General features: G+C 38.7%; 1 pseudogene; it reads right to left on the bottom strand.

Moving 5' to 3' along the window:
* Nucleotides 1–155,176: 155,176 nt before the first annotated feature.
* On the bottom strand, nt 155,177–271,129 carry LOC100352166 (transcription factor Spi-C pseudogene; annotated as a pseudogene).
* Nucleotides 271,130–288,358: the final 17,229 nt, after the last annotated feature.

Below are 288,358 nucleotides of genomic sequence, written 5' to 3'. Positions count from 1 at the left end.
ATCACTTCACTTCTGAGAATGACACCCATAGAAATGTGAGGCCCATAGGTGTACAAGGACTTTTTTCCTCATAGAATAGTGGCAAATTAAGCAGCACACTCCTAGCAAGGAACAAATTCATAAAGGATCAGGGTAAAATTACATTCATCCCTTAACACTAAATCGTATCTTCCCTATTCATTATCAATAATCTTTAAACAGTTATAGCATACAAAAGCACACTGATTTTATTTGTACAATACAGTGAATATTGCAGACTTCGGCAGTTACATACATAAGTACCACCCACATTGACAGAGTACATTTCTCGTGTACCATATGACTTCTCATAACACTTCTCATAAGTAGTTATTATTCTGATTTTTATCACCAGTGGTCAGTTTTCCCTGTTCTTTAACTTTATGTAAGTGGAATTTGATAGTGAAGACTACTTTATGTCTGTCCCTTACATTGCTGTGTGTGATTATGGCTCATTAATTTTCACTGAAGCATAGCATTCCATTTTATGCATACATCAAAATTGATTAATCTATCCTCTTTATGACTATTTGGATTACTTCCACTTTGGTGCTATCATGAATGAAGTTTCATCACTTTCTTTAGTCATGCTTTTGAAGAGCAATGATAGAGAAAGATGTTAAAATTAAAGTGTTACTTTTAAAAAATAACACAAGTCTGATGCAATTTTGTACCAATTAAAAACAATTGCCAGTTCAGAATAAAAGATTAGAAAGAACTGACTACAGCTTATTTATTCAGATAGAAGGAGCATAAACAGAATTGTATGTGAAATGAGATTAAAATAAGACTCCTGATTTCATTTTTGTTAATAGGACTCCCAAAGTCTCAGTGTTTTAGGTGGATTCCAAGTGGGAGTACCTGCACCGTATTTTGATTATAAAAGGATGGAAGATGAAGTGCCTTGGAAGGTTGGAACAATCAGAGCATTTATCCATGGAGAGGACTCTCTCCCTGCAGTGGGTTGAAAATGATTATTTCCAAACCTCAAGTTTCATGAAAGATTTGTTAAGGACACTTGGAAAACTTCATTTGTGTCACAGCTTACAGTGTCTGATTGGATCTAAAGTTAGGAAGCTGTGACCCAAGACAACAGAGCAAGAACAGATTGGGGATAAGATTGTTCTGGGAATTGGGCCCTTTCTATCAAGGGGTGGGACATGAATGCCTCAGCATTTAGCCTAATGAGCCACCCTGCAGAGACTGTAGAAGGCTTTTTGGAAGACTGCTGGACCAAGGAGGAGAGGAGGCTGTTGGATTCTCAGGGACTTGGAAGAGAAGAGTTAGAAGCTATCTCACATAAAACTTTACTTACATTATAAAAATCACAGTCTAATGATACTAGTTGGCCATCCACTAAGTTGTTTTAGAAGAATCCTGTCCTTGTTGCATTGAAGGCTATTATGGCAGACTGGTCCTGATTCTTCACTCGCCTCTTTCTGCCTCTTTGGCCTTTGAGGCATTGTTGCTTCAGCTATCCACTGAATGAGGTAATGTGAGGGTCTGGAAGCAGAAGATAAAAGAAGCCAACTATCCCCGCCGTGTCACCTGCTGCTCACAGAGGAGAAGAGGTATACATATTTTAAAAGCTCAAGATATTTGATATTACATAGAGTATGCATTAAATTACTGCATATTATATAAAGTATGTGTTAAATTACTTCAATGAGGGGATTTTTATGCCTAAAGATGATTGAGGGCCATTTATGCTATTTGAAATTTATAATAAATTTCATGGCAATTGTCTTAGATTTTGCCAAAGGGGGATGGGGTAGCAGCTACAGAGAGGAATTTCAATATAATAGCTGTGCTGTTGGAGTCTCTTGTTCCATCTCTCAGACAGTATGTGTTAATTTTCGCATTCAAATTAATATGGTTAAAATGATTCTTATCAAAAGAAACTGAAAAGATACAATATAGAAATGTTGAAAAGAACAATCAGAGGAATCTTCAAGCATAGGCAATGTCCCTCTGGTGAAGCATTCCACATGTTTTTGTTTTTATTTTTAATAAGAGGATCTTACATTTCTTAAAAAGAAATTTTTAAAAAGATTTGTGTTATTTATTTAAAGGAAGACTAACAGAGAGAGGAAGAGGAGGAAGACAAGGAGGGGAGAAATGGAGGGAGGGAGAAAAAGATCTTCCACCTGCTGGTTCAGTATCCAAATGGATGCAACAGTTGGGACAATACCTGGCTCAAGCCATTGTAATTCCGTCTGTGCCTCCCATGTGGTTGGAGGAAGCCCAAACACTTGGGCTATCTTTCACTGCATTCTCAGGCTTATTAAAAGGAAGCCACACTGGAAGCAGTACAGCCAGTAATTGAACTGGTGCTCTGATATGGGATGGTAATGTTACAAGCAGTGCCTTAACCCATGATGCCACAATGCTGGCCCCTCAATTTATTTATTTATTTATTTCAAAGGTAGAGCAACAGAGAAAGGGAGACAGGAAGACAGAGATTTTCCATCTGCTGATTCACTTCCAAATGTCACCTAGAGCCACAGTTGGTCCAGGCCAAAACCATGAGCCAGGAACCCCATATGGGTCTCCTATGGGAATGGCTGGGACTCAAGTACCATCATATGTTGCTTCCCAAGGCGTGCACTAGCAGAAAGCTGGGTGGGAAGAGATGCTGGGACTGGAACACAGATACATTGATATGGAAGGGGAATCCCAAGCAGTGTTCCAACCACTGTGCCAAATACCCCCTCATATCTGTTATGTTTTATGGCTATCCAACACCTATTGAGCACTCTTACAATGTTTGGAAAACTTTCTGCATTGTAAACTTCATCTTCTCAAGAATTCATTTTCCCAGGCTTAATTTCAGTTAGGGCACAATCATGTGACTTTGGCGTCACCAATCAAATACATGCACAAGAAACCAGGCATCAGAAGACATAGCATGAGGAAGCAGCCCCTGAGCAGATGCCATTTTTCTGATTCAGGGGCAGTGGAGTTTTCTTTCTTCCTCAGGAAGCAGGGGGTGGAGCTTTCATTTCTTGACAACAGAGTAAGTGACAAAGTGTGTACACATATGGGCCAGAAGCAAACCTATCCTTAAGAGCTCTCCCAGGGTGTGGTTTGTTATTGCTCCTGTCTCACAGCCTCCAAGCTGGGGGTTACTTTGAAGTAAGTAACCTGTTCTCTTCTAGCACACCAATGTCAATGTCAGTGGTTGGTTTTCTGTGCATTTGGCAGATGGAATCAGGTTTGGGGGTTCTATAGTGACACCTCCAATTAGTTCAAGAGGTTGTTCTGCAATAACCTGGTGTCATTCAAACATTGAACTAACTCCCTTTGTTCAAAAAGTCACCTCTTGATTTGTGTCTACAGCAAGAAAATGCCCTGAAAATGCTGCTAGGTTCTATGCACTGAATCAGTTATGCTTCTTTTTTTTTTAAACTTTTATTTAATGAATATAAATTTCCAAAGTACAGAATATGGATTACAGTGGCTTCCCCCCCATTAAGGTCCCTCCCACCTGCAACCCTCCCCTTTCCCACTCCCTCTCCCCTTCCATTCACATCAAGATTCATTTTCAATTCTCTTTATATACAGAAGATCAGTTTAGCATACATTAAGTGAAGATATCAACAGTTTGCTCCCACACAGAAACATAAAGTGAAAAATACTGTTTGAGTACTAGTTATAGCATTAAATCTCAATGTACAGCACACTAAGGACAGAGATCCTACATGAGGAGTAAGTGCACAGTGACTCCTGTTGTTGACTTAACAAATTGACACTCTTGTTTATGGCCTCAGTAATCACCCTAGGCTCTTGTCATGAGCAGCCAAGGCTATGGAAGCCCCCTGAGTTCACCGACTCTGATCATATTTAGACAAGGCCATGGTCAAAGTGGAAGTTCTCTCCTCCCTTCAGAGAAAGGTACCTCCTTCTTTGATGACCCGTTCTTTCCACTGGGATCTCACTCGCAAAGATCTTTCATTTAAGTTTTTTTTTTTTTTTTTTTTCCCTCGAGTGTCTTGGCTTTCCATGCCTGAAATACTCTCATGGGCTTTTCAGCCGGAACCGCATGCCTTAAGGGCTGATTCTGAGGCCAGAGTGCTGTTTAGGACATCTGCCATTCTATGGGTCTGCTGTGTATCCCACTTCCCATGTTGGATCGTTCTCTCCCTTTTTTATTCTATTAGCTAGTATTTGCAGACACTATTCTTGTTTATGTGATTCCTTTGGTTCTTAGTCCTATCATTATGATCAATTGTGAACAGAAATTGATCACTGGGACTAGTGAGATGGCATTGGTACATGCCACCTTGATGGGATTGAATTGGAATCCCCTGGTATGATTCTAACTCTACTGTTTGAAGTAAGTCAGCTTGAGCATGTCCCGAATTGCACATCTCTTCCCTCTCTTATTCCCACTCTTATATTTAACAGCGATCACTTTTCAGTTAAGTTTCAGCACTTAAGAAGAATTGTGTATAGACTATAGTATTCAATGAAAAGTATTAAGTAGAACAAACAAACAAATTACTAAGAGGGATAACATATTAAGTTGTTCATCAATAGTCAGGGTGAGGGCTGATCAAGTCACTGTTTCTCATAGTATGCTTCTTGTTTTCAATTCATAAACTAAAATTCTGTTTTGTTCACACATGTATTGTGAATTTGCTTTAATATGAATTGGTCCTTGGAGTTGGATATATATGCTGTGCTGACAAAATCAAGTTGTTGAACTTAATAGGTAGGATCATATATTGGGTTGTTGTTACATTCTCTTCTATGAGTTGACTTCTTGTAAAGATATAAGCAGGCCCATTATTTAGTAACACTTCAATATTGTCATGAGATTTTCCTTTCAATATTTAATTATTAATACAGATTAAAGAAGGATTACACAGAGCCACCACTGTGGCGTAATGGGTAAAGCCGCGGCCTGCAGTACCGGCATACCATATGGGTGCTGGTTCAAGTCCCGGCTGCTCCACTTCTGATCCATCTCTCTGTTATGGCCTGAGAAATCAGTAGAAGATGGCCCAAGTCCTTGGCCTCCTGCACCTGTGTGGGAGACCAGAAGAAGTTCCTGGCTCCTGGCTTTGGTTTGGTGTAGCTCCAGCCATTGTGGCCATCTGGGGGAGTGAACCAGTAGATGGAAGACCTCTCTCTCTCTCTCTCTCTCTCTCCCCCTCTGCCTCTCTGTAGCTCTCTGCCTTTCCAATAAATAAATAAATCATCTTTTTTGTTTTTAAGAAAGAAGTATTACCCATGGACCCTTTTTGGACATATATTTCATAAAAGATAAACTAGGTCACCTGTAACAATTTTTTTTTCTACATAATACTTTACCATTTCAATTTGGTTCAAGTAATTGCTCCCTCCTCAGGAACCCATCCTATCTAAATGAAAAATGAAAGAATCAGGCTGTTATTGGAATTAACTTTGGATTTATATCTTTATGTGTAAAGTGGGGAAGAGAGGTGCCAGAAGTGACACGTCAGATTTGGATGTGGAATAGATAGCTCTCTCACATAATAGGACGCATCTTCATTCTGCTGAATTCTTTTTATGAGATCAATTCTCTTTTAATATTTCTAAAATCCCATTGAGTATTATAAGAGTATCTGAGTTATATTCCCTCATTTGGTCAATTCATTGCACTTTTTTCCCTGCATTCTTTCAGGTAATCACATCTGCTTAAAACTTTGCCATGGGACTAACTAAATAAGAAACTGCTTGTTGAGAAATAGTGATTTGGATTTGATGATTGTGAGCCAGTTTCAAAAAACTCTTCTGTAAAAATAATAAAGTAAAAGTGTTCAAGGATACTTCAGAGAATTAACAGTAAGATTGAAGATGGTTTGGAGAGAGTAAGAAGTGTCAGATCCTAGAAAAAGCCCAAGGAATCCTTTGGGTAACATCAGAAGTGACTTTAGCTGTCAGAGTAGATGGTGCCTTTCTGGCACACATATCCTATAGTAATTATTAAAACCAGGACATTTCAGTCAATTAGTCTTAATTTAAATTTGATGAAGTAAAGCCAATTGATGGAATAATTTGGGAGCATGTGAATAGATATATGTGAATATGGTAGCAAATGCTTTTAGAATAAGATCTGACAATATGTATTAAACCTAAATATATGCCCAGTCCATGGCCAGTACTCCTCGGTATATGCCCAAGAGAAAAGAGTGCATACAACCACAAAAATACATGTGTAAGAATGTTCATAACAGCTTTGTTTACAATAACCCCAACTAGAAACACCAAGTAAAATGTCCATCAGTAAGAATTGATAAATGAGGGCCGGCACCACTGCTCACTAGGCTAATCCTCCACCTAGCAGCGCCGGCACACCGGGTTCTAGTCCCAGTCGGGGCACCAGATTCTGTCCCGGTTGCCCCTCTTCCAGGCCAGCTCTCTGCTGTGGCCCAGGAGTGCAGTGGAGGATGGCCCAAGTGCTTGGGCCCTGCACCCCATGGGAGACCAGGATAAGTACCTGGCTCCTGCCATCGGATCAGCGCGGTGCGCGGGCCACAGCAAGGCCGCGGCGGCCATGGGAGGGCGAACCAACGGCAAAGGAAGACCTTTCTCTCTGTCTCTCTCTCTCTCTCACTGTCCACTCTGCCTGAAAAAAAAAAAAAAGAATTGATAAATGTATTGTGGAACACTCATACAATGGAGCATTAAAGGAAAAATCAAAAAAAGCACCACACACAATAAAATAGAGAAATTTCATAGTTGTAATGTGAAGTGAAAGAAACTGGAAACAAAAGAGTACAAACGGAATCATTACATTTTTGTGAGGTTCAAGAACAGGTAAAGGTAAGCTAGATTTAGAAGATAGAAAGGTGATTATTCTTGACTAAAGTATCAACTGGGAAAGGACGTGTTGCTAATTTTGGGGTTTCTGGGAATGTGCTTTTTCATGACATCATAGTGGTTACATGAGTATACACACATGTAAAGTTCACCAAGCTATACACTGACTACTACTGTATTCAATTAGATTTATACCTTAATAAAAGAATTTTGTAATGCTCAATTTCACCCCTCTTTCTTTTCTCCCTCTTTAGGTACTTTTAGTTTGTGTAGAAATAGTTACATGAGCCGGCGCCGTGGCTCAATAGGCTAATCCTCCACCTTGCGGCGCCGGCACACCGGGTTCTAGTCCCGGTTGGGGCGCCGGATTCTGTCCCGGTTGCCCCTCTTCCAGGCCAGCTCTCTGCTATGGCCAGGGAGTGCAGTGGAGGATGGCCCAGGTGCTTGGGCCCTGCACCCCATGGGAGACCAGGAGAAGCACCTGGCTCCTGGCTCCTGCCAGGATCAGCGCGGTGCGCCGGCTGCAGCGGTGGCCATTGGAGGGTGAACCAACGGCAAAGGAAGACCTTTCTCTCTCTGTCTCTCTCTCACTGTCCACTCTGCCTGTCAAAAAAAAAAAAAAAAAAAAAAAAAAAAAAAAAAAAAGAAATAGTTACATGAAGGATCTCCAGAAACTTCATGAAAAATGAGTATGGGGAAAAACTCTATAAAGATTTCAATGGTCTTTGGACCAAGAAAAACTTATTTTACAATTCAGTTTCTAATGTGTCTTGAAATATCCTTGTGGTACAAAATAAATATTGTTGAATAGAGTTGAAGACCAATTGACTGTAACCAAAGCTCAGCTACTTGTGTTTTACTAATTAGGGGAAGTATTGTAACCACAATATTTCCTATCCCTTAACACTAGTGTTTTCTAATCCTCCATGTTTTATTATTTACCCCTTCCTGAAGGATATTTGTCATGGTAAAAAAAAACCAACAAGAACCTTTCTCTAAGAGACATATTTTTCTCATTGGATTTACTAGCTGTCAGCCTGGCTTCACGAGGGCATCCCCCAGGTGCAAGATCAGTGGCTTTGTCCATTCAACCATATTCTTATCTCCACTCAGAGCTGTTGTGCACTGGGCTGACATAATGTGAATCTATTTCCAGCTGCCTTAAAAAGAAAGCTACTTATCTGAACTGGAAAATAAAATTAAAGCAAAACCAAAAACCAACAAAACAAAAATAGAGTGGAAAAAAACCCTTGTAAACTAAACAAAGAAAAAAGGAAGCATCAATAGTGTACTAGAAAGTACTGATCAATCTAAACAAAACTGAGTTAATAAAATCTCACCATCTCTTGTCTGACATGACATGACAGTTAAGTCAGGACTGTGATGCTAAAAGAGATTTATATTTAGGAACTGAAGAATACATAGAAATAAAACATAAAACTGAGATTTTAGCATCATGTTTCAGGTTGTGCAAGTCTGTGAATGGGTGATGTCAAGCAGGGTCCTGTAAGCTGTTAACTTGAGGTGAATTTCTGCAAGAAAACAAAACTTGCATGTGACCCTCAGAAACCTGAAATTTAAACCTGGGATGAGATTTCAAATGACCATATAGGTGGCTCTAATTCTGAATGAAATTAGAATATCCGTCATTAAGGCCTGCTCTATAAATTTATGATTTTGGAAAAATAATATGATCTCTGTGGGTCTAAATTACTACATGACGTAAAAGAACCAAAAAAAGTTTCTAGGTGAATATTTCCGCAGATTGAACATGTGCTCTTGTCTACTCCAAATATTCCAGAGTATATTTATAAAATATATAAAAACATGATCCCACAGAGACTAGAAAATGGGAGAAGCACAGTATGGAAGATATAACAGCAAATACATAGAGAAAGGGAGGTACGTGGATGTGCAGTCTCTGGGTTAGCACAGTAGAGTAAGTTGGAAGTGGACAGAACACCAATAATGCGCAGGGATATTCTCATCCTACTAGAACTGAGGTTACCCATTCACGGAATATGGCAGTGAGAGCTGGAATTAAAGTAGGAAAACCAGGTAACAGTTTTATAAAGCACAGCTGGACCTTTCCAACCCAATCCCACTTACTGTGTAGCCAGTCAGCTATACTTCTCCCATCCTAGAAAATAGATAGCTTCTCCTCTGGAGAAATTTAACCAATGGAATTGCAAGCATGGGGCACCAGAAACAATAAAGGGCAGTGGTTTAATGTTAATAATCAAAAGATTAAATCAAAATCTACAAAATAGATGTTAATATTTATCCCATCAGCTACTCCATTTTGTTCCCAAGTGCTCAATACCAGACTGATGATGTCTAGCTTTTCTTAAATGGCTAAGGAGCAAAGATCAATAGATACGGTCATTCAGGTATCTTTTTCAAAAAAAGTCTGGTTCCTTCTCCATTATCATTTGGAGAAGCAATTGTTACACTTTAGTGCCTCATTCTTAAATATCAATGATATATTTAGTGGGCATTTGAAGAAAGAGTTCAACATGAGAAAATTAAAATTAACAAAAAGAAACTTAAGACTAGATAAAGCAATTATGGGATATGTACACCATGGAACACTACACAGTGGTAAAATAAAATGAAATCCTGTCATTTGCAACAACATGGATAAAACTGGAAAACATTATACTTAGTGAAATAAGCCAGTCCCAAAAAGATAAATATCATATATTCTCCCTGATCTGTGGTAACTAACAGAGCTCCTAAAAGGTAATCTATAGGAGTGAAATAGACATTTTTGAGATGCAATGACTTTGAACAACCCTTGTCTCTACTGTTGAGGAATAATTTTGTTTTCAGACTATTTGTTGAACTCTTTATTTAGGATAGAGATAATATTATGTGTATACAGTTAATGAAAAATAGATCTTAGTAAAAAATAAGAAGGGGGATGGGAGAGGAAGGAGGAAGAAAGGTGGGAGTGCAAATGGGAGGGTGGGTAGGATGGAGAGGATCACTGTGTTCCTAAAGTTTTATTTATGAAATGCATGAAGTTTATATCCCTTAAATAAAAGGTTTCTGGAAAAAAAAGTTCGGGATGTTCTATAATTCTGGGTAAGAAATTCTGCTTGTGAAACTTGTTTGTTGGTTAATTTGACTTTTTAAATATTAATTCAGCTTATTTATATAGGAGTTTGCTGTTTTGTGCTACATTTCTGTTTTGGTAAATTGGCTTGAAAATGTTGAAGAATTTTGTCTTCTGCTTTTAAAACTATATATTTTTTTAGAAAGACCCTCTGAGTATCTTGTTAAGGTCTAAAAGCTCTATAAAGAATAATTCCATTTAAATTTCAAAAATATAAAAACCCAGAACACTAAATTATGTAAGTGCCTATAACTAATATTCTTCAGAAAATATTGCTTCCATTAGTTGCAAAGAAGATACTGTAAGAAAACTTGTATAGATACAAAGGAGCTCTTGAAAAGTGTTTTAAAAATATGGTAGAAATTCAGAGATATCAATAAAAAATGAAATGTAAAAGCTGATTAAATCTTCCATAAGTAAAGCTAAAATGCAAATAGATGGAAAATAAGAGACAGAAGAAAATTAGAAGAACAAGTAAGAAGGCACTAATCTAAACATTAGAAATTTACAAACTAAATTGTAAGTAAAATGATACATGGTTGGGGTTGTTATCAAAGAAATTGTACATACTAGCCGGCGCCGTGGCTCAATAGGCTAATCCTCCACCTTGCGGCGCCGGCACACCGGGTTCTAGTCCCGGTTGGGGCGCCGGATTCTGTCCCGGTTGCCCCTCTTCCAGGCCAGCTCTCTGCTATGGCCAGGGAGTGCAGTGGAGGATGGCCCAGGTGCTTGGGCCCTGCACCCCATGGGAGACCAGGAAAAGCACCTGGCTCCTGGCTCCTGCCAGGATCAGCGCGGTGCGCCGGCTGCAGCGGCGGCCATTGGAGGGTGAACCAACGGCAAAGGAAGACCTTTCTCTCTGTCTCTCTCTCTCACTGTCCACTCTGCCTGTCAAAAAAAAAAAAAAAAAAAAAAAAAAAAGAAATTGTACATACTATAACTTTAGAAGGATACTAATGGAGGTCCAGCATAAAGGAATAAGAAAGATCTCCTGTGATCATGTAATTTCTGAATACAACTTAGTAGAAGTAAGGAAAATTGACTCACAAAAGATGAATCCGATTAATACTAAACTTTTCAAAAATATATTGACAGCTAGGAGAAAATGACTCCAAAATGTTGACGAGCAATTCTTTTAGACCTATAATTTTATATCCAGACACACTAATGTAACTGTAGAATACATTTGTTTTCATGCAGGCAAGGTCTCAAAAAATTTAATTTCTCACACACTCTTTCTCATCAAGCTAATAAAATAATTATTAAATAAATTAACAAAAAGGAAAGCATATTATCCATAAATCAGAATATGAAACACAGATGTGCCCATAACTAGAGGAAAGAAACCCTAAAGACAGCTGGCTACCAGAGAAAGAGAGCAACTGTCTGCAATGATGCATACTGGATCAGGGGGACTGGCTCCAGGGAGAATCTACAGAAAGAAAAATATGGATAGATTTGATTTCTTGATGTGCATGAATTCTCTGTGTGGTGATTTTTACAATTCTGTATATTTAAGAAAGAATAAGAAGTGTGTTGATGTCATATTACTTGGTATAGAGTTATAACTGCTCATTCACTGAATTATATCATGTACATGGTAATATACCTTCCCCCCCCCATTATGATCATTGCCTTGAATTCTGCACTTTGTGATATTAATATCACTTTTCTCAATGAAAAACAGTATATATGTGTATGCATAAAACCTAAAATTAAGAAAAGAATTAATAATAGAAATATAAAATGAAGAAGGATAGGAGGAGGAGGAAAAGGAAGAAACAGGAGGAAGATAAAAAGAAAGTAGAATAATCTATACCTTCTAAAAAAGTAAAATTATGTAAAAATTCTTCTGATGCAGTTGTTGTATGTTGTATGACATAGCTGTAGATAAGCTCTCATGGTAATAATGTAAACACAATAGGGAGAAGATGGAGAGAGAAAGAGTGGATATGTGGGTTGGAGTAAGAATGTCTGACAAAATGCATTTTCCAAAGATGTGCAGAGTAATGCTTTCTATTCGTGTGCTTTTCTATTGTGTAATCTTGCCTATCTCCATCAAGAGATGAGATCCAATTTCTCTTCCATTAAATGTGGACTGTCCTGTCCCAGTTGTTAGTGACAAAAATGCAGTTAAAGTGACGTCAAATGACTTTCCAGAGTAGGTCAGGGAATTCCCTGCACTTGGATGTGGTGCTCCTGAAACTTCTGCCTTCAAAGTTTCATCTGCTACATAAGGAGTCTGTCTACCATGACACCAGAGTGCTGGAGTTATCATGTAGAAAGAGACAGAGATAACAGCTGTTCCAACTCTGAGCCACCAGAATCATTGGCCCAAGCCATTAGATCTGTGAGTGCAGAAGTCTTCAGGAAGACTTTGGACTCAACCACTGTCTGACAGCAGATCCCACGGAGATAGACCGGATGGGCTGAGTCAAACAAGGAACTGCGAGAAGCAGTTATAATTAATTGTTGTTTTAGCCTTTTGTGTTTTGGGGTAGATTTTTATAAAATAATAGGTGAGCCAAACAGGTGCTACATTCTTAGTTTTCACAGTTTAAAGTCACAAGACAACATATAAAGTAAACAAGAAGTAGAAGTGCAGCAACTTGTTTTAAAATATGGTTGTAAATATAACACAAGACAAAATATCACAAAAACATAAAAGAGGTTGCTTCTAGAGAATAAGATTGGGTAAGGGGGGACCATTTTCTTAGCTCTAAGCCTTAAAGTGATGATTAACTTGTAAAACTATTTGTATTTATTTGATAAAAATAAACAAAAATTAAATTGTTCTCAGCTCCAAGTCTTATAGAGCTATTTAACTTTAAAGTTACTCATGTTTATTTGATCAATATTACAAGCAAAAATAAATTTCCAGAGTTTATAAGCATGAAAGCATTTAGAAATTCTAAAATACTATCAGTATGTGTCATTTTACCAATTGTTTTTGAATTTCCCAACAGAAATTTGATAGTTCAATTTAATTTATCCTAAAGACATGGGTCTAGGACCAGGACTGTATGAAGTGTACAAGCCTTTAAACAATTTGAGCTTCAATTTCCTTACTTATTAATAATCAAGTGGTTAGGAATGGATATGACATTGCAAATGTCATTTCCAAAATGTTACAGTATTTTACATGTCTTGAACTCTAGCTTAAAGCTCAGTATTATTAGGTTCTATACTAGATTTAAATTGATCTAACTCAGGAGCTGTCTGTGTTTTGGACTCAGGAGCTCTTTATACTCTTCAAATTAATGAGGATCCCAAGTAGCTTTTGTTTATGTGGCTTATATCTTTTGATAATACCTAAACCTGAAATTAAAAATGGAAAATTTAAAAAAAATTTAAATGTTTGCTATTTTGAAACTAAGAACAATTAACTCTTTATATATTAACATTTTTAAGAATAATTCTTTTCTTAAAACAATTTGGTGACAGGAGTGGTATTGTTTCAAATTTTTCCAAGTAATATTTGGCTTAATGAATGAAGGCAACATATCCACTTCTGTATTCAATCCATTGCAATATCTCACATTAGATAGCTTATGGAAATCACCACTACACACTTGTGACAGCCAAGAATGCAAAAGACCAATGATGTTTTGATATTATAATAAATATGGTTTTAACTTTACAGAGCCTATGAAAAGGCCTTGAGGAGGCCCAAGTGTAAGACATTAATACCCCTGATCTAGGACATTGAAATGCACTCAACATTTCAACAACTTTAGGGTACCTCTAAAATGGCAATAAATCTTCAAAAATTTAAAAGTTAATATATCAGATGAATTTTTCTTTCTTTAAAAATCATGGGTATGAGCAGGATGTATCTGTGAACCTTGGGAAGTGGCATCATCTAATGGTTAAGTGCCCTCTGACTCCTGGAATCAGACTGTAGGGGTCCGAATCCTGATTCCACCATTCATCAGCTGTGGTAACTTCTGCAAATTTCTTTTTGTTTCCAGTTTAATACCAGAATTAAATGAGTCAATATCTCTGAACATTTAGAATATTGACTGAACACTCTCAGTGCTAACATGTGTTTGTGAAACAATATTAACTCGTTTCAGGAAAAAAATTCAAATTCAGCTCATCGCTGAAGTGTTGACCTGAGAAGGCCCATGTTCTCTCTTGGTGTTATTGGTCACCAGACCTTGGGTCATTCATTACTCAACCACCTGACCTCCAGATTCTCAGTTTATCCATTCTGTATAAGATAGTTGTGAGTCTCACGGGGGATGATATTTGTGAAGAAATTTTGCAAAAATCCAAGTGCTCCACTGTTCCGTACAGGTAAAGGGTTAATATTATTCATAGTCTTACCTGTGGGATGAGCTGCTTATGTAAGCAACTGTGGGTTTTTTCTTTTTTTTGATTAGTTTAACTATCCTCAGTCCTTCTGGTTTTTCTTTGGCTTTTGATATCTGGAATGCAAATACTCCTTTCTCTGCTTCTTGGCATTTTGATTCCTGTTTTCCAACTTGTGTTTCTTTCCAATGAAACCTCATTAGCCAGCTTGTGGATATATGACTGGCTTTTCGCATCATGTAACATTTGTTGTTTCTCAGTCCCCTGAGGCCTCCACAGGACAGAAAGCAGGAAAGACAAAAAGCTCTTAGAAATAGCATTATTATTGTAATTATTCACTAAGGCAGAAGGTGGCTTTATCTTAAATTCAAAGCCTTGCCAGGAGGGAAGAGAGAAGAGCAGAGGCAGGGAGCCTGGGCCACCAAGGGAGAGCTCTGGTTAGGGATGTTGCAGCCATACTGGAAGGAGAAGAGGCTGTGGTTGTCTGGACCCACTTCATCAGTTTCTGTCTGCTGGATATGAAGTAGACATGACGACTAAGACTTCAGTCTAACAGGGCCAGTGTCAGGTCCTCAGGCTGACCTAGCAATGGGTTCATTCTGCTCAACTGCAACCAAGAGCCTCTGCCCTTCAGGGACTCTGAGGTATCTGAAGTACAGTCCAGAACATTTTACATAGCAAGTTCTACGCCTCTCCTTATACCCCTAAGGCCCAACATGGGATAATGTGCAGTTTCCCGCACCTGCTAGGTTCTTCTCCTTGTATTCCTTTGTATGTGCTAGGTAGGGCTTCTGCCTCATATGCCTGATTTTAGCAATAGCATACTCTTTGTTTTTCTGTAAATATTCGTATCTGTTGCTAGCCTGTCTGGGACTCATGGATAGAATGTAGAGGCTTTATTTTGTTTTATTTATCATTATTCAACTAAAGTCCCATGGACATTATTCATAAATTTTTGGTTGACATGTCCATCTCCACACTGAACATTGAGAATTTTGTGGGCAAGGCTTTCACAGAATACATAGATCTCTGTAGACTGAGACATTCATAGTTCATACTTGAGTATCAATACAGCTTTGTGGAATGAATGCACAATGCCAGAATCACAACCCATATGCAGTTCAAACACAAGTCAAAAACGCCAATTTGCTCTTGGAAACTTCCTGCCTTAGATTGAATGTAATAGCCAGTACAGAAGCAGAGAAAACCATGGCAATGTGGGGGCTGTGTTGGTGAAGGTACAACTCAGCTTCTGCCGAGACTCTTGTATGTAGGTGAAGGGAGGAGGGGTGCTAAGCAGAGAATATTGTAATGCAAAGGCTTCCCCTGCCCAGTATTGCTGAGATTATTATAAGCATGCTGAATTTTTAAAATATTTATTTATTTTATTTGAAAGGCAGAGTTACAGAGAGAAGAAGAGAAAGAGAGAGCTTCCATCATCTTGTTCATTCCCAAATGGCCCAGGCCCAAATGGCTGCAGCAGCTGGAACTGGGCCAGGCCGAAGCCAGGAGCCAGGAGCTTCATGCAGGTCTCCTACATGGTTACAGGATCCCAAGCACTTGAGTCATCTTCATTTCTTTCCCAGGCCATTAGCAGGGAACTGGATCAGAAATGGAGTTTGGAGCAAATGAACCAGCACCCATATGGAATGCCAATGCTGTAGGCAGCAGCTTAACACATTGCTCCAAGCTGTGGCCCCAAGCATACTGATTTTAATCAGAGCTAGAATTTCAGTCATTCACCAGGAAGTAAGTGGTGCTGTAGATAGAAATTGGGCTTTGGGCTTCAGATAGGACTGCTTCTACCACTAAATGGAAGCCTGCTTTTGAATAAGTTACATAACTGATGTAGGCAGGAAGACAGTGAGGAATGAGGACGGCCAGCACCTGAGCCACACATGCCATGAGGACATCATCCCATCTTATAAAAGGAGGATGTCAAATTCTGTTTATTGCAGCTCTCCTTCATAAAGTTGCCCACACTCCCATCTGAGTGTGTATTTTCCATTGACTTTAAATAAATCTCACCCTTCACCTTACTTCCACTGATGTCCCCTCGAAATTTTTCATACATGGAGAAAAGAACCTAGACCAAGCCCAGGGAGGGGTCTCCCTACAACATAATTACATCCAATCTCAGTTTTCTAGTTTTTAAGAGACCTATTTATTAAATCAGCGAGGAATTTTAAAAATTAAAAATAGTAGATTCTGTAGTGCCCCATGTTCAAATATCCAGGCACTAACTGACATCCTATGGCAGACTAAGTTTTCCTCTCTTTAAACAGACAAAATACTAGCTAGAGGACTCTCAGCACTAATGAGTGTAAGTACATACAATACATTCCATAATCCTTGTCGTAAGAACCTAATAAATGTAAGCTAACATCTTGAGATTCTTTAAAGCACTCAGCATGTAGTGCAGCATGTGAATTCATTGCACTTTTGCTCTTTTACCTTCTATGCTCCAGTGGTAACAGCAAATTGTCTGGGCAGGGCAGACTGGTCAATTATTTTCGTAAAGGTCCAGTATATGTATAGAAAAGTGAGTCCTCTGTCTCCCCTTTCCCCCTTCTCCCTATTATAGAGTACCCCAAAAACTGGTTGGAGGAATTTCTATAGAATTTCCCAAATTGTATCTGATCACCTGATACACAGCAAACTAATTATTGACATCAGAGTGGTGGAAGAAAGCAGGAAATTATTTGCAAAGCACAGAGCAAGGAATAAGGCACCTAATCCTCAATTTTCAGACTTCCTCAGGGACTAAAGGCAATGAATCTTTTAGTTCAAAGTTTGAGATGAGCAGTGTGTTATCATCTAGGTGTGGGCCTCTGGTTCATACACAATGTGTGAGGCCTTCCCATAACCATTCAGTGATAGGGGCCAGTGTTACTCTCTTAATATAATGAGTCACTGCAAGCTAATGATGAGACACTGGGGCCTTGAATGTCTACATCAAGGCATCAGGGGGTAGGGGCTCAACATCTCCTTCCTTCCTTCCTTCCTCCCTTCCTTCCTTCCTCCCTTCCTTCCTTCCTTCCTATTGACAGTATTTTAAACTGCACACATTTTTGTCCTGTTTAAACATACATTGGGCATTGCGAGATGCAGGCATTGTGTTCCTTTGGTGGAAGATTTTGCATTCAGGCTGAGGGTAAAGAAGCTAAGGCCAAGGACTGTTTCCTTTCAGTTACAGGATCATGCATTTTTCTTCCCAGAAAACAAAGTGCTGAAGGGGGTCAGCCTCAGAAACTTGTTTCTGATATCCTGTGCCTCAAATAATAAATCACAAGTATGTCTCCACACTGGCGTCTGGAAGAAAACACATTGGGATGACAAAATACAGTTTAACTAAAAATAGAACTACAAGCTTTGAATCTATATTGAAAAAGTGTGTAGCAGAAATGACCAGACCCTGGAGGAGGGTGAGAAGAGAGGAGCCTGTAATACTAACTCGGCTGGAGTATCTGTCCCTTTTCCAGTGAGCACTAAAATGCTGACAACTGAGCTTTAGGGCTCGGGTGGATTCTCAACCGTATCTAAATCTAAATGAAGTAGCTTCCCCTGGAGCCCAAAGGAGCCAGGGGGGATCACTCTGCTACTGTCTGGGAAAGTGGCAGGACACAGGCGACTAGCAAGGGGAGCAGGGCAGCTTCAGCTGTGATGGTTTGATCCCTGCAAGACAGGCTATCTCACAGAGGCTCTGTGGCTTATGAGGATGGAGTGTGAGAAGCTGCTATGTTCTTTTGGAGAAATTTCTTATGGACCTCCAAAAAAGTCTACCTTTGTTTCTTGACTACGCTCCATGTTTATGTGGGTTGACTACAAATTTCTGAAAACATTGACATGAGAGAATTCTCTCAAATGTGAACTATTGCAGCTATGTTAAGATCCATATTCAGAAACAAGTTTAATTCTGGGCAATCCTATGTTAGGACCTCCTCCTATACTGATTGACAAGATTAACATAAGTGAAGGCACAGACCTTTGCCGGATAGAAACCAGTAATGCAGCTTCATTAATTCATCAAACCTTGAGTGACACTCAAGACACGAAGTCATTATCCATTCCTTGTGTTTATCACAGTAGGAGAAGATATATATGCATTGGAACAGAGTTATAGATCTCACTGTAGATGAGTGTACGCTTCGGTAAAAAGGATATGCTGACAATATGTTCAGGATTAAGTGCTCATAAATAGAGCAAATTGATAATAAAGTACAATATTGGCTTATCCCAATGAGGAGCTCTTCAGTGAGATTTCCTTTTATTTACAGAATGACTTTTTAAATCATCTCCTCCATATTTCTGTTAAAATTAATTCTCTTTAATATATTAAAAAGATTTTTATTTTTATTTATTTATTTAGAAAACCAGAGTTACAGAGATGGGGGGGGCAGAGAGAGAGAGAGAGAGAGAGCGAGAGAGAGATATTTGGCTACAATGGCCAGCACTGGGCAGGCAGAAACCAGGAAGCAGGAGCTTCAGTTGGGTGTCTCACATGGATGTCAGTGGTCCAAACACGCGGGGCATCTTCAGCTGCTTCTTCCAGGCCATTACCAGGGAGCTAGATTAGAAGTAGAGCAGCTGGACTTGAACCTGGTCCCATATAGGATGCCAGTGTTGCAACCTATAGCTTTACCTGTCATGCCACAATGCTGGCTCCATAATGTATTTTTAAAATTGTAGACTTAGACATAAAATTTCACCTTAACAATTTTAGTTCCATCTGTGTCATCTTGTGAAGTCTCTTTCCCTCTGCATTTAGCTTCTTCAATGTGAAAGTTGAATTGGATCAGTTTTATACAGGATAATTAATCAATTTCTCACCAACATAAATTAATCAATTTGTGTCCAACTCTAAAAATTATAACAAAATTCTTTGTAAAGAGATTCAGGTCACAAAGAAGGGAATTTCATTGTAACCCATGAGACGTACTTTGGAAATTTATATTCATTAAATAAAAGATAAAAAAAAAAAAAACAAAGAAGGGAATTTATCCATAAGTAATTCATGGATACAGTTAAAAAGTGATCCACACTTTGGATCCCAGTATGCTATGCATTCCAAATATTTTTGATTAAAGTAGGAAAGAAGATGATGTTTTGTTGAATGTTTATGGATCAGAGTCACAATCTCAGTAGGAAATAGCTAGAATAATCAAATGAACACATTTAGGAGACTTGAGTAAATAACTATTTACATAGGAAACAGGTGAACACCTCAAGTAAACAACATTACGAACTTTTAGCTATTTCCAGGCCTGAATGGTAGAGTACAGAGTGGTTCCCAGAATCCAGAAAGAAACCTAAAATATTAGGACAGAAAAGGATTATTTTACAGGTGTCATGGCTTGAATAGGAAGGACACAGGCATTGCAGAACCATGTACCAGAGGAAGTGAGCCAGGTAACTGTATCACTCTGCTTCCTCCCTTTGGTTTCCTGTCTATTACTCCTATTGGCCAAGTAAAATCTAAACCAGAGAGGAGGGAGACTGTTGATATGGTTCACATCACAAAACCATGGATATGTGAAGATACACACACATACATATACATGTGTATGTGTATGTGTGTAATATATATATATATATGTACACGTATATATATATAATTTATGGAAAGGTACTTCAAAATGGTCATAGAAAAATGGAATTGAAAGGTAAATTCAGGGGCCGGCACTGTGGCATAGCTGGTAAAGCTGCCGCCTGCAGTGCTGGCATCCCGTATGGGTCCTGGTTCGGGTCCCGACTGCTCCACCTCTGATCCAGCTCTCTGCTATGGCCTGGGAAAGCCTTAGAAGATGGCCCAAGTCCTTGGGCCCCTGCACCTGGTTCCTGGTTCCTGGCTTCGGATCGGCACAGCTCCAGCCCTTGTGGCTAATTGGGAAGTGAACCAGTGGATGGAAGACATCTCTCTCTCTCTCTCTCTCTCTCTCTCTCTCTCTGCCTCTCCTTCTCTCTGTGTGTAATTCTCACTTTCAAATAAAACAAAATAATCTTAAAAAAAGAAAGGTAAATTCATTCTGTTGCCAAAGCGTTTTGAAATCTATGCATTTTGGCCGGCGCCGCGGCTCACTAGGCTAATCCTCTGCCTGCGGTGCCAGCACACCGCGATCTAGTCCTGGTTGGGGCGCCTGTCCCTATTGCCCCTCTTCCAGTCCAGCTCTCTGCTATGGCCTGGGAGTGCAGTGGAGGATGGCCCAAGTCCTTGGGCCCTGCACCCGAATGGGAGACCAGGAGAAGCACCTGGCTCCTGCCTTCGGATCAGCAAGGTGCGCTGGCCACAGCGCGCCGGCTGCAGTGGCCATTGGAGGGTGAACCAATGGTAAAGGAAGACTTTCCTCTCTCTCTCTCTCTCTCTCTCTCTCTCTTTCACTCTACTTTTCAAATAAATCAATAACTCTCTTATGACATCTGTACATTCTTAAATAATATACCCTTTCTTGAAATTTCTGAAGATCCTTCAATGTGAGTGTGTAAGGATACTTTAAGAGGTTCATAGAAAATGCATATTATATTTAAAAAATTTTTTTTCTATACAAAATGTTCTATATGAGGGAGAGAGAGAGAGAGAGAGAGAATTTAAGGTTTTGGCTCATGTTGTTCTGGAACAAGTCTGAAATCTGTAGCTTGGCACACTGAAATCCAGGGAAGGGTCAATGTCAGGACTGTGGTTTTCAGTCTAAGGTAGAATTGGAATATATCTTTTAAGAATTGGAATAATTCATTTTCCTTGGAACTCTGTCTTTGTTCTTGGGACTTCACCTACTGGACGAAGCCCACTCACACTATCAGAGTAGTATGCTGTAAAAGAACTCCTCACTGACCAGAATGTGTGTGCAGGTATTTTATCAAATTATTGGCTGCCATAACTTACTTGTTACATGACATAAAGTTAATCATCCCAGGTCAGCCTTAAGGGGTACAGGAGTTCAGAAAATGTCAAGAAAATGTCTGAGGTAGGCAGGATTAAAAACAAAAAGAGCATTCAGCAACCCATGTATAGCAATTCCATTAAGCTTCGATCTTTCCTTCCATACTTCCTAAAGGTAGGAAGTTGGCACATTTTGTACACTGATGGCTTCCAACTCCCTTGTTCAGTATTTGGTTCATATTAGAGTGTGTTCCTCCAGACAAGTGAGTTTAATGCTACAGAGGCAAGTTCTGAGAAACAATTGTTTAACAAAGTGGTCCTAGGGGGTAGCAATATCTCAAGAGCAATTTGCAAGGAAAAGGTAAATGCCTTAAATGCCATCACAGTTTTCTATCATCCTTTGTGAGTCAGGGCAATCTACTAGAGCAAATGAATCAGATATGATCATATCTGCTAAGGTTTAAGATCAAGTGACATTACCAAGCCTCACCCTATACCTTATTAATAGAATAAATGCAGTCATTGAACTGGATGATGTCCTGTGCTGGCAAAGACTTTAAATTGCTCCCTTTGTAACCCTGCAATTATATAAAGGATTGGCTATATTGCTCAGGTGTGATGGGAGTCATTTGTCAGGTAAATAATCTAAAAAACAATCTAGTCTTAATGGTCTCCACCTGTGAGGGATGTGACACCAGATTTACTCTCAAAGTGCTGGACTGGGAAGCAGGATGCTTCCATGTACCTTATGACAGGGAAGATAGAATGTAAGTGGATAAAGTTGAAAAGACCTGAATTTGACACATTATTTTTGAAGTCTCTGAAATGGTTACTCAAAAAAAAAAAAAAACCCTCCTGAAATATTACCCTCTGAGAAACAGGCATTTTGGCCACCTCATTTTCATCATTCCAAAAATAAGAGCAGGGCAGTGATAAAAGTGGCAAGAAATGACAGTGCAGAATGGCACCTCTGAGGCCACTGTGCTACCAAAGATCACAGCAGCTGTTGATCAAAACGCCAGCTTGGCTTTGTTTGTCAGTTGATTCTGATGAACATATTTCTCTTGTTTCTGTTGTTTTTCTGGCTGTCGGAGTAGTCAAGTCTTTTAAGTGGAAAATTAGGAGTTGAGCATCTTGGACCACAATTTCAGATACATGTGTAAATACTTCATGTAGGTGTGTGAGGCATGAGTGGCACTGCTTGTGATGGGCTATGAAAATTGTTTCATAGGGAAAGCTGGGCTAAAAGTGTGACACTGTTGAAAGTTGTCACTGGAACATTCTCTCTCTGCACTTACTTCTGCTCTTCTAAAGTTATGCTATCCCTGAGCCAGCCCCTGTACACACACACACACACACACACACACTCTCTCTCTCTCTCTCATCCTACAGCTATCATTGATCTTACTCCTACGGAGCCAGGTTTGTCTATTTCTCAAATAAACTGGGACCACTGAAAGTATCTCTGTGTCCCCAGAGATTAGCACAACACCTGGAGTAATGAGTGTTCTCAATACATCTTATATGAGTGAATGGAACTTCCATAAGATGTTAGATAAAAACGACTCAGTTACTTCTGGGGGTGGGATGCTTACAGTTTAATAAGAAATTCATAAAGATATACTCTCTAATGACAGAATTTCTTGCAATGCATTAGGCAAGGTGTGCAATCAGCTAGCTTGGCAATGATGAGATTATGGCCTATCCTAATGGTTGCTCATAAACGGAATACAACTCCTGGCACTGCTGTAGTCCTGTGTTTAACTCCACCAGTAGCATCAAATCACACAAGATGCCCTAGATGGATCCCATCTCTTCACTGTTCCAAAATAAACCATGTTTCAGGAGTCACCCTTTTTCCAGTCCACTGAGGGAAGCACATGCTGACACAGCTCACAGTAGCCAGGCTTCTTGATTATGATGTCACCTTGTGAGTTTAGTCACCTCCCTACTCCAGAGCAATCCATTCCACTAAGTTGATCTAGGTCTGTGATGGCAGGCCTCTCTGTACTTCCCATCAGAGTTAGCAGATAAAAGTTGTTATATACATATATATTTGTTTACTTATGTATGTGTGTGTGTGTGTGCGTGTGTAGTCTGACTGATTTCAACTTGTTGGGTAGAACTGTAAATCTTTGAATCTTTGGTTTCTTTAAGGAAGTTACTTTGTGTTTTCTAATTCTTTTGGTTTTCTTATTAACACACTATCTATGTAAATTTATAAGATATTCTCCAGTAACTTCTCATTTCACAGTTCTCATTTAAGAGAACTGGCAGTTCTGTTCCAGTGAAGACTCTAGAATGTACCAGCACACTGAAGGGAATCCTGACCTCACCCCAACCTTAGGCCATTCATATGGGACTCTGGGTAACTTGCGTCTCTGATGCAGCACTGCTTCTGACCAGGAGAAGCATTTTGTTGAACACAATTTGCTGCCCCAATGTTTATCACTTCCTTCATATGTAAAGACCTGGAGAAAAAAAATAGTTGAAAAGTGTTGCAGTACATCAGATTTAGCAAATTTTTCCTGTGAAGGCCAGTTAGTAAATACTCCATCTAGTGGGCCATATGGGCTTTGTATCTACTAACCTCTGTCATTGAAGTATAAAGCAGCAATAGACAACACTGAATAAATGGACATGGCTATTTTTCAACAAAACTATTTATAAAATATGTGGCAAGAGGGGATTCTAACTAGGGACCTTATTTTGTCAACCTCTACCACATAGGATGAAGTTTACTTGGATAGTTAATTACTCCATGGACTTGCCCTGTCTGCCTCCTCAGCCTCATCACTTCCATTGGCTCAACTGCTCCAACTCCAGGGGAAGCTGACTACCTTGTCCCCAAGCACAGTTAGGTGCCCTACATCTGTGAACCCCTATTAATGTGTTCTCATACTTTCTCATTTTTATATAATAACAGGTAGAAAAGTCTGTCTTCTTCATTAGATAAAGGATCCCTGAGAGTGGAACAATATAATCTATTTCAGTAGACACAGCACAGTGTTATGGCATTGTTGGTTCTCAATGTTTATTGCATTAATAAGAAGGAAGAGGGGCAGAAGAAAGACCATCTTTTTGTACATTACAAGTTAAATTTCATTGTCTCCAAAGAATTCAAATGTCAAGGGAAGATGTTAGGGATAAAGGAAGCTAAGTAAAGGCAGTAAATGTAGATGATGGATTTAGGGACAAAGTGGAGCTAAAGGCTGTGGCAAGTTGTTGGGATTCACGAAGTTCACTGGGAGCCATGGAGCCTGCTTTACGTTGGAATTACTTGATGTTATCCCAGATAAACCAGCATCATAAAATGCATGCCTTAAGCAGTGAAATAAAGGTTACTGTGGCAAAAAGCAATTCAGCATTGCATTTGCACTACCTCCGGGACTCTGGAATTTATGACAAGCAAATGAACCAGAAGTAAATGAATCAAAAGCCATAATAAGAAGTGACTGCAAACTACAATTTAGTTAATAATATACCTCGATTATGAAGTACATCTACAAACCTTATAAATTAATTTATTCTCTCTCTCCTCCCCCCTATTATTTCAAGGTTTTCCCTGTGGTATAAATAATCCTATAATGGCGTTTTCTGTGTAATTTCATTTCATCACAGCCAAGAGATAGGGTGGAAACTTCCTCTTGTTAAAAAAGTGCGAGGTAATAAGCTGTCTTAAATGAATCTGACGCATGTGAGTTAAACCCCAAAAATATTTTCAGTAATGGGTACCATATATATATATGTATATATATATATATAAATAAACTCAGGTTACATGATATACAAAATGCTAAAAATTCAAGAATTGAAATGCCACCTCTATATGTTATAAATAGTAATATATAAATAACTTATTTCCACATATATCATTTTAATTTGCCTATAAGATCTGAATATTTTAGAAGGCCAGTCTATAGATATTGATACTCTCACTCTTTCTGTAATGCCTTACCATGACCTCTTTTTAGTCACTGAGGAGACAGATAAAGCAGAAGTGTGCTATTTGCCATCCAAGCACCAGGCTCTTAGTAGCCTGTAACGTAGCTATGTGTCTGGGAAGAAAAAAAAGTTTATTTTTAATGATTATTTTAGCTTGTATTATTAACAACTCTATACACTTTATTATAACTTAATATTAAACAAGACAGCTATAGTTTTATTTGGTAGTAAGTTATTTTTGATATTCATTTTCTAGGCTGGTATTGAACTTTTTCAATTGCTCCAAAGTTACCAGGCATTTTAGCTCCCAAAAGGTAAAGTCTACATGTTAGAAGAGACCACTTTTTAAAATACATGAACAAATTAAGGATGCAGTAAGATACATATGCATGCTCTTGTCCAGACATTATCAAGCATTGAGTTCTAGTTATTAAGTTGAGGTCCATGGAAGTAAAGCCGTTCCTCTTCACAGGGTGTTTGTGACCTTTGTTAAGGGAATAGTCATCCTGTTACCAATCACAAGGTGGGAAGAATTTCTCAGAAAGGAGACAAAACCTTTGAAATTAAGTCTTTGGCAGATGGGAAAGGATGCTGGCTTTGTGTCTCTGAGAATTGCTTTCTTTGTCCTAAACATACAAGTACATGTGTTTAGCCCTATGTTCTCAAAGGACGTAAGGGCTATGACGGCTTCCGATTTCTAGAAGTAAATCCAGAAGTAGGGTGAGTTAGATACTGTGAACCCCAATAAGCAAGTGAAATCAAATCTGTAAATTAGTTGTGTCTATAGTCATGTTACTCTAGGAATGTATTGTCTTTGAATCACACTGAGACTTTGAGAAAGTCTTACCTAAATGTCTCAGTCTTGCATCGTATCTGGAGCCATGCATCTTCTAGATACTTGAAGGACAGGCATGGTCTCAGAGACTAGTGTGAGGTAATAGTAGGAAATGTGAACTTCCTAAGAGTAATTGGGATTTGGGATACAACTGGACCTCCACGTCCAGTAGCTACCATCCATGGAGAGGTTTTTCTTCAGGTTTGCATATCTTAAATAAAATTTTAAAAATCAAATCTCAAAAGATCAATTTTGCTCATATACATTACTTTTTGCATCCTATATATTAGTTAACACAAATCAGGGAAAGCATATGATATTTGTTTCTTGGGGACTGGTTTATTTCACTAAACATAATGGTCTCTGGTTGCATCCATTTTGTTGTGAAAGAGAATTTCATTCTATATGTGGCTGAGTAGTATTCCATTGTGTATTTCCACCCCAATTTCTTTATCCAGTCATTAGTTAATGGACATCTGCATGGATCCCATACCTTAGCTATCGTGAATTGAGCTGCTCTAAACATAAGGATTAAAAATAACTCTTTCACGTGCAGATTTCATTTTGTTTGGGTAAATTCCCAGGAATGTGATGGCTGGGTCATATGTGAGATCTATTTTCAGATTTCTGAGGAGTCTCCACACTGTCTTCTGTAATGATTTCGCTAGTCTACATTCCTACCAACAGTGTATTAGGGTACCTTAATGAGGTTAGTTTTACTTCTCAGCTTGACTTGATTGCTGTAATACAGAAGACTATTTGCAGATTATATATCTTCAGGTTTGACTAACCATGGGGAAAAATTGTGTTGGTATTGAACATGTACACAAATTTTATTTCTCATAATTCCCTAAATACTACAATATCACAACTATTTAAGTACTATTTGCACTGTAGTAGGTGTTATAAATAATCTGGAGATGATTGAAAGCATGGGGGGTGGCATTTAGCCTAGGCATGAAGACGCTGGTTGGGACATCTGCACCTCATGTCAGAGTACTTGAGTTTGAATACTAGCTCTACTCCAAATTCTAGCTTCTTGTTAATCTGGACCTTGGCAGGCAGCAGATGATGAATGAGATGCTTAGGTCCTTACCACCACGTGGGAGATCTGGATTGCAATCCTGGTTCCCAACTTTGCCTGGCTCGACCCTAGTCATTGAGGGCATTTAAGGAGTGAAGTAGTGGTGGGAACTTTCTCTCCTAAATAAATCAACAAAGAGTAACAGTGTGTGGGAAGTTGTGCATAGGTTATATGTAAATACTATAACGTATAATATACAGAATGTGAACATCCTTGGATTCTGGTATCCTCCATGGATACTGAAGTATGACCACATTTATTTCTTTTCTGCACCTCCAAATTACTTCTGGTACACCTCCCCCTTAAGTGCCGAAACAAATGGAACTGAGATGGACTAAGAGCCCAGGAGCTAGGAATCCAATCCAGGTCTCTCACATGGATTGCAGAAACTAAACCACCCATACCACCACCTGCTGCCTCCCAAGCTGCACATTAGCAGGAAGATGGAACTGGGAATGTGGCTGGGAGTTGAATTCAGGCACTCCAATATGAGATGCTATATTTTAAAAAGTCCTAAATGTATACTATATTAATGGAAGTAATTTGTACACAAGTACAAAATTTTTTCTCCATTTGTCCTAAATCAATTGCCTTCATTACCAAAAGGAAAAAATATATCTGGATTTCACTCATGATTAACTATTGTGGCCATAGCCACAATAAATCTTTTCTTGTGAGCCTCAAATCTTGGGAGACTAGATAATTTATGCATTATCAGAAAGAATACATATTAAGCTTAGATTTTACTAGAATTTTCCCCTCTGCTGCCCCTAGCATATACTGAATTTGAGCAGAGGCAACATTTGGGGATATTTGGATTAGTATATCTTCCTCAAGTTGTCTAAAATAGCAGTATTTCACTGGCCAAGTAAAATTCTCTTTTTATTTCACTAATAACACAATGGAAGTAAGTGTTTTCCAAATCAGTGTTTCCCTTGGTCTAATACATCTTTTAAAGTTCTACAGACTTAAATTATTTTAATGGCCTTATGTTCAGTAAATAAACACATAAACAAGATGTTAAGAAAACTTTTCTTTTTCTTTTTTTTTTTTTTTTTTGACAGGCAGAGTGGACAGTGAGAGAGAGAGACAGAGAGAAAGGTCTTCCTTTGCCGTTGGTTCACCCTCCAATGGCTTCCGCGGCCGGTGCGCTGCGGCCAGTGCACCGCGCTAATCCGATGGCAGGAGCCAGGAGCCAGGTGCTTTTCCTGGTCTCCCATGGGGTGCAGGGCCCAAGCACCTGGGCCATCCTCCACTGCACTCCCTGGCCACAGCAGAGAGCTGGCCTGGAAGAGGGGCAACCAGGACAGAATCCGGCGCCCCGACCGGGACTAGAACCCGGTGTGCCGGCGCCGCTAGGTGGAGGATTAGCCTAGTGAGCCGCGGCGCCGGCCAAGAAAACTTTTCTTTAATGTTTCCCCTTTTAATGCTAGCTTGTGAGAAATAGAAACATAATTTATAATTTGAAGAAAGTATTCAAGCCTCCCAAATTATTTTGGAACACATCAATGGATATTTATTATTGATTATTAGGATGTAAGAGCTAACATTTATTTAACATTAGTATGTGACAAAATTTGTTTAAAGTGATTTGAATATTTAAAAAATGTTTTGAATCTTCATAAAGTGGTTCTATTAGTAATATGCTTTCATAATTTTTATCCGCATTTTACAGCTGAAGAAACAGAGATTAAAGAGGCTAAATAACTTATACAAGGCTTCGTTATCATTACATAGCAAAGAGAGTGTAGAAATTTTGATTTCTTCCAAAATTTGTCCTCTTGGCCAGAAAACTACATTGCACACTATTTATATTGAGTAACAAAGGGTAGTAAAATATGCTATTCTCAAATAGGCCAATTTAGTATGTTCATTATTTTGAGTAGAGGATGAGCAGAAAAAAATAGATTTATTCCATTTACCTGAAAGCAAATCATAAATTTTAAAGATTTCCCCACTCCATTCTCTACCAAGAAGGGCGGAAATGAGTCATTAGAGAAAAATCTAGATCGCCCCTAAAGATTTTAGCTCTTATTGTCAGCAGTTTCTACCACATATTAACATTTTTTTAACGTGTGTTGCTGCTATTTTCTACTCTTGAAACTACAAGTCCTTTTCCTTTCTCTTCTTACTTACTTAAATTTATTGTTCTTTGGCAATGACTCTGTATAATCTCATGTTCTCATGGCCCGTTGAGTCACTCATCACTGAGTACTTCCATGTGTCTATGCAATGCACATGTTAATAAATTTCTGCTCGTGGGTTGGGTGTTTTGCTCAGTAGTTCAGATACCACTTGGATACTTGCATCCCATACTGGAGTGCCTGGGTTTGTATCCTGGCTTTCTTCTTATGTGCCCCCTTGCAGGCAGCAGGTGAAGGCTCAAGTAGTTGGTCCCTGAAACCCATCTGGGAAATCCAAATTGTATTCCCTGGCTCCCAGCTTTAGCTTGGTCCAAATCCAGCTATTGCTGCATTTCATTTGGTGCTTTTGTTGTTGTTTTTTTTTTTTTTTTGTCTGCCTTTCAAATAAAATTTTAAAACACTTAAAAAATAAACATCTGCCATCTGCTTGGTTTTATTTGGTTGGTCTGCCTTATATCAGTGGAGATTTAAGGTACCAACCAATAAACCTAGGATATATAGGAAAAAAAGTAAACAAATTGCTCTCCTCCAGCACTTGTGCAAGATCCCTTACATGCAATATGGCTAATATGTGACATGACAATCAATTAGCTGTTACCACCTGCTGTATTCTAGATGAGATCTGTGAGGCTCACCATGATCAATGAGCCAGACAAGGCCCATGTGACTATTAAGGGAAGTTACCGCTGTATTCATGAGTTTCATATTCAAGATTCAAAGAATCATGGATAGAAAATATATTAAAAAATATCTGTATTGAAATTTTGCAGACACTTATTCTTTTCATTATTCCCTAGATAAAATATAATATAGCCATTATTTACATAATTCTTGTATGATATTAGGTATTACAAGTAATCTAGAGATGACAACATACATAGGAAGTTACATGAAAATATGATGACATTTTATATAAGGGATTACACATCCTCAGATTTGGGTGTCTGTGGAGGTCCTGGAACCAATTCTCGGATAAGGAGGAATGACTGTAGTAGATATGAGGTACAAGCTGTGTTTTTCTTGTGCAAGTATCGTTCTTTCTGAGACCACAGACTTTTACTTAGTTTCATGCTATGAAAATGTTTAAAGTTTTCACTGCATTCTAAGACCTATTTTTCAGTAAAAAGTAATTTAAGAGCTAATTCGAGAGCTTCCAAAGAAACTTTGCAAGAAATTTTGCATTTCACAGAGGAAATTACTAATTAAATTTAGGACTAGGTTCCCAGGGTGCTTGTAACTGAATTGTAACTCAGAGGCAAGCCCTGAGCTGGAGGTCAGCTCGGACTGATTTTCTGGAAAGGCTTCTGGGAATGAAAAAAAGTGTGTGTTGAAGTGTTAGGGAAGTGCCTCATATAAGATTTGGAGCCTATGGAGGCCCTGTGCCAGTTTTAGGAAATCAGCTGAAAATGGGTCAGAAGCTATAAATGTAGCTAGAAAAAACTTGTCCAGGTAGAGTCAACCATATTGAATTTTGGGATGAGGATTTAGAATGTTTAGTTGTAAAGCCTACAGTGTGTCTCAGGATTTTCGTTACAATTGATACACAAATAACGTGTGTTGTGTTATTCTGGAAACAACCTAGAATAATCTCTTTTCTGCAACAACTAGAAAAGAGCTATTAAACTACATTGGGAGCCATAGTGACTAAACCAGTGAGAATCAGGCTGTTTTATGAAAAGTTATTCCAGTCAGGAATTCATCATTTGTTCAGCTATATTTAGCATCTGTCTATAAACTGCTTTAAGGCACAAAGAAAAGAAAGAAAAAAAGAATGAGTTAAGGTATCTAGGAGTAATGCTGGGAACAGGAGGAAATAAAAGCACAATTAGATAACTGAAGGTAAAGAAATAGCTAAAACTTATCCCAGCAGGGCTATAAAGACATTGCCCTCTGCATGCAGACAGGAGCAGGCTGAAGGAGACCTGGAAGGATGTTAATAACCCTCGGTAGACATAAGTGTTCTATTTACAGCGGTGACTCAGCTCTGGTTCTATAGAGTGACAGAAATCGTTCATTGGCAGGGGAGGGCTCCCCTTAGGCAAAATTGTGTAGTAGGTGCAGTTAACCTTGGGTATTTTCTACTTGTTCTTTTGTCTTCTTTCCAGGTGACTCTGTCCAGACAATCCCTGTACTTCTGCAGTGAGCTAACAAAGCCCTTGACACTGAACCAGAGAGGATTTGGGTGTAATTCACCATGGGGACTTTTTAAGGCTGGATTGAGCATGGAGGCGAATGTGAAGCAGGAGTGAAAAGGGAGGGTCTTCTGCTTTATTTTTGGGATTGCTGATCTCAGTCTATTAGTGGGCAAGTACAGTACTGTGAAGGTTTTACTTTAGTTATACTTTGTGTGTGCATGCATTTTATGTGGCAATAACTATATCTCAAGCTGTAGGTCATGGTAAAGAGCTTTTGCAGCCAGTGACATTGTGGTTAATAATTTAGATGTGAGCCAGCATGTAAAAGTTCAAATGCCAGCAAGGCAACTCAGGACTTTTGTGACTTTGGACAAGGTTTTAGTCCATTTGTGACTTAACTTCCCAATTTTAAATAGGTATAATAAAAGGATCAGCCAATGTGATAGGGCTGCTATGAAAAGATATTATAGGTTGGGAAACTTATACACAATAGAATCATATTTTTATTGTTCTAGAGGCTGGTAAATAAAAGATGAGGGCATCAAAGGGTCAGTGCCTAGTGAGGGCCTGATTCCTTGTTCATAGGCACTGGTCTTCTCAGAGTAACCCCACATGGCAGAATGGACAAGGAAGGTCTCTAGGAACTCAATTATAAGGGCAAAAATCCCACTCATATGGGCTCTGCTCCAGAACCTACTCATGTTCCAAAGGCCCTGAAACCAAGTCCTTATTTGGTGCTTTGAAAGCCGATGTGATATATTGCCATGTCCTGTGCTGAGATGAACTCTCAGAATTGAAGGACTCTGCAAAGTCCTTAATCACCAGCCCTACAAGGTATTAATCACTGGACTCACGAGAACATTTGTTTCTCCAATACATAACATCTTGATGTGCACTCTTGGCTCAAGAGATTTCTTTTCCAGAAACCCCACCCATCTACCCTTTGCCCTACCCAGACTTACCAGAGACCACTTTGCCATCATCACAATATTGTGAAGGGCACAATATTCCTGACCAATCAAAGGAGGGCCATGAGCACTGCAGACCAACTAGCAACTTGGACACAAGCTGAACACCCACTCCTCAGCCCCAGCTTCAGTCTGTAAGAAGCTTCATCCCTAACTCCTTGGGGAGACTAGGATTTAAGTGATAGCTGCCAGGTTCTTTGCTTGGGACTTTGCAGTAAATGCCTCCTTTCTTCCTCCACCCTGTGAGTGGATGCAGTTTTGTTGGTTCTATAGCAACTCCTTCAACTGGTTTTGAGGGTTGCTCTATATCAATTCCATCTCCTAGAACCATCACATTGGGGATTTGATCTCAACAGAAGAATTGGAGGAGGGGTAGACACAGCATTTGCCCTTTCAAACAGTTGCTGTGCTCATTAAGTAACTTAGCAAATGGAAAGCACTTAGCACAGTGCCTGGAGTAAAATCAGTGCTCAGTAAGTGTTATTAGCTATTATGATCGTTGTTATCACTGTTATTACTGTCACTTGGGTAGGCGGACTGACTGTCCTGCTGTCTTCAAGGGCAAGCCTGACACACTGTTTCCTGAGGCCAACAACACTTATTTGCATCACAAAGTGGTTGGTTTCCCAAGATTATTTGCAATAGCTGGCAAATGTCTTATTGCACCTGCTTGCTTTCCTAGACCATCTACTTCTAGTTTGGTTTCTCCGTGGAGTAAGGATAGATATTTGTTCACGTGCATGATGCAGCAAAAATCCAGACTCTTCTATAAGCCAGGAAGTGTTCAAGGTGCTGATGATACAGCTCTGTATCAAGGCTGAGCTTCCTGGTCTCAAGATTTTTTCAATGGGAGAAAGATAATAAACAAGCTTTAAAAAAAAAATGACAGGTAGTGGTAAATGCTAACAAAAATGAAGTGAGATAAGGAGGAAGGAAGTGGAAATGGGAGCAGGGGCTATATTAGTAGAGTGTACAGTGAAGATCTCTCTATTAAGGTGATGTTTGAGTAGTCACCTGCTTGCAGAAGGAATGTGAGAAACAACTATCCGGGAAAAGAATCTTCCAAGCAAAGGTAGCTCAGGCTCTAGGGTGGGAGGGTGTCTGGAGTGTTCCAGGAATATCAAAGGGGCTGATGTGGATGCAGTGTAGTGAGTAAAGTATAAGATAATGACAAGAGAAGTCAGAGGAATTTGGAAGGGTCAGATTGTGGAGGAGCTTAGAGGTCATGAGAGGGACTTTGGGTTTCATTCTAGAAGAGATAAAATGTCATTGGAGGCTGGTGCCCTGGCTCACTTGGTTAATCTGCTGCCTGAGGCACCGGCATCCCATAGGGCACCAAGTTCTAGTCCAAGTTGCTCCTCTTCCAGTCCAGCTCTCCGCTGTGGCCTGGGAAGGCAGTGGAGGATAGCCCAAGTGCTTGGGCGCCTGCACCCACATGGGAGACCAGGAGGAAGCACCTGGCTCCTGGCTTTGGATTGGCGCAGCGCCGGCCGTGGGGGCCATTTGGGGAGTGAACCAACGGAAGGAAGACCTCCCTCTCTGTCTCTCTCTCTCTCACTGTCTATAACCCTACCTATAAAGAAAGAAAGAAAGAAAGAAAGAAAGAAAGAAAGAAAGAAAGAAAGAAAGAAGGGTAGGTCATTGGAATGTCTTTATTGGAGAAGTGACTCTTTTAGCAGATTCATTCTAGCTGTTGGAAGCAGAGCATAGCAGGGGGTAGAGGCAGAAGCAGGGAGACTGAGTAGGAGGCAAAACACCAGGGAAAATGATAATGATAAGGAATATCGTGATGATCCTGGAAGCAGGAAGTGGAAACTGTAATGATGAGATCCTGGACACTCCCTTGGGGCAGAGCCGATAGGACTTGCTGAAGCACTGCCTCTGGGGATGTGGGAAGGTGGGATCAGTGAACTCACCCAGACTAAATGTTGCAAACTTGACTGTTGTCCCTTAGCTAGGCTTCTTGGTTTAAAGTGACAGAAAATGAAATCAAACAAACAAGCAAAAAGGAAAAAAAAAATATTAAGAAACTGAGAGAAGGAGGCAGGACACTGTTCTCAGTGTACATTCTTGCCTCTCTTATTTTTTTTTTTTTTCTGTTTGTGGTCAGTTTCTTTCAGACAAGCTTCTCTGGATGTTTGTGACACCAGATCCTTCAAACCTCCAGTTTGAGAGGAGGACGGGGTTTCTTGGTTCTTTGGAGTCCAGAGCTTTCTTGAAGGGAACACTTGCTGACCTATCACCCTCAGTGAGGGGTACCCAAACTGTTCCTTCAAGTTAGGGCATCTCTGTCCCCAGCCAAACTTGAGCATTCCAAATAAGAACACAGACCAGGTGAAAAGTCACCGGCCCTTGGTCTGACACTGTGTGTACTGTGGGGACTGCACCTGTTGTTCCAGGCTGAGTGTTCAAAGCTGGAAAGTAGCAAGCTCGGTCTTTCCCTTTCAGTGCTATGTACAGTCCGGGACAGCAAGAGAAATAAGCTTTTGCAGGAGGTGGTGTGTATCAACCAGTAAGTTAAACCAACTCCACTGATTGGTAAGAACCTTCGTATTTCTATATCATTTTCATAGTTTACTTCATGTCCACACTAGTCTTTGAAAACAAATAAGGTAGGAAACCTGCAGCCACTTTCCCCTAACCACCTCCTCAATGCCCAGTGCTTAGAGAAAATTAAAAGAAGATGCATCAAGACTAAGGAATTATTCTCGGCCACAAAGTTGTTAGGTGGCAGCTTCAGGTTTGGGTTTCTCAACCTTCTCCCTTGGAGAGACTTTCACTCCTAAATGTACAGAAAGAAAAGTATGATAATCTATCTAGTGTCTAAAGTGAGATGCTGATGATTCAGTGGATTTTCTTAAGAGATTTCACAGAATCTGCAGGTGCTTCCTCTGACAAAGTAACTCAAAACACTAAGCCAAGAAAAACAAATCAGACAACTTTCAGGCTGAGAAGTGCAAATTGCTGTAAAAATGTGTCCTGGGAGACCATTTTAAAACACTTTGGACAAAACATCAACATCATAGTCAGTAAGAAAGGAGGTTATCCAAAGAATAAAGGACTGCAACAAAACAAAACAAAACAGAACCAACCAAATAAATAACCTTGCCTAAACAGAAACCTGTGAGGAACGGGAGTGTGTGGGAAGAGCGGGTGGTCTCTCTAATCTGAGCAGCCCCCTCTACAGAGTGGGTGCCTATGGCATTTCCTTCAGATGAAAAGGGCAGTGGTCTGACCTGGTGAGACAAGTCAGCCATGCAAATCAAATTTTCATGATGAGAGTTTGTGAAAATTCTTATTCAATTTTGCTCGAGGCACTTTTGGAACTGACAGCAATCATAGACACAGTTTCCTAAGCTTTGTTTTTCTAAAGTCTAGACACAACACATGTATTGCTTATATACCACATGCAATTAATCTTCCTGATACAAAGGGCTGCACAGGCTACAGATTCTCTTAAAGAAACTCTGATATTTATTAATTAGAATGATTTTTCTCAAGCCAACATGTTTACTTCAGCATATTTCTTATTTCACTCATACTCATCTTAATTTCACTAAACATTTCATGAGTGCCTACTATATACAAAGTTTTAGGATCTCAGTCATTGTGAAGTTCATTACCTAGTGGAATGAGAATATTATTGATTGGGTGAATTCTGTAGCCAACATTGTTCATACTGCAAGTCATTAAAATAGAATCCTTGCTATGAGCTCCAGTTTTAAACAAATGATCAACTGTTTTGTTATTGACATAAGCCAACTTGTCAGCCCACCCCTGAAGACTGGCCTGCTTCTTTTGGCAGACTTCTTTTCTTGGTAATTCTTGTCTCCTCTCCAATTATAAGGATGATTAACTAAGGGTACATATTGATCCATTGTAATCAATTGTAAATACACTGATCTGATCTTTATACAACTATAAAGTCTGCTATTCAAAGTGTAGATGATTTTTGATATAGGTTTTACAATTTCCTGTGTATTTCCTTGAATGGTTCACTTTTATCTTGTCTCTTTTTCTTTCCCAAGATTTTCATACTAATTTCCTAATCTCATTGCTTGTCCTCACATGTCATAAAACAGTACCCACTAGCTGTAAGCCCTTTACAATAAAGGTGGAGCAGAGCTTTTAAGGATTGTTTTGATCTTAGAAATTATGACTTAAGAATGGCAGAAGAAAACCTAAATGATGATATTTCATGTTTCTGTCCTATTTAGTGTCCATCTGACTTGCGAGTCTTCCCCTTTACTTAAAAAGACTGGTGTTCTATTATTCTGATATGAATATTCATTCCGAAGAAGCCACCTAGCTTTTTACTTTTATTTGCATTAACTCTGAAACCAAAACTAAGGCTATGTTTTGTTCTTCCTGCAGTATAACTGGTTAATGTATAGGAGTTTAGATGGAATATTTTATTATGATTATGACTAGCTGCATACAGCCATACCATGAGTACTTAGATCTTACTTGGATAATTTTAGGAAATAAAAAAAAATCTGCAAAATTTCACGTTTAAAAGAGAGGACTGATTCCTTTGTCTTAAAAAGAAATACTTTGCCTTGAAGTGCTGTCATCATTTCGGCCCAGAAAAGATTCTCATTGCTGACCACTTCACCAAAATGATGTTTATCGCTAATTTCACTTTTGGGACTTGAATAAGGATGCGAAGTAACATGTCTGTGATGTTATTTATTGTTGTGATGCTTTAAAGTTATCACTCTATGGCCCCATTTCTCCTGTTGCAATCATACCATGGACAAGACAGAATTTGTCTTTCTGATATATTGAATCACTCAACATGTGCAAGTAACCTATCAATTTTAGCCTTATTAGATATACATAGAGCTTTCATTGCAAACTCAGTTCCACTTATAACTCTTGCTTACCATTGCTTCTTTCCTTTTGCCAATAACAATCCATCTTATCCTCTCCAGAGATGCTGGTGTTCAACCCTGCTCCAACTTTTAATTCTAAGAGAAAGTAGTATTTACCGAAAAACCCTGGGATATTTTGTAAAAGAAATGTACAAACTAGCATATTAGATGAGTTACCCTACAAGGTAGTCAAGTAAAATATATTATAAAAGGTAAATGAATTCAAGCTTGTAACCTAGATAAAAGTGCCTAAATTTTCAAATAGATATGGAGACCGGAGACTATTATGGTTTCACTTGGTCACAATATGAGTGAGGCCTGAGACCGCTGGGAATGGCTCCATATTTTCCAGGGGGCATGACATCTAAGAAGCACCTGAGAAGCTGAAGGCATTAATCTTTCGCAGTCGCACACACCAACATTTAGTAGTTGCTTCAAAAATAATGAGAAAACTGTATTCTTTTTCTCAGAAGTGTAAGTTCAAAAATATACTTCAAGGTTTGATTGAATGTGCATAATTGAAACTCACATAGAATATCTGTCAGCAGTTAGCAACAACATTTACGATGATGCCAGCTGAAATTATATTCCCCTTGATAATTCTGCACTGTCAACTGTGACTGTGCCAATCTTACAAGGTTATGTGACACCATAGTACTTGGAAGCAACATAGGACATGAGTTAGAGTCCCTTGGATCTGGTTTGTTTATCATCTATTTTGTGTGTTATAACATTACAGATTTTTTTATTATTTAAAAAAATGTTTATTTATTTATGTGAGAGTCAAAGAGAGAGAGGGAAAAAGAGAAAGAGAGAGAGCTAGCACTAGCAAGAGAAGTACTACTAACACTGGTTTGCTTCCAAATGGCCACAACAGCCAAGGCTGGATCCCTCAGAGGAGTGGCGGGAAATGAATACTTCAGCCATCATCTGCTTCTTCTCAGACACATCAGCAGGGAGCTGAGTTGAAAGCAGAATAGATAGGACTTAGATCATTGCTTCAAATTGGAATGTGGGTGTCCCAAGCAGTGGCTTAATTCACTATAAGCAATGCCAATGTGCCAGAAAATATTTTTTAAACTTTTATTTAGTAAATATAATTTTCCAAAGTACAGCTTATGGATTACAATGGCTTCCCCCCCCAATAACTTCCTCCCACCCGCACCCCTCTCATCTCCCACTCCCTCTCCCATTCCATTCACATCAAGATTCATTTTCAATTCTCTTTTTATACAGAAGAACTATTTAGTATATATTAAGTAAAGATTTCATCAGTTTGCACCCACAGAGAAACACAAAGTGTAAAACACTGTTTCAGTACTAGTTATAGCATTACTTCACATTGGACAACACATTAAGGACAGAGATCCCACATGAGAAGTAAGTACACAGTGACTCCTGTTGTTGACTTAACAATTTGATACTCTCGTTTATGGGGTCAGATCTCCCTGGGCTCTACTCATAACTTTCTAAGGCTTCCAGAGAAGCCTCTTGAGTTTGCTGACTTTGATCTTATATAGACAGGGTCAAAGTCAAAGTGGAAGTTCTCTCCTCCCTTCAGAGAAAGGTACCTCCTTCTTTGATGGCCCGTTCTTTCTACTGGGATCTCATTTGCAGAGATCTTTCATTTAGGTATTTTTTTTCCTTTTCCAGAGTGTCTTGGCTTTCCACGCCTAAAATACTCTCATGGGCTTTTCAGCCAGATCCACATGCCTTAAGGGCTGATTCTGAGGCCAGAGTTCTGTTTAGGACATCTGCCATTCTATGAATCCGCTGTGTATCCCACTTCCCATGTTGGATTGTTCTCTCCCTTTTTTATTCTATCAGTTAGTATTCGCAGACACTAGCCTTGTTTGTATGATCCCTTTGATTCTTAGACCTATTAGGGTGATCAATTGTGAACTTAAATTGATCACTTGGACTAGTGAGATGGTATTGGTACATGCAATCTTGATGGGATTGAATTGGAATCCCCTGGCACATTTCTAACTCCACCATTTGGGGCAAGTCTGATTCAGCATGTCCCAAACTGTACATATCCTCCCTCTCTTATTCCTGCTCTTATATTTAACAGGGATCACTTTTCATTTAAATTTAAACACCTAAGAATAAATGTGTGTTAATTACAGAGTTCAATCAATAGCATTAATTAGAACAAAAAATACTAAAAGGGATAAAGTATTACATTGTACATCAACAGTCAGGACAACAGCTGATCAAGTCACTGTTTCTCATAGTGTCCATTTCACTTCAACAGGTTTCCCCTTTGGTGCTCAGTTAGTTGTCATCGATGAGGGAGAACATATGATATTTGTCCCTTTTTGACTGGCTTAATTCACTCAGCATAATGTTTACCAGATTCCTTCATTTTGTTGCAAATGACTGGGTTTTGTTGTTTTTGACTGCTGTATAGTATTCAATAGAGTACATGTCCCATAATTTCTTTATCCAGTCTGCTGTTGATGGGCATTTGGGTTGGTTCCAGGTCTTAGCTATTGTGAATTGAGCTACAATAAACATTAACGTGCAGACAACTTTTATGTTTGCCAATTTAATTTCCTTTGGGTAAATTCCAAGGAGTGGGATGTCTGGGTTGAATGGTAGGGTTGTCTTCAGGCTTCTGAGGAATCTCCAGACTGACTTCCATAGTGGCTTGACCAGTTTGCATTCCCACCAACAGTGGGTTAGTGTCCCTTTTTCCCCACACCCTTGTCAGCATCTGTTGTTGGTAGATTTCTGAATGTGAGCAATTCTAACCGGGGTGAGGTGAAACCTCATTGTGGTTTTGAATTGCATTTCCCTGATTGCTAGTGATCTTGAACATTTTTTCATGTGCCTGTTGGCCATTTGGATTTCCTCTTTTGAAAAATGTCTATTGAGTTCCTTGGTCCATCTCTTAAGTGGGTTGTTTGTTTTGATGTTGTGGAGATTCTTGATCTCATTGTAGATTCTGGTTATTAATACTTTATCTGTAGCATAGTTTGCAAATATTTTTTCCCATTCTGTCGGTTGTCTCTTCACTCTCCTGACTGTTTCTTTTGCAGTACAGAAACTTCTCAGTTTTGGTATGTTGTGCTGTTATCCTCATTTACTTCCAGAAAATTTTTGATTTCTCTTTTGATTTCTTCTATGACCCAGTGTTCATCCAGGAGCATGTTGTTCAATCTCCATGTGTTTGCATATGCTCTAGAGATTCCTGAGTTGCTAATTTCCAACTTCATTCCTTTATGGTCTGAGAAGCTGCATCTTATGATTCTAATTCTTTTGAATTTGCTGAGACTTGCTTGATGGCCTTGTATGTGGTCAATCCTAGAGAAGGTTCCATGTACTGCTGAGAAGAATGTAAATGCTTTCTGTGTAGGATGAAAAGTTCTATAGATATCTGTTAGATCCATTTGTGCTACAGTGTCGTTTAAATCTACTGTATCTTGTTGATCTTCTGTCCTATTGATCTATTTCTGAGAGTGGAGTATTGAAGTCCCCCTTTACTATTGTATTGGAGTCCAAGTCTGCCATTAAGTCCCTTAACAAATCTTTTAAATAAACCGGTGCCCTGTAATTAGGTGCATATTCATTGATAATCGTTAAATCTTCCTGTTGAATTGATTCCTTAATCATTATATAGTGCCCCTCTTTGTCTCTCTTAACAGTTTTTGTGGTAAAGTTTATTTTGCCTGATATTAAGATAGCTAACCCGCTCTTTTTTCATTTCTGTTGGCATAGTATATCTTTTTAAAGCCTTTCACTTTCAGTCTGTATGCATCTTTGTTGGAAAGATCTTATTCCTGCAAGCAGCAAATAGATGGGTTTTGTTCCTTAACCCAATTAGCCAAGCAGTATCTTTTAACTGGGCAATTCAGGCCATTAAAGTTCAATGAGACTATTGATATGTAGTACCTTTGCCCTGCCATTTCCCAAAAATATTTTCTAATATATGCTCTGAACTTCCTGTGATCTTTTTTGTGAGGTTTCCTTCCTTTACCTCCTTTCATACTGATGGCCGTGTTTCTGTGTTTCTCTGTGTAACACATCTTTAAGCATCTTTTGCAGGGCTGGACGAGTGGCGACAAATTCTTTCAATTTCTGTTTGCTATGAAAGGTCTTTATTCCACCTTCATTCACAAATGAGAGCTTTGCAGGATATAATATTCTGGGCTGGCAGTTTTTCTCTCTTAGTACCTGGGCTATGTCTCACCATTCCCTTCTGGCTTGTAGGGTTTCTGATGAGAAGTCAGCTGTGAGTCTAATTGGAGATCCTCTGAGTGTAATCTGACGTTTCTCTCTTGCACAGTTTAGAATTTTTTCTTTGTGTTTCACTGTGGTGAGTTTAATTACAATGTGTCGTGGTGAGGATTTCTTTTGGTCATGTTTATTAGGGGTTCTATGAGCTTCCTGTACTAGGATGTCTCTGTCCTTCTCCAAACCCGGGAAGTTCTCTGCAAGTATCTCACTAAAAAGGCCTTCTAATCTTTTCTCTCTCTCCATGCCTTCAGGAACTCTTAGAACCCGAACGTTGGGTTTTTTAATAGTATCCTGTAGATTCCCAACAATATTTCTTAGATTTCTAATTTCCTCTTCTTTTCTGTGGCTTGACTGTATACTTACTTTCCTGTTCTCTGTCTTCTAAGTCCGATATTCTCTCTTTTGCTTCACTGACTCTGTTTTTAAGGCTCTCTAATGTGTTTGTCATTTGATCTGTTGAGTTCTTCATTTCATTTTGATTTCTCTTCACTATCACACTTTCCTGTTCTACTAGTTTCTGCATTTCATTTTGATTCCTCCTTAAGATTTTGTTTTCCTGAGAGAGATTTTCTATCCTGTCTAGTAAGGATTTATGTAGCTCAAGCATTTGTTTTTGAAAACTTCTAAATGTTCTTATAAATTTTTTTTTAAATCGCTATCTTGCATTTCTTCCATCTCATCACCTTCATAATCTTGGCTTGGGGTATCTGGTTCATTTGGGGGTGTCATATTGTCTTCCTTGTTCTTATTTGCTCAGTTTCTGCATTTGTTGCTTGGCATTGTGGAGATATTCTTTGGATTCTTCTTCCCTCACTGTGGTGTTTTTTTTTTTTTTTTCTTATTGTACTATGAGTGTATTAAGTGGACTGTTTGCTTTTGATGGGGCCTTAGAGGCTTGAGATGGGTGTGGCCAGAGAGCTCTGGTTCCTCAGGGTTAAGGGTGTGCCAAAGGTGACACTCCCAGGTTAGGCGTGGTAATTCTCTCTCTCTCTCTCTCTCTCTCTCTCTCTTTGATTCAGAAGGGAAGTAATTCTGCACAGCTGAGCAGAACTGAAGGTAGTCAGCTTCCGATCTCTGGCTCCTGTGGGTATAACATTCACCTGCTCTTTTCCTAGGACCACACAGGGAATCTGTACTGCCCTCAGTGTGGGCTCAAATTCTCCTGCAGTCTCTCACTGGGTTGCCAAGGTTACCGAATTGTAGCATCTCTGGAGAGTACTCAGGTGAACTCCAAGAGTTCTCTCACCCACCGTCTCTTTTTTCACAGTCTCAGTTCAGAAAATATCTTAACACAGAGATTTGTTTAAATTGAAGAAAAGCTTATTTGAGAAAGATAGTCACAATGTCTGGTTTAGGTATATTCATGTGTTTATATAATATTTATAATATTTTACTGGGGAAAATGTTTAACTCAGTTCTTTTTTATGTATAGGAAATCAAATGAAGAGTTTAGTGATGCAGTAAGGTCCAAGATAGGGTATAGGTATAGAGATAGATTCTGAAAGGTTCTAGTATAGAGAAAGGGCAATAAAACCATGCATGAGTATCTAAAAACGACAAATTTAGCTTCTCAGTAAAAGAAATAAGGTTTTCTTTTTTCTTTTTCTTCTATTCTTTTTTTTTAACTTTTATTTAATGAATATAAATTTCCAAAGTACAGAATATGGATTACAATGGCTTCCCCCCCATAACGTCCCTCCCACCCGCAACCCTCCCCTTTCCCACTCCCTCTCCCCTTCCATTCACATCAAGATTTATTTTCAATTCTCTTTGTATACAGAAGATCAGTTTAGCATACATTAAGTAAAGATTTCAACAGTTTGCACCACACAGAAAGATAAAGTGAAAAATACTGTGTGAGTACTAGTTATAGCATTAAATCTCAATGTTCAGCACACTAAGGTCAGAGATCCTACATGAGGAGTAAGTGCACAGTGACTCCTGTTGTTGACTTAACAAATTGACACTCTTGTTTATGGCATCAGTAATCACCCTAGGCTCTTGTCATGAGCAGCCAAGGCTATGGAAGCCCCCTGAGTTCACTGACTCTGATCATATTTAGACAAGGCCATGGTCAAAGTGGAAGTTCTCTCCTCCCTTCAGAGAAAGGTACCTCCTTCTTTATTGACCCGTTCTTTCCGCTGGGATCTCACTCACGGAGATCTTTCATTTAGGTTTTTTTTTTTTTTTTTTTTTTTTTTTCAAGAATGTCTTGGCTTTCCATGCCTGAAATAGTCTCATGGGCTTTTCAGCCGGATCTGCATGCCTTAAGGGCCAATTCTGAGGCCACAGTGCTGTTTAGGACATCTGCCATTCTATGGGTCTGCTGTGTATCTCACTTCCCATGTTGGATCGTTCTCTCCCTTTTTGATTCTATCAGCTAGTATTTGCAGACACTATCTTGTTTATGTGATTCCTTTGGTTCTTAGTCTTATTATTATGATCAATTGTGAACAGAAATTGATCACTGGGACTAGTGAGATGGCATTGGTACTTGCCACCTTGATGGGATTGAATTGGAATCCCCTGGTATGTTTCTAACTCTAGTGTTTGAGGTAAGTCAGCTTGATCATGTCCCGAATTGCACATCTCTTCCCTCTCTTATTCCCACTCTTATATTTAACAGTGATCACTTTTCAGTTAAGTTTCAGCACTTAAGAAGAATTGTGTATTCATTACAGTGTTCAACCAAAAGTATTATGTAGAACAAACAAAAAAAATACTAAGAGGGATAACATATTAAGTTGCTCATCAACAGTCAGGGTGAGGGCTGATCAAGTCACCGTTTCTCATAGTGTTCATTTCACTTTAACAGGTTTCCTTTTTGGTGCTCAGTTAGTTGTCACCTATCAAGGAGAACAAGTGGTATTTGTCCCTTTGGGATTGGCTTATTTCACTCAGCATAATGTTTTCCAAATTCCTAACAGGGATCACTTTTCAGTTAAAATTTAAACACCTAAGAATAATTGTGTGTTAATTACAGAGTTCAACCAATGGTACTAGAACAAAAAAAAATACTAAAATGGATAAAGTATTACATTGTACATCAACCGTCAGGACAACAGCTGATCAAGTCACTGTTTCTCATAGTGTCCATTTCACTTCAACAGGTTTCCCCTTTGGTGCTCAGTTAGTTGTCACCGATCAGGGAGAAGATATGATATTTGTCCCTTTGGGACTGGCTTAATTCACTCAGCATGATGTTTTCCAAATTCCTCCATCTTGTTGCAAATGACTGGGTTTCGTTGTTTTTGACTGCTGTATAGTATTCTATAGAGTACATGTCCCATAATTTCTTTATCCAGTCTGCTGTTGATGGGCATTTGGGTTGGTTCCAGGTCTTAGCTATTGTGAATTGAGCTACAATAAACATTAATGTGCAGACAACTTTTATGTTTGCCAATTTAATTTCCTTTGGGTAAATTCCAAGGAGTGGGATGTCTGGGTTGAATGGTAGGGTTGTCTTCAGGTTTCTGAGGAATCTCCAGACTGACTTCCATAGTGGCTTTACCAGTTTGCATTCCCACCAACAGTGGGTTAGTGTCCCTTTTTCCCCACACCCTTGTCAGCATCTGTTGTTGGTAGATTTCTGAATGTGAACAATTCTAACCGGGGTGAGGTGAAACCTCATTGTGGTTTTGATTTGCATTTCCCTGATTGCTAGTGATCTTGAACATTTTTTCATGTGCCTGTTGGCCATTTGGATTTCCTCTTTTGAAAAATGTCTATTGAGTTCCTTGGTCCATCTCTTAAGTGGGTTGTTTGTTTTGATGTTGTGGAGATTCTTGATCTCTTTGTAGATTCTGGTTATGAACCCTTTATCAGTTGCATAGTTTGCAAATATTTTTTCCCATTCTGTCGGTTGCCTCTTCACTCTCCTGTTTCTTTTGCAGTACAGAAACTTCTCAATTTGATGCAACCCCAATAGTTAATTTTTGCTTTGACTGCCTGCACCTCCAGGGTCTTTTTTAGGAAGTCTTTGCTGTTACCTATATCTTGCAGGGTTTCTCCAATGCTCTTTAATAATTTGATGGTGTCAGGTCATAGATTTAAGTCTTTAATCCATGTTGAGTGAATATTTGTGTAAGGTGAAAGGTAGGGGTGTTGCTTCATGATTCTGTACGTGGAAATCCAATTTCCCCAGCACCATTTATTGAATAGACTGTCCTTACTCCAGGGATTGGTTTTAGATCCTTGATTAAATATAAGTTTTTTCTTCTATTCTTTTGTCAAGTAGAGAGAAAGTCTTCCAATATCGATTTTATTTTTTTAACTTTTATTTAATAAATATAAATTTCCAAAGTGGAACTTTTGGATTATAGAAGCTCCCTCCCAATAATCTCCCTCCCACCAGCAACCATCCCAATATCTATTTTTTTTTTTGAAAGGCAGAGTGGATAGTGAGAGAGAGAGAGAGAGACAGAGAGAAAGGTCTTCCTTTGCCATTGGTTCACCCTCCAATGGCCGCCGCAGCCGGTGCGCTGCGGTCGGCGCACTGCGTTGATCCAAAGCCAGGAGCCAGGTGCTTCTCCTGGTCTCCCATGTGGTGCAGGGCCCAAGGACTTGGGCCATCCTCCACTGCCTTCCCGGGCCACAGCAGAGAGCTGGCCTGGAAGAGGTGCAACCAGGACAGAATCTGGTGCCCCAACCGGGAGTAGAACCCGGTGTGCCGGTGCTGCTAGGCTGAGGATTAGCCTATTGAGGCACGGCGCAGGCCCCCAATATATATTTTTAAAATATGCTTTTCCAACAATCTGTTTTGAAAAAAATGTCAAACCTACAGAAAATGTAGAATAGTACCATCAACTCCCATATGTCATTTACTTAGATTCACCAATTATTAACATTTTGCTACACTTTCTTTCCCCCTTCCATTTGTATTTGATGATCTCCTTTAATGTCACTTGCAGATTATCATGAAATTTCAACCCTTTCAATAATTTTATTTAGAACATGAAATTCTTCCTATGAAACTACAATTATCAACTTGGTAAAGCTAATATTTATTTAATATTGTTATTTCATTTATACCCATAGTAACCTTTACACATCAACCTCAATAATACTCTGATTTTTTAATTAATTTATTTGAGAAGCAGAGAGACACAGAGAGAACTCTCATCTGCTGGTTCAATCCCTAAATGCCTACAATAGCATGTACTGGACTGATGCCTTATTCAAGAGCAAAGAACTCAATTGAGTTCTCCCCTAAGGGTGACATGGACCCAGCTACCTAAGTCATCATTTGCACCTCCCAGAGTTTGCCTTAACAGGAACCTGTAATCAGAGCTGGGGCTGGATATCAAACCCAGGTACTCCAATATGGGCTGTGAGTATCATATCCACTAATTTTTCAACTACAAATCCAACTTAGGATCACACATTAAATTTGGTGTCATGCTCAAGATACTATTTAATACACAAGAAGAAAACCACAACCTTTGGGAGTCCTTCTACTTGAAAGTAGATTTAAAAAAATCCACAAAGGAGTTTCCAACCTTCCAAATCAACAACCAGCTACTTGGTTTGCTTGCTCTCCACATGAGCAGTGTCCATGACTGTAACCTGCTTTGTCTAGACATTTCTGATAGATCTATGCTGTACAGTCAACTTAATTCTGCCACTAAGAAAATGTCCTTATTTTGAATTTTATGTGCATAAAACCATTATTTCTAGGTTAAGGTTTGGTGAATATGTTCTTTAGAGTAGCTTGGTAGTTTTGTATAGTAGTTTAAAATGGTCTTTATTACAGGCACTCAGCTGTGCCATTGTAGCTCAAAAATAGCCAGGGACCAGAGATAAATGAATGAACATCATTATTTGCCAATAAAACTTTAAAAAAGCATGCATTAGCCAGAATTTGGCCCATGGGCAATAGTTTTTGGACCTCTCATGAAAGCTAACATATGTTCATTTAGACTAATAATAGATGGTAATAATTCAGGAATTATCCTTTTTCAGTAGTTTAATTTTATGTTAGTTGTACCATTCTGGAGACAGTCCTTCAATAGATAAAAAAGGTTTCATCTGGACCTTGGAGAATATGTAGCTTGACCACAAAATATCCACAAATCACAGATTAAGGAATCTCTATAAAAGAGAAAACTAGTCTTTGTGACAACAGACTGTTCAAAATTTTTATTCATATAAAATAATAAAGTAGATTTCAAAGTTCTACTGGACATCTCAGATCACATTTTAAAACTTCTTTCTTGACTGATCAGTATATACTTCAGTGACTATAGTAGAAAAATAGGCTTTGTAAAAGAGGGTGGCAGGTTTTAGGGAAATGATGAAGACCCCCCCAGATATGATCTTGTACTGTCTGCATAAGAGACTGATTTGGATGGCTTGCACAGCCTTTTTTCCCTCTATTTGCTCAAATGCACAATGGCATAAAATGCACCGTGACTGACTGACAGGTCCTTGGTTACCCTTGTTAAAGAGGAATCATTGCTGTGCTTTCAGTAGCTAAATGCAAACTTGCTTTCCTCCTCCTTCCATTCTATGTGCATGCACTTGGTTGTATGTGCTACTAAGTTAAAAAATGGCACCAAATCATAAGTATAATGTTTTTTTTGACAGGCAGAGTGGACAGTGAGAGAGAGAGAGAGACAGAGAGCAAGGTCTTCCTTTTGCCGTTGGTTCACCCTCCAATGGCTGCTGGGGCTGGCGTGCTGAGGCCAGCGCACCACGCTAATCTGGTGGCAGGAGCCAGGTACTTATCCTGGTCTCCCATGGGGTGCAGGGCCCAAGCACTTGGGCCATCCTCCACTGCACTCCCTGGCCACAGCAGAGAGCTGGCCTGGAAGAGGGGCAACCAGGACAGAATCCGGCGCCCCGACCGGGACTAGAACCCGGTGTGCCGGCGCCGCAAGGTGGAGGATTAGCCTAGTGAGCCCCGGCGCCGGCCCATAAGTATAATTTTTTTAAAATTGAAATTTAGCTTTCATGTAGAAATCAAGCACTAGTCATAAATTATACTATCTTTGTGAAATTTTACTAAGCAAACATATCTGTGTAACCACTTCTCAGATTAATGAATAAAACAATGCAAACAGCAAGAAGCCTACCTCACTTTCCATCCCAATAATCTTATAGCAAATTAAATCACTATTCTGATTTTTATTCTATAGATGTGTTTCTCCTGTCTAATTGGGTTTATATGGTATGTACTTTTTAGTGTCTGACTTACTGTTTGATGCTTTGTGGGATTCAAATACTGTTTGTGAAGCAGTAATTTATTCATTATAATTACCACAGAACATCTCAGTATATAAATATTTTCTATTTTACTTATATATTCTCCTCTGATGGCAGTGGGGTTATTTGTAGATGTTGGTTGCAGCAATTAATGACATTATGAACCTAGTTGTTCAAGTCTCCAGGTTATGTGGAGCACATGGTTCACGGAAGAAGAATCGATGAGTCACAAGTTATATCTATTTTTCAGCCTGTGCTGAAGCCAGGAGCCAAGACCTTCTTCCAGGTGTCCCACATGTGGATGCTGGGGCCCAAGCACTTGGGCCATCTTCTGCTGCTTTCCCAGGCCATTAGCAGGAGCTGGATCAGAAGCAGAGCAGCAGAGAATTGAATGGGCACCCATATGGGATGCTGGTATTACAAGTAGTGACTTTACCCCTTACTCCACAAGACTGGCCCCACCTATTTTTTATATTATATAATATATAGCATGTATTATACATAATATATATTATATAGTATATTATATATGATATATAGCATATATATTACATAATATATATGAGCGTTTGAGACAAAAATACTTTCCAGGATATACATTTTACAAATGTCTTCTCCCATTTTGTGATTTGCCATTGCATTCTCCTAATGGAATGTTTTAATGAGCAGATGACTCTGATTTCAATAACAAAATTTATCAGTTTTTTCTTCTATAGTTAATGTTTTTTGTGCTTTGTTAAGAAAATGTTCTCAAACTGAAGATATTGTATGTTTACTTTTTAGAAAGCTTATTGTTTTGCTTTTCATGTTTCACTTTTCAAACTACCTAAAAATAACATTTTTGTGTGTGTGATATGAGTTAGAAGTCCAAATTCTGATTTTACAGTATAGTTATTTGACTCATCCATTACTATTTATTGAAAAGTCAATTTATCTTCATTGTACTTCACTGTCAACTTTCTTAAAATTAAATAATTTTATATAGTTCTCTATTTTGTTAAGTTAATATTTGTTTATTTTTGAGGAAATATAACACATTTTAAGTGTTGAAGCCTTAAAATAATCTTAATACATACTATGTGAATTTTCTAATTTTTCAACTTCAAATTGCCTTAAGTTTTCTTGACAATTATACATGAATACTTGTTTAGGTTTTTGGTAATTTTTTAAATAATATTTCATTTTCTCTGTAAAGCATTTGTCTTCCATTAGATTTACTTCAAATTTCATAATTTTATTCTGCTATCTGTAGTATTTATTTTTAGATTTTTTAATTTATTTATTTGACAGGTAGAGTTATAGACAGTGAGAGAGAGAGACAAAGAGAAAGGTCTTCCCTCTGTTGGTTTACTCCCCAAATAGCCTCCACAGCCGGGGCTAGGCCAATCTGAAGCCAGGAATCAGATGCTTCTTCTTGGTCTCCCATGTGGGTGCAGGTGCCCAAGCACTTGGGCCATCCTCTACTGCCCTCCCAGGCCACAGCAGAGAGCTAGACTGGAAGAGGAGCAACCGGGACTAGAACCCGGCACCCATATGGGATGCCGGCGCCGCAGACAGAGGATTAACCAAGTGAACCACAGCGCTGGCCCTTATCTGTAGTATTATTTTAAATTATTTTATTTTATTTTATTTTTTGCTACAATTTAGAAATCTAATTTATCTTTGCATTTACCCCTTGTGTCCAGTTTTCTTTCTGATTAAATAGTTTTCCTTTATTAGAATAAATACATTCAATTTTATTTCTGATCTACTGAGAGTCTTTTTTCAATGATGAAGCAAGCTTGACTACTTTGAATAACATGAATTTGGTCATGATTATCATATATTTCATATATCTTTGGATTTACTTTGTTAATACTATATTTAGAAATTTTACATCTATATTCATAGATGAGATTGAATATTAACTTATTTCTTATACTTTCCTTACCAGGTTTTCATGTCAAGGTTATTTTATTCTCATAATATTGGCTTTGAAGTATTTTCTTATTTGTTCTACTCTAAAGGATTTATTCCTAAGTTGGCAGTATTTGTTTTTTAAATTTGAAAATTTGGGGCAGGTGTTGAGGTACAGCAGGTTAAGCTGTTGCTTGGGATGTCCACATTCCATATCAGAGTGCCTAGTGTTGAGTCTCATCTCTGCTTCCAATTCAGCTTCCTGCTAATGTGCCTGTGAGGGAGCATACAATGGCCCAAGACTTGGGTTCCTGTCTCCCACATCAGAGACCTGGACTGGGTTCCTGGCACTGTCCCTCCCTATTCTGTGACTCTGCCTTTCAAATAAATAATTTAATCCAGGACAAGTATCGTGGTGTAGTGGGTAAAGCCACCACCTGGGATGCCAGCATCCCATATGGGTACCTGTTGGTATCCTGACTGCTCCACTTCCATTCCAGCTTTCTGCTAATGACCTAGGAAAACCAGGTAGATGGCCCAAGTGTTTGGGTCTCTGCCACCTACCTGGGAGACCAAGATAAATCTCCTGGCACCTGGCTTTGGCCTAGCCCAGACCGGGTTGTGTGGTCATCTGGGGGTGGACCAGGGGATGGAAGATCTCTCTCTCTCCGTCTCTGCTCCCTCTTCCACTACATAAACTTTGGCTTTCAAATAAGTGAGTAAATCTTAAAATAAAGAACTAGAAATGACAATAAAACACTAATAAAATTTTAAAGCTCATAAATGTTAGTCTAAGTATGGTTTATCTGAATCACAAGGCTATGTCATGCAATATTTTTCATTATTATTCCATTAAATTATTGTCTAATTTTGAATCTTACCACCTACAACTCAGAAATTGGCAAATGCAATCAGAGAAAATGTACTGCGTAATGTCAGGCTCACTTCTTTGAGGTTATGTTTTTTTAAGGATCTTGGCTCCTTAAGTTCTGCATGTTTTTATACTCCTGGACTTCTGACTGCCAAAACTTGTGCCACCTGTATGGCTCAGGGGCATCCTAATGAGTTTCCTAACTGCTGGGCCAAATGCCTACCCCAAAGGTTTAGTCATTTTATTAATTTTTTCCAGGGCCAATTTCAGGCATTGCTAATTTTTTTCCATATTATACGTTTGTTTATATTTCAGATACTTCTGAAACAGTTTTTGCTTACCCTCTTACTATTGTACTACATATAGATCAGCAAATCCCTAGAAAATAAAAGTAGTGGAAAAAAATTAGGCAACTCAAAGTGTTTCCCTTCTATCCAGAATCTTTTACCCTCAATTCCTGGTTGCCTCATTTGCCCTGACTTGTGATAACTAATAGAGCACCTAAAAGGCAATCTGTAGAACTGAAATTAACACTTTAAGAAGCAATGACTGGAACTGCCCATGTCTTGACTGTTGAAGAACAGTTTTTTTATATTATTTGTTGAGCTCTTTAATTAACATAGAGTTAAACATACGTGTATAAAGTCCATTGAAAATAGATCTCAGTAAAAAATAAGAGTGGGAATAAGAAAGGAAAGAGGAAGAGGGGTTGGGAGTATGGGTGGGTGGGATGGTGGGCATGGTGAGAAGAGTCACCATGTTCCTAAAGTTGTAATTATGAAGTATATGAAGCTTGCAATTGTAAAACTGTATAGTTCTGCATACATTCCTATGGACTTACTTCTTAGGGTACAGTTATAAAACTCGCCATTAGATCCGAAACCTCAAACCCCCTTAAACTGGGTGGTAAAAATACCATCTTAAGTGTTAAAGTGATTATATGGATAGGATAAAGGTGTGATAATAATAATGGCCTGAGTCCCTGGGCCCCTGCACCTGCATGGGAGACTAGGAAGAAGCACCTGGCTCCTGCCTTCGGATCAGCACAGCGCAGGCCATAGCGGCCATTTGGGGAGTGAACCAGTGGAAGGAGGATCTTTCTCTGTCTCTCTCTCTCATGTCTAACTCTATCTGTCAAATAAAATTAAAAAAAAGAATTTTTCTTTGTATAAAGTTAATAGAAAATGGATCTTAGTGGAGAATGAGACTGGGAGTAGGTAGGGAGGAGGTGAAAGGGGTGGAAGCGTGGGCGAGAGGGTAGGTATGGTGGGAAGAATCACTATATTCCTAAAGTTTTACTTAAGAAATGCATGATGTCTGTATTCCTTTAATAAAAGGTTTCTATGGGGAAAGAAAAGAATCAATTCTAAGGTCTGGGCTTCCAGAAAATAGTGCAGGGTGCCACAAAATCATGTAAAAGGGGAATTAATTCATTTGAGGCATGAGAGTGGGGCTCTACAGGAAATAGAGTTTGAGGTGAAATCAGAAGGAAGAGAAGGAGTTGACAGAAAAGGACAAGTGCACATGTCCAAGGAGTTTAAGTGTTTCAGGCATAGATGTGAGGAGGTGAGCTGCGATGGAAGATATGTACTGGAAGGTTAATGAGTCTGGCAGGAGTTAAAGCAGGGAAAGTCCTGTGGCCTGTTTCCATGGCTTTGAAAAACCATGGAAAGATCTTAAGCAGTGGAATGAAGAAATGAGGGGGTGAGTTAGTGATGGTGGAGATAGAAAACAGTAGGCAAATGTTGGCTTGGTTGATTGAGTGGGTGGTGTTAAGGATTGTGGTAGATAATGAGCATGGAAGTTAAGGATATGAGGAATTCCGATTATAGTGACCATTGAAACTCTGAAGAACAGGAAATATTAAGGATAGTATTTACTGAATGTGTAGAATTTAATTTCATTGATTCACATGTCATAAGGTGATGATAAAATCTAGCACAATTGTTTGATTATTTGACTGGAGAGAAGTCGCACAAAGGTACATCTGCACAGTTTCACTTGGGCTTGATCAGAAATCCTGAAAATACCAAGTCACTCCTTAAAGGTCACGCCCTAGGCTCTTTACCCTCATCAGAATTGCTGCCCAGAATCAGTAGGAAAATCTCCACCTAAGCTGGGTTCTGCTTGAAGCTGAATTTAAGTAGTATTTTACTCAGCCCAAGAACATCATCAGAGAGGCTTTTCCTCCTCTTTGGTTGTAGGTGTTTTTTCTCTAAGACTATACTTATAGATCAAATTGGGAACTGACCTCTTTTGTTATTCTAGGTATTTACTCTAAGCAAAAGGTCTGGTTTGACTTCACTTGAATAGATTGTTTAAAGTGATCTTTGCACATGTTGGCAAGATGTGTAGCAACAATTAGCACCTTTGAATGATTATTTGGTCAATTCAGTTCCATTAAATCAACATTTATTGAACACCATAAGTACCAGGCATATCTATGTTTTGATATGTAAAGATCCATAATAAATAGTTATTGTCTTTGATCATTGTAGCAAGAAAATAAATACAAACAGGTCCTTTGGTTCAAGTGAATTTTATTATGGAGGACCTGATATTTGCCTACTATTCTCATTACTATGTTTATACTTAATAAACTATGGAATAATGAGCTTGATCAAATTAGAATGGATGTCTGGCTGGAGAATGCTTGGGAAGATTAAGGAATTCATTTGGTTGATATAATACTACCATATAACCTGTCTTATGATGACAAATGTTTCAAATAAAGTTATTTTGTGACCATTTATAATGTTGCTTTGATTTGTAGGGCTGAATTGCATCACTGCCATTTTTTTTCTTTTCTTTTCTTTTCTTTTCTTTTTTTTTTTTGCCATTTTCTTTTACATGAAGTTGGGTTTACTCCATTGAAGTTTGACAGTAAAAATATCCACAAAATTTCTTTAGTCCATGAGTTGGGGAAAATGACTATAGATTACAGGATAAAGCCATAAATAATGACATATAAGAGTTGGAACAATTATATTTCTGCTCTTCCAATGACAAAAAAGAAGAAATGGTCTTTCTTATATTCATCAATACTTAGGTGTTTTAGCACCCTTGTGCTCAAAACATTGTTTGGGAATGAGGCTAAGCCATTAACTGGCCTAACACTCTGAATCTATCATGACATTTGCTGCTATACCCACACACAAATATTTACCCTACAATATTGTTCAGTTGCCTTCATATAGACACAGGAATTTGTGTTAGCCAAGAGGTGCCACAATGTAGTGATTCTCAGTAATATGGGATACCTTTCTATAGATTTATTTATTTATTTGTTTATTTATTTAAAAGAATTATAAGAAGGGAGAGCCAGAGAAAGAGAGAGAGATACAGAGAGAGAGAAAGAGAGAGAGAGGGAGAGAGAGAGATAAAGTCTTCTATTTGCTGTCTCACTCCCCAAATGGCCACAATGGCTCATTTACATGAATCTCTGCCATCCTGGTGGGAAACCGATAGAGTTCTATGTTCTTGGCTTTTTTTCTGGTCCAATCATAGCTGTTGCAGACATTTACAGAATGAGTCAGCTGATGGAAGATACCTCTCTGTCATTCTTTCAAATAAATAAAAATAAACAAATAAACATAACAGTGTGATTGATAGTTTTCTGTTTCTCAGTGCTCACAAAACTGCTCTCTTTCTCTTCCTTTAACTTGTGTATGGTCATGTGACTTACTTTGGTCCCTGAAAAGTAAGAAAATTGTTTATTGTTTCTCTATGGCAACATTTAAGAGCCCATGAATGACTTTATTGCTTCTTCCCTTGCTGAACCAACCAATGAAATCATGTGATAATGAAGATACTGGTGGCCATTCTTACCCTAGTCATACATTGCTGAGTCAGCACAGAAAGGGCAGTTGCTTGAGTGACCAAACACACCACAGTAAAATTTGTATGTGGGAGAAATAAATCCCTGTCTTGTGAAGGCCATAAGAGTTTGATGTTGCATGTTTCCATACCTCAATCTACCCCATCTTGACTAATACCACACACCCAACTGCTTCAGGAATGTTTATCTGATAGCACCTTTTGTTAAACATCTATTTCAGTGATTGCCACATTAATATTGAATTACTTTTTTGTGTATAGAAAAGGAAGTTTTATGTCCAAGCAATCTGAAAAGAGCAGTCAGGGAGATGGCATTTACAAACTGGCAGGAGGGAGCACACAACCACATGTGCAGTTGGTGAAGTCTGAATCGGGAGTCTCACCAGTTCTGGCTGATCACCCAATACTTAGTTGAAACGTCTCACGTTGAAACAAAAATGTAAACTTGAAGATGCCCACTGTGACTTTGTTATCCAAACATGTTCTCATTTCAGGAAAGAGGCCATCTGAGCCAATCTGTTGAGGGTTCTCTGCTTAATTATTAAAATAAATACTTACATTGAGAGCACAGTTGAGTTAGTTCCCTTTGTCAAGTTTCCAGATTTTTGAAAAAATTAAAGAAATTTTATTTATGTTTTGAGTAGTTCAGTTGATAAAGATCTTGTCTCCATTTCATAGGAGATGGATTATATTCAATTTCGCTTCACAAGAGACAGCTGGAAGATTATCTCACTGCTTTTGAAGTACTGGCTGGGCTCGCGTCTACAATGTAGCTAGATAAATCAGATTTCTGTGTAACACATGGTGGTACTGGACACACTCGTGTTTGCCTGGCCCTTGTTCTGATACTCTGCGACACAGCGGATGAGCTGGTCATTCTCTTCCAGGAACTGGTCCTGGGACTCTGGTGTCCTGTGCTAGGGCTGCTTGGTGGGCGAAAGTCGCCAAAGAGGTGGCGCTACAGCAGATGTCCATTTTGAAGGCTGCCATTGGGCAAGATGAGGGCTGGTGAGTGGAGGCAGATGCCACAGTCTGTTAGCCTGCAGCAGGCCTGATTGTGTGTGGCTCATGGTGGGCCTGTAGGAGGAAGAAGCCCCAGTATTGCATTCTTTACACACCTGTTTCTCTCAATAGCTTGTGGTTCCTCAATACCAAGCACCAAGTCTCTAATCCCCAGATCCCCAAATGAGGACAATTTTTGGACTCTGGGTGCTCAGTATTTATTGAAATCTAGATTCTAACCCTGGCTGAACTGAACAATTCATTTAATATCTATGTGCTTTTATCTGCCTCTTATAAAAATGTACATGCAAATGATGAGCCTGTCTCCCTGAAGTTCCGGTGAGTTAATGAGTGGAAGTGCTTTGAAGAGTAAAAGGATAGAAAACAATAAACTATTATTGTTAAGAGCGAGAGCCAGAACTGTTTGGGAAACTGGAAGTTGTCTGCAGAACATATGGAGAGAAGGCTTTTGCATTCCTTGTATTTACAAGCAATTCTCAAAGACTTGACCAAATTCTCATCCGTCATTTCCTGCACTGTCCAATTAGTGTCCTCAGAAGTTGTTTCTCCCACACAGGAGTTGGATCCATCCCATGGTAGCAGATGCTGTTGATGTCCAGACCATCACTCCCCAGCACTCCCTTCTCCTATGTACACACACAACTTCTCTGCCAGCGCCTCTGTCTGCTTCCACCACACTGCTGTAGGAGGAAATGCTCGGTCTGCACAAAATTCAGGCTAACATCCCTGGTAGCAGCCCTCCCCTGTGCTGGAATGGATGTGAGTGGATGCATAGATGTGGGAACTGCACGGGACAACTCTGAACCGCATTTCACAAAGTGGCTAGAGGCCTGGTAGGGGACAGAGTCCTATTTGCCCACAGGCACACATATTCATCAGCCCATTGATATTGGTTTCCTTCACATCCAAGTTTTTTCTTTCCCCACTCCTTTCTCAGTGCTTCTCAGGATCACCCTTAAAATAAATAATGTGTGCTCAATCTTTGTCTATGGCTCTGCCTCTGTAGAATCCAAAGTAATATAACATGCACTCTCCAAAATGTTTCCTGTTTTAGTATAAAACACTAATGAATACATATTTATTAAGTAACTATCGAATAAATACAACAAACATGTGAGGCATATAAATAAATAAAAATAAGAAATTATAAATTATTACTGATTTCTGTACAGATAGGCATTCCTTGAATCAAAAATGGTTTTTAAAAATATTTATTTGAAAGAGTTTTTAACAAACCATTTCAGAGTATGAAGGAGAAAGACAGGGACTGATATTCTCTGTGTCTGGAGACACAGAGAGAGATCTCCCACCCACTGGTTAACTCCCAAGTTGGCTGCAATGATGAAGGGCTGAGCTAGGCTGAAGCCAGGAACCAGGAGCTTCATTAAGGTCTCCCATGTGGGTGATAGAGGCCCAAACACTTGGGCCATCTTTGCTGCTTTTCCTATGCCATTAGCAGGGAGCTGGATTGAAAGTGGAGCAACCAGGACATGAACCAGCTCCCATGTGGTATGGCAGCATTGCAGGTGACAACTTTACCTTCTGTACCACAATGCTGGCTGCATATTCTTTAATGCCCTGCTGTTTTTTTTCAAAAGTTCCAATGTGTAAAACCCCCTACTCCACATATTGTTCATCAAATGATTATTTTCTTTAAGGTTGTCCTTTCCCTACTTGTAGTGAAGCAATTGGGTCATCAGATAAATCCCTGGGAGCCTGTGGGATAGAGGAGACATGGGCTGAGATATTCAAGACAATGCCAATCTTTCATCCTTAACCAAGAGATTGATCACAAACGATACAGTGTGCTCATGCTTATCACTGACGCCTTCACCTGTCTCTTCTTGAGTTTTGCTACAGTCACTGGGAAAACAAAGCAGAATGCCAGTCCCTGTCTTTCTCCTTCATACTTTGAAATGATTGATTGAAATGAAGAGGGGCTGGGGCATAGGTTAAACTGATACCCGATATGTTCCCTTTGCTCACTTCTAATCTAGCTCACTGTGAATGTGCCTGGCAATGCAGTGGAGGATGGCCCAAGTGCTTGGGCTCCTGTCACCTATGTAAGAGACAGATGGAGTTTTAGGCTACTGGCTGTCTCTCCCCACCCCTTTATAACTATTCCTTTGAAATAAATACATAAATCTTTAAGGAAAAAAATTTAAAATGCACAGAGGCTGTTTTTTTATCAGCATTCTGACAGCCGTGGCAGAATTCTTCTTCAAACCTTATTACCATTTGATTTCTAGCTTCTTCCTCAGTATTGTTTTCTACATTTCAGAGAATACATTAGATGCAATTTTTACTGTGGCCTGAATATACTCTCCGGATGGCAGAGTTAAAACTTGCCTTCCTACCAGGAAAGGAGGCCCAAGAGAAATAAGACGCCACAGAAATAATTTAGACCTGGAACTGTGTCAAGGAGAGGAAAAATGCCATCGAGAGTATATTAGAAATTCAAAAACTCATGCTCATTTTAGCAAATGGAATAAATCCTTTTTATCATGTGAAATTTCTCAGGTTACAATAAGAGCTAATTATCAACAACAAAGAAATATTGAGAGGCAGATCTGGAGGGGGGAATATATGCAAACTTGGCCTGAGCATATGCGTGTGAGTGTCTTGGCCATTTCAGCCATCTTCCCACCAGCACTGAGGGCACAGAATAATAATCCACATGGGTTGCTGAGCATCCAGAGTGCTTACGTCACCCCTGTGCAGCAGTTCAGGCATCTGGGGTGACAGGACATTTGCTGTGTGAAATGACCACTGGCAGCATTTCAGAAATCCTAGCTAAATTTGAAAATGGCTTTGTGAACGATCTCAATCTATGCCAAACCAATTCAATAATTGGGGAAGAAAGTAGAAGGGATTCTGTTTTGGAAACAGAGCATTTTCAAATTAGAGGGTTGATTTTTCATGTCAGTCTCATTGTGGGATTATTTTCCATTTGTAAATTGTTCATTTCATTGTATGATGCTGTACCAGTAGGAAATTGTTCACTAGATACGTCATATTTCATGTGTTCATTACTTCATATAAACAATATTCATGTTGGCCTTACTACATTTAAAGGCACTATCTAAGATTAAGATTTACTTAAATGGAGAAAAATTGCTGAATACTTGGAATATGCCACACATAAGCAATGGGTTAAATGAGCTGAATAAACTAGCAGGGTATGCAAAGCCGAGCACATAACACATTCTCTTTCTCTTTTTGTCTCTCTCTCTAACATGTGCACACATACACACACACACACACACTTCTTCAGGATCCTGAACAGTGAAGGTCAATATGTAAGCAACAAAACTACAATAATAAAAATACATTGCCAAAATTTCTGGGAGTTAAGGAGTTAAGGAACCTGGGAGACTAAATCTGATTCCACCAGTGACTTCCAATTTGACCTTCAATAAATCAATTCACCTCTCCCCACCTCAATTTCCTATAAGGCCAATGACTTTTTCTGTTAGTTTTACCACTTTATCCTCAGCTCCTAGAGTGAGCCTAGCACAAGTAGAGGTCCATAAACATCTCTCGAAAGAATGAATAAAATAGTTTGATTGCAAATGGCTAGGTCTGGAGTGGGCCTCAAATGAACTGCAATGACATTGACAGCCCCTGGCCTCTGGTCTACACCTTAAGTAGCTTTGGCCCTTTGCTGTAGTCCGCAAAGAAAATCTACAATTCAGATACAACTCACTTTGATGGTAGGGAGTGGCGAGCTCAAAGAAAAGAAAGGACAGGGAGAGAATTTACCCCAACGATAACACAAAACTCGTCTAGGTGTTGCATATAAGAAGGGTTGGATGAGGTGGGTTTCAGAAGATGGTTTTGATTTTGGCAGAATATCTCAAATGTGAGTTAAGATCAGTCTAAGCTATTTGTCAGAGTATCAGAAAAAAAAGCACTGAATCAAAAACTCCAGTAATATCCTTTGTAATTACTTTGGGCATATTAAATGTTAATTTCTGCAGGATGCCACTATTTTGGTATGTACCACATTTTTGCCTATAGTGGAGTGCATTGTCAGTATTTATTTGCATATCTCTCACATGGTTATGTGTTCACAAGGTCTAAATGCATAGCACACAGCAGGTGCTCAATAATATCAATTTAAATGATGATGCACTGTTTTTCCGGGCATGCACATTCACAAATGTCATGTTACTGCTTCTCTACACAAACATTTAAACAGTTTAGCTTTATATTTGATGCATCTTACTCTGCCAAGTGGGAGACGGAAGATATTTCCCCATAGCCTTCCACCAAGACATTTCTCAATTTCACTCCTTCTTCCATAGAAATGATTAATCACTTTTCCTCTACCTTCCAACAACTGGTTCTTCAGGTCATTGCAAAGTGCACATCATGGTATTTTAAAAACCCAGATATAGACTTACCACGAAAAGAAATTGGATAACATTTTTTTGTTTGTTGTGACAACATTGCTTTTGCAATAAATAACTTCAAGAGTGGAAAAGAAAACAATGTCTTCATTACAGAGAATGAAACAAGAAGTGCTTATTATATTGGTTCATCAGGAATAGAAGATGAACAAATTTTTGTAGGCAAGGAAACAAGTCTATAAAGCATTCCTACAATTGTCCACCTAGCAGTAATCACACAAAGAGACTCTTTGTATATTAATAAGTTCATTTTCAGGGCTGGCACTGTGTTGCAGTTGTGAAAGCTGCCACTTGCAGCACCAGCATCCAATATGGGCACCAGTTCATGCACTGGCTGCTTCATATCCAATCCAGCTCCCTGCTAATGTGACAGGGATAGCAGTGGGGGACAGCCTGAGTACTTGGGCCCCTGATCCCACATGGGAGACGCAGAAGAAACTCTTGGCTCTTGGCTTCAGATAGGCTGAGCTCTGGATTTGTGGTCATTTGAGAGTGAACCAGTAAATGGAAGACATCTCTTTCTGTCTCTCCCTCTCTCTTTCCCTATAACTCTGCCTTTCAAATAAATAATATTTTTAAAAATTTGCTTTCAAATAAGTTATATCTAAATACATTTCATTCTTTTTTGATATTGTAAGTAGAGAAAGGATCCCCAAGAACAACCAGGTTATTTGATAATGTGCACTCTTGCTAGATAATAACTCTAGAATCAATATTACTGGAAAATCTGATGTATTAGGTCCAAATTTGATATAGGCAAAGATTCTATTTGGTTGAAAACCATAAACATTGGTAAGAAGGCAGAGACTTGTTTCCTTGCCAGGCAGGCAGATCTCTTAACTCTGTCTGGTTTAATATGGCTCATCGGGGGATTCTCTAACCTATTTTTCTACCTATATTCTCTTGACTAGTTCCTCTGGGAACTGTTGACTTTCCCTGCTTTACTCTTTGGCAGAGAGGTTAAAAATGACCTTCACAGTGGGCAGTGATCTCTGGGATGGAATAGAAGAGTATTAGACCCTAGGGCTTTGAACTTGTCTAAAGCAACATTAGAAAATCTTTCTTTCAGTCTGGGGGTCCCTGGATGACTGCATCTTTATTTATGAGCAAAGCATTTCAGAGCTAGAATGGATGAATTTCTCAGCTATTTGAACGAGTGGGAGTTATTGGTTTATCTAAATAATCAAGCATTTGAACTTTCACATTTTTAAAACCTGAGAAGAGGCAAAGATGTGTTTCTATTTTTTTTTAAGATTTTTTTATTTATTTGAAAGACAGATATACAGAGAGAGGTAGAGACAGAGAGAAAGGTCTTCCATCCGCTGGTTCACTCCCCAGGTGGCCTCAGTGGCCAGAGCTGTGCCAGTCTGAAGCCAGGAGCCAGGAACTTCTTCCGAGTCGCCCATGTGGGTGCAGGGGCCCAAGGACTTGGGCCATCTTCTACTGCTTTCCCAGGCCAGAGCAGAGAGCTGGATTGGAAGAGGAGAAGCCAGGACTAGAGCCAGTGCCCATATAGGATGCCGGCGCTTCAGGCCAGGGCTTTAACCCGCTGCACCACAGCACCGGCCCCAGATGTTTCTATTTATTATAAAGTTTTGTCAGTAAATGATCAGAGAAATACTAATTGGGTGCTACCGAATCATTTTGTTCATTTAATAAATTTGTACTGGAAGCCAAATATTAGCTAGATTCTGTGTTGTGTTATTTAATACAAAGACCTTGCTTTAGAAGAAGACATGATCAGTTGGACGAAGTATAAGATAACCAAGGAGAGTTCAGAGTAATAACTACCCTAGCAGAGTAGAGCTGGGTGCATTGAGAAAGGAGCATAATTCAATTTGATTTGAGTTTCTATCCTGCTTCATGTTCTCCTAGGCATTTTACATATATTATCTCACTGCTAAAACATCCCAATGTAGCCAAGAAATCACTGAGAAGAATAAAAACTACTTTTAAAAGAGTTAGGGCCTAAGGAAGACAGTTTGCACTTACATGAAATATGCATAAGAATATTAATAATGGGTCACCCTGGAGGAATATGAGTTTGTTGTTCTTTGTCCAAATGGATGACAAACAAATGAGAAGCTAAACACAAGGACACAGAGTTAGTGACTGAGTGTGATTTGAAAGGGAGTGCCTAGAAGTTGGGTTAAAGTGATAGCTAATGCATTTTCATCTATTCATTTGTTTACTACCCATGTGTGGAGACCCCATAATAAATATTTAACTTAAAAAGAAATAGAGACCAGGGTAGGAGGATATTGGTTAGGAATTGTTTATTTTATGTATACATTTGAATAAAGGAACTAGATAAATTTGGGGAAACCATCTGTTTCCACTTTTATTAACACAATCAACCATTTTTGAGGTGCCAGCTCCACATAAAACATTAAAGCTAGAACCATTGAGTACATAAACGTGATTCACAACTTGTTTTTGTCAGGTGTATTAATCGTATTTAAGATGAGGGTTCTGGGCCTCCACATGTTCAATGTTTTGTGTGGACCCATCCGTTAGTGGCAGAGTTATAATACAAATCAAGGTCTGCTTGATCCTCCAGCTAAGTAAGCAAATAAACAATGGGTGCAAGAGAATTAACTAAAGAAAGCAGCATATGAAGGAAACACAGAGATGTCCCAGAAAACAGTCAAAACAAAACATATCCAACTGTGTTAGTGAGGAAATGGACGGTAAAATTCCTTTGCTCATTTCTGCTGGTCTGCTCTTTACCACTCATTTGTGGGTATATATTGAGTAATATACAATTTGTTGATGAATAACATAGAATTAATGAGATCGGGACTAGCGCTGTGGTGTAGCAAGTAAAAGCCGCTGTCTATAGTGCCAGCATCCTATATGGGCGCTGCTTCAGGTCCTGGCTGCTCCACTTCCGATCCAGGTCTCTGTTACGGCCTGGGAAAGCAGTAGAAGATGACCCAAGTCCTTGGGCCCCTGCACCACGTGGGAGACCTGGAAGAAGCTCTTGGTTCCTGGCTTCAGATAGGCGCGGCTCCGGCTGTTGCGGCCATTTGAGGAGTGAACCAGCGGATGGAAGACCTCTCTCTCTCTCTCTCTTCCTTTCTCTGTAATTCTGACTTTCAAATAAATACATAAATAATAATAATAAGAGAATTAATGAGATCAAAATGGCAAGGGGTATAAACATCTAGGGACAGATTTCATTTAACAGGAACACACAAAGGTCAGAATTCCCACACCTCAGAAAATTCTTTTTACCTATTTTCTAGAATAGGTGTAAGAAATAAAACACAATGGAATATTTTAAAAAAACTGAGCTTTTTTCAATAATCAAAAAAAAATTGGCTACTGATAATATCAAGTGTGTCTTTCATGAATAATTTTGTAACCAGAAAATTCCATCTTTCTGTCCCTCAGATCAGGGAAAACATTTAGCTGTCTTTTAGGGACTGGCTTATTTCAGCAAGTACACTGGTTTACAGTTGTGTTCATCTTGTTGTGAAAGACAGGATTTTTTTTACATCTGAGTAGAATTCTATACTGTGTGTACACAATAATTTATCCAATAAACAGCTGATGGACATCTGGGTTAATTTCATATCTTAGCTATTTTGAATCATGCTGAAATGAATATGCAGATACAGATAACTCTTTCATATGCTGATTTCATTTCCCTTGGGTAGATTCCCAGGAGTGGGATGGCTAGGTTATATGGTAGGTCTATATTCAGATTTCTGAGGTATCTCCACAATGTCTTCCATAGTGGCTTTGCCAATTTACATTCTCATCAACAGTGGATTAGGGTATCTTTTTCCACACATCTTTCCAAGCATTTGCTGTTTGTTGATTTCTGTATGAAAGCCGTTCTAACTGGAGTTAGCTGAAACCTCATTATGGTTTTTATTTGCATTTTCCTGATGGCTAGTGATCCTGAGCATTTTTTCAAGTGTCTGTTGGCCATTTGAATTCCCTCTCTTGAAAACTGCTCATTGCCCCTTAACTTTGCTCGGTATATTTATTTTGTAGTACAGAAGCTCCTCAGCTTGATGTAATCCCATTTGTCAATTTTGGCTTTGATTGGTGGTGCTTCTTGGGTCTTTTCCATGAGGTCTTTGCCTATATTAATTTCTTGCAGGGTTTGTCTAATATTCTCTAGTAACTTGATGGTATCAGGTCATAGATTTAGGTCTTGAACCATTTTGAGTGGATTTTTGTGGACGGTGCAAGGTAGGGGTCTAGTTTCATACTTCTGTATGTGGAGATTCAGTTTCCCCAGCACCATTTGTTGGAGAGACTGTCCTTGCTCCAGGGATTGATCCCAGCTCCCTTGTCAAAGATAAGCCGGTTGTAAATGTATGGATTGATTTCTAGAGTTTCTATTCTATTCCATTGGCCTGCTCCTCTGTTTTTGTTCCAGTATTAAGCTGTTTTGATTAGGACTACCTTATAGCGTGTCTTGAAATCAGGTATTGTCATGCCTTGGGCTATTTTTGCCATATAGGATTGCTTCAGATATTCAGGGTCTCTTGTGCTTCCATATGAATTTTAGCTTCAATTTTCTATATCTGTAAAGAATGTCATTGGCATTTTGGTTGGGACTGCATTGAATTTGTAAATTACTTTTGCTAGTAGGGACATTTTGATGATGTTGATTCTTCCAATCCATGAACATGGAAGATTTTTCCATTTTTAATTTCTTCTTCTATTTCTTTCTTTAGTGTTTTGTAATTTTCATCATAGAGAACTTTGGCATCCTTTGTTAAATTTTGGAGCTATTGTGAATGGGACTAATCTTAAAAGTTTTTTCTCAGCCATGGCATTGTCTGTATATGCAAAGGTTACTTATTTTTCTGAGTTAATTTTATATCCTGTGACTTTAACAAAGTCTTCCAATAGTCTCTTGGTAGAGTCTTTTGGATCCCATATACATATATATAGAATCTTGTAATCTGCAAATAGGGATAGTTTGACATTCTCTTTCCCAAATTGTATCCCTTTGATTTCTTTTTCTGCCTAATAGCTCTAGTTAAACTTCCAGGACTATATTGAATAGCAGTGGTGAGAGGGAGCATCCTTGCCTGGTTCCGATCTTAGTGGGAATGTAGTGGGAATGCTTCCAACCTTTCCCCATTCAATAGGACTCTGGCTGTGGGTTTGTCATAGATCACCTTGATTATGGTGAGGAATGCTCCTTATATACCCAATTTGCTTAAGGTTTTCATCATGAAAGGATGTTGTATTTTATCAAACGCTTGCTCTGCATCTATTGAGATAACCAGGGTGGAGAATTGTAAATGAAGTCTTTTGATTTTTTTTGTTCCTGCCTGGTAACTGAATGTTAATATAATCATCAAGTTTTTTTTTTTTTTTTTTCCTTTGAAATTGTACTTAAAGCTGACTGCCACCAGTTCCCTTTGGGTTTTCCTCTCTTGGATGCCCCACTTTGTGCTGCTCTGGCTGGAGGTCCTGATCCTAATACACACTTTTAAATCTCAAAAAAAAGGTGATGCCAGTTTCATAAGAATTTGGGAGGATTTCCTCCTTTCAATTGTTTTGAATAGCTTGAGAAGAATTGGCGTTTGTTCTTCTTCAAATGTTTGGTATAATTCAGCTGTGAAGCCATCAGTCTTGGGCTTTTCTTTGTTGAGAGGGTCTTTATTACTATTTCAATTACTATCTTGTTTATTGATCTGTTTAGGTTTTCTATGTCTTCATCACCCAATTATGGTAGGTGGTATGCATCTAGGAATATATCCATTTCTTCTAGGTTTCCTGATTTTTGGCATACAGCTCTTTGTAGAAAATCCTGATGATTTTTTTTTTATTTCTGTGGTATCTGCTGTTACATTTGTTTCATCTCTTGGCTCTTCTCCGTCTTTTTATTTTTTTTGGTTCATTGAGCCAATAATGTATCAATTTTTTATGTTTTAAAAAAACCAGCTATTCATTTCACTGATCTTTTGCATTGTTTTTTCAGTTTCAATTTTGTTTATTTCTTCTCTGATTTTAAATATTTCTTTCCTCCTATTAATTTGGGGTTTGATTTGTTGTTGTTTTTCTAGATCTTTGAGATGCATTGATAGCTCATTTATTTGGTGCCTTTTCAGTTTTTTCATGTAGGTACTGATTGCTGTAAACTTCTTGCTTAATGCTTTTGCTGTATCTCCTAAGTTTTCATATGATGCATTGTTTTCCTCATTCTCTTCCAGAAACTTTTTGATTTCTGTTTATTACTTCTATGGCCCACTGTTCTTTAAAGAGCAAGTTTTTCAGTCTCCATGTATTTGCATATGATCTAAAGATTCTTCAGCTATTTCCAGCTTAATTCCATTGTGATCAGAGAAGATGCATGGTGTGATTTTGTTTTTTTTGGATTTGCTGAGACTTAATTTATGGCCTAGCACATAGTGTATCCTAGAGAAAGGTATGTGCACTAATGAGAAGAATGTCCACTCTGCAACTGTTGGGTGAAAAGTTCTGTAGATATTAATTAGGACCATTTGGTCCATATTGTCGATTAGCTCTGTTGTTTCTTTGTTGATATTCTGTCTAGTTGATCTGTTCATTGAAGAAAGTGGGGTCTTGAAGTCCCCCATTCTTATTATACTGGAGCCTATGTCTCCCTTTAGATACATTGGTTTATTTTAAACAATCAGATACTCTGTGATAGGTGTGTATACATTTTTTATGGTCACATCTTCCCTTTGAATTGATCCCTTAATCATTACATAGTGCCCTTCTTCATCTCTTTTAACAATTTTTATGTCAGAGTTCATTTTGTCTGATATTAAGATGGCAACACCTGCCCTTTTTTGCTTTCTATTAATGTGGTATATCTTTGTCCATCCTTTCACTTTCAGGCAGCTTGCATCTTTGTGAGATGTGTTTCTTGTAGGCACCAAATAGATGCATCTTGTTTTTTTAATCCATTTGGTCAGTAAGTATCTTTTAATTAGAGAGTTGAGGCAGTTTAAATTTGAGGTGACTATTGATAACTAACAACTTTGTTCTGCCATTTTTCCATAATTATTCCTATTGCTTACTTTGGATTTCTTTTGTATTTTACTGTGGGATTTTCTGCCTTCACATTCTTTTGTAGTGATGGCTTTATTTCTGTATTTCCATGTGTAGCACATCCTTAAGCATCTTTTGTAAGGCTGGATGAGTGGTGATAAATTCTTTCAGTTTCTGTTTATTATGGAAAGTATTTCACCTTCATATTTCACCTTCATTCATAAATGAGAGCTTTACAGGGTACAGTATTCTTGGCAAACAGATTTTTCTCTTAAGACGTTACTATGTCTCACCATTTTCTTCAAGCCTGTAGGGTTTCTGATGAGAAGTCAGCTGTGAGTGTAATTGCAGAAGCCCTGAAAGTAATCTTGTCTTTATCTCATGCACATTTTAGAACCTTTTTTTTATGTTTTAGCACGGAAATTTTGAGGACAATGTGCCATGGTGAAGATCTTATCTGTGCCATTTCTGTTAGGATTTTTATGTGCTTCCTGTACTTGGATGTCCCTGTCTTTCTCCAGGTGGGGGAAGTTTTCAGTAATTATTTCACTAAATGGGTCTTCTAGTGCTTTCTCTCTTTCTACATCTTCAGGAACTCCCAAGAGCCATATCTTTTGATAGTATGCCATAAATTTACAACACTTTTTTTAGGTTTTCTTCTTTCTTTCTTCCTTCCTTCCTTCCTTCCTTCCTTCCTTCCTTCCTTCCTTCCTTCCTTCCTTCCTTCTCTCCCTCCTTCATTTATTTTTTGTTTGTCTGACTGAAAGATTTAGAAACATTTATCTTCCAGCTTGGATATTCTTTTCTCTGCCTCACCAAGTCTGCTGTTAAGATTTTGCACCACATTTTTATTTGATCTATTAAATTCTTCATTTCTAATTTTGGCTTCCCTTTAAAATGTCAATTTCATGGGAAAAATGTTCATTCATGTTATTTATGGTTTTCTTTAGTTAATGGATTTGCTTCTGATTGCTTTTGATTAATCCTATGATTAATTTTTTGAAATTTTTTTTTATTATTTGACAGAGTCATAGATAGTGAGAGAGAGAGAGACAGAGAGAAAGGTCTTCCTTCCATTGGTTCACTCCCCAAATGGCCGCTACGGGCGGCGCTGCATCGATCTGAAGCCAGGAGCCAGGTGCTTCCTCCCGGTCTCCCATGCGAGTGCAGGGGCCCAAGCACTTGGGCCATCCTCCACTGCCCTCCCAGGCCACAGCAGAGGGCTGGACTGGAAGAGGAGCAACCAGGACTAAAACCCGGCACCCATATGGGATGCCAGTGCCTCAGGCAGAGGATTAACCAAGTGAGTCATGGCACCAGCTCAAATTCTATTTCTAGCATTTCCTCGATCTCTTCATTATCACATTCTAACATTTAAATGTCATTGTTTTCCTTTTAGGGGATCATGGTGTCTTTCTTATTTTTGTTTCTTTAATTTCTGCATTTATTTTTAGGCATTTATGGAGTTAACTGTTTTTTTTTTTTTTCCTTATGGCTTTTAACTGAGCTATGTCTCTGTGGCTTAGTAGAATTTCTGCACTCTGACTGACTACCAGAGGTGTGTAGTGAATGTGGCCAGGGATCTCTGGTCAGTGCTCCAGGGTGGGGTCAGTATTCAGGGTTACACCTAGGTTGGGAACGGTAGGTCTCTTGTTAACAGAAGGGGCAGGTAATGATCACCACGGTTGGTGTTATCACTCTGTCACCTCCTTTCCTCCAAGCTGAGCAATGCCTGGGTGTCAGCCCCCAATGTGTTCAACATTCATCCATGCTGCCATAAGAACCGCACAAATGATCTGCACAGATCTCACTGTGAGCACGGTTCCTGCTGCAATGACCCACCTTAGGCAATCAAGAACCTCTGAGCATGTGGAGCCATACCCGTGATTGCCCAGAGACCCAGCTGCACCCTGTACTCTCTCATATAACCGCTGAGTCTCCAAGGTCTCAACACACAAGGCTCCCACAGTCACTGGGTGCAGAGGTTTCGTTCTGCCCTGGCAGCCTGTCCAGTCAACAGAGAGGAAGATATTCTCCGGGCCAGCTCTGGCTAGGTGTCTTGATCCTGGGAGGATGCAGTTGCCTCACCAGCCTACATGGCTACCCAGCCACATCCCAATCAAGCTCAAAGTCAGTGAGGACTGCAGATTTTTCCCTCTGCTAGAATCTCAGAATCCTGTGCGTACACAAGAGACACTGTCTGAATGTTGCTCTCCTCCTCCACTGCTACCAGTATGCCAAGAAGATGATGTCCTGTCTCAGCCAGTTGCTATGCCCATACACAAACTCTTCTACAGTTCCTGCTGAACCCCAGAATGGTACCCACAGTTTCTTAGGCAGTGGGCACTGTTGTGGAGAAGTTGGGGTGTGATAAATGTGCCCCCTCTACTTCCACTGGGTCCATGAACAACTGCGAGAAAGTGCTAGCCCCCAGGGCTCCAGTCCAGACTCACCATGCTTTCCCTCCGGCTACATCACCTCCAGTTGCTGCAGTCTTGTCTCATCTCCATCTCCAAGCTGCCACCCACTCCAGCTCTCAGCTGTTGTGTCTGTTTATTGTTTGTTGTGTCTGTGTTCATGCTGCCTGCCCGCACCCTCCGCACAGGTTCTCTGTGCTGTTTTCTCTTGAATTCTCCTCTTAGAGTGCACTTACTGCATTTTAAAAAATTATTATTTATCCTTAGGCTAGTGCAGTATGTCCTTCCCTAATCCACTATTTTGGAATCCTCTCACTAAAATATCATGGAATTGATTTCTAAATGTTTCTCCCTTCCAAACCCTGCCCCACTGAGTGCGCAAATTACTGTGTGTGTACTCTTTAGAGATTGCTGCGCATTCAGCTTAAATTGATATGGGCCTTGTGCTGTTTCTGCTCTCCAGAGGACACAGATAAGGATGTCAGTGGTCATTTAGTCTCCAATATGGGAAGCCTGGTAGGAATGCAAGAGCATTCAGCAACCTCCAAGGTAAGAGGGTGGAGATGTGTGGAGCAATGGTCACCACATGTCGTTGCACTATGGAGGAAGGGACACTGGCTCTTGAGTGGCAGTTCAGATACAGTGAATGCCTGCACTCTTATAGAACCAGAAGAGTATCACAGTTGCAAAGGTCCTCTTGGAATGGGCAAAGTGTTGACATAGCTGAAGTAGACTACAGGGTCATGGAGGTGGTTGAATAGTGAATATTTGGGCCTCTTTTCTGAGGTGAATATTTTTTGAAATAATTTAATTTAATATAATTTTTTTGAAATAATCCCTTATTGCAAGAGCATCAGATGCCACACTTGTGTTCAGTTATATGTCATGTTTCCAACAGAAAACTGTGAGAAAGCAGCAGATATTTGCACACATCATTAACTCCTGGAGACACCAGAAGAGGCCATCACTGTGGCTCCATTGCAGCTGAATAGATTCTCCATTCAAAAATGGAATGGTATTTCATCAAGCCATTTGGCATAGCCATGGAAATTCAGGGTTTTTTTTTTTTTTTTTTTTTTTTTTGTATCATGAGTTACTTGGGACAGAAATTCATTCCTGAATTACTGGAGTTATTGTAAACATTTCTAACTACATGGTTTTATAACATAAAACAATATGAGCTAAGCAAATAAAGGTAGAAGGCCCATAAATAAAGAACCTAGCCTAAAGCCAGTATCAGGGATAGAAATCTATGCAAATGAAAGTATCCCTGAAAATCAGGAGATAAAAGAATGAACAGAAGCCATTAAATCTGTCAGCAATGGTAAAGACAATGACAAACAGAGCATTAACAGTTTGTTAAGCACAATCGTTAGTCCAACACATCATTCCCAGGGTATCCCAGTGCAGAGCAACCTAAATGAGGAGCCTTGATTTTAACAAATGGCCTTGTAAGATGTGAGAGAAACAATTCTCAAGATGCTTAAATCAGTGGAAACAGAGAGATTCAGCTGAAATCTGGGGAAAAGATCCTGCTACTTAGCTAATCTCCAGCCACTGGTATTTTTAAAAAGTTATTTAGTTATTTATTTGAGAGATAAAGTTAAAGACAGAAAGAGGGAGAGACAGAGGGAAAGGTCTTCCATCCACTGGTTCATTGCTCAAGTGGCCTCAATGGCTAGAGCAGCGCTGATCCTAAGCCAAGAGCCAGGAGCTTCTTCCGGGTCTCCCACTTGGGTGCAGGGGCCCAAGTACTTGGGCCATCTTCTACTGCTTTCTCAGCCATAGCAGAGAGCTGGTTTGGAAGAGGAGCAGCCGGGACACAAACTGGCACCCATTTGGGATGCTGGCACTGCAGGCAGAGGCTTAGCCTACTACGGTGCTGGCCAAGCCACTTGGCTTTGAAATGTTGATAACCAAAAATATTTGATATATGCCTAATGGTATAGTGATAAAATATGCTGTATTTAGACTGATCAAGGAGGATGTCTGTTAGAGACCATATCTTTAATAATTCAGAGCTTTTGATTTCTGCATCTGCAAAACATCATAAAGAATATCATAACCCAAACATTAGTTTACGTATTTAGATACTACGTGTGTGTGTGTGTGTGTGGTATATGTTGATTGTTAAGCATCTGCAAATGTGAATAATTGAATTTTTTACAAAGGCAGATAGGAATAGAAGATAAAAATAAGTGATTGAATAGTATAGCACTGCAGAACAGCCTACTTTAACTCTGGCAAATAAAAATACACTTGAAATATCTGGGAAAACTGCCAGATAAGAAATATTGAGTATATTTTCAAGTTTTTTTTTTCTTTTTTTAAAAGTTTAGGTTGTGGTTTATAACAAAACATTCTGATAGAATGGTGGAAAATCAATCAATCCTATAGATGTCGTGTCTTCAGCATGCAAAGCATCTAACCATGGCTGAGTGACTAATTTCCACACTTTCTTCCACTGAACCATTTTATCTAATATCTGAAATGGGGCATATAGAGCTGAACTAATAAATCCCACAGGATTAGAAGGCAATCAAATGAAAGAAGAGGCAATGTCTGTGAAAACATTTTGTAAGTTGCAAATGACCACACAGAGAAATAAAGTATGGGTTTTAATTAATGACCATTTTTTAAAAATCTTTACCTATTTTTTATTTATTTTTTATTTAGTGAATATAAATTTTCAAAGTACAGTTAATGGGTTACAATGGCTTACCCCCCCATAATTTCCTTCCCACTCACACCCCTCCTATCTCCCGCTCCCTCTCCCATTCCATTCACATCAAGATTTATTTTCAATTATCTTCATATACAGGAGATTGATTTAGTATATATTAAGTAAAGATTTCATCAGTTTGCACCCACACAGAAACACAAAGTGTAAAATACTGTTTCAGTACTAGTTATAGCATTACTTCACGTTGGACAACACACTAAGGACATATCCCACATGAGAAGTAAGTACACAGTGACAATTTGACACTCTTGTTTATGGCTTCAGTAATCTCCCTAGGCTCTAGTCATGAGTTGCCAAGGCTATGGAAGCCTTTTGAGTTCGCCGACTTCGATCTTATTCTGACAGGGTCATAGTCAAAGTGGAAGTTCTCTCCTCCCTTCAGAGAAAGGTACCTCCTTCTTTGATGGCCCCGTTCTTTCCACTGGGATCTCACTCACAGAGATCTTCCATTTAGGTTTTTTTTTCCCATGGTGTCTTGGCTTTCCATGCCTAAAAAACTTTCATGGGCTCTTCAGCCACATCCAAATACCTTAAGGGCTGATTCTGAGGCTAGAGTGCTATTTAGGACATCTGCCATTCTATGAGTCTACTATGTATCCTGCTTCCCATGATGGATCGTTCTCTCCCTTTTTGATTCTATCAGCTAGTATTAGCAGACACTAGACTTGTTTGTGTGATCTCTTTGACTCTTAGACCTATCAGTGTGATCAATTATGAACTGAAATTGATCACTTGGACTAGTGAGATGGCATTGGTACATGCCACCTTGATGGGATTGTATTGGGATCCCCTGGCATGACCATTTTAACAATATTAGCTAAAAATTGTAGGAAAGAAGTTACATGGCCATTGTACTGGGGACTTTATAATTTATTCCTTCATTTTGTCCTTTCCTGCTGGATCCAAGCAAGTAGTGATGGGAAAGAAGGCTGAAGGTAAGATTCTGAGCCTATTCCTGTCCTTAGAGGGCCTCTCATTTCTTCTACAGCACCTTTGGTAAACAGGCATCTTTTATGCTAGGTTTATTGAATAGACGCTTAGCATGATTAAAATCTGAAGGTTACAATCAAGAGAACAAACTTTGGGGCAGAGTTAATTTGCCACTTAGAATGCTTGCATCCATGTTGAAGTGCCTGGGTTCAAATCTCATCTTTGCGCTTGATTCTGGCTTCCTGCTAATGCAAATCCTTGGAGGAAGCAAGCGATAGAGCAACTACTTTGGATCCTTGCATCTATGTGGGAGACCTGGGTTGAGTTCCCAGTTACCAGCTCCAACCTGGTCCAGTCCTGAGCATTGTGAGCATTTGAGGAGTGAATCTGCAGATGGGAGCTCTCTGTTTCTCCCCCGCCCCCCAACCTTCTTCTGCCTCTCAAATACATAAAACAAAGAATTTCTAAACATTAGTAGAAAGAACAATTTATCTCTTATCAGAATAAAGACCTACAGCAAACTGTAACTCCTTTAATCCCTATTTCATCACCCTTAAAATATGGCCTAATAGTTGTTATTACTGTTTGTTTTCTGTAGGGTACAGTTCAGGCAATTTCTTGCACTAATGCTTGCTCTGCAGTATTTATTTTGAGGTATTCTATAACAGCCTTAGCATCTTGTCAGCACATAAAATCCCTTTATCCACATAATGATTATATTATTTGTAAAAATAGAAGTAATAACTCTATTCAATACATTTACTGTTCCTTAATATATAGAATATAATGCAATATGTAAGCAATATTCAAGGAAAAAATTTTTTGCTCTACTTTCAGTCTCATCTTTCCAACATGTCATAGCAAACCACAATAGAATATGAAATAATGTGAGCAAAGTCAATGCATCTGTTCTTCGAATGCACTCACCTATAAGTCAGCAAGATTTCAGTATTCTTGGAATTTCTTTATCTATTGCTGTGCTGTTTTTCTATTCCCTGGTGCTCAGCCTCTGCTTTCACAGTTATTCAGTCTGCATTCTCACCTTAGCCAGACTGGCTATAGCTTAAAAATTGTATTTCCCATATCTGTGGTCATTCTCAAGGTACCTTTGCCATTCATCTTGTTTCCTTAGTTACTTATAATTCAGTATTATTTCATGCCCACTGAGAGTGAAAGGGCCCATCTCTATATCTACTTTATCCTGAGTCCTTCTCCTCTTTCGGAGTGATTTTCACAATATGTAAGAAATACTTAGTAGCACAGTCTGAGGCAGTGCAATTAGATTTACTTCACCTACATCCCGGATTCCCCAACAGTACTAAATGAATATTCCTTCCACAATTATAGGACTGTCAGTAATTCTGGGCCTTTTCTCTCTTTTTCATAGATTTATTATTTTGAAATGGTTATGAAAGAGAAGGAGAGAGAGAGAGATAAACAGGGGTCTCCCTTCCTCTGCTTCACTCCCCAGATGACTTTGATGGTGGACAACATAGGACCAGGACAAGGACAGGAGTCAGGAGTTTCTTCTGAGTCTCCCACCTGGGTGGCAGTGGCCCAGATACTTGGGCCATGATCTGCTGCTTTCTGAAACCATTAGCAGGGAGCTAGATAGGAAGTAGAACATCTGGGACTCAAATCAGCACCCATGTGAGATGCTGGTGTTGCAGGTGACAGTTTTACCTGCAGTGTCACAATTGCCAGCCACGATTCTAGGTCCTTTATAAAGGAAGAAGACATGCTCCAGGATAATGTGGGGTCTTAAATCTGCATCAGTGCTAATGCCAGTGTTCCAAGAAAGATGACAGGTAGTTACCTAAATAGGCTCAGATCTTAGAGCTGTATACATATGGATATATGCAATAGATCCTAACCATAGTTTTGGCTAAAGAAAGAGTTCTATATTATCTTTTTCCTCACCAGTTACGGGTCACATCAATGGGAAGAAGGCTACTTTATGAATCAAATAAGGGCTGTGGGGATAACCTCTTCCACATGGTTGTGGGATAGACTTCTGCAGGTGCAGACACTTAATTCTATTAGCCTAGGCCATCATCTGGACTCATAAGAAACTTGGATTGTCATTCAGAATGTTAGGATTTTATTCCAATTGTAGCTAAACCTAAGAATGAGAATGGATAGGCCATCTGCAGAAAGCCAATGCGTGATTGTTCCAATTTTAGTATATGTGCTGCTGAAGCAAGCTCCAGTGAGTGATTGTTTACAGGTGCATTGTAAGAAAAACACCAAGAAAATCTTTTCCATAAAAACATTTGCACCAAGTCAATATAACCTGTTGTCATGTCCCTTTGTACTTTATGGTTATTTATATCTCAAGGACGTTCTGACTCATTGTTGGACAGCTCTGATGGGTCATTTTAGCACCAGAACATCTTGTGTGATCAGACAAGGCTGTCTTTGGTTCTGCATTGCAGTTTGAAATTTTCTCTTTCTGCATCTGGTTCTTATGTAAACTAGCGTTGGCTCTGTGTATTCCATTTGTTGACCATAATATACCTGTTTCTGTTTCTTTGTGCAATGTGTTTTATTTCCTATTAATTATTTTTCTCTTTTCTCTAAAACTTCGTTCATCTTAAAGACTGCTGTTGCTAAAACAGGAAGCACTCAAATTCATTATTTAAAAATCTGTTTTTCTTACAGGTCTCATCATGGAATTTTGCAATCAATCTGATTGTACCAGCTACTTGATTATTGAAACAATTTTCACTTTGAAAACTTGGACATAAAGCCTGTTAAATTTAGTATGCAAATTTGGGCAGAAAAGATTGAATGTGAATTTTTTCATTTTAGTAAGGAAATGAGATTGTGTTGAAGAGAGGCCCATGATGATGGCTACTCAAAAAGTGAAAAATAAATAAACCAAGTGTGGATCTGAAAATAAAAAGTTGAGATTTACCCGAGGTTGGGAAGCTCATTTGTTGCAGAACTGAGAATAGGATGTCACCTTACTCCCCGGCCAGTATCCTATGCAATAGATCCCTCTGGTCAATAATTCTTATCTTGCCATGAAGGGCAGTACACAAACCTCTGTACTATAACAAATTTGAGCTCTGGTGCCTTGGCTGTTTCTTAAATTTACTTCCATCCTTAAAATTGCCTTTTCAGTACATTCTCAGGTGTAATTCAGTCAGTGTTGACCTATGTATCTGTGTGTGTGTGTGTGTCTGTGTGTGTCTATACTGGGCAGTTCATCAGGCTTAACATACATATAAATATATAGGTTAGAACATTACCATAATATTAGAAATTTTCACTCTGAAAAACATGGTGTTCTTTGATTTTTATACTTTGTACATTTAATTTACTTAAGGTTTCTTTAATTTTTTGAAAGCAGATTCTTTTGGGAAAAATTCTTGTCTTCATTATGTTAAAGGGAACAATACTGTATAATTTGATCAGGTGACATTCAAGCCAATGTGATTGACTGATTTAAATTTCACATGCTGTTGGGCCCCAAACTTTAAAAAGGGGCAAAGAAATGACCTGTTAAAATATATCATAAATCACTGTTGGGCTACTGGTTTCAGAGGACATAGGGTTGAGATATCCTTCCAGAGTAAGGAGACTTTATGTCAGCATAGCCAGACTTAGCATCTCCACCGTCCATTGAAAACATAGCCCCATCTCCTTGCAGGGATGATACGTCAGTTTCATCATTCTACTCTTGGTGTGAATTCTTAATAAGTCATTGAAAATTTCTAGAGTCATTGATCATAGCACATCTTTGGAGAACTTGAACCCATCAACCAATGATTCTCTATTTGCCCTGAAAACTGACTGAATGCCCCTGTCTTTAAGTTGTATCAATTCACTGTTGCTGCATAGAAAGTTCAAGTTTGGAGGTTCTCGTGGTTTGTGTTTTTTTGTTTTGTTCTGATGCTTTGTTGGAGGACTCCAGGGTTTTATCCATCAGTGTAAGTCAGTCTTAGTTGATAAGACATCATTTCCTCCCTTTAGGCTCTTTTATATGTTTTCAATCTTCCAATTTGAAAAGAAGGAGAAGCAGAAGCAGATTTTTAAAGGGAGATTATGCACTATCCTGAGGGCTGGTTTGATGTTGGAAGTGGAAATAGGAGCAAAAACCTCCAAAGGATTCACAGTGGGACCTTGCATCCTGTTTGGAAATTTTCTGCCAATAGCTCTTCTCCACTCTAACTGTGGAAAGTATTCTTTTTTTGGTTCTTATTTTAAAATGGTATTTTTTCTCTAAAATATTTCATTTTATTGTAATTAGGAAACATTTTAGACAAAAACAATTGTCCTGAACTTCATGCTTTCATTAAAATTTCACTGTACAATGAATTTGGCCATGTCTGGGCTGAAATCAGAATGTTTCCTTTCTATTCTTGAGAATCACACAAACATCATGAGGAGAACATGAAATGGAAATACAAATTCCAAATGGAACTGAAGTAGGCAGGCATACAGGTTAAAATCCATTAGGTTTGTGAGCTGGAAGACCACGCCTTCACAACGCCCCTGTGTGACCTCACCCCCTTCCTGATACTTTCCCCACACCCCTGTGTGACCTCATGCTCCTACCTGGCCACACCTGGGTGCCCACCAGCCAATTAGGTTAATTAGCCACTCCCCTTTGGAAGTGGGTTAAAAGCCTGGGACACAGTGTGTCCCCTCTCTCTTCTTCTCTGCCCTTGACTCTAACCAGGAGGGGGCTGGCTCTAGCCCTGTGCTTCTAAGGTGCGTGGCCTTTGGGCCACCCACCCTAGGCCTGGGATGCGGTGTGTCCCGGCCTTCTCTTTTTCCACACTGTTTAGTTCTTTCCTGACTGCCCGTTAGATTTACTGACTGGTTGTTATTCCCCTTTATCTAATTTGGCTTTAATTTTTGCTCAACTATAACCGTATTTGTTCTTAACAACCAGTCTTACAACTCAACAATTAGCAGATCAATTCTTTAAAAGACAATTCATCAGAAAACAGTTTGAAGAAAGGTCAACTTGTTGAATGAAAATTCTTTGAATATATAAATGGGACTGTTTATTTAAAACTTTTCAGAGAGAAAAATGTTCTTAAATGCATGTAAAGAATAAGAATATATTCTTCTTGTGAATATGTCAAAGTACATTCTTTTTGAATATATTTAATGACTATCTTGTAAGAATATGTTTTATTTAACCAAGTGTTAAAGAATGCTTAATATGTTAACAGCTAAAGATATTTTAGCTTTTTGTGAATAAGTTTTTCTTTAAATTTATTCATTAAAACATTTTTAATATATTAAATACATTGTTCTTGTGGAAGATCTCGACTTTCAGCATTTCATTTTGAATTTTTTTATTTTTAACCTATTTAAAATTCTTTGAAGTCACTTTTTGTCTTTTTTGCTTTGCCATTTTTAGGGTTTAAGTTGTACTGAGAAATAACTAAAGTGTCAGATTAACAGAAATAATTCCTTTAAGAATTTAGAAAGTTTATAATAATCAATACGTGCCGGTGCTGTGATGTAGTGGGTAAAGCCACAGCCAGCAGTGCCCGTATCCCATAAGGGACACATTCAAGTCCTGGTTGCTCCACTTCTGATCCAGCTTGCTGCTATGGCCTGGGAAAGCATTAGAAATGGTCCAAGTCCTTGGGCCCTGCACCAGCGTGGGAGACCTGGAAGAAGCTCCTGGCTCCTGGGTTTGGTTCGGTGTTTCTTCAGCCATAACAGCCAACTGGGGAGTGAACCAGTGAATGTAACACTTCTTTCTCTCTCTCTGCTTTTCTGCAATTTTGCCTTTCAAATAAATAAATAAATAAATCCTAAAAAATAATCAATAGAGTATGCAATATTTTCGGCATTTTTCATGAATTTCAGTATTATTTCTTGATATTAAGGTATACACTGTACACAGCAAAATGCATAACTGTTCAGGTTAAGCTCAACTCATTTTTTTAAAATTTCTTCCATTTATTTGCAAGACAGAGAGAGAGAGAGAGAGAAACAGACAGAGACATAGAAAGAAAGATGTCCTATATGTTGATTCACTCCAAATGCCTGTAACATAAGGAGGACTAGATCAGGCCAAAGTCAGGAGCCTGGAACTCAATCCAAATCTCTCATGTGAGTGGCAGAGACCTATTGTTTGAGCCAAAACCTAGTATCCCTCAAGATGAGCATTATCAGGGTGCTGGAATTGGAAATGGAGCTGGGACTCAAACGTAGGCACTCTGATATGGGTTGTGGGCATCCCACGTGGCATGTCAAATGCTGTGCCAAATGTCTACCCAAGCTCAATGCATTCTAACAGTGTATGTGCCTGTTGGACTAGTTTAAGATATAAAACATTTCCAACATCCCAGAAGGCATCATCCTCTTCCTCCTCTATCTACTTCATAACCATCTCACACCTGTTTGAGACCTCCATTACTGTCAGTTAGTTTCATCTGTTCATAGCATATTGCTAAAAGTATTCAAGGAGGGCTGGCACTAAGCTCCACCTGTGGCACCAGAATCCCATATGGGTGCTGGTTTGTGTCCTGGTTGCTCCTCTTTCAATCAAGCTCTCTGTCTATGGCCTGAGAAAGCAGTAGAGTGCATGAGTCCATGCACCTGTGTGAAAGACCTGGAAGAAGCTCCTGGCTCCTGGCTCCTGGCTCCTGGCTTCAGGGGAGCCCAGCTATGGCCATTGTGGCCATTTGGGGAGTGAACCAGTGAATGAAAGACTTTCATATTTGTCTGTCTCTCTTTCTCTCTATCTGTAACTTTACCTCTCAAATAAATAAATAAAAATCTTTCTAAGGAAGAATGTTCAATTTGTAACTGTCCTGAATCCCTGTTTCCTCAGCTGCTGAAAACAGCAAAGGTAATGAACTTCAATTGGTAAGGTCAAGGCAGCCAGTCTCTGCAAAGGGAGAGACTGAGTGAAGAGGAGAAGAGACTGAGGCAGAGTGTGTAAGGGTCCAGAAGAGAATTATAAGTATTATAAATAATTAAAACAACGTATGTATGTAAGTAAACGTGGCAACTTATCATTTGATGAATTGGATTTTTTATCACATTGCCATTCAGTCAATTAATTACTCATTAGTGCAGGTTCAGAGGGAAACACTTAGAGTCCACTGTAGCCTCTTTTTCTTGTGACAGCCAACTCTTATCCTGATGAAAGGCCAGCTTTGGCACTTGGAAGGAGGGAGTGGATTGCGTTCACAGGCTTGGAGACTTCCAGTCAGTACAGTTCTCAGTGGAGTTTCTTCATCCACCCAGATGAGTGGCAGCAGAAAAAGGCTCAATGGATCCTTGGAGTGAGGAACAGGCTAACTCCTGACTTATGAGAAAGTTCGTCAGGCACACCATAACAGATCTTTTCCTAAACAGCTGTCCCTAAACACTGAAGTGAGGGTTACCTTGAGCAACTCCAGGAAAATGTTAGTTTTGCATTGGAACCCAGTTGTCAAGAAGATCTTGAATGTCCTCTTAGGCAATGTGTAATTGATGAGACCAACTCATGGATTGTTTCTGTATTAGTTGAATGGGGACCAAGTTGAGGATAAAATGCCAGAATTTTCAGGCTTGATCGTCTGGGTGCAAGGCAACATCATTTCTTAATTGGGAAAAGTAAAAATTTGTGAGTAAAATACAGACTTCCATTTTTTGATGTCACATTTTATTTTCTTGCAAAATGGCAAGAAGTTAAATTTATAAGTCTGAGCTGAGATAATAGATAAAAATTTAGGAATTTTCAGCCCATCAATATCATTTAAAGTTACAGAAAAAGCAGTATTTTTAGAATGGATTAATGATGTATTAGTGTTATTATATCATTTTAATGAGTTAATACCAACATTAATATGATGACTACAAGGGGATATGGTGTTCAGTGACTTCAAAAAGTTCATGGATGGGGTTGGCACTGTGGCACAGCAGGTTAAAGCCCTGGCCTGAAGTGCTGGCATCCCATATGGGCGCCAGTGCAATTCCTGGCTGCTCCTCTTCTGATCCAGCTCTCTGCTATGGCCTCGGATAGCAATGGAAGATGGCCCAAGTGCTTGGGCCCTTGCGCCTGCATGGGAGACCCAGAAGAAGCCCCTGGGTCCTGGCTTCAGATTGGCGCAGCTTTGGCTTTGCTGCCAATTGGGGAGTGAACCAGCAGATGGAAGACCTCTCTCCCTCTCTCTGCCTCACCTCTCTGTGTAACTTTTTCAAATAAATAAAATAAATCTTTTTTTTTTTTTTTGACAGGCAGAGTTAGACAGTGAGACAGAGAGAAAGGTCTTCCTTTTTCCATTGGTTCACCCCTAAAATGGCTGCTAGGGCCTGCGCGCTGCGCTGATCTGAAAGCAGGAGCCATGTGCTTCTTCTTGGTCTCCCATGTGGGTGCAGAGCCCAAGCACTTGGGCCATCCTCCACTGCACTCCCGGGCCACAGCAGAGAGCTGGACTGGAAGAGGAGCAACTGGGACAGAATCCGACGCCCCAACCAGGACTAGAACATGGGGTGCCAGTGCTGCAGGCAGAGGATTAGCCAAGTGAGCCGCGGCACCAATGTAAAATAAATCTTAAAAAAACAATTCATGGAATGATGGAATTAAAAAATAAATTTGGGGCAGGTATTTGTGTAAGTGATTAAGACTCTCTTATTCCCATATCGAAGTGTCTGGATTCAATTCCCACCTCTAGATTCTGATTTCATTTTCTTGCAAATGCAGATCCCAGGAGACAGCAGTGATGATTCATGTCATTGTATTTCTTTCCTCCACACGAGTGACTGGACATTGTAGGCATTTGGGGAGTAAATCAGTGGATGGAGGGTCTCACTGCCTCTCTCTTTATGTGTCTCTTGCCTTGTGAGTTAAAAATATGCTTGGGCACAAAATGATGAAATTCATGCATAGTTTTTAAAAGGACTTATTTATTTACATATTTGGAAGAGTGACATGGGGGTGGGAGAAATAGAGAGAGAGAGAGAGGGAAAGAGAGAGAGAGATTTTCCATCTGCTGGTTCACTTCCAAAATGGCTGCAACTGCTGGGGCTGGATTAGGCTGAAGCCATGAGCCAGGAACTCCTTCTTGGTCTCTCAATGAGTGGCAAGAGTCCTGGTATGTGGACCATCTTTCACTGCTTTGCCTAAGTCCAATAGTAGGGAGTTGGCTTGGAAGCATAGCATCTGAAACTCAAATTCGAGCCCCAGTATGGAATGTTGGCACCACAGCAGCAGCTTAACTCACTGCACCACAGTCTCATGATTTTGTATTTTTCGTGGTTTTTCATAAAAAAGAGTTTGGTTCTATAAATTTGAAAAGTATGAATAATCTTCATGTAAGATCATCAACATATTCAATAATACAATTAACAATTGGGATAGCACATACAGATCAGACCACAGATTTAAACACTCTGCGTTAATAAGCACAGACACCAAGACTGAGACGGCCAGAAACTTTTTTAAAAAAGTATTTATTCTATTTATTTAAAAGCAGAGTTATAGAGAGAGAGGGAAAAGCAAGGAGAGAAACATCTTCTGTCTGCTTGTTATTTCCCAAATAGCCACAACAGTTGGGGCTGACCAGGCCAAAGTCAGGAGTCCCAAACTCCATCTAGATCTCCCACATGGGTGGCAGTGGCCCGAATACTTGGGTCATCTTCTGTTGCCTTGCCAGGCACATTAGCCGGGATCTGGGTCAGAAGTGGTGCAGCTAGGACTTGAATTGGCACTCTGATATGGGATGCTGCTGTCATAAGCCACAGTTTAACCTGCTGCACCACAATGCCAGCTCCTTTAAAGAACTTTGGAGAACTCCTTTTAAAATGAAATGGAAAGTATCAGAAAGAATCATACAGACTTGTAAAATATTGGTTTATGAAACTGCAAATTCTGATGCATATAATGTAAACTACATGTGTGTGCAAGCATGTATTTATATGTATATATATGTATACTGAAGCACTTAACCTGTGCAAATATATCTTATCCACACATGTCATTAGAGAGACAGTGAAGAAGGAAAGAATTAAGACTAATCCCTGAGTAATATTAATACCTAGAGATATTGCAAATGAGGAAGTTGGAAATGATACTGAGATGGAGTTGTTGGTGTGATATGATAGCTAATCCTGTGTTAACTAGACTGGGCCACATGGTATCCAGATAGTTCATTAAACAACTTTTTGTATGCATCTAAGACTTATTTAGATGAAATTAACATTTAAATATCTGGGTTAGATTAACATTAACTCTAACTGGTAGATAGTCCTCTCTAATAAGAGTGAGCCTCATCTAATTTGTTGGAGATCTGAATGGAACAAAAGATTGAGAAAAAGACAATTTATTCTTTCTGGTAGTTTTCTTCACACATGGACTGAAACCTATTCCATTGGCTCCCCTGATACCCAAGCACAGCCTGGAATTATACTGGAATTGTATTCTCCACTCTCCTGTATTCCTGACTTGCAGCTATAGGGACATAGCTCGCATAACCATATGAGTTAATTCTTTATAAGACCCTTTCTCTCTCATATATACATATATATATACACACATATATACACATACATATACATATAATCATATATGTATGCATAAATGCATGCATATATATGAAAGAGGGAAAATCAGAGAGAGAGAGAGAGAGAATTTAGAGTCCTCAGCCTATAGGTGACATTTTCTGTTTCTCTGGAGAAACCTAATATATGTGATATAAAGAAAACTAGAAACAGCAGTGACATAGAAGTCAAGAAAATGTCTCAAGCAGTCGAGTCAGATCTACTGTGTCTAGGAAGGCAGAGAGTTAAGGGAGATGAGAGCAGGCCTTTATCTACTGGATTTGATTCCCTGTAGATTATTGCTGGCCTTGACAAAAGGTCATTGATTTTATTCGTGGGAAATAAAAAGATTGGTGTGGGTTTGTATGGTTGGTATGTGTTGGTATGGTTTGTGTGTTAGTATGATGGATTTATTTTAAGTTCTCTTCTCAGTGTAAGATGAATTCAAAGTGGAGACATGGATAACTGTGAGAATGGGAGCAAGATGTAGTGGAGATAGCACACATTCAGAAGTTAATGAGGGAGACACCATGAGGAGAATTGTGCTCCCCATCCCGGTTTAGATGCTCCTTTTATCAAATGTATGTGTGTGTGTGTGTGTGTGTGTGTCTGTGTGTATGCCCTAGTTGAATATACAAACAGGGTGAAATTTGGGCAAGGTTCAGTGATGTGAAGATTTCTGGGAAGGTGTCATAGTGTCTCCATGTGGAACTTATCATATGTGTATTCACCGTGGCATCTTCTTCATGATGGAGGAACTCAGGTGCATCATGGGATAATGGATCGGCTGAATTGGCATAGAAATGATGGAGGTTTAGCAGTACAATGCTAAGACTCAGAGACTACTGAAAACTCTCAGTTCCTCTTCCCTCACTAATTCCCTGCCTAGCCCACATCAGGTTGATGAGAAAAGGAAGTAAGAAAGAGGACACAGGGATAATTCTTGTTGGTAGTTTGGCAAGGTAGAGGCTGAAATTGAAAGGACAGGATAGTCCAATTTGCTTTTATTTTAAATAAGAAAATAATTTTAAAATATTGTTAGAGATGAAAGAGTGTAGAATACATTTATATCTCTTCTCATTAATTCTATCTCTGATGCTGACTTATTGGCTTGATCAAGCATAGCAGCATAGATTGACTAGGAGTGGCTGTCTGTGTAATAATTAGGAGAATAATGAGGTGGTCCTTGTTGATTTTAAAGGTGTATGGTAGAGTTTAGCGGTTAGATTTTTCTCAGTTGCCTTTAAAATATCAATTTCACCGATCAAACAAAAATGTATTGAATAACTATGTGTCTGCGAATGTATTAGATACTGTGCTATATAGGAAATTCTATTGAAGATGGGGAGGCAAGGTACACACACAATGCTAATACTAATTTGTAACTTAATGTCTACAGGACTGGTAGAAAATGTAAATGATGAAATATCAGAAGACTAAGGTGTGCTGCAAGTGAGGAAAGGAACTGTGAATCTCACCCCACTAAGGCATCGTACTAGTTTGCTAGTTATGACTTACGTAACAAAGAGCATAAACTGGGTGACTTGAACAACAGAAATATTTTTTTTCTCACAAGTCTGGAGATTTAAATCTGAGATCAAGGTGATTCCAGGTTTGGCTTCTTTCTCAGCATCTCTCCTTGACTTGGATTTGACCTCTTCCTCCCCATGTCTTCAAGCAGTCTTTCATATGTGTATGTCTATGTCCTAATCTCCTCTTACAAGGATTCCACCATTCATATTGGATTAAAGTCCAACCTTATGATTTCATTTTACCTTAATTACTCTTTAAAGATCTCATCCCCAATTATAGTCACGTTCTGAGTCACTGGGGACTAGAACATATGAATTTGGAGGGAATGGAATTCAGCCCAAAATAGGTTTCTGGAAATCAATTTAGTGAATTAACAACATCATTAGGAAAGAAATAGGCCAGCACCAGAGCTCACTAGGCAAATCCTTCGTCTGCGGCGCCGGCACCCCGGGTTCTAGTCCTGGTTCAGGGCGCCAGATTCTGTCCCGGTTGCTCCTCTTCCAGTCCAGCTCTCTGCTGTGGCCCGGGAGTGCAGTGAAGGATGGCCCAAGTCCTTGGCCCTGCACCCGCATGGGAGACCAGGAAAAACACCTGGCTCCTGGCTTTGGATCAGCACGGTGTGCCGGCTGCAGCGGCCATTGGAGGGTGAACCAATGGTAAAGGGAGACTTTTCTCTCTCTCTCTCTCTCTCTCTCACTGTCCACTCTGCCTGTCAAAAAAAAAAAAAAAAAAAAAAGGAAAGAAATAAAGTACAATAAAATATCAATGTGTATCCTATAAATCATGTTAAGTAATTTCTTTCAATAGATTGTAGTAAACGCAATAGTTTAAAAGCTATAATCTTAGAGGAACCTGGAATTCAGCAATGTGTAAAAGATAAAAGGATAGAAGAGGATTGTATAGGACAGAATAAACAAGGTATGAGAGGAAATAAGACATATTTTAGGGAGACTTATAACATTCACGTGCTTGGAAGTGAATTCTCCAGCCAAGTCTGGATTATGTTGTTGAGTACCAAAAGCCAAGTTAATAACCTAGATATTCATCCCATTTACAAAACAGAGACACATAGAGGATTCTAAGCAGTGAAATGTGTAATGAATTTGAAAATTCATAAAGATACTCTGCAGTTGGATTGAAGTCTGGAAGAAAGAAGTTGTTTAGAAGGTGTTGAACTTCACTGGCAAAGATCAAAAAGGGCTAAAACAAGTTAGTGACTGGAAATAAGAAAAGACAGCTGGCTACTAGATGCTTGTCAGTAAAAGAAGTATCAATAGGACTTGCTGATTGAATAAACAGAGGATATGGGGACAATACCTAGTGAAAATGGAAGGGATTCTGGCTTTAAGGAAGCAAATAAAACTATGTTGTACAATAGTATCCATAAGCCACATGTGTATATTAAAATTAGAAGTGGCTAAAATAAATATTCAGTTCTTCATCTACACCAGCTACATTTCAAATGCTCAATAACAATAATCTGGCTAAGTGCTACAGTTCTGAAAAGAACCTACTATAGACTGAATATTTGGTTCCCCTCAAAATTCATGTGCTAAAATGCTAACCTCGATTTGATGGTATCAGGAGGTGAGTCCTGTGCAAGTAATTAGCTCTTGAGTGGGGTCCTAAGGAAAGGGAGCAGTGCTATCATAAGAGGACCCAGAGAGAGCTTTACACCCCTTCACTCATATGAAGATGCAGGAGAAAAGATGATCCCGGAAGTGGGATTTCAGCAGATATCAAATTTGCCAACACCTTGATCTTGAACTTCTCAACTTCCACATCTATAGAAACACACTTCTGTTGTTTATAAGCACCTGATATATGATGTTCTGCTACAACTGTCCGAGAGGACTCAAGTAGAGCAATTACGAACTATCAGTCACCACAGAATGTTAATTAGATAACACTAAGGAGCGCTTCCTGGTGGAGAGATCTCATTTGATATGCTAGCTGGCATCCATGTCTTTCAGACTCAATTAAAAGGTGGTTCCAATGATAAGTTTGATAAAATTATCTTTTGGTCACTAGAAAAATGTATCTGATCTCAAATTGCTCTCTCATTTACTCATTAAATTCTTGCGATTAATTTTCATCATATGGGCTTAGACCCCTGTTAGATTTAATTAAATTTTAACACTGTGAAAGAGGCCCGAGGAAATCACCATAAAGGTGCTTCCAAAAGTTACTTTTTGAGAAAATGACCTGTTAAGATATTTTTTAAATCTCGTGAAAATGGAAGGGATTCTCATGTTAAGAAAGCAAATAAAACTGTTGTAAATAGTGTCCACAAGCCAAATGTGTATATTAAAATTAGAAGTGGCTAAAATAGGCAGGCGCCACAGCTCACTTGGCTAATCCTCTGCCTGCAGTGCCGGCACCCTGGATGCTAGTCCTGGTTGGGGTGCCGGATTCTGTCCCGGTTGCTCCTCTTCCAGTCCAGCTCTCTGCTATGTCCCAGGAAGACAGTGAAGGATGGCCCAAGTGCTTGGGCCCTGCACCCACATGGCATACAAGGAGGAAGCACTTGGCTCTTGGCTTCAGATCGGCACAGCAGGCTGGCCATAGTGGTCATTTGGTGGGGGGGGAACCAATGGAAGGAAGACCTTTCTCTCTGTCTATCTCTCACTGTCTAACTCTGCCTGTCAAAAAAAAATGAAGAAGTGGTTAAAATAAATATTTAAATAATTAAAATAATTGAAAATAATTATAAATAATTCAATATAATAATTCATTAAAATTATATATTCAAAGTGGAAGTTCTCTCTTCCCTTCAGAGAAAGGTACCTCCCTCTTTGATGGACCATTCTTTCCATTGGGAACTCACTCAGAGATTTTTTCATTTAGGTCTTTCCTTTCTTTCTTCTTTTTTTTTAATTAATTAATTAATTTATTTATTTTTTTGTCAGAGTGTCTTGGCTTTCCATGCCTATAATAATCTCATGGGCTTTTCAGCAGGATCCGAATGCCTTTAGGGCTGATTCTGAGGCCAGAGTGCTGTTTAGGACATCTGCCCTTCTATGAGTCTGCTGTGTATCCCGCTTCCCATGTTGGATTGTTCTCTCCCTTTTTAATTCTATCAGTTAGTATTAGCAAACACTAGTCTTGTTTATGTGATCCCTTTGACTCTGAGACCTATCATTATGATCAATTGTGAACAGAAATTGATCACTTGGACTAGTGAGATGGCATTGATACATGCAATCTTGATGGGATTGAATTGGAATCCCCAGGCACATTTCTAACTCTACCATTTGGGGCAAGTCTGATTCAGCATGTCCCAAACTATACATATCCTCCCTCTCTTATTCCTACTCTTATATTTAACAGAGATCATCTTTCAGTTAAATTTAAACACCTAAGAATAATTGTTTGTTAATTACAGAGTTCAACCAATAGTATTAAGAGAACAAAAAAATACTAAAAGGGATAAGGTATTAAGTTGTACATCAACAGTCAGGACAAGGGCTGATCAAGTCATTGTTTCTCATAGTGTCCATTTTACTTCAACAGGTTTCCTTTTTAGTGCTTGGTTAGTTGTCACTGATCAGGGAGAACATATGATATTTGTCCCTCTGGGACTGGCTTATTTCATTCAGCATGATGTTTTCCAGATTCCTCCATTTAGTTGCAAATGACCGGATTTCATTGTTTTTGACTGCTGTATAGTATTCTATAGAGTACATGTCCCACAATTTCTTTATCCAGTCTACTGTTGATGGGCATTTAGGTTGATTCCAGGTCTTAGCTATTGTGAATTGAGCTGCAATAAGCATTAAGGTGAAGACCACTTTTTTGTTTGCCAATTTAATTTCCTTTGGGTAAATTCCAAGGAGTGGGATGGCTGGGTTGTATGTAGTATGACCTTGTCTAAATAAGATCAGAGTTGGCGAACTCAAAAGGCTTCCATAGCCTTGGCAGCTCATGACAAGAGCCTAGAGAGATTACTGATGCCATAAACAAGAGTGTCAATTTGTTAAGTCAACAACAGGAGTCACTCTGCACTTACTCACCATGTAGAATCTCTGTCCTTAATGTGTTGTTCAATGTGAATTAATGCTATAACTAGTACTCAAACAGTATTTTACACTTTGTGTTTCTGTGTGGGTACAAAATGTTGAAATTTTTACTTAATATATACTAAATTGATCTCCTGTATATAAAGATAATTGAAAATGAATCTTGATGTGAATGGAATGGGAGAGGGAGTGGGAGATGGGAGGGCTGCGGGTGGGAAGGAAGTTAAGGGGGGGAAAAAGCCATTGTAATCCATAAGCTATACTTTGGAAATTTATATTTATTAAACAAAAGTAAAAAAACAATAAAAATTGAAAAAATTATATATAATAATTAAAAATATTTAAATATTTTTATTTAAAGAAATATTAGAAGTGGCTAAAATAAATGCCTTAAAAAGGTATACGACTCAACAAGTATATGCCAAAATACTCAATATCACCAATAATCAACCACAGTGAGGCATCATCTTACTCCAGTTATAATGGCTACTATAAAAGATGTAAGATATATTGGTGAATTTGCAGAGAAAGGGACATTCTCACAGATGAAAACGTAAATTAGAACAGCCATTATGGAAACCATGATGGACGTTCCTCACAAAATTGGAAACAGAGCAGCCCTTCCATCCCCCATTCCTAGTTCTGAGTATGAAGATGTGACATCTGTTCTCCCATGCTTATTGCAGTATATATTCACAACAGCACATATACAGAGTTAGCCTAAAAGTCCACTGACAGATCAATGCATGAAGATATTGCATTATATATACATACACATAAATGTGATATCATTCAATCATAAAAGGGTTGAACTGGAACACTTGTTAAGTGATACAGGTCAGGCACAGAGATGAACACTACATGTTTAACTCTTTTTTTAGTGAAACTTTAAGACTTTAACTACAATGTAAATTAAAAATATGTTATCTTGTCCCAAATGTTACATCTCTTCCCATTCTTATTCCCACTCTTATATTTAACAGGGATCACATTTCAGTTAAATTTCAACACTTAAGAATAACTGTGTATTAATTACAGAATTAAACCAGTAGTATTAAGTAGAATAGACCAAAAAAAAATACTAAGAAAGATAACGTATTAAGTTGTTCATTAACAGTCAGGGCTATGCTCAAGCTGACTTGCCCCAAATGGTAGAGTTAGAAACATACCAGGGGATTCCAATTCAATCCCATCAAGCTGGCATGTACCAATGCCATCTCACTAGTCCAAGTGATCAATTTCTGTTCACAATTGATCATAATGAAAGGACTAAGAGTCAAAGGGATCACATAAACAAGTCTAGTACCTGCTAATAATAACCGATAGAATAAATAAAGGGGGGAGCGATCCAACATGGGAAGCGAGATACACAGCAGACTCATAGAATGGCAGATGTCCTAAATAGCACTCTGGCCTCAGAATCAGCCCTAAAGGCATTCGGATCCTGCTGAAAAGCCCATGAAGTATTTCAGGCATGGAAATCCAAGACACTCTGGCAAAACAAAAACAAAAACAAAAACAAAACAAAAACAAAACAAAACAAAAACCTAAATGAAAGATCTCTGTGAGTGAGATCCCAGTGGAAAGAACAGGTCTTCAAAGAAGGAGTACCTTTCTCTGAAGGGAGGAAAGAACTTCCACTTTGACTATGACCTTGTCTAAATAAGAGTTGGTGAACTCAAAAGGCTTCCATAGCCTCGGAAACTCATGACTGGAGCATAGGGAGATTACTGATGCCATAAACAGGAGTGTCAATTTGTAAAGTCAACAACAGGAGTCACTCTGCACTTACTCCTCATGTAGGATCTCTGTCCTTAATGTGCTGTACATTGAGATTTAATGCTATAACGAGTACTCAAACAGTATTTTTCACTTTGTGTGTCTATGTGAGTGCAAACTGTTGAAATCTTTACTTAATGTATACTAAACTGATCTTCTGTATATATAGAAAATTGAAAATGAATCTTGATATGAATGGAAGGGGAGAGAGAGCGGGAAAGTGGAGGATTGCGGGTGGGAGGGAAGTCATGGGGGGGGAGCCAATGTAATCCATAAGCTGTACTTTGGAAATCTATATTCATTAAATAAAAGTTTAAAAAAATATGTTATCTTAATAACAAAAATTAAAATAGAAAAAAAGGTCAATAAATTTTTTTACAGAGAGGCTAAAAAATTTATCTCAATGAAGTACAGAGTAAGTCAGTGGTTACCAGAGCCAGGGAAGTTTATAGGAGAGGTGGATTGAAGAGAGGAGAGGGGATAGTTAACAGGTAAATGGATGAATTTGATGGCAGGAATGATTTCTACTTCACTGTTACATAACAGGATACTTGTTATATATAATTCCAAAGAGCTAATAGGAATTTAAATTATTCCTAATGCAAATAAATGATAAATATTGGAAGTGGTGAATATGCCAATTACCTTGATCTGATATCACTATACTTTGTATACACGTATTGACGTGTAACACAGTAGCCCTATGTATGTACAATTATTGTGTCAAAATAAAAGTTAATTTTAAAATTATTTCTAACATAAAAAAGGGAAAATGTGGCCCTTTTGAGAGGTGTCTCCTAAAAATCAACTTTTTTTTATATACAGAAGATCAATTCAGTATATACTAAGTAAAGATTTCAACAGTTTGCACCCACACAGAAACACAAAGTACAAAGTAGTGTTTGAGTACCAGTTATACTGCTAATTCATGTAGTACAACACATTAAGGACAGAGATTCTACATGGTGAGTAAGTGCAGAGTGACTCCTGTTGTTGACTTAACAAATTGACACTCTTGTTTATGGCGTCAGTAATCACCCGAGGCTCTTGTCATGAGTTGCCAAGGCTATGGAAGCCTTTTGAGTTCGCCAACTCTGATCTTATTTAGACAGGGTCCTAGTCAAAGTGGAAGTTCTCTCCTCCCTTCAGAGAAAGGTACCTCCTTCTTTGATGGCCCCGTTCTTTCCACTGGGATGTCACTCACAGAAATCTTTCATTTAGGTTTTTTTGTTTGTTTGTTTTGCCAGAGTGTCTTGGCTTTCCATGCCTGAAATACTCTCATGGGCTTTTTTAGCCAGATCTGAATGCCTTAAGGTCTGATTCTGAGGCCAGAGTGCTGTTTAGGACATCTGCCATTCTATGAGCCTGCTGTTTTTAAACGTGTCAGGAGCAAGTAGAATTAATATAAACAAAATTATTTCCAACTTAATTAGTTATTCTAGATAAAGAAAATAGAACTTAAAAGTCAATTGTTTGGAAGGAAAAAATGCTCCAAATGTCCAAATTATTGGTCCATTGATAAAGAATTGAGGGAAGTATTAAAGCATTTTCATATACTCATTCACTTCTTACCATGAGGTAGTGATTTATATTTCCTTTTGATAACGGAAAGAAGATATGTGGAGAGGATCATTGTAACTTTCTTACAGTCATATAATTGATAAACACACGTGTCTTCTGAGTAATTCCAATGTGCTTCTCATGTGCTTTTTCCTCATTTTCAAGGGAACACAGTATCTTATGCACTTACTGATTCATGGGTTCAACCAATTAATTTAATTTTTATTGGGAATTACTATGGCCTGACAGTTTAATTTTTCTAGCATGTCTCAAAAGTGAAGAGTAGCCAAATGTCTTGGCTATGATCACTACTTGAGAAAAATGATAATATTCAAACACTTCACTCTAATATATCAACATAGTCCTAACATCTATCATGGGACAGAAATCTAATTGAATTTATTATTATCACTTATTGAAATATATTAATTTTTAGGATTTTTTCCTCACTTTTACTAGCTAACCTCGTCTATTCCACCAAACATTCTCAATCTTAATTGAGAGAACACATCTCAAAATATAGAAAAATCTCATCCTTGGAGTACCAGTAGTTTGGGCCCTTTAGTAGCATACCAAAATACATCCATATTGCATAGTATCACAGGGACTATAGGCAAAACTGAGAACAAATGAAGATAATTTTTATGCCAAATTTTGGATTTTTCCCCAGGTTCACAGTTTCCTGGCAACATGATTTAGAATTCTTAGTTAGTGTGCTGCCAGAAAAATAATATTTGGTGTCACTTTATACTGCAGCTTATATGTTGATGATGTCATCTCATATGGGATTTCTCTAATTATTAATACACATGTTCTCCTCATTTGCAGGCACTAATGGTGTGGTAGGAAAATTCCTGCCAAAATTTCACTGTGGTCGTGAATAACTTGGCTTCCTAGTTGTATTATAGAAGACAATGTGTTGGGAATTAATTTTTGTTATGGGCTTTGGCAGTGTGAAGCCTGGATTCTGTCGGTGGGAGGTTGGGTAAAGAGATTGTATAACTGAGATGGGAGGCGCGTTATGTACCTGGCTCTGAGAAACCTGGATGAGGTAAGATGGAGAGATTTTTGCTGATTTAAAAAATTGTTTTCACAACCCTTCACCTCTAATACCTATACCCAAGCATTACCCAAGGCCAAAATCCTCCGTGAATTGAGAGAAAATTGAATCCATGGATGTGATAAGACTCAGAATTAAGGACCAGAGTAGATACTAATTGTAGGTCTTACAGGACAGAATAATGTGAAATGGTATATTCTCAGTGCAGTACATTACATTCCCATCAAGATATTTTTAAAGTATCAGCCTTTCCTCTCCTGGCAGATTTTGTAGTTCTGGATCTGCTTACAAGAGATAAAAAATCCATTAAGGGGATATCTATGGTAATGACATGGCCTTTCTTGTCACTTCAAATGAAACCCATTTCATCTTCTCTATATTTATATGCATGCATCAGTAAAGCTGCCCATTTCATATTTTTTTGTATTCGAAAGGGAGAGTGTCAGAGAGAGAGAGACAGAAAGAGGAAGTTCTATCCACTGCTTAACTCGCCAAATGCTCATAAAAGCTAGGGCTGGGCCAGGCCAAAGCCGGAAACCTGGAATTCAATCTGGGTTTTCTTCTAAGAGTGTAAAGGAAGCATGTACTTGGGCTATCATTCACTGTCTTGCTAGGCACATTAGCAGAAAACCGGATTGAAAGTAGAGTAGCAGGTCTTGAAACAGGCATTCCGATATGAAATGCAAGAGTTCAAAGTGGCAGCTTAATTTAATGTTGCATGACAACAGTCCCAAAGATTCCTATTTCTTAATTATAGATAAAGATTACAAAAAAGTTTTGATAATTTAGAAAAATTTTTTCTCTTGGATCATTAATCTCAGGAAATGCTCTTCATTGTTTTTGACTAAGAAGTTTAACTTCCTCTGAAGTGAGTTCCTTCTTTTCCCACTTTATTTACCTTAAAATGCCCAATTGTAACATCCTTTGCCTGTTTCTCGGGTTAGGTCTGTTCCCTTCTTCTATGGATTTCTGGTACACGATTGCCCTGGCTGAGTCTCACTCTCACTTTACCTAAGCATGCTTTCCTGGACCCTTTTCCCTAACACATGTTAATATGCTATTGCCAAGAAGTTTTGTCCATGACTTCTTCTATCTTTTATTTTTTCATTCACTTTAAGGAACCTTTTATCTTGTGACTGATATCATTTATGTCCTTATCATAGAGGGCACTTTAAGAGGTTCATGGAAAAATGCAATTAAAATAAATTCAAAAAGTGTTTGAAATTCATGAACAGTTACATAAGCATTCTGAAGATTCATCATACTTTGAGATGGAGTCTTAAAGGTGGAATTGCTAGGTTTTTAAAAAAAAAAAGAGAGAGAGAGAGAGGCTGGCACTGCAGTATAGCAGGTAAAGCCTCCACTTGCGGTGCCGGCATCCCATATGCCCGCCGGTTCGAGACCCAGCTGCCCCACTTCTGATCCAGCTCTCCGCTATGGCCTAGGAAAGCAGTAGAAGATGGTCCAGGTCCTCGGGCCCCTGCATCTACATGGGAAACCTGGAAGAAGCTCCTGGCTCCTGGCTTTGGATCGGCAGAGCTCCGGCCATTGCGGCCATCTGGGGAGTGAAACAGCGGATGGAGGATCTTTGCCTCTCCCCTCTCCGTGTAACTGTGACTTTCAAGTAAAATAAATAAATCTTTAAAAAGGAAAAAGAAAGAAAAAAGAAAATGCATGCAATTTGGTTTTATGCTGTCAAATTTTTCACCATGTGGGTTATATCATTTGCAGCCCCAATATATGGCATAACTTATTTTTCCACAGTGTTAATCAGCAGAGCGATGCATTTTTGCCAGTCTGATAAGTGGAAAGTAGTGTCAGTTAAATTTGCATCTCTCTTATTGTAAATCATTTCTAGACCCACTGAGTTAACTTATCTGTGAACTACTCATTTCTATTTTTAATTATTTTACATATGTTAATGTTTAAAAATAAATTTCTCAATATATAATATGAAGGTTTTCATAAACTAAGGTTATCAGTCTTTCATCTGCAAGTTGCCAAAATGTTAAATTCAGTTGGCCATTTTCTTGAGATTTTGCTTGTGGTGTGTCTTATCAGTCAAAAATTTTCATGGTTATATTGTCAGGCTTGTTAATATTTTAAGTTGCTCCTGGGTTTTGAATGATTTACCAGTACTTGTTAATTTCTCTTTATATTTTGATCTTTCATTCCTTTCACTTCTGCATTTGTAATTCAAAAATTATTGTGTCAAAAATCTATTTCTCCTCTTCCCCTTCTGTTGCTCATTTTCTTTTCTTGTCTCTTATTTCAATCGATGGCTATCCAGTTCTATCCTTGTCACTTAAGCCTCAAATCTCCAAACCATTCTCCATTTCCTACCTGCCCTTCTCACACTGACGAGATGTCTTAAAATTTCTGTTCATGATGTTTTCATCTGGTTATATAAAAATCATAAAATGCAGACTGACAGCAGTAGATATTGAGTCTATTTTGGCTTAAAGTATAATAAATTTCATGTGGTATTTATTGGTTAGTAATATTAACTGAAAGCAAATTCTGATTTTCTTTAACAATGACAAACTGAACCAGTGATTGATATACCACGAATTCTTTAAATGAATCTCAGAGAAAAACACAGTGGCAGGAAATGATGTATTTTAACAATAGCCTTAGGTAAGCTGGACAACTTATGACCTTGTCTGCATTTGGAGCACGATAAACTCCGGATGGGGTTGCTGAATGGCATATCTTATTTGCACTAAGACCAAACATCCCTGAGAAGAATGATCAGTTACCAACTCATAGTTCAGTAGGAGTCATCAATATCATATAAGCATCAAATCTGTTAACAGATACATTACCTTATTAATAAAAAGCACAAAGGAAAAATGTCTTAGAACGAGAGTAGGTAAGTTAATGCAGAGTCTTGATGATTGGTGCTGCTTCCATGTTTTCATTTTTTACCTATAACACAGATCAATAAATAATTTATTTTTATCTTTAAATTGATAGTTTGAAGTGCACCGTGAAAAGCCTGTAGTCAACTCATATATGATATTGATCAATTTTTAAAAGAAATCCAGATGTTCAATGTCATTTGATAACATTCATTTTCAAGGCTAAATAAAGCTTGCAGAAAGCAGATATCAGAATATTGTTTGTGGTTTGTGTAGATGATAAAATAATTTATCAAGAGAATCAGAATTTCACTTTTGTGGCTATTCAAGACAGTCCATGTAAATTCAGAAAACTGGTATACACCTAAAAACTATGAGTAGACTTCTTAAGTAATATATCAACAGAGTATTGGAGCCAGTGCTGTGGCGCAGTGGGTTAAGGCCCCAGCCTGCAGCACCTGCATCCCATATGGGCACCGGTTCGAGTCCCAGCTGCTTCTCTTCCATTCCAGCTCTCTGCTATGGCCTGAGAAAGCAATAGAGGATGGCCCAAGTGCTTAGCCCCCTGCACCCACGTGGGAGACCTGGAGGAATCTCCTGGCTCCTGGCTTTGAATCAGCTCAGCTCTGGCCATTGTGGTCATTTGTGGAGTGAACCAGCAGAATGGAAGACCTTTCTCTCTCTGCTTCTACCTCTCTCTGTAACTCCACCTTTCAAGAAACTCTACCTCTCAAATAAATAATAAAAAAATCTTTAAAAAATTTCAATTCAAACTCGCTATTGATTCAGAAAACTTATGAAACTGAAAGATTATTTTTGTAATTTCACAAAAAATGACCAATTAAAAATATGCTCGAAGGTACAAGGACATAATGTAAACTCAATTAAGTAGCCACACTACTGATAGCTAACTTCTACTCAACATTGCCTGGCATTTTCCATCCATTATTCTATTCCAAATCATTATGTGCCAGTCAATGCTTTAGTAATATTCACATTATTTGTGATTGACAGGTGATATACATAGAATCAGTTTTATTTCTAGTACTGTATTATGGTTGAATAGTTAGTGACACAATTTCCATCAGTTCTCTATGCTAGATATTGGGCCCTAGTGCGAGACCTGGAAGAAGCTTCTTGGTCTTGGCTTCGGATTGGCTCAGCTTTGGCTGTTGTGGCCTTTTGGAGAGTGAACCAGCAGATGGAAGACCTCTCTCTCTGCCTCACCGTCTCTCTCTCTGTGTCTGTAACTCTACGTCTCAAAAATACATTAAAAAAAGTCTTAAGAAAAGGAAAGCAGAGAACTTAAAAAAAGAAGATACACATTATAGGAATTTCCAAAAGATGCCTTCAAGAGCAAGAGAAGTGTTTCAGGATAGAGTGCTTGATATTAACGTATGAAAGGTGTTAAATATTTTGGCAAATATATAGATAAGTCTAAACAAATATAAAATCTATTATAATATTGATAATAAGAATATTAACATTATTTAATATGTGGGCATAATAAAGGGTAGAATTGAAATATTGGACCACATTACATTTAAGTTGAAGTGTTGGTGATGGCATTTGAAATATGAAAATGTATTTGGAAGGCTTCAGAAGTATATATGAATACTAATAAAATTTATACTTTGTTATTTATATATGTTAAAAGACCAAGGGTCTGAATTCAGTGTAATATCTGAGTATCTAGAGATACACACACACACACAAAGGTTTTCAATTATAAAATCTGAATAAAAACTGAAGTTATTTAATACTAATGTACCAATGGTTGTTTCTTAGTATTAGCAAAATTACTATTGTAGAATAAAGTGTTAGTATGAGAAACTAGATGGGGCTATGCAGGAACTTTATTCTCTCTGTGTAACTTTGTAAATACAAGATTACTTTTAAATAAAGTGTTTATTTTGAAAATAAAGCAGGATAGTTACTAAATGAATAGCAAACAACACAGCACATTGAAATATGTAGAGGTTAAAAAGTAGACTGATAACGAGAAATGTATAACTTAACCTAAAGGTAAGAAAGAACACATATAGAGACACACACTCATGAGAAAAAATAATTGATACCTCAAAATTAAGTACTGGAGATAGAGCACTTAATTAAAATACATATAAATGACCTAAATTCTTTAGATCTTCTTTATTAACAATCTCAAGTGGCTATAAAAATGATGCCCAACAATATGTATCTGAAATATGTTCATCTAATACATTAGATCACTAGTAAATTTGATGCTAATGTTTAAAAAGAAATATATAAAATACATTTGAGTCATGGTGAGGCGATGTAACTGCACTAATGTTAGAGGAAATAGACTTCAAAGCAAAAATACTATTAGTGATATCAATGTCAAAAACTCCCCAAAGATTCAGTACAGTAGAAATAAAAATTTTATTGTAAGATATATTTTTATCTTTTATCTGTCTATTCTAGAATTTGTTGATTTGAGCTAGACAGGGGGCAGGTTTATGAGTAAAGAATCCAAGACTTGCAATAGTCTCTGTGCTTTAGCCAAGCTTAGCTAAAATTCCATGCCCTTCTCTGCCAATCCAACATAGCTGAAGGTTGGCAAATCCACTTCTAACCAGGAACTACTTGGGCTATGTTGTAACCCCGGGAAAGTGTAATCTCTTGCTTAAGTGACTGGATGCTATACCATGTTTAGGACCTACAGATAAAGGAGCAGCTGTGGACCTTGCTGGGAATGGTAGGTTTCTGTAGGACCTGGCTTCTGGGATGCGTGTTGATAGCCAAACACTCATATGGGCCTTAAAGGGTATGGCACTTACCCACTTTAATGGACAGGAGAAAAATATGAAAATTTTAAGAAAGATTATGGATCTACTGGCAAAGCCCCCTACAGTAGGAATTCCTAATCTAAATATGCCCTTTACCTGTTTGTCACAGAAAAGCTAGGTATAGCCCTGTTTGTATTTATCGCCAAATTGGGCCCACTTTAGTGACAAGTAGCCTACTTTTTTAAGCAACTGGATTCAATGGTCATATGATGATCTATGTGCTTGAAAGCAATTGCTGCTACACAATTTAGTTGAAGAAACCACCAACCTAAATTTAGCCTAAACCCTTGATGTTCAAACTCCACACAAGTACAAGGAGTTCTAGAGATTAGAGGCCACTAGTGATTAACAGGAGGATGTCTTACCAAGTACCAGCTCTTCTTTTGGACTCACCCAAGGTAATCTGCAATATATCCCAAGGGTTGAATCCAGCTATATTCCTGCCATCTGGAGATACTGATAGGCAAGATCACTCTTGTGTCAAAATTATAGAGCATGCCAACTACCAAGTAGGTCTGATCTACAAGGTGATCCTCTTGAAAACCCAAATGCTGAATGGATCACTGATGGCAATGATTTTGTGAAGGAAGGAGTTTGGAAAGCAGGATATGCCATAGTTTTTCTTTCCCAATTAGTAGAAGCCCAGGCATTGCAACCCCACACTTTGGCCCAGAAGGCTGAACTTACTGCCTTGACTAGACCCTTAACACTGGGGAAAGGTTGATATTTACACAGACCCCAACATACTTTCCTTGTACTACATGCACATGCAACAATTTGGAGAGAAAGAGTCCTCCTGACTGTAAAAACTCTCTCATTAAACATGGGAAGAGATTTACCTCTCCTGCAAGTGGTTTTGGCACCTCTGGAAGTGACTGTTGCTTACTTCTGGCAACAGCAGAAGGGGGAAACCCACATCATTTAGAAAGAGCAGTGGCAGTCAAATCAGCAAAGAAGGCTGTGAATCAAGAAGTTTTTGAATTTGCTCTAAAATCCAAGCCTCTAGAGACAGCCGGAAGTCTCTAATACAACATACTTGAGGTAGAATGGACACAATAATGAGGCTACACTGAAGAGTCCAAATGGTTGTCGACTTTACATTGTAAGATTTGCTAATTACCTCTCAGTGGAAAGCTGTCTAAGAAATGCATGACTCTCCCCATCTGGGAAGGTGGTCTCTAATGTGGTAGTGTCTTATGTCTTTGGAGGAAAAGAATTATATATTGTTATAAGGAAAATAACTCAATCCTTTCTCCCTCTGTCTACTAAATAGACCTGGTGGTCATACCAGACCAACTCCCATATGCCTTTAAAAGCAAAGGAACTCATCCAGGTGAATATTGTTAGATAGATTGTATTAATATGTTCTTAGCAAATGGTCACAGATATCTATTAGATTTCATTAATACTTTCAAAAGATGGATGGAGGATTTAGAATCCAAATGGAAAAACTCCTAAAGTAGCTAACATCCTGTTAAAGGAAGTAATGGCATGTTTGGGGGCTCCCAAAATGTGATAACGGACCCCCTTTTGTCATGAAAGTATCTCAGCAGATAGCTACTGCTTTAGAAATTCCATACCATTTCAATTACTCCTGGAAGTCTTCAGATAAGGTATAAAAAGCCCAACCATAATCTTAGAAAGACTCTGGCCATGCTTTGCCAAGAAACCTCAGAGGGGCTGGCACTGTGGCATAGCAGATAAAGCCATTGCCTGAAGTGCCGGCATCCCATATGGGCTCCAGTTCAAGTCTTGGCTGCTCCACTTTGATCCAGCTCTCTGCTATGTCCTGGGAAAGCAGTAGAAGACAGCCCAAGTGCCTGGGCCCCTGCATCCGCGTGGGAGACCCAGAAGAAGCTCCTGGCTCCTGGCTTCTGATGGGCTCAGCTACGACCATTGCTACCAACTGGAGAGTGAACCAGCGGATGGAAGATTCTCTCTCTCTCTCTCTCTCTCTCTCTCTCTCTCTCTCTGCCTCTCCTTCTCTCTCTGTGTAACTCTGACTTTCAAGTAAGTAAATAAATCTTTAAAAAAAAAAACCTCATAGGCCGGCACTGCGGCTCACTAGGCTAATCCTCCGCCTTGCGGCACCGGCACACCGGGTTCTAGTCCCGGTCGGGGCACCGGATTCTGTCCCGGTTGCTCCTCTTCCAGGCCAGCTCTCTGCTGTGGCCAGGGAGTGCAGTGGAGGATGGCCCAAGTCCTTGGGCCCTGCACCCCATGGGAGACCAGGAGAAGTACCTGGCTCCTGCCATCGGATCAGCGCGGTGCGCCGGCTGCAGCGCGCCGGCCGTGGCGGCCATTGGAGGGTGACCCAACGGCAAAGGAAGACCTTTCTCTCTGTCTCTCTCTCTCACTGTCCACTCTGCCTGTCAAAAAAAAAAAAAAAAAAAAACAACACCTCATAATCATGGCTCAAACTACTGCCTATTACCATGCTTAGGATGAAGATTACACCCAAGACTACCTTACCATTTAGCTCTTTTGAAATATTGTGTGGGAAACCATTTTTCACCTTTAATCTCCTCTTTGCTTCAGATATCCAGATCATAATCTACCATATGACCCAGCCACCCAATTCCTTGGAATTTACCCAAATGAAATGAAAGCAACATATGAAAGAGTGATCTTTACCCCTTTGTTTATTGCAGTTAAATTCAGAATAGCAGAGATATGGATTCAACACAGATGTCCATTAGCTGATAAAGAAAAGCTACTATATATACTCCGTGGAATGCTATTCAGGCGTAAAAATGAATGGAACGCTATCTCTTGCATCAAAATGGATGCAACTGGAGACCATTATGTTTAGTGAAATATGACAGTCCCAAGAAGACAAATATCATAGGTTTTTTTCTGATTTGTGGTAGTGAATACAGAATACAAAAAAAAAATGTACAGGATGAAATAGACATGATTGTGATTGTATTTTTTTTTAGCCCTGTGGAATTGTTGTCTTTATGCTTTTTACTTGTCAAATAATATGGTTAATGGTACTTTAATCCTGTGATTATAGAGTGTACTGAAATTATGTATCTGCAAAATTAAAGAAAGAAAGAAAGTGATTGGGGGGGGGAAGAGAGAGGGAGGTCACTAAGGTTAAATTCCTAGAATTTTGGGGCAGGCGCTGTGACGTGGCAGGTAAAGCCACCACCTGCAGTGCTGGCATCCCATATGGGCGCTGGTTCGAGTCCTGACTGCTCCACTTCTGAACCAGCTCTCTGCTGTAGCCTGGGAAAGTGGTGGAGGATGGCCCAAGTCCTTAGGCCTCTGCTCCCATGTGGGAGACCTGGAGGAAGCTCCTGGCTCCTGGCTTCAGATCTGCACAGCTCCGGCCACCGTGGCCATCTGGAGAGTGAACCAGCAGATGGAAGACCTCTCTTTCTCTTTGCCTCTCCTTCTCTCTCTGTAAGACTCTGACTTTCAAGTAAATAATAAATAAATCTTAAAATTCCTAGAATTTTACCTATGAAATACATAAAATCTGTTCTCTTTATATAACTAAAAATTTTAAACATGAAAGAGTAAATCATAGAAACTAACTAGAATGATTTGAATATCCAAGTTATAAAAGAAAGAAAAATAAGGATTGTCAAATTTCAATTATTAATGTCTAAGGAAGATTGGGGGAGAAACAAATTATTCAGATATTTGCGTCAACTTTGCAGAATGGAGGAGACAGTAGTTCACTTTAAATTACTGAGTTGACTTCTCATTTGCTTTGGTTTTCTTTTTCTTTTGAGCTCATTGATTTGTATGTATGACCATAACATTTACCATGACTAAACAAATCAGGGTGATCTTAACATATCTTTATTCACAAAGGTCATTGAATTGTCGTTGTACAATAAAATGTTCAGGAAATATGTCTTTAGGAATTACTTTTTCTTCTATTTCTATGAGATGGACAATTTGGTTCATATTATAAAAGGGCAAATTTGCATACACTCAACATTTTGGTTTTCAGTTAAGATATTAAGACCTCCCACCCACCCTAAAAGCAATCTTTCCTCTTCAATTTCACTCGCATAATAAAAAATTTAAAATAATATAAATAAAAATAAAAAGAATGGCTATCATACAAAAACAATCAGGTGCTAGTGAGGATGTGGGAAAAAAGTACCCTAAAACACTGTTGGTGAAAATGTAAACTAGTAAAACCATTATGGAAGATAGTATGGAGAGTCCTCAGAAATCTGAAAAAAAATCTACCATATGACCTAGCCATCCCATTCCTAGAAAGATATCAAAGGAAAATGAATTCAACATATGAAGAAGATATTTGTACCACCCCATATAAAGCAGCTCAATTCACAATAGCTAAGGTGTGCACCAACAGATGACTAAATGAAGAGAATGTGGTCCATATACGTGGTGGAATACTACCCAGTCATGAAAAATAATGAAACCCTACCTTTACAACAAGTTTTTTGCAACAGAGACCATTTTGCTTAGTAAAATAGCCCAGGCCCAAAAAGACAAAGTTCACATGCTTTCTCTTATCTGTGGTAGCTAATATATAGAGTAACAAAACAGAAACATAATATAAAGGAGGGAAATTGACATCTTGGAACTTGAGTATTTTTATAGACATTGTCTATATGCATGTTGAAAAGTGGTCTCTAAACTTTTGACTTTTTGATCTCTTGATTTGGTGGAACATTAAGCCTATGATTATAAAGTAGATGAAGAATATGTTATTGCAAAAGTTAAAAAAAGGAAGAAGGATGGAGGGAGATATGAAGGGAGAGAACTATCACTATAATCTTAGAATTATTTCCATGCATGACTTGTAATCTGCTCTTCTTATATTAATAAAAAAAATTAAAAAGAGCTATGGATGGAGCAAAAAAGTTGTTTGTCATTAGCTATATGACCATATTACAAGCCTAATCCTATGCTAGAGACTTCACAAGTAGAGGCGTTTAATTACTTTTAAGGGTTTTATAGAGAACAAGGAGACCATCAATGCATAAATGGATGTCAAGCATTTCTGTAGATTGCTACACAGTACTATTTTCCTCCTTTTTGTTGTAATAATATCTGAATTTTTAGAATTTTACCCACCCACCCCCAACTTGGTTAAAGTGAGAGAACAACTATTGTGTGGCTCTGATTTTTTTCCAGCTAACTCAGGTGACCTCATATTCTTGAAACAGTACTTAGTCCTATGCTGGTACAGTCAGCTTAGTTTTTGGAATGTGGTGAGGAATGCTAAGACATGAGCTGAGGCATGGGGTCCTTCTCTTCCATGGCTTAATGTCACATGAGAACAGTGAATCTGGGAATCCTGTAGCCTGAGATGCTACTGTGGGGAGAGTCAACATGAGAATACTGCAGAAAAATGATGAAATTCTCACAAACTAACCTTTGTACAATATCACCTTTCTTTTTTTCTGAGTAAAGTTTCCTGTTACACTAATCTGAAATATTTTGGGTAATATTGGTAAGTTGTTTTAAAAGAAAAAAGTAACAAAGTAAAATTAACATAATTTATCAGAAAACAAAGAATGATTAATTCATGTCTGCCCCCAGAACCAGAAGAGGTTCAGATAACTGCTATAGTGCCATAGGCAGAGAGCTTATGAATACCTATGTGGAAAACAATTAAAAATAGATTTGTGTTGTTAGAGTGGAAATAGCCTAGGTAGAAGTTACTTGTCAGTGTCTGATTGGTAAAGTCTCTAGTTTTGTTTTACTCTATACATTGTGCTTTGGTTTACTTACATAGGAACTTAAAACAGTGGAGTTACTCCAGCCTCATGGCCTCCAAACTGAAGGCTTAAAAAAAACCACCTTCAGCTCAAAATGACCTTGCCTTCCTTTAGTATTGTTATTTAACCACCTACCAAAGGAAATTCACTGAATGGCTGGAGTGGGCAACTAGCTCAGAAAAATTCTCTAGAAATTAATAGTTACATGGTTAATGTGTCATTATAATGAACACTCACCCGGTCTTTAGGCATAGACATTTTTTATCTCATCATCTGTACAGTTAATTGTTTATTATAATTTCATAAAGCTGTTATTTTAAAACCTTTATTTATTTAAATGAAAGGGAAAGTTACAGAGAAAGAGAAAAAGGGAGGGAGAGAGAGAAAAAGATATTTTCCATTTGCTAGTTTATTTTCCAAGGGCCATGATGACTGGGGCTGAGCTAGGCTGAAGCCAGTAGCCAAGAGCCAGGAGCTTTCTTTTGGTCTACCAAGTGGGTGCAGAGGCCCAGGAACTTGGGCCATGTTCCTCTGCTTTCCCAGGTGCATTAGCAGACGGCTACATCATAAGTGGAGCAGCCAGGACTCGAACTGGTGCCCATATGGGATGCTGGTGCTGCAAGTGGTGGCCTAATCCACTATACCACCAGCTGGGCCCCATAAAGCTTTTGTAAGCAATTACAATACTATAGTTTTTCATCTTCAATTATATTCATGGTAAAGACTCTGATAAGTAGTTTTTTAACATGTTTTACTTCCTTCATAAAAGTGAGTTCTTTCCTTGAGTATGGAAATAGAATCTCTATACAAATGTCTCTAAGGCCAGGTATCAAAAGGACACAGCTTCCCACCTTCAGCTCAGAATGACCTTGCCTTCCATTAGTATTGTTATTTAACCACCTACCAAAAGAAATTCACTAAATGGAGGCAGTGGGCAACTAGCTCAGAAAAATTCTCTAGAAATATAGTTACATGGTTAACGTTGACCACAGTGTCTCACTTCAGGAGAATTCTAGCCCAGGATGACAATGAACTTCATGCAGCCTCTAGATTGCCTGAAGCCAGCTTTTCCATCATGAACAAGACAGAACTACTGACCAATCAAGAAAGGCTATGAGCACCACCAAAAAACTGAGGGCCTGATCATGTGCTGAACACACAGTCCTTGTCCCCCAACTTTGAGCTATAAGAGTCATTGCCTTCACTCTCTTGGGAATCCCAGGAATTAAGCAATAGTTGTTTGGCTCTTTGAGCTTGGCAATAAAAGTTTCCTTTCATCTAACACCCTAATATCTGTGATTTACTTTCTATGCACTAGCCTGTGGACCCAGTTTTGAGTATGCTATAGCAACTTCTCCAGAAAGTTTTGGGTGTTCTTCTGTACCAGTATCCCTAGTTTTAATTGTCATGTGCTAATTAAACTATACCCTTCCTCACAGGACAACGTCTTCATGTGACACATGACATACTTGCCAGGAGACCCAAAACATCTTTGGCTTTTGTGAAATAAGAATGTAAAAGTATAAAGCTTATATGCATCACTTATCAATATTTTTGCTTATTTGGAAATAATGTATGTATTCAGTAAGTGTCCACTATTAAATTTAACTTAGTGGAACTCCAAAGTAAGGAATTAATAAAAGGATTTAGGAAACTATATTAAGAGTATACATTCCAACACTGACTAAGACATCATCAAGCTACCTCTCTGTACTTACTTTTAACATATGTGCATATTAGAAAGTCATCATAGGGGACGGTGCTGTGGCTCAATAGGTTAATCCTCCACCTGCGGCACCTGTATCCCATATGGGCACCGGTTCTAGTCCCAGCTGCTCTTCTTCCAATCCAGCTTTCTGCTATGGCCTGAGAAAGCAGAGGAAGATGGCCCAAGTCCTTCGGCCCCTGCATCCACCTGAGAGACCTAGAAGATGCTCCTGGCTCCTGGCTTCAGATTGGTGCAGCTCCAGCCTTTGCAGCCATTTGGGGAGTAAAGCAACAGAAGGAAGACCTTTCTCTCTGTCTCTCACTCTCACTGTCTGTAACGCTACCTCTCAAATAAATAAGTAAATAAATTCTTTAAAAAAAAAGTCATCATAAAACCAGAAATCCCAAAAAGTTACATTTAACTTGTTATACTACTGTGCTTGATACACATTTAATAATGAACACTCTACTTCTACTTGCACATCTGTTCTTAGGTTGAATTTGCAGTGCTATGATTGTACTATACATAAAGCTGATGCCTCAGAAGATATCATGCTTTTATTAACTCAATAATAATAAACAGGGTTATTTATCAAAGTCATGTGAACATTAAAACATTTTTCTTTTTCTAGTTTCCACACAAGAGTTTAAGGAATACTTATTTTGTATAATCATGTATGTTTCTTTAAGGCACTTAATTGGAGCTCTTTTATAAATTAATTTTCTCTAACCATCCAGAGGTACAAAAAATCATATATACATAACATACATAGATATATAGATATACATAAACAAATATACATATATAAACACAGATCACATGACTGTCATTTTAAATTTTACTCAGATGCCAGATAACATTCATACAACACTTGGTGAAAGGCTGCCATGAAGCACATCAAACACAGGAGTTAAAGGAAAAGTTTATTGTTGGGGGAGGGGGAACCAACAGGCTGGAGGGAGAGATCAAAAATGAGAGCCTAAAAAAAGAGAGCAGGAAAGCAGGTCTTGTTATAGCCTTGCAGGGATGAGGAAGTGGGAGCATCCAATCCCATTAGGGTGGGGGTGGGGTTGATTCTTGCGGTTGGGCCATTTGGTCACCTGACTTTAAGGAACCAGGCTGTCTTTTGGAGAGGTTGAAACTTATTATACAAGATGGCTACTGTGCCCGAGGTTTGAGATGGGGCCTCAGATAAGGTGACGCCAATTACTAACACTTGGTTGAATGCCAAAGCCAGGGTCCACTCACCGAGCATAGAGCAAGCCGATCAGTGACATAAGGATGGTGGCAGAAGGTAGGCATTTATGTGGCTCTGGGTAGAGCAAGGTGTTGGGCAGTTATCACTTTAAGAGTCCTCACGGGATTAAAGGTGGTGACTCTCATGGATTAAAGTTGGAGTTGATCAGTGCATGATCAATTTGTATACCAGTCTCTGGTTGGCCCACTATGTCCAGTTCTTCCAATGATTGGTCAATGATAGGAGGCTGGTGTGTTTTGAAACTGCTGTGGTGTCAAAGTGAGCTCCAGTCTGCCTAGGGCCTATTAGACTGGTTATTATTTTGTTTGATCAGGGACCGTGTTTCTGTGAAGTGTCTCAGAATGGAGTCTAGCATGTTAGTCATAGAGGTGCTAACGGAATTGTTAGTTTGATGTTTTGGGGTTCTAAGGAGCTGGCCTGATGGACGGATCAATACCATAATTCAGTGAGTTAATCTTAATAAGGAGTTGACTTCTAATCATTAAAATAAAGACAAAGGAAGTACAAACTAAAGGATAAAGTCTGAGCCTTTATAAAGTCTAAATTAAAGACATTAAGTTGCTATTGGTTGCAAGCTCATGTTTATAAGAGAATATCTGCATCAGAATTTTATTTCTGGGCCTTAGGAAAAGATTATTAGCATATATGTCAAAAACTTTTTACAGTATTTCTGAAAATGAATGCTTAGGTTTTTCCTTTGCCAATTTCCAAAGTTTCTCTTTTTTGTGGTAAGTCATATTCCTAAATTATCATTTCCAAAGGAAGTCTCTTAGGTAAGACTAGGCAGAAAATTTACATCTCAAATGCATGGAGCTTAGACTTCAGAATCAAATAACATCATTTGCCAAAACAAAGGGGATGAAGGTCAAGGTTCAGATAAAATCTATTGGCCAGGAAAAGCACTTTAAATAAAAGCAAGGCTTGTTATTTGGCCTTATGGGAATGTTTTTTCTATTATATGAATTTCTAGTGACTTCCTCCTCCTGCTGGTACAGGACAGAGACATCCTTACAAATGAAGATTTCCTTTATATATGAAAATTTTCTTACAAACGGATGTCAAAATAACTAACAAAATAACTCTTAGACTAAGAAGGCATATTTGGAGGCTAACTGAGCTAGATAGTTATATTGGACTCAGCTGGTGTTTTTTCACAGGATTACTAAATTCAAAGTGGAGCCCATTAAGGAATGGGGTAGATGAAGTATTTCCTATGCCTTCATTCTGTATGATAGACCAGATATTTTATGATTTGTGATTCTAATTTTGCCTTATACTTACAAATTTATTTAATTTAGAAATTTAGAAAATTATCCTTTTTCAGTTCAAGAGACTGAATGACAGCCTAGTCACCTTTTTTGTTTGTTTCTTTGGAAATATTTTGGGAGTATTTTGAGAAAGGGAGAGGGAGGTCTTGAGTTACCAAGGTTAGCTTCTGTATTCTCAAGGTTTGCAGAGTGTGGTTTTGCTTCCTTTTGTGGCTGTAGAAATAAACGTATCCCCTGGTAGGACAAGACTGATCTGGATTGATCTACAGCTCATTATAATATATTAGCATTATAAAATACATCTGCTAGCTTCCATGACAGGACATAGCAGGCCATAATAGGAGTGAAAAGGAATGGCAGTTAGATTCTGGGAAATCTCCATCTACTTCTCAGACAAAACTTGAATATTCTTCCCTTTTATTAGAATATAGCCCCCCTTTCATTAAACAACCTACATAATGGTAAACACAGTTAAGGATAGGGCCACTCCCCTCAGAGTGAGCCCGCATTCTGGTTGTGGAGTATGTATTTTCACTTTCTCAATAAAATGCATACCACATGATATTCACCTCACTTTTGAATTCTTTCACAAAGCAAAGTTACGTTCTTGGTTGTAAAGCAGTGCTCACTGTTGAGCAATAATTCCAGCAGATTTCTTGTGGTTTTCTAGCATTTTTATTGTGTAGGTATGAAAGAGTAAGTGATGGTGATAATGAGAGAACTAAGCAGAAATTTTTGGTAGGAATAGCTGAGCTGAAATATTTTCTCACAATTAATGCATAACCCTGTGTTGTAACTAGACTCCTTTATCTGTCAATCAGGCATGTTCATGTTCCCTTGCTGCTCCTGTGTCTCATCTGGCCCAGGAAACAGAAGACACCATGATGGCCATGTGGAAGTTAAGCTGCATATGAAGTGCCATGAAACTCCCAGAAAGCCTCACACACACTAAACCCCACTCTATTGTATATTCAATTAGGACACCACTCCCTACCTCATAAATGAGGACTGATAGCACAGGAGCCCCTTTCTCTTTTGGCTTCTGGGCTATGTTTACCAGTTCTTCCATGGCCTCCTCTCATAAGCAACCTTCCAGCCCAATCATGATGCATATCTCTCCATGTGGGTTTGTCCACACTATAGTGTCAATGTATTTTACTCCTTGTTAAAATAAATCCTGTTCTCTCTTGTGAATAATATATATGCCTCTGCTTGGAATTTGAATTTCTGTTGAGGCAAGAACTTGAAATAAAAATTGAGATAATTTGTGCCCATTACAACAAATGGCGAGCCAGCCAGAAGAAATTGGAGCAGTACTACAACTGCATAAGCCAAAGATGGTTGGTGAGTTGTATCCTCTCTCCCTTTCTCAGGCTCGCTCTCTCTCTCTCTCTCTTTCTCTCTCTCTCTCTTTCGGATATAAACTGACTGTGTTTCTTTAGGGCATTTTTTCCCTCTTCGTTGTCAAAGCTTTTGGGTAGGCTTTTGAAATACAAACCTGAATATATCTTTGTTTTTTTCTGGTAATTAGAAGTCACAAACTGGAAACTGTGGAGCAGCTGAGAAAGAGTGAACATGAATATGTGGAGGTAGATTAATGCTTTTGTTCTATCCCCAGTGCCTTTCAGCAGGCAGGAGAGCGCCTGAGCATGGCTGGTCACAAATGGCCACCTACTTGGAGAACATTGGCCCTTATTATCTGCTTGAATTATGTTTCCAGAACTAGCATATACTGAGAGAGGTGCTGGCTTTTAGGACTTAACTGCTGCTGCCAGTTTCCATGGGAGCAACCCAATTGTCTTCCTCCTCCTGGCTTCTTTTCTGGCCTGGAATGGGAGTTAAGGGGAAGAACCCAATTCCTGGAACCCAGTTTCTGCCCTTGGCTCCAAGGGGTCAAAGTTTTCTTCTCATAGAAGACATGTAATCACTACCTTCCACCTCTAAAATGCAGGCGATTTGGTCAGTGGCTGAAATGTTTAAGAGGTGGGACACTGACACCATCTCTTGCCATGTCTGGCTCAATCTCCAATAACTTATCGCCATTTGCATGGGCCAATAGCTTTGATGTCTGGCTCATATCCCAGATGTGGCAGATGTACTAGAGACTGAAGAATATTGATGTCATGTGTGGTCACTATAGGTCTGTTCATTCTGAAAGGCAGGAAGAGGGAGGTGGATTCAATACACCTGACACTCAGCTCTAAGTGTATGTCTGTGGCTACTACTAGCCTGCTGAAACTTGGGATTTCTTATGACAAAGCTCCCTCTCACTCACTGTAAGTGTCAGCTTAGAGTTACAAATGAACTCTGAATATGGGGCTTAGCGCTCATATTTGAAACTACTGGGATGCTAGTTCTTAGCTTCATCATATGAAGATGCTTGGATACTGGTCTTTAGCTCCAACATCTGAAGATGCTACGATGCTTTTCTGTAGTTCCAACATCTGCAGATGCAGGGACATTTGTTGTTTGGTTCAAGATTTAAATATTATTGTACACATATGCTCTGGATACAGTTTAATTCCTACTTTGGTTCACATTAAAGCTTAGGCATTGTATAGGCATGGTATAGGACCCATTAGAGGTGAAAAGCCCTGGATGCAGTGGTACAAGGCTTCAAAAATAATTAGGGCCCTTGGGCAGTTGTATCTCAGATATGAGAAGTGATCCAAAATCTGCATTAACTTTCAAGGGATACTAAAGAGGGCTAGGATGTTGATCTATAGGGAAAATCCTCAAACCTTGGGAAATAGAAAGGTCTTGGGATGTTAATCTCACCTAAGACAGGAGTCCAATCCAATGCTTTAGCGTAACTGGACTCATGCAAAGCCATGGGTACTTTTCTCTTCCCAGATCACAAACATATTTTCAGCTGTGGATAATTCTGCATCCAATTCTATGGACTCATTCCTAAGGGTACACTTTCAGAAACTGGCCATGAGACTGTAGACTTCCATGAACTAAATGATAGGTATAGCATTTCAGGTGTTCAATGATAGGCACAGAGTTGTAGAGTAGAGGGTACTCCAAAATTGTTACCAATCCAGGCAGCAGGCTCATAGAATAGCAGTTGCTATAAGTAGTATCTGGTGACTTCAGAGGCAACCCAAGTGACACTTTGCTATACTGAAAGGCCAAAGGGAGAATGTTTCAAGTGTAGGAAGCCAGGACACTGATTCAAGGAATGTCCCTATCTAAAGGACCCAAACAAATCCCTGCCCCATAAATGTAAAAGGGACAGTAATTATAAATACAAATGCCTCAACTCTGAAGGAAAGGGATGTCTACCAATTTCCTCATGATCTTGTCTGAAGACTGAGATTGAGGACTCAGGAGGCTTGCACAACCCATATAAAAATATCTTTCCAGGAGTCCAGAATGATTACTGACAATGCTGGTAAAAGTCTAAATCTTCTTATTGTTATGGGAGCCACTTGCTCTGTACTGAATTCACATGCAGAACCCCTATCTTTGAAGATCTGGGTCATTGTGGGAGTTGAGGGTAAATCTTGTTCTCACTGTTTGTAGCAGAGAAATAGGAAATACCAACGGCTATGCTCATTCAGAAATTAGGTTTCCTTTCATGACCAGTGATCTACTTTTCTAACCAACTAGATTCAGTGACCACAGAATGGCCCGTCTGCTTAAGACCTGTTAATGTTATAGCATTTCTAGTGGAGGAAATGATCAATCTAAATTTCTGACAGCTACTTGAAGTTCAAACTCCACACAGAGTGCTAGGATTTCTAAAGATGAAAAGGATAAAAGGTTAACAGGAGGATGCCTTACTAAACACCAAGTTCTTCCTTTACTCATCTGAGATAACTTTCCAAGTATGCCACATCCTCAATTCAGCTACTTGTGTGACATCTGAGTGTACTGAGATGTTAGCTCACTCCTACGTAGAGACCATGGAACAGGTCTTTTCTAGCAGGACTGCTCTGAAAGATGAACCTCTGGAAAATCAATATGTTAAATGGTTAATTGATGGCAGTAGTTTCACGAAGCAAGGAGTTAGAAAGGGAGGGCATGTCATAGCACCCCTTAGTCATGGCATTGCCATTAAACACTTCAGCTCGAAAAGCCAAGCTTATTGCTTAAGATAGAGCCTACAATTAGGAAAAGATCAAGGAGTTAACATTTACAGAATACAAATATGCTTTCCTTGTGTTATATGAACATTGAGAAATTTGCAAAGAAAGAGGCCTATTGATTGTGACTAACTGTTCCATTAAACACGGGAAAGAGATTTTTGTCTCCAGGTAGTTTTAGAACTTCTGGAAGTGGCTGATGTCCACTGTAAGGGACTGCAATATGGGAATAGCCACATCAGTAAATGAAATGCACTAGAAGACAGGGCAGCCAAGAAGGTTGCTATGCAACAGATTTTGGAAATGGCTCTAATACCTCAGTGTCTATAAGCATCTAGACATTCTTATTATATCATGCCTAAGATAGAATAGGCTCAGCATTGAGGTTATACTAGATGCCCACTGGTAATGTACTACTCTATTATAAAAAATATACTTTAGACTATAAGTTGATGCTCCTAGAATTCTCTCAATGGAAAATTGTGAAGAAAATGCATGACTCTACTCATCTGGGAAGAGGATCCCTGATGTAGATAATTTCTTGGGTTTTTGGTGGAAAAGGACTACATACAACATATAGGAAGTAAGTCAGCTGTCTCACCTCAGTTTACAAAATAACCCTCATGGCCAGACCACTTCATTTATCTACTACTGTACAGAGGTGAGGAAACTCGCCAGGTGAATGTTGGCAGGTAAACTTAACCAATGTGTCTCTAGCAAATGGTTGCAAATGCCCATTAGTCTTTATTGACACTTTCATGAAATGCATAGAGGTTTTTCCAACCCATTCAGAATAGGTGAAGTATCTAAAGCCTAGCTTAACAATGTAATTTCATGTTTGGGCTCGCAAAATCACCCTAATATGGCAACAGATCTACTTCTGTGTCAAAAATAACTAGCAAATAGCTATTGCTTTAGTAATCTCTTATCATTTTTATGTATCTTGGAAACCTCAATCTTCAGGTAAGGTTGAACAAGTCAACCATAATTTTAAAAGGACTTTCATTAAGCTTTTCCAAGAGATCTCAGACTCATGGCTTCAGGTCTTTCTTATTGCCTTTCTTAGGATAAGTATGGCACCCAAGGGAGCCTTTTTAAAATGTTGTATGGATAACTTTCCTCATCTTTGACATGTTCTTTGATTTAGATAGCCAGGATCAGATGATCATATTATTAATTTGAGTCAAGTACTAAAGCCTGTGGCAGAATATAGTAACAAAATTCTCTCAGTGCCAGGTTTCAAAATTAATGAACAGTTGTCTCCCCAGGAAATCTGATTTTGCTAAAAACTTAGAAAATGGGATCCTCTTATGAACAATTACAGCTTACATGGAAGGACCTTTACCAGGTGCTGCTTATCACTCCTACTAAAGTTAAATTCCATGGAATTTCTGACTGGATGCCTCTGCAAGAATTAAAGGTCTAGTTCTTGAGTCTTCACACGGGCATGCAGAGGATGTCTGCCTATTGAGGACCTGAAGTACTTCTTCAAAAGGCATAACATAAGTAAAATCTTTGCTTGTATTAAATTAAGGCTGTTGCACTCTATAGCAGGCATGTTTTAGCTACTTCTCTTGATTCTCTCAGGAAGCTGCTATTGTCAGGAAAACTTCCTTAATTCGACAGCTTCTCAGAGAAATGATGATCATGTAGGGACTTTTGTTATTGGAAGTAACTGATGAACATTTTCTTGAAATGGATCCACTGGATCAGGTAGCTAGAGATTTTCGTTCAAGGGATAGGCAGATCCAATGATCCAATTCAGTGTGAAGCAATTCTAGAAAATGGACCATCATCCTTCAAATTCCCAAAAAGATTAGGAATTAGAGGGAAAATGGAGGAAATGAGCAGGAATATTAGGTAGAAATAGTTGAGCTGGAATATTTTCTCACAATTTCTACACAGCACTGAATTGTAATTACGCCCCTTCTCTGACAATATGGTACATACAATTTCCCATGATGCACCTGTATCTCACCTGGGACCAGGATGGAGGAGACTCCATGATGGACGTATGGATGTTAAGCTTTATGTGGAGGTGCCATGAAACTCCCAGAATGCCTCATTTGTATATTCAATTAGGATACCACCCCCTACCTCATTACAAAGGACTGATAATGTTGAACCAGTCTTTTTCCCTTTTGTCTTCTGGACCATGTTTATAGAACATTCTCTGGTCTCCTCCTGCTCTCTCTTTCTGTAGGTAACTTTCTGGCCCAGTCTTGGTTGGTATTTCTTTGTGTACGGTGGCCATATTCTTGTGTGAATGTATAACTACTCTCTTATAAAAAAAAATCTTGTTTGCAGGTATGCACTGTATTTATGCTTCTGCTTTGGATTCTTTGTTGAGGCATGTATTTGGAATAAAAATTGAGATACTTATGCACATAACAGTGGGGTATCTGATATCTCTCTGGGATACCTCCCATTTATCTCCAACTGCCCCTTTGCAAGCTTTTTCAAGTCCCAGTATAATGTGAAAAAATGGGTAAAGAATGCAGATACCTGGATAATGCTTTAATGTGACTTCTAAACTCCTTTTTAAAATTTGGGAATTTTCTCCAAGACAGATGTGTTTTATAATTGTTCTGAGCTCCAGATTTTGATCAAAATGTAAAGCTGGTTAAAGAATCATATGTAGTTGTTCTGAAGACCAAAATTTTAAGGAATTGCCTACTATCTTTTGTCTTCAAGGCAGCAAGGTTACTAACATGAAATGTCAGTACATACAGGCCCTGGCGGATAGCAAGAAAGTAAGACTGGACTAAATCAGTCTGCACAATTTTTCTCATCAGTTTGTTACTTAAATTTTTCATTTGTCTTTTGATAGGATTTTTTTTTTCAAATTTGATTGATTTAATAATGTAGAGGGCTCTGCCAATCAAAACTACATCCAATGGCTTTAACGTGTTTGAGATCTCCTTTTTTCTCTATTGTACCTTGCCATAAACAATTTTATCTAGGTTGAAACTTCCTAACAGATTGACTGCTGTCAATCTAACACTGTTATGCCTGGTAAGGTTTACACATTTCTCTAGAAGAGTACGAATTTGGTTCCATAGTTTGTTTGTTTGTTTGTTTTTTGCAAGAAACTTCTTGAATCCAGATGAATTCATGATCCTGATCTTCTAATAACCTCATTTATGGAGACCTATCTTTTGGATCCAATCTACTTTCTGTCATATATTCTAAACATAATCTGTATCAAAACTGCTTAAATAAATTCTGCTAATTTTATGCCAGTTTTGAGCTTGTGTCTGAGTCAATTGTTGCTTGTGATCTACTGTTGCTGACAGTCAAATGTATAGCAAGAAACAAAAAGTTCAAGGGGCTCATCATGTTACTTATGCTGTTAACTCATTGGTGCTGGGGAATAAAGATTGTTGGGATAGCTTTTTGTTTACAATTTGATTTCAGAATTGTCAAAAGGAAAATACATTGGAAAAATAAATGTAATAGAACTTATTCAAGCCTAGACTGATGCATGAATTGGGCAACACTCAAAACCAGCAGGGGTTCAGAATCATGCAGCAACAATAAGAACAGCATAGTTTTATAGGCCAACAAAGAAATAATACAAAGAATTTTTTAAACTTTTATTTAGTAAATATAAATTTCCAAAGTACTTCTTATGGATTACAATGGCTTCCCCCCCCCCCATAACTTCCCTCCCACCCGCAACCCTCCCCTCTCCCGCTCACTCTCCCATTCCATTCACATCAAGATTCATTTTCAATTCTCTTTATATACAAAAGATTGATTTAGTATCTATTAAGTAAAGATTTCATCAGTTTGCACCCACACAGAACATAAAGTGTAAAATACTGTTTCAGTACTAGTTATAGCATTTCTTCACATTGGACAACACACTAAGTACAGATCCCACATGAGAAGTAAGTACACAGTGACTCCTGTTGTTGACTTAACAATTTGACACTCTTGTTTATGGCATCAGTAATCTCCCTAGGCTCTAGTCATGAGTTGCCAAGACTGTAGAAGCCTTTTGAGTTCACCAACTTCAATCTTATTTAGACAGGGTCCTAGTCAAAGTGGAAGTTCTCTCCTCCCTTCAGAGAAAGGTACCTCCTTCTTTGATGGTCCCATTCTTACCACTGGGATCTCACTCGTAGAAATCTTTCATTTAGGTCTTTTTTTTTTCCAGAGTGTCTTGGTTTTCCATGCCTAAAATACTCTCATGCGCTCTTCAGCCATATACGAATGCCTTAAGGGATGATTCTGAGGCCAGAGTGCTATTTAGGACATCTGCCATTCTATGAGTCTGCTGTGTATCCTGCTTCCCATGTTGGATCATTCTCTCCCTTTTTGATTCTATCAGTTAGTATTACCAGACAGTAGTCTTATTTGTGTGATCCCTTTGACTCTTAGACCTATTAGTGTGATCAATTGTGAACTGAAATTGATCACTGGACTAGTGAGATGGCATTGGTACATGTCACCTTGACTGGCTTGTATTGGAATCCCCTGGCACATTTCTAAAATACAAAGCAATTTTATTTGTTTCATTAGAATGGAAAGAAATGAAAAGTTTAATTAGTGGTTCATATTGGTAAATTATCTAGTTGCCTTTTATTGTTTGTATTGGGCTTTGATTGACCTACTTGGGAACTTAAAGCTTAGAGCTACTTCATGTCCATGGCCTCTCAATTATTTTTGAACAGTAGGGAAATGGAAATTCAAAATATGCTCACCATGGGGCCGGTGCCATGGCTCACTTGGTTAATCCTCCACCTGCAGCAGCAGCATCCCATAGGGGCACTGGGTTCTTCCAGTCCAGCTCTCTGCTGTGGCCCTGGAGGGCAGTGGAGGATGGCACAAGTGCTTGGGCCCCTGCACCTGCGTGGGATACCAGGAGGAAGCACCTGGCTCCTGGCTTTGGATCAGTGTAGCTCTGGCTGTAGCGGCCATTTAGGGGGTGAACCAACAGAAGGAAGACCTTTCTCTCTGTGTTTCTCTCTCACTGTAATTCTACCTGTCAAATAAACAAATAAGAATCTCAAAAAATATGCTGACCTGTGAAACCTATACTTATTACTCATCTCTCTGTCTTCTAAGTTAGAAGGACAATGAGAAAATTGTCTGGCTTATATCAATTAACTTGGGGGAAAATCCTTTGGAATAAGCATTTGGCCTACCAGATAACATGCCTTCGTCCCATGCTGAAGTTCCTGGGTTTGATTCTCAACTTTGTTTTCTGAATCCAACTTCCCACCAATACAAATCCTGGGAGGCAATGAGGATGGCTCAGGTTTTTTGGTCCCTGCAATCATCATGGATGTTCTAGATTGCATTCCTGGGTCCTGCCTCCCCTGGCCATTGCTGGCTTTTGGGGAGTGAATCAATGGATGGGAGCTTTTTCTAGCTATCTGTCTCTTTCTCTGACTTTCTCTTCTTCTCTGTTTCACTGCCTCTCAAATTAATAAAAATAAAATTACAGATAAATTTGTATAAGAAAACCTATCAAATGTATTTTAGATAATATTTGTTCTAATTTTGTTGTCAACAATTTAATAAGGAAAACCCTAAGTTAAAATCCAAAATATTATTTAATAATAATCCTCCACTATATTGAAATTTGCTTTATTCTAACATGTTAATACTTTGTGCTGATAGAGAAAAGGAGATAGGAATTATAGACTGATCAAGGCTAAAAATAGGAAAGGAATAAATAAGACTACATAAAAATATTTTCATGTGTGTTTCTGCTTCTGTCATTGGGAAAACCAGGGTATTACTGAAATCAAAAAGGCAGCATTTTGAGGATTAATTACGCTGGTAAACAGAAACCTGAACTATTTTATCTTAGAGAAGTAATTTATAATAAGGACCAACTCATCTACCCTCATTACAAATAGCCACTCTGCTCTGCATCAAAACAAAATCTACACATTCATAGGAATTAAGAAATGTATTTGGAGGACCTTTTTGTAAGCCCTCTCTCTGAATAATGAAGCACTCTCATGTCTCAGCTATCTTCTCTATATGTTTGAATTAATATCTATTAGTAGTATTTAAAAAGCAATAGTTAAGATCTAATAGAAATGTATTTTAAATTATTCATTTTTATAGTAAAGTATTTTTTTAACTTTTATTTAATGAATATAAATTTCCAAAGTACGGCTTATGGATTACAATGGCTTCCCCCCCATATCGTCTCTCCCACCCGCATCCCTCCCCTTTCCCACTCTCTCTCCCCTTCCATTCACATGAGGATTCATTTTTGATTCTCTTTATATACAGAAGATCAGTTTAGCATACATTAAGTAAAGATTTCAACAGTTTGCTCCCACACAAACATAAAGTGAAAAATAATAGATGATTTTTTAAATGATGATGAAATCAGATCAGACCTATTGTCATGTTTAATCCCAGTGAGAGTAAAGTTGGGAATTGATAATTTCTTTTTTTTTTTTTTTTTTACAGAAGATCAGTTTAGTATACATTAAGTAAAGATTTCAACAGTTTGCACCTCCATAGAAACACAAAGCGAAATATACTGTTTGAGTACTCATTATAGCATTAAGCCTCAATGTACAGCACCTTAAGGACAGAGATCCTACATGAGGAGTAAGTGCACAGTGACTCCTGCTGTTGACTTTACAAATTGACACTCCTGTTTATGGCATCAGAAATCTCCCTATGCACCAGTCATGAGTTTCCAAAGCTATGGAAGCCTTTTGAGTTCACCGACTCTTATCTTGTTTAGACAAGGTCATAGTCAAAGTGGAGGTTCTCTCCTCCCTTCAGAGAAAGGTACCTCCTTCTTTGAAGACCTCTTAAGACCTGTTCTTTCCACTGGGATCTCACTCACAGAGATCTTTCATTTAGGTTTGTTTTTTTTTTTTTTGCCAGAGTGTCTTGGCTTTCCATGCCTGAAATACTCTCATGGGCTTTTCAGGCAGATAGGAATGCCTTTAGGGTTGAATCTAGGCCAGAGTGCTGTTTAGGACATCCGCCATTCTATGAGTCTGCTGAGTATCTCGCTTCCCATGTTGGATCACTCTCCCCTTTATTTATTCTATCGGTTAGTATTAGCAGGTACTAGACTTGTTTATGTGCTCCCTTTGACTCGTAGTCCTTTCATTATGATCAATTGTGAACTGAAATTTATCACTTGGACTGGTGAGATGGCATTGGTACATGCCACCTTGATGGGATTGAATTGGAGTCCCCTTGTATGTTTCTAACTCTACCATTTGGGGCAAGTCAGCTTGAGCATGTCCCAAATTATACATCTCTTCCCTCTCTTATTCCCACTCTTATGTTTAACAGGGATCACATTTCAGTTAATTTTCAACACTTAAGAATAACTGTGTATTAATTACAGAATTAAACCAGTCGTATTAAGTAGAACAGACAAAAAAACTACTAAGAGGGATAATGTATTAAGTTGTGCATTAACAGTCAGGGCTATGCTGATCAAGTCACCGTTTCCCATAGTGTCCATTTCACTTCAACAGGTTTCCTTTTTGGTGTTCAGTCAGTTGTCACCGATCAGGGAGAACATATGGTATTTGTCCCTTTGGGACTGGCTTATTTCACTCAGCATGATGTGTTCCAGATTCCTCCATTTTGTTGCAAATGACTGGATTTCATTGTTTCTTACTGCGGTATAGTATTCTAAAGAGTACATATCCCATAATTTCTTTATCCAGTCTACCGTTGATGGGCATTTAGGTTGGTTCCAGGTCTTGGCTATTGTGAATTGAGCTGCAATAAACATTAGGGTGCAGACTGCTTTTTTGTTTGCCAATTTAAATTCCTTTGGGTAAATTCCAAGGAGTGGGATGGCTGGGTCGAACAGTAGGGTTATCTTCAGGTTCCTGAGGAATCTCCAGACTAACTTCCATAGTGGCTTGACCAGTTTGCATTCCCACCAACAGTGGGTTAGTGTCCCTTTTTCCCCACATCCTCGCCAGCATCTGTTGTTGGTAGATTTCTGCATGTGAGCCATTCTAACTGGGGTGAGGTGAAACCTCATTGTGGTTTTGATTTGCATTTCCCTGATTGCTAGTGATCTTGAACATTTTTTCATGTGCCTGTTGGCCATTTGGATTTCCTCTTTTGAAAAATGTCTATTGAGGTCCTTGGCCCATCTCTTAAGTGGGTTGTTGGTTTTGTTTTTGTGGAGTTTCTTGATCTCTTTGTAGATTCTGGTTATTAACCCTTTATCTGTTGCATAGTTTGCAAATATTTTTTCCCATTCTGTTGGTTGTCTCTTCACTCTCCTGACTGTTTCTTTTGCAGTACAGAAACTTCTCAATTTGATGCAATCCCAATAGTTGATTTTGGCTTTGACTGCCTGTGCCTCCCGGGTCTTTTCCAGAAATTCTTTGCCTGTGCCAATATCTTGAAGGGTTTCTCCAATGTTCTCCAATGTTCTCTAATAACTTAATGGTGTCAGGACGTAGATTTAGGTCTTTAATCCACGTTGAGTGGATTTTTGTGTAAGGTGTAAGGTAGGGGTCTTGCTTCATGCTTCTGCACGTGGAAATCCAGTTTTCTCAGCACCATTTATTGAATAGACTGTCCTTCCTCCAGGAATTAGTTTTAGATCCTTGATCAAATATAAGTTGGCTGTAGATGTTTGGGTTGATTTCTGGTGTTTCAATTCTGTTCCATTGGTCTATCCATCTGTTTCTGTAGCAGTACCATGCTGTTTTGATTACAACTGCCCTGTAGTATGTCCTGAAATCTGGTATTGTGATGCCTCCGGCTTTGTTTTTGTTGTACAAGATTGCTTTAGCTATTCGAGGTCTCTTGTGCCTCCATATAAATTTCAGCACCATTTTTTCCAGATCTGAGAAGAAGGTCTTCGGTATCTTGATTGGTATTGCATTGAATCTATAAATTGCTTTTGGGAGAATGGACATTTTGATGATATTGATTCTTCCAATCCATGAGCATGGAAGATTTTTCATTTCTTGGTATCCTCTTCTATTTCTTTCTTTAAGGTTTTGTAATTTTTATTGTAGAGATCTTTAACGTCCTTGGTTAAGTTTATTCCAAGGTATTTGATTGTTTTTGTAGCTATTGTGAATGGGATTGATCTTAGAAGTTCTTCCTCAGCCATGGCATTGTCTGTGTATACAAAGGCTGTTGATTTTTGTGCATTGATTTTATACCCTGCTACTTTGCCAAACTCTTCTATGAGTTCCAATAGTCTCTTAGTAGAGTTCTTTGGGTCCCTTAAATAAAGAATCATTTCATCTGCAAAGAGGGATAGTTTGAGTTCTTCCTTCCCAATTTGTATCCCTTTAATTTCTTTTTCTTGCCTAATAGCTCTGGCTAGAACTTCCAGAACTATATTGAATAGCAGTGGTGAGAGTGGGCATCCCTGTCTGGTACCAGATCTCAGTGGAAATGCTTCCAACTTTTCCCCCATTCAATAGGATGTTGGCTGTGGGTTTTTCATAGATTGCTTTGATTGTATTGAGGAATGTTCCTTCCAAACCCAGTTTGCTTAGAGTTTTCATCATGAATGGGTGTTGTATTTTATCAAATGCTTTCTCGGCATCTATTGAGATAATCATATGGTTTTTCTTCTGCAGTCTGTTAATGTGGTGTATCACATTGATTGTCTTGCACACATTAAACCATCCCTGCATACCAGGGATAAATCCCACTTGGTCTGGGTGGATGATCTTTCTGATGTGTTGTTGCATTCTATTGGCGAGAATTTTATTGAGGATTTTTGCATCTATGTTCATCAGGGATATTGGTCTGTAATTCTCTTTCAGTGCTGCATCTTTCTCTGGCTTAGGAATTAAGGTGATGCTGGCTTCATAGAAAGAATTTGGGAGGATTCCCTCTTCTTGGATTGTTCTGAATAGTTTGAGAAGAATTGGAGTTAGTTCTTCTTTAAATGTCTGGTAGAATTCAGCAGTGAATCCATCTGGTCCTGGGCTTTTCTTTGTTGGGAGGGCCTTTATTACTGTTTCAATTTCTGTCTCAGTTATGGGTCTGTTTAGGTTTTTGATGTCTTCCTGGTTCAATTTAGGTAGTTTGCATGTGTCCAGGAATCTATCCATTTCTGATAGGTTTCCCTGTTTGCTGGCATACAAGTCCTTGTAGTAATTTCTGATGATTCTTTTTATTTCTGTGGTGTCTGTTGTTACATTTCCTTTTTCATCTCTGATTTTATTGATTTGGGTCTTTTCTCTTCTTTTTGTAGTTAGTTGGGCCAATGGGGTGTCAATTTTGTTTATTTTTTCAAAAAACCAGCTCCTTGTTTGGCTGATTTTTTGTAATGTTTTTCTTGATTCAATCCTGTTGATTTCTTCTCTGATTTTAATTATTTTTCTTCTCCTACTAGATTTGGGTCTGGTTTGCTGTAGGTTTTCTAGATCCTTGAGGTGAATTGAAAGCTCATCAATTTGGTGCCTTTCCAATTTCTTGATGTAGGCACCTATTGATATAAACTTTCCTCTTAACACTGCTTTTGCTGCGTCCCATAAGTTTTGGTATGTTGTGCTGTTATCCTCATTTACTTCCAGAAAATTTTTGATTTCTCTTTTAATTTCTTCTATGACCCATTGTTCATTCAGGAGCATGTTGTTCAATCTCCATGTGTTTGCGTATGCTCTAGGGATTCCTGAGTTGCTAATTTCCAACTTCATTCCTCTATGGTCTGAGAAGCTGCATGGTATGATTCTAATTCTTTTGAATTTGCTGAGACTTGCTTTATGGCCTAGTATGTGGTCAATCCTAGAGAAGGTTCCATGTACTGCTGAGAAGAATGTAAAATCTTTAGCTGTAGGATTGAAAGTTCTGTAGATATGTGTTAGATCCATTTGGGCTATAGTGTCGTTTAAATCTACTGTATCCTTGATGATCTTCTGTCCTATTGATCTGTCTATTTCTGAGAGTGGACTATTGAAGTCCCCCAGTACTATTGTATTGGGGTCTAAGTCTCCCTTTAAGTCTGTTAACAAATCTTTTAGATAAACCGGTGCCCTGTAGTTAGGTGCATATACATTGATAATTGTTATATCTTCCTGTTGAATTGATCCCTTAATCATTATGTAGTGTCCCTCTTTGTCTCTCTTAATGGTTTTTGTGGTAAAGTTTATGGTGTCTGATATTAAGATGGCTACGCCTGCTCTTTTTTCATTTCTGTTGGCATGGTATATCCTTTTCCAGCCTTTCACTTTCAGTCTGTATGCATCTTTGTTGGAAAGATGTGTTTCTTGTAAGCAGCAAATAGATAGGTTTTCTTCCTTAACCCAATCAGCCAATCGGTGTCTTTTAACTGGACAGTTCAGGCCATTCACGTTCAATGTGACTAATGATAAGTGGTAACTTTGCCCTGCCATTTGCCAAAGATAAGTTCTAATATATGCTTTGAATTCCCTGTGATCTTTTGCTGTGAGCTTTCCTTCCTTTATCTTCTTTCATATTGATGACCGTGTTTCTGTGTTTCTGTGTGTAACACATCTTTAAACATCTGTTGCAGGGCTGGACGAGTGGCGACAAATTCTTTCAATTTCTGTTTGCTATGAAAAGTCTGTATTTCACCTTCATTCACAAATGATAGCTTTGCAGGATATAATATTCTGGGCTGGCAGTTGTTCTCTCTTAGTACCTGGGCTATATCTCGCCATTCCCTCCTAGCTTGTAGAGTTTCTGATGAGAAGTCAGCTGTGAGTCTGATTGGAGATCCTCTGAGAGTAATCTGACATTTCTTCTTGCACATTTTAGGATCTTTTCTTTATGTTTCACTGTGGAGAGTTTAATTACAACGTGGCGTGGTGAGGATCTCTTTTGGTCGTGTTTATTAGGGGTTCTGTGAGCTTCCTGTACTAGGATTTCTTTGTCCTTCTCCAAACCTGGGAAATTTTCTGCTAATATCTCACTAAAAAGGCCTTCTAATCCTTTCTCCCTCTCCATGCCTTCAGGAACTCCTAGAACCCGAATGTTGGGTTTTTTAATAGTATCCTGAAGATTCCTGGCCAATATGTTTTAGATTTCTAATTTCCTCTTCTTTTCTTTGGTCTGAATGTATCCTTTCCTGTTCTCTGTCTTCTAAGTCCGATATTCTCTCTTCTGCTTCACCCATTCTGTTTGTAAGGCTCTCTATTGTGTTTTTCATTTGATCTATTGAATTCTTCACTTCAGTCACTATCCCAGTTTCCTGTTGTACTAGTTGTTTCGTTTCATTTTGATTCCTCCTTAATATTTCATTTTCACGAGAGAGATTTTCTATCCTGTCCAGTAAGGATTTCTGTAGTTCAAGAATTTGTTTTTGAGAACTTCTTAATGTTCTTATCAATTTTTTGAGATCTGCTTCTTGCATTTCTTCTATGTCATCATCCTCATAATCTTGAATTGGGGTGTCTTTTTCATTTGAGGGCTTCATGGTGACTTCCTTGTTTTTATTACCTTGGTTTTTGCGTTTGTTATTTGGCATATTGGAGATATTTGGTTTCTTCACTGTGGTGCTTTTTCTTGTTATACTATGACTCTAGATTAAGTGGACTATCTGTTTTTGATGGAGCCTTAGGGCTTGAGATGGGTGTGGCCTGAGAGCTCTGTTTGGTGTGCCAAAGGTGACCCTCCCAGGTTAGGTGTGGTAAATCTCTCTCTCTCTCTCTCTCTCTCTTTCTTTTTTTGATTCAAAAGGGAAGTAATTCCGCACAGCTGAATGAAGTTGGAGGTAGTTAGCAGGCAAATGATATACCCACAGGAGCCAGAGATCGGAAACTCTTTCCCAAGGACCACACAGGGAATCTGTTCAGCCCTCAGAGTGGGCTCAAAGTCTCCTTCAGTCTCCCACTGGGTTGCCAAAGTTACGGAATTGTAGTGTCTCTGGAGAGTGCTCACCTGAATTCCGTGAGTTTTTTTCACAGTCTCAGTTCAGTAGCACCACAAATTTACTAGGTCCTAATCTCCTGTTAATTTGCCCCGCCCAGAGTCAGGTTTTTCTGTTAGGCTCAGGGCCAATGCAGACCTGAGGTCACTCTGCTTATGACGTATGTCCAAGATGGCGCCTGCTCTTTGTCTTGCTCACCCTTGAGAGGTGAGCGGAGAGAGAAACCCGTGTCCGTACCAGTCACCTTTTTTTTTTCCTCTCTCTCTCTCTTCCAGTTAGCCTGGTGAACTTTCCCCCCCCCCGGGGGTCGTTCTCTCTAGTCTCCTCTCTCTGCTTGCCTGCCGGTGTCTCAGGCTATTGAGGTTCGGCTCACCTCACGTTCCAGCGCTGGTGTGTTGAGTCTGCCGCTGGTGTCCCGAACTGTGGGCTCCCACGCTCTCCACGCAGGTCCGCTGTGAATCACGCGTTCCAGAAGAGTTTCTTCTGCTGTTTCCTCCCCTACTCTTCCTTGAACCTGCAGTATCTCCACTTTTATTAAACTATCTCTCCCCGGACTATCAGTGTGCTCCCTTCCTATTCCGCCATCTTGCCTCCTCCTATAGTAAAGTATTTTAAAAAGAGCCTTCTTCAAATTTTATGGACAGATAACGGGGACAGAGAAAGATGAAGCATTCACCTAATATTAGAGGACTCTGAAAAGTTTAGCTGCATGATGAGTTCTTAGGTCTTGGTATTTTTGTAGAAATTCAGGCCTAATCTTGGTGCTTCTTCTACCTGGGTGGAATTTACCCAAATATTTGAAGGTTATAGGTTTTAGAAGAGAGAGCATATGATGGGACAGAATTGTCTAGAGACAAGTGTTCCCTGGGGAGATACTGGGTTCCAGGATACACTCTAATTCATTATCTTGTAGGATCCACCCTTGAATTTAGTAAATGTGTAAGGAATTTCTTCCAGAAAGTTACTTGCTTGGTAAAATTTGATATGTTTTACCTTCAGGTTAAATGATGTGTGTAAATGTGTACCCACTTGCATATATTTGTGTAGAAAATTAACTTCAACTCACAATTACCTATGGAATACAGAGAAGTTTAAGGTATATAATGGCTATATTCACAATTGTTTCCATAGGAGCAGGACATCTTCCCCACCAAGATTAGTTCCTAAATGTCAACTTGCTTCTTTCACTCAAATTTTTGAAACCATATCTCAGCTAATGTGAAAACCATTCATAACTTCTCAGAATTCTAAAAGGCATAAATAAACCCAGAGTGTATTACAGTGAAAAAAAAATGATTAACTCTTAAATCAATTTTGGAAGATGCAAATAAAGATAAAAATAAAGAGCAGAAACGATATTTCATTGCTATTGTTGTTTTCCCTTTCAAATGTGCTTTATTTTCCCTTAGAAGTGTAAGAGGGAATTAAACAAAAAATTTAGTGAGAAAAATATGCCTGAAAGGCACAATAATGGTTACATTTCTCAAGTGTTAGTATTTTTTCGGTTTTGATGATTTTAGATTCAGTCACAGGCATTCCTGGGTTGGGTAATTTATAGCAAAATTCCAAATCTAATTCTTTCGGATGTCAAGGACATCCTAAAATACTAGTGTTAAAATAGTCTTCTTTATTCTAAAATCATACCTTATTTTATTAAAATATCAAGCTTTGCCTGTAAACTATGTAGATAACTTTTTCAAAGCTCACAGAAAATTTTACTGTCATTTATATTTGATATCCAAAAGTTTTGAAAGTTTTTTTTTTACGACTCTTAAAGACAGTAATTTTAAGGAGACACTATCTTTTCTATCTCCTCTCATCTTAAGAGCAATAGTAACCTTGAAAAGCAAGACAGAAAGGACACGGCTTCCTTAACTGTACAAACTATCAAAGATAGGGCAATGTACAGTCTATTAGCTCTCCATAGTAATTTCTGTAAACAATCAAAAATGCTAGAATTTCGAGGCTGAGAGCCTTGAAGACAACATAACAGCATGTAGCTATTGGCTCCCTTCAAAGGAATTGTCACTTCTCTATTGTCCTTTTCATTAGTCACTGCCACTCTTAAGTTATACAAGTTTCATTTTTCCTCTAGGCAAACATCCTGTAAGGCATAAAAAAGAGGGTGGGAGACTAATTAGTGTGTCAAGGGGAACTAGAAGGTATAGTGAGAGATCCAGAATCTCATTTTCCTTTCCCCCCTTAGAATTGATTTTGCTGTCACCATTTAAAAAATAACAAATGGATGTGCTTCTATTATTTGATGGAGATAAAGTGCTTCTTCCTCTCCAAATGTAATTTGCTGCAAATTCTAACATCCAAATATGTATTTTAGAATCAAAATTATTAAAAAAATCGCAATAATTCTTAAACAGTCTAATTATTTGTGGCTGTGAAATGGATTGACTTTTATTAGTTTAAATATGTAATTAGGATAAATCCAAATAGAAGCAAGGTAAAAGATATGTAATCAGATTAGAGTGCTTGCCAGTAAAGTAATGATTTTTTAAAAGCTATGCATCATGGGGAAAACTTTTCAATTTGCTATTAAAAGCATTCTATTTATGCAGTTTATTTAGTTGCAGATTGAATCAAAGATAAGCTTTTGTTGTTGTTTGTCTTTTAATCCACCTTTAGTCTTCTTGTAGGTAGAAAAACTGGTTTATGGTGTGGTTTCTGAATGTTGACAGTAAGGTTTCATAGGTTAACTCTTATTAGCACTTCTTTTTTTTTTCTTTCTGAGCAAGGTGGTGGGCAGGCATCTGCTCTGTAAAATTCTTTTATTTAATAATCGGAAGTAGGTGAACTTTGATTCTTTTCCATTGTTAACTTCTTTTGATTGATACATCCTTCCTAATGAACTGTGGTGATATGGGAAAGTTAGACTGTCTTGCCAGAGGTGTATAAATCTAAGGTGTTAGGTATTGATTACAAGAATGTTAACCCCACGGTGCATTTTCATCACCTTGTAAGCTTTACTGGTTTCTGATCTTTTCTCTTGTCCTATTTCCCAAGTGATCAATGTCTGTTTCAGGCCAGCTTGTTTCCAACTGGATTGCTTTTCTATACAGTTTGATTTGAGGAGATTGATCTATTCCTCTTGTCTTCCCTCTGAAATGATATCCTGATCTTACTTCATTTATTATTTTTTATTTATTTATTTTCTTCAGGAATTTGTTAGCAAGGAATCTATAATCTCCTGTTTTTTCTCTCTCCCCTTCTTGTAGAAAAAATGTTTTAATGATAATAACATAAGCAGCAAACTTGTAGGATGCATGAACAATGGCATTCTCTTCTGTCTGTTTATGGGGAAAGGAGTTTTCTTTACTTTACTTTCCCCTCCCCTCCCCTCCCCTCCCCTCCCCTCCCCTCCCCTCCCCTCCCCTCCCCTCCCCTCTCCTCTCCTCTCCTCTCCTCTCCTCTCCTCTCCTCTTCTCTCTTCTCTTTCTCTCTTTCTCTCTCTCTCTTTCTTCCCTTCCCTTCCCTTCCCTCCCCTCCCCTCCCCCTGTTCCCCTCTTCTTTCCTTCCTTTCTTCCTTTCTCTCTCTCTCTCATTCTCCTTCCCTTCCTTCTCTTCTTTCCTTCTTTCCAGTTGTACTATGGGAAAGCAGATTTCATTTCATAATGAGGACAAAGAGGGTAGTAGATGTAAGGATCCAATAAAGTCTGACAGCTGTCTTTGGCACAATTCTCTCTGTTTCTACAAAGACCTGTTTTCATGATCATCTATGGAAAACTGGAAAAATAAATGTCTTTTAAAAAATATTTTAAAATGATTACATTTTATTGCTCTTAGTCATTTTCAACATAAGTAAGTTTTCCAAAATTTTATTTATTTAATTTATTTCAAAAGGCAGAAACAGAGGTACAGGGAAAGATAGAGAGGGAAATCTCCCATCAGCTGATTCCCTCTCTAAATGATTGCAACAGCTGGACCTAGAATAGGCTGAAGCAAGGAACTAACAATTCAATGTAGGTTTCCCGTGGCAGGGACCTAATCACTTGAGCCATCATCTGCTTCCTCCCGTGGTTAGCATTAGCAGTAAGCTGGAATTGGAACTGGAGCTGGACCTGTACTCAGGCCCTCTGATATGGGACGTTCATAGCCCAAGAGGCTTCTTGACCATTGTATCAAAAGCCTGCCCTGAGGACAAGCAAATCCTGTTCTTACAGAACAGGATTATTATTATTATTATTATTACAACAATTTAGTTGGAATAATGGACTTTTGTCAAGTGACATGATTGCTCTCTCCCAAGGAAAAAGTGAAGGGAAATTGTTAGGAGTTAGAAAATAGAAGAAGGCTTGGAAAGTACAAGTTAATAATGAGGGCAGACTGAAGAGAACCCACAAAGATCAGTCCTGGTGGAAGCTAAGGCTTTGTCCTTCGATCAGCTTCTCTTTAACCTCATCCTGGTTGTGTTACTTTGGGCACGACCCCCAACCTTACTAACTCCCAGGCTCTTCATTTGTGAAGGGGGAATAGTATACCTCGCAGGGCTATTGTGAAGGTTTAAGAGGTGGCATTTACCTTGGTCTGTGTACCCTCCAGGACAGGGAGCTTGTCCTTCCATGCCTCAGGGTCTAACTCAGTGCCTGACACTTAGTAGGTCTCTGTAAATATCTAGTCGAAAAGAAGAAGAGGGCCAAGGAAACCAAAAGTGCAAGATACTGAAGAAGTACTTCAAGAAGATAAGCAAGAAAAACAAGAAAAATGGAAAGCACGAAAAGAAAAAGTGACGCACAGGGAGTTGGGTGAACCTCCAGGTTAACCCTGTGAAGTACCTGGAGTCACTGTCCCCTCTTCTTATGCCTGGCGAGAGTCTGGGCATCATTTTCTAAGGCCATCAAAGTCTACATTGGAAACACTGGATAAAACTGCAGTGCTCATCAAATTGGGGGCAAGGTTTCTTTTTAAATAAGTTTGTAAGTCAAACTCCATGTCCCAACCCTCTCTCCCATTGACAGTAATTTATTCAAAATTTCCCATCACAACCTGTGGGTCCATGAGAACTGCAAGTTCACTGGCACTGCTGACACTGATCCCTGGGAGGCAAGCAATAAAGTGGTCCAGTGTGTCATTGTTTCATTTAGGCTAGCAAGCGCTGAGAAGTTGTGACAAGCCTTGTTCCTTGTTTTCTCAGTGATTTTTATTAATCAGCACTTGACACTCTGAGAAATGCCCCTGGGTCCTAGATGGCCAGTTCAGAAAGGTCACTGAATGTCAGCTTAGCCCACAGTACATTGCAAATGAATCAAACTACAGTGCAGTGGCATTTTTTGTGCCTTGTTTATCATAAGTTTGGATATTTCTCTTATACTCACCCTATAAAATACATCATGTCACAATGTTTAAATTAAGACGAAGAACTTGATGATACCATGGACTTTCTGTGAAGATCTATAGATGTTTATCTGTGCCTCAAAACTTAAAATAGGGACCAGTATTGTGGCACAGTGAGTTAAGCTGCTGCAGGTTAAGCTGCTACTTGCAAGGCCCACATCCCATTATCAGATTGATGGTTAGAGACCTGACTACCCTGCTTCTGATCCAGATTCCTGCTAATGTGCTGGGAAGTGCAGCAGAGGGCAGCCCACACACTTGTGCCCCTTCCACAAGCACAGGAGAGATGAGGATAAATTGCCTGGCTCCTGGCTTCAGCCTGGTCCAGCCCTGGCTGTTAAGGCCATTTAAGGAGTGAATCAGCTAATAGAAGCTCTCTCTGTCTCTCTCTCTCCCTCTCTGTCCCTCCTTCCCTTCCTCCCTGACTCTTTCCCTTCCTCTCACCTTATCCCTCTCCTTCTCTTTTTCTTTCTGCCACCTGACCTTTCAAATTAATTAATTAATTAAAAAACCTAAAAATTGATACCAGATTTATGACACAGCAGGTTACATTGCCACCTGCCATGCCACACAGCAACCCACATGAACAGCAGTTGTAGTCCCAGTTGCTACACTTCTGATCCAGAGTCCTGCTCATGTGCCTGGGAGGGCACCCAGTGGATTTCTAGGCTCCTGCCTTTGGTCTGGACCAGCTCTATCTTTTGTTGCCATGTGGGGTGCAAATCAGCAGATGGAAATCCCTCTCTCTGTTTCTTTCCCTCTCTCTGTAGCTCTTTCAAACAGATGTCAAAAAGAAACTAAAAGTAATGAAATAACATGGTAAAAAAGAAAAATAATACAATATTATGAACAGAGATGAATGAACATTTCATGAATTTTCAATATAAGGGGAAGGCATATACAACAAAACTGAAGAACAAAACCCTGAAAATAAATCAAGACTATAATGTTAAAACCCAATGCTTTATTAACAAAGTGAAAGACAAGGGCATTTGTTGGGAAGAGGATTGTTTAGTAAGGAGTATCTTTACATATTACCCAAAGGCACTTGTTCCTCTGCTGGGGGCTGTCATCACACCAGTCCTATTACGGGGTGGGCAGGCACTGTGACATCAGGGCACTGAGAAGTGAAGGCAGCTGCACTGTTCCTGGTTATCTTTTTAGATCCCATGTGAGGTTGGAACATATGAGTGACTAAGTAGTCCAGTTTGCCATTCTGTTTTTCATAATACGCTTAATGTCTATGTCCAAGTCTGCCCATTTTATGCTCTTGGTACCTATTAAATTATCAGCAGACTTCTAGTGTGTGAAAATTTCTCTCAATGAGCAATAAAATTTGATCATTTCAAATAGACATTCCACATGAGATTGTTAATGAGGGGAAGTATAAAGCATTAGGTTCAGAATGAATTGATTTTAACTGAACCTGTATTATAATCCAGCACTGTGGGCATTTTTGCATTTTCAAACAAAATAAGGAAAATGTACAACCAAGTGTTGCCAGTTATATCTTGGTTATTGTCTAAGGGATTTTCTATCTGGGAAATAACGTATTGACTTGATTAGGGTGATAAATGTTAGGACTTTGATAAAGCAGAGGGAGCACCTAGGACCACTGAAAATGAAATGTCCTGCTCTCATTACTTATGTACTCAATACTGTTTCCTCTGTCACAGGACACAGCCTTTCCTCATGCCATTATGAGTCCTGAAAGATCGTAGACCCCTTGGTTTCCTGTTCAGAGCTCATATAGAAGGGTTTACTATTTTTTAGCTGTATTTACACCTCACTGCAAGCATGCCAGATTGGAACAATCAGGCTAAGATGGACTAAAGTACTTCTTTTGCCTCTCATAGGCAGCATTTTTCAGTCCTGATAATCTGACAAAATCTGGTTAGTTGGACCATTTACTCCGAAGGACTCTGTGTTCTCAAACATCCTCCTAATTATCTTCACAGAATACTAAGGGACAAGAGAATGGCGCAAATATTACTGACCCCTTCTGCAGATGTGCCAACTGAGGCTCAGGAAGGTTAAAAGCTTTGCCTAATGTCATTCAAAGGCTCATTGTTAATTGAATAAATATCTGCTAGTCATAAAGTATTCGGCAGATTTGAAAATATTTTTGTGTACAGGCATTTTGTACAGTGGTGCAGACGTTGCTTGACACACCTACATCTCACATCAGGCTGGATTCAAGTCCCAGCTCCACTTGCAATTACAGCTTCCTGCTAATATGCACCTGACTGATAGCAATGATGGATCTATTAGTTGGGTCCCTGCTACCCACATAGGAGACCTGGATTGAGTTCTCATTTCCTGGCTTCCTTCCCAGCCTTAGTCACTGTAAGCATTTGGAGAGTGAACTGAGATGGGAGATTTCTGTGTGTTTCTTTCCTTCTTTCTGCCATAAAAACTAACTAAATAAGAATTTTAAAAGAGCAAATACAACTTGATTTTTCCAAGTTAAGTTAGAGTTTCCACTACTTTATGAATAATCAGATTTGAAATGTTAATTTGTAGAAAGCTGTTTATCAACGATCCCTCACACAAAGATGTCTACAGGGGAAGAGTATCATCCCCAGTGCAGAACTTATCTTCTTAGTCATCGACAGAGTAAAGCAAACAGCCTTTTCTTCTGGAGATCCATTTCCACAAATTTTTGAAATGATTTCTGTTACTTTGAAATGGTATCTTATTTTCCACATATGGAATTCGACAATGAAATGATAATGGATAAATATTCTTAGCTTATTTACAAACAACCTCAGAAAATATTTACTTTGTTCTTCCTATTGCTCTAGGATGTCATCTTACAAATTTTATAGATTTTTCTCCCCCTGAGCCTTGTAGATATCAATTCATTTCTTGGGAAAGATAGCGAGTCGAGGGGGTGGTTAACCTCAGCCTTGGTTCATGGGCCAAGTGGAGCTTGCCTGGAGGATGGTCCTCCACTGAAAGATGTTTTTGGGTCAGTGCATGCAGGTAGGCTGTACTGTGCTCAATTAACAGAATGGCAAAGTACCAAGTGAGAGCCTTCGCCCCCTCTCATCTCCAATGCAAGCACCTGTTCATCAAATCTGTTCATTTCCCCTAACTTTTGGAAATTGACAAGCGGGATGAGGAACAAAAGAATGACAGCATTTGCTTTTGAAGAACACTCCTGTTGGTACACTGTTTAAAAACTGTGGCTTAGCTTTAAAGTTTCTATCAGCTTGCCCAGAGTGAACATTGTTTTGGTAACTATGTGCTGCCCAGTGCTTCTATCCTGTATGGGCTAAAAAAACAGTGAGCAAAAGAAAATGAGCAGGAGAAAAAGAGGAAAAGAGGAATCCACATGCATGTGACTTTAAGCCCCAATAAGCATTTCTGTTTTCTTTCCTGATAAACAGGATCTATTATTTATGTTTTTAAAAATTTATTGGAAATGCAGATACAGTGAGAGTGACAGACAGATAGAGATTCCCACCTGCTGGTTCACTCCCCAATGCCTGAAACAGCTGACTGGGAAAGGCTGAAGTCAGGAGACTGAGACTCACTCCAGGTTTCCAACATGGGTGGCAGGTTCCCAGTCACTAGAGCCATCACCCGCTGCTCCAGGCTACACATTTTCAGAAAGGTGGAATTGGGAGTGGAGCAGGGGCTCAAACCCAGGCACTCCAATATGAGATGTGAACATCCCGAACATCATTTAACTGCTATGCCAAACATCCAATTATTTATAACATTTTTCTGTTTACAAAGGAGCTTCTCATTTAGGGAACATATAATTATTCTAAGCTCTTTTCCTTTTATTGATGGGAAAACTGAAGCTCAATGATGTTAATTAAATTGTCCAAATTTATGCAGGGGTTAAGTAGTGAGGTATAGCTTCCTCTTAGTTCTTATGCTACAGCTACATTCCCTTCCACGCTGCTTTGTCCTTTTAGCTACCACTGGAACAAGGGCATTGGGAAAGGGCTGTGTATTTAATGCTGTGACCTCCTCCTCCCTGTCTTTGTGCACAGTGGTAACCCAGTTGATGCTCTCCTCTGTCTGGTGGGTAATAATCTTCTGTGAATGTTGAAATGGTAATTTCCCTGTCCATGTAATGTAGGAGGCAGTCTCATCTGCTATGTGCACTGTGTGCTGTCATCACAGCACTAGCCTCTAGCTACAAGGCCAGCCAGCGCTCAGAACACCATCTTTCAGTCTCCCTCAGATACATGTGGCCGATTTTCAAAGATTTTAGAGGAGGAGGAAATTTCATATCCATGAAAACAAGATAGCAAGTGCTTTGGCAGGCAGACTTCATAATCCTGCTAAGTTTAGTCTTGATGATGAATCATGTAGAGACTGTGACTTGCTCTAGGTCGTTGGCTCTTTTATTTTTAGAAAATCTGAATTTCAGTGAGAACCATTTGGCAGTACATGATCGGAGTGGATCTGTTCCAAACTAGGTAATTATAGGTCAGCTGGAGGTGATTATCTCCATCCTTGAGCTTGCAGAGGGAAAAAGGAGCTCCGTGCAAGCTTCTAAAGCAATGTTTTCTTCCTTACGACTAGTTTAATGTAAAGTAAGCACTTCAAGGGCTTTTCTTGCGTCATCAGAACTTGGTTTCTTGTCTTTCTGCTGCTGCTTGGAGAAAATAAATCTCCTGGCTAAAATTCTATCCCAAGCAGAGAGAAAAGAGTGTGGTTGTGCTAATATGATACCCACAGGTATGTCTGCTGCCTATGGGTATCCTTTTATGGGATGATTTTATAAGGTTTCCAGGGCAACTTCAGCCCAGTTTCAATTATCAAAAAAGATATATCACAGGAAGATTCTATTTCCCTTAATTTTGTAGCTGTTACGTAAAATTTTAAGGCAGGATTGGCAATGCACTATTTTTTTTGCTATTAACAGGAGAAAGCAAATGCAACCGTAAGGATTTAATCTGCTAAGTGTATTTGTGTCTCTACTGGGAGGGAGAAAGCTTGTTGTGGTGATTAAAACTTCTTACTTTTCAGTATGCATTTTTCCTGTTTATCCATTACGTTTCTATTGTTGAAACAGCCAACATCTTCCTCCTCTGGTTTACTCTAAATTGAGCTCTGTCTCCTCCGCGTCTTGCTTCAGTGCCTTGTGAGGAAGTCAAAGAGGTCCTAATAAATGTGCCATCAATATCACATGCTGCATATCTCCTAGTTTTTAACTATGCACTTAGGGGTCTTAGCGGGAAAAAATATCTGTCACATAGACTTTGCTGGAAGTAATCCCGTTTGCTCAGTAGTGGTTTTATATTATTGCAGAAAAAGAAGTTTTTTGGAAACTTCTTTGGTGACTATTGTAAGCTCATTGGCTTCCTCCACTGATCACTGATTGCAGACATAATTTCTGGCTGATATAATCTTGGAAATAAAGCCATGTCTTTCTTCTACCTTTCATTCTTGGATCTAAATTGCAGGGAGGGCAATAGATGCCACTGAAAAGCAACATGATATGATAAGAGGACACAATTTATTGAGTTTGAAGTATATGGATTAGTGGAATAGTTATCCATTGGTTGTGGATCCTGAGTATGTTTACCTGTCTGTCCAAGTCTGAGGCTCTTCATTTAGACAGCGGGCTGATAAGAACATGTGATCCACAGGATTATGGAAATAAGCAGATATGGTAAATCAGATGATTAAAAAACCACAATATTCTGAAGTGAATAATTGTTAGCTTCTTACCAATGTATGCATACATATGACCTAATTTTTCTACATTTATATGTGGCAGAATTTGATGTTTTATATGAGTATGTGTCCTAGAGTTCCTAGGGTCTGTGAACAGCATGTGTGCATTTCTAATACTAGCAGAATAAAAATTGCATAGGGATTTAATATGTATGTTCTAAGCATGGAGAAAAAGAAACCTAAATAACAAAAACACAGAGATCTAGAATTGCATACCTGGAATGGATCCTAAAGATAAGATAATGTTTTTATGGGAAAGAAGGTCAATAGACATTATGGGACCTAGTCAGGGCCTCCCACGCTAATTACTCACAGACTTGAGGCCAGCTCTATTTCCCCTAACCTAACCTCTCATTCCCACCTAATCCTGCACACTGTCATTATAATATGCTTTTCCTGAACTCTACAAGCAAGTGTATTCAGCAACTATGAAAAGTTTCCAAATATCATAGAGCAACTATGAAAAGGTTCTAAATATAATAGAGTAAAGCTAGAATATGAGATATTTTGCCTCATCAATGAAATATTATCAAGAAGTGATAAAAGGACCCAATATTTCTGACTTATCTTTACCTTCCCCTAACAAGAAGGGGTGGTTTAACTAATGTTGCTTCTCCAACCTTTGCCTCTGTCTTTCAGAGATCTTCTCAGACACTTTCTTCATTCTATGAGATGGAAGGAAATAATGGAAGCTTTTTTACTCCATCCATTGGGAAATGTGTGACATCCAGAATTAAATGTCTGCTATTCACCTGAAAGCTCTTGAACTCTGGTTTTAACAATATGTCCACATTTGACTTGACAAACTAGGGTGGACAGCTAGTAAAGTGAGAACCAGATATACTTCCAGTTTAAAGTCAAATGATTGACCTCTTCAGTAATAAGAATGGAGTCCATTCTGTTGTAACCAAATAAGTTCTCCTTTAAAGACAGAGAACAGTTTCAAGATCCTAATCTAGCCCTCAAATAATTTTTTTGTGGAAAAGAAGTGCTGGCAAAGAACTTGACCACAGAATGATCTTTTAGGGCTTCAATATCCTTCTTAAAACAGGGATGATAATCTCTGAGTAGTGCTGAAGGGAGAATTCGATAAGATAATTAATGAATTTAATATATTTACATGTAATTGGCACTATTTATTAAATACTGAAAAAGGGCATTACTTTTTCCAATGGAATTGGAAAAAATGAAAAATTAAAAAAACAGTGAAAATATGGGTCAATATTTAAGTATTATTTGATAGGGTCAGAGATGAGCTTGTAGAGTGTTAATCAGAGGACATAGAGAATGAGTTAGGCCATAGACCTGCTTGCTGGTCTATCCTGAACTCTGAACTCAGCACTAGATATCTGATATCCTTACAAGGAAGCAAATTGCCCAGTTAAATAATCTTTTATACATTGTGAATTTAAAAAAAAATTGATTCATTAAGATTTTAGTTAGACTAGTTTAAGTACTGCCTATACCTTATACTGGTCTTTAAATTCAAGTAACACAGCTTGAATCTAAATGCCTATTTCTGGAGTACTTAACTTTTGCAAGTCTGAATGATTGATTACTGATTTCTGGGATGATGTAGCTCCATTTGCTGTTGGCATTGGACAAAGGCAAAAAGATATAGGAGAGAAAGTCTACGAACAACTCCATTTAATTTGTTAGCATATTTCTTACATCATTTCAGTTTTAACAGATAAGATACAAAATCAGTTGATTATAGACAATTAGAAAAAACAAGTTATACATGATTTAAATTTTCATTGTTGATCAAAGTTTTATAAACAGCCTTTTCTAATTTCATCATTTTATTTAGATTTTATTTTTTCTGACTCATTTTATATTGGTAAACATCAATATTTTAAAAATAAAAAAAAACCTCAGACTTCTTCATTAAGGAATTTGAATTCATAGTCCTTTGAAAATGGAAGTATATTTTAATCAAGTGACTTTTGTTGCAAAAAGATTTATAGACTTGTGGTAACTACAAATAATGTTTTACTATTATTCTAATTAGAGAAGACCTAGATGGTAAGTAGAGCAGCTGTGTCATGAACAGGGGCCAATAAGCGATGTTGGTGTCGCAGGTGGTAGCTCAACCCACCACATCACAACCTTGGCCCCTGAACTAACTTTTCTTTTCTCTTTATTTGATAGATAGAGTTAGACAGTGAGAGAGAGAGAGAGAGAGAGAGAGAGACAGACAGAGAGAAAGGGCCTCCTTCCGTTGGTTCACCCCCCAAATGGCTGCTAAGGCTGAAGCTACATCCATCCGAAGCCAGGAGCCAGGTGCTTCCTCTCAGTCTCCCATGCGAGTGCAGGGGCCCAAGCACTTGGGCCATCCTCCATTCCCTTTCCCGGGCCATAGCAGAGAGCTGGACTGGAAGAGGAGCAACGAGGACTAGAACCTGATGCCCATATGGGAATCCTGTGCTGCAGGTGGAGGATTAACCAAGTGAGCCATGGCACTGGCCCCCTCCTGAACTAACTTTTTAAAGACAGTCATGCCTTGCTTAATTACAGAACATGTCCTGAGAAATACTCCACAGGATGATTTTTCCACTGTGTGAACATGACGGAGTATCCTTACATTTTATGACTAGGCTGTCATAGGTGATAAAGTCTTATGTAACCAACATGGTATTTGTGGTCTATTGTTGACTGAAACACTCTTATTCTGTGTGTGACTGGAGACTGAAAAAAATAATTTGTTTCTTATATTCTTTCTTCGTTCTGTTTTATCATGGCTCCTCTTTCTCTCTTGCAAGATCTTATGATGCTAAAATCACTCATTTCAGACTTTAATATACTTCCCTTTAGGTTCTGCTCTATCAATAAATTTTAGAAATTTTCTCACCACTGTATTTAATTTCTTCACTTCAATTATAACTTTTAAAGCATAATAAAGCTTTTTCCAGTGCTTACTGTTTCCTCAGATTATAAAGGCCTAAGCTCATCCTTATATTCAAGGAGCTCATTCACCTTTAATCATCTGTCCTTGTGCAAGTAATTCTAGAGACACAAGTCTGGCACCCTCAGAATATTCCAGTAGTCGCATTTCGCAGTCATAACTTTTGGTTTCCTTTGGTCTTCATTACTATGATCTTGAGCTCCTCCTTTTTCACGCCTTCTTTTTTTACACTCAAGTGAAAAATAACTACTAAATTAAACAGATTTTTTTAAACAAAGGTGAGATCCCACTCGCCAAGCATGCAGTAGGTGATATTTCCTGCTGGACAGGGCTCGGGAATCCTATGCCTAAATTTTTCATTCTGCTATTAATTCATTCTATAACCCCATCAATTTCTTCCACTGAGAAATTCTATTAATGAAACTGCTGAGAGTTGGTTGATAATTTGCCAAAATAAAGATAAAGCCATAAAATTTTAAGTTTTTGGATAAACCAGCACAATTAGGTTCATTAAAGTAGGGTGAGTTTTAATTTCTTTCCAATTGCATGATACAGAAACTCCATTTTGCAAAATGTAGTCAGTCAGTAATTCATTAACAAATAAAGTGTGAAAAGATCTCAACATATGGTACCTTCACTTTTTTCTTTATAGGATATCACTAAGTCTTATGTAATGAAAAGTATCTCCTGTAACAAATCACCAATTTCATTGTTGTATACAGGAATATGCTCTTAGGATAAAAGACTAAGACAGTACCTTCTGCCAAGACTCACCTATTAATGAACCGTGGCTCACTAGGCTAATCCTCCTCCTGCGGTGCCGGCACCGCAGGTTCTAGTCCCTGTTGGGGCGCCGGATTCTGTCCCGGTTGCTCCTCTTCCAGTCCAGCTCTCTGCTGTGGCCCGGGAAGGAATTGGAGGATGGCCCAAGTGCTTGGGCTCTGCACCCACATGGGAGACCAGCTTCCGCACCTGGCTCCTGGCTTCGGATCGGTGCAGGCACCTGCCGTAGTGGCCATTTGGGGGCTGAACCAACGGAACAAAGACTTTTCTCTCTGTCTCTCTCTCTCTCACTAACTCTGCCTGTCAAAAAAAAAAAATAAAAATAAATAAAATAGGCAGTGTAAATGTTTACCTTTTATCAAGTAGAAACTGCATTTTTTGCAATTCTGCAATGCCTTTTTAGTAAGGTCATCAAATGGCTAAACTATCAAAATGAAATTTGTGAACTAATTTAGCTGGGGGCATAGGTTTCAATGAAGCACAGAATCCTCCGTTCTCAAGAGTCCTCACTGACTCTGGCTTTGAATATTTAAGCAGTCATTCTGGTTATGCCATTGATTCAATTATTTACTAGACTGTGCTAATTCTACTGAGCCCACTGGAGACATAACTTAATCAGTTAGCATATAGCAAATGTTCCAGAAAGAATGTACAATATCCAGAGACTAAATTTCTAGAATTACATGACCTAGCCTACGATTCTACAAGAATCCAACCACTGCTTGACTATATCAAGGAATGGGAGCCTTCATACTAGTTTATGTGGTGATTTTGATTTTGAATTTAATGTTAGTAAGGGTTGTTTTCCAGACAAGTCTTCCATAATAATGCCTATGGGGCTATTCTCACAGAACAAGTTGGTGTTTTTCAGAAGCCTCTAGTGAGCCTTTTCTGGCACCTCATAGGCCAGAATGGAGTCACATGTCTATTTCTGAACCAATCAACTAGAGGGGAAGTAGTCATCCTTAGATCAACCCAGTCCACTTCAGTCAAACTGAGTGTGGCTCAGCTGCCTCTGAAAGCCACAGCTTGAGGGGCAGTTGTGGGCCCCTGAACAAAATCAGGGTTCCATTAGGAAGGAAGAAATGGGACAAACCTGAAACTGTAGCATTCCTTAAGAATCATTTAAGAGTTAATAACCCAGTTGAGAAATTCTTTAAGGGATGTGGAAGGGTAATGGAGAGAGAGAATTATTAAAAGCAAAAGCAAAGACAAGACGGGCACATTTTTTGTTGAAACCTATTTTGGTGGAGGATCATTTATGTTTTCCCTAGGAACATCTCCCATTGCCATTCAAGGCAACTTTGGTTTTTGTCATTGGGAATAGCATAGCACTATGCCTACCGCTGTGTGTTTGTGTTTTGTATTTTCGCCTCTACTTAGAGGAAAATAAAAAACAAATATAAAAGCAATCCAACAAAGAACTCGTACATAAAGTGATCTCTAAATTTCAGATCTGACCAAACACACATTTAGCATTAACAATTTGAATTAATCTGTGAGTGCATTGTGATCCTTTGAAGGGTTCAGAGTAGTTTGAAGCTAGGCAAAGCTATATTTACAACACTGTTGCAGAACTATGTTTGGCCCTGGCTCACGACTAGAGAACAGTGTCTGACTCTTCCTCAAATGCTATCACGTGTCATGCGATTTTGGCAACATCTTTTCTGTGTAAAAGAATATGGCTGAGGCCAATGACATTTTGCTAAGATTGGTCTATTTTCCTCTGGCCCAGACTTGATGATATCATTCCTAAGTCCCTTAAGGTTTTACTCTTTTTTCTCAGACTTGTGCTTAAAAATACACAGACTGCTACAGAAATGCAATCAGGTTCCTGCCTATTATTGATTCCCAATGTTTGGCCCAGCTACTCAGAAGCATTTTGGGGGTTTGATACCCAGACAATGATTTAAGGATATAGTAGATGATATGAAAATATTGTAGCAGATCTGACTGATCTCTATGAATGCAGGTGTCTGGTCAAGTGCAAAAAGGAATGGACACAGTAAAAGAAAAGGTTTGGGAAGCAAAGAATGAACTCAGCAGAGCCAGATAGTGGTATATCATAAAGTGCTTTTAACATCTATGCTTGAACCTTGAATAAGCACTGATGTGAAATTCATAGGTGCTGCTAGAGAAAAGAAATTAGTCATTGACTATATTACTGTTGTGGTCTGAATGTTTATGCTTTCCCAAAATTCACATGTTGAAATAGTTGCATCTAAGATGATACTGTTAGGAAATAGTGACTTAAGGAGAAAGTCAGAACATGGGGCTGCAACCCTTATGAATGGGGTCAATGGCCTTGCAAAAGAAGCCCAAGAGAGAACCTCTTTGTCCCTTTTCCCGTGTAAGGCTAGATGAGAAGACAGTTGCCTATGAGGAAACATCTTCCACTACTTCCAGCCTTAAGAATTTGGGGAAAGAGATTTATGTTATTAAAATGACACACAGTTCATGGCATTTTGTTACAGTAGCCCAAGCAGATGAAGACAGAGGGGGAAGTAATGGATTAACTGAAACATATGGTATTTGTCCCTTTGGGACTGGCTTATTTCACTAAGTATAATGTTTTCCAGATTCATCCATTTTGTTGCAAATGACCGAATTTCATTTTTTTAACACTGTGTAGTATTCCATAGTCTACATATCCCATAATTTCTTTAGTGTTCAGTTGATGGGCATTTAGGTTGATTCCATGCCTTAGCTATTGTGAATTGAGCTGCAATAAACATGCGAGTGCAGATAAATCTTTAATTTACTGATTTCATTTCCCTTTGGTAAATTTCCAGGAGTGAGACGGCTGGGTCATATGGTAGGTCTGTATTCAGATTTTTGAGGTCTCTCCATACTGTCTTCCATAGTGGCATTACAAGTTTACATTCCCACCAACAGTAAATTAGGGTACCTTTTTCCCCATATCCTCACCAGCATTTGTTGTTTGTTGATTTCTTTATGAAAGCCATTCTAACTGAGGTGAGGTGAAACCTCATTGTTGTTTTGATGTGCATTTCTCTGATGGCTAGTGATCCTGATTCATCTGTCTATTGGCCATTTGGATTTCATCTTTTGAAAAATGTCTGTTTAAGTCTTTTGTTAATCTCTTAACTAGGTTGTTTGCTTTGTTGTTGTGGAGATTCTCAATCTCTTCATATATTCTGGTCATCAATCCTTCATTGGTTGTATAGTGTGCAAATATTTCTCCCATTCTATTGGTTGCCTCTTCACTTTGCTGAATGCTTCTTTTGCAGTGTAGAAGCATCTGAATTTAATATAATCCCATTTGTCAATTTTGGTTTGATTGTCTATGCCTCTGGCGTCTTTTCCAAGAACTCTATCTCTATGCTAATGTCTTGTAGTGTTTCCCCAATGTTCTCTAATAATTTGATGGTGCTGGGTCATAGATTTAGGTCTTTTGTCCATTTTGAGTGAATTTTAGTGAAAGATGTAAGGTAGGGGTCTTGCTTCATGCTTCTGTATGTGGAAATCCAGTTTTCCCAGCACCATTGTTGAAGAGACTATTCTTGCACAGGGACTGATTTTAGATCCCTTGTTGTGGGTGATCCTGCGCCTGGCTGGACCTGCCTGCCTAGCCCATGCAGGAGGTTAGGAGGGCATAGCACACCACTCCTCCCACAATGGCCTGACTATTGGCAGGCAACAGGAGCCCCAGGTACATTTTGCCCACCCCTGCTCCTTGTTGAAGGGCCTTGTAATTAACAATCAGGTAAACAGCTCCCAGGCATGGCCCAGGCCCATCAGGACCACCTGGAAAGCTACTAAGCTATGTGATCTTCAAACTGATTGAAAACATACAGGCACCAATATGGGCTTTATCCTATAGGATTAGTGTTGCCCTGAATTAGCTATGTCGCCTCTGCTTGCCCTTTAAAAGTGTGCTTGATTGTTAATAAATGAACATTGTCATTGAAACTTGTCTCCAGTGTTTCTTGTCGAAGAACGCCGTTGCCTCACCATCCCAACAGTGTGTGGACCTTGTATGACAAGCACATGCTTTGTCAAAGGTAATTTGGTTGTAGATGATTGGATTGATTTCTGGAATTTCTATTCTGTTCCATTGGTTTATCTATCTGTTTTTGTACCAGTAGCAGGCTGTTTAGATTATAGCTGCCCTGTAATATGTTTTGAAATCTGGTATTGTGATGCTTCCAGCTTTGTTTTTGTTGTATAGGACTTTTTTAGCTATTCGGGGTCGCCTGTGTTTCCATATAAATTTCAGCATTATTTTTTTCTATATCTGAGAAGAATGTCTTTGGTATTTTGATTGGTATTGAATTTGTAAATTGCTTTTGGTAGTATGAACATTTTGATGATATTGATTCTTCCAAACCATGAACATGGAAGATTTTTCCATTTTCTTTGTATCTTCTATTTCTTTCTTAAGATTTTGTAATTCCTCATTGTAGAGATCTTGACATCCTTAAATTTATTCCAAGGTATTTGATTTTTTTTGGTAGCTATTGTGAATGGGATTGATCTTAGAAGCTCTTTCTCAACCATGGCATTTTTGTGTATAAAAGGCTGTTGAATTTTGTATGTTGATTTTATATGCTGCTACATTTCCAAACTCTTCTATGAGTACCAATAGTCTCTTACTGGAGTCCTTTGGATCCCCTATATATATAGAATCATGTCATCTACAAATAGGGATAGTTTGACTTCCTCCTTCCCATTTTGTATCTCTTTGATTTCTTCTTGCCTAATGGCTCTGGCTAAAACTTCCAGGACTATACTGAAAAACAATGGTGAGAGTGGGCATCCTTGTCTTGTTCCAGATCTCGGTGTGAATGCTTCCAACTTCTCCCTTTTCAATAGGACACTGGCCACGGGTTTGTAATGAATTGCCTTGATTGTGCTGAGAAATATTCCTTCTGTTCCCAATTTGCTTAAAATTTTCATGAGAAGGTATTATATTTTGTTAAATGGTTTCTCTGCATCTATTGAAATAATCATATGGTTTTTGTTCTTCAATTTGTTAATGCGATGTATCAAACTGACTGATTTGTAAATGTTGAACCATCTCTGCATACAAGGGATAAATCCCACTTGGTCTATGTGAGTAATCTTTATGATATATTATTAGATTTGATTGACTAGTATTTCACTGAGGATTCTTGCATCTATGTTCATCAGGGAGACTGGTCTGTACTTCTCTTTCTCTGTTGTATCTTTTGCAGGTTTAGGGGTTAAGGAGATACTGGGTTCACAGAAAGAATTTGGGAGGATCCCCTCCGTTTTGAATGTTTTGAATAGCTTGTGAGGAATTGGAGATAGTTCTTCTTTAAATGTTTGGTGCAATTTAGCTGTGAAGCCTTCCGGCCTTGGGCTTTTCTTTGTTGGGAGATCTTTAACATTGTTTCAAGTTCTGTCTTGGTTATTGGTCTGTTTAGATTTTCTATCTTCTCATGGCACTAATTAGGTAGGTCATATGTGTCCCAGAATCTATCCATTTCTTCTAGGTTTCTTGGCTTTTTGGACATATGGTTCTTTATAGTAATTTCTGATAATTCTTTTTATTTCTGTGGTGTCTGTTGTTAAACTTCATTTTTAATCTCTAATTTTATCAATCTGGATTTTCTCCCTCCTTTTTTTTTTTTGGTTAGTTGGGCCAATAGTGTGTCAATATTCTTCGTTTTGCTGATCTTTTGTATTGTTTTATTTGTTTCAATTTTGTTGGTTTCTTCTCTAATTTTAATTTTTTCTTTTCTCCTATTGGTTTGGATTATGGTCTGCTGTTGTTTTTCTGGGTCCTTGAGACTCACTAATAGTTCATTTATTTGGTGCTATTCCAATTTCTTGGTCCAGGCTCCAATTGCTATAAACATTCCGATTAATACTGCTTTTGCTGTATCCCATAAGTTTTGATATGTTGTGCTGTTATTCTCATTTACTTCCAGAAAGTTTTTGATTTCTCTTTTTATTCCTACAGTGACCCACTGTTCGTTAAGGAGCATGTTGTTCAGTTTCCATGTGGTCAGAGAATATTTCGATTTTTTGAATTTGCTGAGACTTGCTTTATGGCCTATAATATGATCAGTCCTGGAGAAAGTTCTATACACTGCTGAGAAGAATGTATATTATGCAGATGTAGGGTGGAAAGCTCTGAAGATATCTGTAAGATCCATTTGGTCTATAGTATCAATTAACTCTACTGTTTCCTTGCTGATTTTCTGTCTGGTTGGTCTGTCCATTACTGAAAGTAGGGTATTGAAGTCCCCCACTACTATATATTTGAGCCTATGTCTCCCTTTAAATCCATTAACATTTCTTTTAAATATCTAGGTGCCCCATAATTAGGTGCATATACATTTATAATAGTCACATCTTCCTATTGAATTGATCCATTAATCATTACATAGTGCCCTTCTTCATCTCTTTTCAAACAGTTTTTGTTTTAAAGTCTATTTTATCTGATATTAGGATGGCTACACCAGCTCTTTATTGGTTTCTGTTAGCAAGGATTATTTTTTTCCATTGCTTTATTTTCAGTCCGCATATATCATTGTTGGTGAGACATGTTTCTTGTAAGCAGCAAATAGATGGGTTTTCTTTTTCAATCCATTCAGCTAGTTTGTTTGTTTTAACTGGAGAGTTGAGGCCATTTACATTCTGGCTAACTATTGTTAGGTAACCACTTTGCCCTGCTATATTTCTATTAATTGTCCTATTTTTTTTTATTTAGAGTTTCCTTTGTACTTTTCAAGGTAATTCTGTCTTTGCTTTCTTTTGTAGTGATGTCCCTGTTTCTGTGTTTCTGTGTAGCACAGCCTTGAGCATCTTTTGTAGAGCTGGGAGGGTAGTGACTAATTCTTTCAATTTCTGTTTGTTATGGAAGGTCTTTCACTTTCATTCCTAAATGAGAGCTTTGCAGGATATAGTATTCTGGGTTGGCAGATTTTTTTTCCTTTAAGACTTGGAATATATCTCACCATTCTCTCCTCGCCTGTAGGGTTTCTGATGAGAAGTCCACTGTGGGTATTATTGGGGTTCCTTTGAATGTAATCTGGCATTTCTCAGGTGCACATTTTAGAATCTTTTCTTTATGTTTTATTGTGTAGAGTTTTACTACAATGTGTTGTGATAAAGATCTTTTCTGGTCATGTTTATATGCTTTCTGTACTTGGGTGCCCCTTTCTTTCTCCAAATTGGGGAAGTTTTCTTTTATTATTTCATTAAAAAGGCCTTCTAATCCTTTCTCTCTCCATGCCTTCAAGAACTCCTCCGATGCCTATGTTGGTTCGTAGATCTCCAATGTTATTTTTAGTTTTCTAATTTCTTCTTGTTTTTGGTCTGACCATAAACTTGATAGAGATTTGTCTTCTAATATGGATATTTTTTTCTTTTGCCTCACCTACTCTATCATTAAGACTTTCCACTGCGTTTTTATCTGATTTATTGAATTCTTCATTTATATTATTTCATTCTGATTTCTCTTTAATATCTCAATTTCACAGGAAAAATTTTCATTCATATCATGTATAGTTTTCTTTAACTCATGAATTTGCTTCTGATTGCTTCTAAGTAATCCAATGATTACTGTTCTGAATTTATTTCTGGCATTTCCTCAATCTTCATCTTCACTTTCTAATATTGAAATGTTGTAGTGTTCCTTTGAGGGTTCATAGTATCTTCCTTATTCTTGTTTTTTTTTTTTTTTCCTTTGTTTTTCAGCATTTGTGTTGTATCTTTTTCTTTTGTCTGGTGGCTTTTATATGTCTTGGTGGCTTACTGGGACCTCTATGCTTTCAGTGAATACCAAGAGGTGTATGCTGGGTGTGGCCATGGTGCTCTGTTCAGTATTCCCGGGTGGAGCTAGTATCTAAGATAAGACCCTCATTGGGTCTCATAGATCTCCTTTGGTTATATGGATGGAGGAGAATGGTCACCTCTATTGGGGTGACCTGCCCCTCACAGCTGTGGAACACCCTGGTGATAGTTCCTGGTGGGCTCAGCATTCATTTGCACTGCTTAATGAACTGCACATTTGATCTGTGGAGTCTTTCTGGTGAGCATAGTTCTCTCTGTAATGAGCTGCAAAATGGGTTTGGGGGAAGCACTCTGATGTTACCCTGGGCCTGGCCACACTTTGTCTCCTCTAATGCAGTCAATGTTTTTAAGACTCAGCTCTCTGGGTGGGGTTTTTTCTCTGGTTAGATCTTGAGCAGGTAGAACCCCCACCCACTGGAGTCCTGCTCACTTCTTGATGGTGGTGTGCAGGTAGGAGATTCCCATAGGCAGAGCTTCCACTCCCCTCCCATTGTTGTACAGCTTGCATGGAGGAGGAAGGAATTCTTTGAATCATTGTGATCCTTGTTATTTGGGTGGCGGGTGAGATGACTCCTGCTATTGCTGAGTGCACAGGCAGGATTTGGGGGAGGCAGCCACCTGTCTGTGTCAAAAACAAAACAAAACAAAAAGATACTATTCATGGCTGGCTGCAGGTCTCTGCTGTAGCGGGGTGGTGGAGAGAGCAGAGAGGTATGTTTGATTGTTTATTTAATTATTTATTTTCTCTTCCTGCTTCTGCTGTCCCAGGGGGCTCATATGGAACTGTAAAAGTGGTTCACCAAGCTCTCCCTCCTGCTGCTATCTGCAGTGCCATGGTTCCATGGATTCCCTCTCACCTGGTCTGCCAGGGCTGGTGTTCTCCTCCCTCAGTCCAAGCTTCCATTTTTTTTTTAAGTGTGTATTTGCTCTTTGGGTGTGGATCTGGATCTGGACTGTCTCTATCGGTTTTCCTGGCTTACCCACTGTGGATTTCCCATGTCTCTATCTTAGATATGTACTTCCTCCCCGTTTTAAATACTAATTTTGCCCTGCATAAGTCAGACCATCCTGTTGCTAGTCCATGATCTTTGAACCTTTTTGTGAATTTCTCAATAAAAGATCTGGGTTCCCTACCGGAATCAGTGTCTCAAGTGTGGAGACCTCATATTTGTATGTTAAACAACTTTTTATATGATTTTCATTCAGCTGCGCTATGCCTTGATGAGCCTCTAAGACTGTAATAGGCCATCTAGACTATCCTTTAACACTGTGGATGGTAGGCATGATTAGGAGGTGGGGCTTTGCATTCAAAGCTAAATCCCATTTTGCCTATTAACTGCTATGTTCCTAAACTTTGACTCTTTTATATACAAAATTATCATATCCACTAATTAATTTGAAAAGTGAAGCAACACAGAGAGGGAGAGACAGACAGATCTTCCACCCACTGGTTTACTCCCCAAATGCACAGGCAGCATTGTGCTAGGCTTAAGCCAGGAGCCAGGAACTCTATCCTGGTCTCTCATGTGAGCAGCAGTGGCTCAAGCACTTTTACCATTTTCCTCTGTTTTCCTAGGAACGTTAGCAGGGAGCTGGACTGGAAGAGGAGTAGCTAGTATGCAAACTGACAATCCAGTATGAATTGCCAGTGTTAAAACTGACAGCTTAAGCTGCTATACACCCCATTGCCAACACACATAATGATTATTTCAGTATAATGAAAAATATATGTATATGTGAAAAAATTTCAGGGAAAATATTCATGCTTACTACTTACTATGGCAAGTTCTCACAGAATACCTGGGAGCTGTTGTTCTTAGTACACATATGTGGGTAATTAACTAGATAGATATTAATTAATAAAATAGAGCTGAATTATATAAACCATTTAACATAACTTACGAGTGTTTTTGTTGAAAGCAGGGTGGGCATCCTAACAATCAGGTCTCTCCCCTCCTTTTACAACAGTTAACATCTGCAGCTCAAAATAAGAAAGAGTGAAATGTTCCAGATGGTTGACTCAAGGATTTGTTTCCTTTTCTTTAGATTTAAAGCTGGATTTTGACACTAGCTATGGAACAGGTTGAATTCAATTTGATAAAATTCTGTGGACTATGGGATGTGTTATTTTAAAAAATCCAAAATATGCTTTTATGAATCAAAGATCCCATGTAGAGTCTCTTTGCTGGATACTGATGAGAATTTAGGACCCTGCCAAAGTGAGTGTTCTCTTGATTATTTTGATGTATAACTGGGAGCTTACCAGCACACCAGTTTCTCATGGCTGATGATGGTGAATACCATTTGTTGGAAACATCAGCTGGGGGAAACATCTGTGTTCCAAGGTGGAAACATGGGTGGCCTAGAGGAAGTTTCCTCCCACAAACATACTTCTTTCCTAATTCATGCAAAGCTACATTTTATTGAGAGTAAATCCCTTCTCGGTTTCTCCTTTGTATCAAGGGTTCAGTTCTAACTCCCTGACATTTTGGAGCCCAAGATCTTAGATTTTCTCCTTGTTTCAGTGTTAAAAAAAACATTGGCTAACAAGGTTAACTACTTCTTAACATTTTATTGATTGATTGATTGATTGATTGATTTAGTTTATTTGGAAGGCAGAGAACAGAGAGAGAGATCTCATACTCTGGTTCCCTATGCATATGCCTATAAAAGCCAGAGCTAGGTCAATTGATGTCAGGATCTACAAACTCAACCCAAGTCATAAAACCCAACCCTACTAAACTACTAGGAAAAAGAACGTAACCAAAGAGCTCAATGACATTGGTCTGGACAGATTCCTTGGATCTGACTCCAAAAGCACAAGCATTGGAAGCAAAATAGACAAATGGGCTTGCATAAAACCAAACACTTCTACAAAGCAAAGGAAATAAATTAATAGAGTGAAGACACAACCCAGAGACTGGGGGAAAATATTTGCAAATCATGCATTAGATAAGGGGCTAATAGTCAAAATATAAAAAGAATGCATATACAACAAAAAGAAAACAAACAGTCCTATTAAAAATGGGCAAGGGGCTGGCGTTGACATTTCTCGAAAGAAGCTATAAGACTAAAAACTATATAAAAATGTTCAACATCTCTATTCAGAGAAGTGAACACGTAAAAACACCATAATGAGGTATCATTTCGTATTTGTTAGATTGGCTATTATCAAAAAATGTATGACTCACTGATTTTTTTAGCTATGAAATTTTAAAGCCATGAATATATTTGGCAGAAATATTGTATCATATGTGATTATTACTTTAAAATTTATTGTAAAGCTGCCAAATATTTAAGAGTGATTTTTTTTCACCTGAGTATATGACAATAAAATGTTAAAATTAGTAGAAAGGGAGACTTCAAAAAATTCCTGGGAAAATGAATTTAAAAGATAAGTTTAGGGACAGGTGGTTAGCCTAGTGGTTAAGATACCATATTCCACATCGGGATATGTACTCTTTAGAATACTATACCACAGTAAGAAACAACGAAATCCAGTCATTTGCAACAAAATGGAGGAATCTGGAACACATCATGCTGAGTGAAATAAGCCAGTCCCAAAGGGACAAATACCATATGTTCCCCCTGATCGGTGACAACTGACTGAACACCAAAAAGGAAACCTGTTGAAGTGAAATGGACACTATGAGAAACGGTGACTTGATCAGCATAGCCCTGACTGTTAATGAACAACATAATACATTATCCCTCTTAGTAGTTTTTTCTGTCTGTTCTACTTAATATGACTGGTTTAATTCTGTAATTAATACAGTTATTCTTAAGTGTTGAAATTTAACTGAAATGTGATCCCTGTTAAACATAAGAGTGGGAATAAGAGAGGGAAGAGATGTACAATTTGGGACATGCTCAAGCTGACTTACCCCAAATGGTAGAGTTAGAAACATACCAGGGGACTCCAATTTAATCCCATCAAGGTGGCATGTACCAATGCCATCTCACTAGTCCAAGTGATCAATTTCAGTTCACAATTGATCATAATGAAAGGACTAAGAGTCAAAGGGAGCACATAAACAAGTCTAGTACCTGCTAATACTAACCGAGAGAATAAATAAAGGGGAGAGTGATCCAACATGGGAAGCGAGATACTCAGCAGACTCATAGAATGGCAGATGTCCTAAATAGCACTCTGGCCTCAGAATCAGCCCTAAAGGCATTCCGATCTGGCTGAAAAGCCCATGAGAGTATTTCAGGCATGGAAAGCCAAGACACTCTGGAAAAAAAAAAAAAAAAAAAAACACCACTAAATGAAAGATCTCTGTGTGTGAGATCCCAGTGGAAAGAACAGGTCTTCAAAGAAGGAGGTACCTTTCTCTGAAGGGAGGAGAGAACCTCCACTTTGACTATGACCTTGTCTAAACAAGATAAGAGTCGGAGAACTCAAGGGGCTTCCATAGCCTTGGAAACTCATGACTGGTGCATAGGGAGATTACTGATGCCGTAAACAGGAGTGTCAATTTGTAAAGTCAACAACAGGAGTCACTGTGCACTTACTCCTCATGTAGGATCTCTATCCTTAATGTGCTGTACATTGAGATTTAATGCTATAACGAGTACTCAAACAATATATTTCACTTTGTGTTTCTATGGGGGTGCAAACTGTTGAAAGCTTTACTTAATGTACACTAAACTGATCTTCTGTTAAAAAAAAAAAAGAAGAAGAAATTAGCAATTCCCAACTTGATTCTCGCTGGGATTAAACATGACAATAGGTCTGATCTGATTTCATCATCATTTAAAAAATCATCTATTATTTTTCACTTTATGTTTCTGTGTGGGAGCAAACTGTTGAAATCTTTACTTAATGTATGCTAAACTGATCTTCTGTATATAAAGAGAATTGAAAATGAATCCTCATGTGAATGGAAGGGGAGAGGGAATGGGAAAGGGGAGGGTTGCGGGTGGGAGGGATGTTATGGGGGGGAAGCCATTGTAATCCATAAGCCGTACTTTGGAAATTTATATTCATTAAATAAAAGTTAAAAAAAAAGATACCATATTCCACATCAGAACCCTGGGTTCAAGGTCTGACTCTGCTTCTAATTCCAACCTCCTGCTAAAGTGCACCCCGAGGTGGTGGTGATAGATCAAGTAGTTGGATCCCTGCCATGCACATGAGAGACCTGGGTTGAATTCCTGGCTCCCAGCTTTGGCCTAGCTTAGCCTCAGCCCCAGCCATTTTAGGCATTTGGGGAGTGAACCAGCAAATGGATGGGAGTTCTATTTCTCAATCTCTCTAGCAAATAAGTAATTTAAAAAGTAATAAGTTTACTGGGGTGTTAAAAAATTGAAAACCACACCTAATTTTTTTTTAAAATACACATTTTCCATGAACTTTTTGAAGACCTTCCATATAAATCAAATCATCAGTGTCAGCATTGTTAATCTAAAAGTAAATATTGCACAGAGAATAATAATACCAAGAACATTTAGTCTGCACTTTCACATAAAGGCTGGTCATTTGAAATAATAAATGTATTGGGAGAATTTCCCCCCAAAATAGTGTAGATTATATTCTATTTGATAAAAGACAGTAACAATGATGTTAATCATTCCCCTGCTTCTCCAGCACAGCTGTTTCTTGGTATCTGTAGGGAGTTGGTTCTAGGACCTCTTGGGAAAACCAAATCCAAGGATGCTAAAGATCTTTGAACAAAATGGTATAGTACTTACATAGTACTTACCCTTACCCTCCTATACACATTAGATCACCCCTAGATTACTTTTAATGACTAACTCAATGTAAATGCTGTGTAAATAGTTGTTACATGGTGTTGTTTAGGAAATAATGACAATATGTTCATGCAATTTTTAAAAAATGTTTGTAATTTCTGAGTAGCTGTGATTATGGAGAGCTGATTGTATTTGCTTGGCAAGAAAAATCCTGAAAAAAACCCTGAAGATTGTAGAAATTTCAAAACCAGAATACCAAGAAATGGGAGAGCATTATTTAGCAATATGGGTGACTTAACTCACGATAATTGGCATATAAATGCGTTGCAGGCATTTAAACTGAGATATTCCTGGTCAGGTTGATGGTATTGCAAGTAGAAAATCTCTTTGCCCAAGATATAAGCTGGAGAGAGTCTTTGGAGTATGGCTTCTCTGAATTGGTAAGTTAATTTTCTCCAGATACGGTGATTTCCCCAATTCTTCCATAATTCCTTAGTGCTCTTGGCCACTGCAGTAAGTAACGATCTTCCAGATGTCTCTTCTTTTCCCCAGAGTTCAGGCAGTTTTTCTGTTTCTGGATACAATTTGAAGGATGCCTTCATTTTTATCAACCCACTGAATACCAGATGCCATCTTGGGATTACGCAGGGATTCCTGATGGTATTCAAACAGTCGGAGCTTCTTCCTGCCTATTCCTCTTTTTTGTGGGAAAAGAGTAGGTTGTACCAATTGGTTTTCAGTTGTGTTCTGCAGAGATTGGTGGACATTCCTTTCAAGATACAGGTCTGAAGCATTGTTATTATGGTTCTTCAACTATGAACAGATTCCTCTGTAGGCACCATTTGTAGCAGTTGGAGTTTCCTCTGACATAAGGACAATGGCTGATGAAAGCCAGGTAATTTTTGTAATCCGGGGAGTACTGAAAATCTCCAGATGAATGTTGCCTGAGTACCTCAAAAGCATCTTCAGATCTTTGGCCCAGCTTGTGTTGTTCAACGTAAGTTTATTTTGTGTTACCTGTCCATCAGAGTCCAACACAGCATCCACTTTTGCAGGATGGAGATAACTTTCCCTTCTACATTTTATTTTGAACTTAGGCTTTTTTACAAGAGGGACAGTGATGTGCTATTTCAGTCCCTGATGTTGTAAGAACAGAGAATGAAAGATATGCTTTATGTTGAACTAATACCTACCTCACTACAATATCTACGGGCTTGTCTTTCTGTTCTATTCTAATATTACCTAAAAGGTATTACTCCTTTCTCACACAACAGCCCTTTAGATATTTATGCATAGCTGTTTCATTGTATATCCTTCCCATAGACTGAACATTCACAGTTACTCAGATTGTGGTTCTTGTTTTTAAGGTGCTCTTTATTCAATTCATCTTTTTATTTATTTATTTGACAGGCAGAGTTACATACAGTGAGAGAGAGAGACAGAGAGAAAGGTCTTCCTTCCGTTGGTTCACTCCCCAAATGGCCACTATGGCCGGCGCTGCACTGATCTGAAGCCAGGAGCCAGGTGCTTCCTCTTGGTCTCCCATGTGGGTGCAGGGCCCAAGGATCTGGGCCATCCTCCACTGCCCTCCTGGGCCAGAGCGGAGGGCTGGACTGGAAGAGGGGCAACTAGAACTAGAACCTGGCGCCCATATGGGATGCCAGCGCCACAGGCGGAGGATTAACCAAGTGAGCCGTGGTGCTGCCGGCCCTTATCTTGTTTTAAAGTCACAGGCACAAATCCTAACGTTCTAGGTTTATTTCAACCAATGCAAATTGACCAGACTGTTCCCTCCTTTTTTCTGAATGTTCTTCTATAACATCCATGCGACATTCCAGGATTCTATTGACTCAGATTAATCATAATCAAAGAAAGCTCTTCTATGTGCTGGTATAGTACAAGGTAGAGGTTTAATTCTGTTGACTTGTTCCAGCCATTTTAGGGAAAACAAATATACATAATAATTTCATTGAATTTTGAAGGACTCAGTGATTCTGCTGTCTATTTGCAGTGTTTTGGTAGGATTATGAGGAAACAAAAATATCCACAAATGAAATCTGTGAAATTAATTCAAAGACACCAAAATTTACTAGGTACAGGGAGGCAAAGCTTTATGAACATGTATTTGATGTGTGATTGATTTGACCTTTTCACTTTCATTGGTTCAATTGATAGATTTTTGTTTGTATAAAGGTCAGTGTTTTTGTGTGTTCTACTTCAGCTTTTGTTTCTATTTTCTTTGTCACTGGTTCTGTGTCTATCTCTTTAATTTAACATACAAAATATTCAATCTACCTTTCTCTGCAAATTTTTCCTCCTGCTAATGAAAATTTAACCCTAGGAAATACTTGGAAACATGTTAGTTATAATTCAGTAAGAATTGTTGCCATTTTTAGAATAGTGGGTGCATTTACTGCCATCTGGTGGAACATTTTATGGAGAAGAGAAATAGCAATTAAGTTAGTCAAAAAACATTAAAAACGCCTAAAAAAGTAAAATTTTATAATTGCATCAGTGCAGTAGTTTAGCTAGAGACATGTAAAATTAGCTGGAGTTCAAGCCCACATGAAGCTTAAATTAATCTGCAGCACAAAAACTTATTTTCAATTATATTCTCTTCTTCTAGTTGTTAATTTATTGTCTCAACATAAATGGCTATATTATCTGATTATAATTTAAGTGTTGTTGCTTAGGGATGGAGACAAAAGTAAGAAAAATCTAAACTAGAAAGTGTTTAACTTAGTTTTCTAAGTTTTTGATTCTATGTATTACTGTTGTATAATATATTCTCTTTTTTAAAAAAGATTTATTTATTTATTTGAAAGGCAGAATTACAGAGAGAGAGAGAGAGAGAGAGAGAGAGGTCTTCCATACACTGGTTCACTCCCCAGATGACCACAACGGCTGGACCTGAGCCAATGAAGCCAGGAGCCAGCAGCTTCTTCTGGGTCTCCCTGTAGGTGCAGAGGCTTACGGACTTGTGCCATCTTTCACTGCTTTCCCAGGTCATGGCAGAATTTATAGGAAGTGGAGCAGGTGGGATTCAAACCTGTGTCCATATGGGATGCTGGCGCTACGGTGGTGACTTTACCAGCTATGCCATAGTGCCACCCCCTACATAATATGTTCTTTATGTTTAATGTTTTCTTTAGTAAATTATCTTGATTTGGGCTCCTTCCCTACTCCTATATCCCCAGATGGTTACCTGTGTTTTACAGTCTGTTTTATTTAACATCCCACCAATCCAAGGAAATCAAGTAAAAATTTGTGTGGTATTTTCTCACTCCACTCTCCTTATCTTCCCAAGAAGTCTTAAGTATTCCCTCTTTGTTCATAAACAAACTGCAAAAAATCTGGTTCCAGTTTTAGTCATCTCTCTGTTAAACATTGTGGGCAAACAACTTTTCCTTTCATTCTCAAATGGCACATCTCTATAATGGCAGGGATCAACTAAGTATGCTAGGTGTTGCATTTCAGAGATTCTGTGAAGTCATGAATAAATAAGTTTCAAAAAGTTTAAGTAGTTATACACTATGGAAGTGTCAACACTTTACTCAAAGTACTAAAAGCTGGTAGAATCACCAAGCTACACACTAGATTTAGCAGGTAGCCTTCCTTTAAATCATACCACATTGGCAACTGCTTGGTTTATGATTTAAAATTCTACTTTACTGCATTTACTGCTACTTTCATTTATCAAGCTTTATTATTTCTGTGTTACATCTTCAGGATGTAGTCACAGACAAAAAACCTTAAGAAGATGGACAAATAGGTGATTACAACATATTCAGTGGGTTCATCAATTTGAGCGTCCACAAAAATCATCGGTTGTACTTGATAAAATTGTAGATTCCTGGGTTCTATTAATTGCAATTCAATAGATCTTAGATCCTAATTCGAAAGGTCTGGAATAAAAATCATGAACCTATATTTTTCAAAAGCACTTAGATTATCCTTTGCACGTGGTAGAATACACAACACTGTAAGAAACTTGATATGGGAAATCAATGTACTAAGAAAAGCAAGCATAAGGAACATGTAGATGGAGTGTTCAGCTCAACTGGAAGGATTCAGCAGAGCTCGTTAGGAGTAAACCATGGGAAGAAAGAAGTCTAAAATTCTTAGCAAAGACATAAAATTCCCAGGCAGGAGAACCTGGCATTTTCAAGATATGCAAGTAGTTCAGTGTTTCTGAAAGGTATAATTTGAGGAAGAAATTTCAAAACACTGTTATGATATGGACTTTTTTATGATCATTATGTACTTCATTTAGAAACAATAATCTATTTTACATGAACGGAGATTGAAAACCTGGTGCTTCAATAATTGATTGGTCAAAGGAAACTTTGAAAATGACAAAACTGAATTATAATGAAAATGCTTCACATTGGAACTAGTGGAGAAAAACAAATACCATTTAGAAGATAAACTAGAAACTTAAAATACATTAAAAACTGAAATGTTGAAAATTAAAGAAAATGGAGGGAAGGAAATAATTAAAATATAAACTATTGAAGCTAGAATCAAAATACATTAGAAGAAACAATATTATTATATTAATTTACAATGGTCTCTGTAGTTAGAACACAAACAAATACATGCAAGTTCATACATTTTGGCTATGAGTTATTTAAACTTGTGAGTTTTAGAATATTTGAACTTTAAATTGAATCTATAAATTGTCTAAATATGTAGGATTAAGTTTCCAGACATTTAGTTGAAAAAAATGTGTAATATTTTAATATTTCTTTCTTTCTTTTTATTTATTTATTTGAAAGGTAGAGTAAGACAGAAAGAGAGAGAGAGAGAGAGAGAATATTTTCACTCTGTTGGTTGATTCCCCAAATGGCCACAACAGCCAAGGGTGTGCCAGACTGAATCCAGGCACCTGAAACTCCATCTGGGTCTCCCAAGTAGTGGCAGGGGCCCAAGCATTTGGGGCATCTTCTGCTGCTTTCCTAGGCACATTGGCAAGTAGCTGGATCAGAAGAACAGCTGAAACATGAACCAGGAGTGTGATATGTGATGATGCCCCCATTGTGAGTAGCAGCTTAACCTGATGTGCCAAAATACCATCTCTGATTACTAATTTTAAATCAAAGCCTAAGTTAGTATGATGCTGTTAGTCACCATAAAGTGATGCCGTCTGTATCCAAGACTACTTTCTCAGAATGAATTTTCATGGAATAAGTTATGAGACAAATGAACAGATCAGTAGCAAAGTTATAAAACTCACTTATATGAGATGATTCTTTATAATTTTTAAACCTGACGATCATAGTGAGAATACATCATTACCAAGATTATGGGCAACTATCTGGTCCTATAGGTATATAGGTATCAAACAAACATCTTTTGTCATTGTGTTTCTTTTTTTTTTTTTTTTTTTTTTTTGGACAGGCAGAGTGGACAGTGAGAGAGAGAGACAGAGAGAAAGGTCTTCCTTTGCCGTTGGTTCACCCACCAATGGCCGCCACAGCCAGCGCGCTGCAGCCGGCACACCGCGCTGATCCGATGGCAGAGGCCAGGTACTTCTCCTGGTCTCCCATGGGGTGCAGGGCCCAAGCACTTGGGCCATCCTCCACTGCACTCCCTGGCCACAGCAGAGAGCTGGCCTGGAAGAGGGGCAACCGGGACAGAATCCGGCGCCCTGACTGGGACTAGAACCCGGTGTGCTGGCACCGCAAGGCGGAGGATTAGCCTAGTGAGCCGCGGCGCCGACGTCATTGTGGTTCAATAAGGTTTATAAAAACCCTTATTTCCTAAGTCATCGATATTTACAAAGCAAATCAATGAAAATGTTAGTTTACCCAAGTTCTCAGATGATGAGCATAATGCTATTTTTATTTCTACTAGTAATTATAAAAATAAGCATGTTTTGACCATTAACATAACTGAAATGGAGACTGCCAAATTAAATACTCTACTTGAGTAACAAATATGATTCTAATCAACTAGGCTTCATGTCTTAAAAAATCTTGACCATTACACATTGACATTAAGAAAAATAACTGCAGCAATTTATGGTTCATAAATGTGTTCTGTTGGCTGAAATTACAATGAAAAAAATACTGACAATCCTGGACCCTAGACTTAAATACACTACTCCATATTCACTTCTTATTATTAGGAATCTTGCAGGCACAGCAGCTACTGAGAGTTATGGAGAAGTTTGATGCATGAGGCCCTGAACGTTGACTTTATTTTTTAACTTAAAATGAACTTGTGCAATTTTCCACAGGTTTCTCAGATATGTTAGCAGGGAGTTGGATCAGAAATTGAACAGCTAAGACTCAAACTGGTTCTCATATGAGATGCTGGTATTGTAGTCAGAAACTTAACCTGTTGTTCCAGAATGCCACTCCCCATGTTAATTTTTATATGAAATTGCGTTTAAGTGACTATCAGTTTAAAATAGCCTATTATGGCTGGCACCGCCATAGCTCAATAGGCTAATCCTCTGCCTGCGGCGATGGCACACCGGGTTCTAGTCCCAGTCAGGGCTCCGGATTCTGTCCCGGTTGCTCCTCTTCCAGTCCAGCTCTCTGCTGTGGCCCGGGAGTGCAGTGGAGGATGGCCCAAGTGCTTGGGCCCTGCACCCGCATGGGAGACCAGGAGAAGCACCTGGCTCCTGGCTTTGGATCAGCATGGTGCGCCGGCCACAGCGGCCATTGAGGGGTGAACCAATGGAAAAGGAAGACCTTTCTTTCTCTCTCTCTCTCTCTCTCTCTCTCACTGTCCACTCTGCCTGTCAAATAAATAAATCTTTAAAAAAAAATAGCCTGTTATGACTATGGATGATTGCTATAAAAGCCTCATCATGACCACAAAGCAGAACCTTTGAAAGATATAAAAAAGGGATTTAAAAAAAAATAAATCAAAGTATACCACTAGAGGAAATCATGTATATAGCCATGTCATGAATATGGCAAGAAAGGGACAGAGATTCTGCAAAACAGCCAGAGAAGAATTTTTAGGTGACTGTGGTAAGAACTTAATTATTAATAATTATCTTGAAGGTGGACATTGTGACATAGTGGAGTAAACTGACACTTGGCACAATCACATCCCATAATGGAATGCCTGAGTTTGAGTGTGTGTGTGTGTGTGTGTCTAACCTTCAAATAAATAATTTTTAAAGATGAAAGTGAATAACTCTTTGCAAGACTGTAGAGAAAAGGTACCCTTGCACTCTGATTGTGGGAATTTAAATTTGGTACAGCCATTATGGAAAGCAATTTCTCATTTTCCATTGGTTCACCCCTCAAGTGGCCACTATGGCCAGTGCGCTGCAGCCGGCACTGCGCCAACCCGAAGCCAGGAGCCAGGTGCCCACTTAAAGATTTTGGAACTATGCCTGCAGAGGATACTGTGTAAGTACTCTAAGATAGGCCACAATTCCCTGGGATAGGGCATGGAGGAAGTCCTGTCTCTGCTCATGCAGGCTGGGTGAGGGCACACCCTCCCAATGGATTGCAGCAGCAGTAAGAAGAAGGGAAATCATTTACAGGAGTGCTTAATGACAGAATACTGGTTTCAGGAACCTGTGATAGTAATGAAAATGATGATGTGATGAAGATATAGTCCTGGTCACGAAGCATGGAGCCCTAATTGTCTGGTATCTCCTTTCAAATGTTGTATGCTTGTTAAAGTTTTACCTGGCCTATGCGCTTTGGATCTTGTGCCCCTATTTGGATTCCCCTCAATAAAAAGTGCTGGCCAAGAGGAGGCTTCCAAAATGGTGGAATAGTGAAAGGGTGGTCTGGTCTAGACAGGGTGAAATTAATTTTAAAAAGTGGAGAAAGTATACTCTCAGGGGAAACTGCAGTGGGAAATCTTGCAAAAGCAGTAGAAATGGCCCAGACCTATATGGAAAATGCAGACATGCAGCAAAGTGCAAGATAACCAAAGACCCAGCAGATCGGATCTGGGAAAGAAGGTGCCTGCCCTGGCAAACCAGGTGAGATTGGGCCTGCACCGCTGCTAATACAGTGGGAGGGAGAGCTTAGCAAATTGCATTTTTTTTTTAGTCCAGCCAGGATCCCTCTGGACAGTGGGGGTGGGGAGCTGTGTGTTTGTCTCTTTCTCTATCCCCTCCTCCCTCCTACAATAGTGACCCCAGCCAGTGGAGGAAGGGCTGGCACCAATTTTGGACATAGGCAGGCAGTGGCCACTCCAGCTTATATGTATGCACCCAGCAATTATTTTTTTATTTGACAGATAGAGTTAGACAGTGAGAAAGCGAGACAGAGAGAAAGGTCTTCCTTCCGTTGGTTAATCCCCAAAATGGCCGATACGGCTGGAGCTGCGCTGATCTGAAGCCAGGAGCCAGGTATTTCTTCCTGGTCTCCCATGCAGGTGCAGGGGCCCAAACACTTGGGCCATCCTCCACTACCTTCTCAGGCCACAGCAGAGAGCTAGACTGGAAGAGGAGCAACCGGGACTAGAACCTTGCGCCCATATGGGATGCCAGTGCCACAGGAGGAGGATTAACCTGTGAGCCATGGTGCCAGCCCATCTAGCAATTATTGGAGTAACACTCCACCCAGTCAGTGGGGGCAACCACAGCAATTCAAGAGCAACTGACGGAAATGGTCTCCACTGTACCAGAAGCACCTACCTGGCAACAGGAGGGAAGAGAGAGCCATCCCTATGGAAGGGAAGTGCTGCCTGCAGGACTCTCCTGCACACCCAGCAAAAGTGTGAAGAGAACAGGGCTGCATCTGGCAGATACTGTGCATGTCTGTGATCCAAAGATTTTACCAGAAAGAAAAAGGTATGTACTCCACTGACATTGAATCTGGTTGGGATGAATGGACTCAATTTAGCAAGCTGGGACACACACAAACAGCAGCCTTGGGAACACTTCAGTGCCTCTGAGGTCAGGACAGGCTAGCAGGGTGGTGTGACTCCACCTGCATTCCTTGACCCTGAGAGCCCTATGTGCTGAGATTGGGAAAGTACTGTGATTATGTGAGAGAAGTCAGGGGATAGCCAGGTTCTGGACAATCACAGAGTGCTTTTGCAAACTCTGAGAGCTCCTTGAGTGCCTAGAGCAACTCATAGCAGAGGGAACTGTGCTCACAGGAAGGGCTGTGCAGATCGTACGTGCAGTTCATATGGCAATGCGGATGAGTATTAAATATACTGGAGGATAGCACCTGGGCATTCCACAGCCTGGAGGAGAAGGAGTGGATGCACCAACAGAGGTGACTATCCCTCTCCATCCAGTTAACCAGAAGAGAGCTATAATGTCCTGTTTGAGTGTTACCTGGATACTCACCTCTTCCTGGAGCACTGACCAGAACTCCCTATCCACACCCACTAGACACCTCTTAGTGTTCACTGAAGGTATAAACATTCCACTAAGCCACAGAGGCATAGCTCAAAGATAAAAAGCCATTAGAGGAAAAAATAAGTTCAACAAATGCCTAAATATAAATGCAGAAATTCAAGAAACTAGAATAAGGAAGATGCTTTGACTCCACTTGCCTGCAAAAGAATACAACATTTCAGTATTAGAATGTGAAGATGAAGAGATTGAGGAAATGCAAGAAATGGAATTCAAAAAATTAATCGAAGGATTACTCAAAAGTAATCAGAAGCAAATCCATGAGTTAAAGAAAGCCACATATGATATGAATGAAAATTTTCCCATGAAATTAACACTTTAAAGAGAAATCAAAATGAAATACTTAGACATGAAGAATTCAATAAATCAAATAAAAATGCAGTGGAAAGCATTAATAACAGAGTTGGTGAGGTAGAAGAAAGAATAGCTGAGATATAAGGCAAACTTTAAGAAATTTTACATTCAAACAAAGAAAAGTTAGGAAGAAAATTTGAAAACACTGTTGGAGATATATGGGATACTATCAAATGATACAGCATATGAGTCCTAGGAGTGCTCAAAGGCCTGGAAAAAGAGAAGGGAATAGAAGGCCTACTTATTGAAATAATTACAGAAAACTTCCTTAACTTGGAGAAAGAAAGGAATGTCTGAGTATGGGAAGCACATAGAACTCCTAACGGATATGACCAGAAATGATCTTTACCATGACACATTGTATTCAAACTTTCTACAGTAAGGCATAATGAAAAGATTGTAAAATTTGCATGACAGAAATGCCAGATAACCATCAGAAGATCACCAATTAGACTCACAGCTGATTTCTCATCAGAAACTCTACAGACTAGAAGAGAATGGTAAGATGTAGTCCAAATTTAGGAGAAAACATTGTCAACCCAGAATATTGTACCCTGCAAAGCTCTCATTTATGAATGAAGGTGAAATAAAGACATTCCATAACAAACAGAAATTGAAAGAATTTGTCACCATGTGTCCAGCCTTACAAGAGATGCTTAAAGACACACAGAAACACAGAAAGAAAGTCATCATCATGAAAGAGTACAAAGACAGAAAATTCTCCAGTAATATTACAAAAGATATCCAAAGTACATGATAGGAATATTCATAGGAAAATGGCTGGCTCAAGTACTTACTTATCAATAGTTACCTTGGATGTAAATGGCCTCAACTCTCAAGTTAAAAGATACAGACTAGCTGAACGGATAAAAAACTAGATTCATCTATTTGCTGCCTATAAGAAACATACTTCAACAACAAAGATATACATAGACTGAAAGTGAAAAGATAGAAAAAGATATTCCACCCATACTAACAGAAAAAATATGGGCAGGTATAGCCATCCTAATATCAGACAAAGTAGACTTTAACACAAAAGCTGTTAAGAGACAAAAGGGACATTATGTATTAATTGAGAGATCAATAAAATAGGAAGATGTAACTATAATAAATGTATATGCACCCAATTACAAGGTGCCTGGCTATTTAAAAGAATTGTTAATGAATCTAAAGGGAGCATAGACACCAATACAATAGTAATGGGAGACTATAATACCCCACTTTTATCAATGGATAGATCAACCAGACAGAAAAATCAACAAAGAAACAACAGAGCTAATTGACACTATGGACCAAGTGGACCTAAGTGATATCTACAGAAGTTTTCACCCCATAGTTGTAAGTATAAACAGTCTTCTCAGTAGCACAAGGAACTTTATCTAAGATAGACCATATATTGGGCCATAAAGTAGGTCTCAGAAAATTCAAAAAATCAAAATCATACCATGAACCTACTCTGATCACAATGGATTGGATTTATTCCCGGTATGCAGGGATGGTTCAACATCCAAAAATCAATAAACGTGATAAACTATATTAACAAGCTGGAGACCAAAAACCATGTAATTATCTCAACAGATGCAGAGAAAGCATTTGACAAAATTCAACACCCTTTTATGATGAAAACCTTTAAGCAAATTAGGTATAGAAGGAACATTCCTCAACAAAATAAAGGCAATTTAATACAAACCCACAGCCAGCATCCTACTGAATGCAGAAAAATTAGAGGCATTCCCATTAAGATTCGGAAGCAGACAAGGATGCCCACATTCACAATTGCTATTTACTATAGTTCTGGAAGTTTTAGCTAGAGCCATTAAGCAAGAAAAATAAATAAGGGGATGAAAATAGAGAAGGAGGAAGTCAAAATATCCCTATTTGTTGATGACATGATTCTATATATAGAGAACCCAAAAGGCTTCACAAAGAAACTACTGGAACTCATAAAAGAGTTTTGTGAAGTAGCTGGATATAAAACCAGCACAAAAATCAGTAGCTTTTATATACACAGACAATGCTATAGCTGAGAAAGAACATCTAAGATCATCCCCATTCACAATAGCTACAAAAAAATTTGAATAAATTGGAATAAATTTAACCAAGGATGTCAAAGATCACTATGATGAAAATTACAGAACATTAAAGAAAGAAATAGATGAAAACATTAAAAAGTGGAAAAATATTCCAAGTTCAGGGATTGGAAGAATCAACATTTTCAAAATGTCCTTATTGCCAAAAGCAATTTATAGGTTCAGTTTGATTGAATCAAAATACATCAATCATTCTTTCCAGATCTAGAGAAATGAAGTAAATTACACTAAAATTCATATGGAAACACAAGATTTCCAAATAGCTAAAGCAATTTTAAACAGCAAAAACAAAGCTGGAGGCATAACAATACCATACCTCAAGACATAATATAGGAATGTTACAATCAAAACAGCCTGATCCTGGCACAAAAAGAGATGTATAGACCAATGGAATAGCATAGAAGCTCCAGAAATCAATCCACACATCTACAACCAATTATCTTGACAAAGGAGTAAAAATCAACCCTTGGAGCCAAGACAGTCTCTTCAACAAATGGTTCTGAGAAAGCCGGATCTCCACATGCAAAAGTATGACATAAGACCTCTACCTTACACCTTATACAAAAATCCACTCAAAATGGATCAGAGACTTAAATCTACAATGTGATACCATCAAATTACTAGGGAATATTGGGGAAACTCTTCAAGACTTTAGCATAGGGAAAGACTTACTGGAAAAGACCACAGGAACACAAGTAATCAAAGCCAAAATTAACAAGTGTGATTACATGAAACTGAGAAGCTTCTGCACTGCAAAAGAAACACTCAGCAAAGTGAAGAGGCACCTGACAGAATGGGATAAAATAATTGCAAACAACGCAACTGGCAAAAGAATAACTTCCTGCATCTATAAAGAGCTCAAGAAACTTAACAATAACAAAACAAACAATCCAATTAAGAAATGGGCAAAAGATCTGAACAGATATTTTTCAAGAGAGGAAATTCAAATGACCAGTAGACAAATGAAAAAATGCTCAGGATTGCTAGCCATCAGGGAAATGCAAAACAACACCACAACGAATTTTCACTTCACCCTCATTAGAATGGCTCACATACAGAAATCAACAAACAGCAAATTCTGGTGAGGATATGGGGTCAAGAGTACCTTAATGCACAGTTGGTGGTAATGTAAACTGAGACAGCAACTGTGGAAGATAATTTAGAGATACCTCCGAAAGCTGAATAGACCTATCATATGACCCAGCCATTCTACTCCGGGGAATTTATGCAACGGAAATGAAATCAGCATATGAAAGTGTTATCTGTACCCCCAAGTTCATTTCAGCTCAATTTACAAGAGCTAAAATATGGAATCAACACAAATGTCCATCAACTGAAGACTGGATAAAGAAATCATGGTATATGTACACTATGAAATACTATATAGTGGCAGACGTTTAAAGAAGAACTAACTCCAATTCTTCTCAAACTATTCAGAACAATCGAAGAAGAGGGAGTCCTCCCAAATTCTTTCTATGAAGCCAGCATCACCTTAATTCCTAAGCCAGAGAAAGATGCAGCACTGAAAGAGAATTACAGACCAATATCCCTGATGAACATAGATGCAAAAATCCTCAATAAAATTCTCGCCAATAGAATGCAACAACACATCAGAAAGATCATCCACCCAGACCAAGTGGGATTTATCCCTGGTATGCAGGGATGGTTTAATGTGCGCAAGACAATCAATGTGATACACCATATTAACAGACTGCAGAAGAAAAACCATATGATTATCTCAATAGATGCCGAGAAAGCATTTGATAAAATACAACACCCGTTCATGATGAAAACTCTAAGCAAACTGGGTATAGAAGGAACATTCCTCAATACAATCAAAGCAATCTATGAAAAACCCACAGCCAACATCCTATTGAATGGGGAAAAGTTGGAAGCATTTCCACTGAGATCTGGCACCAGACAGGGATGCCCACTCTCACCACTGCTATTCAATATAGTTCTGGAGGTTCTAGCCAGAGCTATTAGGCAAGAAAAAGAAATTAAAGGGATCCAAATTGGGAAGGAAGAACTCAAACTATCCCTCTTTGCAGATGACATGATTCTGTATTTAGGGGACCCAAAGAACTCTACTAAGAGACTATTGGAACTCATAGAAGAGTTTGGCAAAGTAGCAGGGTATAAAATCAATGCACAAAAATCAACAGCCTTTGTATACACAGACAATGCCCTGGCTGAGGAAGAACTTCTAAGATCAATCCCATTCACAATAGCTACAAAAACAATCAAATACCTTGGAATAAACTTAACCAAAGACGTTAAAGATCTCTACGATGAAAATTACAAAACCTTAAAGAAAGAAATAGAAGAGGATACCAAGAAATGGAAAAATCTTCCATGCTCATGGATTGGAAGAATCAATATCATCAAAATGTCCATTCTCCCAAAAGCAATTTACAGATTCAATGCAATACCAATCAAGATACCGAAGACCTTCTTCTCAGATCTGGAAAAAATGGTGCTGAAATTTATATGGAGGCACAAGAGACCTCGAATAGCTAAAGCAATCTTGTACAACAAAAACAAAGCCGGAGGCATCACAATACCAGATTTCAGGACATACTACAGGGCAGTTGTAATTAAAACAGCATGGTACTGGTACAGAAACAGATGGATAGACCAATGGAACAGAATTGAAACACCAGAAATCAACCCAAACATCTACAGCCAACTTATATTTGATCAAGGATCTAAAACTAATTCCTGGAGCAAGGACAGTCTATTCAATAAATGGTGCTGGGAAAACTGGATTTCCACGTGCAGAATCATGAAGCAAGACCCCTACCTTACACCTTACACAAAAATCCACTCCACATGGATTAAAGACCTAAATCTACGACCTGACACCATCAAGTTACTAGAGAACATTGGAGAAACCCTTCAAGATATTGGCACAGGCAAAGAATTTCTGGAAAAGACCCGGGAGGCACAGGCAGTCAAAGCCAAAATCAACTATTGGGATTGCATCAAATTGAGAAGTTTCTGTACTGCAAAAGAAACAGTCAGGAGAGTCAAGAGACAACCGACAGAATGGGAAAAAATATTTGCAAACTATGCAACAGATAAAGGGTTAATAACCAGAATCTACAAAGAGATCAAGAAACTCCACAAAAACAAAACCAACAACCCACTTAAGAGATGGGCCAAGGACCTCAATAGACATTTTTCAAAAGAGGAAATCCAAATGGCCAACAGGCACATGAAAAAATGTTCAAGGTCGCTAGCCATTAGGGAAATGCAAATCAAAACCACAATGAGGTTTCACCTCACCCCGGTTAGAATGGCTCACATGCAGAAATCTACCAACAACAGATGCTGGCGAGGATGTGGGGAAAAAGGGACACTAACCCACTGTTGGTGGGAATGCAAGCTGGTCAAGCCACTATGGAAGTCAGTCTGGAGATTCCTCAGAAACCTGAAGATAACCCTACCGTTCGACCCAGCCATCCCACTCCTTGGAATTTACCCAAAGGAATTTAAATTGGCAAATAAAAAAGAGGTCTGCACCCTAATGTTTATTGCAGCTCAATTCACAATAGCTAAGACCTGGAACCAACCTAAATGCCCATCAACGATAGACTGGATAAAGAAATTATGGGATATGTACTCTTTAGAATACTATACCGCAGTAAGAAACAACGAAATCCAATCATTTGCAACAAAATGGAGGAATCTGGAACACATCATGCTGAGTGAAATAAGCCAGTCCCAAAGGGACAAATACCATATGTTCTCCCTGATCAGTGACGACTGACTGAACACCAAGAGGGAAACCTGTTGGAGTGAGGTGGACACTATGGGAAATGGTGGCTTGATCAGCATAGCCCTGACTGTTAAACTGTTAATGAACAACTTAATACATTATCCCTCTTAGTAGTTTTTTTATCTGTTCTACTTAATATGACTGGTTTAGATCTGTAATTGATGCACAGTTATTCTTAAGTGTTGAAAATTAACTGAAATGTGATCCCTGTTGAACATGGTGGTGGGAATGGGAGAGGGAAGAGATGTATAATTTGGGACATGCTCAGGCTGACTTGCCCCAAGTGGTGGAGTTGGAAACATACCAGGGGATTCCAATTCAATCCCATCAAGGTGGCATGTACCAATGCCATCTCACTGTTCCAGGTGATCAGTTTCAGTTCACAGTTGGTCATGGTGAAGGGACTGGGAGTCAAAGGGAGCACATAGACAAGTCTAGTACCTGCTAACGCTAACTGATGGAGTAAATAAAGGGGAGAGTGATCCAACATGGGAAGTGAGATACTCAGCAGACTCATAGAATGGCAGATGTCCTAAATAGCACTCTGGCCTCAGAATCAGCCCTAAAGGCATTCGGAGCTGGCTGAAAAGCTCATGAGAGTATTTCAGGCATGGAAAGCCAAGACACTCTGGCAAAAGATCTCTGCGAGTGAGATCCCAGTGGAAAGAACAGGTCATCAAAGAAGGAGGTACCTTTCTCTGAAGGGAGGAGAGAACCTCCACTTTGACTATGACCTTGTCTAAACAAGCTAAGAATCGGAGAACTCAGAGGGCTTCCATAGCCTTGGAAACTCATGACTGGAGCATAGGGAGATTACTGATGCCATAGACAGGAGTGTCAATTGGTAAAGTCAACAACAGGAGTCACTGTGCACTTACTCCTCATGTAGGATCTCTATGCTTAATGTGCTGTACATTGAGATTTAATGCTATAACGAGTACTCAAACAATATATTTCACTTTGTGTTTCTATGGGGGTGCAAACTGTTGAAATCCTTACTTAATGCATACTAAACTGATCCTCTGTAAAAAAAAAAAAAAAAAAAAAAAAAAAGAAATTATCAATTTATCAATTCCCAACTTGACTCTCACTGGGATTAAACATGACAATAGGTCTGCTCTGATTTCATCATCATTTAAAAAAAAATCATCTATTATTTTTCACTTTATGTTTCTGTGTGGGAGCAAACTGTTGAAATCCTTACTTAATGTATACTAAGCTGATCTTCTGTATATTAAGATAATCGAAAATGAATCTTGATGTGAATGGAAGGGGAGAGGGAGTGGGAAAGGGGAGGGTTGTGGGTGGGAGGGACGGTATGTGGGGGAAGCCATTGTAATCCATAAGTCATACTTTGGAAAATTATATGCATTAAATAAAAGTTTAAAAAAAAATTAAAAAAAAAAAAAACTGAAATACTGTCATTTTCAATAAAATGGATGCAACTGGAAACCAGTCATACAAGGACAAACATCATATGGTCTTTCTTATCTGTGGTAATTAACAGAGTACTTAAAATGTAATCTACAGGAGACTGATATTTTGAAGTGTGATGGTTTTGAACAGCCCTTGCCTTGATTCTTGGAGAACAATGTTTTTCTTGTTTGTTTGTTCTTGCTCTTTTCTTCTTTCTTTCCTATACTAATTGGTGAACTCTTTATTTAGTGTAGGGTGAATCTTATGAGTATAAAAATTAAATGAAGGGGCCAGCACTGTTGAGTAGCTGGAAAAGCCACTACCTCAGTGACGGCATCCAATATGGACATGGTTGGAGTCCTGGCTACCCCACATCTGATCCAGCTCTCTGCTATGGTCTCGGAAAATAGTGGAAAATGGCCCAAGTGCTTGGGCCCCTGCACTTGAGTGGGATACCTGGAAGAAGCTCCTGGCTCCTGGCTCTGATCGGCACAGCTCTGGCTGTTGTGGCCATTTGGAGAGTGAACCAGCAGATGGAAGAGCCCTCCCCAACTCTCTTTCTCTCTCTCTGCCTCTACCTCTCTGTAACTCTGCTTTTCAAATAAATAAATAAACCTTTTAAAAATAAATGAAATTGATCTTTGTAGAAAATAAGAATGGGAAAGGAAGAGAGAGGAGGAAGAAAGGTGGGAGTATGGGTGGCAGGGATAAAAAGGGGGAAGAATAATAATGTTCCCAAATCTGCTTGTATTAAGTGCATGAACTCAATCGGACTTACCCCTAATGGAAGAGTTAGAAACGTGCCAGGGGATTCCAATTCAATCCCATCAATGTGGCATGTACCAATGCCATCTCACTAGTCAAAGTGATCAATTTCGGTTCACAATTGATCACACTGATAGGATTAAGAGTCAAAGGGATCACATAAACAATATTAGTGTCTGCTAATACTAACTGATAGAATTAAAAAGGAGAGAATGGTCCAATATGGGAAGCAGGATACACAGCAGACTCATAGAATGGCAGATGTCCTAAACAGCACTCTGGCCTCAGAATCAGCCCTTAAGGCATTTGGATCTGGCTAAAAATCCCATAAGAGTATTAGAGTATTTCAGGCATGGAAAGCCAAGACACTCTATCAAAAAAAAAAAAAAAAAAAAAACCTAAATGAAAGATCTCTGTAAGTGAGATCCCAGCAGAAAGAACGGGCCATCAAAGAAGGCAGTACCTTTCTCTGAAGGGAGGAGAGAACTTCCACTTTAACTATGGCCTTGTCTAAATAAGATCAGAGTTGGAAAACTCAAGAGGCTTCCACAGCCTTGGCAGCTCATGACAAGAGCCTTGGGTGATTACTGACATCATAAGCAAGAGTGTCAATTTGTTAAGTCAACAACAGGAGTCACTGTGCACTTACTCCCCGTTTAGGATCTCTGTCCTTAATGTGTTGTAATATGTGAATTAACGGTATAATTAATACTCAAATAGTACTTTATACTTTGTGTTTCTGTGTGGGTGCAAACTGTTGAAATCTTTACTTAGTATATACTAAATTGGTCTTCTGCATATAAAGATAATTGAAAATCAATCTTGATGTGAATGGGATGGGAGAGGGAGCTGGAGTTGGGATGGTTGCAGGTGGGAGGGAGGCTATGGGGGAAAAAAGCCACTATAATCAAAAGTTGTACTTTGTAAATTTATATTTATTAAATAAAAGTTAAAAAAATTAAGTGCATGAAGTTGTATTCTTTAAACAAAATAAATTTTAAAAGATAAAGTAATTGCTAAAATGAATTTAAAAATGAAAGCAGTGTTTCTTGCATAATTGAAAAATACCAAATACTTTTAAATTAAACACAAAACAAACAAAAAAATAAAGCAACAAAGAAGTGCTCGCCAAGAGCTCTCTGGCAGCACTCTTCTAATGGAAAATCCCATGTCTTGTAGTTCATTTGATAACCCAACATATGTCTACTATTACGAAGTGTTGTAACAACATTAGCTGTTAGTGTTTTCTTCATGTTGTATGAGAAAAGAAGAAAGGAGTCATTTTGAAATTCAGGATTATAGTATTATCAAAACTATTTAATACATTAAAGAAATAAGTGTAGGTTACTAGAACTCTATTGGCACAGAAACTCAAAGAAAAGGGTCTGGAAATGGAAAAGGCATTAGAAAATGTATTAGGAAAATGACAAAGATAAATTTAACCTATTTGTCAAAATTCGCCTAGAGCCCAGAAAGATGAAAGAGATGAGTTTGGAAGTCCAAGAAAGCTAGAATTACGAGGAAGAGGATCAGGGTAAAAGGTATTTCATCTCTATCTCTCTCTATAGAACTCTCCTTCTTTTCCCCAAAGTCGTAATGCTGAATCTAAGTGATCCTCATGATTTTCACGAACACTGATAAATTATCTTTCCTAATTGGTGGGAAGTAACACAGCTCTTAAAAATGCAACTACTAGAGAAAAGTACACACCACATGAGAGTAATAAAAACAAAATTTTATCAAACATATAAATATCAAATGATTATATTTCAGAGTAATGGATATTGTCATGGTTAAATAGGTTTATTTCATAGGAAAAAAGATGTAACATTATTTCAATGTAACACTCTTAAGTGAGTATACAGTTAAAAATAAAGCTGCAAAGTACATTAAGCAAAAACTGTCAGCATGGCAAAAAATGACAAATCCACAGTTATATTTGGAAATATTAGAACTTCTTCTTAGTAATTAGTAGAAGACAGAAAATCAGTAAGAATGAACATTATCAACCATTTACTCCACTTGGCATTTATAGAACACTTTACCTGTAACAGCAAAATGCACAATCTTTCCAAGTATATATGGAACAATTATCAAAATATATTACACTTTGGACCCTAAAACAAATATTTAAAATTTCAAAGAATTGATGTCTTTAAAAGTGTGTCTTATGATCACAGCATAATTAAATGAAAAAATCAACACATGTGGAAAATATCCACATATATATATACTAATTAAATAAAACAATCCTAAATAAGGTATGTATCAAAGAAAAATTTACATAAGAGAATGGAAAATATTTTTAACTATGATAGTATTCCCAAAGATTCATAGAAAAATGGAATTAAAGATAAGTTTAGGGCCAGCGCTGTGGAACAGCAGGTTAATCCTCACCTGTGCTGCATCCTATATGGGCACCAGTTCTAGTTCTGACTGCTCCGCCTCCGAGCCAGCTCTCCACTGTGGCCTGGGAAAGCACTGGAGGATGGCCCAAGTGCTTGGGCCCCTGCACCCACGTGGGAGACTCTTGAGGAAGCTCCTGGCTCCTGGCTTCAGATGGGCCCAGCTCCAGCCGTTGCAGCCATTTGAGGAGTGAACTGGTGGATGGAAGACCTTTCTCTTTGTCTCTCTCTCTCACATTGCCTGTAACTCTACCTCTCAAATAAATAAATAAAATCTTTTTAAGAAATTTTAAAAAGATAAGTTTATTTTGGTGCAAAAAACTTTGAAGTCATATGTAAATTTTTCGTTATGCATTTTCCATGAACTTCTTGAAGACATCTCATAAATGAAAATGAAATGCTACATGAAGAAATTTGTGAAATGTAGATAAAATGCAGTTTAGAAGAAATTTTACAGCAATAAATTGTTTTATTTGTATAATCTCAAATCAGTGGTATAAATTTCCATCTTTAAAATAGAGAAGAAAAAAATTACTTCAACATAAGCCAAAAGAAGGAAATAATTAATAAAGGACTATCAATTAAATAAAAGTATAAAAGTAGAATATCAATAAAATAAGAAACTAATTATTTGAAAGATCAACAAAAGTTAAAAAGCTATACCCAGACTGATGAAGAAAATAATTAAGAAGTTTGTGGAAAAAGCACGTCACTATAAAACATAAATATTGGAAGGATACTGAGGGAATAAAATGCACAACCCTAGGACAATAAATTTATTTTTATACAAAATGCATAAGTTTCTTGCAAGATAAATATCACAGAAAGCTCATTCCAGCCCCAAATGTTTTCATCAGTGAATTCTTGCAAACATTTAAAAGAGAAATAATATCACTTCTATACTAAATCTTTCTTAAAGTAGAAGACTATTTCCAAGTAACTCTGTGGGCAGAATTACCCTGATATCAAAAACAAAGACAAAAAATAAAGTAAACTACTTATCAGCTTTTCCTATAAGGGTAGATGCAAAAAAATTATTCACAGGGGCTGGCGCCATGGCTCACTTGGTTAATCCTCCACTTGTGGCACCGGCATCCCATATAGGCACCAGTTCTAGTCCCAGTTGCTTTTCTTCTGGTCCAGCTCTCTGCTGTGGCCTGGGAGTGCAATGGAGGATGGCCCAAGTGCTTGGGCCACTGCACAAACATGAGAGACCAAAAGGAAGCACCTGGCTCCTGGCTTCGGATTGGAGCAGCTGTGGATGTGGCGACCATTTGGGGAGTGAATCAATGGAGGGAGGTCCTTTCTTTCTTTCTCTCTCTCTCACTGTCTATGGCTCTGTCAAATGAAAAAAAAAAATCACAAAATTTTAGCAAACCAATTATAACTGATGCCCAATTTATGATGTTTCAACTTACACCTTTTTGACTATATGATGGTGCAAAGGAGATAAGTATTCATTATAAGCCATACTTGAAGTTTTGAATCTGATCTTTTCCAAGCTACTGATATGCAGCACAATATCCTCTCACACTGCTGGGATACTGTGTAGAATCACAGATCCGAGTGAGTCAAATTCTGGTGGGAGTAAGCAACTGATACTTACCGTGTGCTGTGTTGCTACCCATAATATTTGGCAGGTTTGGTGTGCTCAATACGTTTTTGACTTACTAATATTTTCAACTTCAAATGATTTTTGTGACATAGCTCCATTGCAAATTGAGAAATATCTGTACAGTAACACAAATGAAATCATAGCCAAGTGGGATTTGTTCCTGTAAAAACACTGGAAAAAATCATTGTTATTAACCTTATCCATAGAATAAAAAACAGAGTTTCTATATGGGTGTAAGCACCTAAAAATTTCAACAGCCATTCATAAACAAGTATAAGAATTAAACTCTAAACAAATCTAAAGATAAAAAGAAGTTTCTTCAATCGCATGTGGAGCACCTACAAAAAAACCTATGGCTAGTATCATGCTTCACGGTGAAGAATATTTCTGTCCACCAAGATAAAGAGGAATGTTAAAATTTCTACTCTCACAATTTCCATTCAGTTTTATCTTAAAGGTCCTCTTAATTACAGTTAAAGAAGAAAAGGAAAAAGACAAACAGAATGTAAAGAAAGAATTTAAAATGTCCTTATTTACAAACACAGTCAGATATAAAGAAAATTCTGTATCTGTAAATAACTACAAAAAATAAGTACTATAAATTAGACTATAAAGTAAATTTAGCTAAGTTGCTGGACACATAATCAATATCTGAAGATCAGCTGTAATTCTATTTCACATAAAAACTTGGACATGGTTGATATTTAAAATAATGTAGAGTATGAAACACTTAGGAATAAAGTTGACAAAGTATGTCTAAGCTCCGTACCCTGAAGTTATAAAATATTTTTGAAGGAAATTAAATAAGTGAAAATCATACCATAGTCACGCATCAGAGACTTCAATCTTACTAGTTGTCACCGTTTCCTTGCCATCCCACAAGACTTTCTTGGCTGAAAGTGACAAACTAATTCTAACTACTTCATTGAAAACAACTGAAAATAGGAAAATAGTTTTTAAAAAGAAACACAAAGTTGTAGGATTTATCTGACTACTAAACTTACCCTAAATCTATACTAAAGGCAGTATGATATGTGTGTCCTAACAGACAAATCCATCCATGGAACAGAAGGGAGTGTCTGTTTGGATCTAACTCATTTTCAACAAAAGTGCTAACTTACATTTAGTAAAAATGCAAAGGTAATTCAAAGATAATATTTCCAACAAACACTGTGGAAATAATGAGATGGGTGAGAGAAAAGACAGGGTGAGAGAAAAACATTGAGCTTTGCCTCTTGGCCCTTGCCTCACACCATCTATAATAATTAACACATTTTTCATACACCCAAATTAAAGCACTGAAGCTATAAAACACATGCAAAAAATATAGAAAAAAATCTTATGATATTGGTTAGGGAAAAAAATGAAGTATTAAAAATTTAATATATTGAACTTCCTGAGATTTAAAATTTAGCAATTTGAAAGACATTGTGATAAAAACATAAAGATAAAGCAGAGATGGTCAGAAAGTATTTATGAAACATAATCTCATAAAAATCATGAATTTAGAATGCATAAATAATTCTTAATACTCAATAATACAACCCAATAAGAAAACTTGAAAAATTTGATCAGTGCTTAATCAAAGATATACAAGTAAAAATATTTTCAATAGCATTAGTTATCAGGAAATATCAAATCAGAAAGAGATAGAATTAACACTGTTAAAATTAAAATGACAACAAATAGGTAAATCAAGTTGACAAAACTTCACTGACAAGCATTTGAGCTTTGTGCATTTTATTACATATAAATTATACCTCAGTTAAAATATGTCTTCATAAAAATACACTAAAATCACTGAGATGTTAAATTGGAAAGATCAGTTTTAGTCATTTGTATCTGAAATAAGAACTTTCACCATTATCATTTATGTGCTTTTTGGTATTGCTATGCATTGTTAGGATTGATACTAATGTTATATTAAATTAAATTATTGTTATTGATAATAACAGGTATAAATAGTGGAGAGAGGGAGCTTTAGTTATAAATAAAACATGTCCCCCTAACTTCCTTAGGGATTTAATTATTTTCTTTCTGAAATCTGCAATAAGTGAAATATTTTTATTTTAATTTTTATTGTTAACTTTTCCAGGGTCAACATGATCAATACAGAAATCTTTATGCTGCTGATAGCTTATAATCACCAGTCCTATCATAAAATGACTCCATAAGGAAGAAGTGATATTGATTTTACTCTTCCTCTTCACAGGATAAATAAATTTGTCATTTGAGAAAAAAATAATTCAGTTCAATGTATGTAACAGAAAATCTAATTTATTGTAACATCCAATTAGAACTTTAAAATTTTTGTTGTTGTTTCTGTTTGTCTCCTGGAATAAGGGCATAAAATAGGAAGTCTAGGACTGTAAACTGAGTCCACACTGCCCCAGAGACCCTAGCTTTTTCTTCCTTTCTACCCAGCCTGTGGTTAGAGCCTTCACGCCTATCACCTCTGGCTGAAAAGTGGCTTCTCCAACTCCAGTATCACATCTGTGTTCCTGCAAGAATAGTGGAAAGGATGAGAGGCCAAAGGATGTTTGCCAACCCGTTTTTTTTTTTTCTTTTTGACAGAGTGGACAGTGAGAGAGAGAGAGAAAGGTCTTCCTTCCGTTGGTTCACCCCCCAGATGGCCCCTATGGCCGGCGTGCTGCGCCGATCCGAAGCCAGGAGCCAGGTGCTTCCTCCTGGTCTCCCATGTGGGTGCTGGGCCCAAGGTCCTGGGCCATCCTCCACTGCCTTACTGGCCACAGCAGAGAGCAGGACTGGAAGAGGAGCAACTGGGACAGAATCCAGCGCCCTGACCAGGAATAGAACCCTAGTGAGCCGCGGCGCCAGCCTGTCAACCTGTTTTTCAAGAAAGGATTTATTTATTTTGAAAAAGTTATAGAGAGAGCAAGAGAAACAGAGAGTAAGAACTTCCACTTACTGATTTACTCTTCAGATGGTCACAACAGCCAGCAATAGGCCAGGGCAAAGCCAGGGGCCAGGAGCTTCCTCCAGGTCCCTCATGTGAGTGTGAGGGGCCCAAGCACTTTCGCTATCTTCAGCTACTTTTCCCGGAGCATTCGCAGGGAGCTGGAGCAGCGGGGACAGGAACCACTTTACCGGCTACATCACAATGTTAGCCTCTGTCAACCTGCTTTTAAATAACTTTCTGTGAGGTTGGCGCTGCAGCTCACTAGGCCAATCCTCCACCTGTGGCGCTGGCACACCTGATTCTAGTCCCTGTCGGGGCACCGGATTCTGTCCTGGTTGCCCCTCTTCCAGGCCAGCTCTCTGCTGTGGCCCGGGAGTGCAGTGGAGGATGGCCCAAGTGCTTGGGCCCTGCACCCCATGGGAGACCAGGAGGAAGCACCTGGCTCCTGGCTTCGGATCAGTGCTGTGAGCCAGCCGCAGCGCCGTTGGGGCGTGAACCAACGGAAAAAGGAAGACCTTTCTCTCTGTCTCTCTCTCTCTCTCTCTCTCTCACTGTCCACTCTGTCAAAAAAAAAAAAAAATTTTAAAAAAAAAAGAACTTTCTGTGAAGCAACACATGACTTCCACTTAGATTTCTTTATCTAAAATGGTGTCATGGCCACACCCATCTGAAAAGGATCCTGGGATTAAAAAAAAAATCAGGAAACACTAACTTTACAGTTTCAATTAGAATTCTTCTGGTAGAGAATGGTATTTAGCAGCCAACGGAGTGTTTGCCGCATGCTCTCCTCCTGGCAATCAACCAAGGGCTTTTGCTGACTGGCTGTAGCTTACTGAAGCTATTTTATCTGTGTATAGGTTCAATACTGTCAGACCTAGAAATAGACCATTTACCCAGTAGCCTTTGCTTATCTTTGGTGTAAACTTTGAAGAAACAGTGAAAGATTGCTTGTCTAAAATGGTAGAGTGGCTGGGGCCTCTCTTTGTGTACTGAGCAGGTTTACTGCTTCAGATTCAGCTACTATTGGTCTATAAAAAGTTAGAAAAAGATTCTGACTCATACAAATATGTGGATTAGATGACCAATACATAGGCTTTTAAATTTGTCAGAATTACATATGCTCAAAATGCTAATTCATTAAAAGCCTGCACAAATATGTATTATCTCATATTACATTTTTACAAGCATGTAGGTTATTTGCAAATGATATCCTGAAATGAAGAAGGTTTAATCTAACATGATTGCTATCTTTGTCTCAAAAATGAATTCATTTAATTTGTCAGTCAATGCTTGGTGAAGTAGCTCTTTTGCTTCAATAAGGATCAAAAGAAACTGCAATTTTCTTCACATTTATAAAGAATTTACTTTCTGCCATGTGATGTACTGCACAGAATATGCTGAAGAATAAATAAGAGATTTTGCCATCACGATTTCCCAGCCTAGAAAAGAAAGCAGAAGGCAAAGCACAACACATCTAAAACTGAGTATAAACCCTGCACTACAATCAATGATCACCAATTTTTGAGAAAAAATATATTTAGAAACAATGAGGAATTCAGAGAGATTACTGCCAAATGAATGAAGCAATGATAAAAGACAGGACCAGCAAATTTAATGTGGTTCTTTATTCCTCTACTTTGATTTTCTAAGACTTATAGAATTTTACTTTGACTGGCCCTACATGGTGTCAAAAACATCCAGATGCAAATTTTAAAAGATCTTGATCTCTTTTAGGCATAGCTTTTATCTCTCTGTATTTCAGTTTTCTCTACACTGAAAAAAGGAGTGCCTGTCTCTTATCCACTGTGAAGAGACTTTCCTCTAAAGTTTGAATTCTTTAGCCAAATTGATTCTATTGCATGAACAGTGTGCAACTTCAATCTGGGAAAAGGCATTTTATTGCTATCATTTTGCACCACTTTTCCTATTCAAAAACAAACAAACAAAAAAAAACTTCTCAACCAAAACAAGTTCAGAGTTGTTAAAATTAACAGAGCTTTTACTTGCAGTAGCTGAAAAGTAAAAGAAATGGAAGTGCATACTTGTTGAGTATGTTAGTGCCATTCTAGACCCTCTTGTGTCTCATGTAAACAATATTGTTTTAGGATCTAGAAGACCTAGTTTTCAGACCTAGTTCTGTCATTAACAAGGTCTGAGATTTTAGACAAACACACATCAATGACCTGACCTTGCATTTCTCAGTCAGAAAGTGAGGGTTTTAATACAATGAACACTTTAATATAAATAGGGAGGAGCAGGTCTTTTCTCAGTAAATCTGTTTTCTTGAAGGGAAATGTTGCTAAAACACTAATTCAGAAAATTCATTTTGTGGTTTGTAAGGGTTGTGAAAATAATCTTCAAAAATCCAATTGGCTTCTCAAAGCAAGGTGTCACTTTGGGTTTGACATTTAGCCATACTTGAACTGAACCCTTGACTGTCACATGATGTGTAAGTCCTAGACTTCTTAACTAGCTTAAGGGACTTAAGTCAGGGCCAGACTTGAATAATTGACATAATAGAGTCAATATTTTTTGCCAGATGAATAAATCATAGTAATATTTTCCGTATACATTTTTGCTTAGGCACTGTGATTTTCCTACATTATTTAGAATTTACAGAACTAAATTTCAAAAGTGGACATTAATAATCCTGTTAGAGAAAACTAATTCTAAAGTCATTACGTAATTTTCCATGACCAAATAATGTTTAAATACCAGAGATAAGATTCAAACTCTGTTCTGCTGGATTTGAAAGCCCACGCACAGGGTTTCCTACATCCAAGTCTAAATCAGCTTGTAACCTTGAAAGGGTGGCAGATTCCTAACAGGTGATTCCTCTAACACCAATCGCTTTAGTTACATTGGAATTCTTTAGCATTTTCAGAGAAGTATAGTAATTTTCAAGAGTTCTGGAAGATTATAATGATATGCACAAGAATATAAATTTGTTCAGAAAATCCACAGAGCTCTATCAAATTAAAATTACAGTCAAGGAGTTATGTGTGAGTTAACATTTGAGCTGGGCTTGGAGGAAACGGGTTTTGGCAGACAGGACAAGAAATAAAGGGAGATGTGAAATACCAGATACATTCAGGAAAAGCTGAAATGTCCTTCTGCCCTGATGTATAGGGGAGACTATTGTCGAGATGGGCAATAATATTCAAGAAAGGGAGGCAAAGCAGATTTAATGTTGGCCAGTATGTTCCAATCCCTCTGCTGGACTCTTCATAGCTAACGCTTCATGGGCCTTCAAATAGAGAAGAGGGTGTTAAGATAAAGTGTTTGTTTGAATTATTTACCATGAGGATTTATGGAGGTCTTTTGAAGAGGCTATAACCAGAGTGGTTTTAGAGTGGTTTTAGAGAGACTAGTCTGTCAGTTGTTTAAACTAAGTTGTTAAAACTAAGCAGAGGCCGGCGCCATGGCTCAATAGACTAATCCTCTGCCTGCGGCGCTGGCACACTGGGTTCTAGTCCCGGTCAGGGTGCCGGATTCTGTCCTGGTCTCTCTCTTCCAGTCCAGCTCTCTGCTGTGGCCCAGGAGTGCAGTGGAGGATGGCCCAAGTCCTTGGGCCCTGCACCTGCATGGGACACCAGGAGAAGCATCTGGCTCCTGGCTTTGAATCAGTGTGGTGCACTGGCCATGGCGGCCATTGGAGAGTGAACCAACGGCAAAAGGAAGACCTTTCTCTCTCTCTCTCTCTCTCTCACTGTCCACTCTGCCTGTCAAAAAAAAAAAAAAAAAAAGTAGAAATCCAATCAATGGAGTCACATAACTCCTTGTATACACAAATGCTGCCTCTACCATACTGCCCTATGAGTAATGCATTTTCTCATTTTGTTGGTAATTAATGATAATGTGAATGATTAATAATAGTATCTTCTGAGCACTGTTTTGTTGTTGTTATTATTGCTGTATTTAAAGATTTATTTATTGATTTGAAAGTCCGAGTTACATAGAGACAGAAGGAGAGGCAGAGAGAGAAGTGAGTCTTCCATCCACTGGTTCACTCCCAAGTTGGCCGCAATGGCGAGAGCTGTACCAATCCAAAGACAGGAACCAGGAGCCTCCTCCATGTCTTCCCATGTGGGTGCAGGGGCCCAAGGACTAGGGCCATTCTCCACTGCTTTCCCAGGCCACAGCAGAGAGCTCAATCAGAAGTGGAGCAGCTGGGATTCAAACTGGTGCCAATATAGGATGTCAGCACTGCAGGCAGCAGCCTTACCTGCTATACCACAGCGCGGGCACCTGAGCACTGGTTTATACAACAGAGACTATTCAGAGTACCTGTGCATACATTTTCTTAATTAGGTATCCCAAGGTAGGTACAGTTGGTCCTATTTGATAACAGTGGAAACAGAGGTTTAGGCAAATCAGGAAACTTGCCTAAGAGCATACAGCGGAAAGTGCTGGTGCTAGCATTTGTGCTCAGTTGTGAACAAAGAGTTTGTGTTTCTAGCCACTGGGGTAGTGAATAAAAGCTTGAGTAAAGAAGTACTTTGCCATTTTAGGAAAAAATGTTCTCCCTTGCTAGTGAAATTGAAATGCTGGCTCGGCTTGGAAGACCTGGATGGTAAGTCAGCTCAGCATAATGTTAAGAACATTTGTGATATTAGTCAGACTGCTGGAGATGCTCTCTAGGTACAAAGCCAACTAGGAAAGAGGAAAATATCAAACTTCTATTTAAAGGGGACCCAGGAAGAATCACTTTGAGAATATGAGGCAGAGCCAAATGTATCAGAGGAGCACATAAAATACCCATTGTGCTCCCAGCATCAAGATCCAGCTGAAAGAACTGAGAATTAAAGAGTAGTAGCAGTACTAACAGCTGGGTAGGACTGCAATATGGCAAGATAAGGTGAGAATGTGTTAGAAGCACTGACTCATACAGCTCCCCTGGTGCAACTATTCTGAGCTTAAAGATAAGGTTTAATCACTGAAGTCAATTTGCTGTTAAGGTGACCTGGGTAGAGCTAAGGATAATTACAAGTGGATCTTAAGTCTCAGCACTAAATAGTCTCTCAAATAACCTCATCCACTGTGTCTGTGTTACTTGGCTATCCATGAAGACAAACTGTTCCCACATAGTTCCCATATCTGGGGAAGAACACAAAGTGTTTTCAGGCATCCTTATGAAGGGGCTGGGATATGGTGAATTCACTCTTGGTCCAGTTTGTGGATCCTGAGTACTAAGGACCAGTTCATCATTAAGAGAAATCACAGAGGAATTTATTCATGCCATCTAAATGCACAGGGGGCTGATTTAAAAACTAGAATTCAGTTATTAATTTTAAAGACTCTTGGCATGTCTTGGAATGATCAAAATATAAATAATGGGAGACTAGGTGGCAACATGGAGAAACACATGGCCTATATTCAGATAAAACTGCCTCTGAGAGTGCCACCTAGCTAGATGGCCTTGAACAATGTAACAGCTCTAACCTGCAATTTCCTGTGAGAAATGGAGATGATATTATGTTATAAGGTCAGTTTCAATCTGGAATACTCAACTTATGTGCAAAGAGTATTGGTTGGGAAAAACATCCCAGGCTGGTAAGAGTGGTCCAAGCTATTATAGCTGAGAGTCTCAAGAGAAATAGCTGCCAAGATATGGGTCAGGCTAGTGTTGCCAGGAGTCTCAGAGCAGTAGTTAAACCATAGCACCATTGGTAGGACTTCCAATGAGTCCTAGAAACCTAAACCACAAATTTTCCTTTACCTCAAAATATAGAACTGGTAAGACATTAAATCATGGCTCTGATCAAATAGCATTGGGTTCAGCGTCTAGCTACAATGTAGAAAAAAAGTGGCAACCTGGAACAGAGTAACCAGGATAATTCAGATGGAGTTCTGTAACATAAACCATTCCTTATTTGGCGAAGAAAGTTTCTTATGCCTTGAATCTGAGGCCTAACATATATTTGAATACCTGCTGTGTGATAGCGATAAAGTTTTTTCCTTCTGATATCAGAATTTGGAGTGCCATATGATATCACCATGTGCTTATAAATAAATTCCCAATATTAATAAGCCTGCGTGAGTTCTTGCCTAATATTCAGAGAATTCTGAATACTGGCATAAAGGAACAAGGAAGCATGATGCATTTTAAGCTTTCATTCAAGGAGAAAGATGCATAGGAGAATGAAGGCCCTATCTAAAAGAGAGATAAATCTGGGTTCATACCGAGTAAATCTACGTTCATACTGAGTACCAGGTGCTAGCCACATGGAGGAGCCTGCAGGCCAGGATTCATGAGGCAGGTGCCCAGAAGGCCACACACCCTGGAGGTGCAGGCCAGCACAGGCCCATACTGGCAAAAGGCCAAAAAGCCAAAAGAAGGGATTGGGCGCACTGTGTCCTAGGCTTTTAATCCACTTCCAAGGGGTTGTGGTTAATTAGCCTGATTGGCCAGTGGGCACACAGGTGTGGCCAGGTAGGGGCATTAGGTCACACAGGGATGTGGTGAAGGCGTGGTCTTCCAGCTCACAAACCTGATTAATTTTATCATGTATGCCTGCCTACAACACGTCCTGCCCACTGGTACAGTTAACTTTGGAAAACTGTCAAACAAGAGGGCAAGGTAGGGTCTACCGGCATCAGAAAAAGAAATTTCTGGGCCGGCGCCGCGGCTCACTAGGCTAATCCTCCACCTTGCAGCGCTGGCACACCGGGTTCTAGTCCCGGTCGGGGCGCCGGATTCTGTCCCAGTTGCTCCTCTTCCAGACCAGCTCTCTGCTATGGCCCAGGAGTGCAGTGGAGGATGGCTCAAGTCCTTGGGCCCTGCACTCACATGGGAGACCAGGAGAAGCGCCTGGCTCCTGGCTTCGGATCAGCGTGGTGTGCGAGCCACAGCGCGCCAGCTGCAGCAGCCATTGGAGGGTGAACCAACGGCAAAGGAAGACCTTTCTCTCTCTCTAACACTGTCCACTCTGCCTGTCAAAAAAAAAAAAAAAAGAAGAAACTTTTGAATAATAATGTGATGCTACGGAATTTAGGAAAGTACTCCAAACTCTTGAAAAGTCTATTCCTACTGCTAGTGAAATATCAGTTCTGACTACCTATATAAAGGAATCTAATATCATTGCCTCAAGCACCCTCTCCCAACTACTCAATCTTTGGGGAGTCAATGCCAAGGTTTCTACAAATTTATTTCTATGGTTTCTCTGCTTTCAATAAGATTCTCCCTTTCATCCTTTCTTCCCTCCTGTCCCCTCCCCTCCTCCACCCCAAATAACATCTCTTCCTCCTGCTATTCTGTCATCCTCTCCTCTTTCACACTGACAGTCTCTGTTATGCACCATATTTGTCAAGGTATGAAATTCAACCTCTTTTTCGAGTTTAATGCCTACCCACATGGAGAGATACATACTCACAAACATAGTGATTGTGACCCTGGTAGACTTTACTACTGATTTTTGGAAATGAATGAGAGAAGAGAGTGATATTTAGCACTGGGAAAAAATGTGCGATGGATATTTAGACCATTCTATCTCTAGAGATTTCATTACTCTTCATCCTTCCTACTCACTTTTCTGTACTTATCTTTCCCATTTCTTTTTGGGCACAAATCCCACGTATTATGTTTATTTTCTCAAGCAAATCAATCACAATGTCTTCCACTGATGTTCATGCTAATGTACCTTTGCTAATATTTCATCTTTCTTGAGGGAAAATAAGGTAGTTTTTGAGGAACATTCCCTATGAGAAATTATTTGGTGATCAGTAAAGACAGAAAAGAAATTTGATCTCAGGTTCTGGTGACCAGAATACTGGTGTTAAATGATTCAGAATCTGTCTTAAACATTGCTAAGTAGATACTTTCTGGTATTCATTTGGCAAACTCCCTTCATCTTTCTAGCAACAGGCTCAATTAATTAAATAACATCAAGCTTCTAATAGTTAAGTTTTCCTCATATATATTAAATTTTAGACAACAGTCTTAGCATACAGATTTTAGAACTATTCCTATCAGCAACACATTTGGATAAATTATTAGTATCATAGGTGTTCTAGGAAGAATCTCACTGGAGGCCAGTATCCATTTTTTTTCTCATTCTTTGTTAAATTCGGTTTCTGAGGAAGATGCTTCCACCTTCTTTGGCTGGTTCTGTGGTTTGACTGTGTGCCTCAGAGTTCATGTGTTGTAAATCCGCAGTATTGAGAAGTGGGGCCATAGGAGGGCTCTATTCTTATGAATGGATTAACGTCATAATTACAGGAGTGGTTAGTTCTCATGACAGTGGGCTTGTTATAAGAGTGAGTTCGGTTCCCTCTTGCTCCTCTCCTTGTGCACTCTCTGAGATTCCATCTTCTCCCACTGGGGTGATGCAGCAAGGAGGCCCTTGCCCAATAAGCTCCTTGATCTTGGATCGCCCAGCATCAACACCTATTAGAAATGAACTTATGCTCTTTATAAATTACCCAGGCTCAAGCATTCTATTACAGCACCATATAATGGACTAGGACAAAGGGGTCCACTGAATAACATCAATCTGAGTCCTCAGGAGTATTTCCAGAGCCGTGTTATTTATTTAGAGGCCCTCCTAACATGTCAAGGACCTCCATTCATGTAATCCAGGAATGAGTGGCAGATAGTACCTCTGGTTCTACTTGGGGTTGTAACAAACAGAGAAACATAGTTTTGATAAAGTTATTACTTGAGTATACTGCAAACTAACTAATAAGTCATCCTGTATAAGCAAAATATGAGCATTTGCCACATTACAATAGCATCTCTACATTGGCTTTTTGTTCTTCCACCTTTTGATTCTAAAGAAAAGTAAGGAACACACCCTATCACCTTGTGTTCTGGGCTTGGCTTTCTTCAGACCCAGGTGTGTAGCATGATAGGTAGGAAAAAATTTGTTTTTTGCAGTAAATACATCCAGCTTCATCAGACTGAATATCAAATAAGATCATATTCTTTCTCTATTGAAATCTATTTTGAGGGCATCTATATTCCCTATCTGGAATGTCTCTCTTATGATGACTAAAATACCTCAGGATTGTTTGCTTAGTCTGAGTATGTCCATGGTCAGCCATGTTCATTGTTCTGTTTTTCACTATATTGCTGCCATATGTGATTAGTAGAATTCAGCATATCCTGCCATCTCAGTATCTACCTTGTCCTGTGAAGGACAATCTGCCTTTAGAGAATATTTCCTAAACAGTGATCTGGTAAACTGATGCAATTCCTGGTCTCAGGCACATTTTCTGCTGAGGCACTTTCCAAAATAGGAATGACTTGTACTGGGTAGATTTGCTTCCTAGGGCTGCTATAATTACCACAAACCAGGTGTCTTAGAATAAAACAATGTATCGTCTCACAGTTCTGTAGCCTTGAATTTAGAAATCAAGGTGTTGGCAGGACCGTGCTCTCTTGAAGGTTGCTGGGAAGGATAATTTCTTGTATCTTTGTCATTTCTTGCAGCCACCAACAATCCTTGGTGCTCCTTAGCTTGTAGATACAGCATTCTAATCTGTTTTCATCATCACCTATTGTTCATCCTGTGTGATTGTGTTCAAATTTGTATCATTTTATAAGGTTGTCAGTCATTGAATTTGGGTCCACCCTATTCATTTTGGTCCATTTGGGCTCCAATTACAAAATACTACAAACTAGGTGGCTTATTAATGACAACAAATTATTTCTGATACTGTAGAGGGTGGAAAATCCAAATTCAAGGAACCAAGAAACTCAGTGTCTGGTAGGGCTCATTTTACAAATAAAGTCACCAATCCTATTCATATGGGCCTCTCCCTTGAGACCTAGGTTATTACCTTTAAGTCTCCACCTATTGATACCATCACCTTGGAGAGACACAAACATTCAGATCCTAATACAAATCCAGTATGTCCTCACTTTTACTTGATTATATAAATGTCTTCAAAGACCTTGTTTCCAAATAAGATCACATTAGCTGGTACTGGCATAGCAGTCTGTCATTTTGTCACCCCAAAATCCATGGTTTTCTCACATGCAAAATACATTCATCACATCTCAACCCATCCCCCCAAATGTTTAAGTGCTTATAGTACTGAGTAATGTGGTCCCCTCTCTCCATGTGGAGTACTTCAGCAGTCAGTGAACTGACTCAGGCTCACTCTTTGCAATCCAAATGCAATACACATACAAGCACAAACACTTTTCCCCCAGATATTTTTCCATTTTAGCTAAAACTGGGATTCACATTCTGAACCCCTAGCTAAGTCTCTTTTGCTTAATTTCTATGCATCAGACCCTTGAGCAGAGGGGGTCTTTTCCTCACTTAACTTCGTATCATTCTTATTTCTTGCCTCATCATGAGTGATAGTGTTTTCAGAAGACCCTTTCTCTGGTTACATTATTGACTTATAATACATTTATATATCATGATAATATTATGGGAACTTATTCAGTAGAATCTACTTGCTAATAACTTATTATGTGCAAGAAACTATTTTAATATTATGAAGGAAACAAAGATGAGTGAGACATAATTGTACTCCTGTATCAACAAGGAATCAGTAGGTGCCATTAGAAAACAGAATCACAGATAAACTATTATGGGGGCCTTAGATCATGATGACAAGTATTAAAATTAAACTTATCTTGCCTGAGCACCCTCTTATCACCCTGACCTTCAAATCCTGCCCAGAGCAGCACACAGAACTCCAGCTTATTTGTGCCACCTCTCAGTTGCTACTTAATGTGGTAAAGTAGATGACTGGATTATGTGGAGACATAACTAGATTATGTCTCAATTCCATGTCTGCATCCATCTCTTGTTCACTGTACAGTGATGTATTTAGTTAAGCAGATGGATAAGCAAGGAACAGGTGTGGTGACACGGTTATGGGTTTGGGATGGCAGGGTGGTATTCTCCTGAGTGATCATGAATGAGGTTAGAGAGGGTCTAGACAAGAAGTGTGCTGTTAGAAGTGTGTGAAGGCCAGTGGGGCTCATAACAACATGTATCTGTGAAGCAAATACAATGCACCAGTGTCAAACCCAGAGAAGAGAATACAACGCACCAGGAGGGAGATCTTTACGTGCATTGCCAATTTCTGCTATGACTCCTAGAGCTAGTAGATTCCTGTGTGTAGCAGAAGGTTTTGCCTAAAACCAGCTGCCAGACTATGAGTCTGGTGGGACAGAACATTACCACAAGTCAGGCAAAGAAGATTTATAACTTCAGATTGGCGCAAGAATCAACAGAAGCCTATGTTCCATGGCAAATCAGTTTTCACAAGGCTAAAGAGAGTGTCCCAGGACAGGAAATGGTGCTCATGGTCCACTTAACACTGCATCTGAACGATATGAAAGGAATTTGCCCTGAGTTTCTAACCCAGGTTCTCCTGTGATCACTGAACTCAAATGTTATGGAATATCCTCTTCTAGAAAGATTGGTGTTGTCCGGCCATTTTCTCCTTACCTCAGGATGTTGTATTTTCAGTAAATTCTGCCTGCTGAGAATTTCAAGCAAGAAAGTGAATATTTGGATCAGCCCAAGATTTTGGAGACTCATTCTGCAGAAGTGAGATAAAGTGTGATATTACAAAGGAAGGAGGAAGACTAATGAGGAAAGGTGGAAATAGTTTCAAAAGTCCTCCTGGAAATGGAACTGCAAAACAAGAGCTGTAACTTAGTAGGTGCTTGATTTTTGTGACCAAATTTGAGGAGGGTGGCAAAGAACTGCAGGGAAAATACTAAGTACTAAGAAATAAAGTAAAAATACTCTGGAAAAAATGGAACTAAAGCAAGATTTTGGGGGTCTGAACAAAATTTTTTTTTTTACAGATTTATTTATTTACTTGAAAGGCAGAGTTACAGAGAGAAAGAGAGAGAGAGAGAGAGAGAGAGAGAGAGAGAGAAAAGGGTCTTCCATCCACTGGTTCACTCCCCAGATGGCCGCAATGGCTGGAGCTGGACCGATCCGAAGCCAGGAGCCAGAAGATTCTTCCAGGTCTCCTACACAGGTGCAGGGGCCCAAGGTCTTGGGTCATCTTCTACTGCTTTCCCAGGCCATAGAGGAGAGCTGGATTGGAAGTGGAGTAGCCAGGACTTGAACCAGTGCCCATATGGAATGCTGGCACTGCAGGCAGCAGCTTTACCCACTAAATCATAGCACCAGCCCCATAAACTAGATTTAATGTGGGGCACTGCCAAATGTATCACCCACAATCCAGCTTTGTTGTACTGAGTGATCCCATCTGAATTTGACTACATTGCCATTTCTTCTTGATGTTGGATTCTTCTCTGCTGTTTAATTGAGTGCATATGTATTTTGAGGGCAGGAGTATGAAAAAGGACTTTAAGAGGAAGTTGAAAGTACTTCAAAAGTTGGGGAATTTGAACAATTGATCTGTATTTCCAGCTACAATGCATAGGGACATAAAGTATTATTGTCTTAAAGAACAAATCTTTTATTCTAGAAGTATAGTCAAAACCACTGGGAACTATATAAAAAATCAATTGGGAGGCCATTAGGCTGAGATGGCTTCATGCCTAAATTTTTACCTAAGCAAACTGAAGCCAAACTCAGTGTAAATGATAAAATAAAACCACCCAACTAATATCTAAATAGGGACTTTTCATTTTAACCAATCAACTACATTTTCTTTTTCTTGCTTCTGAGAAACTACTATAAATAGTTTCCCCTTGTACTTCTTCAAGTGGAGCCCAACCAGTTATGGTCTGGTATTGAACAATTCATGAATCACTGCCTGTTCTCTTTAAGATTTTATTGTGCCTATGTTTATCTTTTAATAGAATGAGTGGGACACTGAAAGAAATGACCTCTACTTTGATTTCATTCAGTGCACAAGGGAAAAATTCAAAACTCTGAGAAAATAAAAAGGCATAGTACAACAGTCCCTGAACCAGTAGCTAAGTGTGATGTCAACATAGATCTTCCGTGGTCAAACAGTGTGACAAAGTGTAAGTCTCTCGCTCTCTCTGTCTCTCTGTCTCTCTCTCGCTCTTTCTCGTTGAGATAAATAATCGAGATTTTTTCCCCACTTCAAATTGAAATAGTAAACATCACATTAGTGATTACAGGAAGAGTTTGTGAGTAGAGGGTAGGAATAAATTAGAAGAGAAATGACATGGTAGGGATGCAGTTGGCCGTGCCTTCATCAATACCGGCTTTTTGTCCCCTTAATCGTACTTAGTCCAGGTGATTCTCATCTCTGCATGGCCATTACTCTTTGAGCCAAAGAGTCATACACTTGGAACTCCTCATTGTTATTTCAAAGGGAGGTGGGGCCTCTGACAAATCTAAACAACACACCTTACCTCTGTTTAAATGGTACCCACCTACTGCCAACACTGAGGTCGGATTTCAACCTGTGACCCACTTGAGAAGCCTTCCCTTCTGCAAACCTTTTGCTAGCAGCTAAATTTTGGCTGTAACTTCCCTCCTGACGAGTAGCTAGCTCTGATGTGTTTTCAATGGACTTTTCCATGACTTCAGATTAACAAACTGTCTTTGTGGACCACCTCATTTTCTGCATCTTCCAGCAGGACGTATCACTTCAATTGGATCTTCTTGGCATGACATCCTCTTTTCACATCTGGTTCTATAGCCCAACATACTCTGAATTTGCCTCACAAATTGGACACTGATTTAACCCTACACTGATAAGAAGCATGCCTTTGTTTTGAAGGAGTTGAGAAGTTCAATAGTAAAATGGAAAAAAAAATACTAGCCCCCTTGAATTAAGATACTATTTTCCTTAATCATTTAGTCCAGATTGTCCAAATTAAATTTCTTCAAAGATGGGAATGTATTACTTCTGTACTAAGCAATTTAATAGCCACTAGCCACATATGGTTATTAAGCACTTGAAATGTAACTAGTGTAGTTGAGGACCTGAAATTTAATTTGATTTAATTTTGATTAACTAACATTTAAATTTAAATAGCAACATATGCCTACTGGCTATTGGACTGGGCAGCACAAATCTACTCTGTAACTGTGTACTCTGTGATGGAGCAACATTTAAGCCACCAGGAGTAAATTATCCAATTGAATTCATTTGATATGATAAGATCTTTGTAGCAAAAAGGAAAAATGTATGAGGCTCATCACCATTTATGTGTTATTTCAGAAGGATGCTCCCATTATTTTAGCCTCAAGCATACTTTAAGAACTATGGAAAATCTGACAATGGTGAGAATGTAAACAGCATATGTCATTAAGTTTTCCAGAAACTTAATCTCAATGGGTGAGATCCTAGTGAACCTGAAGAGCTAGTAATTCCTGTTGCATGCTCAGTCCCTTGATAAAATTGCTTGACTCAGGGCTGGCATTGCGGTATAGCAGGTTAAACCACCTTTCATGCCAGCATCCCATATGAGTGCCGGTTCCAGTCCTGGCTGCTCCACTTCTGATCCAGCTCCCTGCTAATGCACCTGAAAAAACAGCAGAAGATGGCTAAAGTCCCTGAGCCCCTGCACCCACACAGGAGACCCAGATGAAACTTGTGGCTCCTGACTTCTGCCTGGTGCAGCAGCCTCAGCCATTGTGGTCACTTAGGGAGCGAATCAGTGGATGGAAGATTCTCTCTCTCTCTCTCTCTCTCTCTCTCAATCATTCTTTCTCTCTCTCCCTCTCTTTGTAACTCTGCCTTTCAAATAAAATAGAAAAGTCTTTTAAAAAATTGCTTGAGTATCAGCTATTGCAAGAGTAAGAGATATATTAAAGAATTATCATTTTGAAATCATCTTTTAATTACTTTGAGCCCAATTTAATGTTTTATTCAGATAAATTGCTCCATTAGCATTCATGTGCAAAATATCCAAATTATTTCTGTATATTTATTATTTAGAGAGTCAGGGAGAGACAGAGGCAATGATCTCCTACTCACTGGTTCACTTCCCAAATGCCCTCAGTGATGGTGAAATTAAGAGCCAGGAACTCAAACTGGATCTCCCATGTGGGTAGCTAAGTAGAAGGGACTCAACTACTTGTGCCATCATCTGCTGCCTCCAGAGTGCACGTCAGCATGCACCTGGAGTTGGGAAAGCACCCAGGACTCAGATGAAAGCATCCTCAGTAGCATCTTAGTCACTGTGCTAAATACCCAATCCTATTCAAACTTCAAAAACAGAAGATGTCAAAGTTGAGGTAACTAACATGTTTGTGTTACTATCTTACTCATGAACTGAAAATCCGAAGAAAGCCAAGCAAAAGTGGTCAAGTAGGCTGAAAAACTTACTATGGATTCCAGGAGTGCTTTCACTCCCCTAAGGGAAAATAGTTTCTCATGACACACAAAGATGAGAAACTTAGTGGAGAACTTTAATCAGTGTGATTCAACTTCAGAATGTTAGGGTTCAGGCTCCATAAGCTTCTGCAGTCATTAAGAAATCCATTCACAGAAAAGTTTTAATTAAAGGTAGCTAAGTCTGGGATTTGTTTCATTTACTTTCCTTTCTGATGGGATAATTCCAAAGAAGACATAGCTGTGCAGAATAGACAGGGTAAAGGAAGTGAGTGAGTTGAGAAATAGCTTAACAACATAAAAATTTCCAATATTCAAATGCAATTGGAAGCAAGCTAATATACAGACAAACCTACAGCCCTCTTCCTTTCCAAATTCTCCCTAAAGGATCCAAGTACTCTCCAGCTTCTGTGGTTTGGAATGTCCATATATTTACATAATAGCTTTCCAGATATTCCCCAAACAATTTCTTTTGAGAATCCTTGCAATTTCCTCATTTTTATTAGCTGGAAGTCAGCTGCACTGAAATGTAAATTTTGGGCAGCTTGCTTTATTAAACAGAAAATGGAATCTGTATAGCAAGGAAGGCAAGTTCCCTCCTTCCTTCCTTCCTACCTTCCCTCCCTTCTTCCCTCTCTCCCTCATTGTTATAGTGCTTGCTAGATGCAGTTGGCAATTATCAGAAGACTGAGAAAATACAACAAAAATTTAAAATAATTTAATTTAATTTGAAAGCATTATGAAACCTTCCATTTCTAAGCCATACTTGAAAAGGAGTGTCCATTGATTTCCACAGAGAGCTGGGAATCTTGTGGCTAGGAAACCCTCCCCTTTCTTACCCATCCTTGCCCTGCATCTCTCATGGTCATAGAAGATTGTTTTTCTTTTCACTTCTAAACACATCTTTTATTGATCTTCTTAAATCTTTTATTTTGAATAGAAAAACGAGAAGATGTTTTACTGTTCATATCACTGTCACTTGCCAGGAAACTGATTTATCTTATGTGACACTTGGAAAAATAAAACACTAATTTATATTCATGAAGTCCTCATTTATACTCTCTAAACAGATATAATACAATCTGCCTAACCTCTGCAGGAAGTTCTAGAGCCTTGTCATATTGTGACATTTCTCTGTAACATAAATAAGAGAAAAACATGTATATGAAAGGTAAAAATATTACATATCAAGTTAAATTGAATATTTTTCAGATAAATGAAAGTTAGAAGAAATTACTAAGTAGTATTTTAGTTCATGAACTTAATTTTATAATCCTTCATAAGATGTAACTGAACACTTTGGACTGAAATTTAAGGATTATCACAATATGTCTCACACATAAAAATCATATCTATATCAGCAAACAAGCGTATAAAAATGACACTTGTCAGTATTAACCGCACACATTGGCAAGTAAAACCTGTTCAAGGAAACTTACCTTGTGAATTTATAACACATCTATTCTTTCTTTTTCTATGAAATATCTATCACATATCTCAAGGGAACCAAATTAAAGTAAATACGTAAATAATCTCTTAAGGTTTCATTCTTTCAAAGAATATCTTAATATTCAACATCTCTTAGTGAAGAAACAAAGGCTCAAATACTTTCTAGTCAATGTTTAAAGATCACTTCCTTGGGACAACCTTCCTGAAGTTCTTGGGTTTAGTCAGGTTCTGGCGCTATGTACTTAAGCAGCCCTCACCAAAATTTGTCTGATTTCAGCGCATGCAATTATTTTGAAAAGATTTGCTTACTGCCCACTGATCATTAGACTAAGATCCCTGATGAAAATACTGCTTTCATTCTGTTCCTCAGTGTTACCCAAGCCTGAAAAAAATAACTGCATGATACGTATACTGTACTTACTCAATGCGATGAGTTATGGTTTTTGTGAGCATCTTTAAAGTATTTTGAGCATTTAAAGTTTTCACTAGTACCACTGTGAGTAGACTTGCTCCTTTTGGAGCCTTGGCTTCGGAGTAAACCAATTGAGCTAGCCTAGTGCATCACAATATTGGATTGTGGTAAGGGTCTGGGGATGAGTATTTCTTTGTATTTGCAGCTGAACACATGATAATCAAAACAGTGAGTAATGTGTGCCTAGGTTTGTGCAGTGAGGCCATGATGAGATTTATTGTGACCAAGCAACTTTCTCCCAGTGTAAGTTAAAGCTAAGGAGATCAGAAACTCTTTCTGAAATGGAGATGAGAGTCATCCTTGACCAGAGAAGTGAGCAGGTGTGGGAAGCTGCAGAGTGAGAATCCAGTTCTAAACAATTTCCTGTCTCAGCAGGGCAGAACCAAACAAATGGAAATAAGGTAAAGAATTCTTGAGAATGATGAAGCTGAAAACAGCTTGTTGGTAAAAATACCAAGTATTTTAGTGATGAGTCTAGTTTTTTCAAGTGTTGAATGCTGGCTCTCTGAAATGTCCCTCTTGAAAAAGCAAAAGTGAGCCTACTGCTCGTGAAGTCCAGGAGAAGCAAAAGCCAAGTCAGGCTTTTTATGAAGCTTTAGGTCCAGTTTATAGGTTAAGATTGGGTGAGAATCAGTTTATAATAATTTTAAATTGATGGGTACAGCAATCTAAAGGTTTTATGGTTAAGGTTCCAAGAGTCTTAAAAATTTAACAGTCACTCAGTGCTGTCTATTGAAAAGCCAGACAGTTTGATATTAATTAAAAGGAGATTTTAGAGAAGTTTTCAAAATGAACAAAGAAGTTCCCTGCAGCTTTGTGGGCAAGAGCCCTACTGATGAAGGCATTGGGGAAAGTGAGGTCCTGTCCAGAGCAGATAACTGCCTGCAGGGGAGTGGATGGTGCAGTTCTCTGCCATCTTCTTAGAGGAGCATTGTGGGAAATAATGGCTACCTTTATACAGAATTGTAAAAGTCAGCACTGGGAAAGAGGTATGGAATCTTTCATTCCTGAATCAAACATTCCTTAGCCTCTGGCTAATCAGAGCCCATGAATTTAAATTCTTTCACTCCTCAATTCCTAATAATATAAATCTAAAGCAGTAAACAGAGTGCTGGGGCAGGAAAAGAGGGTAAAATGTCAGGTGATATATTAAATATTTTGTAGGAGAAATCATTTGTGGATAGGACAGAAAACATAAATTTGTAAGCTTAGTTATTAATGCATTATGCATGGTATAGCAATAGTATAAGCAGTGTAATATTTCTGATAGGTATGTAGGGAAATTCTATTAAGGAGACCAGCTATAATTTGTTTTGTCTTATTGTATGCTTGGTTAAAAAATGACCAATTTCATAATCAAATGAATACCAAATGAAGTAAATGTTGCGATTCAATTTTAAAGCGTGACAAATGTTTCTAGTAAAACAGTTATTCAATTTTTGGGGAAAATTTTGTGACTTGACAAAATGCATTACAATGTGTTAAGCAAAGTTCTAGAGTCAGTTTGTCTAGGACCCTCAGTGGAATGGAATGCTAGCGTATTCTCCTGACTGGCTGAGGAGGCAAAACACACACTTTAAAATTCTATTTGTGAAAATCTCTACATGAACATGTACCTGATCAACAGGGATGAGCCAACATCAACAGTATCTTCACTTTTTTAAATGGTTTAGTGAGAACAGGATTGACTAGGGTAGTGATGCTCTTGTCCTTTTTTCTTGGCACTTACGGGATTCTACTTCTTCCTTGAATTCTTGCCTGTGAGGTGGTGGTGGTCAATTCATGTAATGTACAATTTATGCACTCTAATGCAAGCAGAGAACTAGAACTCCCTCTAAGACAGGGAAGTGGCTCAGTAGATGCAGAGTTCTAGGGAAGGGTGGCAACCATGATAAATCAGGGAAAGTAGCAACAACTCAGTTCCAGTTGATTGCTATCACATAAGAAAATAATGCCAGTGTGGTTAGACCTTTCAATATTTCATGAGATGCTGGCAATGCCAATGTTTATATGGTGGTTTCCTATTCAAAATAAATTAATGACTTTAAAAAACTCATATACATCTATAGGCTACATTTTGCCTGGCATCCCCAACACAATAGCTGAATTCTAAAGACATAACAGCCAATAAACAATCTACTTTCACCCTCTCATTGTTTCAGATAGGAGGCCATTAATGTTGTTTAATTTGGTGGAGGAACCCCACCATAGCCTGGAAGCATCCCTTACTGCCTGTCACAGGATCTGAATTTCCATCATTAGTGGTCATTTTTCTTTTAGGACAGAGGGTCTTTTAGTTCTTTCTTTCTTTCTTTCTTTCTTTCTTTGATAGAGTTAGACAGTGAGAGAGAGAGAGAAAGTCTTCCTTCCATTGGTTCACCCACCAAATGGCCACTACAGCCTGCGCTGCGCTGATCTGAAGCCAGGAGCCAGGTGCTTCTTCCTGGTCTCCCATGGGGTGCAGGGCCCAAGCACTTGGGCCATCCTCCACTGCCCTCCCGGGCCACAGCAGAGAGCTGGACGGGAAGAGGAGCAACCTGGATTAGAATCCGGTGCCCATAAGGGATGCCAACACCGCAGGTGGAGGATTAACCAAGTGAGCCATGGCGCCAGCCCCCTTTAGTTGTTTTTATTGAATATTAATATATTCCTCATTATCCCCTCATCAAGACAATAAAATAAATCTAATCAGCCAGAGACTTCTGCCAAAACAAATGAACTAATAGATCATGGAGAGAGAACAAGCTCCAGGGAAATAATTCTAATGTATAAATGCATCAATTGTTGAAAATGTAGATTCCCTGGCTGTATCCCTGGAGATTCTCAGAATCTAGAGAGGCCAAGCTACCTATTGGGGAAGCACTGCTGGGCTGTTCTATCAAGCTTTATTCTTGGTCACAAGCCAGCAAAAATGAAAACCTGAGCAGTGGCTCTCAGACGTTCCTGTGTTTCAGAATCACCTGGAAGAATTGTTACAATGCAGAGTTCTGGTCCCCACCCTCCTAGTTTCAGATTCAGTAGTTGTGGGGCTGCACTGAGAATTTGCATTTCCATCCAGTTGCCAGCTGATGCTGCTGGTGCTGGTGCTTGAATCACATTTTTTTAAAAAAAAAGCTTTTAAATTTTTTAAACAATTTTAAAAATTTTATTTAAAGTCTGCAAATTTCATGTATTTCACATATACAGATTCAGGAACATAGTGATACTTTCCACTCTATGCTCCCTCCTGCCTACACTCCCAGCCTTCCTCCTCCTTCCTCTTCTAATCCCTCACTTAATTTTTCCAAGGATCCATGCACTTTCGGATCTGCTGCCTTAAAGGAGCAGGCTATAGTGTGCTTGTCCACAGTAACAAATGGATGCCCAGGTAAGCAACGCCTGAGCTGAAAATGCGAATGGGAGAGGCTGGCATAACTTCATCTACTTCATAATGTTGCTTTGTTTTTGATGCTAGAGCCCAAAATTTAATTGCAGTGGAGATGGTCACTTGTGCATTAGCTCATCAAATATTCATTGACACCTACCATCTATCAGACATCATGCTGGGCATAGATCCAAAAATGAATTATTTAATCACCATTTAATCAATTCAAAAATATTTATTGAGTATCTCCCATTTTCCAGATCATGGGCTAGCTGCTCAAGAGAGACAAATTTCAGCTGCCATGAATTAAGAGCCCTGATTCTTGGTTACAAATTGTCATCCATACCCAAAGGACAACAGGAAGAAAATGATGCTTTGCTCTGTGTAGACCTAAACTGAGAATAGTAGGCCTCATTGGATGTGTTATCCAGGAGGAGTGATATTCTGGACAAATTCCTGAAGCTCAGAGAAGGAGGCAGTTCTGTTTAAACCATGCTGACAGATGCAGACCTTGGGGCCCGGCGGGAACAGTGAATGCTTTTCTGTTATGAGCAAGCAGGTTTCCCAGGGTCGCCCCTGCACTTGGCAGCACGACTTTGGACACAATTTTTCTAAAAACGATGCCTTCCCAGCAAAGACAAGAAATGCACGTCGGCCAGGCTGTCAAAGTTCTGCCCCAGCGCAGCCCTCCTGCAATGTTTCATCAAAAACATCCTGTATGCTCCATGGGAGACCTGGCCTTTCTCTCTGTGTGCAGACAGTGGGTAATAGAGGGCATGGGGTCAGAAATACAAGTATTTCCCCAGCTATTACAGGATGCCCCACATCATGTCTGATGGCAAATAACTCATTTTTGTAAACATAAAAACCAGGACTGGAAGAGACTAGCATTCACCTCGTAATTCTCCATTGCTTTCTTAGATTCAATCCTCTTCTTACAAATATGACACAATACTGAGGGCAAAAAGGGATTCATGCCTGGTTTTGTTGCCTTGGTTTACTGAATCTGTCCCTGTTTAGAAAGTCTAGAACTGGGGCTGGCGTTGTGGCACAGCGGGTTAAAGCCGATGCCTGAAGTGCCGGCATCCCATATGGGCACTGGTTCTAGTCCCGGCTGCTCCTCTTCTAATCCAGCTCTCTGCCATGGTCTGGGAAAGCAGTAGAAGATGTCCCAAGTCCTTGGGCTCCTGCACCCACGTGGGAGACCTGGAAGAAGCTTCTGGCTCCTGGCTTTGGATCAGTGCAGCTCTGGCCGTTGCCGCCTTCTGGGGAGTGAACCATCAGTTGGAAAACCTCTCTCTCTGTCTCTACCTCTCTCTATAACTCTGTCTTTCAAATAAATAAATAAATTTTTACCCAAAGAAACCTTTTATTTAATGAGTACAAATTTCGTAAGTACAAATGTAGGAATATAGTGGTATAGCTGTGCTGATCCGAAGCCAGGATCCAGGTGCTTCCTCCTGGTCTCCCATGCAGGTGCAGGGCCCAAGGACCTGGGCCATCCTCCACTGCCTTCCCACACCACAGCAGAAAGCTGGACTGGAAGAGGAGCAACACGGACAGAATCTGGTACCCAACCAGGACTAGAACCCTGGGTGCTGGTGCCACATGCGGAGGATTAGCCAAGTGAGCCACGGTGCTGGCCTCATTGTAGGTTTTTAACTATTATGTCAACTTTTTTTTTTTTTTAGATCAGAATGGTTTATCTTGAGATACTTAAAGTGAAAATTCCTTGAGAACTGGATCTGTCTAATTCAGCTCTGTTTCTCCCTTTGGCATGATTGTGGTGGACATTCAATGAACATTAGTTGAATACCCACATGATAGGATTAGATAATAATCGAACATTAGAGAGAGAGCATCTACTTCACCTCTTCAGTCCTGGATGAGGGAACTCTCTCTTAGGTGAGTGGTGATTTCTTCAAGACCTCTGCTAGGGAAGCAAGTGAGAAACCGTATCTTGCTCTCCAGGATGGTGTTCACCACACTACATCTGCATGATCCCTTCTGACTCTTACTGATGAGTTTAGTCCAGATTTGAAGAGTCCAAGGAAAAGGAAGCTATATCCAGAGGAGTAAATATTTATATAACAATTTGAAATTAAAATGACTATTTCAGAATATATTTTTCTCCTCAAGATCAAGCCGTCAAGAAAATTTTACAGAAAATTTTTACCCAAAGAAACCTTTTATTTAATGAGTACAAATTTCATAAATACAACTGTAGGAATATAGTGGTTCCCCCCCCCCAGCCCTACTACCCCCCTACTCCCACCAAACCTCTTCCTCCTTTCCCATTCCCAGTCCCAATTTTCATTAAGATTCATTTTCAATTAACTTTATACACAGAAGATATTCTCTATACTAAATAAATTTTTCAACAATTTGCACACACACACACACACAAACCTATTTAAGAACAAATTTTACAGTTAATTCTCAAAATTTAACTCATTGAGGATAGAAGTCCTGCATGGGGAGTTAGTGCAGAGTGACTCCTGTTGTCACTTTAACAATTAATGCTCTGTGTATGATGTCAGTGATCACCCAAGGCTATTGACATGACCTGTCATGGCTATGGGACCTTTTGAATCCACAATCTCCATGAGTATTTAGACAAGGCCATAAGCAAAATGGAGGTTCTCTCCTCCCTTTAGAGAAAAGTACATCCTTCCTTGATGGCTACTTTTTAAACTGGGGTCTCTCTCACAGAGATCTTTCATGAGGACATTTTTTTTTTTTTTTGCCACAGTCTTGGATTTCCATGACTGAAATGCCTTCATGGGCTTTTCAGCCAGACCAGAATGCCTTAAGGGCTGATTCTGAGGTCAGAGTGTTATTTAAAGCAGTTGTCATTCTGTGAGTCTGCTGTGTGGACAGCTTCCCATGTTGGAACATTCTTTCCTTTTCAAGTCAATCTTTTATTATTTCCAGACACTTGGTCTTATTTGTATAATCCCTTTAACACTTAGTCCTATCTATGTGATCACTTTAACACATAATATGGTCCTTTTAACAGTTAAAATGGCATTTTTTACCACTCAACTTAATGGGATTTGTGGTCCAATGGCAAGTTTCTAAACTGTATCCTTAGAATTAAGTCCAAAGGAATGTGTGCAGAACTATACACCTTTACAGTTACAAACTTACTCTTCCCCCAAATTTTAATTTTTATTCCTTGACTCAAGTAAATCTTTCCATAAAAAACTCCAAAACCTCCACACCTTTAACTCCCATTACGTTAATGGACTTGATAAATTGAGTTCACCTTGAGGTGGTGTAATCTCTGTTAGGCCAGAAAGAGAACTATTTAATTTCCATATGAGCTCAGGAATCTATTTAAACCTATATTTCTTATTATTGCTGCTTGGTAATAAGGAATATTTGACACTAGTGCATATAAAAACTTAATTAGTAGCAAAAATTCCTTATGTTTATCTCCTACATGCTACTTCTCACTAAATAGACCACTGAGGTCTCACAGCCTCATCTAATTCTGCCAGCTAGGTCTCAGATACTCTCTACCTCACCCTCATTCCATCTCCTGTGGCTAAAATTAGGCATTCATTGTCACCCTCCTTTCTTTCCTTCACACTGCTGTGGGTTATCCTTTTGAATGCAAGTCACATTATGTCATTTCCTAAGTCCCTCATATAACTTTCCACTGCCTGGAGAGTGAATTCTACCCTGAGAACTTAGTGACCTTGAATAAGTTACATGACCTTTCTCTCAATTTCCTCATGTGTGAGACAAGTAGTAACAGAACCTTCCTCTTGACCTTACATGGGTTTAACAGGAGATGGCACACTTAGAATAATGCACATGACTCACTCATTGTTATCATTTATTCTGTTGCTCATGATCCCTTCCCCATGCCCATGGGGGTCACACTCATTCTGCAAGGAACTGTTTACTTATCACTTTGTAAACTAGCAAAATACTAGTCTAGATTCTTGCAGCACTTGTCATTTTGCTATAGCTTAAGTTGCTGTTAGTTATGGTGCTGCCCTCACTTCCCCCTTGAGATGATGGAACCCTTGCTAGTAGGAACCTCATCTGACTCATCTTCTCATCTGCTTTGCCAGCACCATGCTTTGCACCTGGCGAGTGCTCATGAAACATTTGGTGAAATAGAAGAAACTATCTGTGAGTCATTCAACTCCCTATTTGTTTAAATGCACACATCCAGGAAAATAAGTCTGATCTGAGACCACTACTCACTTACCCTTATGTAAAATCTAACTTCAAAAGTATTTATTATCTGCTACTTGTTGTCATTTAGAATGCAGTGGTAAAAAACAGACAGGGCAAAACAAGATACATTTGCTGACCTCATTCTATTGCAGTGAATGGAAACACTTAATGAAGATTATGGGGCCAGTATTGTGTTGAAGTAGATTAACCCACTTCTTGTGGTGCTGGCATCCCATGGCTGAGTGGCATTTTGAGTCCCACTTGTTCTCCTTCTGATCCAGCATGCTGCTAATGTGCATTGCAAGGTGATGGATGATGGCCCAAGTTCTTGGGCCCGTGCCACTCATTTGGGAAACCAGGATACAGGCTTCCACCTGGCCTGGCCTTGGTTCTTGAGGTCATCTGGGGAGTAAACTGGCAGATAGAAGGTGTTTCTCTCTCTCTCTCTCCTCTCTCTCTGTCTCCTCTCTCTTTCTGCCTTTCAAATAAATAAATATTCTTTTAAGAAAGATTAAGGGTAAGTGGTATGGATAAGAAGAATCCAAGGAAGAAGAATAAATGAAGGGTTGTTATTTTACAGATGGAGTATCCAGGTAGAAAATCTTGTGAAGGTGTCATTTGAGCAAAGACTTGAAGGAAACTTGTAGCTACCCAGGACAACTGCCTAAGGTAGAGGAGATGGCCAGTGCCATGGTTATAAGGCAAAGCTTTCCAGGAGAGTTTGAACCATCTCATTGTGTGATCACAGCAGGGTGTGGTAGTAGTGAAGACAGAGGTGACAAGAGCTCAATATTATGGAACATTTTGGGTTCATGCTGTTTGTACAACTTCTCCCCATCCCCATCCCATTGCAGACTACCCCCAGAATCCATCTCCTCCTCTCCATCAAAGAAGACTTTGAGTCCAAGTTCATAATCTGTCTCTCCCCTCTATGTATTGCAATAGTTCTACATGTTTACAACATCTGTGTAGACAAAACATTAGTGGAGATGCTTTGCTTCATGTGATCTTTATCTTGTTAGCCTCAGGTGGTTTTTATCTCTTCTCTGATCTGAACCATGTCATCACCTGTAAAATGCTCCATGAGATACTTTTTACTGTTCAACTTCCACCCTACCAGGCTCACTGCCCACTGGAGCTGACATGATACATTGGAGACCTCCAAGGTGTTGATGCAGCCATTTGTTTCATTTCATTTCTTTCTATGGGATGATCTTTTGGTCTGTTCAGGCCAGACCTTGAACTTAATCATCTGAGAAGTTCTGATATCTCCATTCTCAATTTATTGACACTTGATCTTTCTGATGCTACTGTATTTTAGAATTCTAATCTTGTATTAAATGCTGAAAATCCATCTTCTTCATTCTTGAAGTCAGGATTCCTTAGTGTTGTTGGAATATAGAAAAGCGTATCTACCATGTTAAACCCTCCAACTTTGTAGCCCCTAGGTGTGAGTGGATATGAAATCTGCTCATTGATCACCACTCTTTCTTTTATCCTTTTCTTAGCTTTTTTTGTCCCTATTCCTCTATCTACATTTCAAAGTTCTGAGGACAGTCTTCAATCAGAGCAAAAAGAATGTTCTGTATTACGTATTTTAGCTGAAAATTTAAAATATTTTCAAGTCAATACATTTCAAATATCAAAATTCAAAAGATAAAAAGAGTACATAATGAAAAGTTAGTCTTCACTGGACCCCTCCCTTCAAAAGCCAGTTCCCTTTTCAATTTCTTATATATGAGTATGCTTATAGAGATATGGTGTCAGATATAGACACATACATTTGGGCATGTGCCTACAAGCACAGCTTGTAAACATGTGTGCATATATACACATATGGTATGATATTATAGATGATGCTTTGCATCTCACTTTTCACATCACTCTGTAACAGTACATACGACTCCAAGACATTATTTTCAACAACTGTTATAATATTTCTTTATCTTCTTTATTCATTTTTATTTCATCATTCAAAAGTTGATGGACTTTTGGCTGTCACAGGCAATTATTTAATGAAAAACTCACTATCTGTATCATCCCTCATAAGTACTAGTTGCATATAATATATTTCTATAAGTGGAATTGCTGATTTTAGTGTATGAACAATTTAAATATTCAATAATATTTTAAATCTAGGGAAATATTATCAAGTTATCTTCCACAAAGATTGTCCCAATTTATACTTTCACTAGCAATTATATGTGAGGGTTCCTGTTTATCCACTTATTGAAAAATGTCATCTCACTATAGCTTTCATTCGTGTTTCTCTGATTAGAAGTAAGGTTGACCATCTTTTTTATGTTCATGAGCTAATTGTATTTATTTTTTATGAGCAATCTGTTCATATTGGAATCTATTTTGTACTCTGCTTAATTGTCAGATGTTTGAAGAGAAAACTATTCTAGTTAATATTTCCTTCCGATTATGTTCCACAGTTAAACAAAGCCATAGCCTCTGCCATTCTTCTGCTCATTTAGCAAACAGCTCCGCCTAACCATTTCACTTAAACTTGCCCCTAGTCAATATTTATGTATCCCAGAAATGAGCTAGGGAGACTGAAGTGGGTAGTAGTGTTGTCCGAAGAGAAATGGTTAGATTTAGACTAGATACTCAGCTCAACAATCATTGTTTGTGTGTGTGTGTGTGTGTGTGTGTTTTAAAGATTTACTTTATTTATTTGAAATAGTTACAGAGAGAGGTAGAGACAGAGAGAGGTCTTCCATCCACTGGTTCACAACCCAGATGGCCACAAGGAGCTGCGCAGATCCGAAGCCAGGAGCCAGAAACTTCTTTCAGGTCTCCCATGTGGGTGCAGGGGCCCAAGGACTTGAGCAACTTCCACTGCTTTCCCAGGTCACAACAGAGAGCTGGATCAGAAGAGGAGCAACTGTGACTAGAACCAGTGCCCATATGGGATGCTGGCACTTCAGGCCAGGGCTTTAACCTGCTGTGCCACAGCACGGACCCTTCAACATTCTTTGAATGGCCAAAGCCTAACTGTCTCCTCCAGATTCTCACAATATCCAGGAGTGAAGAGAGTCCTGCAATCTTATGAATTCTACTCTCTTCTTCCTGTCTTTATGTGATGTTATTGCTTCCCATTCATCCCTTTGGCACAGTTCTCATCCTTTATGTCTCTGTCAAGCAACCATATAGCAACATTTCTTAAATTTGATCTAATGTACTCACTCTATGATGGTTGTATGGTTGATGGTCACATCTCCAAACATCCTTGATTCCTATTTCTGACTCTTGACTGAGTTCCTTTCCCTGCTTTGGTCAAAATAATGACAAAAATTCCTTTCTTGGGTGGACATATTTGTGAATTCTGCATGACTTGGATCTCACCCTCTATGCAAAATGGCATATATGATTGTTTCTTCAAAACAATGCAATGCCTTTACTTTTGAAGTACTCTGATGTACAAGATTTATTTCAAAACTATATTCATGGAAATCTCTATAATTTTGACATATATCTCGTCGACTAATGCTTGACACAGTAATGGACTCAAGTGCTATGATGACGTGTCAAATTCCATGCGATGTTGACAGTTCATGAAAAAGAACTTACATGTAGGATCTCTGTCCTTAATGTGTTGTACTATGCAAATTAGCAGTAAAACTACTACTCAAACAGTACTTTATACTTTGTGTATCTGTGTGGATGCAAACTGTTGAAATCTTTACTTAGTATATACCAAGTTGATCTTCTGTATATAAAGATAATTGAAAATGAATATTGATAAAGAATGGGATGGGAAAGGGAATGGGAGATGGGATGGTTACGGGTGGGAGGGAGGTTATGGGGGGGAAAGCTACTATAATCCAAAAGTTGTACTTTTGAAATCTATATTTATTAAATAAAAGTTAATGCCCATCAACAGTAGACTGGATAAAGAAAATATGGGACAAGTACTCTATTGAATACTATACAGCAGTCAAAAACAACGAAACCCAGTCATTTGCAACAAGATGGAGGAATTTGGAAAACATCATGCTGAGTGAATTAAGCCAGTCCCAAAGGGACAAATATCATATGTTCTCCCTGATCAGCGACAACTAACTGAGCACCAAAGGGGAAACTTGGTGAAGTGAAATGGACACTGTGAGAAACAGTGACTTGATCAGCTCTTGTCCTGACTGTTGATGTACAATGTAATACTTTATCCATTTTAGTATATTGTTTTTGTTCTAATACCATTGGTTGAACTCTGTAATTAACACACAATTGTTCTTAGGTGTTTAAATTTTAACTGAAAAGTGATCCCTGTTAGGAATTTGGAAAACATTATGCTGAGTGAAATAAGCCAATCCCAAAGGGACAAATACCACTTGTTCTCCTTGATAGGTGACAACTAACTGAGCACCAAAAAGGAAACCTGTTAAAGTGAAATGAACATTATGAGAAACGGTGACTTGATCAGCCCTCACCCTGACTGTTGATGAGCAGCTTAATATGTTATCCCTCTTAGTATTTTTTTTGTTTGTTCTACTTAACACTTTTGGTTGAATACTGTAATCAATACACAATTCTTCTTAAGTGCTGAAACTTAACTGAAAAGTGATCTCTGTTAAATATAAGAGTGGGAATAAGAGAGGGAAGAGATGTGCAATTCGGGACATGCTCAAGCTGACTTGCCTCAACCGGTGGAGTTAGAAACATACCACGGGATTCCAATTCAATCCCATCGAGGTGGCATGTACCAATGCCATCTCACTAGTGCCAGTGATCAATTTCTGTTCACAATTCATCTTAATGATAGGACTAAGAACCAAAGGGATCACATAAACAAGACTAGTGTCTGTAAATACTAGCTGATAGAATCAAAAAGGGAGAGAATGATCCAACATGGGAAGTGAGATACACAGCAGACCCATAGAATGGCAAATGTCCTAACAGCACTCTGGCCTCAGAATCAGCCCTTAAGGCATGCGGATCTGGCTGAAATGCCCATGAGAGTATTTCAGGCATGGAAAGCAAAGACACTCTGGGGGAAAAAAAATAAACCTAAATGAAAGATCTCTGTGAGTGAGATCCCAGTGGAAAGAACGGGGCCATCAAAGAAGGAGGTACCTTTCTCTGAAGGGAGGAGAGAACTTCCACTTTGACCATGGCCTTGTATAAAAATTATCAGAGTCAGTGAACTCAGGGGGTTTCCATAGCCTTGGCAGCTCATGACAAGAGCCTAGGGTGATTACTGATGCCATAAACAAGAGTGTCAATTTGTTAAGTCAACAACAGGAGTCACTGTGCACTTACTCCTCGTGTAGGATCTTTGTCCTTAGTGTGCTGTACATTGAGATTTAATGCTATAACTAGTACTCAAACAGTATTTTCACTTTATGTTTCTGTGTGGGAGCAAACTGTTGAAATCTTTACTTAATGTATGCTAAACTGATCTTCTGTATATAAAGAGAATAGAAAATGAATCTTGATGTGAATGGAAGGGGAGAGGGAGAGGATAAGGGGAGGGTTGCGGGTGGGAGGGACGTTATGGGGGGGAAGCCATTGTAATCCATACTCTGTACTTTGGAAATTTATATTCGTTAAATAAAAGTTAAAAAAAAAAAGAACTTACATGGTGCCTCCACAGAAAAATATTGTGAGTAACATGCAGAAGTCTCTGGATGAGATGGAAGAGACTTTTCTTCTTACCTACATTTGTTTAGAATGACCATTTATAGTCTTTCATGCCCAAGTTCTGATGATGCTGCAGACTTATAACCTCAATATACGATTATGGGCCGGTGCCGCGTCTCACTAGGCTAATCCTCTGCCTGTGGCGCTGGCACCCAGGGTTCTAGCCCAGGTGAGGCGCCGGATTCTGTCCTGGTTGCTCCTCTTCCAGTCCAGCTCTCTGCTGTGGCCCAGGAAGGCAGAGGAGGATGGCCCAAGTGCTTGGGCCCTGCACCCGCACAGGAGACCAGGAGGAAGCACCTGACTCCTGGCTTTGGATTGGCGCAGCGCACTGGTCGTAGTGGCCATTTGGGGGGTGAACCAACGCTAGGAAGACCTTTCTCTCTGTCTCTCTCACTTTCTAACTCTGCCTGCCTCTCTCTCTCTCTCTCTATACACACACACACACACACACACACACAGATTATGGCAAACCAAACTTCAGCTTCCAATAAACTTTGTTTATAGGTCCATGTCTTTAGGAAAAAGAAACCTCCCTCCAGAAAGATCTTCCCCCTTTGTTTTTCTCAGACTTTCCACTGGATTGTTAATCCCTGATGTTTATGAGTCTTTTGTTTCATGATGTTTCTTTCTGTCTTAATGAGAAAATCAAAGCCATTTGGTATAATGCCATTTGGTATAATTTCTGTCTCCATTAACAAATTAATCTATATCTACTCAATCTCCCATTGTTTTGACAATGGAAAATTTTACCCTTTTATGGGTAAAATGCTCTCTCTTCCTTCCCAAGATCAAGACATCCCTTTGTACCCTTAGTTCCAACCATATCAAACTCCTCTGTTGTTCAGCGTTTCCTTTCTCCTGGTTTCTATATTTTCAATTACAAACCTCAGATCTCATTAATCTCTTATCTAGATAACTTATACATACATACATATATAAACCATAAAGCCTTTTATATATATATATATATATATATATAAACCATATATATAAATCATAAGCCTTCTTTCAAGATCATGATGTTGAATCCTATCCAGGAATTCACAATTCTTGCCTACCTTTTATAAAGCTTTTAGGAAGTGCCTCAATCAGATGGTTTCACTTGTTTCTTTTGATTCACACATTTAAAAACTGCAACTTGCCTTCTGTCACTACCAATCTATTGATTTTACCCAATTTCAAATGAAGCAGACTTTTTTTTTATAATTGAGCCAGTAATGTGCCTTGTGCCTGCTGATCCTTACTCTTTTCTTGAAAAATCTCCTTCCTCTTGCTTTCCATAATACCTCTCTCTTTTAACTCTTTCAAAACTGATCGTTACCTATATATCTTCCTCAACACTCCTTTAAAATTTACCTTTCCCTAAGCTCTGTCATTGCCAACTTAACACTTCTGATGCATCAGTTTTCAAAGTTTCTGTATATTATGTATGAGGTTCTTTCTTTTTTCACTCTCCTTAGCTGTCAATCCAGTCCACTTGGTTGCACCTTCTATTAACATGCCAAAAGCCCTAAACTCAATACTTTGTTCTTTCTTCTCTCTCTCTCTCTCTCTCTCTCTCTCTCTCTCTCTCTCTCCTTATTTGGAGAACAGAAATACACATGCATGCACAGGGGCAGAGACAGAGAGGTCTTCTAGCTGCCGATTTAATACCCAAATGCCCACAACATCCAGGAGTAGACCATAGCAATACTGGGAGCCTGGAACACAATGCAGGTCTCCCACATATGTGGCAGGGACTCAAGTACTTGGACCATCACTTGCTCCCTCCTAGAGTGCTCATTAACAGAAACTAGAATCAGAAGCAGATTCACAACTTAAACCTAGACACTGTGAGATGAGTTGCCAACATTACAAGTTGTGCCTTAACCACTGTGCCAAATGCCCACACCAAGGCCCTCAAATTTCTACGTCCAATTAAGTCTTTCTACAAACTGTAAAATTTTCAAAACAGAATCACATCAAGTGTTTCACCCCAGCATCTCAAAGTGACTTCCATTTGGCCTATCTGAAACTGATTTCATCTCTTTCCTGGTAGATCAGTTTCTCTTCTTGCATTATCCGTCTCCAGAAGAGACAAAGGGTGACAGAATTTTTCCTCTAGCGTTTGAGAGCTAATTCCCTGAAAATTATTTAAAATTTTTTTTTCTTTCTTTCTTTCTTTTTTTTTTTTTTTTTGACAGGCAGAGCGGACAGTGAGAGAGAGACAGAGAGAAAGGTCTTCCTTTGCCGTTGGTTCACCCTCCAATGGCCGCCTCGGCTGGTGCGCTGCTGCTGGCACACTGCGCTGATCCGAAGCCAGGAGCCAGGTGCTTCTCCTGGTCTCCCATGCAGGTGCAAGGCCCAAGAACTTGGGCCATCCTCCACTGCACTCCCTGGCCACAGCAGAGAGCTGGCCTGGAAGAGGGGCAACCGGGACAGAATCCGACGCCCTGACCGGGACTAGAACCCTGTGTGCCGGCACCGCAGGTGGAGGATTAGCCTATTGAGCCGCAGCACCGGCCAAATTTTTTGATACTTCATCATCACTGCAAATCAACCTTGCAAGTTTCATTTTCTAAATATTTCTCAAATATTCTTTCACCCCTTTTATAATGTGAATACCTAGCTAAGACTCTGCCTTGCTTGTTGTATTTCATAGTCTATGAACAAGCCTTTTAGACATTCTAGTCTTGCCTTTCTCAAGCTGTTCAGTATATGTTAAAGTCATGTTACCATAATACAAACATGACATGCCATGCATTTTTTTTTTTTTTGACAGGCAGAGCGCTGTGGCTGGCGCATTGCGCTGATCCGAAGCCAGGAGCCAGGTACTTACCCTGGTCTCCCATGCGGGTGCAGGGCCCAAGGACTTGGGCCATCCTCCACTGCACTCCCTGGCCACAGCAGAGAGCTGGACTGGAAGAGGGGCAACCGGGACAGAATCTGGCACCCCAACCGGGACTAGAACCCGGTGTGCCGGCGCCGCAAGGTGGAGGATTAGCCTATTGAGCCACGGCACCGGCCGCCATGCATTTTTAAATCCTTGCTGCCTCTATCCTATTTCTTATTGCTCCCTTTCTTGTGACATCATTGCCTCTTATATGTCATGATGTTTCTTGTCCCAAGGCTTTTATTTAGATTCCCTGTATTTAATGCTTTATATTCATCACTTCACAAGTACTGAGCTACTTGGTAAAAGTACGTACTCTTTCTTTTAAAAACTATGCTTTTATGTTTTCTTATCAGATCTTATGTTGATGTGATATTAGTACAAAGAGAATAGACACAAGGTTCTACATAGATACAATACTAAGAATATAATGGTACTTCACTCCTTCCCTCCTTCCCTCCCACCCCATCTCCCTCCCATTCTTCCTCCCTCCCTCCTTCCCTCCCTCCTTCCCTTCCTTCCTTCCTTCTTCCTTCCTTCCTTATTTTTCCTTCCCTCCTTTCCTTCCTTCTTTCCTTCCTTCCTTTCTTACTTTTGAGATAGGATAATTTAAATTTGTTATAGTCAAAAGCTTAATGATCTTCTAAATACAGAATTTAACAAATAAAAATATTACATTTCATCAGGAATAGCAAGGGCTATAAACAATAATCAAATGAAAAGATGTCATTTCACTCTTATGCAGTAAATATTAAAGTAATCACAGATTATAACTATAATATTATACCTTTAGATATTAACTACCATAAATAAGAGATAATAAGAGGCCGGCGCAGTGGCTCAATAGGCTAATCCTCCGCCTTGTGGCGCCGGCACTCCAGGTTCTAGTCCCGGTTGGGGCGCCAGATTCTGTCCCGGTTGCTCCTCTTCCAGTCCAGCTCTCTGCTATGGCCCGGGAGTGCAGTGGAGGATGGCCCAAGTCCTTGTCCCCTGCACCCGCATGGGAGACCAGGAGAAGTACCTGGCTCCTGGCTTCGGATCAGTATGATGCGCCGGCCACAGCGCAGCGGCCATTGGAGAGTGAACCAACGGCAAAGGAAGACCTTTCTCTCTGTCTCTCTGTCTCTCTCACTATCCACTCTGCCTGTCAAAAAAAAAAAAAAAAAAAGAGATAATAAGGTGATATTTTTATTTTTTGTCAGGTTTATTTCATTTAGCATATGATCTCCAGTTGTATCCATTTTGTTGTAAATGTCAAGATTCCATTCTTTTTTATGGCTAATAGTCCATCACATATATATAAAATACATTCTCTTTCTTTTGAAAATTTATTTATTTATTTGAAATTCAGAGTCACACAGAGAGAGAAGGAGAGGCAGAGAGAGAGAGAGAGAGAGAGAGAGAAAGAGAGAGAGGTCTTCCATCCGTTGGTTCACTCCCCAGATGGCCACAGCAGATGGAGCTGCACCAATCCAAAGCCAGGAGCCAGGAGCTTCTTTCGGGTCTCCCACACAGGTCAGGGGCCCAAGGACTTGGGCCATCTACTACTTTCCCAGACCATAGAAGAGAGCTGGATCAGAAGTGGAGCAGCCAGGACTCGAACCGGCACCAATATGGAATGCTGCACTGCAGGCGGAGGCTTTACCTGCTATGCCACAGCGTCGGCCCCAAAACCACGTTTTCTTTACCCAGTCATCAGCTGATGGAAATCATGGTTGATTCCATATCGCAGTTACGTGAATTCAGCTTCTATAAATATGGGAGGCAGCTCTTTCATACTCCGTTTTCTTTCCTTTGGATGTTCCTGAGAGGGAGAGCTGGGTCATGAGGTAGAACTTTGTTCAGTTTTCCGAGGTATTTCCATGCTGTCTTCCATGATGGTTGTATTAGTTCCACCACTACTGACTTTAAGATACAGACCAAGTGTCACCATCTCCAGGAAGCCTTCTTTGATAGACCTTCTCTACCTATATGTGGTTTTCTACCCATATGTGTTCCCCTAGAGCCCTGAATTTTCCTCTTATCAGCTTAGTACACTTAATTAGGGATGTTTACACAACTGTCTTTCCCACTAAATTTGATTACTTAAACAATCACTGTTCTTTGCATATTTACATTTTTTCTTTTGATATAAAATATTGTAACCAAAGAAATTCAATTTGCTACACATTACATAATACTAATATTTTAAATACTTCATTAAGGACTTTTGATATATTGAAAAAAATGTAGATAGGTCTGGCATTGTGGCACAGCAGGTTAAGCTGCTGACTGCAAGGCCAGCATCCTGTATGAGCACCTGTTTGATTTCAGGTGCTCCACTTCCAATCCAACTCCCTTTCAATGCACATGGGAAGGCAGCAGAAAATGACACAAGTACTTGGGTCCTTGCTGCCCACGGGGGAGACCTGGATGAATTCTAAGCTTCTGACTTCTGCCTGGCCCACTCCTGGCTGTAGTGGCTATTTGGGGAGTGAACCAGTGGATGGAAGATCTCTTTCTCACTCTACCCCTCCCTTTATCTCTGCAACTCTGACTTTCAAATAATTAAATAAGCAAATCTTTAAAAATGTAAATATATTGACAATCTGTCTAATGAGTTAGAATTTTTTAGGCTCGAAGACAATGAAAATGGCCCATATTACAGTTATGTACTGTGTTTCATTCAACAGCAGTTAGGGAAGAGGAGACAGCTGTACCTGCTCCTCGTATGATAGAACAGGACTGACTATACATGTATTCAACATCAATTCTGGAATTTATAAACTGAAACATGGGCTAGACACAAGGAATATATTAGAGAGTACATAATAACATTTGCAATAATTATTACATTGGATATAATAAAATTAACACAGTTGTTGATAAAATGGATACAACTATGCAATGAGGAGAAAAATGTGAAAAAACATAAAAACAATATTAATAAAAAGTAGCCTAATCTATTGTTAGAGGCTTTCTAAACTTCTGGAGACTAACACAAACTCTAATTTATAATTGTAAATTAGAAAATTGAGAGGAAAGTTATTTTTGGAAACTGAAACTTAAGTGAGATTAATTAGAAACTGGGAAAGCATACTTTTGATTATTTTAAATTATATTTTTTCCAAATATTTGATATCTGGAGACTCTGTTTTCAAATTTATTTCATTAACTTTTCTCTTATGTATCTCTAATGATAACAATAGTACTTGACATATTGTACAGAGAAATTCAAAAAGTTTGTGTTCATTTGGTGCAAAAACTTTGGGGCATCATGTATAGTTTGGGTATAATATTTATTTTCTATGAAATTTTTGAAGCCCTCTGGTATGTTAATAATGTGGTTGAATATGTAATATAAGAGAATGGCTTGGATTAAAATCACAGAACAGGTATTACAAAGTTGAACTGAACACTGGATCAATATAATCATGTCACTTCTCAAAGTTTGTTTTCTTCTCATTATGCAAAATTGATATCATGACGATAATCAACCTATAGGACTTTTGTGAAGACTAAATGTGATAATAGGGTACAAAGCACTTTGCATAGTGTCTGACATAATAATTGCTCACTAAATACGACAATGGAACACTGACGATTAGCTCTGCTACTTGTACTAGTAACAGTATTAGCATCACCAGGAGAGGAATTCCATTCTTTTCCCTCACCATCATTAGCTTCAATAGTGGGGAAATTTTCCTTAAGGTGGCTCATTTTCTCCCATAAGTGAGCTCAGGGATCATGCTGACTTTATTACTATTTTTTAATTACAAAGCTATTTTACTTCATTTTCTCAATTAGAAAATATGGAAGGGAAGGAACATCTAAAACTGGCTTATAGCCTCACAATGGAAACACAGCCACTGCTGCTGTACATATCTATATCCCAAGGGTCCTTTCTCTACGCACACTTTATTGAGGGGTGTTGGGTGCTGCTAGTGCTGCTGACTGTGATGTTAAGTCTGCTACTTGGTGCAAGGATGTTGGGCACTGAGAAAGTGTAGATGGCAAAGCTTGGTGAAGAGAGGAGATAACCTGTGTCTCATGTTGAACAACAGCCCCAAAATGAAGACAAGAGCGAATCCCCTCTTTTAAGGCCAAAAGAAACACACAACTCTTTGTTTCAAAATTCAAAGACGTACAGTTGTTGACGTCTGTAAGTAATAGTGGAAATTTAGGACTCTGAAGAGCTAATAAGGGTTTCAGTCACAAATAATTTTCAAAATACCTTGTTTTCTCACACAGTATTATGATTTCTCAGATGGTACAGTTATTGTTTTTTCAACAGCCATATGTTCTCACCCTCTGGAAGTGAGAGCCTGCCACTCTTAAAGAGACTTGTCGCAAATTCACCATTTATTTACTAGCAGATACTAAGCAATAGCAGAAGACATTCTTTTCACTATACTGAGCCCTACTAAGACTAAAATTGAGAAAAGCGTCATCCATTCATTAATTCTTTTGTTAATTTGCTGGTACCCACTTTTCAGTAGTCAGGGAAGTCCCTTTGAGGAGACATTAGTATAGGTGAAAACTAATGGACTGTGAGTCAGCTAGACAACAAATCGATTGAAGAGGTTCTGGCTTGGTGGCTAGAAGGACCTTGCTTCCTAAAGGAACAGAAAGAAGAACAAAGACTGTGTGGCTGGAGTGTGCCGGTGCACACGACAGGGAAAAGCCCAGAGGATTCACAGGCCAATCCTGGCCACATGGGGCCTTGTAGACCACGACGAAGGATTTGGATGTCCCCATTCCTGTTATTTGAAATCTTGTGCCTTCTACCTCGGCTCTCTGTTCTAGATGATTACTGTGTTCTTTACCTGTGGAACACACCTGTGCATGTTGTTCCTCATCGTGTTATACACTTACATTCCTCCTACCGAGAATAGAAACATGTTTATTGGCTTGAACTAGAATGTCTGCTGGGACCTATAAATAATATAATCCTGGGCAAGTTTTGAAATCCCATTGGGCCTCATACCTTGTGAACTTATGAAAAGATACATCTCAACATTTTGATGTGAGAAATAAACAAAATGCTCTGTATGAAATTCCCTCTCATGGGACCTGCTGAATAACAGCTGCTCAATAAATGTTCATTGCGCTGCATTTCTCCACCTGTTGAGTTTCCATCCATTCCATTCCATTCCATTCCCCTTTTCAAACTCACCAAAGGAATTTGAGCTCTCTAACCATCAATTTGCCTTTATCTAATACTTTACTGTGTCTTCATTCTTTAAGTGGCTATGTCTCATTTCTCCCACTAGCTTAAGGTTGATGGCATACAGAAGTGGCATTAAAAAGTCTATTGTGTTTATATAATTATAATTTAGTAAAGCAATGGAAATCTTGACAGGCAATGCCATGGAAGTAAAAGGTAACAAAATGGAAAATGAGAATGGATTGCTAGGAAGTCAGGAAGAGCCTACATGGAGAACTTGGAGTAGAGAGAAAAGGCTGCCTTTACAGCAGGGAGAAGGCAACTCTTGAATGATGATGGACAATTTTGAGATATTTGCGGTAATGCTTGGACCCCTAAACTGTGAAAATGTGATGATCTCAGAGGAATTAAATCCAGTGATTTGAACTAATTACATTAATAACATTAACTAATATTTATATACTATTTACTATTTATGATTTTATGCCATATGCCAGATATGGCAAAATATTTGAAATATATAAATTAATTTTGAAAGATTACATATTATGTTGTTTGATCAAGCTACATTTGTGTGTAATTTTAAAGTAATGACTTGAGAATAAGCAGACGTTAGGTTGCTGCTTGGGGTGCCGTCATCCCATATTCAGCGTTTAGCTGAAGTCTCAATTGCTCCGCTTCCTATGTAGTTCCCTGATAATGCTCATCCTGGGATGCAGCAGGTGATGATAGCCCAGGTGCTTGTACCCCTGCCACCCATGTGGGAGACCCAGATGGAGCTCTAGGCTCTTGCATTCAACCTGGCTCAGCCCCAGTTCTTGCAGGCATTTGGGAAGTGAACCAGTGGATGGAAGACCTTTCTCTCTCTCTGCCTTTACCTCTCTGTAACTCTGCCTTTCAAATAAATAAAAATTTATTTATTTATTTATTTTATCTTTTGACAGGCAGAGTTAGACAGAGAGACAGAGACAAAGGTCTTCCTTTTTCCGTTGGTTCACCCCCAAAATGGCTGCCATGGCCAGTGCGCTGCGCCAGTCCAAAGCCAGGAGCCAGGTGCTTCCTCCTGGTCTCCCATGCAGGTGCAGGGCCCAAGCACTTGGGCCATCCTCCACTGCACTCCCAGGCCAGAGCAGAGAGCTGGACTGGAAGAAGAGCAACTGGGACAGAATCCGATGCCTCAACTGGTACTAGAACCCAGGGTGCTGGCGCTGCAGGTGGAGGATTAGCCAAGTAAGCCGCAGCACCGTCCAATAAATTTTTTTTAAATAAAATAATTACTTGAAACATAGATTTATTATATTTTTGTATGTTAAATACTATGGGGTTCAAGGCTAGTGTTGTAGCTTAATAGGTTAAGCCACCATTTGGGATGCCAGCATCCCATAAGGGAGTGACAGTTCAAGTCCCCACTGATTCTCTTCTAATTCAGCTTCTTGCTAATGCATCCCAAGAGACAACATAGAATAGTTCAAATACTTGGTCCATATGGCAGAACTGAATGGAATTCCAGGCCCCTGGCTTCAACTTAGTCCCACCCTAGCTACTTCCGTCCCTTGGAGAGTGAACCAGTAGATGGATTTTCTCTCTCTCATTCCAACCCCATCATTCTCTAAAAAATATATCTTTTAAGAAACTACAGGATTTATGGGCTGGTGCCACAGCTCAATAGGCTAATCCTCCACCTGCAGCGCCAGCACCCTGGGTTCTAGTCCCGGTAAGGGTGCTGAATTCTGTCCCAGTTGCTCCTCTTCCAGGCCAGCTCTCTGCTGTGGCCCAGGAGTACAGTGGAGGATGACCCAAGTGCTTGGGCCCTGCACCCGCATGGGAGACCAGGAGAAGCACCTCGCTCCTGGCTTTGGATCAGCACGGTGTACACGGCCATTGGGGGGTGAACCAACAGGAAAGGAAGACCTTTCTCTCTGTCTCGCTCTCTCACTGTCCACTCTGCCTGTTAAAAAAAAAAGAAACTACAGGATTCATATTAACATGGATTGTCAAAATTATCTTTTTCTTTTTTTTTTAAGTACAACTTTAAGAATATATTTATTCTTCCCAACATACCAGCCCTCCCACCCACACTCTCACCCCTCCTCCTCCCTCTCCTCTTTCAAGTCCTATTCTCCATTAAGATTAATTTTCAATTAACTTTGTACAAAGAAGACCAACTCTATACTAAGTAAATATTTCAACAATCTGCACACACACACACCACACACGCACACACAAACACAAACTGAGAACTAGTTTACAGTTAACTCTCACAATACAACTCATTGAGTACAGAGGTCCTGCATGGGGAGTTAGTATACAGTGACTCTTGTTGCTATTTTAACAATTAACACTCTTTTGTATGATGTCAGCGACCACCCAAGGCTCTAGACATGTGCCAATATCTTGCAGGTTTTCTCTGATGTACTCTAATAGTTTGTAGGTTTCAATTGTAGATTTAGATCTTTAATCCATGTTGAGTGGATTTTTGTTTAAGCTGTAAGACAGGGGTCTTGCTTCATACTTCTGCATGTGGAAATCCAGTTATCTCAGCACCATTTGTTGAAGAGATTGTCCTTGCTCCAGGGATTGGTTTTTGCTCCTTGGTGAAATATAAGTTGGTTGTAGAAGTTTGGATTGCTTTCTGGTATTTCTATTCTCTTCCATTGGTCTATACATCTATTTTTGTACCCGTACCAGGCTGTTTTGATTACAGCTGCCATGTAGCATGTCTTGAAATCTGGTATTGTGATGCCTCCGACTTTGTTTTTGTTGTATAAGATTTCTTATCTATTTGATTTCTCCTATGCCTCCATATGAATTTCAGCATAATTTTTCTAGATCAGAGAATGTCTTTTGTATTTTGATTTGTATTGTATGGAATCTGTAAATTGCTTTTGGAAGAATGAACATTTTGATTATATCGATTCTTCCAATCCATGAACATGCAAGATTTTTCCATTTTTTGTATCTTCTATTTCTTGCTTTAATGTTTTGTAATTCTCATCATAGAGATCTTTGGCATCTTGTTTAAATTTATCCCAAGATATTTGATTTTTTTTGTAGCTATTATGAATAGGATCAATCTTAGAAGCTCAATCTCAGCCTAGGGATTGTCTGTGTGTAGAAAGTCTGTTGATCTTTGTGTATTAATTTTATGTCCTGATACTTTACCAAACTCTTCTATGAATTCCAATAGTCTCTTGATGGAGTCTTTTGGATCCCCTACATATAGAATCATGTCTTCTGCAAATAGGGATGGTTTGACTTCCTCCTTCCCGATTTGTATCCTCTTGATTTCTTTTCCTTGACTAATGGCTCTGACTAAAACTTCCAGGACTACATTGAATAGCAATGGCAAGAGTGAGCATCCTTGTCTGGTACCAGATCTCCATGGGAATGCTTCCAACTTTTCTCCATTCAGTAGGATGCTCACCATGGGTTTGTCATAAGTTGTCTTGATTGTGTTGAGGAATGTTCCATCTATACTCAATTTGCTTAGAGTTTTCACCATGAAATGGTGTTGTATTTTATCAAATGCTTTCTCTGCATTTATGGAGATAATCATATGGTTTTTTGTTTTTTGATTTGTTAATATGATGGATCGCATTGATTGATTTGTGAATGTTGAACCATCCCTGCATACCAAGGATAAATTCCACTTGGTGCAAGTGAATGATCTTTCTGATGTATTGTTGGATTCAATTGGCCAGAATTTTGTTGAGGATTTTTGCGTCTATGTTCATCATGAAAATTGGTCTGTAATTCTCTTTCTCTGTTGTATCTTTTTCAGGTTTAGACATTAAGGTGATGCTGGCTTCATAGAAAGAATTTGGAAGTATTTCCTCCCTTCCAATTGTTTTGAAATACTTGAGAAGGATGGGAATTAGTTCTTCTTTAAATGTCTGGTATAATTCAGCAGTGAATCCATCCAGTCCTGGACTTTCCTTTGTTGGGAGGGCCTTTATTACTTTTTTAATTTCTCTCTTGGTTATGGCTCTGTTCAGGTTTTCTGTGTCTTCATGGCTCAATTTAGGTAGTTTGTATGTGTCTAGGAATCTATCCATTTTCCTAGGTTTCCCAGTGTGTTGGCATACAGCTCTTTGTAGTTATTTCTGATGACTATTTCTGTGGTGTCTGTTGTTACATTTCCTTTTTCATCTCTAATTTCATTGATTTAGGTCTTCTCTCTCCTTCTTTTGGTTAGTTGGGTCAGTGGTTTGTCAATTGAACAGTGGTTCATATAAGAAATCTAAAAAGAAATCAAAAACTTTCTGGAAGCAAAATAAACTAACAAAATATCAAAACTTACGGGATACAGCAGAATCAGTAGGAGGTAGGAAAGTTTATAGCAATTGGTGCATACCTCAAGAAACTGGAAGGACACCAAATAAATGAGCTATCAATGCATCTCAAAGATCTAGAAAAACAACAGCAAACCAAACCCAAAACTAGTAGGAGAAAAGAAATAATTAAAATTAAATAAGATATAAGGAAAAAAATTTAAAAATACTAATGATTAGCAAAATGAAGAGCTGGATTTCTTTTTTTGAAAATATAAAAAAAATTATCTTTTTCTTTTACGATACATTACATAGACCAATAGTTTTTAAATTGCCAAGCATGGTGTGATGCATGCTTTTATAAAAAATATTTTCAAAGATTTTCTTTGAGAATTTCTTTCATAGATATTATCTGTAAGAATTATTATGAATCTGAATGGGAAATCTAAATATGTCATTAGTAAAAGTATAGTTTCTTCCCAAGACCCTATGCAGAAGAGATCAGAAGTTTGTGGGTTGCATTGTAATTGCCATTTTATAATCCTAATTTTTTAAAAAAATGTTTATTCTCATTTTATTAGAGAGAGAAAGAAAGGAAGTGAGAGGGAGAGAGAGATTTTCCATCTACTGGTTCATTCTTCGGTACTGGGGTTTGACCAGAATGAAGCCAAGAGCCAGGAACTGCATCCAGGCCTTCTGCATGAATGACAGGAGCCCAGGAAATTGAAGCATCATCTCCTACCTCCCAGGGTGCGCATCACCAGGAAGCTAAATCAAAAGTAGAGTAGCTGGGACTTGAACTAGGCACTTTCATATGAGATGAGGGCATCTCAAGTGGCATCCTAACAGCTGTGCCAAATGGCTGCACCAACAATTCTACTGTAAGATAATTTTTAAAGTATGTCTAAGTATTCAGTGAATTTTTTCTCTCTATGCTTAACTTTTCTTTCAAATATTTTAAAGGTAAACACATAAGAAGGTTTTTTTAAAATTTATATGAAAGATGGAGAAAGAGTATGCTCCCATCTACTGGTTAGCTCCCCAACTGCCTGTAATGACAAGACTTGAAGCAGGAACCAAGAGTTCAATCCAAGTCTTTTGTGTGGCTGACAGAAACCCTCTTACCTGAGCCATCACCATTCCCTCCGAATGTCTGTATCAGCAGGAAGCAGGATTCTGGAGCCAGAGCCTCCTATGGAACCCAGGCACTCTTATACGGGACACAGACACAACTACCATCTTAACTGCTAGGCTGAATGCCTGCCTCCAGTAAGGACTTTAAAGGCAGAGTAACTTAAAAAATGAAATGAGAGTAATTATTTCGAAGTCTTTTTTTTACTTTTATATTAATAAATATAAATTTCCAAAGTACAGCTTTTGGAGTACAGTGGCTCCCCCCCCACCCATAACTTTCCTCCCACCCGCAACCCTCCCATCTCCCACTCCCTCTCCCATCCCATTCACATCAAGATTCATTTTCAATTCTCTTTATATACAGAAGGTCAATTTAGTATATACTAAGTAAAGATTTCAACAGTTTGCACCCACACAGAACATAAAGCGTAAGATACTGTTTGAGTACTAGTTATAGCATTAATTCACATTATTTCATCTTTTTAAACATTTCGGTCTTCCAGATTTTTTTTTCTTTCCAATCATCACTTTTCTCAGATCCATAACCATGTGATTTGAAGAAGCTGCATGGATAAGTGTATACCTCAACATGGCCATGTTCTTGATTCTATTTGTAAGGCTGTTTCTCTGAATTGTTAAATGTTCTTCAGCCCTATAGTCCAGGTTCCACGAGCTGCCTGCAATTAGATGTAATTACACATCCTATTAATCAGCTACTGGCATTTCAGGTCACAGATGTGCTACCACCCTCCCCTTACTTTTCACACATTTTCTTTCCACCTGCCTTGTCAGAGCCTTATTATAATCCCTACCAAGAAATTGTTTCTAAATTACATCCTCCCTCTAAAACTGTCTGGGAACCTGTTCCCATGAGAGCCTAGAATCAAAATGTAATAACAGGGGCCACAACATTATTGTCATGTCCATTTTCTCCTGAGGAATTTATCTTTAATTTCTCACTTTAAATCTCAGTTTAAAACACTCTCCAAAGTGGTAGCTACAGTTACCCTGGGAGTCTTGTTCTGGAATTCTCTCCTCTGTTCTTAGATTTGCTTTATGTCTCAGTGTGCATAAGTTTATTCTTCCATGCAGTTCTTTTTGGTGGGGACGCAAAATAACATGAATGTCAAACACGGACTTTCTGGTCTCCTTTTATTTCCCCCCAGAATTTTTGTAAAATTACAAGGTGCTGGCTCAGGCCCTGGTGGACTGGGTAGGGTATGAGATTCAGGCAATGTCAAAGAGGTGAGGTCTACTGATATTTGGTTTTCTCTGCACTGAATAATGCATAATCCTTTAGTGGTCTCCTCTTAAGGGATTAGGTGGTCACAAGGGTACTGGAGACTTCACTTTTGATTTTCCACCTTCCTTTTGTATTACAGATTTTGTTTTCCATTTGTATTTTTCAACAGTTCTCCTCTTGTGGATTATTTGGAGCTGCTGAAATTTACCAGTTAATAAACAGTATAAATAGAAGTTTGTTTGTTAATCCAGTTAGCATCCAATTTACAATCTCCCTAAACCTCCTCCCCCAGTTCACTACCTTGTCCTTAACTTTGTGGAGAAGATCGAATATCATGGCTTCCCACTATCACTCTAAAGGATGAGCAGATAGGCTGTTGCCTGGGAAACAGGGTAATTGCTCAGAGGATGAATACTGCATGTGTAATATTAGAGTAACTGCTGTACAGTTTCTCATTTATTACAACACATTTACAAAGAAAATGCAATGCATTTCATGATGTTAAAGTGTTCGCCTCTTTTTGAGAAGCTATGTGAAAAATTTTTATTAGAAGAAATGCTATATGGGATTGAAACTCTTCTTTGAAAAGTGAATTTAAAATACCCATGACACAAAAGAGTGGATTGGTGGACTCTGGACCGTTACTGGATAGAGGATGTCAGTGCTTCTCTCCTTCCTGATTTGGGTGTTTGTATCTGGCTGGTTTTGCAGTGAACTGTCACTGGATCTACCTCGCATATAATACCCTGGTGAAGAACATGTTCTCTGTCACATAGTTTGGACATTTTTTCACATTCCCTCCTCTTGACTTCCTCTATTGCACATAATGTCCTGATCGTCTCCTTCCGTCCTTTCTTCCCTGTTTTCTACCTCCGCGCACACTAACACATAATAGTTTTCTATTAAAAGGAGGACACTTCTTCCTCTCACAGTCCTTCAACAGAGTAAATTTTACCACACATTTTAATTTCAATCTGTAAACCACCACCTTGCCTACAGTAGGACCTCAAGACAATTTTCACTAAATAGCCTTTTTATAAGACATTTGTTCTCCTTGGTTCAGGTCTTATGAATGTTACAGCAAATGTCTAGATCAGTGTTTTTCAGTGTCTTAGCTCACATGTGGCTGCATTGACAGTGTGCCTTCTTCTTAGAAGTCATTTTCTCTTCTAACTTTAGTACATTTCCAGCTCTAGTCTGCAGCTCGAGGAAGGCGCCATTTTCTGAAAGCACACATGGCTTCTCACACTGCTCTCTCTCATGTCTTGCAGTACTAGGAAAAGATGACCTTCAAATCCACGTTCTCTTCTGATTGACTGCAATTCAGGAACACCATAGCCAGTCATCTCTGTGGAGCCAGGTCTGCCCATGCGGCTGGGCATGGCATAACTTACAGACACTCCCAAACAGCCTGTTCTATCTTTGCCATCACCACATTTTAGTGTCAGCTCATTAGCCATCTGTCCTTTTGAAGTAGACTTGACTTCCTGCAGGCTGAGTGTTTCTTAGTTACAGTTGTTTCTATCTGACCTGTCACAGAGGTAAGAGTGAACCATCAATAGATATTTCGTGAACACCAAAGTTGGTTGATGAAGCTAGTATAGTTATGTTGTCTAGACGGAAGCTTGCAGTGCCTTAAAAGCCAATCTCAACTGTAGGGAGCCTTCACAAACCTTTGATCCACAAGGCTGTCTTCCCAAGTTCTAAAATATGTTCATTCAAGTTCCACAAAGACCCAGCAGGGTTTAGAGACCAACTGAGGGGTTTATTGAAAGTGGCTCTGCTTACAGTGTGGGTTGGTTTGTGTTATTGAATAGTGACTGCCCCCATGTCAAGTTTGATTGCCTTGTTTAGGGAGTGGAATAATACCATCCATCCCTTGCAAGTCTTTGGGACATTATTTACTCATGGTGCTGTTTAGATGGCTCCCTTGTCACTTGTTTTTAAAGGCCACAGGATGGAGCCAAACAATGACACCTCTATTTTTTCCTGAGGTGTTACAGAATCTGATTTATGTTTCACAAAAATAATTAAAAATAAAATGCAGGCATTAATGTGAAATGTCAACTAAAATAAATAGTAATTTTTTTTTCAGAGTGAGAGCTTGACCTAAACAATCAATTAGCATCAAGCTTATCAAAATGCACAGGACACAGTTTGCTGGTTTTCTTTCTTTCTTTTTTTTTTAACTTTATTTGCCCGGAGCATTTGAATAAATGCAGTGGAATTTTGCTTTACTTCTCTGAATAGTTGACAGGTAATTTCTGGATCTCCTGTGAAATACTGTTAGCTAATTTTATGAGTAAATTTTCTCAGTGATTGTCACAGCCTGGAGTAATAAGCGAGTTTTTCTCCCATATGTTTCTGTGCCTGAATGCAGAGAGATGACACATAGGCTGTGTGTGTTTGTAAGAATGCAGCTGTGTGTGCACTTTTTTATAAAGAGAAATAGCTTCCTCCAGTGATTTTGCTGAAAATCCCATTCCTCTTCCCCAACAGCCGGCATTCAATAAATATTCATTGAGTTTCCTTCCACTTTGTGCCATCTATTGGTATTCCCCACATCTGCAGGGTTGAGGGGAATAGAGAGGAAAGAGTGATGTGAGAGGAAGAGAGTCTAATATGCTACTGCACACATGCCGTTATAGTTAGGGACTCACAAGGAACAAGTAAACTTTAAAGCTGGGTTACCTTAGCCTTGTAAAGGGATGCAGGGCAGGGGCCTTGGCAGGTACAGCATCATCCCATGGGGGTCCAGCACCAACTTGGGTACGTGGTTTTATGTCCTCTCCCGCACTGAGGACATAGGCAGCTGCAGCAAACAGGAGCCAAGCTCCCCACAAATCGTTTATACTGTTCTAGTCACATAGTTCCAAGGCCTGCCAGCTTTCAGCTTCCCCAGTCAAATGTAGCTTTACAGATCAGGCATAAATACAAAAGCAGATAAAACATTCCAAATTTATCTTAACACTGTAGTTTCCAAGGAAGCTGAGCTATGGAAGACCAAGGCTGTCTTGCATCAGCCCAAGCCTGATAGAAACCTTGACACTGGTATTAATTTCCATATCACTTGAATTGCAAAATAGACACAAAAATGATTTTAAGAAAATAACTATATCTTCCATTGACTTTCATTGTCCTGTTGATACAGAGCTCATGAATAAAGTCACTCCATTAACATGCAATGAAACTTCACCATTCAAGGCTTAAGGTGCTGATCATCTTTGAATGACTGCTCTTTGCATTATCAAGTCTCAGATGCCTGAGGAGAGGGTGAGTGTTTGACCTAGAGGTTAAGAAAGTGGTTAAGATGCCTGTGTCCCGCATTGTAGTGCCTAGCTTTGCGTTCTGGCTCTGTGTCTGACTCCAGCTTCCTGCTAATGCATTTCCTGGGAGGCATTAGTGATGGCTCAAGTAGTTGGGTTCTTGCCACCCACATGGTGACCTAAATTGAAATGTCAGTTCCCAGCTTCAACCTGATCCCACCTAATCTGGCTGTTAGGTACATTCAGGGAGTGAATTAGAGACATAGGAGCTTCTCTCTCTCTCTCTCTCTCTCTCTCTCTCTCTCTCAATAAATTAACATATATTTATATATTTTTAAACCCAAGGAAGTCATTTTTGTGTTTTCCAACTCATTCATTTGGTTCTGGATAATCTGATATCTCAGAGGAATTTTTAATTTTGCACGTTCAGCTTGAAGGGGAATCTGAAAGACATATCTTTAGGCACCAACTTATAACTGGCTTGAAATCCTTTAATTACAAGGCTTTATCCACAGCCTGTACTCTGTTTTGCTGCTTATATAAACTCAAAATCCTTATTTTAATTTACTCACACAAGTTGTGATGTGAACTGTTTCATATATTTGCAAGGAAAGCATTCTACAAATGCAACAACAACCAATCCAGGTCCTACATGAAAGTAAAAAAAAAAAAAAAAAAAAAAGAACTAAGGCATCATACTAAGGTTCACGTCTTTCCCAGGACTAAGAATTCTCTGCCACTCATATCCTGATATTCAGAGCGAATAGTAATTCCAGGATGAATCTGAATCACACTTTGCCTCTGCAAAGGACAAAATTGTATAAAAGTAGAATCTCCTTTGAGAGAGAAGTTGAAGTTTATTCTTATTTGACTTCCTATTGATTTCTTCAAATGGAGAATAATTAAGTATACGAAATTACTCTTGGAAAATAGACAAATCCTGGTTCATAAGATATAAGAAATTAGATGTGAGTGATATCCATAAATATCAAAGTTTTAGGCACAAAGAAGTAGGTATAAAATGATTGCTTAGAGATGTTGCTCAGAATTATATTTTCACATTTTTATGCAACTCATTTTTTAAAAATATTTTATTTATTTATTTATTTTTCCTGATCAAGTCTCGTTTATTGAACAAATCCAGTAGTATTTAAACATGAACAGTTGTTTACAAGAAGGAGCACAAAAGATTTACATATCAAAAAGGCTTTTAATGTTACAAAGAGTTCCTGATAAGGTTCTTAATTATTGATTACAAGGGTACAATAAAACACTTAGGTGATCAATGCAGGTTTCAGGTGTGACTGATTATCTATATCATCTCTTGTGAAAGGTTTAGGTTCTTTATTTATTTGAGAGGTAGAGTTACAGAAAAAGAGAAGGGGAGACAAACGTCTTCCATCTGCTGGTTCATTCCCCAAATGGCTGCAATGGCCAGAGCTGAGCTGATCTGAAGCCAGGAGCCAGGAGCTTCTTACAGGTCTCTTACATGGGTGCAGGGGCCCGAGCATTTGGGCCATCTTCTACTGCTCTCCCAGGCTATTAACAGAGAGCTAGATCAGAAGATGAGTAGCCGAGACACAAACCAGAGCTCATATGGGATGCTTGTGTCACAAGCAGAGCTTAGCCTATCGCATCACAGTGCTGGCTCCTTTTATACAATTTATATAGGGAAGACTCCAGTGGACTTCTGTAAATAATATGATTCCCTTTCCGTGGAAAGCTGACATAGATCAAACTGTTTGAAATTGAAAACCCATGGAAAAATCACAAAAATGTCATGGATATCAGAAACACAAAATAAGAAGAATTAATTTCTTTGATGTTATTGATACTTTTAATACTGCAAGATTTAGCATGATCTCCCCAACATCCCTAGTTAAAAATACTAATAAAGAGAGATTTTCATAATTTTTCTGTCCTTTTGCTTTATGTATCTAAAGTGCCAGTGCTGGTGTGTGACATAGCAGATGAAGCTGCTTCCTGCTATGCTGGCATCCCTGCCTTTGGCACATATGACCAAATAAACATGCTGTTTTCACAGCATCGATCATGTATTAAAATCACCAAATTGCTGCAAAGGCAAAAAGTAAAAAAAAAAAAAATGCATTTGTGAGGTCACGGAAGGATAATGATTAGGCAGATAATGTCTTTGAACAGATACGTCTGGTAAAGTTCTCACCAGCGACCCAGGAATTACCCCAGCCTCTTCCCCTTCTAACAGAGAAGATAGTTTTTCTCCAAACAGGTATGGACCATTGAGCTCTGGGAATATTCAAAACATTACTGATACCATAGGTGTGCATTCTGCTGTGATAGTCAGTTATCACTATCAGGCAATGAGTTAAGAAGTTTCCAATAAGTTGCAATTTTGGTTGATTTATACAACAGATACACATGCCTTTTATTGTAGTACCATTTTTGACAAGGAAATTAGGTAGAACTGAAAAATAGATGTCTCAGAAGCCACTGATTTCCAGCACACATTATGCATTCATAAATATTTCTCTCTTAACCAGAAAATTTCTATTTAGTTCCTATCTCTTGAACTGACCTTTGTTGCTTGAGAGGCTCTGACTCAGGAGGCCTTGGAAAGAAGAAGAACCATCTTTAGGCGACAAATTCTCAAGAAGCTAATTTGTTGATGTACTTATAGCCTTAATCTGTAAGATGAGTATGTGAGCATGCAGGAATTTTAGTAGAACATTGATGAAAAGATAAGATTTGGAGTAGAAAACATAGATTTGGAAAACCAGAGAGGAGCCAGCGTTGTGGCTTAGTGGGTAAAGCTGCCACCTGCAGTGCCAAAATCCCCAATGGGCACCGGTTCGAGTCCTGGCAGCTCCACTTCCGAGCCAGCTCTGTGCTGTGGCCTGGGAAAGCAGTAGAAGATGGCCCAAGTCCTTGAGCCACTGCACCTTCATGAGAGACCTGGAAGAAACTCCTGGCTCCTGATTTTGGATTGGTGTAGCTCCAGCTGTGGTGGCCATCTGGGGGGTGAACCATTGAATGGAAGACCTCTCTCTCTCTCTCTCTCTCTCTCAGCCTCTATGTAATTCTGCCTTTTAAATAAATAAATAAATATTTTTAAAAAAAGAAAAGAAAACCAAGGAGAAATCACAGATAAAGATTTAAGATAACTTTAAGTGACTCTATAGTAATCTGTTGGCCATTTTGTGTAACTAATAAAAATTAGATATGTGGAAACACATCCATTTTACTGAGCACTCATTTATTACACTTTTAAACCACTTTACAATGACACACTAAGTTTCTAGACACATAATGACCATAGCTGATATTACTTTTTAAATTAGGACACTAAAAAGAAAATAGAACAGTTTATTTCTATCCAATAGGCTCTTTAACCTGGTTTGTGTAGCATCAAGTAGAATCACTATTGTTATTCGATATGCATCTCTAGGCATTACAGTGCAATGTGCTGTGGCTAAGAGGCTGAACTAACAACAGAGAGCAATAATACATATAAAGTGCAAGTGGTATTTACATATGTACTATAGGAAAGCCATTTTATATCAATCTCCTTTTGGTAGCACAGATTTTGGGATGTGAGAGTAACACCGTGTTTCTTTTGTGATATGAATGTTTCTAAATACAACGTAGGAGTATAATTCTTACTCTGTGGCATTATTTAATGGAAGCATTCATATGTCTACAAATAATTTGCTATGTAATTTCACACTTGATCAAGGTTTAATAAAGATGAAATTATTGATTTAAAAACCCTTAAGGTGACAATGCAACAGAAATCTGGAAATCTGTCATTGGCGCTATATCCTTTAAGTCAGAAGAGACTTGAACTCATAATAAGGTTGCAGCACTGCAGTGCCGGCATCCCATAGGGCTCCGGTTCGATCCAGCTCTCTGCTATGGCCTGGGAAGGCAGTAGAAGATGCCCCAAGTGCTTGCGCCCCTGTACCCATGTGGGAGACTGGGAAGAAGCTCCTGGCTCCTGGCTTTGGATCTGCACAACTCTGGCCATTGCGACCATCTGGGGAGTGAACCAGCAGATGGAAGAACCCTCTCTCACACACACACTCTTTCTGCCTCTGCCTCTCTGTAACTCTGCCTTTCAAATAAATAAATAAATAAATAAATCTTTTTTTTTTTTTTTTTAAAAAAAAGGTTACAGCATTATGCACTATAAGGAAGGCATAGGTCAAACACCAGCTTCATGGTGCACAGATTCAGTGCCAGGGTCTAAGAAGGGTTTGTCCCTAAAAATAAGAAAAATTTCTAACAAAAATGATTGTAGAAGGAAAAATGATTACTTGAAGGGGAAAATCAGATTCCAACCTTCTCAGAATAAAAATCCAAAATGTATCTCAGAGGTTCGTCATTAAATAAATAGTAGAAAAGCATCACCAAAACCATTTTTAGCATGTAAACAAATTATTGGAACTTCTCTTCAAATCAAGAAATATTTAAAATTGCATGAAGAAAATACCTGCCATCCTCCCATTGTGTCATCCGTGGGAAAGGCAACACTGCTGTCATCAACACTGAAAATGTTATCATAACCTTCTAATCCACATTGAAATTTCTGTAGCCTACAACATTGGGATTGGCAGATCCCTGCATAAATGATCTATTTTTTTGTCATTATTTTTTTAACTTTTATTTAATAAATATAAATTTCCAAAGTACAGCTTATAGATTACAATGGCTATTTTCCCCATAACTTCCCTCCCACTCACAACCCTCCCATCTCCCACTCCCTCTCCCATTCCATTCACATCAAGATTCATTTTCAATTATCTTTATATACAGAAGGTCAATTTAGTATATACTAAGTAAAGATTTCAACAGTTTGCACCCACACAGAACATAAAGCGTAAGATACTGTTTGAGTACTAGTTATAGCATTAATTCACATTGAACAACACATTAAGGACAGAGATTATACATGAGGAGTAAGTGCACAGTGACTCCTGTTGTTGACTTAACAAATAGACACTCTTGTTTATGGCGTCAGTAATCTCCCTAGGCGCTTGTCATGAGTTGCCAAGGCTATGGAAGCCTTTTGAGTTTTCTGACTCCGATCTTATTCAGATAAGGTCATAGTCAAAGTGGAAGTTCTCTCCTCCCTTCAGAGAAAGGTACCTCCTTTTTTGATGGCCCCATTCTTTCCACTGGGATCTCACTCACAGAGATCTTTCATTTAGGTCTTCTTTTTTTTTTTTTTTTTTTTTTTTTTTTTGCCAGGGTGTCTTGGCTTTCCATGCCTAAAATACTCTCATGGGCTCTTCAGCCAGATCTGATTGCCTTAAGGGCTAATTCTGAGGCCAGTGTGCTGTTTAGGACATATGCCATTATATGAGTCTGCTGTGTATCCTGCTTCCCAGTTTGGATCGTTCTCTCCCTTTTTGATTCTATCAGTTAGTATTAGTAGACACTAGTCTTGTTTGTGTGATCCCTTTGACTCTTAGACCTATCAGTGTGATCAATTGTGAACTGAAATTGATCACTTGGACTAGTGAGTTGGCATTGGTACATGCCACCTTGATGGAATTGTATTGGAATGCCCTGGCACGTTTCTAACTCTACCATTTGGGGCAAGTCAGATTGAACATGTCCCAAATTGTACATCTTCTCCCTCTCTTATTCCCACTCTTATATTTACCATAGTTCACTTTTCAGTTAAATTTCAACACCTAAGAATAAATACGTGTTACTTACAGAATTCAACCAATAGTATTAAGTAGAACCAAAAAAATACTGAAATGGATAAAGTATTACATTGTACATCAACACTCAGGACAAGGGCTGATCAAGTCACTGTTTCTCATAGTGTCCATTTCACTTCAACAGGTTTCCTTTTTGGTGTTTGGTTAGTTGTCACTAATCAGGGAGAACATATGATATTTGTCCCTTTGGGACTGGCTTATTTCACTCAGCAAGATGTTTTCCAGATTCTTCCATTTTGTTGCAAATGACCGGATTCCGTTGTTTTTGACTGCTGTATAGTATTCTATAGAGTAAATGTCCCATAATTTCTTTATCCAGTCTACTGTTGATGGGCATTTAGATTGATTCCAGGTCTTGGCTATTGTGAATTGAACTGCAATAAACATTAAGGTGAATACAGCTTTTTTATTGCCAGTTTATTTTCCTTTGGGTAAATTCCAAGGAGTGGGATGGCTGGGTTGTATGGTAGGGTTATATTCTATTTTCTTCTTCTTTTTAAATTATTTTTTTATTTATTTGAAAGGCAGGGTTAAAGAGAGGCAGAGGCAGAGAGAAGAGAGGTCTTCTAACTGCTAGTTCACTCCCCAAATGGCCCCAACAGCTGGAGGTAGGCCAATCTGAAGCCAGGAACCAGGAGCTTCTTTTGGTTCTCCCATGTGGGTGCAGGGGCCCAAAGACTAGGCCATAGCAGAGAGCTGAATTGGAAGTATAGCAACCAGGACTCGAACCAGTGCCCATTTGGGATGCTGGCACTGCAGACAGTGGCTTTACCCACCACACCACAAGGCAAACACCTCTATTTTAATCATAGGCACATAATTACTACATGGATTTCCCTCTCTCTGGATCTGTAGAATTAATGTGATAAGCATTCACACCCAACCACAAGTAGTTTTTTCAACCTAATTTTACTGAAAGGTTTAAAAAGAAGACGAACAGATACTGATGAAAAGCCATAGCAGATCCATCATATGTTGATATCACTGAGCATGGTCTTGCACAATGAAAGGTTGAGTATGAGATTGAGAGCTGAATATGTTCTATACCCATGGACAAGACTGCTCAGTCTCCTAAATTTCTCATGGAAATGTGTTTAGAGCAGTATTTCATATCTGAAACACTTTTCCATTTAGAGACATTGAATTTCAAATCTGAAAGCTAAGAGAACATTTACTTCAACCAATCACTTAAGAGATGAAGGCAATGGATTTCAAAAGGTTAAGTGGTTTTTTTTTTTCTTTTGAAACTGTGAGATTTTTTTGTGAAAAAACCTAGACATTTTCAATGTTGGTTCCAAGCTCTTTCTTTCCATTTTAGGAGGATATTTTCTTATATATCGTATGCTATTAAAATATATGTTAAAAGTGGATATCCTTTCATCTCATTTTATGGGGAGGAGAGGTAAAGTTTTAGCCTTGGATAACTTTTTATTTTATTTATGTAAATTATTCAGTGGAGGTACAATATATATCAGTTGAGAAAGGTTTCGAACAGACTAATGCATTTGACATTTCAAAGCTTGAGTATTAATAATCAATTATGTGCAACAAAAGAAAAAACTTGTTAACATTTTTGAAAGGTTGTAAGCTCAAAGAAAGCAGAAATCAAATCTAATGCATTTCCATATTTGCAATGACTAACAACTTAGTGAGTACATCATTCATACCTGATATACTTGCTGAATGATTGAAGAAAAGCACTTTGTGCAGAAAAGTTGGGAGGAATTAAAAAGCAAGCTGTTAATGTGACATAAAACTGTAATGACACTTTCAAGGCAGTACCTTAAGGACATACCACCAAGGAACTGTTCAGAAAAGTGACAAAACAGACAACTGGATAAAGGAAAGTTTGTATCTTTTAGGAAAGCCAGGATGCTTTTAGGTGTGATTGCAACCTAAACACTTGGAAAAAGAAGGGAAATTTTCATAATAGAAAGAAATAGGGTTAAAGCAAAGAAATAGAGAGGAATGGAAACTCTTGAATTGGAAGTGTGATGATGACTACATTTGGCTAGATCACATGAAGTCTAGGGAAGACTGTGGTTTTGCTTCCACAACTGACAACCACAAGAAACAGTAATAAGAGACTCTAGCAAGAGAGTCAAGAACAGTAGGGGTGATAAATCCTTCTGCCCAAGGGCGTCTTCTGTGTACAATTTTTATTTCAACTTTATTCCTTATGGAGCAAATAATCAAACATAGTTTTCAATGCCTGTTATAGAAAGTATAGTTTCTGGAGTGTAACTGGACACAAAGTTGCATGAAAAGCATAAATAGTGAAAAAGAATGATCTTTTTGAAAGAAATTGCCATCTGTAATGTGAACAAGGTAATTTTTTATATTTAGAAATTAGAACTATTATGCAGGCAAATTAGTAAAGAAGGGGTATAAAAACAGCAAATATAAATAATTTGGTGTTTATAAAGAATGAAGAATGAAAAAGGAAGTGATGGGAGTTATTAAGCTCATTGATGGCTCTAAGTATTCTACTCATTGATGATGAATCAGACTACTTAAAAAATAAACAGATCCGGCCGGCGCTGCAGCTCACTAGGCTAATCCTCCGCCTTGCGGCTCTGGCACACAGGGTTCTAGTCCCGGTCGGGGCGCTGGATTCTGTCCCGGTTGCCCCTCTTCCAGGCCAGCTCTCTGCTGTGGCCAGGGAGTGCAGTGGAGGATGGCCCAAGTACTTGGGCCCTGCACCGCATGGGAGACCAGGAGAAGCACTTGGCTCCTGCTTTCGGATAGGCACGGTGCGCAGACCGCGTCGGCCATTGGAGGGTGAACCAACAGTAAAGGAAGACCTTTCTCTCTGTCTCTCTCTCTCACTGTCCACTCTGCCTGTCAAAAAAGAAAAATAAATAAATAAAAAAGTAAACAGATCCCCCACTCCGCTCACTAGTTGATAGATGTAAGGTTAACAGGATCAATGACTAGAAGAAAGTGGGAAGAATTGTGTAGCACGAAATAAGCACGCTGGGAGACTTGGGAGGTTTGGCAGCTGTGCTTGGGAAGCTCACCTCTGAGGACTTAGGGGAAAGCCACACCCCTCAAGGCAGCGAATCCCTTTATACAGACAGGGGGTCAGGGCTTTGGGGCAGATTAAAGGAAAGCTAGGATGGCTTCTGCAGATTAGAGGAAACCTGTAATTTGCCTCAATTCATTTCTTTTGTCCAGATTAGGGCTGATGTAGGAAATTTCCTGGGGGGGAAAAAAAGCATAAAATCCAGAGGAAATAGTCTAAGATTATCCGAGGTCTATGAAACAAAAGCTTATCATTGCATTGAGGAGCTGAATGTAAAACCGAAATGGTGGAGATTTTCATGAAATGTAACCTCTGAAAGCTGTGAAATGCCCCAGAAGTCTTTGAGACCAGCTATGAGATAAAATGCTAAAAATATATTGGAACTAAATTAAAAGGAAGGTCAGGACACCGCCGTGTCTGAATGGGAGATATAAAGCCCAGGGAATACAAATTGATAATGCTGAGGCAGGAGATCATTTATTGCTCTTCCATTTTTCTTTTAGGGAACAAGCAATAAAATTGAAATGAATGAGCCAATTTTAGATCTAATTTTCATACAGCATCGTTTCTCCTGAAGGTTCACCAAAGATAGAAGCCAAAGAGAAAAATAAAGAGAAAATCAACTTACTTCATCTTCAACTCATCTCATTAGGGGGAGGGCCCCATGTCTGTGAAATACTATTTTTAAAATAGGAATTCTGAACTGCAAATGGGTTTTTTGTTCCTGTGTGCATATACTTGTATGAGGATACATCAAAAAGTTCATGGAAACAGAATTTAAAAATAAGCTTGCTTGGGGGCAAATGTTTTTAAAAATCCATGAATAATGTTTTTATAAAAAATACATTTTCCATGACTTTTTTGAAACACCTTGCTAATTGATGCAGCGCTCAGTATCCACACACATATGCATACACTCTCATACACTCTCACACTCTCTTCTCTCTGTCTGGGATTTCTCTATATATCTGCCTGTGATTTTTCTGTTTATAAGTCATTTAAAATACAGATTCAGTTCTGTGCTGATAACTTTCTCCCCTGCATGTGCTGTATCTACTTATGCTCATTGACATATTTGTCTGCTAAAATCGTCTCTACTACATAAAAAATTGTTCATTGGAGAGAGTTTATAAAGAGATACAATATTATTCTTTTTTTAGAGGTTGCATACTGTCAAGAAACGTAAAAGGTCAGAAAGTTTGCCCTACTTGCCAGCTTTTTTAGCCTGCTAGTTTCATGGGTGCCAGCAGAAAACAGGAGACACTTGGGCCAGAGATAAAAGATGACTACAGCACAGCAAGCCTAATGGGCTTCTCCTTCCCATCGGTTGCCCCCGCCCTTTGGTCCTAAGGGGGTGATGCAGAGCAGCCCAGACTGCAACACACAGAGTGGGTTTGTGCATCTGAGGAACCAGAACTGAGAAGACTCATTTTGATAGAGCTTGTTAGGGAACTGGTTCCGCCTTTGTTCCGGAAAGGTATTATCTTTATTATCCAGTGTAGCAGAAAAATCTGCCACTGTCCCAGAGGGAGACGCTCTCTTTATCTTCCAAATTGCTTGCTTCATAAACATCCTGGAAAAGACGGTCCAGAATAAATACTGTCAGTGCCTTTTCTCAGAAACATGAGACAACTACCAAGAATTGTCTCCCGATTCTGACTTGCTTCTCATTCCAAGAACATATGCTCCAAAGTGTTTGGTTTATTAACAGCACAACAGATAAAAAATTAGTTTGCTTGTCGGTTCCCATAAAGTTCTCGTCACACAATAAGCTCTGTTTTTCTTTTTTCTTTTTTTAACCCTTTAATCAGTTCCAGCACAAATGCATCAATGCCTTGCCTCTGTGTTTTGTCTTTAAAACCGCAGTTGTAAACTCATGTGCCGTGTTTGGATCGTCTTTCTCTATCTTCTCTTCTTTCTTAGGTTATGATACCATGCTGTTAGAGTGAACATTCTAATGCCCATTTTGATTTTTTAGCAAAATAATCTATTTGAACATTGTTAGTTATTTGAAAATAATTTATTATTTCTAGATGAAAAATAAATAAATGATAGAGTATGGCTTAGTGTAGCAGGCTAAAAATACCTCAGGGAGGTGGGTGTTTGGCACAGCAGTTAAGGTACTACTTGGAATACCCATGCCCCACATCACAGGCCTGGGTTCAACTCTCAGCTCTGCTTCCAATTCCAGCTTCCTGCTAATGCACACCCTGCTAGACAGCACTGGTGATTCAAGTAACTGGGTCCCTGCCATTCCCTTGGGAAATCCGGTATCAGTTCCAGAGTCATGGCTTGCGTTACCAGCCCAGGGAGTTGTGAGCATTTGGAGAGTGAACCAGCAAATTGAAGATCTCTCTCTTACCCTCTCTCTCTTTCTCTCCCTCCCCAAAATGCATCCTGCCTTTCAAATAAAGTAAATAAATAAATAAATTTGAAAAATACCCCATGGATTTTAGACCAAAATTTACCTATGTGCCTCTTAAGTAATTCACCTCATATTTATACTGTTTCCTCACATATTGTTCTCAATTTCCATGTACTGCAACTTAGATCAGTCAATACAGTACTAACAATATTAAATGGTTTGGTTCTAAAGTTTAATTCATTATTTAAAAAAGACAAACTAATAGCTGTCCAGCTTTTATATTTAGTAGCAGTTTCAACATTTTTATTTGTTTCCAAAGACTGTGGCAACTGATGAGTCAAGTTTTCTATTTTTCATAACATTTCAATAGATGGGCTTCTAGCAGCACCTGGTTCTTTTACCCTTGTATTATTGTCACCTGCATAGTGCTTTCCTATATTTGTCCAAGGTCCCTGATTATATATCCCTTCATCTCATAGTACTTTCTTGCCAACAAAAGTTCTTGCCACAAGAAAGCAATGCCCAGCACCTCTGTGAAAACCATAGTTTTATGTCCAGCTTCCTAAATTTGGGAAAGAAGAGTTTTTGTTTAAAGTGTTATGTTATAGGTAGGAATTCTAGGCTAAAGGTAATAAAAATGATAACAAACTTATGCTCATAGAAGAGTTCACAACTCCTCAAAATAAACTCCTTTCCATTCTTCTGCATTTGCTCAAAATGTCATTGGAGTTTTCTGAAACTATGGTACATATTTTTAGATTTTCTTTTTTTAATCTCAGCAGACAATTTTTATCCTTTAATACCAAATTCCATTTTTGGAAATAAGCTAACGGTTATTCAGAGATCAATAAAAAAAGGTTGATAAACAAGCTGGGATGAAAAAATATGCGGATGTCTACAAAAATAACACAGAGACCCTTGTATGGCTGATAAACTGACACTGAGCACAATTCTGGTACAGGAGTTCCAAAGGTCTCAATTCTCACAGTTTGAGGGGAAATGAAAAGTAATTCTTTTTCCTAAAAGGATTGGTAGCTCCTTCACTAAAAGCATAAAAGATACAAATTTCCAAAATATGTTCTTTTCTATGTTCTTTCTTTAGTAGAATCATTTCTAAACTAAAAAGACTGTATTAAAATACAGGCATTTTGATGGAGGATATCCTCTACCATTGTCAGATTGTCTGCCATCATTTGAAGAGTCATCTGCATTACTAAGAAATGTCTGCTGATCTCCCATTCTTTCATATACTTCTACCCTCTACCGATTTACCTTGTTTTTGGAAGACATTGTGTTGGTCAGACATTATGAGTATTTCTGAGTAAATTCTACCATTAGCATGGCATTAAATTAAATTCAGGGAAATGACTTAACTTTTCAACTTAGGTTGAAGTGTATATAAAAATGGGAATGTTAACACCCATTTCTAGATTAGTGAGATAATACAGATGAAGGTGAATGACAAAATTGAAAGTGAATTGCTGCCTAACTGTTCTCTTCCTACTCCTGCTTTGTCTTCCTACCTGCCCTCCTATTAATTGCATTGCATATATCAATTTACTTTTTCCTTTAGAACAGAGCAAATGAGTCAAAACTTCTAAGCTAATCATGGCTAAGCTTCTAGCTTCAAATTCATTCTCAAAATGCAAGCCTACTCAAGACAAAGAAGCAAGGTAGGGAAGGGCCTTTTCCCTGCTAGCAAAATCCTTGTGTTGCATGTAGATGAACGAACATGAGATGATGTAGGTGTAAACTGAACCTACTTCCACTGCTGCATTGGGCTTCAAACCTGTATCGTTAGCCAAATAAATTGTTTAAAATAATTTCCCCAAACATGTAATCCTTTCAGTGGGGGAGGAATCAAGGAACATGTAAGAGGAATAAGGGTAGCAGTGGAGACTACTTCAGAACCAAAGGAGTTCAGCTCTCTTTTTCTATAAAGACACTGTTGCGCTTTTGCTCCTTCATGGGTTTGGTAATTAAGGACTTTGTCTCTAAGCAGATGCAGCTGCTCAGCTCGGGACAGTGTTGGTAAACTGGCACAGAGGGTGTGTGGACTAGGGGTGGGGGATTTTGAGTTTTAGAACTGGGGAGAAAGTAAAACCCAGGAGTGAAAAGTTTTGAAAATTTTAAGATTCTACTTTTTTAAGCTCTTGAAAATACTTGAAGATTTTGTGAAGCAGCGTCTACATTGCATAGAAGATGTCTCTTTGACTGGGATTTTGCCTAAATTCTATCTCCCAGGAATCTGGGAGGTTGTGAGTCCAGCACAAGTGAGGAGAGTAGCATCCTAGAAATCTAAAATCCAGACATTCTGTTTCCTGAACTTCCTGAGCTATTTTTAGCTGTGGGATGGAAATGTGAGGTTTAAATTTAAAAAACAAAAATTATTCATCTGAGAAAGAGAGGGAGAACTCCCATCTGCTTTCTCACTCCCCAAATGGCCACAATGGAGCTGAGAACCCAATACAAGTCTCATTTTGGGTGGCAGGAGAGCCATAATGGCTGCCTCCCAGGGTCTCCATTAGCAGGAAGCCGGAATCCATAACCAGAGGAATGCAATGACTCCAGGCACCAATGAGGGACATGGGTGTCGTCTTCCATGGCAGCTCAATTGCTAGGCGGAATGCCTGTGCTGGGATGGGAGTTTTGATGCTAGCTTGGGTAGTGTGTTCTGGATTCAATCTTATTTGAATCTTATTTGGTTTGTTCTTTTTCTGCTCATGCTGCAATATCTACACACTGGTTAACCGTGCAGCTCTAGTCCTAAGGAATACACTGTGAAGGGCTAAGTGGAAGGAAAGGGCTGCATGTAAAACTGGGAGGGGGAACAGATGAAAAGTGGGGACAAAAGAGACACCAAGGGCCTACGTCTTGTCCCCACTACAAAATTTACCTTTTCTTCAAAGCTCCTAGTAGTATTCTTAGACTTAGCATTCTTTTTAAACAGTCAAGAATGAAGCCCTCTGTTCATAAAAATCATAAATACACTTTCACTGGCAGAAGTAAGTACATCTCTCAAAAACGAATTCTATTACTTTGCTACTGATAAGGTTTCTGGTTGTTGCTAAACTGTCAAAATCAGAACACTTAACTGAAGCTCAGTTAAAAAAATTCAGATGGATGTTTTGGAAACTTTTTTTCTTTAAAAAAGGATATAATGCAACAAACATAATGGAGAAATCAGCTGGAAAACCTGGAGGAAGTTGAAAAAATTACACTCTAATTAGCATTGTCATCCATATTTACTCTTGAAAATATAAGTGAACCTTCCAAGAAAAATGCTATCTTGGTGCTTTGGGATAAATAAACTAATCAGCTTGATATCTGGACTTCTGTTGTCAGTGTGGCAGATATGTGCCTCACAAGTATGAATGCATTGGTGGCAGACAATTTTCTGGAGTCCTACTGTTTTCAGTTTGTGACCTCAGAGCCATCTGTTAGTCTGGCCCCATTGCAGACCCGTGGTGTTAGGCACCCTGGTTGCTCAAGGCTGCTCATTTGTACCCGCTACCTGCTCCTTGTGTTTATAATGAAGGATTTCCCAAATGGGAGAGCTGTGAGGAATTCTTAATGCCTGATTCCCATAGCCAGCAAGGGCTGGAAGTCATCTTTTCAGATCTTGGCTCTGCCTGGCTGAAGGGATGAAGAGTCATGAGGATGCAATTGTTTTGCAGGAGGTTTCTGGAACTCATCACGTCTTGGAGGCTTTTTCCCACTTTTACCATTTTAAGGTGGTATTTTAAGGTGACTACAATGTTGATGAATAGCTCTCTAGGTGCGTTACTGTATAATGCTAAAAGTCAATATCCAGTTTCAGTGGCATGCATTATTCCACAAGAATTTCTTATTGGCTGGTTACAATTCTGGTGCAGACATTTTATTTTCCATAACGCTCAGAAGGACCAATAATATTCTGTTGCCTTATTTACTTTTATTAAGGAAATTCAATGGCTGTCAGAACTTAATCTTAACTGATACCCAATAGTTTAAGCAACACAGGAACTTGGGTCCCTATAACCCATGTGGGAGACCCAGGTGGATTTCCAAGCTTCTGATTTCAGCCTAGCCCAGTCCTAGCTGTTGGGGTATTTAGGGAGTGGACCAACAGATGGAAAATCTCTGTGTCATCTGTCTCTTTTTGCCTTTTAAATAAATAAAAATTAATTTAACAAAATAGCTTTAGCACCCAAAAATGTTTAATAACAAAATATATGTTTGAATTGGAGATTCAATTTAGCTTACACAATGCAGCCAACATTCAAAGACATGCATTATGTCTTATGTACCCAAGTACTGAGGTGCCCAAGGCAAAAGCTTGAGAGGCATAGACCCCCCTACCCCATCCTTACCCCATACGAATCCCCAGCAAGTTCTCTGTGCATCTACAGCAGTCAGGACTCTCTCTATATATAGACATATACATTTATATGTTTATGCATATGCATATCTGTATGTATATGTATATCTGTGAGTAACATGATTGGACTGGGACGCTCAGAACCCATAGAGTAGAAAGACAGTGGAAACTCAGGCAGGATTTCAGTGTTACAGTCTGAAGGCAGAGCTTTTCTGCATGAGGCCCACCTGCACTCTGCAGGGTGATCTGCTTTACTTAAAGCCAACTAATTACAGATGTTATTCACATCCATATCTTCAACAGAAAGATCTATACAAATATTGAAGTAAACAACTGAGCATAATAATCAAGCCATTTTAGCACCAAAAATGTTTAATAACAAAAATGTTATTTTTGGAGATGTAATTTGGCCTACACAATGCAGCCATCACTGAATGCAAAAAGCTCATCTCTTCACCAATCTCTGACTTGTCTGCTATTACTTTTATTTCACACCAGAAAAATACAGCAGTCATCTAAACTCACCATTATCAGTAAGCATGATTCAGCTTACACCATAGTAGGAAGCTTTCTCTATATCTCTGTGGCTTAAATTGGTAAGGATTTGTTGTTTCCACACTTTGCACATGGACTGAGGCTCTGTTCCATGTGTCTTCGTTATTCCAAGGTCATAGGCTAAAGAAGCAACCTCTATTTGGGACACGTGGTTCTCATAGCCAAGGTAAGAAGAATAATGGCAAAACCACACAATGGCTCTTGGTACTTCCACGCCAATGTGACATAAGTCATTCAGTTCAACTTTATCAGCTAAGCCAAGTCACGGGGCCAATACTCTTTTCTAATTGTCAGCAGGTAGGTACAGCCTTTCATAAGAAGAGCCAAGGGATATTTATAAGCAACAATATGTTTACCAGTGCCTTCCTCTATCTTCTATTCTTCACAATGTGATCAGAGATGCTATTAAAATAAAAATGCGTTATGTCAGTCTTCTTAGAAAAAACAAGTTCCTATATTCAATTCTGTATTCATCAGTGTTCTCTAGAAAAACAGAACAAATCACACACACACACACACACACACACACAGAGAGAGAGAGAGAGAGAGAGAGAGAGAGAGGTTTCTTATAAGGAACTGGCTTGCATAATTATGAAGGCAGCAATTCTAAAAATCCTCAGACTAAGTTAAAAAGATGGAAACCCAGAAGAGCTGGTGGTGTATTTCTAGTCTGATAGTCAGCCAGTGGGAGAGGGAGAAAAGCCAGTGTCTCAAATGAAATGTAGTCTGGTGGAAATAATTCTTTTTCCTTGAGGAAGACTTTTTGTTGTATCCATGCCTTCAATAAGAGGCTTGTTCACATTAGGGAGGGCAATCTACCTCTCTCTGTCTACCTGTTTAAATAAGTTCATCACAGAACACTTCAAATCATGCTCTACCAAATACTTGGGAACCCTGTGGCCTAGTCAAGTTGATACATAAATTAATCATCACAAACAAATTCTGATTGCCTAAATGAAATCCAAATACTCTCCCCTATAATCCATGAAGTCCCGCATGCCCTGCACCGTTCCAGCCTCCTAGCGTCATCTCAGGTTGCACATGCATTTGCTTGTTCTAATCACTTTACCATCTGACTGAAACTCACTGAATATTTGGTTGCTACTATATTTAATTTTAACTGATATCCTAGGATGGTATTCCTGGGGACTGAACCAGTACATGAAATATCTCTCTCTCTGTCTCTGTCTCTATCTATCTCTCTCTGCCTTTCCTTTTCTCTCTGTGTAATTCTTTCAAATAAGTAAATAAATCTTAAAAAAATAAAATAAATAAAGCTAACCATTTTTTATTATTATAAACACTTTTATTTATCCCCACACTTATATTTAACAGGGATCACTTTTCAGTTAAATTTCAACACCTAAGAATAAATGTGTGTTAATTAAAGAGTTCGGCCAATAGTATTAACTAGAACAAAAAGAATACTAAAAGGGATAAAGTATTAAATTGTACATCGACAGTCATGACAAGGGCTGATCAAGTCACTGTTTCTCATAGTGTCCATTTCACTTCAACAGGTTTCCTTTTTTGTGGTTGGTTAGTTGTCACCTATCAGGGAGAACATGTGATATTTGTCCCTTTGGGACTGGTTTAATTCACTCAGCATAATGTTTTCCAGATTCCTCCATTTTGTTGCAAATGACCGGATTTCATTGTTTTTGACTGTTGTATAGTATTCTATAGAGTACATATCCCATAATTTCTTTATCCAGTCTACTGTTGATGGGCATTTAGATTGATTCCAGGTCTCAGCTATTGTGAATTGAACTGCAATAAACATTAAGGTGCAGACAGCTTTTTGTTTGCCAATTTAATTTCCTTTGGGTAAATTCCAAGGAGTGGGATTGCTGGGTTGTATGGTAGGGTTATATTCAGGATTCTGAGGAATCTCCAGACTATTTTTAAAGATTTATTTATTTATTTGAAAGGCAGAGCTACAGAGAGGCAGAGAGAGAGAGAGAGAGAGAGAGAGAGGTCTTCCATCAGCTGGTTCACTCCTCAGATGGCCTCAATAGTCAGAGCTGAGCTGACCCAAAGCCAGGAGCCAGGAGCTTCTTTCAGGTCTGCCACAAGGGTGCAGGAGCTCAAGGACTTGGGCCATCTTCTACTGCCTTCTCAGGCCATAGCAGAGAGTTGGATTGGAAGTGGAATAGCCAGGACTCAAACTGGTGCCCAGATGGGATGCTGGCACTGAAGGAGGCAGCTTTACCCATTATGCCACAAAACTGACCCTCATACCAAATTTTTCATGAGAACTAACTCTTGCGGACACACTCACAATGACCACAGGGACCTCCATAATAGCCACCTCTTAAAAACTATCATTTGCTGGGCTGGCATTGTGGCATGGTAGGATAAGCTGCTTCCTGCTGCGTTGGCATCCCTTACAGTGGCTGGTTCAAGTCCAGGCTTTTCTACATCCAATCCATCTCCCTAGCAACGTGCATGAGAAAGTAGTAATGGATCCCAAGTACTTGGGCCCCTGTGTCCACTTGGCATATCCAAAAGAAGCTCCTGACTCCTGGCTTCAGCCTGGCCCACCCATGGCCATTTGGCCAAGTTCCCTCTCCCCTCCAACCTCTCTGTAACTCTACCTTTCAAATAATGAAAATGCATTTTAAAGAGTGTAATTGGATTGTTTCTACCTTCTCAGTAGCACTGATTCATGAATTTGGGAGTTAAACATCTACATGAACTGAGGATACAAGTCATGTTGAAACTGTAATATCATGCCTTCCTCCAAATTTTTTTAAAGATTTAGTTTACTTGAATTCACAGTTACACACAGAGAGAAGGAGAGGCAGAGAGAGAGAGAGAGGTCTTCCATCTGCTGGTTCACTCCCCCAGTGGCTGCAACGGTTGGAGCTGTGCTGATCTGAAGCCAGGAGCCAGGATTTTCTTTTGGGTCTCCCATGTGGGTGCAGGGGCCCAAGGCCTTGGGCCATCTTCTACTGCTTTTTCAGTCCATAGCAGAGAGCTGGATTGGAAGTGGAGTAGTCGGACTTGAACCAGCACCCATGTGGGATGTTGGCACTGTAGGCGGCGGCTTTACTAGCTATGTCACAGTGCCAGCCCCAATACTTTTTTTTATTTATTTAGTAAATATAAATTTACAAAGTACAGTTTAGGTAATACAATGGCTCCCCCCCCCCATAATTTCTCTCCCACTCGCACCCCTCCCATCTCCCGCTCCCTCTCCCATTCCATTCACATCACGATTCATTTTCAATTATCTTTATATACAGAAGATTGATTTAGTATATATTAAGTAAAGATTTCATCAGTTTGCACCCACACAGAAACTCAAAGTGTAAAATACTGTTTCAGTACTAGTTATAGCGTTACTTCACATTGGAAAACACATTAAGGAGAGATCCCACATGAGAAGTAAGTACACAGTGACTCCTGTTGTTGAATTAACAAATTGACACTCTTGTTTATGGCATCAGTAATCTCTCTAGGCTCTTGTCATGACTTGCCAAGTCTATGGAAGCCTGTTGAATTTGCTGACTTCGATCTTATTCTGACAGGGTCATAGTCAAGGTGGAAGTTCTCTCCTCCCTCCAGAGAAAGGTACCTCCTTCTTTGATGGCCCATTCTTTCCACTGGGATCTCACTTACAGAGATCTTTCATTTAGGTCTTCCTTTTTTCTTTCTTTTTTTTCCAGAGTGTCTTGGCTTTCCATGTCTATAATACTCGCATGGGCTTTTCAGCCAGATCTGATTGCCTTAAGGGCTGATTCTGAGGCCAGATTGCTGCTTAGGACATCTGCCATTCTATGAGTCTGCTGTGTATCCTGCTTCCCATGATGGATCGTTCTCTCCCTTTTTGATTCTATCAGTTAGTATTAGTAGACACTAGTCTTGTTTGTGTGATCCCTTTGACTCTTAGACCTATCAGTGTGATCAATTTTGAACTGAAATTGATCACTTGGACTAGTGCGATGGTATTGGTACATGCCACCTTCATGGGATTGTATTGGAATTCCCTGGCACAATTCTAACGTCACCATTTGGGGCAAGTCTGATTGAGCATGTTCCAAATTGTACATCTCCTCCCTCTCTTATTCCCATTGTTATATTTAACAGGGATCACTTTTCAGTTAAAATTTAAACACCTAAGAATAATTGTGTGTTAATTACAGAGTTCAACCAATAGTACTAGAACAAAACAAAGAAAAAATACTAAAATGGATAAAGTATTAAGTTGTACATCAACAGTCAGCACAAGAGCTGAAATACTTTGTTTTTTAATAGTAATTCTTACATATCTAAAATTATTTTATTTTCTAACACTTATACTATATTTAAGTATCAAGATGGTTATAATTATGTCTGGTTTTCTCACAATTGCCCTTTGTTTAACCATTTATTCCTCAATGATAATGCATCAGCAGGGCAGATGTTTTTCACAGAGGTTAATATGCTGTTTAGGGCACCCTCGTCACATACTAGAGTGCCTGGGTTCAAGTTCTGACTTTGATTCTGATTCCAACTTCCTGGAGGTGGTAAGTGATGGCTCAAGTAGTTAGGTCCTTGCCATCATGTGGGAGACCTGGATTAAATTTTAGTCTCTTAGCATCAGCCTGGGCCAGACATAGATGTTGCTGGTGTTTAATGAATGAACCAGTAGATGGTAGATCTCCCCCTCTCTGTCTTTCTCTGTTTCTCTGTCTTTCTAATAAGCAAAAACATTTTAAAAACATATTTAAAAATAGTGAAATACTAGAGAGTTCGGAAGATATCATGCACTGACCCAAGGTTTCTTTAAATTTAGTGAGTTTGGATGACAGGTGAAAAACATTGACTTCACTTAGAAAGAAGAACCTAAATTTCAGACTTCATATCTAGTGGTTTGTTTTTGCACTGTGCAGACTTGAGATAGAAATACAAACTCGTAGACAACTCTGAGTTATAGTCATGCAACAAGCCAGGGTCGTATACAAAAGCTTATTTGCAAGTCTCAGTTTCCTCTGACATAAAAGATCAGTGACAATCTCTCCCTTCCAAAGCATCTAGCACAGGTCTTTGCCCACAGAAAATCTCAACGAGTTGTGGCTGTTCTTAGCAAACAGGTGGTAAGATAGGAAGTCTTAGTAGGACATCCCAGGAATAAGAAAGAATTAGTTGAGCCTTAGCTGAGAAGCCTAAGATGCTGCAGTCACAGGACAGAACATAAGGCAATCTGTCCATGTGTTTTCAGAACCAAAGCTTTAGAACCTAGGAGAACTGAAGAGAGCAAGATTGTAAGGATGTTCAGAAGGAACTAAGTCAGGGTTCAGAGCATAAAGACAGACTCAAGAATGGAAGAAAAGGCCAGAACTCAGACATCTAAGGCTCAAGGATATGGCAGAATCTACAAGTCCAACTTTACATTGAGTCACTGGTGTAAGGCCCTTACAGCCTTGACTGGTAAGCCAACTGGCCCAGGCTGTGGGGCCTCATGACACAGATGGAGGCTCTGGAGAAAGGACATGGGAAGTCATCAGACACTAGGCAGACCTCAGGCCTTATGAGTTGTGCTAAATTTGAAATAAGTGGCCATCATTTAGGCAACAGTGCCTTGAATTTATAGCACTAACAAGAATATACTAATGATATAAGCACCAATAGTTTGACTGTGGAGGATGGAGGATGTATTTAAAGATACGATGCCAAGTATAATCTGAGGAGTTTTGGTCAGAGAAGGCCAGCTATGAACATGGACTGGACATCAGCTGCAAAATAATCAAGTAAAATTAGTTCAGATTTCTTTCTCCCATCTTATGAATCTGAACTGCCTTGGTTATTTACTTCATTCTTATCTCAGTTTGTGGATTGATTCAGTTTTCTCATTTATGAAATGTTCTGTAATAATCTTCATGTGACATAAAAACACAAGGGCAGATGGAGTGGGTAGCTGCTGGTTGACTCTAATTTGCAAACTTGACTTATCTAATTGACTTACTGTCCTACCCTTGTCACCTTAACTGACCAGCCTCAATGTCAAAATGAAGAACTCCTGAGATCTTTAGTAAATAGGGATGTCAACCAGAAAGAAACTGTGCTGATTTATGATTAGCCGTGAACACATCTCAGATTGGATTGTCAGGGTGAGGAAAGCACAGTGTGATGGCTTTCTGCACGTGTTCTTGGTATATTCATTAAAAATAGCAATGCATTTCTTTAAGAATAGCTATGAATAGAAAAATTGCTATCAGGAAAAAAGTTGACTAAAAACTTTTGATTATGTTTCTCAATTTTGGTTGCATTTTAAAATAAATTGAGAGGATTTTTAAAATCCTGTGCCTAGAGTACAATCCAAAAATAAGACTGAATTTCTGGAGGTAGGACCACAAATCCAGTGATTTTTGTAAAGTTACCTGGGTAATTGTGTTAGCCAGCATGGCTGCAGATGTCTTCCAGAATGAATAAAGTAAGAATGCTAAATATTAAAGACTTTCTTTTTTCTCATAATAGAACAAAAATTGATTTAATTATTTACAACATAGGATTAAAATAAATCAAGTTTTGGTCCAGGATATTTAGAGGTTGGCTATGTGGAATGGGAGTGTGAATTCTATCTCTGTGTGGCTATAATACTTTTCTTTAGTGCATTTATTAACCATGAGTGGAGAAAAGATATCAAAAGAAAAAAGAAAAATTCAGGGTATTGGTCTTGATAAGAAAATTATTTTAGTAATAAGGTCTAGTATTGACTATTTTTCTCATATGGTTAAAAAGCAAATTTGAGTTTGAAGAGATAAATATATGTTCCCTGACTGGGTATTAAACGATGTATGTATGCACTGAAGCACCAGTTTATATCACATAAATACAATTCTGCTAAATTTTCTAAAATTTACTTATTTATTTATTTATTTGAAAGTCAGAGTTACTGAGAGAGAAGGAGAGACAGAGAGATCTTCCACCTGTTGGTTCATTCCACAAATGGCCACAACAGCCAGTGCTGTGCCAGGCCAAAGCCAGGAGCCAGTACCTTCATCCAGGTCTTTCATGTGGGTGGCAGGGGCCCAAGTAATTGGGCCAAACTCTGTCGCTTCCCTAAGGCAAATTAGCAGGGTGCTAGATCAGAAGTGGTACAGCCAGCACATGGACCATGACGATATGGGCTGCTGGTGTTGTAGGCTTCGGTTTAATCACTATGCTACAATACTAGCCTTGTCAAAATATTTTAAGTAAAAATTTAAAAAAAAAGAAAAATTGAGGAAAGAATGTTAATATTTATTTTTCTTCACATGCTTTAAAAATGTAAGTACTTTAAAATATACTATTTTGTAGTACACAGTTCACTGAGTTTTATCAAGCACAGTTTTGCAGCCAGACAATTTACAGAATAATTTCATTACTTTGCAAAGTTACCTTCTTCTGGCTTGTAGTCAACTCCCCTCCCCATCCACAGACTGCGGCAGCCACTGATATCACTTTAGTGAGTTTTGCCTTTTCTGAATGTATAGCAGGTGGACTCATGCAGTTTTGTGGTATTTTAATAGGGATATTTCTGATAGAACATAATTAATATATGGCTTTTGTGTAACAAGCTCTGAAATAATGAACTATCTTTGACTGAATGGGGACTTTCCTTAATCAGGAAGAATTTGTTGTGAGAGCTATCAGCATTGTAAACACTGAAAACAAACATAAAAAGGTATAATTTGCCAATTTAAACCAAATACAAGGATAGAACTATTAGGATTGATTTAGAAAAATATCAATCACATAATTAAACCGAAGGAAATAAAGCACAAGGCAGAGGTGATAGTTTTAAAAATTAATAAAAGGGGCTGGTGCTGTGGCAGCGGATTAAGCTTCTGCCTGCAATCCCAGAGTCCTGGCCGATCCACTTCCTATCCAGCTCCCTGCTAGTGCAGGGAAAGCAGTGGAGAATGACCCAAGTTCTTGGGCTCCTGCACCCACATGGGAGACCCAGAAGAAGCTCCTAGCTCCTGGCTTGGGTCTGGTCCAACCCTGGCCATTATGGCCATTGGGGGAGTGAACCAGAGGATAGAAAATCGCCCTCCCTCTCTCTCTGTAACTCTGACTTTCAAATCAATCAATCAAAAAATAATGAGTCAAATATTTAATTGTTACAAAAGCAATATATAGTTGAGAAATTAGAAATAATGGTAAACAAATAGAAAAACCTCTCGTATTACCACCAGTTAGAGAAAAATCATGGTGTTTGTCCAACATTTTAAAATATTTCAGATAGACTCATATGCATACATTTATAAATAGAGATAAATATATATTGCTTTATTACAAAACTGGCTTGTGCTGCATATTGCTTCATGAAAGATCTTATCTCTCAAATACTTTCACAGAATTTTGAACTATGAATACTTTTTTATGTCAGTGGTATATGGCAGTGGGAAAAGCCCCGTGATAGTGATTATACACTTTGAATGATTGCACTGAGCCCTCCCCTTACTGATTAGATGACCTTGGGCAAAATACTGAATTTCTTCATCTTTATTTTACTCATTTCCAAAATAGGGACAATTATATCTAACTTACAGGTTTATTTTGAGAAATATGATAAAATGAAATAATATGAGATTAGTTCCAAAGGCTCATGGAAAAAGTGAACTGAAGGATAAGTTATTTTAGTACAAAAATTTGAAATCCATACACACAAGCAGTTTTAAAATGTTTATGGAACATAGAGATCATGAAAAAATTTTGCATAGATTTCAAAAATTTTCTGCACCGAAGTACAATTTTTTGATTCTCTTTTTGCACAGATTTTTTTTTTTTTTTTTGGAGATCTCTTAAACACATACAGCATCTAGAACAGAGGCTGCAAAATAATAATTACTCATCTGCTCAACCAAACCAAAGCACCAGAACAAGTCAGGATGTAATTAAAATAAGTCTATAAGGTGAGAGGTATTTGACCTACTGCCATTTGATAAAATTTATTCACCCCCCAGCTCCATGCTGAAATTTTTCACAGGCCCTATGCCTTTTCTGTTCTTTTTTAGGTATTTTTGAGTCCTAGATCAAGTTAACTTATACATATATTCTCATTCAGAATTAGGTTTCTGGGGCCGGAGCCATGGCTCACTTGGCTAATCCTCCGCCTGCGGCGCTAATATCCCATATGGGCACCGGCTTCTAGTCCCGGTTGCTCCTTTTTCAGTCCAGCTCTCTGCTGTGGCCCGGGAGGGCAGTGGAGGATGGCCCAAGTGCTTGAGCCCCTGCACCAACATGGGAGACTAGGAAGAAGCACCTGGCTCCAGATGGGTGCAGTTTGGGCCATAGCGGCCATCTGGGGAGTGAACCAATGGAAGGAAAACCTTTCTCTCTGTCTCTCTCTCTCGCTCTCTATAATTCTACCTGCCAAATAAAAATTAAAAAAAAAAAAGAATTAGGTTGCTTAGTCATACCCAGCAGTCAAAATTCTTTTTTATTTATTCTTTCATTTTTAAAAATTTATATAAAGGAAATAAACTTTAAGTGTTTTGATCTTGATTGTTTTCTTATTTTTCTTTAATTTTTACAATGGCATACTTTCAATTTATTTTATACTCACAAGCTTAATTATCCACTAAATAAATAATTCAACAAGTAGCAAGTAGAAAAAGTATCATTCTTCTAGAAAATTGGAAATCCAGTTTTCCCAATGCAGTCGAGGAGACTGTCCTTTTTCCAGGTAGTTATCTTAACTTGATTGTCAAAGATTAGCTGTTTGTAGATTCATGGATTAATTTCTGGGGTCTCTAGTCTGTACAATTGGTCAACATGTCTATTGTCGTACTAGTAATAAGCGTTGAATTACTGCCCTGTAATATGTCTTGAATTCACATATCATGATGCCTCCAACTTTATTTTTATTGTTTAGGATTACTTTAACTATTCAGGATCTTTCGTAGCCCTATATGAATTTTATGGTGATTTTTCACAATCTCAAAAGAAATCTTTTGTATTTTGATTGAGATCACATTGATTATGTAAATTGCTTAGGATAGTATGACGTTTTGATTTTAATTCTTCCACTACATGAACATGCAAAATTTTTCCTTTTATGGATTTTATTGATACTTTTTGCATTTATGTACATCAAGCATATCGGTCTACAATTTTCTTTATTTTTTTAAGATTATTTATTTTCAAGTCAGAATTACACAGACAGAGGAGAGGCAGAGAGAGAGAGGTCTTCCATACGATGGTTCACTCCCCAATTGGCCACAATGGCTGGAGCTGCACTGATCCGAAGCCAGGAGGCAGGAGCTTTTTCCAGGTCTCCCAAGTGGGTGCAGGGGCTTAAGGACTTGTGCCATCTTCTATTGCTTTCCCAGGCCATAGCAGAGAGCTGGATGGGAAGTGGAGCAGCTGGGACTTGAACCGGTGCCCATATGGGATTCCGGCGCTTCAGGCCAGGCGTTAAGCTGCTGCGCCACAGCGCTGGCCCCTACAACTGTCTTTCTTTCTTTTTTTTAATTTTTTATTCATTTATTTTATTTTATTTTTTTTTATTTTTGACAGGCAGAGTGGACAGTGAGAGAGAGAGAGAGAGACAGAGAGAAAGGTCTTCCTTTTGCCATTGGTTCACCCTCCAATGGCCGCCGCGGCCTGCGTGCTGCAGCCGGCGCACCGCGCTGATCCGATGGCAGGATTCAGGTGCTTCTCCTGGTCTCCCATGGGGTGCAGGGCCCAAGCACTTGGGCCATCCTCCACTGCATTCCCGGGCCACAGCAGAGAGCTGGCCTGGAAGAGGGGCAACTGGGACAGAATCCGGCGCCCCGACCGGGACTAGAACCCGGTGCACCGGCACTGCAAGGCGGAGGATTAGCCTATTGAGCCACGGCGCCGGCCTCTACAACTGTCTTTCATTGGATCTTTTTTGTTTTCGGAATTAAGGTGATATTGGAATTAAGGTGATGTTGGACTCATATAAAGAGTTTGGGAGAATTCCCTTTCTTTCAATAGTTTTGAGTAGTTTGAGAAGAATTTAAATTATTTTTTATTCTTTAAGTGTTTGGAAGACTTGATCAGTGAAACCACCTGGCCCTGGCTTTTTCTCTGTCAGGAGGATATTTATTACTGATTCAATCTCTATTTTGGTAATTGCTTTATTTAGGTTTTCATGTGTTCATCACTCAATTTTGATAGATTATATGTGTTTATAAATCAACCCATTTATTTGAATATTCCAATTTATTGACATATAGTTCTTTGTAGTAATTCCTGATGATTCTTTCATTTCTGGGATATCCATTGTATCATCTACATTGTCATCTCTGATTGTATTCATTTCAGTTTCTCTCTTATTTTTTCATTAGTTTTATATTTTTTCAAAAAAAAATCCAGTTATTCATTTCACTTATCTTTTGTATCATATTTTTGGTTTAAATTCTGTTTACTTCTTCTGTAATTTTTATTGTTTCTTCCCTCATTCTGATTTGGGGTTTGGTTTGTTCTTGTTTTTCTAGATTGTTGGGATGTATGTTTAATTGATTATTGGATGCCTTTCCAATTTCTTGATGTAGGCACTAACTGCAATAAACATTCCTCTCAACACATAGTATTTACTGTATCCCATAAGTTTTGATATGCTGTGCTATCATATTCATTTGTTTCTAGGAATTTTTTGATTTTCCATTTTTTATCTGACTTTTTTTATCTGACACGCTGTTCATTCAGGAATTGTTTAGTCTCCATGTATTTACATGTTTTCTAGAATTTCTTAAGTTGATTTCCAGGTTCATTCTATTGTGGTCAGAAAAGATATGTAATATAATTTCACTTTTTAAAAAAAATTGGTTGAGACTTGCATTATGGCCTGGCATATGACCTATCCTTCAGAAAGTCCCATGCACTGATGAAAAGAATGTATATTTTGCATCTGTGAGATGAAATGTTCTGTAGACATCACTTAGGTCCATTTGGTCCATAGTGTAGATTAGCTGTGTTTTATGTTGTTTTTTTTGTTTGTTTGTTTGTTTAGTTGATATGTCCATTGATGATAGTGGGGTGCCAAATTCTCCCATTATTACTGGAGCCTATGTCTTCCTTTAATGCCATTAATATTTGTCTGTTTAAGCCAGGCATCATAGCATTGGGTGCATATGCATTTACTATTGTCACTTTGTCCTGTTGAATTGATCCCTTAATAATTACATAATGCCCTTCTTTGTCTCTTTTAACAGATTTTGTGTTAAAATCTATTTGTCTATTATTACAATAACTACTCCTGCTCATTTTTGCTTTCCATTAGTATGGAATATCTTTTTCCATTCTTTCATTTTCGATCTGTATATATCTTTCGTGGTAAGATTTGTTTCCTGTAGGCATCAAGTAGTTGGGTCTTGTTTTGTAAACCATTAAGCCAGAATGTACCTTTTAATTGGAGAGTTTTGACTATTTACATTCAAGGTTATTATTGATAGGTAACTACTTGATCCTTCAATTTTCCATTAATATTCCTATTGTGTTTTAGATTTTCTTTGTACTTTTACTAGGAGATTTTTCTGTCTTCACATTCTTTCAAGATGCTATCTTTCCCTGCTTCTGTGTGTAGCACATCCTTATTTATCCTTTGTAAGGCTGAACAAGTGGTGACAAATTCTTTCCATTTGTGTTTTCGAAAGTCTTTATCTCACCTTCATTTATAAATGAAAGCTTTGCTGGGTACAATATTTTTCGTTGACAGTTTCTTTTAGAACTTGGACTATGTCTATTCGGTCATTGTTTAGTCTGTAGAGTTTCTAATGAGAAATCATGTGTCAATCTAACTGGAGATCTTTTGAAAGTAATCTGATATTTCTCTCATGGAAATTTTACAATCTTTTTTTATGTTTTACTTTGGAAAGTTTGAGTATATTTTGTTGTGTTGAAGATCTTTCCTATAAGAAGTTCTGTGTACTTTCGGTACTTGGATGTCCTAGCTTTCTGCAAATTAGATATGTTTTCTGCTATTATTTCACTGAACAGATATTCTAATCTATCTCTTTCCACCTTAAGGATCTCCTACTACACTTAGGTTTGGTTATTTGATAGTATCCCATATACTACATACATAACACTATTTTTGGCCTTACAAATTTTTCTTTTCTTGTATGACTATTTCCAAAAATTTGCCTTGTTGCTTGGATATTTAATTCTTCTGCCTCACCAACTCTGTCAATAAGGCTTTCTACTGCATTTTATTTCACATATTTGATTCTTCAATTCTAATATTTCAGTTTCACTTCTCTTCAAAATCTCGATCTTCCAGCATAATTTCTCATCTATGTCATGTCAAGTCTTCTCCTGGCCTCTGTTTGAGGCTAGAATTCAGAAGGACATATATTTGTGTTACCCTTTCCATGTTCCTACCTACAATCATCCTTTACTGCCTGGCTACTCTCTAGTTTCTGACATCTTCACATTGTAGTTGGGGAGGGAGGAATTCTGAGTAGGGAGGAAATGTCCTGGCCAGAAGCAGTTGTGTACATGTCTGGGGACGGCTGGCTTCCTTGGGATACATTCTCTGTCTCTTGAGCATTTCTCTCTGGTTCCCTGACCTAGGCTTCTCCTGAGCTAAGTGAAAGCATCTCTATTTCTTGGAGACCCTTAGGACTTATTCTAAGGCCTGGGAATCTGACTTTTATCTACAAGTTCTGGATTCTTTTGCTTCACTACCTCTTATGCAGTCACTAAAAATGTTTTTAATTGTATTTATTAAGGGGAAGAAAGAAAAAAAGAGATAGAGAGAGTGCCTAACTGTTTGTTGACCACCCACTCCCACCCCCGCCCAATGCCTGCAACTTCTGGGGCCACAACCAAGAGACAGGAACTCAATCCAGATCTCCCACATGGGTGGCAGGGATCTAACTATTTAAGATATGGCCTGCTGCCTTCCAGGGTGTACATTAACAGGAATCTAGAAGTGAAACAGTGATTGCATCCAGATACCTCAATATGGCACACGGGTGTCTTAACCTCTATCTCTAATGCTCACCCTGCAGTCTTTTTGAATAGGCCCACACTGCTGCTCCTCTAACATTAAAAGCCTTTTTCCCTCTTTTTCCCATGAGGACCCAGAAGAATCCCTGGCCCTACCATAGTGGAATTGCAGGCCATTTCAGCACAGGGGCACACATCTAACTCTGTGACTAAAGCTGTTAGGAATGAAAATCATGTACTTAGTGTTACTATAGTAACAAGAACATTAATCTTAGGTGGTTATCTGTTTGTGGTCCAAACAAGGGGCGAAGGTGGGATTTGCATCAAAAGTCATCTGATTTTAAAGATCTTTTTTTCACACTTTCTTATCAATCCACAGTCAGGGATTAATAGATAAATGTTGAATCTGCCTCTAAGGCCAAGTGTGGAAGTTACTACATAGAATCTGGGAAGATAAGCAGAGTTTAGGAGTTTAAGTAGTAAATATTTTTTCTCAAATATTTCAGGGAATCATGTTTATTGTTCAACAAAATTATAACTGCAATAAATTCTTTTGACTATTAACTGAAGTTGGCGTTCTTAATTTTTTTCTATTCTTTTGTCCTCTCTAAAATTGAGCACCCATCGACTATTATAGAGTAAATATCCTCATTCAATGAAACACTCATGTTACATATGAGTCATCTGGATTGTGTTAATAAAGTGCCACCTATCTTGAGAACAGTCCAGGTAGATAAAATATAGAGTGTACTATTGCCACAGTGTTGGCTCTGATTTCATGTTTTACTAGCCAATCAACGTTCCACATTAATCACTGCTCAGTTGAGTAATAGCATTTTCATTCGATGTCTGTCTCTACTTCTGGCTTGGTATATGACCAGAATAGTGTTCAGTGGTGGAACTGTCTTTGAAGTTTTATTTTATCCTTTTTCTCACTGAAGCACTTTCCCAGAAAGGGCTCAGAGAGAAAGACTTGGCAGAAGCAGGGCCTTTTGTTTGTCTGAAAGTGTCACAACTCTGCTTATAGGCAGGTCCAGTTTGTTTTCAATGTCCCAGAGCCTCTGCTGCTTAAAAAAAATACCCACATCCTGGAAGTAAAAGTGCCCCAGTCAAGTAAAATTTGGACTTGAGATATTGGAGTAAAGAGATCAAAAAGACATGTGATGTTTTCAGTATTTTGACATGCCAGAAGTTTTATTCCACAACCCTGGATAATAAATATGAAAAAAATATTCACCATCAAAGGAGCAGAGCTATAAATATCACAGTTGTAGAAGTATCCTGTTTTCCCAGCACCATCTGCTGAATAGACTGTCCTTGCTCCCAGGAATTGGTTTTAGATCCTTGATCAAATATAAGTTGGCTGTGGATGTTTGGATTGATTTCTGGTGTTTCTATTCTGTTCCTTAGGTCTATACATCTGGTTCTGTACCAGTACCATGCTGTTTTGATAACAACTGCCCTGTAGTATGCCCTGAAATCTGGTATTGTGATGCCTCCGGCTTTGTTTTTGTTGTACAAGATTGCTTTAGCTATTTGAGGTCTCCTGTGCCTCCCTATGAATTTCAGCATCATTTTTTCCAGATCTGAGAAAAATGTCTTTGGCATTTTGATTGGTATCACATTGAATCCGTAAATTGCTTTTGGGAGAATGGACATTTTGATGATATTGATTCTTCCAATTCACAGGCATGGAAGATTTTTCCATTTTTTGGTATCCTACTCTATTTCTTTCTTTAATATTTTGTAGAAACATGCCGGGGGATTCCAATTCAAACCGATCAAGGTGGCATGTACCAATGCCATCTCACTAATCCAAGTGATCAATTTCAGGTCACAGTTGATCACACTGATAGGTCTAAGAGTCAAAGGGATCACATAAACAAGACTAGTGTCTACTAATACTAACTGATAGAATTAAAAAGGGAGAGAACGATCCTACATGGGAATGGGGATACACAGCAGACTCATAGAATGGCAGATGTCCTAAATAGCACTTTCTCTGAAGGGAGGAGAGAACTTACACTTTGACTTTGGCCTTTTCTAAGTAAGATTGGAGTCGGCGAACTCAGGAGGCTCCCATAGCCGTGGCAGCTCATGACAAAACCCTTGGGTGATTACTGACGCCATAAACAAGAGTGTCAATTTTAAATCAACAACGAGAGTCACTGTGCTCCTGCTCGCCATATAGGACCTCTGTCCTTAATGTTTTGTACTATGCGAATTAACAGTAAAACTACTACTCAAACAGTACTCTATACTTTGTATGTCTTTGTGGGTACAGTCTTTTGAAATCTTTACTTCGTATATACTAAGTTGATCTTCTGTATATATAGATAATTGAAAATTAATCGTGATGAAGAATTGGATGGGAGAGGGAGTGGGAGAAAGGATGGTTGCGGGTGGGGGAGAGGTCTTGGGGGGAAAAGGCGCTATAATTCAAAAGTTGTACTTTGGTAATTTATATTTATTAAATAAAAGTTGAAAAAAGTATCCTGGTAAAATCAACCATATCTTGCATATCTTTCCCATCACAGGATTAATTTTGGAGTGATATAGTTTGTAAAAATGTTTGACAAATATTTTAGCAAAGATTTTTGAAAGTGTTTTCCAAATATATTGAATAAACATAGTAAATATAAACATATATATCTTCATAAACTATCATGCTTTATTTATGTAAAATAGAATTATTATGGTTGCAGATAATAAAAATACAAGTAGAGCCAGTTGAAGCAAAAACAGAGGGGATACCAGAAAGATATGCCAAAGTATATATTGACATCAAAGTATATTAGGAAACAGAACACATATGGGGCTTCAGAAATGGGCCACAGGAATGTAGCCCTTGTAGAAAACTAGGGAAAACTTCTTAGTTTCATGTCTTGATCCATTTTGTGCTGCTAGCACAGAATATTTCAGGCTGAATAATTTACAATTTATAATGAACAGAATTTGTTTCACTCATTATTCTAATGATTGGGAATGTCAAGATCAAGAATCTATGTCTGGTAAAGGTCTTATTGCTTTCTTATAACATGGCAGGAGGCATCACATGGTCAGCAACTCTGCATGTAAGCAAGAAGCACGGGGCTGAGATCACCCTTATATCAGGAATCCACTCTGGCCATAATGGCAATGATGCATTCATGAAGACAGAGCCCTCATGCCTACATTTGAAATTTCATTCCACCACTTACTAGCAATGACACTACTTTGTACTCATGTTTCCTCATCTGTGTAATGAGTATATATTATTTTGATGACTTCTTAGAGATTAAAATTAATTAATGTCCTTTTAAAATGCTTTGAATATTATGTGGCATGTTGACACACCCAACAATGTTAGTTGTTCTTGCTTTGTTTCTTTGGGAGGGTCAGTATGATAAATCAGTTCCATTTTATCTCATCCTCCTGAGTCACTGAATCAAGACCAGATTTTTGCTGCATAAATTTGTACTCAGTTCCTTGCCTGGATAGTATTGGCTCTGGTTGTTTTTAATGAGGACTTAACAGATAACTTACAGTTGTTAAGCTTTTAAATAATGCAAACATCACAGGATTGAGGAATAGCCACTAGCTAGAACAGGACTTTGAATTCATCTTTAACTTCACGACTCTAAAGGAATCTGTATGACACAAGGGCCTTTTTCTAACCTCTCATATGAGAAGACAGATGCAGATGAAAAATGTTGCCTCTCAGAATTATAGTCAGTTTAGGCACACATAAAATTAAGAGTCTTTTAGGTTAGGAAATAATAATATACCATTGTTTTCAGCTTCATAAATATGCATATCTGCCCATAAGTCTTCAAGTTTCCACAGGCTCATGAATAAATCCAGGGACATGAATTTGGCTCATATTTCTTATTTAGTGTTTATGTGCTTGTCCATCTGTTGTCTGATCATTGGATGATAGCTGAGATTCATGCAGCTAAAAGAAAGACCTATTTCTACTCCCAAGTCTGTTTTCACAAAACAATCGATCTGTTTTCAAATGTTGTATGTAATTATAGAGTATATTTTGGAACAAGAAACATACAAAAAGCCAGTTCATTCCTCTGTTCTTCCATAATTTCCCTTTCATTCATATACCTACACAGACACACATAGACATACAAAAGCACGCATAATAAGAAGGTACGTGGTACAAAAGTGAACAACCACAAAGCAGGTTGATATGGTTATTGGACTTAGCTACAGCTACAAAATTTACATATTGTGTGACAGTCATGAATTAATGCTTTTAAAAAGATTATTAACAAAACAGACTTTGTACAGAGAGGGACAACTGTCCCTCAAAGGTATCTGAATATTTTATATTTGAGAAATAGTGGAAAGAAACCAGAAATTCCTCAGGACCTTATCACTCAATTGTAAAGCCTCTCATGGCTTTTATAATTACAAACCTCTGAGCTCACCTCTTATGCACAAATATATGTTAAAACAGTTTTATTAAAATGGTATGTAATTGTTTAAATGCTCTATATATGTACAAGGGTAAACAGATATTTGTTCTCCTATTCAACAAGAAATTTTTGCTAGGGATGTGTTCTTGTGGATGAAGAAGACACGCTTAACTTTGGATATTAAGCATTGGAGGGAATGTGGGAATAGTTTTATGGAACAGAGAATTCCATATATTCTGGTCTCAATTTGAATAGGGTTGGGAATAAGTGTGAATAGATATTGATGTAATTTAAGCAGAAATTTAGACTAGTGTAATTACCATGGGGAGATGAGAATGGGACCCAGAACAGAATTGGGGTAGTTTAGGGGGAGATAAACCTTCCCTCCATTCTTACTCCACTATCTTGGCCTGTCTCTTACTTCTTGTAATTTTTTTTTTAACTTTTATTTAATTAATATAAATTTCCAAAGTATAGCTTATGGATTACAATGGCTTCCCCCCCATAACTTCCCTCCCATCCACAACCCTCCCCTTTCCCGCTCCCTCCCCTCTTCCATTCACATCGAGATTCATTTTCAATTCTCTTTATATATAGAAGATCAGTTTAGGCCGGCGCCGCGGCTCACTAGGCTAATCCTCCGCCTAGCGGCGCCGGCACACCGGGTTCTAGTCCCGGTCGGGGCGCCGGATTCTGTCCCGGTTGCCCTTCTTCCAGGCCAGCCCTCTGCTGTGGCCAGGGAGTGCAGTGGAGGATGGCCCAGGTGCTTGGGCCCTGCACCCCATGGGAGACCAGGAAAAGCACCTGGCTCCTGGCTCCTGCCATCGGATCAGCGCGGTGCGCCGGCCGCATCGCGCCGGCCGCGGCGGCCATTGGAGGGTGAATCAACGGCAAAAGGAAGACCTTTCTCTCTGTCTCTCTCTCTCACTGTCCACTCTGCCTGTCAAAAATAAAAAAAAAAAAAAAGATCAGTTTAGCATATATTAAGTAAAGATTTCAACAGTTTGCACCCACATAGAAACACAAAGTGAAAAACACTGTTTGAGTACTAGTTATAGCATTAAATCACATTGAACAACACATTAAGGACAGAGATCCTACATGAGGAGTAATTGCACAGTGACTCCTGTTGTTGACTTAACAAATTGGCACTCTTGTTTATGGCGTCAGTAATCTCTCTAGGCTCTAGTCATGAGTTGCCAAGGCTATGGAAGCCTTTTGAGTTTGCCGACTCTGATCATATTTAGAAAAGGTCATAGTCAAAGTGGAAGTTCTCTCCTCCCTTCAGAGAAAGGTACCTCCTTCTTTTATGACCTGTAATTTTTAGCTTGAGGCACTGTACATGTATGTTTTTGTGCAATATGTGTGTACAAGAAAGTAGGGCACTATTTCATGTCTCAGCTGCTCCACTTGTGGTCCAATTCCCTACTAATGGTCTAGGAAAAAGCAGAGGATGGCCCAAGTCCTCCGGCCCTTGCACCCACGTAGGAAACTCCAAGGAGGCCCCTGGTTCCTGGCTTCAGTCTGGCCCAGCAATGGCTGTAGCAGCCATTTGGAGAGTGAACCAGCTGATGGAGATCTCTTTCTCTCTCTCTCTCTCTTTCTCTCTATGTAACTGCCTGAAAGAAGAAATAGGCTAGGGTGATTGGTTTATTGAAGTCAATCTCAAAAGCAAGACAATGAGCTATTGAGTGAGGACCCTATTTTCAAATCATTGTAAAGAAAACTGTAGTAGAGGCTTGAGACTGTTAGAAAGCAAAATCTTTGAGCCTAACCCATTATTTCACACGTTCCTTACTAAAGGGAAGAGATGAGACAGGATCATAAGGCAGGGGCAGAGTCAAAAGAGGAATGTGTTTTAGCACAAAAATATATAATCATTTGTAATCAGAAATGGAGGAAACAAGAGGAATGTGATGGATTGAGAATGAAGGGGCAGAGTTGATCGATGAAGCAAAGACCCAGAGGACTTAAGGATGAAATGTATTAAGATAGAAAGTGGAATGAATGCTTTACATAAAAAAGATAATTGTTTGAGACAAACTAATGGGAAAGTATGGGTAGTAGAGAAAATCTGAGCTGAAAGTGACTATAATTAGAGTGCCTGAAACAAAAAGCTCCATGGTGCCAGCATGCGGTGCAGTTGTGGTCTCCACCCTGGTCAGAAGATACTGGCTTGACCAGATACATGGAGAGCTCTGGGGCACCCAGCAGCACTTACATTATTATTTAAGGCAATAGTTTTCATTACTCAGTGAGAGTGAGTCCTCAGGGAAAGTATTACTGGTCCAGTATTGGAGCCATCTTCCCTTACCTATGCATGCATTGCAAGACCCAGTGTCACTACTCATGGCTACACTCCACTGACATTCCAAAAGAAGTTCTGAGCAAGGTCTACCAAAGCAGCTCTTGCTCTAAGTCAACAATGTGTTTGTACTGTTTATGGAGGCTGTCAGATGGGTGAGCAAACAATCTGAGAAGGGAATGAGGATGCAAAGCAAATGTAAAACAAGACTGGGACAAGCTGAGTTCAAAATCAATTTATGTTTCTATGACAAATTCAGGAAAATAAAGCTATTATGAACTATCTTATAAATGTGGATACATTGGAGATCTTTATGTCAGAAGTCACAGAAGTTTGCAAATCAAATTATGAATAATCCATATAAATAAACTAATGAACATTTAGGTTTACTTCTTAATTTTTATATTCCCACAGTAAGCAGTACCTCATCATCCAGATTATCTAAACTGCATGTTTGGATTATGTCAGATCCCCTTCAAGTTACCTATTATTCCTCACCTTCACTTTTGCTGGACTACACTTTGGTATTTGGCATTGAGGTGCCATGGGGAAACTGTGTGAAACATTTTCTTTTTTATCTGGTGTAGGAATATTACTGAAGATATTGCTCACCACAGCAGAAAGTAGCTGCTTTGTGCAAGCCTTTCTTTGGCCTTAGGTCAGAGCTTAAATTTCTTCTGAGCAACCGGAACATTTTGATTCTACGGCATTGAAAATGTTGTAATTGGTTATGATTCCTTTTTTTTTATTTGGCTGTGTATCAGCTGAGAATGCTTTTAGCCACAATTACTTATAATAACTTAAATAAATGAGTTTTTCATTTTCTTTCTACATAGCATGAAGTCTGAAGAAAAGTGACTATTGGAGTTGGTTCAAAATTTCGTATGAAGATCAATGTCTCTGAATTCTTTCAGACATAGGATGGCTGCCACAGGTCCAGTTATAATTCTTACACTTCAGTGTGCAACAGAATTGCCTGAGGAGCTCAGAGAGCACACAGAGGTGTAGATACTTTGAAGTAGAATGGGGTTTGAGCTTCTTCCATGTTAACCGTTTTTCAAGTGATTCTAGTCTGGAGTGGAGCATGGGAACCACTGTTCTGTACCAACCTGCAGGGCAGCATATCAAAGTGAAAGTCTTTCCTTTAATTAGTCAATGTCTTCTAGCCAGCAAAAAATAATTACTATCACAAAGTCACCCCAGCCACACTTCCTTTTACTTTTGCTCTAACGAAGGCTGGGGAAGGACTTAATATTCAAGAGATCAAAGAACTCTGCCATGAAGCTCAAAGTTTTAAGCAAGAAGTGTTATATAGGCAAAGGTCCATGATTTGAGGCTAAAATTGCCTCCAGTTATTATATAGGGACTTATTTTGTATTTTTATGTGATAATCTTATTCTGAATTAATTTTGTTTTCCTATGTTTCTCTGATATGTTCTAATAGAAAGATTGTCTTGTATGAATTTATATAATCTACCTTCAACTGCTATCAAATATGCACGAGTATATGTTGAATGTGCAAAATTCTTGTATGATCTGTTCCAGGATGGCCACTTACTTCTTTACCAACAAAAGAATTGAAAATGGACTAGGGAATGGTGTTTTGGTTTCTAAGATGCCTTGGGCCACAAGGAAGAGAATGCAAACATACCCTATACCCCACTTGTTCACATTCTGTGTTGTAATTTCTGTTGACTGCATGATACATAGAATCAAACTAAAGCTGATGCTTCACATTTATTAGGTGTATCTTGGTATTTGCCTCTTCTGGCAATTTACTTTTAGTCTCAGTATGAATCCTGATTATTTCTTGACGTTTGTTATCTCCAGCTCATTAGATCATAACCTTGATTATGTATCCAGCTGGCTGAAAAACTCTGGTGCTTTGGCTCATACTCTGCTGTATGTAAGACCCTGGTATGTATGTTTTTTACTTAAAACCTCTCCAGGTTATTTTATTAGTAGTAAGTGTTGAGAAACAACTGCTCTGCCAGATAGATTCTGTGGCTTAGCTTGGTTCATCTGATTTCATTCCCAATTTTAATTTCTGTTTTCAGAGTCTAATTCTCAGCACTTCTGTCCTGTCTGTAGATGTTAACCTGATCTTTATTTGTCACAGTAATTTGAGCTCTGTAGTTATTTCTTTGATCCTATATTGTGGATTCCAATTAACCATTCTCTAGCATTTTAGTGGCAAGATCTAGGCTTCTCTGATTCTCCATAGTATTCCAATTCATCTCACAGAGAGCTAGAAAATGTGGGAAAATGTTGGAGCTTACAAACTGTATATAGTCAGCCAATTATTGAGCCTGTGTTTTATTCAATTTTCTTTTGCCAGAGAGTAGGTAAATTTTAAAGAAAAGAGGTTTATTTTGGCTCATGGTTGTATAAGTCCAAGGTCATGGGGCTACATCTGGTGATGACCTTCTTGCTGATGGTCCCGAGTTGGTTCAAGGCATCACACAGTGAGAGACGGGGAACAGCCATGTGCATCTGCATTTCCTTATAGAAAGCCATCAGTATTTAATCATGAGGGCTCCACTCTGATGACCTTACTAAACCTAATCACCTCGCAAAGACCCCACTTGTAAATTCCATAGTCAAACTAAGTTTCTACCCTATCAGCACCTCATAGTGGGGACAAAGTTCCAAAAAGAGTTTAAGAGGCAAAAATTACAGTGCTCTGTCTTCAGGAAGCTTTCTTTTTTCCATTCCATCCTATTTTACCTATAGGTTAGGTAGGTTCTTCTTTGGTCCTGTCTTACTCTGTTTTTTGTCCCCAACTAATTCTCATTAAACTGTCCACATTAAACTCTCTGGACACTGACAGGTGGTTGCTTTAAAGCTCTAGCTTCTAAACCCAGAAAGGCTCACTACTCTATTCTCTCCTCCCAATTTCCAATAGATCATTTCCTTTATCCTGGAATTTCAAATAATTTTTCTCATCAACTGTCTTCAGATTATCAGCCTTCTAATTGTACCTTGAATGCTGTGTCACCTACAAATACAAACTATGCTTCAACTATAGGTAAAACTATCAGTTGCTAAACACTCAAACTTTGGAGACCAGTGGTCAGGGCTCAAATCCTGAGCCTGTAACTTCCAATCCTTTTTATTCACCTGCAGAATGGGATATTAATAGTACCTAATTTGTAAGATAGTTGATAGAAATTAATCTGACACATAGTAAATGCTCACAAAAGCTAGGCATTTGCAGAAGATGCTGAGAAGGAATTAGGGTTAGGTCCTATTTATTTATTGGGGATCAGTGCCTACAAAAGGAAGAAGAAAAAAATTCAAAAGAGTTGCTGATCTTGCTTTGTTGCCAGGTGAATATCTCCTTGCAGAACAACTCTGTCTTGGGTGGAAATTGCCAGACCTTTAGGTCCTTGAATTGCCAAGCACCAGATGCTACCCCAGGGATCTTGTGGTCTTAAGGGAGGGGAACTCTGTGTGGGCGAGGACAACCAGGAAGACTCAGGCAGTTGGAGTGTCTTGCTGCTAATTCTCCTTTGCCATGTATCAAGGTGTTCCTTGTAGAAGAAGCAAGTGCCCGTCTGTGTATATTACAGTCTCACGTAACCATTCTGGTCTGAAGGAGAAAAGGGCACATGTCTAACATGCACCCAGTCATGGAGAGGTGATTTTTATTCATATTGTCTGTGTTTAGAAGTAATATCCTAGTTAGGGTGCCTATTGTCTTTATACCACCAGGCTGATAGAACAACATGCCATAAACCATGTAAATTCATTTATCAGAGTTTTGGAAGCTGCGAAGTCCATGCTTACTATGTTGGCATATTCAATGTCCCGGTTCATAGATGGCTGCATTCTTGCTGTGCCATCATGTAGGGGGAGGGCATGATGTATCTCTTAGACTGCTCGGCCACACTACCAGTCAACGATATATCTCTTATAAGGCTTCGAATGCCATTTCTCACATTTCTGCTAACTCATGACCTAATCTCTTGAAGGTCCTTTCTCTTAACACCATCTCGCTGGGATGGCGTAGACCTTCACCATTTGAATTTGAATTTTCAGGAACAGAAACCCTCAGAATATAACACTTGTCAACACATGTGGATAAGGCACTTTGGCAACCTGAGGATATGCATAATTCAGGTGATTAGATTCCCTCTCTACAGTATAGTCTTTTATCATCGCAAACAAGAAGAAATGAAGTAAACAAAGTGGTAAGAGGGTTATTTTAAATATGTGCCAATGTTCAGGGCTTTGTCTGCAGTAGTTTCTGGAGATTTTGCAAACACAGCCTGTTAGCACACAACAGTATTTGTTCTCAGAGTTCCCATTACTCCACTTTTCATAACTGCTAAGGCTACTACTTCATAATTTATAAAAGGCTTAGTTTTAAGAATCTGTAAGAAATTGTAGAAGAGAAACCTAATCATTGATATATAGCTTATTTTCCAGGGCAACTAAAATTCAAGGCTGATTTGCTTAAAATGGTGGTACAGGTCCTAACAAACATTTAATTTTTCAGATGCTGTGATCTTTGTCTTCACTCTTTACTCTAAACCCAACAGGAACTGGATTAATTCCCAAAGAAAAATACATGGAAACGATTTTTCGGTAGAGCTGAATAAAATTTTTCTGAATCCCTTTGGCTTGGGTAGTCATAAAGACAAAGCCAGCCAGACTGTTCTATGGAGTTGTGCACATGGGAAGTGGGAGATTGTGGAACTGTGGACTCTGGACATTATACACAGGAGCCACTCCCTCCGAGGCTGTCCATAGCAGCATCTTCATGTGTTCCTAACTCATGCCAGTCAAGTGGTAAATGTACCTGGTTGATGACATCTAGCCAGAATCATCAACATGGAATTAGGTTCTCATCATCTACTAAAAGGAAGTGTAGTTTACCACTGTATGCAAATTTTGTAGTGACAGAAAGCGCAGTTGAATCCTGCTACTGAAAAAATGTCTGTGGGAATTTATGCAAGTGGTTTTGCTTCTCTAAATCTTAGCTTCTTTCAGCTAAACAATGGTGATAGTAATTTTGAACTGGGGGACTTCAGTGTCAACTGCCTCGCAAAATAGTCTACAAATAAGTGCCAATAAAATTATCCCCATTGTCATCTTTCTTTTCTCTCACCCTTTCAGAGTTCAAGAATCCAAGTTTCTTTTGTACAAATTTCTTTTTTTAAAAGATTTATTGATTTATTTGAGAGGCAGAGTTACAGAGAGAGGGAAAGACAGAGATCTTTCATCCACTGGTTAATCCCCAAATGGCTGTACTTTCTATTCCAAATTTGTATTAGGACCAACATCCATTAGTCTTATCATCTCTCCTAAATATTTATCTGTAATTTTTACAATTCTTCTCCAAATACCTTACCCATGACTACTGTTCTTTCTTTGCATACTTTTAAGTTAAATCAAAATAGATGCATTAATAGCTATAGGGTAAAGGTTGTGACACATGGTGGATGGAAATACATCAATCAAATGTGTTAGATAGAGACATTGACTTCAATGAGTGTCCCATGATACTATCTATGGTTCCAATCATCATGTGGTAAGGCCCTCACCAATGAATGGATCAGTACCTCTGTATTCATAGTTCATCTCCAATTTATTTCTTTGTTAATTTCAGCCCAGTTCAGAATAGATTAAATAGCTGGGTTCAAATCTTAGTTCTGCTACTTTTATCTCTAAATTAGGGGCAGTTATAATACCTACTAAAGGGTCTTATCACAAGGTTAAAATGTGATAAAACCTATAATATACTTTAAGTAATTTCTGGCACAGTAAATGTTGACTATTGATGTTTTATTATTATAATTATTCACATGAAGTCTCCCTGTTCTCATGATAGGTATCTTAGCCAAGTTCTATGGTGATCTTATTTCTTTTGAGTCACTGTTATACAGCACAATCATCCTAGAGTTGAAGCATGGATAGCTTTTTATCAAAAGAAGGAGATGACAAAACAAAGTCATCTGTATAGCATTGTGAAACATATATAATGCAATCTAATCTGTAAAGTCACAATAGGTAGATAATTATAAGCCTGGAAATAACCACCTTATCAAATCCCATGACTTTGTAACCTAAAAACTCTCTACTCTTCTCTCATCCCCTCTATTGGTCGCCTTCAGTGAGTTAATAACCCAAATAACTGAGCCCTCAACAGCGGACATAAGAATGTGTCAGTTAAGTAGAATTAGTAAAATATAAAATGTTTGCTTTCCAATGACTCCATTTGAGCAATTGCTGAGGTCATTATTGACTTACTGTCCTAGTAGATGAACATCACAGATGTTCTAGAATATTTATGAGATTATCTTATTTAGTATAAAAATTTTTAATAATTAAGGATACATTGAGAATATAAATAGACTTAAATTAGTAGAAAATAAAATCACTAATAATGCTGACACATTAGCTAGACACTCTGACAAATTAGCCAGTTCTTCACATATCAGTCTATATTAAAACAAACAGATTATGAGGGGAAAGTGAATCAAAAACTTTTTCATGTAAAAGATACATTTTTCCACAATTGCCAAGATATGTGGTAGTAAAGGAGTTGCAATGTGAGTTAAGTCCAAAGGGTGACATTTGATGTTGCTTAAACATTAATGTCTCTTACAGTTTTTAGACATTCCATTTTAGCTTCTTGAGAGTCATTATTGTCTTGACCTGTCATGGCGGTTCCTAAAACCATGCCATTGTCTCTATTATTAATCAGATTATATTTAATCACCATTTTTCTCCTAAAATAATTAAGATGTACTCCAAACTCCTTAATTCAAGACATTTAAATTCTGTCCGTTGGATGGCTGCACACAGACACATGAAAATACAAGACAAAATATAGTCATCCCAAAACATTGAAGACACAGTGATCACTAGTGCTGAAGATATCTGTGACTCACAATATGCAGTATATGTTTGCATTAAATAAACAAATCCTTTAGAAATACAGTGCTTATCTTCTGAGCAAAAGAAGTTCCATTTTAACAAGGCCTGAAAATACTGTGGAATAATAGTGATAGATCGTGGAGATTATAATTATAACTGGTTTTCTCCAATAAAATATGATGGATTTAGAATGCTTTCACATGCTGGTATTTTTGTAATGACATTTTAGATATTGGGTTGGGTATATCACCCTTAGTGAATAAACAAATGCTCTTGAAATACATTATTCTGTGAATTATAGGAACAAAGCCTAAAGCATCCTAGTGGAATAAGCTTGAACAATAAAATGTGAAACACTCTATAAACATAAATGAATGCCGAAAGACATGAATATGTTCTCCCTTGTTTATTTTCATTTTTGTATATAATAACTCATCTCTCATTTGATATATGCATACATACACATATATATGTATATATATATATAAAATACCATGGATTTCACTACAGATAATAACTCACTTTGGATAATGTAATCTGTGAATGACAGCATGGGGCCAGTAACAATACCTCAGGAACACATGGTAATGATTTCTCTCAGGTGTGTGAATTTAAAAATTTTGGCAAGGAGTAAGTGAATCTGATAAGCATTAAATGGCAGTGTTGCTTTTAGAAAGAAATGACATGAATAATTCATCAACTGCATTGGTGACATATTTAGCTGCACACTGTGAAGGTGAACGCATGAGCCACACGTCTCTCTTGCATCACTGCAGCTCACAATCACCAATGTCTCATCACTAGCCTTCCAAGAGCTATCTTAAAATAGAGGTGTCAATTTTTTTTCCTAATACAGAAAGCAAAAAATAATTGAATAGGCCATTTTGCCTGAATTTACAGGGACTGTATTCAAGGAAGGATTTTCTCCAATAAATGGGTATGTCATAAAGAAAGCATGATGTATCTCTAAAAACTATTTGCCCCATGATAAATTTGACACTTGTTGCAAAACAACCTCTGTGCTCTGCACTTCGCTGTTACAGTTCTCATAATAGCAAGCAAAGAGGGATCATCTCTGTTCCCAGGGGAGAGCACCCATTTCCAAGAAAATCCACTCCCAATCTAGATGAACATTTCTGTCCCCTCCCCAAAATTTCAAAGGGATATTAAAGCCTACAGCTCTCATAATTTCAGGGCAGACTCTCACTAGAACCTGCCAGCTCTCTCTGCTCAAGAGGGGATTTTCGTTTTGTATCAGTCAGCTCTGCTGGCGTTTGGCTAGGGGCATGTGCATCCTTGAATTCCTTCCCGCAGCATCATCAAGGGCTTTTGACAGCACTGATTCACCTGGTTCGCTCAGTTTGTTCAGGCAGTGCCAGTTTCTACTTCCCATATGTGTATCATATTTAATAGGCCTCCTTTCATTTCAAAATATTCCCATCTGTATGCTAAATTATGGTCCTTCTAAAGCTTTTATTCACACTGTTAAGCACTTAGTGAAGGAATAAAGCTTCACCACTGGTCTTCAATACTTTTGACTAAAAAAAAAAATTCTACAACACAGCCAAAACCCCTCTAAACCTGCAATGAATCGAAGAGTTAAGACTCCAAGGGCCTGCGTCACTTTAGGCTTAATTCACTCTGCGACCCACAAATTTACATTTGTTTTATCAGGTCATCAGGAAATAGTAAAACTAGTTGGAATAATTACAGTTAGTCACACCTTGGGTAGATGCGGTAGGAGGAATGGCAACTCAGCGGAAGTGTTCTGAATGGTACCATTCCTCTCGGTAAGGTGATGGAGATAAGCAGTGTGGACTCAGAGACACAGCGACCATTTCTCTCTTTGTCTTAAGTCCTTCCTGACCTTGAATAAATGTGCTTTTTCCTATTTGAAAAGTGAGGGCTACAGTAATTGGCTTTTAGTTTTCTTGATGTGTTTTGATTCATTTGGGAATGCTGGTGAAATGCCATAGACAATTGAGAACAACAATTTGTATGTTCTATTCTTTGATGGTGAACCTTAAATGGAATTTACTAGTCAATGTTAGAAAGAAAGATTAAGTCCCATTTCTTGTCAGTTGCAAGCCAGTTATATTACCATACTATACACGCAGAGTAGTGCCTAATACATGAAAATGATGTTACACAGTGTTTAGGGTTATACTAGCTACTGAAATAAATAAGACTAAAATGAAACTCTTACCAATCTACATAATAAAACCTTTTTCTTGCTACTATTTGTTGGGGAAAGGATATGTATGAGTGTGTGTGTGTTTGCTCACTTGGATATCCAACCTGAGAAGATTCTGTCATCTTAAAAAATGGCTTCTAAGGATTTAATGGGTGACCATATTCACCCAGAAGATGGCATAAGAAACAGGGAAGAATGTGCCCAGTTACTGCTAGCCACTTAGGTTAGAAGGGATGCTTGCTATTCGTCTTATCCTCTTGCTGAGAACTAGTTCCACAACACCACTGACAAGCAAGGGGCAGTATGGGAAATGGAATCATTGACAAGGCAGAATTTTCATAGCTACAACTACATCCAAAAAGAGGATCACAAATTATTTGGGAGAAGAACTTGATTTCACTGGCATTCAGAATCTTTATGTAAAAAAATTGATAAATCAGAATAACTCAGCAATATTTGTTCTTGAATTTCAACTTGATTCCTGACTTCCTTTGGGAAAAAAGAAAATTAGAGTCAGTCTATAGGGAATCAGAGTGGAAGACGTGAGGACTTCAAGATGATATGTTCCATGAGTCCTGTGGTGAGCAGAAGGCTGCTCAGCTTGCAGACGCTTTGGAAAATGGCATGACCCTTCAGCATAAAGATACCCTTGGGATTTTCATTTGGAAATTGTATGCTAATGGACAACATCAATAGCAGCCAAGTTCCATCCTAATATGTCTTGAAGGTAGTTGGCCAACCCCTGGATGTGAAATCTGCACCAGACTGATCTCTTTCTTGTTTCGAGTTGAATACAGTCAAGTGGACATCATTGGCCTGGAGAAAGCAGCCATACATCAGGTTTTGATTCACATTTTGGAACAATCTTACTGGCTGCGTTTCAAGGTCTTTCTCCTTCTTTCCCTCCAGATTTGGCAGCAAAATTTGAAGTCAACTTCTACTTAGATCCCACTGTACATTTTTCAAGTATGTATTATATTATTTTCAGTTTCCTATAGAAATAAGTGATAAGATTTGCAATTTAGAAAGTAAACAACAGCTAATTAGAACTCACATATGTTTATGTTTTTTCTCCAGATATTCATTTGTATATAAAATTGTTTTTCATTTAATTTTTCCCCCGATTTGATTTTCTATTTGGACTTTTCCCTTTATGTTTCTTTCATGAACCCAAATTTTGTGATTTAATGTAACTCAAAAACTATCAAGAGGCAAGGTTATCTAAGGTCTGTGAGTAGTTCAATGAACTGTTCACCTACTAAAAATATCTTTATCCAAATTTACTGTGATCTAACTTTTATTTGAAAGTCAGCATTACAGAGAGCAGAGGCAGAGAAGAGAGAGAGGTTTCCATCTGCTGGTTCACTCCTCTGATAGCCACAATGGCCAGAGCTGCACCCATCTGAAGCCAGGAGCCAGGAGTTTCTTCCAGGTGTCCCACATGGATGCAGGGGCCCAAGAACTTGGACCATCTTCTACTGCTTTCCCAGGCCATAGCAGAGAGCAGGATCGGAAGTGGAACAGCTGGGACCTGAACCTACAGCAATACAGGATGCCAGCACTGCAGGCAATGGTATTACCCACTATGCCACAGCACTAGACTCTGTGATCTAACATAATAAGATACAACCTCACTACAAAATCCAACATTTAAGTTAATCTACAATACTAGAAACAAGTACTCACATAAAATATCTAGCAATTTTATCTGACTTTAAATTCAGCGTAAGATGGCAGAGTGAGAATACTCTCAAAGCAACCATATAGATTCAGATTCTACTAATAAAATGATAGATGCCAATTACTGAAATTAAGATGACAGTGTAGTTCAAGTTGTCACACCTAGTCTCATATTTTTAACTGAATATACTGGGTTGTTTATTTTAGGTGGTGGGGTTTGTTATGGACTAACTCTTTCAAAGAGAATAATTGACAAATGGACACAAGGCCATGACCGTGTATGCATGTGCCTCTGTGGGAATGAGAAGGCCATGCCAAGATGGCCGCTGGAAAGCGAGCGTCAGTTACTCAGGAATGGCTTTGAAACCCACCTGGCAATAGAGCCTGCTTGGCAACAGGCTGTGATTGGTTAGGGCATAAACTGCCCCTTGACCGGATTGGCTGCCTTGGCTATTTAAACTGCTCTACCAACTGAAATAAATGATTCTGTGGGCTGCTCGCCTCTGGCCCGCTTTCACCCAACTCCCGGGGTCTGTGTGGTGACTCCATTCCTCTTGCCTCCACCACACTCCTCCTCTCAGAATGAATTCACCTCAACGTGCCTCCACACATAAACACACACACACACACACACACACACACACACATGATTGAAGACAATGGGCCACTCTCTTGGCAGTCATGATTTGTGACATCAAGAAAGCATAAACAAGAGAAATTAATTGATGTAGGCCTAGAGTGCTGTAAATTTTTCTCCATGGGTCATTTTTAGTAAAAGAATAAGAAATCAAGAATCTGTGGAAGTTGAGGGGCTAGAATCTTGAGCCAAACTTTATCAGTCTCACCTAAAATCCTAAAGTAGTATTACAAAGCAGTGAATAATAGAGAATGAAGACTTTGGGGAAAGAAAAACATTGTGGTGAGCCCCAGAGTCTGAACTGTGTTTTCTCTTGAGGTATTTTCCCATTCATAAATATGTGCAACATTAAAAAGTTATAACACAGAGCAGAAATGTGTGGCAAAAATTCTGTGAAACAGAACTGAGTTTCCTAGAATCTTACAGAGATATGGGATCCTAAATTTGAAATCGAATTCTGCCAGGAGAGGATGAATACACTCTCATTTAGGGTGTTAGAAGATCTGTATTCTAGGAAGAAGATTAAAGAAGAAATTAACCAGCACATATACAAGATTCATACCTGTCTTCAACCTGTCTGTATCCCAATCTGGTTAAAGATGACATGTCTTTACTTTGAATGCCTGAAAGAAAGCAAAAGTAATTCTGAGAAAAGTTAATATTGTATAGAATCATGTATTATCTATATAATTTTTAGTGTACAATTATTGACCTTCTGTTCAGACTAAGAGATAGAGACAAATGACTAAAAACCAAGGGGAGAGGCCGGCGCCCCGGCTCACTAGGCTAATCCTTCACCTGTGGTGCCGGCACCCCAGGTTCTTGTCTCGGTTGGGGCGCCAGATTCTGTCTCAGTTGCTCCTCTTCCAGTCCAGCTCTCTGCTGTGGCCTGAGAGTGCAGTGGAGAATGGCCCAGGTCCTTGGGCCCTGCACCAGCATGGGAGACCAGGAAGAAGCACCTGGCTCCTGGCTTCGGATCGGTGCAGTGCACCGGCTGCAACGCGCTGGCCGTGGCGGCCACTTTGGGGGTGAACCAACGGAAAAAGAAAGACCTTTCTCTCTGTCTCTCTCTCTCTCACTGTCTAACTCTGCCTGTCAAAAAATAATAAATAAATAAATAAATAATAAGCAAAAACCAAGGGGGGAAAGATCATAAAAATATACTCACAAATAACTCAGATATTGGTGTTAAAATAGACACGCACTTTAACAAATTGTGATCATTATATCGAAGAAAAGAGATGAGAGGGTGGAGGGGGGGTAACTTTACCTGATAATCAGAATTTATAAAGCAATTAAATAAAAAATGGCTAAGCATAATTTAGTGCACAATAGAGAAGGTTTAAGTAACAAACAGAAGGAACTAGTGAACTAGAAACCAAGTCAATAAGAAATGTTCAGACAGAACGAAATAAACAAAGAACAAAAATATACACAGGAATGCAAGAACCCTATGAGTCGTAAATAAACGTACAGGTAATCAATCCTAGGAAAAAAGTGTGCCAGCTGTGCCCTATTGATGATCTGTTTATGTAAATGCAGCTTACTGGAACACAGCCAGGCTCATTTATTTACACATTACTTAGGATTTTTTGTGTATGTGTGTTACAATGGAAGAATTGACTAACTGTATTAAAACCAAATGAACTTTAAGCATATGATATTAACTATTTCATTTTTTTAAAAAAAAGTGACAAATATTCCCTTGAAAATTCATGTGATCCTCTCCAGGTAATGTGATTGTAAATATACATATTTTTGCATAATGGCATTTTAGCTATTGACTCAGAAATAGGGTAAGTAGAAAACAAAGAGTCAGATGATGATTTCATTTTTTTAAAGATTTATTATTATTATTATTTATTTGAAAGGCAAATATACAAAGAGAGAGGGAGACAGAGAGAGATCTTCCACCTGCTGGTTCACTCCCCAAATGGCCCAGGCTGAAACCAGTAGTCCAAGTCTCCCATGTGGGTAGCAGGGACCCAAGCATTTGAGCTGTCTTCCTGTGCTTTCCCAGGCACATTAGCAGCAAGCTTAATCAGTTGTGGACCAGTCAGGACTCGATCCAGCACCCACTTGGGATATCAGCAATGTGGGCAGCTGCTTTACCTAGTACACCACAATGCTGGCCCCAATTACTTTAACTTATAAAGTATTGGTAATTGTATTGAATATAACTGTCAGACTAGATCAAAATAAAACACTAAGTAAATGCTGTTGACAAGAGACATTCCTAAATATATAGACACAGAAAGAGGAAACATCATAGAGTAGAAAAGATAAACAACAGCATGCATTAGTCCACTTTTTTTTTACCTTGACTAAAATATCTAAAAGAAGTTTATTGGGGAAAAAAAAGGTTTATTTCAGCTTACAGTTAGGAGATTATTGTTCAGGAATCTGGCCCCATAGTCTGGGATTGGATGATAGCTAATTGTGACAGAGGAATGATCACAGGGTGAGACAGGAAGAAGAGAGAGAACAGTCAGGCTAAATACGACCTCAAAATAATCAATCCTGTCTGAGGCCCACCCTCCATGAGCTCACCCTCAATGACCCAAGACCTCCTGCCACCCCTCCTCTCATATATCATCAATAAATCAAGTCTCCCCTTAATCCATCAATCATTAACATTAAGGCATCATAATTTTTTAATACCCTGCATGAATTGTGGGTTGACAAATCTGGCTGTACCCACAACAAGGCAGAACCTAAGCAAAAACATATGCATACCAAGGCAAATGTTATGCTGTTACCAACAAGGTAGATGCTAAGGCAAGAAACATCATTAGTAAGAAGACGATAAGTTCATATAGTAACATTTTTAATCAACAAGAAAGATATATCAATTCTAAATTGGATACAAATAACAATGTAAGATCAATATACATAGAGCAAAAAATGAAAAAATACACAAATTCATAGTGATAATAAATAATTTTAATGTATTTCCCTCAGTAACTGTTGAGTAATTGGGACAAATCAGTACGTATTTTAAATATTTGAACAATCAATTAAGAAATGACCTAATGTGCATATACAAACATCACACATAACTTCAAATTACACATTATTTATAATTGCATATGGAATATTCCCCTAAATTTATTTTAAGGCAACCAATCTCAACAAATTCCAAAGAAATGAAATCAGTCTGCATGTGTTCTCTGATAACACTGGAATTAGGCAAAGCATATGCACACACACACACAAAGGTTAATTCCCCAAGTGTTTGATGCATTTATGTCAGAGGCCCACAGGGCCATTCTCAGGTTCAATGATTTGCCATGAAGTTTCACAGCACACAGTTTATAGTCATACTCACAGCTGTGGTTTATCACAAATGAAAGAACTCAGAGCAGAATCAGCAAAGAGAAAAGCTCATGGTGTGAAATCTGGGGGAAAAACAGGTGCAATCATCTAGCACCCTCTCTCAGTGGAAGAACTCAAGATCACATGTATACACACGTGTACATATGGGAGACTTTTTATGAGGATTGGCTTCTTGTGGAAGTCAAGCAGAATTACAATACGTCATCTGCAATCTGGGGAACCAGGAAAGCTGGTGGTGTGATTCAATCTGATTCCCCAGGCCAGGAGAACCACTAATGGTATAGCTTTCACTCCAAGGTCAAAGACCTGACAATTGTTAGGAAGGGTAGCTTTTGTGTTAAGTATGGGAGTCTGAAAGCCTGAGTATTAGGAGCTCTGATGGCCAAGGACAGGAGAAGCTGGATGTCCCATCTAAAGGAGAAAGAAAATTTGTGCTTTCTCTGCCATTTTGCTCTGCTGGTGCTCAATGGACTGGATGATATCAGTCACATTGCTGAGACTGTATCTTCTTTCTCAGTCTATTGATTCAAATTGTAAACTTGTCTGGAAAGACCCTTTCTGACCATGCAGAATCAATACCTTACCAGCTATTGGGGTATACCTTAGCCAAGTCAACTCGACAAACAAAATTAGTTATTACACACACGGTGAACTTTCTGCCCTCAAAAGTTATGGAAACACATGTCAAATGTTACCAAGTAGGGAAACTCATTAGATTCTCAGTTCCTAGAGGCTGCTCATGTAGGCAGCCTCTGCCTGGCACTTGCCAAAATTTCAGACACCCAGAAAAAAAGTATATTCTTATGATGACCAGCCAAAAAAAAAATTCCTTATACAGTTTAGGCATATTGAACCACTTTGATCAGTTTTGGCAATGGGAGAGATCGTCCCCAAATTCCAGATGCCAACCAACGTCCAGCCTTGTAAGCAGGCCTTTTGAAGGATGGCTGTTAGGCTAGAGGGGTTAATTCTTTTCTGCACACCATGGATCCAACAAGAAATTGTGATGAAAAGTAGAAAACATATTTGATTAAATGATAATAAAACAAGTATCAACACCTGTGTTACCATTAACACTGTAAAACAAACCTAAATGAAAGATCTCCGTGAGTGAGATCCCAGTGGAAAGAACGGGTCATCAAAGAAGGAGGTACCTTTCTCTGAAGGGAGGAGAGAACTTCCACTTTGACCATGGCCTTGTCTAAAAATTATCAGAGTCAGTGAACTCAAAAGGCTTCCATAGCCTTGGCAGCTCATGATAAGAGCCTAGGTTGATTACTGATGCCATAAACAAGAGTGTCAATTTGTTAAGTCAACAACAGGAGTCACTGTGCACTTACTCCCCATGTAGGATCTTTGTCCTTAGTGTGCTGTACATTGAGATTTAATGCTATAACTAGTACTCAACAGTATTTTTCACTTTATGTTTCTGTGTTGGAGCAAACTGTTGAAATCTTTACTTAATGTATGCTAAACTGATCTTCTGTATATGAGGAGAAACGAAAATGAATCTTGATGTGAATGGAAGGGGAGAGGGAGCCGGAAAGGGGAGGGTTGCGGGTGGGAGGGACGTTATGGGGGGGAAGCCATTGTAGTCCATAAGCTGTACTTTGGAAATTTATATTCATTAAATAAAAGTTTAAAAAAGAAATAAATATGTAATTAAAAACCATAGAACAAATTAAGATCTCATGGGTTTAACAATGTATTTTATAAAAGTTTAAGAAATAACAATAAATGTGTGTATATGGACACTTCTAGAGAGTAGAAATCTACATCTCAATTCTATTTATGAGTACAGCATCACTTGATATTGAGCCTTAGATATAATACCAAAAGTGAATATCACAAATGCAAAAATCCTAAACAAAATATCAGCAAATCAAATGCTGAAATATGTAAAAACAGTTATACATTATTAAAACTTGGGCTTATTCCCAGAATGCGAGTTTGGCTTAACATTCAAAATTAAGTTGACATAATTTAGCACAGTTATAAAATAAAAGATGGAACCACATCACAAGCTCATTACATGTGAAAACGTATTTGACAAAATTTTAGCACCCTTTCATTATGCAGTTTTCAGAGTATTAAAATTGGCTAAATAGAGAGGTGCAAGTGTAGAGAGGGGATATTCTAAGCAGTGTTCTCTTGGATAGTTAATCATAGGAAATAGCTTTAATGACATGTCCACCCTGTCATAGCAACAGAGGGCTGTTTCTTTAGATAATAGAGGGCTCTTCTGTTCTCCTATTGGACATAGAGTTTGATGTTTGCCCCTTAGTAGTATACTTTGTAGGAAAAATTTCTTCCAAAAAAAGACAGCTTTCCTATTAATTACAGAATTACAGAATTAAACCAGTCATAATTAATACACAGTTATTCTTAAGTGTTGAAATTTAACTGAAATGTGATCCCTGTTAAACATAAGAGTAGGAATAAGAGAGGGAAGAGATATATAATTTGGGACATGCTCAAGCTGACTTGCCCCAAATGGTAGAGTTAGAAACATACCAGGGGACTCCAATTTAATCCCATCAAGGTGGCATGTACCAATGCCATCTCACTAGTCCAAGTGATCAATTTCAGTTCACAATTGATCATAATGAAAGGACTAAGAGTCAAAGGGAGCACATAAGCAAGTCTAGTACCTGCTAACACTAACCGATAGAATAAATAAAGGGGAGAGTGATCCAACATGGGAAGTGAGATACTCAGCAGACTCATAGAATGGCAGATGTCCTGAATGGCACTCTGGCCTCAGAGTCAGCCCTAAAGGCATTCAGATCTGGCTGAAAAGCCCATGAGAGTATTTCAGGCATGGAAAGCCAAGACACTCTGGCAAAAGATCTCTGTGAGTGAGATCTCAGTGGAAAGAACAGGTCTTCAAAGAAGGAGGTACCTTTCTCTGAAGGGAGGAGAGAACCTCCACTTTGACTATGACCTTGTCTAAACAAGATAAGAGTCGGAGAACTCAGAGGGCTTCCATAGCCTTGGAAACTCATGACTGGAGCATAGGGAGATTACTGATGCCATAGACAGGAGTGTCAATTGGTAAAGTCAACAACAGGAGTCACTGTGCACTTACTCCTCATGTAGGATCTCTGTCCTTAATGTGCTGTGCATTGAGATTTAATGCTATAACAAGTACTCAAATAATATATTTCACTTTGTGTTTCTATGGGGGTGCAAACTGTTGAAATCTTTACTTAATGCATACTAAACTGATCCTCTGTAAAAAAAAAAAAAAAAAAAAAAAAGAAAAGAAAAGAAAAGAAACTATCAACTCCCAACTTGACTCTCACTGGGATTAAACATGACAATAGGTCTGATCTGATTTCATCATCATTAAAAAAAAATCATCTATTATTTTTCACTTTATGTTTCTGTGTGAGAGCAAACTGTTGAAATCCTTACTTAATGTATACTAAGCTGATCTTCTGTATATTAAGATAATCGAAAATGAATCTTGATGTGAATGGAAGGGGAGAGGGAGTGGGAAAGGGGAGGGTTGTGGGTGGGAGGGACGGTATGGGGGGGATGCCATAGTAATCCATTATTCGTACTTTGGAAACGTATATTCATTAAATAAAAGTTAAAAAAAAAAAAGACAGCTTTCCTATATCTGTGTTACTTAGTGACGAAGCTACAAATGCATGAACTTGGTGTGTTAGTTTATCTGAGTAGCAAAGTCTTTCTAAGTAGAAAACAGATATTGACAGAAAGGGCCATAGGGCACGGATACGTGTTCAGTGGACTGAATGGTTTCCTTCTCCAGTCTTAATATGCTATTGATGGGTGGGAACTCTGGGAAGTGATTTGCTCATGAAAGTGAAGCAGTCATGTGTGGGATTAGTGCCCTTTTATTGGAGCTTTGTGTTACTTCTTCCTGATGAGGATGTAGTAAGAAGACTGTTGAAGACTGTGAAAAGAGCCCTCATCAAAACCAGACCAGTCTGGCACCCTGATCTCAGACTTCTACATTCTGGAACTGTGAAAGATAAATTTCTGTTGTTTGAGCTCTCACATTTATTGTATTTTGTTATAGTAGCCTGGGCTGACGATATTAAAACAAATAAAGAAGATATGCAAGAAATTCAGATTCCGGAAAAGGCGCATCTGCTTGGGGACATCAAACTCACAGCATCACAAAGTCACTAGGAGAGGATCCCTGGGCAGAGATCAGAGACAGTGTTTTTCTAGGGAGGAAAGAAGAACTGGAAAGGAATGGAGACAAATTTGAAAAGAAAAGATTTAGAGTCTACACTTGGAAGAGACTTTGGAGAATATCTCCACAAAGTATGGGAATCAAAGTCTGTAGGATTTAACTGGCCTCATGGAGGTCACAGTTGCTGAAGGAAATAAGATTTCTGGCAGTTTGATTACTGGCAGAATATTCTTCCCACAGCATTGCAACAAACTTACTGTTTTATATATTCATATTTTTACACTAATTTGACAGCTATTCATCTAGCCTACGGACACAAATAAGAATGTAATTCCTACTTTAAAAAGTAAACAGAGGATTTAAAATACTATTTAAATGATTTTGGTTACTCTTGTTAACAAAAGCAAAAATACCCAACAATTTGGGAAAACAGGCAGAAGTAATCACAATTAAATGAACATTCGCAACATGTCTGTCTTGCCTCAGACTTCATGCTCCTTGAGGAACAACTTTTAATGGTTTTAACTTTATTTCTATTTCATTGTTGCATTGTATTGGATGAGGATAGTAGTTCTGGAAAGTGTACAAATTAACTGTATCCCTTAAAAACATCTTCTGGCCGGCGCCGCGGCTCACTAGGCTAATCCTCCGCCTTGCGGCGCCGGCACACCGGGTTCTAGTCCCGGTCGGGGCGCCGGATTCTGTCCCGGTTGCCCCTCTTCCAGGCCAGCTCTCTGCTGTGGCCAGGGAGTGCAGTGGAGGATGGCCCAGGTGCTTGGGCCCTGCACCCCATGGGAGACCAGGAAAAGCACCTGGCTCCTGGCTCCTGACATCGGATCAGCGTGGTGCGCCGGCCGCAGCGCGCCGGCCGCGGCGGCCATTGGAGGGTGAACCAACGGCAAAAGGAAGACCTTTCTCTCTGTCTCTCTCTCTCTCACTGTCCACTCTGCCTGTCAAAAAATAAAATAAATAAATAAATAAAAAAAAAAAAAACATCTTCAATTTCCAGTGTTGTTGAGTATTCCTGGTGATCCTGAAAGTCAATCCTACATCAGGTTTTGACTGATTGAGGAAAAAAATCCTTAAGGTATAAACATTTATAATTTCAAAACTTGCCTGTTACCTCCATTAATTTTAATTACTTACACCTGAAATTCTTTCCAAATACTACAATGTTTTCTGAGAACTTACACTCTATTGCACTGATTGCCTTTAAAATTAAATTAAGCACCGTCTTCAAACCAAATTTTCTTGGAATTTTCTTATACAAATATCCTATGACTCTTAAGTTGTTATCTGATAGAATTAAGAAGGAGAGAACGATCAACATGGGAAGCGGGATACACAGCAGAATCATAGAATGGCAGATGTCTTAAACAGAACTCTGGCCTCAGAATCAGCCCTTAAGGCATTCGGATCTGGCTGAAGAGCCCATGAGAGTATTTTAGGCATGGAAAACAAAAGACACTCTGGCAAAATAAATAAATAAATAAATAAAATAAAAAAAAACTAAATGAAAGATCTCTGCGAGTGAGATCCCAGTGGAAAGAATGGGGCCATCAAACAAGGAGATACCTCTCTCTGAAAAGAGGAGAGAACTTCCACTTTGACTATGACCCTGTCAGAATAAAATCGAAGTCAGAGAATTCAACAGGCTTCCATAGCCTTGGCAAGTCACGACTAGAGCCTAGGGAGATTACTGACACCATAAACAAAGGTGTCAAATTGTTAAGTCAACAACAGGAGTCACTGTGCACTTACTCCTCATGTAGGATCTTTGTCCTTAATGTGTTTTCCAATGTAAATTAATGCTATAACTAGTACTCAAACAGTATTTTACACTTTGTGTTTCAGTGTGGGTGCAAACTGTCGAAATCTTTACTTAATTTATACTAAACTGATCTTCTGTATATAAAGAGAATTGAAAATGAATCTTGATGTGAATGGAATGGGAGAGGGAGCAGAGATGGGAGGGTTGTGGGTGGGAGGGAAGATATGGGGGTGAAAATCCATTGTAATCCATAAGCTGTACTTTGGAAATTTATATTTATTAAATAAAAGTTAAAAAAGAAAATAAATTTATCTCCTTGTTGTAGGGAGATAACAGTTCTTTCCTCCCTAGAGAAACACTGTCTCCATGAAATATGATATTATACCAGGCCTTTTACTAACTACTCCAAATAATAGATTATTAGAATTGCTTATTGATTATTGTTTCCAAATGACATAGGAATTTCTATTTATGTTGAATGTTTTTGGATAATTACAGCAGATTTCAGTGACTAGATATTCACTGGCCTTGATAGAGATTTGAAGAAACTCTAAGGTGTTGTTTTTGCTCTTAAAGAATCTACCAGCTTCCAGACCAAAGAGATGTTTCCATTTGAAACACTTGACTGGTATTAATTTTTCACTAGGGAGCACACTTTTTACAAGTATCATGCTTATTCAAACAATATTTTAATTATCTTAATGTTTATAACGAGATGGCCAACACAATAGCAGTTTGCCATTCAGTTATAATCTCAGCAGTAAGATGGGAGGGTATCTTAAAAGAATTCAAGAACAATGGCAGAAGTGGAGAAAGCTGAGCTTGCCAGGCACATATGATACAATGACATCATAACAATTAAAGGGTACCTTTAGCTTTTTTCTGTGGGGTCTTCTCTACCAGAATAATTCAAAACTTAAGACTATTTAGAGGACAAAAGAAAATTGAATTTAGAGTACACGGTAAAGAAGTCATGAGGAATTTTTTCAAGCTTAAAAGATTGCTAGTTTCTCAGAGCCATATGCAAGGATTTTATTTCATGAAAGAATGCTACAACACAAACTGAAAGGAACATGGTGAAGATAATGATTGACTTGAGAGAATAAATGATTGAATAAATGAGAAAGTTTCACCACATAGCTGAAAAACATAACAACTGATAGAATGCTAAAGAATTATAAAAGAGGGCACATGAAGTTCAAAGGATCAACATTATGTTTGACTTTTGAACAGACATTATGGAAATTATAGACAATGGAATGACATATTTAAATGCTGAAAGAAAAGCTTCCAGCCTGTAACTCTGTAATGTGTGAAACATCTCTTTAAAATGAAGGTAAATGAAAGATCTTTTTTTTTTTTTTTTTTTAAGAAAATGAGCTGACAGAATTCACTGCCAGCCTTTTTGGGCTGGAAGATAATGGATCCTCATTGGAAACCCAAAACCACAAAAGAAACAAAGGGCAGCAAAATATGTAAAAATGTGGGTAGTTAAAAATCATTAAAAAATCCCAATAAAAACAAAGCCTATTAGAGTTTACAATATGTGTATAAGTATAAAATACATTAAGGATAACACAGAATTGAGAGTGAGATGAATAAAGTTAAATTGCTGTTGGTATCAGCATTGTTTGAAGGGTGATAAAGTGTTAATATATTGTAACTAATAAGAGGAAAATAAAATAATACATGCATAAAATAACAAGAATATGAAATGAGATAATAAAATTAACAAAAGAAATCAGAAAAATAACAAAGAAACATAAATCAGGGAAGACGAATAGAAAACCAATAGTAATAGAGTTGTTCTAAACCCGAATGTTACAGAAATCAAACTCCAGGTCGTGAATTAATTGCCCAAGAATAGAGCAATTCTAGGAGTTGGTGTTTGTGTGGTGGTACAATAACAGGTTTCTGGAAAACAGCTGTTTACCTTCAGGCAGAAATGTGTTAGCCCACCTTGATCAGTTTACACTAAATATCAGCCCTGTCTGAGTACCCACAATACGGATGAACAAAGTGGAGATCAATGCTGTTACCTTTCAAATTCCCTTTGTTCCCTTCTCAAATCATTCTTTTCCTTTTAGTTGCTAATGATTCTCTAAATTTTATGTATATTATCTCCTTTTCATTATTCTATAGACTTACCAAATATTTATCTATGTTTAAATAATGTAGCATTTAGTTTTTAGTCATTAAAATTTTTGTATAAATGCAATCATACTATATCTTCATATATTCAGCTTTGCTTTTTGTTCAGGATTATGTTCCTGAAATTTATCTATGTTTTTACAGGAGGCTGAAATTCATTCATTTACTCTGATATATTGCAATTATAATCTATCATCTAATGATTCCATATTTTTTCCTTTCTACCATGGATAGATATTTGTACCTGTTTTGATGTGTCTCTGGGGTATACATCCATGAGCAATATGATTGAGTTGTTTTTTCCGAAGTGGTTATATACTATTAGACATGTACAAGTATACCACTCATTGAATATATTTAACAACACCTAAATTTTGCAAATCTGGTAATAAGCAATGGAAAATGGTTAATTTTTATGTACTTCACTGTTTACTAATCAGCTTGAGCATCTTTTCAAATATTTATTTCTATACCACAGAAGCTTCCTAATTGAAATGCCTCTAAATTGTCAATATTTTCATATCATTTTGGTCAATTTATGGTTCTTTCTCTATTTTCACATATTTTTAAAATATTATTTAAATCTTACTTTTAAATCAAATTATACTTTCTATTTGTGTTATTTTTCGTGGAGTTTTTTTTTTTTTTACTTTCCATGCTCATCTTATATTGCCTATAAATAATGAGATTGTTTTCTCTTTTATCATCTTTAAAACATTTTTCACATCTTAATGTGCTTTCGAGAGTCTTCAACATAGTGAACAGTTTTGTGCAGTTCTGGATCTTAAAGGAATGCTTTTGCACATTTTAGTAAAGTATGTTTTTGCTGGAGGATGTTTTTATAACATTAATTTGTTATGAAAATTCCTTTTTGTTCTTAATTTACTAAGAATAATTTTGGGGGACAGATAGTGAATTCTGTTGGATAAAATTCTGTATCTATTCATATGATCAAGTCATTTTCTACTTCACATTTTTAATGTTGTCAATTATATTAATTTTCTAAAGTTTCACTATTTTTGACATTTTGGGGGTAAAACCATCCTTTTATTTCTCACAGTTCTGAAGTCTGGGAAG

This window comes from Oryctolagus cuniculus, chromosome 5, assembly GCF_051225735.1.
Source record: "Oryctolagus cuniculus isolate XC-2025 breed Fujian yellow rabbit chromosome 5, ASM5122573v1, whole genome shotgun sequence".
NCBI classification, from domain to species: Eukaryota; Metazoa; Chordata; class Mammalia; order Lagomorpha; family Leporidae; genus Oryctolagus; species Oryctolagus cuniculus.
The sequence above is the reverse complement of the archived record's forward strand: the minus strand, read 5'-3'. Positions and strand labels throughout refer to the sequence as shown.